Source organism: Eulemur rufifrons, chromosome 17, assembly GCF_041146395.1.
Source record: "Eulemur rufifrons isolate Redbay chromosome 17, OSU_ERuf_1, whole genome shotgun sequence".
NCBI classification, from domain to species: Eukaryota; Metazoa; Chordata; class Mammalia; order Primates; family Lemuridae; genus Eulemur; species Eulemur rufifrons.
Window position 1 is genome coordinate 77,452,600 of NC_090999.1, and position 277,546 is coordinate 77,730,145.

General features: G+C 34.8%; 1 protein-coding gene and 1 pseudogene across 1 annotated transcript; both read right to left on the reverse strand.

Moving 5' to 3' along the window:
- Positions 1 to 59,212: 59,212 nt before the first annotated feature.
- TMEM232 (transmembrane protein 232) lies at positions 59,213 to 238,352 on the reverse strand. Its single transcript, XM_069492237.1, has 14 exons — positions 238,237 to 238,352; positions 224,062 to 224,173; positions 222,683 to 222,788; positions 220,212 to 220,369; positions 215,348 to 215,447; positions 212,729 to 212,899; positions 205,715 to 205,844; positions 193,220 to 193,343; positions 192,166 to 192,418; positions 165,579 to 165,757; positions 152,980 to 153,227; positions 65,287 to 65,380; positions 61,435 to 61,602; positions 59,213 to 59,272 (listed from the first exon to the last, which is right to left on the reverse strand). Exons 1-14 carry the CDS (start codon positions 238,350 to 238,352, stop codon positions 59,213 to 59,215), a joined length of 2,019 nt encoding a protein of 672 aa, XP_069348338.1.
- A 6,123-nt stretch (positions 238,353 to 244,475) lies between these two features.
- On the reverse strand, positions 244,476 to 246,289 carry LOC138398050 (importin subunit alpha-7 pseudogene; annotated as a pseudogene).
- Positions 246,290 to 277,546: the final 31,257 nt, after the last annotated feature.

Genomic DNA, 277,546 nt, shown 5'->3' on the forward strand with positions numbered 1-277,546 from the left:
TAGCAGACAATTTTGATTGGTCTACTATGTAAGGCCAATATATTGTAAACAAACTAAATTCTGCAATATCAGAAGATAAAGTTTTAACAAAAGATTATTTCCCACCATTGGTGAATATCTCATAAGGAATAAACAGTCAGATACAATAGGAGCTGTATTAGATACCAGAGAAAACAAGCAGCAACGACAATAAAAACAGGAAGAAAAATAAACAGCAGGAAAAGCCTCCCTTCAGTAACATTCCCTTATTAGTGTTAAATTCTTCATAGTAATTCCATCTGTAAACTCCTGAAACACTCTGAGAAAACACTGAGCATGTAACATTTGTCTGTGTGCTTAGGTGTCAACAGGGCAGAAATAGGGTTAGAATAGTGGTCAGAAGGGAATTGATTTCAGAAGCAGCAGGAAGTGACAGAACTAGGTTCAAGTCCTGACTTCATCTGTTATCAACTCTGAGACCTTGTGTAAAATAGTTAATCTCTCTAGATATTGGTCTCCTTAGAGTAACTTTGGAGAATGTAGACAGCTACACTGTGCAGTTCTATCACAGACTATCCATAAATGACAGCTCTTGGGAACCTTTAGGGAGCTGAGATTGGATGTTTAAGGTGAGCCAGATTGTAATCTCTGGGCCTCTTCCAACTGTGTGCCTCTGACTACTCCTTCATCTCGCTGAATATTTTTGGTTCCATATGTCATGCCTTCACTTTGATAACAGTACCAAAGGGATTAGAATAAAGAGCAAATACATTTTTGAAATGTCAGCCCCAGAGCATTGTTTGGATATGGTTTCCAAATTCATTTCCAAATTATTTTCAAAGAACTCAATTTTCTTTTTTAAGTATGCTTGCTGATCAAGGCACCTGCTTTATGGATTGGGAACACTTTGGCTTTATAAGACTCTATCTTCATCATAAGCCCAAACTTAATTGCCTGGCTTTCGATTGCTGGATATGCCTTTTGTTTCTGCTGTGACCAGAAAAGGTAATATTTTAGCTATTAATACCTCATTTAAAGTGAAAAATATCTGAGTAGCTATTGCCCCTACAATTCACTGGGGAGGTATTCATTTGTGATTAAGTGAAGATAGTTTTGCTTTGTAGTAAGATCATTAAATCTATGCAGCTTGTTTGCTACTCTTTTGGAAAGCTGTGCTCCGAAGCAGACTTAACACTTTGAAGAATGTGAACCTACTTATTCCTTTCTAGGTCGTTTTTTTGTTTTTTTTTTTCTTGTGGCTTTTATCTTATCAAACCATTCTTTGACAAAGATACAAGGAATCTCAACGGTTTTTCAAACTGGCTGGACATCCTACCTGTCATGGAACCTTAAAAAATATAGAATCTTGGAATTTGCCCCTAAATATCTAGGACTATGGCTTAGGGAATTCTTTAAAATTACCCATGTACAGCTGTCCTATGAATTGTATAGTCCAAATCCCACAATTCAGATGAGAAAATTAAGGGGCAGAGGAGGTAAGGCAATTGTTAAGGTCACAGAGCTGGATAGTGGCAGAAGATGCTTCCGACTACCAGGGCTATTCTGAATCTACCACTTAAATACTGCTCCTAGGAATGATTGGTTTGATCCTATCTGTATGGGATTTTTAAAATGATTTCTTTAACATATGACTGAAGGTATAGGCTATGTAATATTTATTCTAACGCATAGAAAAGACTGTTACAATATCACAAGGGTAAAATACTTAGGTTATGGTAGAATATGCCTCCAAAAGAATACTAGTTTCAAGAGGTTGACAAGATTTAGGAAATGTCAGTTTTCCTTTCTCAGCATTTCCTTGCATATACTCCACTTATCTGACTGACATATTGGCTCTTGGTATGGCCAAGATATGTTGGCTTATTGAACAACCACATCTGACTCCTGCACTGGTGGCCCAGCAGCCATAGAGCTAGTGCTGTGATTGACCACCAGCGACATGACCAGCTTTGCTGGGAGATGGAACCAGGCATGCTGTCTCACAACTCTTTGAGAAGCTAGATCGGTCCGTGCGTTACAGTCTGGGCACTTTTTCCCCTCCTTCTTCTATTTCCGCCTTCTCTTCTTTTCAGACTGGTTCTGGGAGAAGCAACTGGGATAGCTGTAAGTGCCAGAAGGTGTCCAATAGCTGCAGAATGGCTGGAGTTGGAGCCGATAGAAATCCTTGATCCTGTCCTCAGACTATGCACTCTGGGTTGGCAGCTGTAAACTCCCATACTCCGTCCCTCTCTTGTCTCAGTCTTCCTTTTCATGATGATGGCTGAAACTTATTCCTCTGTATGTTTCCAAAGTCTGAATAGTTTGAGTTGCCCTGAAGAGACTCAATGTAAAGACAATTTTTATGTTAAGGGTTTTTTAAATTCTGAGCCTCAATTTCTGCATTGGCAAAATGTGAAAATTAGGCTATTAGCATAGTGCTTTGATACCAACACAAATACAAAATAACAACTACTGATAGCTCCTCATCACTATTAATTATATTAACAATTTTGATGCAGACATGATTTTCTTGTGAAAGTTTCCGAGTCCTTTTACCATATGCAGAAACAGATATGCTCAGCCTGCAGAGTTAGCAGCTTTTTAATCTGCGTTCCCAACGGGTCTTACATTAGAAGAGCATGTTTCTAGCAGCACACTTTTCATCAGGTAATGTAGTTACTTGTCTTGAGGTCCCTCTCTTTTACCAGACTTTGGGCTCCTCAAGGGCAAATGTCATGACTTATTCACTTCTATATCCTTGTCATCTAATGCAGTGCCTGGCACATATTAAGTGCTCAGAAAATGCTTGCTGAATGAATGAAGAGAACCCCTCAGGCTCAGAAAGACACTTGGTAGTCATGGCAACCAACACAAGGCTCCCAGTTTAAGAAGCACAAGCACGGGACTTAGAGTTTTGGTGGTTCAAATTACAAAGGATTGATAATCAGCTTTGTTCTCCTCCTGCCTGCCTTGTAACTCATGCTGCAGTGGCTTAGACGCCTTGGCAGAGATAAGGCAAAAAGCCATTCTGTCAAACTTGGCAACTTGCTATAAATTTGGATAACAGGTCTACTCAATTTTTTTTTTTTTTTTTAACAAGACAATCTGGGCTTTCTCTTGCCTTTGTTGGAGTCAGGTAGTTGTAAATTTTTAAGGCTTCATTTACTCCTTTCCATTATAAGAGAATAGGAAAATCAACTTAGGTTGGAACTTAAATTAAGCTGGTCCTCTAAAGCTATGTGGCCATTTCCTACAAAGGGGATTGTTTGCAAGAAAGCTTTTTAGAATTCAGAGCTTTCTACACAGACACACTACACTGGGTTCTTGGTTTAAGAGTGAGTCCTAGGAAGGCACAACTGACCTATGTATTGATTTGATAAATATTTGTTATGGTTCCAGTAAATTAGGCTAAGATTTTCCCCTACAGTTACTTTTGGAGATAAAGCACCAGGTAAGCAGAAGAGCTTCAGCAGTTCTCCAGAGCCTTAGCAGATATTTAATTCTCATTTGCCAGTGTAGAATCAGCAAATGTTGCAAAGCAGATCTCTCGAATCTACCAGGGGTCACATGCTAGGGCCTTGGCAGTTAAGAGTGGGCTGCACTAGATGATACTTACGAGGGGGGAAAAGCAAGCATTGCCCTCTGCCCTGCACACTCTCCTCCCCAAATGCATTTATGTTCATCTTGCTGACTCAGTATGAGCTCAAACACTGCCCGCTTTGATTTGTTCTTTTAATGATTTTCAAAAGGTAACAGGAGAATTGCGAATAAAGGAACAAATGAGGAAAAGAAGATACACCCTAAGTAGTTTTAAAACAATTCATCTGGAAAGCTTATGCACAGCTGCCTATGCATCTAAAGGCCATTACTAGTTCCTGGAAGGATAATATCTCCACTTCCTGTTCACTGCATTTATCTTCTCTGCTTGGCAGGAGAAATCCATTCTGCTTTGCCTTGCGGGAGACCAGAGACCAATTTTCATCTCACCTGCTTTCCTCTGAACTCATACCACCACCTAGAAGGGCACTGGGCATGTAGTATTCAGTAAATATTTGTATACTTTACTCCGTGGTGCTATTTTCCCCTGCACTAATCAAAACAAGGAAAGTCATTTGAAGCTGATATACCTGCATTGGCTCTATTTAGAAACAGTAGCTAGGAGGATTTCAGGTACCCTTGGTGAAAGGCTATACCATACGGGATACCTCATAGCTATCTTTTCACATTAAGTGGGACTCTCTGTAACCCCAAAATCAAAACACTTGCTCTGTTGTTTTCAGTGCCCTGATGGCCATTTGTGATGTTTTGTAAAGAATAGAGCATCTCATTAGGTTTCTGTTCTGCTACTATGTGACCTCAGAGAAATTACTTAAATAGTTGGACATTTATTTCGTTATATAAACACTGAGAGGGGAACAGACCATCTCTAAGTCTAGAATGGCTAAGGTTTTCTCTGGGTACCAACACCACTCTGTTGGCAAGCCCTACTCAGAGTACTGTGTTGTTAAAAGCTGGGAGGCCCCATTCTGGCTCAGAAAAAGAAGTGTCTGAGTAGAATATTGATATCTGTTGTTGGGGTGGAAGGGTGAATTTGCCAACTGAATGCCATGCATATGCCAGCCAGCCACATTCTGATCCTTACTATCATGTGGCTGTGGACATGTTACTGAATAGGTTTTCTCATCTGTAAATGAGCATAATGTTAGTATGTAACTTGTAGAGTTGTTGTGAAGATTCAATATGGTGATATGTATAAAGCACTTAGAACAGTGATTGGAACATCAAATACACTCAATAAATGTTAGCCATTAGTTTTTGTGGTCATTAACTTTATATTTCAATTATATTCCTAAGAATTCTTTCAGCTCTGATATTTAATTATGATAAGTCAACACTTGTACTTGATGCAAAGTACTAGACCGGCCTTATGCTGTGCATTGAAATAGTTGATTTTGGGTAATCTGTTAAGAAATGTCATTAGTGGTTACCACCGGCGCTCAGAAGCAAAGGGATTTGAGGGAGTAAAAAATTCAATATAAAGAATTATTTTCTCCTTCATTACAAAGATTCTTTGCTTGGCCAAACTTTATTCCGGCTTCTGAATCTTCTCCTAGGCCCATCTGTGCACTTTCTTGTAAAATCCAGTTTTAGCAAGAACCCTACTTAGTTTGGCAAGAAGCCACTCCCCTATCCTCAATATTTTATGTCTCCCAAAATTTTATCAGGGTCTTCATCCTCCACCATCCCTCAGGTAATGTCTGATCACCCTGTCTGTCTTCAGCAAGAATCCTCTTAGGTCAGTTTAGCCAGAATCCCCCTTACTCCAGATATTTCCTCTTAGTAATTTTCCATCCACTGCACCCCACGCTGTTCTTTGGCTATAAATTCCCACTTGTCCATGCTATATTCAGAGTTGAGCCCAATCTCTCTCCTTCACTGCAAGACCCCACTGCAGTGGTTGGTTCTTATACCTATCGTGATGGTCCCAAATACAGTTTTCCTTACCACGCTTTAACAAGTATCACTGCATAATTCTTCTTTAACAATAGGAGGCTGCAAATGAGCTAATACTATTTTTCCATCCAGTGGATTTTCAGGTCATGATAAATGTAACTGGGGTTATTCTTCTTTCTGTATTTCATTTATTTACTAATTCATAAACTATATAACTAGTGAATACCTACCATGTGCCAGACACTGTTACAGACACGGGAGATAAAGTGATAACTAAAGCACACAGGACCCCTATTCTCAAGGAGCTTAACTCTTGTGGGAGCAATGGGCAATAAACAAGAAAAGAAATAGAAAGAACCAGCCTCAGACAGTGGTAGATGCTAGGACGACAATAAAGCAGTCATATGATAGGGGACACTTCACAGTGAGTGGTCAGGGAAGGCTTCTCTGGAGATAAACATTTGCACAAAATCCTGATTCATAAGGAGGAATCAGCTATTTGAGGATATGAAGAAGATTGTTCCAGTCAAAGGGAAAAGCATGTGCAAAGGCCTTCATGTGGGAGCTTAGTACAATCAGGCAACAGCAGGAAGCCCAGTGAGGCAGGAGCAGAGCTAGCGTGGGGCAGGGTGGTGGGGGCCGAGATAGTTTTGGACATTGCAGGCATAAGTGTGAAAATTTAATTTTATTCCAAAAGTATTGGGAAAACAGTTGAATGTTACAAGCAGGGAAGAGACACAATCAGATATACATTTTTAACAGATCAATTTAGTTTCTTTGTGGCAAATGGATTTTAGTGTGCAGAAGTAACATGAGGTTAACCAGTTGCGGGAATGTAAGGGGCTTAGAAGGTGAAGAGAATGGCAGGATTCAGGGTATGTTTCAGAGGTGGAGGTGAAAAGATTTACTTCAAAAAGCATTTAACGTCTTATCTAATGTGACATCTGCCCCATGTCTGTAGTCTTAAGGCCCTAAGCCTACCATTTCCTCAAGTACTTACTCCTCTGCAAGTATTCCATTAATCCTTGGTGTTCTCAAAGCCTGACTGTGTAAATACAACTTCTCTATTTGTCTTGGAAACAAAAAGTTGCTCACATGCAATTCACACTGAGGAATGGAATCAATAGGTGCTGCCAAAATAAATGTCACTGCTTGGTCTCTTGGAGATGTCACTATGATTTTTATTATTCTTCCACATGAAATAAATTACTTAAAGTTCACAGCAAGTAATTAAATGCCTATTAAAATCTTCACTTGCCAGAGAGGAATCATAAAGAAACTTGGATTCTTAAATCAAAGAACTCTTAAAATTTGTAATCTTCCCCCTGCTTGGCTGACCTCACATGGGTGGACTCCTGGCTTCCTACAGTTCTTCAGACCACTGGAGAACAAAGTACCCAAATTGCAATGCCCAGCTTCCCTGAAGGAGACTATAATCCCAATATGCAGTGCCTTTGTCCCTACTGCATTGATTGTAAGATATGTTGCCTGAAATTTCTGCCATCCTCAAGGAAGGATTGAGAGCTCAAGTTTCTTTTCTTCCCATTCAAATGAAGGATACAACTCTACTTTTTTTCCGTTTTCTTTTCTACCTTGTTATAGTCTTTTGAAATATTATTTTTTAATTTTATTTTTCTTTTAAATTGACACATAATAGTTGTACGTATTTATAGGGCACTTAGTGATGTTTTTATACATATAATGTATAGTGATAGATCAGGGTAATTTAGCATACTCTGCTTTTATTAGCCTTTCTTATCTGGTCACTTTCACATCTATCTACAGGCAAATTTCTCCAGCATTGTTTGATTTTTCATTGTGGGTAAAGTTTGGCTGTTCATTTGTAAAGTATAGAATATATAAAATATAGTTTACTGGTCAACTAATCAGTATGCGTATTACTCAGACCTTTATATTGCTCTATAAAATCTCTAACCTTTCTTCTCTAATGTAAACAGAAAGGACATTTATTGGAAGGATAATGGGTAGCTGTTTGAATAGAAGGGAAAGCTATGAGGCTTAGGAAAGGAACATCGCTGGGGTAAGGTAGGTGATGAGAGCTGTTGCTAAGATCACTCCTGTCACTCCTAGGAAGAGCCTGGTTGGAATGCCACCACCTGCACTGGTCCCATTGCTGTGCCCACGTCCATGGGCTCTGTTGCTTCTGGTACTACCAGACAACAGGGAATGCTGCTGGGTTGCTTCCCCTTCAGGCAGAGCTGCCACTGCCTTCCAGACGCTACTGTTTCTGTCTCTGCTGCCTCTGCCACCATCAGATCGGATTCTGGAATGTTCCTAGTTTTTTGTGTCACTATATCCACTATGTCAGATTCAGGTAGCACCCCATGTCTCAGCGGGAATCGGGAGAGCTGAATTGGTATTTTTGCCTTCTGTAGTGATAGACAGTACTCTGCAGCTCAGTCTTTTATTCAGGGATGTAAATATTTCTTTTAGAAATTCCTTTGGTGAAAGCCTGTTGGGAGTAACTTTTTTAGTTAATGATAACGTTGTCTATATTTTATGTTCCTTCTCCAACAGCTTAATAGATGCATACGTGACATAATAAGCTACATGTATTTAAAGTATAGAATGTGATACATTTGGATATATGTGTGTGTATAATATGTATGTGTGTGTGTGTATATATATATATATACACAATTGTGTAACCATAACCAAAGTCAAGAGAATGTACATATTGATCATTCTATATGTTTCCTTCTGCTCATTTGTATTCCTTCCCTACTATCCCTCATGACTCCCCAAAGCAACTGTAAATTAGCTTGCGTTTTCTAGAATTGTATGAAAGTGTCATCACAAGTATATATTATTTTTTGTCTGAATTCTTTCACTCAGCACAATTATTTCAGATTTATCCACTTTGTGTGCATTAATAGTTCTTTTTTATTGCTCAGTAGTATTCTGTTGAATAAATATGCCACAATTTGTCCATTTATAATTGTATGAACATTTAGGTCATCTCCTGTTTTTGGCTGTTACAAATAAAGGTCTTATAAATGTCTGTCTACAAGTCTTTGTGTGCAGATGTGATTTTATTTCTTTTGAGTAAATACTCAGTAGTAGAATATCTGGGTTACATGGTAGGTGTATGTCTAACTTTTTAAAAAACTACCAAATCATTTTCAAAAGTAGTTGTACCATGTCACTATCAGTAGTACACAGAAGTTCCAGTTGCTCCATGTCCTCCCCAAGACTTGATATGGCCATAAATTGCTATGGTCAGACTGTCATAGCTCTGGAAACAATATTTACAGTTCATGATCCAGTGGAAAAGACAGATCTTTCTAACACAATGTATCAAAGATTAGAAAATAATTCTATCATTGTGCAAATCACTGACTCATGATGTTCTTGGTCAAGAGAGGAGAAATCGTGTAGTTAGAAGTCCTACCATGGCCACAGAAAATGGGGAGGAAAGTTTCCCTAAAGAATGGAAAGGTTATTACAAGAAGAATGGAGAGAGGGATTCTGGGTAAACCAAACACTGACTGTTTTACTATTGTTTCAAGTGTAAGGAGTGTGGAGACTGAAGGAAACCCTAGTAACAATATCCAATAAAATTTACAAGTAATACACAAAGTAGACAATAGACATTTGGCATTTTATGTCCACAAGGAAACAAAACAAGAAGGGGAAGGGGGCTCAAGATAAAAGACTGACAATGTATAGTGCCACCTAATGAGCATCCTGTGTGCTGACCAGGAAGTGTCCAGTGGGAAGTAAGACCTAAGTCCTGGACTAGTTCTCTGAGCCAAGGAAAAACACAATGCAGTGGCTTTTAGTATACCCTGAAAACTAAGAAGTACCTGTGGGGACTCCATACTTCATCACTTAATTGATGACTATTAGTTAAGATTAAAAGATTCTGTCAGTGAATCATGTAACATGGAAAACAAAAAGTTCAAGAAGTATTTAATTACTCCCAAATTAAAGCAGCCCTAGTCTTGTCCTTCAGAAATGTTTTGTGTCATCTCTGTATATTACATCTTCTCATTTTTGCCTAGTGCTCCTTCAAGAATGTGCTCAGCTAGTGGGGCTATATTGGGCATACAGTTTCCTCAGCGCAGTGGATGATTCTGGTGATTTGGGTATTATTCAAGTAGAAATATGGACTGCTATTTTGAGGTCCTAATTTGTCTTCTGCTTCTGTAAGCCTGATTTTTCTTTCCGTGTATTTTTGTCTTTAGTGTAGCAATGACATGTCTAATGTTGATATTAATGTTATTATGTAATTACAGCCTGCTGATGCTTTGCAGAAATAAAGCCCATTGCTTGATGGAGTAGAGATTGATGTGGGATATTGGTGCCTCTCAAGTGTTTCAGAACTTAAACCAATTAAATTGTTCCCATCTCTTATGAGGTTTGAGTAATTATCTCATGAAATTTATATGCGATTATTGCTATTGTTAAGTATTTCATTGAAAGGTAATGTGAATGTCTGAAACACAGGTGAAAAGGACCATTTGACTTCCAATGTTTCAGATAAGCTGGATTGACATGGAAATGTTTATTCTTTAGCTCTGCCTTACCCACTTGATTTCTCTCTATCTCATTAAATGGCTGTGATGGACTTGCTTACTGTTAAAAGCTTGGTTTGCAAGTGTCAGCATTACTTACCACGTTCTCTCTAATGTAAACATTCCTTATAACCAGGCTTAAGGGCCTTATCTTTCATTGCTTATTTTTTCATCCAATTCCAAGGCCAGTGTTCTATAATGTGATTGAAACAGTCTTCAATTCTGGGGGCTAGGCAGTATGGCTATATCAAGACCAAAGGTACTGAAAAGACAAAGGTGTTTTATTTTATGTGTTCTATTAATACATTGCCGGGTTGATTCTCTCGCATTCATCACACACACAGTGGCTTCATTGCTTGGCACTTCAGGCTTCACTGAGTCAGAAAAGAAAGTTAGATCAGTTACAGAAAATGTTCTGCAAATGAGTTTTCTAAAGCAAAATTCTACAACTGCAATTAACAAAAAGTCTTCTCGGAATCTCAACAAGCCCTTTGAAAACTTACGCAAAAAATGCAACTTCTAAATAAACCTACTTCAGGAACTAGTGAGCAAGATCTTTGGAATAGATGTCTCAGGAATTAAATTTTCTTAGTAAACATCAGCAGCAGTTCATAGAAAATTTCCATATAAAAGTTGAACGCTGCAATGATAGCCGATTTTCCCATATATTTCATTGAATGATGGAGAGTTCTTGTTGCCTCTATCATATAATGCTCAGCTAAATATTTCTCAAGAAACTGTGTGCTCAAATCTATTGATACAATTAAAGGAGTTGGAAAGGTAAGAAAAAAAGTGATTCCCTTGCAGTCTAGTAGTAATGTCAAAACAAAAGCCACCATTAGAAAAACAAGGAACCAGAGCTATTCTAGCATGACAGCAAGAGCACAGAATTGGGATTCCAGACATCTGGGTGGGGCTTCATGCTCTGTTAGTTTCTTGCTGAGCAGCTTTGGGCAAATTAGGTAATCTTTCTGGACCACAATTTTCTTAGACATAAAATTAAAGTATTAGATTAACATTATGGGATTGGTTTCCTCAGGTATTCAAATTTCTGCAGGCAGAGAGGATACAAAGTGAAGTTCAATGTATTCTGTCCCCATTTCATTTCTTACATGGATCACCAATAGCATCCTATATCCTGGGAGTTGATCCTCATTCAATTAGACCCTATTCTGATGTTTCCCAAATGACATTATCAGTACAAGGGACAGTCACTGTTTTATTGACTAGGCTGACATACTATTCTCCATGTCTACCTTTATTATAGTCTGGGAAATTGATTATTCCTCAGTCTCCTCCACAGCCAGAGATGGTCAAGTTACTCATCTGAGTAGTGGAGATGAAATCAGAAACTTAGTGGAGTTATCTCGGAAAATTTTCTTTCATTCTCACACTTCCCCCTCCCCTCTCATTGTTGTTCTAAACACTCCCATGATGCTTGCAGCTGAGGCAACCATCTTGTTTGATATTGAGCAGCTGAACCTACTAGTAGCCACTTACATCCAGACTTCCTGTTATGGAAAACAAAGAAAAACCTCACCTAATTTTATAATACTGTAAGTTGGGTTTTATGTCACTTGTATTTTAAACTGTGTCTAACTGATACAGCATATTATGAAGTCATATCCATGTAAAACTTTTTCATTATCTGAGGATAATTGGTGCTGAAAAAAGGACACTTAAGGTGAAATCATATAAAACAGGGACATCAACATCATAGTGAATAGGGATAAAATGTTTAATTGGGATTTAATCTTGGAAAATGAAACTAAAATTGGTGAAATAATTCAACTAATACCTAACATTTAGGTTATAATGATAACTACAGGCAATAAGACCATTGTGATTAGTAAAACAGCTTTGTAAGAATATAATTGACATATTCACAAAATTTATCCATTGTATATGTATACTTAGACAATTTTTAATAAATTTATATAGCTGTATAATTATCACCGTAATCCTTTTTAGAGCATTTCCATCACCTGAAAAGTTCCCTCATGCATGTTTCAATTCCCACTCCTGCCCCTAGCCCCAGACAATCACTAATCAGCTTTCTGTCTCTGTAGATTGTCTTTTTTGAGAAAGTTCATGTAAGTAGAATAATACAATATGCAAGTTTTTGTTTATGGGTTCTTTTACTAAGGATATGGGTACATTCATGTTGTTGCATGCATAAGTAATTTGATCTTTTGCTGAAGACTAATCCATTGTTAATGTATACTGCATTTTGTTTATCCATTCACCAGTTCATAGATATTTGGATTATTCCCATTTTTGAGTTATTATAAAAATGCTGCTATAAACATTATTGAACAAATCTTTTGTATTGGACGCATGTTTTCATTTCTTTTGGGTAAATACCTAGGAGAGAATTTGTTGGGTCTCATCGTAAGTATACGTTCAATAATTCCAGAAAGTACCAAACTGCTTTCTAAAGTGGCTTTACCAATTTGCATTTCTACCAGCAAAGCATAAGTCTTCTGATTTCTCCCCATGCTCACCAATGCCTTTGATTGTCTTTTTGTTTATGGCCATTTTAGTGTTGTAAAGTATAGCATTGTCTCACTGTTGTTTTAACTTTTGTTTCCCTTTGAGAAATTTTTCATGTGCTTATTGTCCATTTTTATGTAAGCTTTGCCCATTAAAATTTTTTTTCATGTTTTTGAGTTATAAGAGTTCTTTATACATTCATATAGACACACATTTATTACATACATAATTTGAAAATATTTTCTCCCATTCTGTGGCTTGTCTCTTAATTTTCTTAATAGAGTCTGTTGCAGAAATTATGCTTTTAAAAAATTTTGATGATGTCCAATTGGTCAATATTTTCTTTTATGGATTGTACTTTTGGTATCATAACTAAGAAATATTTGTTGAAGCTAGGTTCACAAAGATTTTCTCTAATATTTTATTTTGAAGATTTATAGTTTTAGTTCTTCCATTTAGGTCTATGATCCATTTTGAGTTTAGTTTTGTCTGCTATGTGAGATAAGGGTTTAATGTGGATATCCAGTTGTCCCAGCAGTTTGTTGTGAACATAATTCTTTACCCATTGAATTTCCTTGGCACCTTTGTCAAAAATAAATTATCCATAAGTATAAGGATTTATTCTAGACTCTTGGTTCTGTTTTCACTGATGTGCATGCCTGTTCTTATGTCAATGCCACCTGCAATCAGGTTGTATGTACTCCAGTTTTGTTATTTTTCAAAATTGTTTTGGCTATTCTAGGTTTTTTTCCATTTCCATATAAATTTTAGGACCAGCTTGCCAATTTCTATAAGAAAGCCTGATGGAATTTTGAAAGGAATTGAAATGAATAATAAAACCAATTTGGAGAGAATTGTCATCATAAATATATTTGGTCTTCCAATTTTCTAATATGATATGTCTCTCATTTTATATGTATTTTTAAATTTCTCTCAGCAATGTTTTATAGTTTTCAATGTATAGATTTTACTCCTTTTTTGTTGGAAATGTTCCTAAGCTCTTCATTTCCTTTGATGCTATTTTGAATATAATTTTCTTGATTGAATTTTTGGATTTTTCTTTTGGATTACATTCCTAGAAATGTAATATGCATTGATCTTGTATATTGCTACTTTCGTAAATTTGGTTATGGCCTCTAGTAGGTTTTGCGTGTGTGTGTGTGTGTGTGTGTGTGTGGATTCTTTAGAATATTCTATTAATACATACATGATTATGTTGTTTCAGATAAAGATAGTTTTAATTTTTCCTTTTCAAATTCTTGCTTTCATTGAACCCTTCCTTTTCAATTATTCCTTTTCTTCCTTTTCAGATTCTTCCTTACATGATCCGACTTTAGAAAACCTCCTCAATGTCAACTCTGTCCATTATACTCCTCGTTCATTACTCTCTGGCCACACTGACTTTTATTTTCATAATGTGTATTTACCCTCTTTTATGTCTTTGGGCATTTGCACATGTTATTCCTTTATCCTGAAACACTCTTCACCCAAATATTGCATGGCTGACTTCTCTCATCTTTTTCATCGTTCTTGTCTCAAATCAAAAATCATCACTTCAAAGTGAACTTTCCTGGCCACTTTAAGAAAGTCCTACCGCTAAAACTATTCCATATCATTCTGCAAAGTATTTTGTTTAGAGCATTTACAACCCCAAAATAATCTTATTTATCTTTTGACTCATTTATTTTACATCATTTATTTATTTAACCAGAAAATAAATGTACAAAAAGATAATAACCCTCAACTTGAATATAATTCTCTTGAAGACAATGATGATGTCTATCATTTTCACTGCTCAGTCCCAGTGCTTAGAATAGTGCCTGTCTCACAGTAGGTGTGCTCTCCCCACTTTTTACTGTATGGCTGACAGAAGAAAGAAGAAGAGAGAAAACTTTAAAGTATGCAAACAAAAACTGTTCAACAGAGTAACTTGCATACTTTTTGCTTATTGTTACTGTAAAAAAACTAGAAATTACCACATGGATTAACTGTTCTGAAGGGAAGAAAGGGCATTAAATAAATGTGACTCAACACATTTTGATTATATGTTGGGGCTTTGAAATATGACCGGATGTAATATCTTAGTGTACTCACGCATGGTCATGGGGATTGTCTGTTACACCTTGGAGTTTTGAGGGAGGAATATTCAGTTGCATCTGTGCAGATTCGTTTTGTGAATTAGTTTGGGAATTAAGAGTGCAAGCTCTAGATCTGGAAGTTTCTGTAAAGCACAGACCAGCTCATCACATGCGGGCCTGTGGCTTGACTTTTGTTCTTCTGACCTATGCCCATCATCTTCTGGCTGCGCGGCCTGAAGCTTAGACAAAATATCACCGTCCTGGGATGTGAGGCTGCAGGGCGAACGGTGCTGACACAGAGCCGCGGGGACTTCTCTAGCACACCGTGGCATCCACTGTTGGGCCCACCAGATTATTTACTAGTTTCCTTGGTGTCACTGTCTTAACAAGTAACTCTGGGAATTCAGTGCATTTTTCCCCTTCAGCGAGACGCTGCCAGAATATTTGACTCTCTGGATGTGTCAGGCAGGTTCTGTAATTAAATGGCTCAGCATTTCTGTTTGTCAGGATGATATAAAATAAGGGGAAAAAATGTTTGCTTTGTGAAGCCCTGCCATAAAACCTTCAGGAAGGATTATACATCATCAGGCCTTTGGCTCCCAAAGGAAAGTGTTCTGAAAGACAAAACATCTTTAGTGTCAATTTCCAACCAGGAGAAAATTGAATGAAATGAAGTTTGACATATGGGATGGTTTTCATAAGTTGTTTCAAGTGTGAGTCACAGGAAAGGTCACTTTGAGGATATGGCACAAGATCAGCTTAGATGCTTCTAATAATTTGAATAGAGCCTAGAATCTGACTTACAGTTGTGCGTTTATGGGCCATGCCATAGACCACATTCAGTTATGGGATAACTGGACCCATTAGTCATTGTGGTGGCAGAGTTTAAACTTGTGTCTTTTGATACTTTCATAGAATAGGAAGCTGAAACTGGCTTGGAAAACATTTAGGAAGATGGCATCTATCTTCATTTACCTAAGGCTATTACTTGAAAATAGCTCTTTCACTAAACACTTCCATCCCTGCACCAGCAAGTTTTCTATATACAGTTAATAACATAGAATAAAATATGACTATTACTACCATTGTATCTTTAAGTCATTAGAAATTCAATCTATAAAATTAATGCTGATATGCTATAATGAAACATAGTTATTGAACAAAACCAAATACTGTAACAAGAGTGTATTTCTCAGAAACTGTGGTCATGTATACATTCTGCAGTATTAATAAATTAATACAATCAAGTTACAATCTCATAATATGTCCATTGCTGGCTGTAGCCTCTGTTCTAGATTCAGTATACAGCATAGATTGATTATTGCAGATTCGTTCTTTAAAGGAATTAGGATTTTCCAAGCCTTGTGCCATGTATTTCGTTGCATGGTGACAGACCACACTAATATACCCCCTTTCTCATGGCCTCCTCCCCAATCCCGACCCACAGTTTTCCTAAACACACAATAATGGGCAGATTTGTTTCTGTTGTCTTGCAGTTTATGGAAAGTTCAATTAAAAGAGCTGACAAAGCTAGGTGTAGTTGCTCTCACTGCTGACTTATGGCCTTAGCAAAAGCAAGAGATAAATGAACGAATCTTCCCCTAGAGAAGTGTGGCTAGTAGCTCGAAAGGCAAACTTTCTTCTAATGTGCTAGACATAAGAAAATAAAAGGGAGCTTTTCATGTGATACTTATGAACATATTTCACTGTCCCCTTCCCTAATGTCTGAGGCATTATAGTAAGCACAAAAGGAAGACCCTTTCTTTTCGGATTGCTAGAGGTTCACAGAGGATAATTGGTCCTCCAGGTGAGAGCAGCCTGGCATCACAGGTAGCAGCAGAAGCATGCAAATATACAGGAGCGAACTGGGGTCCTATGACAGCTCCCTGCACCCTGTTTCCTGGGGCTGGGATTTTCCTGTAGTACCTAGAGCAACTCAGTGAGAGCCTCTAAGGTTGTGTTTCAGCCTCTCAGATGGCCCAAATGCTAATAATACTCAGGAGATTTCAAGCAGCAGGCCCTTTAGTATTAGTCATGCTGATCAATTTTAATTGAAAAAGAGAAAGCACTCATTTTGCACAGTATGGCACAAGGTACATCCACTAATGGAGCTGCTAGCAGGGAAGCGAGAGCATTTCCTACATGCTTCTCTCCTAAGAGGCCTGTCCTCATTTGATGAAGTCCACATTCTGAGGGGAATACACACAGAGTGGAGAGGGAGGAAAGGGGTCACTGATGTGCTGGTGAGAGCAATCAGGTCATCCCTGATTGTCAATTTAGAGAAGGATGTCACAGCCATATGGCACTTCCTGTTGCATCCCTTGGGAGAAATCAAGCCATTGGACAATGACTTTATTGTACCTTACTAACAACGTATACCACTTGCTAAACAGGGAGGCTAAGAATTCTCCACGTATGATCCCATTTCCTCCTCACCATGGGTGTTAGCCCTGGACCCATGTGGCCCGTGACTACCTCCAACATTAACCCCAACTTCCCCTTACCATGCTCTGGCCAGGTTGACTTTTCTTAAACATTCCTCTTTTCCACTTCTTTCCCTCTATATCCTCATGGCCTTGGGACTTGCAGTTCTCTTAGCCTAGGAAGTTTTCTGAATCTCTTTGCATAGTTGGTTCCTTATTTTTTGTTCTTTGCTCAAATATCATCTTTTCAGAGAGGTCTTACTGGATTACCTGATTTAAAGTCATCCCTCAACACATCATCACTCATGACCACATATCTCTGTTATTTTCCCTTATAGCACTTTTCATAGACTGAAACTGTCTGGCTTATTTTTTTAGTTTACTTGTTGTCTGTCTTCCTCCCTGGTATGTGAGCTCTCCAAGGACAGAGAGTTTACCTGTCTGCTATTCTACTGTGGCACCACTGCCAGAAATGTGTTCTGCACACAGTAGTTCTTCTTTCAACATTTGTGTCTAAACAAATCTGTGAATGTGTATAATTATTATCACTGAATAAATTAGTAAACTGCATTTTACAGAGAGCAACTAACTTGCCCATAACCACTACCTGGCATTTGAGGGGATCTGAACGCAGGTTTGCCTAGACTAGATTCTAGGTGAAAAAGCTGATTACCTCCCCATTTCTCCTGGAAATTTAATTCATTTATGTAGCTTATCTGCTAAAAATAATTGGATCAGCAACTAAACATTTATCTAGAAAATTTGTTTCAGAATCCTCAGAGCTCTAGCTGAGTAGTTTTTTCCTCCTCTGATTTGGCATTTGAAAAATAAATAAGCAAATGAATTTCAAATCAAGAAACAAAAAACACTCCCTCCTCCTGACTTTTGCTTTTGGGATTTATAAAATCCAAACTGTTTCTGTTCTTGTTGCTGTTTTTTTTTTTTTTTAATAGCAGCTTTATTGAGATATTATAGAATTCATATACCATGACATTTACCATGTTAAAATGTTCAATTCAGTAGTTTTCAGTATATTTACAGAGTTTTGCAACCATAACCACTATCCAACAATTTCATCACCCCAAAAAGAAACTCTGAGCCCATCATCAGTCTTTCCCTATTTGCCTTTCTTCCTAGCCCCTGGAATCCGCTACTCTACTTTCTGACTTGATTCTAGATATTTATTGTAAATGGAATCATACAATGTGGGCCTCTATATCTAGCTTCTTTCATGTAGCATGCTTTCAAGCTCTGTCCATATCATAGCATGTGTCAATATTTCATTCCTTTTATAAGACCAAATACTATTTCATATACCACATTTTGCTTAGCCACTAATCAATTGTTGAACATTTGGATTGTTTCTACCTTTTGGCTCTCATGGTTAATGCTACTATGGACATTTGTAGACATGTTTTTGCATGGATATATACCTAGACGTAGCTTGCTGGGTCATATGGTAACTCTACATTTAACCTTTTAAAGAAATGCCAAACCATTTTCTTAAGCAGTGGCACCATTTTACATTCCCCCTAACAATACACGAGGATTCCAATTTTTCCACATCCTGACCAGTGTTTGTTATTGTCCATCTTTTTGGTTATTGCCATCCTAGTGGGCGTGAAGAGTTATCTCATGGTTTTGATTGGCATTTTCCTTATGATGAATGATGTTGAGCGTCTTTTTATGTGTTTATTGGTTATTTATGTATCTTCTGTGGAGAAATCTCTATTCAAATCCTTTGCACATTTAAAAATTGGGTTATTTGCCTTTTTTGAGTTTTAAGACTTCTTTGTATACTCAAAACACAAGTTCCTTATCAGCTATATGATTTGCAAATATTTTCTCACATTGTGTGCATTGTCTTTTTATTTTTTTTAAATAGACTTTATTTTTTTTTTGAGCTGTTTTAGGTTCACAGCAAGATTGAGCAGAAGGTACAGAGCGTTCCCATACATTACACTCTCTGCCACCACACATGGACAGCCTCTCCTATTATAAATATCTTCCACTAGGGTGGTATATTTTTGCAATTGATGGACCTCCACTGACATATCATAATCACCTAAAGTCCATAGTTTACATTACGGTTCACTCTTGGTGCTGTGTATTCTGTGGGTTTTGACAAATATATAATGCCATATATCCCTCATTGTAATATCATATAGAGTAATTTCATTGCCCTAAGAATCCTCTGTACTCTGCCTGTTCATCCTTTCCATCCTGCTGACCCCTTGCAACAGCAATTTTTTTGCTGCCGCCATAGTTTTGCATTTTACAGAAGGTCATATAGTTGGAATCACAAAATATGTAGCCTTTTCCAATTAGCTTTTTTCACTTAGTAAGCAATATGCTAAGTTTTCTACATGTCTTTTCTGGCTCGATAGCTTATTTATTTTTAGTGCTAAATAATATTTCACTGTATGGATGCTTGGTTTACTTATCCATTTACCTACCAAAGGGCATCTTGGTTGCTTCCAAGTTTTGGCAATTATGAATAAAACTACTATAAATATCGATGTGCAGGTTTTTGTGTGGGCATGTTTTCTAGTTCTTTGGGCAAACAACAAGGAATGCAATTTCTGAATTGTATGATAAGAGTATGTTTTGTTTTGTAAGAAACTGCCAAACTGTCTTCTGAAGTGGCTGTACCACTTTTCATTCCCACGAGCAATGAATGAGAGTTCCTATTGCTCCACATCTTTGCTTTGGTGTCAGTGTTCTGGATTTTGGCCATTCTAATAGGTATGTAGTGGTATGTCATTTTTGTTTTAGTTAGCATTTCTCTGATGACATATGATATGAAGCATCTTTTAATATGTTTATTTGCCATCTGTGTGTCTTCTTTGGTGAAGTATCTGTTAAAGTCATAGGCCCATTTTTGAATCAGGTTGTTTGTTTTTTTATTGTTGAGTTTAAATAGCTCTTTGTATATGTTGAAAAATTTTCTCCTAGTCTGTGGCTTGTCCTCTCATTCTCCTGATAGTGTCATTCACACAGCAGTGGTTTGAAATGTTAATAAACTCCAACTTATCACTCAAACTTACCAATTATTTTTTCATAGATTGTGCCAAAGGGCTTTGTAGCCAAAAAGTCATTGCCAAACCCAATGTCATTTAGATTTTCTCTTATGTTATTTTCTAGGAGTTTTTTAGTTTTAAATTTTACATTTAGGTCTGTGATCCGTTTTCAGTTAGTTTTTGTGAAGGTCTGTGTCTAGATTCATTTTTTTTTTTTTTTTTTTTATATGTGGCTGTCTGGTTGTTACAGAGCCATTTGTTGAAAATACTATCTTTATTTCATTGTATTGCCTTTGGTCGTTTGTGAAAGATCAGTTAACTATATTTACATGGGCTAGTTTCTGGGCGCTCCATTGATTTATTTGTTTATATTTCACCAATACCAGACTGTCTTGATTACTGCAGCTTTATAGTAAGTCTTGAAGTCTGATAGTGTCAGTATCCCAACTTTGCTTTCCTTGAGTATTTCATTTTGCCTCTCCACATAAACTTTAGAATGTTTGCTGATATCCACAAAATAACTGGCTAGGATTTTCATTGGGATTACATGATTATAGATTTCAATCTATAGATCAAGTTGGGAAGAGCAGACATCTTAATGAAACTGAGTTTTCCTAGATAGTCCAAGAACATGGACTATCTCTCCATTTATTTAGTTCTTTGATTTCTTTCATGAGTTTTGTGGGGTTTTTCTCTCATACAGATCTTGTGCATACTGTATTATATTTTTACCCAAGTATTTCATATGCGAAAGTAAATTATAATATGTTTTAATTTCAAATTCCACTTGTTTATTGCTGGTATATACGAAAATGATTACCTTTCATATATTAACTTTGTGTCCTGCAACCTTATAATTGCTTATTAGTTCCAGGAGTAGATTTTTTGTTTTATTCTTTTGGATTTTCTACATAGAAAATCATATCATCTGGGTTGTCTTATCATTTTCTTAATTGTGTCATATAAGCACAAAGGATTTTTGTTTTGATTTGTTTTGTTTTGATTAAGTTCAATTTGTTTACTTTGTTTTGTTGCTTGTGATTTTGATGTTGTAGCTAAGAAATCATTGCCTAATCCAAGATCAAAAATATTTATGTCTATATCTTCTTCTAAGAGTTTTACAGTTTTAGCTCTTATATTTAGGTCTATGATTTATTTTGAACTAATTTTTGTATATAATGACTTAGAATTTCCTCCCCCCGCCTTACTCCTCCTTCTTTTCCTTGTTCTTCTTCTTTGCATGTGGACATCTACTTGACCCAGCATTGCTTGTTGACCTTTCTTTCTCCATTCAATTCTCCTGATACCCTTGTCAAAAATCATTTGGCTGTAAAAGTAAGGGCTTATATTTTTGATACAAAACTATTTCCTATCCCTTATCTTCTATAACCTTCTTGATTTTAGAGTAATAAGTTCCAGATACCTCTCCTGAGAATTTCAAAACACATTCCCTGTGTAAGAAATACTTTATTACTGGTTTCTCAAGTTCCATTTTAGGTTAGATTCTCCCAGAAGTAGACTCTACGACCAGGATCTAATTGCAAGTCACTTACTTGGGAGGTGTAGGAAAGAAACATTGGTTGAGAATGGGTAAAAGACACATGGAAGGGAAGGCAGAAAATAAGAATGTGTTACTAAGTCATCTACCAGAGTGGGCAACTGAAACTCAATATTAAGGGGAAACACTAAGAAAAGCCGAGACATGTTTTTCTAAGTTAATGCTACCTAAGAGATGAGGGAGCTGACATATTGTATACAACTCCTGACCATCATTGGTTGAGGCTTGCTGGAGAAAACAACGCTTAATTCAAACACAGTGTAGCAAGAGAGTGAGACACGTTTGTATTTAAGGTCACTGTTTTAGCCAGGAATCTTGGGCTGCAAGTGACAAAAAGTAAATTCACTTAAAGAAAAGAGAACTATATCGGCTCATCTAATCAAATGATAGAAAGAATGAGGAGAAGCTGGCCTATGGAACATCTGGAACTAGGGCCTCAGTCACAATTATGATTCTTTCTCTGCAGAGTGGCTTTTTAAAATCTTCAGCTCCTCTAAACAGAGGGCTCATGACTTTATGCTACTTTTGGCTCACTTCCTTTTAGCTACCCAATTAGAGAGAAATGAGCACTTCCCTGGCAGCTACGATTTAAAACATTCCCAGGGAACAATCCAATTTGGCCTGTTTTGATTACATACCCTGTGCTAACCATTCTGTTCAGAAAGATGTTGTTCTGACTTGGTTTATGGTCCCATCTCCGTGACCAGAGGGTGAAGTCTATTACCAGAGGAAGAGAAGAAATAAGGCTGGGCCATTGAAGCAACTGGTAGGAAAAATCCTTGATCCCTGGGGGCAAAAAATCAAGGGCTACACAAAAATAAACTAATAAACAAGGACATCGCTCTGTCTCCTGAGTCCTTTGTGCCCTACCAGAGTAGATCAGAAACCTCAGTTCATCATGGGACACTGTGTCAAGGGCTTATAGTGAGACCCTGCTTCTTGAAATTCCCATCTTTCCTTGGATGTATCTTATCAAATCACAGCTCCAGTCAGGCTGCATCATGCTGTGGGACAACTCATTTCTTTGTTGATATGATTGCAAGAGGGTAACAAAAATCCGAACCAGTCTCACCTATTTTTACCTTTCTTAAACCCCTCAGATATTGGCTCATTAGAAAAGAAGTTATAAATTTCAATGCTGACTAGTTACCAAGGGCAATTTCAGCTGTGTTTTAGAAATCAAGGAGTGACATCAAATATCAAATAATCAGTCCTTAAGCAAATGTTATAGTGACAAAGAGTTAATAATGCTTGGGAAAATCTGGAGGGTTCCTTCAGTGCTTCCAAGTAATCATTACCATTCATAAACTCTAGGAATCTACTACACTGCAACACAGTTCACCCCCCTTTTCTGGGAAGGGGGAGTGCTGTGGTCTGAATGTTTGTGTCCCCCAAAATGCATATGTAAAAACCTACTTTCCAATGTGATAATATTAAAAGGTGGGACTTTGGGGATGTGATTAGGTCATAAATGGGATTAGTGTCCTTATAAAATAGGCCAAGGTAGCTTGATTACTGCTCCCACCATGTGAGGACACAGCAAGAAGATGTGATTCTATGAACCGGGAAGTGGACTCTCACCAGACGCCAAATGTGTTGGCACCTTGATCATAGACATTCCAGCTGCCAGAACTACAAGAAATAAATTTCCATCTTTTTTAAGCCACCCAGTTTATGACATTTTGTTATAGCAGCCCAAATGGACTAAGACTTCGCTTGTGAGGGAGAAATCTCAAGTAAGAAAAAAATAAGAACATTAAAACTACGTTTACTAGTGATGTGACAAACATTGCAAGCAGTTACATGGTAATTCAGGCTATCACCTTTAATTAGGAGGCTGAGTTCTGCTGTCTTCAGTCTTTGGAAATGAGCACTCATGATAAAAGAGCTACCTTCTTAAATAATTTAAATAGATATTGATTTTAATTAAAGTAGATATTAAATATTAGATATGAAAATGGCTTTTTTAAAACCTTTAGATTTGGTGGCTGCTGCTTAAATGAATAGGTTCCTATACAGAAGGAAACAGCATCTGGCATAGTCCCTCTTCAGGGCTGAAGATCAAGCCTACACTCACTCAGCTGGAAGCCTGCTGGGATCCCAGTGCCTCCCTGGGATGGAGCAGGTGGGAGGGAGCCCCTCCCGGAGTTGCCTGGTGGGTCATTCTACAGGTCTTAACAGCTGCCAGAGGACAAATGAATCTGGTTCACTCTTCTGAAAAGGGGCTAGTGTCCTCCCTGGCTCAAAACAAGAATGGTTTGGAATGCAGCAAAGCACTGGAGGAATCATTAGACAGAGCCTCAAAATTTCCTGAAAAGGTCACTGCTGAAAAGATGAAGTATTCAACCTATGTGGGGACCTGGATTTCTTTTTTTTTGTTTGTTTTTTGAGACAGAATCTCACTCTGTTGCCCAGGCTAGAGTGCCATGGCATCAGCCTAGCTCACAGCAGCCTCAAATTCCTGGGCTCAAGTGATCCTCCTGCCTCAGCCTCCCGAGTAGCTGGGACTACACACCATGATATGCACTACACACACCAAAAATCCCAGCTAATTTTTCTGTTTTTAATAGAGACAGGGTCTCGCTCTTGCTCAGGCTGGTCTTGAACTCCTGAGCTCAAGCAGAAAGTAAGAGGAAACTACTGAAAATTGTGTGTGTGCTGAGCGCAAGCTATCTTCCCGCCTCGGCCTCCCAGTGTGCTAGGATTTACAGGCGTGAGCCACCGCACATGGCCGGAGAGCTAGATTTGGCCCAGTTATACCACCATAAGTAATAATCCTTCCCTACCCAGACTTTTAGGAGTGATTGAAGAAGTCTATTAAAAAAAACTCTGGCAAAGTAGTGGGCTACAAGATTTCATCTGTTCTCCCCCCGCCTAACACACACAATTTTCAGTAGTTTCCTCTTACTTTCTGCTTCATTATAGCATTTTCTCTCTTCTCTCACTTATCTGGTCCTTTCTCCTTTGCTTCCAGATTCCCAGGCTAGCACAACATAGCAGCTGTCATCAGCAAATCCACTCACAGTCAAATTCAAAAGAAAGTTAGAGAGAGAGGGAGAGAGAGAGAGAGAGAATATATCATAAAAGGGAGAGTGAACATCATAGAGAAAATTTCATTTGGTTATGTTTTCTGATTCCCATATGCCTATAGGCTTCCTTCTAGGCTTCTGAAAAAATAAACTATGACTTTTGTTCTTCCTCTTCTTTTTGAAAAATGTTTACAGAGCCTGCTGAAAGTCACCAATCCACAGTAATTTCATTTATCTAACATTCCACCAAAGTGGAAGGATAGATTAAATATTAACACCATTCATTTCACAGATGGATGCTATTAATCAACGTACATATCCATGAAATCAATTTAAAAATACATGAAAATTCCCTTTTGGATGTTTATAAAAAACCTTACAGCATACTGTGGTCCACCTTCCCTGAAGATGCCCGATACACTCTCATTCACTGGACTGTACTTGCGTCTTGTCCCTTTTGTGCTCTCTGACTGCCCAGTATATCCTCAGCAATACAGGTCAAACTGCTTTGCACTGATTGCCTTTTGTCCATCCATCACCAACGTGATTCTTAGAATCTTCTCTGAAAAGGGCTTTAACATCTCTTGCCCGGCTTCATGCACTGTATATACCAGCAATAGTCACCATGCCTTTCAATCATGTCTTCCAAATCCAGGCGGCCTTCGTCACTTCCTTACCTGGCCTTTATTCCATAGAAAGAAGATTTCATCCAAGGGGGTTGGAGGCCATGTAAACCACAGTTTTATCAAAGGAAAATAAAAATAAATAAAAGGCAAGACTCTCAAGCAGTGGTAGTTGAGGCAGTGCATGAAGAATATGGGTGGGGACAGGCAGAGGCAGAAGACTGTTCATGCTTGAAAATAAGAAAGGTGTTTTGAGGATGACAGGGACTTAGGGTGGTTAGTTTCATACTGAGTGAGTTACAAGGTAGTGAGCTTAATCATGATGGAGGAGAGAAGAATAAAGGAGATGATGGAAGAAGTCTTGAATCAGGAGAGAGTGTTCATTTTCAGAAACATGAAAAAAATTTTCAAGACATCCAGGAGGTTGAGAAATGAACAGGTAGATTGAGTATATGTGTTTTTCCTAATAGTGGTTAAAAAACAAAATCAATGTGTGGCTGAACAAAGAACTCATACATTCACGGCCAGAGGATGATGAATTCGAGAACATTCTCTTTTGAAACAAACCCAAGACATCTGGTAACCCTGGGAGCAAAATTTATGCTGAAATAAAAGTGAAGTTGTTTGTTTTAACAATTACATTGGATTCTGGCATGAAGCTCAGCCGGCATGAAAATTCACCATCAATTGCACACAAACATATTGCATGACCTTGCATTAGAATAAGCCTTTCAAAGGACTGGATATACTGTAAATTGAACAAGAATCAAGCTCTTTTCTAAATGCCAATACCAGACAGGTATTAAGATTACCATGTTTCCGCTGGAGCTCTGCAAAACACAGACACTAGAAATAAATGGGCCATTGGCTGTCACTACTCAGAGATCAGGTTTATCCTTTCCATTGCCACAGTGAAGTTCATAATAAAATGCCAACAAAAGTAAAGAGCAAGTCAGACCTGTCTATATCATATGCACAATAAGCATCCTCTGTGATGACACTACCTCCCCCTCCCCACCAAAACATTGGCAACTCTGGTTCATGCCTGCATCTGTCTCAGAGGAGGCATCTTGTGAGGGAGAAGGACTGATTTATGCAGAGTTTTATCTCCTTTGGGGAACATCAAGAAATAAAAGATGGCTGTGTCTTTCCTGACTATACTCATAACCAATTAAGCTCTTTTTTTCGTATCCCTAACTACTCCCCTCTCCCACAATCTGTGACTGTTGTTTCTCTGTAAAATGTCAGTAGAGAAGGGAAATTATAGGGTTTACCTGATACCATCCCACTGCAGAGCCCTATCTCACAGAAGAGAATGGTTAGGTATTTGGCCAAAAATATTTTCTCTACGCCCTCACATTGAGAAGGTTTGGATGACAAGTCAAAGTGTGCCACCTCTTACACTCTGCAGAGTGACCTTTTGTCACCACTCTTTGGATAGACCAACCTTGGCTCAGTGCTGCAAGTCAGCCTGAAATCAGATCTCTTGTATGGGGAAATCTTAGCTGAGTCCAACACGTCAGATGCTATTGACCTCTCTTCACTCCTTTGGCATGTCTTTTTCTGGACACTAAGGAAAATGCTGAAGTAGCTGGGATCATATGATGGATGATGAGGAGTGGCCAAGGGAGCAGGGAGATTTTCCCTTCTGAGTGTCTCATCCCCGAGACAGAGGAAAGCTAAAATAAGGATCTTCCGTGAATATCAGAACCTAGTTATGTATATCATGAACAAACTTCCATCTACTCTGCATCCTCACAACTCTGAATGCCTTTTAAAATACACAGTTTTGATAATGTGATATTTTAGTAATTGTTCTTCGGTGATAATAGCATAATAGCACAGAAAGCCGTGACCCTGACTAAAATAGGGAATTTGTGTACTGACAGTGTTCACCTTTAGGAAGATTCATCTACCATTTGCATGTTGACACTTTGAAAGAACTGGCAGTTTCTTTCCAGGTCTATTACAATACACACATACTAGGCATTCATTGCTTCTGACAGGAGTTAGAACCAGTGGAGTTTCTTCAAGACACTGCTGTCACAACGATGCCATTGCAGCTTAGACCTTTTGTTTGTTTATTGGTCTGTGTGTGTGTAGCACTAGATGCTTGCTTTATTTTATTCCCTCTCTTTTGCAATAAACTATCATGGCAGGGATGGCCTTTCTGCTGCATAGCTTGTAAGTATGCCCCCAGGCTAATAAGCATGGCATAGCTGATGAATATGGTGCGATAACTGTGTCAAACACTGCTAGAGAAACGCTGGTACATGTCTATTAGCAAAGAACTCCGAGGCTGCCATATGAATATGTGTGGGTGAGTGTGGGTGAGTGTGTGCATGTGCGAGTATGTGTAAAACAACCTCTGTGGACACAATCTACATTTATTCATTCATTTATTCACTCATGCAACAAATATTTATTGAGCCAATGTGTCAGGTAGGTGCCAGGGATAAAATGAGCAAAAACAAGTGATTATCCATGCCCTTATAGAACTTATCATCTAACAATAAAGAAAGATATTACTTAAATAATAAAAAATACTAGGCAATATTAATTGCAAAGAAAATATAGCATGTTGGAGCATGCTCAAATATGACATTAAAAAAAGGAATGAAATGAAGTTGGTTAAAGGTTTTATAATGGAAATTTATAATTATGTGCTCCAGCATAACTGAAGGATACTGTACATATTGTATTTCCTTATTAAAAATAGAATCTAGTTATTCAGTATAAACAAAATTGTTTCACTCAGAGGAAGAACATGTCTTGATCACCAGGATATTTAGAGACTAAGTCAAGATAAAAGTGTACAAATGCTATTGCACTTGTAACCACAAGAGAATGAAAACGACTGAGGTTGGCTATTCAGGAGTTTGGGCAGGAGTAGAATAATAAATCAGAGGGTGAAGGGCTTAGTGGATGGATTAGAGGAACATGCAGAGCCAGCATGCTTAATGATAGGTTGAGCTTGTGCATGTCATTGTGTCTCCCATGTATGTATCATACGGCATCACCAGCCTAACAAAGCAAATGGAAAGGAGCTCATATTGCCTTGTCTGTTTTACCAGCTATTTCCACTGTTCTAGAGTATTCTAATAGTCTGTTCTACTATTTTTGATACTAAGAGATAGCAGGGGTCATTCTCCAGGTGGTGTTGCCGAGGTTGCTAGCTATTGCATCAACTTGGTGTTTTAATTGCTCTCCCAAAAGAGCACTATGGGAAGGCAGAAGAGAAGTGGGTTCATAGGTTAAGGAGCTACAATCTCAATCAAAGGAGACAATGAGCAGAAAGAGCTAAGCAAGGTTAAGAAGTCTAGTCTCTTGGTCAAAGGATAAACATGATTTGGTAGAATTAAAAAAATTAAAGTGGTGACTTTTTCCAATTTAGTAATATGCACTACTTTCTTCATCAGCTCTGGCTGCTGTAATAAAATACCATAGACTAGCTGGGTTAAACCCAGGTATTTATTTCTCAAAGTTATGGAGGCTGGGGAGTCTAAGATCAAGGTGCATGCCAATTCCATTCCTGTCCAAGGCCTTCTTTCTGGCTTGCAGACAGCTGCATTCTCACTGTGTCCTCACGTGGTGGGAAAAGAAAGCTGTGGTTTCTCTTCCTCTTATAAGGATACGAATCCCACCATGAGGGCTCTACTTCATCTACAACTAATTATTAATACATCCCAAAGGCCTCCTACCTCCAAATATCATCACATTGGAGGTTAGAGCTTCAACATATGAATTTGGGGGGACACAAGCATTCAGTCAATAAGAACTGCATTAAACACTTATTTCAGGGACCTAACCTGAAATCACTGTCAGCACAAGCCCTGTGTTTATAGATTTGTGCCTAGAAGAGCCTGCTTATTCCACAATATCTAATTTTCTCTCTTTCAGTAACAATGCAATACCTAATATTTAGAAGTGAGTCACTTAATCTTCACGTATTTGGTAATTTTCTAGGTAGCTTTCTCTTATTGATTGCTAGTTTACTTCTGTTATAATCTGAGAACATAGTTCAAATAATTTCAATTCTTTTAAATTTGTTGATATTTGTTTTACCATACAGAATATGACTTAATTTGGGGAATATTTCATGTACACTTGAAAAGAATGTGTATTCTTCTGTAATTGGGTGGAATACTCTAGAAATGTCAAATAGATGAAATTAGTTGATAGCATTCCTCAGATTTTCTATATGTTTCCTGATTTTCTGCCTACTTGTTCTTTCAAATTCTGAGAGAAAAGTGTTGAAGTATCCAACTATCCTTCTGGACATTTTTTTCTTTCAGTTCTAACAGACTTTGCTTCATATATTTTGTAATTTTGTTGTTAGGTGCCTAACTATTCAATTCTCCTTGAAGAACCGACCCATTCATCATCATGTAATATAGCTCTTTATCCTGGGTAATATTTCTGACTCTTCTAATATTAATACAGCTACTTTAGCTTTCTTTTCATTAGTATCTGCATGGTATATCTTTTTCCATTTTTTACTTTTAGCCTATCAATGTTTTTATAATTAAGTTGATTAACTGTAGATAGCATATAATTGAAATTTATTTTTGTATGCAATCCAACAATTTTTAAAGATCCAATACAACAATTTTTGCCTAGTGTTTAACAATTTTAATTAGTGTTTTTAGATGGTTTATATTTAATGTAATTATCGATATGTTTGGATTAAAATCTCTGTCTGTTGTTTTGTTTTTTTTCATCTTTCTGCCTTTGTTTTAATGTTTCTCAGTATCCCATTTTATCACAATTATTAGCTTATTGTTTATACCCTTTTTAAATATTTTAGTGGTTGCCTTAGAATTTATAATATACATCAAATAATATATTACCACTTCATGGTAGCATAAGGACTTAATAATAATATATTCTTAATTTCTCCTTTCTGTTTTTTGTGCTATTATTGTCATATATTTTAATTTTACGTATGCTATAAACACACAATGCATTGCTATTATTTTTGCTTTAGACATTCAGTTATTTTTGATGGTCAATTAAAAATTTAAAAAATGAATTTTAAATTTAACTACATTTAATATATTTCCGGTGGACTTCATTTCTTTGTATAGATCTAAGTTATGTCAGATAGCATATTTCTTCTACTTGAAAAACCTCCTTTAATATTTCTTTTAATGCTGTTCTTCCCATTAATCCTCTCATTTTCTTCATTTATTTGAGAAAGTCTTTATTTCTCCTTTGCATTTGAAAGATATTTTAACCAGAGATAGAATTCTGAGTTGAAAGATTTTTCTTTTCCTTTCACCACTTAAAAGATATAGTTCCATTTCTTTCTGGTTTGAATAGTTTCTCAAGAGAAACCTGTAATTCTTATATTTTTTTCCCTCTGTCTTTGGTTTTCAGCAGTTTTCATATGATATGCCTAGGTGTTTTTTGTTTGTATGTTTGTTTGTTTGCTTGCTTGCTTATGAGTTTGTTTTTGTACTTATGCCTGGTGTTCTCTCAGATAAACTTCTTGGATCTTATCATTTTGTGCATGTCTTTAATTTTGGAAAGTCTTCAGCCAGTATTTCTTTAAATAATTTCTATACTCTGTGTTCTCTCTCTCTCTCTCTCCTGCTCCATTTTCTGTCTTTTTTTTTTTTTAATTTCTCTCTCCCTCTCTCCATTTTTCTATTTGCATTTTAATTTGGGTAATTTATATTGACTTATCTTCAAGTTTACTGTTTCTTTCCTCAGGTATGTTGAATCTACTGGTAAGCCCATTGAAGGCATTCTTCCTCATGTCATTGTTACTGTGCTTTTCCTAGCTAGTATTTCTGTTTCTTTCTTATACCTTATCTCTGCTGAATTACTGACTTGATCATCATGGTTTCCACCTTTTCCTCTAGAGCCTTTACCCTATTCATATTTATTTTAAATTTCCTATTGGATATTTCCAACATCTGTATCATATCTAAGCCTGAATCTGCTGATCGCTTTGTCTCTTGACAGTGAGCTGTTGTTACTTACCTTTTTTTTTTTTTTGAATGTCTCAATGTTTTTTGTTGGAAGCAAGAGCTTGCCATCTTGTGTAAAACAGTACAATATGAGGTAGGAGATTTTGAGCCCTAGAAATGGACACATCTTTTTTTCTTTTAGGCTTAGTGGTGTGTGTGTGTGTGTGTGTGTGTGTTGAGAGTGGTTAAGTTATTCTCATTAGGAGTTTAGCTGGATTTTTTTAGCGTTTCCATGATTACTTTCAGTACAACATAGGCTCCAGATCATCTAAGGTTACCTTCTTTTCAGCATGTGTGCTGGTTTGCTACAGGGCTTTACCTCAAATAGGAAATGTCTGCTCCAACCTTAGTTTTGGGCCTTCTCTTTGCACTATCGCTCCAAAAGGATCTCTCTGCCTGCTCTTGCTCCTCCTCAGGCAGCAGACCACTGTTACTGGTTACTCAATGCTTCTTAACCCAATGGGGGAAGAATTGGGGTGAGAGTCAGGGCATTCGCTGCCATTTTGTTTAAGCCTCAGTCTTTAGCAGGCATTGTTTCCCTGAATCTTGGGGTTAGCTCTTTCTCAGTAATTTTGTCCCACTCTCAGCTGTAGGTCTGGACCCAACAGGTTTTCTACCCCCTCTCAGGAGTATAGAGTTTTATTCTTATTATTCCCTTCCCATTGAGTTTTCATCAGTACACTAAGAGCATCGGGTTGTGTAGCTCTCCTTCCAGCAGTTTAAGGCTTTGGTTCGCAGAAGAGACAGGGGAGAGTGATCTGTGCTTTCTCCCCAGTTCCCTCACTATTCCAGGCCTGCAATATAAGGGACACATCTTCAGGATTTTTGCTCATCTTTTGTGTGATCACCTGATCCTTTGCAGAAAAGTCTGTGATGAGTGAAATTTCATGTTTGTGCTCTCTGGGGGCTCTATAGTCTCTTCTCAGCCCACAGTTGAACTTTAACAATGCATTTAAAAATTAAGCTCAATTCTTCTTACCTGTGACAAATAATGTCTAACCCAGGTAAGCAAGTGCTGATGATCTCACTCTCTTTGGGTGTGCCTGACTTTCCTTAGATTTTAGGTTAGCTGGTACTCATCACTTCTCTGAAAAGTTGTACATTTTCAGATTATTTGGTGTTTTGCTGATGCTGCTGTTGTTGTAATTGTTGCTGTAAGTATGGAAGTGATGCTTTTTATAGCATTATACATCCTGAGCAGAAACTGAAAGTCCCAGAATATACAATATTTAGCTGGGCATGTGACAAGTTGGAATCAAGACTTCATTTTCTGGCCACTCTTATGGCTAGATCTGGCTAATTATATGTACATGGAAGTTGTCTAGGCAACTTCCAGCAAATGTCCTTACTAGGAGGGAACATACCCTTCTCCTCGCTTTTCCTTATTCTGCTGACTCAAATGCAGACATGAGAGTTGGAGCTGATGCAACTGTCTTGCACCATGAAGTGAATTTTGGAAAAGTCACGTCTGATAAAACAGCAAGATAAAAGGAGCCGCATATAAGTACTGATTTGCCTATACAGATATTCCCCCGAGAGTGAAAAAAAAAAAAAACAAAAAACACTTCTAACTTGTTTAATTTACTGTCATTTTGGATATTCTCTTTCAATGCTGAACTACCCTAACTGATAAACAGTATAAATACCCATATTGGTGATGAACAATTGGCATCAAGATAGAGCAAGTTTTGGGATGTCAGGCTGCTGGTTAGTGTTTTTTGTGCAATAGACTTTCTTTCTCCCCCACCCACCTCAAGCACCCCGTAACTAGCTCAGGAGCTCACAAATCAGTGGTGTTTCATATTCAATAATGAAAAATGCATCTATACCATCTGCCTGTGACCTCTCCAGACTACAAATTTGCACTGCTATTTTTGTTATGTTCTTTTATATAGTGATGATTTATAAACACTGTCCCACCTCCACCATTTAACCTCATCTTCAGTCATTAGTCAGAGATACATAGTTAACAGAATGAATTATTTATCTTCTTTTTTGGTTTTTGCCCTCTCAGGAATGTAAGGAGAGCTTAAAAGACAAGAACATGTCCATAGGGGAGAGGAAGATGAGAAGCAGAGAACTGGACAACTCATGATTAAAAAAAAGTGGCCCCTGGTAACTAAGTGGTGGCTCTAAGTTATCTGTTCTCTAGGTTATCTACTCAGGTAACTCTTTACCTGGTTCAAAGTCAGGTCACGAGAGTGTTCTTAGAAGAAATATTTCCTTTCCTTTCTCAGAAAGACACTATCTTCCAGTTATTTATATTCCATGCCGAAGAGGAAAACATTAAGACAGTTCTGCAATCTGTCACTGGACCGCAGAGCAAATGCTTGAAACTCCTGTGAGGTAGCCAAATGAAGCCCGAAAGCACCTAGGCCATCTTGGAAGTTCCTCAAGAATAGGATCTATGCCATCTGCTTAAATTTCAAATGTCATACCATGAAAAGCACAATATGTAAGATACTTCTTACACCTATGGTGGCTGTTACTGCAAAAATATCCCAAACTAACAATTCAATGCATTTAATTGAAGATGAAGGACACTGTATCAGAAATATCATACTCCATGTCAGAAGCAAAGAAAAAACATCTTTCTTCTATTTTCTGCATATTATCAGAACTAGTATGCCCTCTTCAGCATATTAGCACTAATGGTGCTAAAGTCCATGAAAGATAATTGCCTTGAGTCATTCTCTAGCCATGGAGAAGGTAAGATTAATAAAGAACATTTGTTATAATTTTGCAACCAATTTATATAATGGAACTCATAATAAATAACCACATTTAACACAATCATTCATCAAAGCCAATTTACACATCAATTTGTTCACTGTGTGTTAAACCAACCATTTATAAGAATAAGTTGGTTTCTTTCTGTGTCCCTTGTTCTTTCTGTTAAAGTAAAAATTATTGTTAGATATGGTAATTTTTTTGGCTTTTATAGAGGCAGCATTGATAGTGATATATGTTGACTTCTCAGCTGCTGCTCCATGATGTATAATTTTGCACAGCATGTTGCTTCTGTCTGGAGTGAGAAGAAATTATTGTTTTAAAAATATAAAACTATTATTGATAGTCTTTTCTTTTCTCAGTAACTTGTCACCCCAGGTGAACACAGTTCACCATAGGAGAGGCTGTGGAGTTCCGTGAACTGTCAACTCTTAATTATTCACAGAAAAGGGGACAGATGCAGCCCAGTAAATAAAACTCACACATTGTCTCCAAGCATCTTATTAAAACCAGTTTTAAGTTACCTTACTTCTAAGCTTTAGCCAACATGATCATCTCTTTCTTTTTTATCTACCCACTGCTGCAAGGATAGGATGGTTCACACTTGTGTATATACTAGGAAATTCTGCATTATGCAGTCATTTATAAATCGGTGTAGAAGGAAAAAATGAGTATATAGTTTTACACTGCCAGGAAATAATTGAAGTCAGAATTGTTGCTAATGTATGTAAGAAACCTCTACAAGAGAAACACCAAGGTATTAAATGGTTGGTGGTTTCTATTGCGGCAGGCTGAATAAAGACAGTGGCTTCTGCTCTTGAGTCACAGACTCCAGAAGGTCTGTTGAACTGTTGCCTGCAGTTTCTATAGATGCCCAAAGAAACTACAGGTTTGAGGATATGAGCAAAGGCTATGGCTGTTGTCACACAACTACAGCCTTCCTCAATTCTCACCATGGACTGATTTGCAGTGATCCATCAGCTCTGATGCCATGTGCCAGTTACCTTGGTTTAGTCTGATCATGAGCTGTGTGCTTAATGAGATTGTGAAGGCTACAAGAAGACGTGATAGTCTCAGAACATGCCCAGATACGGAAAAGGCCACAAGTGTCCAGCCACATGGCTGCATTAAGCTAAGAGATTAGAAAAATGATTTCTCAATCTCCCTTCAGACCTCTTAATATATGATTTCTCCACATTTAATAGAATTTCTCCAATGAGCAATAGCCATGATTACTGGCGCTATTGTTTGGTGAGACAGCAAGAAGATAGGCTATCAGCTTTACTAACCCGAAACAAATGAATAAGTGATTCAACACGGTCCTGGTCTTGGTGATTGTACCAGTGGCTTCCAATGCAGCAGAAGCAGCAGCATCTGTGTGAACATGGTGGGTATTTCTGGAGGCTCAGCCTGGAATCTGTTTCCTCAGCCCTCCGAAGATTCTGTGAGCCACCTACACACTTTTATTAATCCCTTTCTGCTTAACTAGCAGTTTCCGTGGTCTGCCATGAAGAACCCTGAACAACACACCATCTAAACCAGGAACAAAAACAAGCTTACACAGCACAAAGAAAGGGAGGACAACTACAGGAAGTAAACGCTTTTTGACAGTTGGTTTTCTTCTGAGCACAGCCATTAATCCTGCTGTCAGCGTGAATAAAGACACTTCCTGAGGCAGGTGTAAAGAGTGGAGCAGGATTCTCCTAACGCTGAACGGTGGAGGCATGCAAATGAGAGTGAGCCTTCCGACCTGCTCTCTTCCTAGTTAACTCTGCTCCAAATTCTTGGTAAAATAGCCCCTTTTAAAAAAATTTTAACCTAGAGAAAATGGGCTTAATCTCTTGGAGAGACAATGAGAGCATAGAAAAATCTGAGATATTTTTTATTATTTTATTGATTTATTTTTAATGTTTATGGGGGAAGAGGATAAATTCTGTAAAGAAAATGAGATATGAAGAAGAGAAGAAAATTACCTTGTCCCCTTTGTCTCAAACCCCATTAAGAAAAAGAAAGACCACATATTTTCCACGGTATTGCTTTATCCACTTGTAACTGATCTACACATTGCCAAAATGCCTATTAGTAGCCTCAGCATCACTCGGATTTTTCTGCACGGCACAGGGCAGCCATCTATGTCTACCATGGTCCTCTTCAGACTGGGGAACTTTGGGGCACCCTCAACTGGTTTGCTTCCCCCCAATAGCCAACCATGGCCTCCTCGCTGGTCTCCCTTCACACCGTCCCTGGAGACAATGCCAGTCCTGTGTCTAGGTCCTGCCTCTTCTCCTCACAATATCTGCTTTATCCCTCTTCCAAGGTCAACCTGTGCTCATTACTGCTCATCTGAAAGCCCTCTCCAAGTCCTCGTGCAGCTGTCACCCCTTCCTCCCTGTCCTGGGATTGTCTCCATCTACTGCTCTTCCCTTTAGGTCACTGGAGTGCACTCTGAAGCATCTTAGCCCATCTTGATTTCCATAAGCTGCTAAATGGCTCCACATTAAGCACAAACCAGTGTTCTTTTATGCAAGTTCAGTTTGAAGCCCAGTTCCCTAGCTGCCTTTTTTAAATACAGATTGCCACTCCTAGCATCTTCTTTTCTAGATATTCTAAAATCACTAGTGAATTATTATTGTGGTCCCTCCAAACTCCTCACATTTAGTGGCCCTGATGTTTGATCAGTGCATGTTCACCAGACTGCTTCTGGTCAAAGACCACTATGTTGTGCACTTAGTGGGGAAGAGATGGAAGTACGCACAGAAAGTACTCCCTGCTCTTAAGTCTCTGGCATGTACTTCTAGAAAGGGAAATCCCTTTATATGTCCTGTGGCCTGCCTTCCCTAGCCCTGTGCTATCATAAATGTTTAAACACTATCACATTTAGAACAACAATTCCCCTCTCATCAATCAACGCTCACTCATTCTGCCTTAGGTCAGTATATGTGAGTGAAAAATGCACAATTTGGAATTCGGCAGACTTAAAATTCTGGCTGCTCTACCTATAAAATGTGTGATATTGAGCCAATTATTTAAATTCTTTGTATTAAACTTTTCTCAAATGTAAAGGCAAAAGTTACATGTCCTGATTTAGCTGATATTTTGATGTGAGAATTAAAATTTAAATGACATAATGAACATAATATCTGCTACATTAACATTCCATGCTAAAATAAATAACTATAATTTTTTGTATTAATAAGAAATAAGATTTACTCTCTCAGAGATGTCATATTTCACCTTAATAATAGAAGCCTGGGAAAGTAAGATCAATCCAGATTAAAAACATATTGAACACACATCATTTTTAATACACATATTATACCACTGCGGTGCATCACTGGGCAGGGAAAGTCAGGTTAGCAAATTCTTCCATTTATAGGTTATACATTTCCAGAATCCAAATTAATTATATTTATTGTAAATGTCAATATGTAGGATATCTGAGGTACAAGAAACTGATTACTTAAAATTAATAAAAGTAACAAATACTGTAGTGACATTTATTGGAACCATAATTTTCCAAGTATAAGCAGATTCTTCTACTTTCTTAGACACATTTAGAACTATGTGGCATATCTTTTGGGAAGATCCTTGTTTATCATACTGCTTGATTTCTTGCTTATCTTTTGTTCCTTCGCTGAGTTTTAAAAATTATTTTTATTATTTCAAAATATTACAGTGGTACAAATGTTTTTGATTATTACATGTATCAATTTTGTTATACTTGAGTCAGGGTTATAAGTGTGCCCGTCACCCAGATAGTGTTCATTGTACCTGTTAGGTAAGTTTTCTCCCATCCCTTCCTCCCCCTCCCCCCTGTGTGATTTACACTGTGTTTTATCTCCTTCTATACACTTGTGTGCTCATTGGTTTGTTCCAATTTAATAGTGAGTACATGTGGTGTTTGGTTTTCCATTCTTGTCATAGTTCACTTAGGAGAATGATCTCCAGTTCCATCCAGATTTTGCAAAAAGTATTAATTCTTTTTTATGGCTGAGTAATACCCCATGGTGTACATATACCACATTTTATTAATTCACTCATGAATTGATGGGCACTGGAGTTGATTCCACATCTTTGCAATGGTGAATTGTGCTGCAATAAACATTCAACTGCAGGTGTCTTTTTGATAAAATGAATTCTTTTTCATTGGGAAAATACCCAGTAGTGGGATTGCTGGATCAAATTGTAGGTCTACTTTTAGTTCTTTTAGGAATATCCATACTGTTTTCTACAGAGGTTGTACTAATTTACAGTTCCACCAACAGTGTATAAGTATTCCTTTCTCTCTGCATCCATGCCAGCATCTATTGTTTTGGACTTCTTATAAACATTATTCTAAATGGGGAAAGGTAATATTTCATTGTGGTTTTAATTTGCATTTCCCTGGTAATTAGTGATGTTGAGGATTTTTTCATATGTTTTTTGGCCATTTGTCTTATCTTCTTTGGAAAGCTTCGGTTCATGTCTTTTGCCCACTTTTTAATATTGGAAAAACTCTTCTAGATATCGGCCTAGGCAAAGAATTTATGAAGAAGATCCCAATGGCAATGACAGCAACAACAAAAATAAATAAATGGGACTTGATTAAATTAAACTTCTGCACAGCTAAGGAAATAATCAACAGAATAAATAGACAACCTATAGAATGGGAGAGAATATTCACAAGCTATACATCTGATAAAGGGCTAATAACCAGAATCTACAAAAAATCAAGCAAATCAGCAAGGAAAAAACAAATAACCCCTTCATTGATTTTAATCTATACCCTAAACAAAATTTTTTTCTTTTCTATAATCATAAGGTTATAGATATTACTTTGTCATTTCACCACCTACTTTCAATCCTTTTCCTAAAATTGGCGTGTATCAATAAAGACTTTCTCCCTTAGTATTTGGAAGCCTTATGCTGCTGCAGAAAAATGCCCAATGTCTGCTGTTGCTGTTGGGTATAAATGAGATTGATTTATTTTGGAAACTACCTGTCCAAAGCTACTGTAGTTTGACTAATGGATCTGGACAGTGATGTCAATCTTACTCTCTTCTAAGTTTGAAGATGCTCAGTAGTAAAACAGTGGTTCATTTTTCTAGGAAACATATGTAGCAAAATGCTAAAAACAACTTGACGTGGACACAATATTCTATTTTCACCTTTGGGCATTCCAAGATCTGAGATGAATAAACTGTGTAAGTTTCAAATATCAATATTGAATGTTCTTTAATCTGTTTCTGCATATAACAGGATGACTGAACTACTTACCAAACCAAGTGTGACTTGTGTTTTTGGCCTAGCAAAGTGCATCAATATGCCCTCCTGAGCTGCCGGCAGAGAGGTTTTCCCTATCTGCCTGTCCTCCATCACTTGCTGGGCTGCCCCTGGGAAATTACTCCATGACTGAGGTGGCCTGTTCTGGCTTATGAGTTTGATTTGTTAAGAAAAAAATTCTTTGCTGAAATGGTGTGCTTAATAAGTGTTTTATATGCCTCAAATTTATATCAAATATCACAGCCCAGCTTCTCATATAGGCCACGAGCAGAATGTACATTTGTTTTCCTAAGCTGACCCAATATATTTTTAATCAAATGAATTGCCAATATATAATAAAGAGGCTATTACATATTTAACAAAATCATTAATATTTCTGACTACTTTTTAAAACTCATAAGGTACAGCAATACTGGACAAGCCTTTCTGCCAAGCAGTGATTGGTCAGAGCTCAGGAGTGTTGCCCCATTTAAAGAGCATGTGTTCTCCAATTCTGAGTCCTGATGATTCCTCTTGTTTTCCTGAGACTGGTGGCGATTATCAGTTGCTATTTGTCATTGCACTGGCTTTGGTGTTTTCCTTAGTTGAGTGATATGTCTTTGAGCACATGTCTCTATCAGAGGTGGAAACGAAAAAGAGAAACTGAAGAGGTTGAAGAAGAAAAATCGGCTCGATTATACTTCTTTATGGAAGTGAGAAGTGTCCCGGATGACTCATCCATTTGCATCATTGCTCACTTCCTACAGATATTTCAGTTTGCAATCCCAGTTCTAAACCCATCTGGATTTAGGGACACCGGAATTGCACTGCCTTACTGATCCATCATCTTCTCTGCAAAGAAGATTGCTGTTGCTGCTTGAGATTGTTTCATGACTAAATCTTTTACCTCTTGTTGCAGTCTCACAAAGTATTGACTTATACTTACACAGCTTTTCGAGGACTTTAAATATTATTATAAGTGTTTGTATTGTTAGGAAAGCAAAAGTATATTATGAAATAGCTAATTACTCTTAAAATCATCAACCATCTAACTAACTTGGCACATTTGTATGAGTTGGGTTTCTTTGGTTGCAAACAATACAAACACCCCCTGGGTAATTTAACCACGAAGAAAGTTATTAGAAGTATCTGAGACAGCACCATAATCAGAGACAGAACTGGAGAGAACCAGGCTTGGCAGGGTGGGGAAGAGGCACAGCTCAGAGAAGTTGGATGGCAGAAGTTGGTGACAGTTTTTCAACACGCTGCTGATGACAAGTAACTTCTCCAAAAGGTTTGTGTTTTTTATTCTTCCATCCATTGACTCAAAACTCAAACTCAGATGTCGAGATGCCCTAGAGTGAATGACACTTGTCCCTAGAGGAGGTGCGCATACCTTGATTGACAGTCTCACCAAGAGTACAAGCAGTGGAAGATAAATAATTTTTTAAAAGAAAATCCAAATACCTGTGACCAGAATGAAAGGGAAGTTTTGCCAGAAAGACAGCAAATGCCCACTACAGGGTATGTTCACTATAATCTAGCAGATAACTTCTAATGTATTTAAACTTTGCAATGTTTTGAGAAAAAGAAAAATAAGACAACTCATTTGTGCTTTTGATACATTCTCTATAGATTGCCTTTCATGGGTATGGGGCCATTTGCTGTCGGCCTGCCTCCTTACAAGAAAGGTTCAAGCTGCTAGTATGAATAGATTCATCTCAGTCTTGGTATTTCAATTCCAGAGAAAATTTTAAGTAACAAAATCTTGGACTGTGAGCAGAATTAGAAAGCATATCTAAACTGCCATAGGGCAGAGAAAGAGATCAAAATGTTAAAATATATTTGAGAGATTGCCCCAATGTGAATGGCTCTTTCCCATCACTCTCAGCTAGAAAAACCTACTAATCCGTGGTGGTGCCTCAGGATACGACACTGGCTTCCCCCATAGGATTTGCTGGGATAACTAAGGATGTCCCGTATTCTTATTTTGATCTGTGTGGCTTCAGCCATCCGTAAAACGATTGCTTGGCAGAGAGCTGCCAGGGACCATTCATAGCTCAGAAGATTTCAAAATGATATCAGAGGATATCTAAAGCTTATGATGCTGCAGGCCTGCTGCCAAGATTTGTTAAAAACAGAGGAATTATTTATACTGGAGGGAAGAATTATTAACACAATAAAAACGCATAGGGATTTGGGCTGATGGAATTCAAAATTGAGTTGAATTTAGTATATACTATGAACCCTTATCCGTTAATGTAATCCAAAACAGTAAGATGGGAATGTTCAGTATGCAGCTTGGACCTGTCAGGGAGAGCTAAAGAGATCTCTAAACTGATTTTCAGCTGTGTGTGGGGTGGGGTGCAGATGGAAGAGGGAAGGTGTGGAAATGGAATATGTTGAGCAGGGCTGGCTACAACATTAAGCAAATTCTCCAAGCTGGGAGATAAGAGAGAAAAGAAGAATTAGTTACAAGATCAAATAGTGATGTGGGTTTGGGGTGGGACTTTTTAATGAAGTTTCCTTCTTATCTTGCTCCTTTACCACAACCTTACCTTTCTCTCCCCACCCCTCTTTCCTACCATATTCCCTGTGCAGTGCCTGTACCTTCTCCCTTCTTGCCATCTTTATATTTCAAAATGAAATATGGTAAAATTTAATATGTGAATTTAATTTCGACGTCTAAATTTTCTGGAGACTTAACTTATACAATCAAGTATAAGTATACCTCCAATGTCCATGCAAATTCCTTTGCCTCCAACATTGATTCTTCCTTGCTTTCTGAGCCTATTCTGTTGTTATGACCTCTTAGCCTCATCTCTATTTCTGTCTCTTTAGTAAAGAGAGAGGGGTAGAAAGTGGCAGAAGAGAAGGTAAAGGATGGTGGAGAGAAAAAAAAAATGTTTAATGTAGATCCTATGTAGGATTTATCTTATGTCTATTTTGCTATCTCCTTGACTTTAAAAATTATAATTTGCATGTACTCACCATCAAATTGGTTTTAAGTGATCAACACCTAAGAGCACATATAGGAATAACATTCATCAGGTGTCGGGCAGATGTGGGAGGTGGAGGGGATGGGTATATATATAAACATAATGAGTGTGATGTGCACCGTCTGGGGGATGGACAGGCTTGAAGCTCTGACTCAGGTGGGTCAAGGGCAATATACGTAACCTAAACATTTGTACCCCCATAATATGCTGAAATAAAAAAGAAAAAAATAAACATTATAATCTGAATACATTGTTTTAATTCATTCAGGGGACATCTAGGTATGTGAGCCCTAAAGCTTAGTCAATTTGTGGGAACCTTTATGAGAAGGAATATACAACTGTGAGTAGAAATTTCAGTTCAGAGATGAATATTTAGCTGGCTCCACTTCCAGTTTATATGGAGAAAAACCAAATCATGGTAAGAACAATAATATCAACAAAATTGATTAAGTAAACATCATTTTCTAAGGGACTATTGAAGAATAGTAAATATAATAAAGACTTGATGAACTGAATTCGAGAGACAAACAAGTGCTGCCTTGTTGAAGAGAGAACCACAGCAACTTCTCTTCTGGTTTGGGTACAGGTGGGTAGAGGTGTGGGGTTGCTGTTGATGGGGAGACTCTGCAGGGTTAAAAAGAAAACAGCTGAGATTTAGATGACACAGAGACTCCAAGAGCTATTTGAATCTAGAAGACGTTAAGCTGAAACCAAATTGCTCGGTCAAATAACTTTCTCTATCCGAATATTATCAAGAAATCAGCCATGGAGGAGAGGCTAAGCGCAAAAAAATCATATATTCTTGTGTTGCTTATATTTTGAAGCCCTGACAAAGATGAATGCAAAGACGAGCCAAAAATATCTTACACTGCAGCCCAACCTTCTCTCATCTCAAGTACAGACGAGATAAAAAAGGCGATGGTGATACTGGAAAACTGGAGCAGGGCTGATCACAGTTGAACTTGGCGCTGTGATGTAGCACAAGTTCAACTTGACTGTAAAGATTCTGAATGCCAGTACCCTCACCTTAACTGCCAGGCAGGGGCAATGGCTTGCATTCTTTGGCAAAGAAGCAAAACAAATTAAAAATTTTATATTGTTATTTTACACACCCAATATCTATAATATAAGAAAACCTTAGAAGATATGTGATGAAGCAGGAAAATGTGTCCCATTCCCAGGAGAAAAAAAAAGTCAATATAAATGGAATTAGAAATGTCTAGATATTAGATTCAGGAGTTCCGGAATTGAATATAACTATGAAAAATATGTTAAGCCATATACAGGAAAAGATGGATAAAATGAATAATGAGATGAAGTATTCGGGGAGAGAAGTACAAGTTCTAAAATAAAAAAGAATCAAATTAAAATTTTAAAATTTAAAATTATAATATTTGAAAACAAAAATTCATTTAATGGATTTTAAAGCAAATTGTAGAAGAAAAATATTCAGTGAACTTAAAGATGGATCAATAGACAAAATCCATTTGAAGGACACAGCCAAAAAAGGTAGGAAAAAATAAACAGACCATCTGTAACTTCTAGAAATTATCAAGCAATTTTCCATGTTTGTATTTGAAGTAGAATAAGTTAGGGAGAATTCCCTCCTATTCAAGTTTTTAAAATAGTTTAAGGAGAATTTGTCTTAATTTTTTTTTTTTTTTTTTTTGGTAAGTTTGATAGAATTTGGAAGTGAAACCATCCTGTCCTGGGATTTTCTTTATTGGGAGACTTTTTATTACTGATTCAATCTCATTACCTGTTATTTGTCTGCTCTTCTAGATTTAATGTTGGTAGGTTGTATGTGTCCAGGCATTTATATATTTCCTCCAGGTTTGCCAGTTTTAGCATATAGCTGTTCATAATAAACTCTAATGATCTTGTGTATTTGTGGTATCATTGTAATGTCTCCTTTTCATTTCCAATTTTGTTCATTTGGGTTGTTCTCTCTCTCTCTCTTTTTTTGGATGGTCTATCTAGTGTTTATCAATATTAACTTTTCAAAAAACCAAGTTTTTTGTTAATCCTTTGTAATTTTTTGTCTCTATTTTCTTTATTTCTGTTCTTACCCTTATTATTTCTTCCCTTCTACTAATTTTGGGTTTGGTTTGTTGTTTTTCTATTTCCTTGAGGGGTACATCATTAGATTATTTGTTTGAAATCTTTCTACTTTTGGAGGTAGATGTTTATTGCTATAAATATCCCTCTTAGCACTGTTCTTGCTATGGAAGCCCATATGTTTTGGTATGTTGTGATTTGATTTTCATTTGTTTCAAAACTTTTTTTGATATTCTTTTTAATTGGTTCCATGACCCTTGACTCAGTGGTCATTCAGGAGCACGTTGTTTAATTTTCATATGCTTGTACAGTATCTAAATTTCTTCTTGTTATTGATCTCTAGTTTGTTCCCATTATGGTCTAAGAAGATACTTGATATGATTTTAATTTAAAAAACATATGTTGAGAGTTATTTTGTGGCCCAACATATGGTCTATCCTGGAGAATGTTCTATGTGCTGATGAGAAGAATGTACATTTTGCAGCTATTGAATTAAATGTTCTATAAATGTCTGTTAGATCCATTTAGTTCAAAGTGAAGTGTAAATCCAATATTTGTTAATTTTCTTTCTTTATGATCTGTCTAATGCTCAGAGTGAGGTGTTGAAGTCTACAACTAATATTGAGGTCTATCTCTCCATTTAGATCTAATAATATTTTTTTCTGTATCTAATCCTCTTTTGGGCACATATATATTTACAATTGCTATATCTTCTTGCTGACTTGATACCTTTATCATTATATAATGACCTCATTTGCCCCTTTTTACTGTTTTCGACTTATGCCTGTTTTATCTGCTATTAATATGTCTACTCCTGCTCACTTGTGTTTCTATTTTCATGGAACATCTTTTTCTATCCCTTTACTTTCAGCCTATATGTCTTTACAGGCAAGGGGAGTTTCTTGTAGGCAGTATATAGTTAGGTCCTTTTTTTAAATAATTCAGCCAGTCTATATCTTTGAAGTGGAAAATTCATCTATATTCAAGATTATTACCAATATTTGGGGACTTATTCCTGTCATTTTATTAATTGTTTTCTAGTTGTTTTGTATATTCTTTGTTCCTTTCTTTCTCTTACTGTTTATCACTGTGGTTTTGTGGTTTTCTGTAGTGAGAACATTTAAGTCCCTTCTCTTCCTTATTTGTGTGTTTGCTTTACCAGTGGTTTTTATTATCTTGTGTGTTTTTTTGATGGTAAATATTGTCTTTTTGTTTGAAGGTGTGAGACTCCCTTAAGCATATCTTGATGGGCTAGTCTAGGGGTTCCCTCAACTTTTGCTTGTCTGGGATATTATTTCTGCTTCATTTATGAAGGATAACTTTACTGGGTATAGTATCCTTGGCTGGCAGATTTTTATTTCAGCTCATATCATTCATTCTTTCCTGGCCTGCAAGGTTGCTGCTGAAAAAATCCACTGTTAATCTGATAAGGGTTCCTTTATAAGTGACTAGACACTTGTCTCTTGCTCTTTTTAGAAATCTTTGTCTTTGACTTTTGGCAATTTAACTATAATGTGCTGTGGAGAAGAACTTTTGAGGTTGTATCTATTTGGAGATATCTGAGCTTCCTGTATCTGGATGTCTAAATCTATACTTGGGAAGTTTTCAGCTATTAATTTGTTAAATATGTTTCTAGCCCTTTATTCTTCTCTTTGCCTCTAGAACATAAAAAATTTGAGTATTTGGTTGCATTTTGGTGTCCCATATGTTACATAGGCTTTGTTCATTCCCTTTTTTTGATATTCTTTATTTTTGTCTGACTGGATCATTTCAGAAGACCTATCTTCAAATTCTCAATTTCCTGATCTAGTCTATTGTTGAAGCTCTTGGATGTACTTTTTATTTCATTCAATGAATTCTTCAGTTGCAAAATTTCTGTCTAGTTCTCTTTTACATCTATATCTTTGGTAAATTTTTCATTCATATCTTGAATTCTTTTTCTGATATTTTTGTATTGTTTATACATGTTCTCTTATATCTCACCGAGCTTCTTTAAAACTAATATTTTAAATTATTTTTCCAGAATTTCATAAATGTATCTTTGATTGGAATCTGTTGCTAGAAAATTATTGTGTTCATTTTGAGATGTCATATTCCCTTGATGTTTTATGTTTCTCATATCTTTACATTGATATCTGCATAACTAGTGTAACTGTTGCTCTTCCATTTTTTTGGATTTGCTTTCATAAGGGAGGGCTTCTTACTGAAAATACATCTATGGTTTCAGTTGGCTAGGGCACTTTAGGTTTGATTTGGAGTGCATGCAGTAGTGTAGTCTCCATATAATTTTTGGCTGTAAACAACATCAGTGGTGTCTGTGATTTCTTCAGTAGCTTAGGAGATAGTTGTTAGTGGAGGCTGTGGTGATATTTTGCTAGGAAAAGGGCAAGTCCTTCAGCCCCAGTGGTGGTTGCAGCAGGCTGAGCATGCCTGTCTTTGGGTCCCAAGGTGGCATACACTAGCTCTGGTGTTAGCAGGTCCAAGCAGGTCAATCCTTGGGCCTCCAGGTGGCTTTCTTCTGTGTCAGCAGTAACAGCAGTAGATAGGGCAGGTAGGTGGGTCCTTGAGCCCTGGCAGTGAGTGTGATGTGGGTAATGGCAGTAGTATTGGTGGAACAACCCTCTCCCTCCCAAGTGGTTCATGCTGATATTGGTGGTGGCTGAGATGGAGTGGGTAGGCTAGTCCTCATGCCTGCAGGTTACGCCTGTCATGGCTGCAGGTGGGGAGCCTGTCATCAGGGTGTGTGCAAATGTGTGGTGGTCCCACTACTAGGGGCAGCAGAGTCACTGCCAGAGGACTTCAGCCCCAACAGCAGTAGCCAGTAGTGGTGGTGGCTGGTGATGAAGGATATCAGTGGGGCTCCAGTCAAATATGCAGTCTGGTGAGGTTGGGCTTTTAAAAAGGCACTATGTTGTAGGTACTTAGGTCTCAGGAGTTGTGTGGGACTCAGTGTGAACACCCTCTCTAGAGCAATGTCTTTGTGTGATTTCCAGACAGTTCCCTATGTTAGTTTCAGGGCCTGTAAGGGTTAAGGGGCTCTCCCATGGCTAGAATTACAGGAGTCCATGGAGAGGATGTGTACTGCTAAAAGTCTATCACTTATCTTTCCCTTGCACTGGGGAGGCCTCTTCAAGCTCCCATCCAATCCTGGCCAAGCAGACTGCCTTGCTTCCCTTTCCTTCCTTGCCTTAGGATTTTCTATCACTTTTCTGTTGAATTCCAATGTTGTCGCTTAGATAATCTATGCATAGTGTGATTATCTACTTGCTATTCTGGTTCTCCTTTGTGGAGGAGGTTGGTGTCAGATACCTCTGGTCAATCATCTTGAAGGCTTCAATCTGAAGATATCTTGATATATCATTTAAGCTTATAATTACTAGAGCAGTGGCTAAATATTATTTAATGCATTAAGAATAATTTTTATTGCCATAATTAAAATGTGCTTTTATATTATTTTGACATCTGTATTTCAGTATAATGGGTTTCCTCTGTACTCTTATTTATTTTATTTTACACAGTTAAAACATTATTCTGGTGAGAATAATAAGCTTCTAGGGAAGGTTATTTCCCTACTCCCTACTCGCCAATGAGTTTTTCAGCCTTCCCAAGACGTATCTAGGGAAGTATGCTCCTAATCAATTCCATTTTCGTTAGATTAGATCTTTGTTTTAGGTACCCTCACCCCCTCCAAGCGCCCATTCTGAGAGAGCTAAATCAAGGAAATCATGCATGTAGTCCTCTCTGTCCTATCCCTACTTTTATTCTCATTGCTATATTTCACCAGAGACTGAAGAGGTTAATTTTTCACTTCATTTTGAGATCTTTATGTGATCTAGACTATGTTATAATCTCCTTTCCCAGATGTAACTCCATTCCTTGTCCACAGATCCTTGGATTTATAATAGAATTGTTGCCAAGAAGCTGATTTTTTTGAGAGGGAAAGAACAAAAAGCACACTGGCTTATAATTTTCAAAATATTACCATTATATTTTTCCTCTAATACATTTTGGACCATCACAAAGAGCATTCATTATAATCCAGATGCCCCCACCTTTCTTCGAAGGTAAAAGTTATTTCTCCGTCTGTTTATCTATCTGCCCCCTATGTTTTTCATATTTAACCAGGCAAGCAAGCCTAGGTACCGTATGAGACACTAAACTATCACTATTGCATTTTCAGCTCTTTCCACCAAGGAATCTTGCTTCTTACTGGCATCTAGCCATCCTTAATCCACTCTTCCCACTCAGCATGTGGTCACAAAAAGCTTTCTTTATGTTAGGAGAAGCCTTTTGTGTGCCTATATCATAGGAAAAAGTCATGGATTGAGGAGCTGCCTCTGCTGAAGAGCAAGAGGAAGCAGTTTCTGGCATCCAGCCAAATCTTCTCCTATGTTCTCCATTCCCAGCCTTGCCCCACCCCAAAGTCTAGTCACTAGAGTTCAAGAGAGAAATGGATGCCAGCCCAGTTAAATAACATAAGGCCAATATGAACCACCACTACCATCCCTAGCCCCTATATTCCTGTGACCTTTCAAGTTGACCTTAGCTTCTACATGACTAGCTAAAGGTTCTCTTTTTTTAAAGAATACAATCTCTTCCTTAAAAAACATGGTCTTTTCAAACATAATAATTTATCAAATTTAAGATATCTTCGCTTGTAAGGGGCACTATTTGCTATACCACCAAAAAACAAACAAAAAAACTACCAAATAAACTATATGATAACACTCTAGTGATAGATCCACATGGTTCATAATTTGTTCATAACACCCTCTCATTGTTTTAGATCCACACGGTTCATAAATTGATCATAACACCTTCTCGTTTTGAAATTTCTTTTATCCATTCTGAAAGATTTAGCGACTTTTCTTGTCTTCAGTTGTTTGTGCTGATGTGTGATAGGTAGTCTTCTGGCATATGTCAGTGTGGTAGATTATAATTTTGTCCCATTGCTTTACTCCTGCCTCATATATCCATCCTCTTTATTATGGAATGTGGAGACAAAAGTGAGTCCATCTTGGGTGCTAATATGCCATATTGTCTTCTGATTAACCCCAGCCCTGCTAATGCCTCCTGATCCCTGCTTCGTTTACTGTTCTAAGTATAAGAACACGTACTCACCATAAATCCTGCCTTTAGAGCAAAATGACCTTGGTGTTTCACAGAAATTATAGACTATGATGCATGCAGCAATCTTGGCTGTTCTAGAGGGTTGTCCTTAGTTGTGTCTATTGCATTCATACACCCTTTCCCTGTGGAATATAAGCCCTCAGTCTTGGGGATAACAGTGTGGAGAGGTACCTGTCTTGTTGCCACCCAAGACCACACTTCTGTCTTTAAGTTCCTTAATAAATCACTTTACACTGACAAACTGAATTTGTTTGCTTTGTTCTTTAGTTTCATGGCTCCTTCTGCATTTGGGGGTTGTTTTGCATATATGGTCCTTTCACAGAACATGGAACTGTGCAGTTCTATTTGCCAATGAGGCAAGGAATATTTCTCCAAACCCTGGCTTTTTCAAGGATCGCTTGACTTGATAACAGTAACTAGTTAGCCAATAAAATACTAATCTAGGTTTTGCTATGAAGGTTCTTCATAGATGTGATTAAAGTTCAAAATCCATCATTCACTTTAAATAAGGGATGTTATCCTAGGTAATCCTGGTGGGTCTGATTCAGTTGGTTGGAAGGCCTTTAAAACAAAGAAGAAATTCTGCTTGTGGAATTCACAGCTTCAGTCTGTGCCCAAGAGTTCTCATCTGCCCCTTTTGATAGCCTGCCCTATGGATTTCAGAGTTGCCTAGAAAGACCCCACAATTTCATAAGTCAATTCCTCATAATAAATATCTTAATATATATCTCCTACTGGTGGTACTTGTCTGGTTGAATCCTTGCTAATATACTATATGACTTCTTTTGTCCAGTAGAATGAAGTAGAACCGATAGTGTGCTAGTTCCAAACCAGGACCCTAAAAGACCTTGAATATTGTCACTTGTTCTTTTTGAATTTGGCCATCACCAAGAGAAGAACATGTCCAGCTAGCCTGCTGGGCCCAAGTGGAGAATGAGAGCCAGGTGGATCAGAAACATGGGAAGCCAAGCTCTCTAGGCAACTTTTCACCAAGACCAGCTGAACCACACCAGACCTGCAGACACATACATGATAATAGATGAGTTGTTTTAAACCATTGAGTTTTGGGTTGGTGTTATGCAACATTATGGTAGTAATAACTAACAATAGACTCAGTAGCAAAATGCCACACAGATTCATCTATTTATGGCTATCTTTATTTTAAGTTTCATAATTTAATTTATTATTACTTTGCAAACAAATATGAAGTTTGAGTTATTCTTTCAATAATGAACATTTGTTTCACTAACATCAAATTTATGCCCTGGTGTCTGTTTCTGTGTCTTCCTGCACACAAACTAACTTGTTTTAGTGCCAAGTCATAATGTAATCTTTTTGAAGACATTTTAAGTAGCAATTTAATACAATTTGTACAGAGCCAACATACTCTGTGAAGCTCATGTGAAGTGAGGTTAGTTGTGAACAGCTACGATCAAGTTTGTGCGTGCACTGGCCCTGACAACCATGTCACAACTGTTACTTGGCTGATAGCAATTGTAAAATACCATCAATTGTAGGAAACATCCCAATTTTAAGATATAAAAATCTAAAATAAATGTGCTTCTTAGAATGAATGGAAAACAGCATATCCCTGGTCACCACTTTCACAGTCTGATTGCTGTTGCTGGAGCTGGGTTTCTCTTTCTGGAAGAGGTCCATTCTTTTCAAAATGCCTGATTTCAAGAAGGCCTTAGAGATAACTTTCTATGCCACTACCATTTCTCCATCTGTTGAGTATTTTTTTTTTATCCCTTTATATATTCTTTCTTTTTCAGGGTTGGGGTGGTCTCTAACTTTGGATGATTCTCCTAGTTGTAACTGAGGGATTTGGATTCAGTTCCTGGTGCACATTGTCACTCATAGATGCAGGCAAGAAGATCACTAACTCTGGGCCCCAGACATCAGTGAATCCTGCTCTGGCACTCTGGCCAAGGAAAGCACTCTATTTAGGGAAAGTTTATTTGGTTTATAAATATGCTCACCTAAAGCCCAATCCCCTTTCCCAAATGCAGTATATTTCAAGTACCTGGAAGACCAGCCTACATCACTGAGGTCTGCATCCCTTGGCCTGAGGGGTGGGCAAGGAATGCCTGTTTACAGGAGTATATACAGCCTGATCACATGGGTGAGTCTGAAAACAATTCATGTGCATTAGGCCTCATGCAGGACACAGCCAGACAGAGGGAAGAGCAGGGGATGGGTTGGAGGCAGCTAGCAGCACAGCCTGCTTTCCTGCCTCACCAGGTTCTGGTATGGAACTCCATGCTCAGTCTAACTTTGAGTATGGCTTTCCAGTTCATTCTAAAGGTATAGTTTTCAAAATAAAAGGATACAACGTTTTTATTTAACAGTCTATTGGTTTGATTTGTATCATTTAAGTACTTATGCATATGCTATATGGGCTTCTAGTTGTATCCTTGTCTCAGATCCACAAATGTTAAGTACAGGCACATAGTTTAGGAATACTGGAGGATCCCTTGTATAGTAGGATCAAAAATTTGTGAACTCTATGCTCATTGTACCGAAAAAAAAGCTTTATCATTTTTTTCCTAATAATTGAGCTGATGTTTTTCTCTAACTGACAATCAATTGGATGGCAGACGGTAGAAGCTTTAGGCTTTCCGTTTGAAGTTGGGTGACTTAGTTTCTTTAGGCAGTGTATAGAAATTTATATTTTGATTTCTCTCCTCATATTCCTTTTCAAAAATAATAACAAAAAATAATGATTAATACTTATTGAGGGCCTATGTGTCAGGTATTGGGCTAAGATGTGCATATGTATAAACTCATTTAATCCTAAAGCAACAAAGTGACACAGGTATTATCATTACCACATTTTAAGAATGAAATTGTGCAGAGAGGTGAATCAACTTGTTCGAATTTGTATTGCTTAAAGGTGTGGAAGCCAGAAATCAATTCCAGGCTCCAGAGTTTGTGTTCTTTCTTTACCATGATGTTGCTCTGCTTCTCCCAGATGGTGGCTATAGGCCCCATTTGTTTCTCAGGACATTCTATTAGCATCCTTTCTAAAAACCTTTCGGCATGTGAGATCTTCTCCATCCCTGGCCCTCACACAGGGTGGTGAGGAGTATCTCAGACTCATGCAGCCAGTATTTCCTTTGCAAATGCTGCAAAAACATTCCAGTGCCATGTTGGATGAAAGGGATGTGGAGTTCTAGAGACCTCTGCCCCTCTAGTCTGCCCTAGGGGCACTTTTTCTCCAGCTTCCCTGATGCTCCCCCTCTTCCTATACTCCTCCTGGATGTTTATGTCAGGATATGTTTCCAGAGAGGAAATAAGAATATGTGTATTGGAGCTCTCTTTCATACCAATGTTTCTCTTTTCTTTTTTCCATGCTTTACCAGGTATTCAATGATGTGATATCTTGTAATGTGTACTTTCTTCATTTTCCTACAAAGAAGGATCCTCTTACTTTCCTCTTCTCAATAGAATATTCACCATCCCCTTCCCTTTTTAAAATATATTTTATATATTTATTTTTAATTAAAGTAGAATACACAAACATAAATTTAGCATCTTAACTAGTTTTAAGGATATAAATCAGTAGTGTCAAGTATATTCACATTGTTGAGCAATCAATCTCCAGAAGTTTTCATGTTGCAAAACTAAAAGTCTTTATACATTAAACAATTCCCCATTTCTCCTTTCCCCAGCTGCTGGAAAGCACCATTCATTCTACTTTATGTTTCTATGAATTTGACTCATGTATCATGTAAGTGGAATCATACAGTATTTGTCTTTTTGTGATTGTCTTATTTCACTTAGAATAATGTCCTCCAGGATCATCCATATTACGAATGTGTCAGAATTTCTTTCATTTTTAAGGCTGAATAATAGTCCATTGTATGTATATAGCACATTTGTTTATACATTTATCCATTGAGGGTCACTTGGGTTGCTTCCACCTTTTGGCTATTGTGAATAAGGCTGCTATGAACATGGTGTACCCCCTTCTCTTTGAGTACTATAATATTTAAATGATGATAAAGAAATGTTATTTATGCTAGGAAGAATAAAATGCACAATATATATTAGTTTAATATTTCAAAATAACACTTATGTTACATCCTGTGTCCTATCTCCTTAGTGCTTTGATCTCAGAGCTCTTCAGACCTTTGATCTCAGAGACACAGAAATAAGTTACCAAACAAATTCACTCAGATTTCAAGGATATTAGTGTATAAATGTGAAAGACTGGTATTTGCCCATTCTCCCCCCAAAGGAATATGATTTTAACATTAAAAGCACAAGTCAATAGAAGGACTAATTACATTGGATTCTGGAGACCTTGTTTTATCCTGCATCTTACAACAGGAAATAATTGGGAATTCAACCCTGAAAAATCCCATCCCTTGAAAATATTGTTAGAGGGAAGCTATTGCCAAATCCAATCAAATCTATTTTCCTTGCCATTGATATGGCAGCTATGAAGTGAATGAAAACCACTGAAACACCTGCACATAGGTATTGTGAGTGCTCCATCATGCCACTACTTCAATTTCCACCTCTCTTGCTTGGGTGGAAGCAATCATGACCATTGATATGTTAAATATGCGACTTTCTCATGGAGAAGACAAAAATTAAGGCCACTGTATCAACTTAATAGTAACAAGAAAGTGGCCAAACTCTTCCCCTTTTTTTGAACAGAGCAACAACGACAGGAAAAGGAATCTTCTGTAGCGTAAAGTTGGGTGTATCTTTATTCATAACCCATCTTTTTCCAACAAAATGTTAAGACTCTTGAGTTAGCTTTAAAAAGTTTTTGTTATTTGGTTTAAACTTTTATAAAGTTAATTTTATGCATTTCATATATTTCTAAATGTTTCCAATGGAAAGATGCCAAGATCCATCTTTATTTTATGCTGTAATTTATCCAAGGTATTAGGTTTAATTTGAAATCTTTTCATCTCCTAAAATCACAGTTTTATGGTGTGTTAAGTTCTTAGAAAAGTATACTAAGCCTTTGGTGTATTAAACATCAATTTCAAAAGAAAGAAATCATTACATTTTTAATATAAGTTTCAAAGCATTATAGATTAAGCTAAAGTTGTTTGTTTCATCATCCTCCTACAATAACTTCCCACCACTCTTAGTAAAAAATCCAATGGCTTTCATAGTTACATGATCTGGCTCAAACTTACCTCTCCAATTTTATCTCCTTTCCACCCCTCTTGGACATCGCCTCCATCTCCCCACCTTCTTTTTCTTCTTTGAGCTTACTAAACTTACTCCTATCCCATCAGGATAGGCTGGGTTATTCTGTAGTAACACATAACTAAAATCTCAAACTCTCAAAATAGAAAAGGTTTATCTTCTTAAGTCCAGCATTTTTATTAAGTGAGCCAAGGGTGACAGATGACCCACCATTTTGAACATCAATTGTTCCGAAGGGGGAAAACCGAAACACTGTAGGTGCTGCTAACACTTCCTGGAAGCTTCCTTCCTGTCAGATGACTCTTTAACATCATTCTGATTTTTGTTGAAATCCTAAGAAAGGTCATATTGGCTGACCCAGTCTAAAACAGACTTTCCCTCATCATTCTCTTCTTACCTTGTTTTATTTTTTTCCACACTTATCTCTTCCTGAAATAACATATTTTAATTTTTGCTTGTTTTATACACATGTTACTTTTTACTGGGTAGAATACTATATTTTCTGTCATGTTCATTGATTCATTGATATATCCCCAGTGACTAAGAGAGCATCTGGAACTCAGCGGGCAATCAATAAATATTTTCTGAATGAATGGACACACGAATGCATGTATAAGATTGATGTATAAATGTTTAGGTTATATATCTCTATTTCCATCTATCTATATATGTTGAAACATCAGTTTCATATATACGTTACAAGGATGCAAATTCAATTTTACACTACACTTTAAATATAAAGAGAAAGTTTATTTTCTAAAGTTTTATAAAACCGCTTTGATTGTCCTCACGATGCTCCCTCTGCTGGTTTACTTGGAGCAGGGCAAAGATGAAGCTTAGTGACTCAGTTTTAAAATTATCCACATCTAGGAAATCAAGAGATCTTTTAAATATTAACTTGTTTTCTTTGGGATAACTTCTTTGCCTTTCAAATTTCTCTTCCCTTCACTCTCTTCCAAGATGGGCCTTGGATCTATAGGGAAAGTTATGGCCTGTGTAAGGCAGTAGATGGGAGCCTGGGTCCTTAAATCTTCCCAGTGTCCTCTGACTTCACCCTAGCCGCTAATGCAGAATGGATGAATGGGTGTGCTTTCTCACTAATGTGCTCTGGAGTAGACCTAATCCTCTCTGGCTACTTGGGCTTAGGAGACCTGTCTCCTATCATCTGCTTCTCATCTCACTTTGACAACTGCATGTGTCTTTGGAAATGTTTGGGTACAAGACCTCTCGTAGTGACTTCTCAGTTCCTCAGTAGTATAGGAGCTAATGCTACTAACTTGATATGCTCAGGCTTCATATCTACCTGGATGTTTCTAGACTCCCCTGGACTCCCCTCTTCCCCTGCTTTTCTTGAGGAAAGGGGTAGAAGCACCCTCAAATCTATCTTTCTATTCTAACTCTCTTCCTCCTACAATCTCTCTGATCTCTCCGGTTGGGATAGGTTGAGACTTTTCTTAAGAGCCTGTCTTCCTTTCCTCTTCTTTAAGGCCTTCAGTCTCACAACCTAGCTATAGTGTTGGAGGATGTATGTTATGGAAGAAACTCTAGTGTATGTGTCTTCTAGCATCGCTTTTGATTATGAAGCTTTTAACTGGGAAGTCAAATGAAAAATTGGACCTATATATTAAGAGATTGGTCTGTTCAGATTTTTTTTCAATTTCTTCATTATTTGAAGCACTATTCAAAGCATTACTAGATTTCCAATTATCTGACTATGTATAAAAGACGTTGCATTGGTGGTTCTGAAATATTTGACCTATACTTTACTCAATAAGTCATAAAAGAGGATCCTGCATTTTCCAAAATAGAGTCAGGTTGGGAAATTTCACTGGGAAGTTGTATGCCGAAGAGATCCTTCAACTAAAAACATTTTGGTAATACATTTCTTTTTGCTTATTTTTGATTTTCCAGTGAAGCAGGAATAGAAAAAATAACAAGGCACTAGGTATTATGTAAATAGGTCCCTTAGCTAGAACGATTGGAGGAAAGTGAGCTTGAATAACATTAAAGCCAAATTATCCTTGAAATCTATGTCACCATGAAAAATGCACGTGGCTCAAAAGTAACCAAGTCATCAACAAAATTTGCAAAACTATACAAATAATACGAGCTTATGTTACAGAAGGTGATAATTTAAAGTGTGTTTTGCTTTAAGTTTACAAACACAACCCATATATCAGAGAAAAATAGTTAAAATTAGTGCAAGGAGCCTTACAAATTCTTAAGTGTCCAGTGGGCTGCTTAAGGTTGAGAAGCGTAGTGTGGACTGAATTTATTACTAGACATGTCTTTTTTATTATAGGCATTGGCACAACAGATTTTCACAACTCCTTATCTTCCTTTGGATTTAGCCCACAGAGGAGGTAATAAATGTCATCGATTAATCACATGTAAAAACAAAATAGGGATGTTCTTGTTCATTTACTTCAGCAAATTGAGATGTGAGGAGGAATAAAAAGGCTTCATGAGATCTACAGTGATTTTAATTGAGAATCTCTGGCTGACCCACAGCAAAAGCTTATTGTGTGAGCAGCTGGACAAAATTTGAAAGCAACCTGAAAGCAATCCCCAAGCAGCTAACTCTGAAATTTGGAAGTTGAGTTCCTGGAAGCTATAGAATATTTGTTTACAACTAGGAGCAATTTCACCCCGTAGGGTACTTTTTTATGTCACAACTCACAGGGGTGGGGGAGGTGGGGCTGCTTCTACATCTAGAGGATAGAGACCAGAGACGATGCTTAAAAGCTTAACATTCACAGAAAAGCCCCCATATTAAATAATTATCCAGATCCAAATGTCAAAAAACTCTGCTCTATAACCATGTGGTGAGAACACAGTGGTATAGTTATGGTGGTATATGAAAGAAGGAACTACATTTGCTAATTTATGGGTTTTAAGCAATATGAGAATTTATTGACAATACACTGTAACTTTGTTTGGATTTGTTGATATGATAAGTTTAAAAATATGAAAAAGGACACTCAAAAAAACAGTTAACTGGTAGAAAGAGAGAGTTTTTACTGATAGAAGCAGAAGAATCAATTACTTGAATTATAATAGCTAAACATTACTATAAAGTTTCTAAAATTGCTGGAATGAGTTATTTTTGTCTGTAACCTCTGTATGTCCCCTTTCTCTAAACACTCACTCACCAATGCTTGAGCAAAAATACTTGTTTCAGAACTTTTCTTCCTTAAACTTCTCTTTGGTATACTCCCACCAACCTCTGTGAATCATTCAATCTGCTTTATTTTTTTTTTAATTGCTATAAAAGAAATGCTTATTTTCATGTTTGTGTTACTCAGAATTTACTCCAGTATTTTTCTTTTCTTTTCTCTCCCCCTAAAATGTCTTTTAATTTCTAACACTCTAGTGAAACTAGCTAAAAGTAATATGAGTATTTCATTACTAATAAGGTAAAAGCTCTATGAGGTAGGTTGTGTGAAAAAGAATTTGCTTTGGTTGTTATTAAGAGAAACCTACAGAGAATCTATAATAAATGAATGCAGGAAGACCTGAGTTTATTCTTTCAAAATAAAATTAAACATAGATGGTAAAGTAGCATGGTAACAAGTTTTAGACAGAAAGGATTTTAGACCTGAGATAGGTTAACATTGCCTAACAGTAGAGGTATTTAAGGTGACTAAAAGCTGTATGGAGTAGATAAACATGGAATATCTTTCTCTTTTTCTTTCTTCCTCATACCAACTTAAAGTGGAAAGAATGGGAAAATAAGTAACTAAGGCTGAGAAATCATAAGCTGAGTAACAAGAGAGTAGCTGCAAGGATCCATGTGGTACCCAGCTCAGCCTGAGACTCACAGAACTCGGCAATGTTTGAAGCAAAGTTAACGCTAACATAAATTACAAAGAATTCCAGTTGTGTTTCAGTTAAATTAAGTACTTAGTGGAAGAATTAAGGGCTAGTTATAAAAAATTATAGTAAAGTTTCTTTTTAAGCCATTTAGATTAATTCAAATAGTGATGCTTTCTTCTCATTTATATTTATGTATTTATTTGGGGGTCCTGGTAAAGCTTGCAGAAAAAAGGGCCTAAGATGCTAAAGAAAAGAAGGAGGAGTTAACTTTCACTGCAGAGTCTAATATGTTCTCACCATTGTGCTCACACATTTCTCCCGTTACTTAGCTAGTGTATTTCAGCTTGAAACCCACCCTTTTTATCCTCTGCTTTGTGATTCTAGAGAACAGGAAGCAGATGAGGAAGGGTTCCAAGAAGGGGAGGAGGCAAATACGTGATTCTTCCTGTTTGCTTGCTCTGCCCGACAGTGTGGTTTCAGCAACAGACAATCTGTTCCAGTTTCCATTTTTGCCCTGCACTTGCAGAACCAGCTGGGCTGTGCTCCCGCAGAAAGACCAGCAATAACGGGGCCGTGTCTCCCCATCACGGATCTCAGCCCCACTGTGTGAGGTGCTTCCTGCAAGCTCTGGAGTCTAATAATCCCGACCTCTTCTCTCTGCTGCTGCTCCAAACGTGGTAGCAGTTTCCTGTAGTTCCTGTTTCTGGGTTATTTCTATGTCCCCTTTTCATTTTCTGAGTTCTCTAACACCTTTGAAAACAATTCCTTACATTAAATTTTCTCTGTTAAAATGGCTGACGGGTTCTTTTTTTCCTAATTAGCTTCTTACCGATACCACTCTTTACATAAACTGTGTCCATTTTGTAAAGGAGTAAACTGAAGTGCAGGTGGGTTCAGGAACTTGCTAATGTTCCATAGCTGGTAGGAGGCATAACAAGAACGTGACCCTGGATCTACAAGCCACAAATTTTGGTAACATTTTAGGAGAATCAGAGACATAGGAAGAAGACCATGAGAGATGTGTTGCCAAATTTTAAGGATTTTAAAGAAAAATTTAAAAATAAAAGTATTAATATAATCCTCCCTCTTTCTCCATAGATCTATGTATAGATTCTTTTATTCCCTCCCTTCCAAACCACTACTAATATGATAGCAAAAGTTTTTTTTTTTTTTTAAGACATGAATACATCAGGAGAAAAGATAATAGCACATTGAAAATATTAATAAAATTGTGAAAGTAAGATAGAGGGTAAAAAAATAGAAACAGACGAAGCAGAGTAAAGAAAAAATGAGCCTCACTCTGTGGTAGGGAAGCCTTAAGGCAGACTAGATCATCCCTCACAATGCCAGGAAGTTTCAGAAATTGGTGGCCAGCCTTCCTTCTATAAAGGTGAGGCTGAAATGGCAGGATTTGTTGAAATTCTGGTAAGTAGCACTTGTTAGGTTTTCAGAATCCCTTCCCTATATCTTACAGTCCAGTGGTTACATCTCCCTGCAAACCGATAGAAAGATTACAACCTAAAAGGACAGTCAGGGTTTGGTAAGGCTCGTGTCACCGGTGGCCATAATGAAAGAGTAGTTTGGTGAGTAATGGGGACAGACTTAGAAGGAGATAGTGAATAGGTGATGGAACAAGATTTTGGAAGGGATAGGGTTCAGAGAAAAGGGACTGGCTGGTTTTCTATAAGATAGATTTTTTTTTTCCCCATGTGTGAAAAAAGCAAAGATGAAGGAATTTGGAAAGGTGAATTGGAAGACATTATTTCCAAGAACTTGCATATTCTCTGTATGAGGACACAAGGATGAGGCAAAAGGTTTGGGAAGAGAAACAAGTTTGAATAAGTTATATAGGGAATCAAAACAGGAACCTGCTCCCAACGGTTTTCTACCATTGTGGTATTATCTTAAGCAAAGAATGATGTCTTAAATTCACATAATACAGGTCACAAACTTGTGGCCTGCGTGTCAAATTTAACCTAAAAATGTGATTTAAAAAAAAATTACTTGCCAACATTTTGAAACTTAGCAATTTTGATTTTTAAAAATAATCCCTTTGAAAGCTTCTTCTTGAAAGACTGGATTGTCTAACAATATTGGACTTACATTTCAGAATGTAGTGAGTGGTGGGAACCTTCTTTAGATAGGATAGGTATTTCCTAGCCCCCTCCACTGATTTATGCTACCTTCCTGACCTGTGCAGTCATTTGAGTTTGATACCCCTGAGAAAGTACCTGTCTCCTGAGAACCCCCAAGCTACCTGCATGAAACTGAAGTATAGTTTTTAATCTATATTTTTCAGAAAAGAAATATAAGACATCACAACCACTCCACACTGTTACTTTTACCCATAGACTGAGAGCTTCAGATAAAGTGAGGTGCCATTTATAAAATGACTCCCGACTGGACAGATGAATCCTTTCCATCGGTGCTACTGGATCCTCCAGGATGATCCAAACGCATTCTCATAGACTCACAGGGAAAAATAAAACCACTGTCACTCAGGACTCTCCTCTGACATCCATTAAAGATCAATCCAATCTAAGATAACTGGCCTTTCTAGATTTGCTTATACACGGTAATTTATCAAATTCATGTTTCTGATACAGGATTTGGTTTGGCATAAATTGATTCTAAAATGCAAATCAAAAGAGCTCTCATAGCTTTTTTATTTGAATAATAGTGATTATAGGAGTATCGGCTTTTCTTCATTCTATTTTCAAGAAATAATTCTTACACAGGGACTCATTAATTAAGTTGCAATTCATTTTCTTCTGACCGTCCAATGAATATCAACCCTCTGAGAATCAGTTATCAAGTATGCTGTACAATAATGAGATAATCAATCGAGAAAAGCACTGGCTGTTGTCTTGGAAATTTTTAACTGGTGAAATCACTTCACTCAAGTGTGATTAAGAGTTGACTATTAATTTAGGACTATGAAATGACTATTAAACAACTTGCACTAGAATAACAACTCTTTTCTAACAAAATGCCTCAAGTTAATTACAAACAAATTCTCCTAACACATAGATATCTTGGTATCTTTTGGGTTATGAATTTCTGGCATGTAGACATCAATTTTTGGGGGTGTCATTTTTTTTTCTAATGAAGTTACTTCAGTCCTAGGAGGAAGCTCGTAGGGTTTGGTTTGCTTATGCAGTTTCTCTTCTCTTTTCTTCATAATTTCTTGGAAGTGATTTTTCTTCTCTAACTCTTTATCTTTAAGTTCTTGGGCCTCACATATTGCATCTTCTCTCTGTCTGACCTTTAGTTCTTCCTGCCACTGTTATGGAAATAAAACTTCATTTACATATGATTTTCCATGAAAAAATATACATATCAATTTAGCTTTTCAAAATGCAGATTCTTATCCAATTATCCTCTTAAGTTTTTTTTGCAGACATTCCTCAGAAATTTTACACTCTAACATACTGGAAAAATATATGTGCCACCTATTAGAATGTGTATAAGTCCCACAAAACAGAATTCCCTCTTAATAGTTTTTAAAGATAACAAATCATTGAAACAAAGAAATAATATGCTTTATATTTCTATATCCCAAAGATTTTTACTTTCTTTATCAATATTGGCATTTATATGACAGCATGGGTCATAAAATGAAAAAACAAAGCTACAACAAAATAAGAAGAAAAAAACACAAAAAATACCAATTAAAGAGAAAAGCAAAAACTATGATACTATTCCATATGAGGTTGAAAATGAAATTAATGGTCAGACTAACTTACTATGCAGACCAGTAAAAACACTTGTAAGAGGTCCATCTCAAATGGCCATATTAATTCATGACAATAACAAAATATCTGAAGGCAAGAGTCTTAGGAGTGGGCAACAGTGTTGGAACTAATGACAATAAATCAACCAAACGTCACCCTGAGGGACTGTTTTCTCCTTCTAACACACTTGATGAGAGACATGGTAAAAACAAATGATAAACCCTTTTCAGGCTGGGTAAAAGGTTCAGGGAAGAATGACTCCCAACATGAAATGTTAGAAACTCCTAATTAGGACACTGCCAACACTGCTCTTTTTGTCTCCCTCAGCTCATGCATATACACAAATGACCAGACTGAGACTAGCAACCTATCAATTAGTTTATAGATTACACTATATACCAGTGCTGCGATTGTGACTACTATTTTGACAACTGGGATATACAAATAATAATAAGCAGAACTCAGTATGAGGTCACTCAGCTTTGCTGAAGGCAATAAAGTTTTGTAAAATATTAACATACTTGTACTAGAGTAAATATTAAAAAATTAAAACATAATATATCCACTTATTTTATCCCCAGTTAGATTTTAATGACATAAGAAATACAAAAGTTAACTGTACTTATCTTGAGACTGTACCTACACATAGTTATATGTTTGGTTTCTCAGAAACCATTTTTGTATGAAGTATATAGAAAATTGACGCAAAACATCCAGAACCTTCAGGCACAGGCTGAAATTCATGCTTTGGTTTATTCTACGAGTTCTATGATACTCAACTGAGACACATTATTTTTCTCATATAATAAACTAAATAATAATCTAATTGCCTAACAAAACTACCAATTTTATGTTATAGCATAGAAGTATTAGCTGGTGTTATAATGATAAGATCTACAAACAGAGAGCATTAATCTACTTAATATGAAAGATTTTAATGTATCTAATGACTTTATTCTTTACATTGTGAAAAATCAACACAGAATTAATTCTTAAGAACTGTTGGTAAAATTGAATTCTTTGGTTTCCCAAACAACATAAAGTTGTTCCCAAACAACTTTCAATACATTTGAAAGCAGCCAAGAAGGGTTATCATATTACTATGGTGCAGGAGGCAGCTCTTCTCGTTAGAATTTGGTATGGCTAGAATTCATCAAAATTCTTCTCTTCATCAGGCCAGGAACAAAGTAAACTTTTTCTTGACCTTAACAAGTTCAATTTGGGTAAATCATTATATTGTCTGGACTTTCACATGCTGTTACTACTGTCGTGGTAGCTAGGGGGCTATATATATGATTGAAGTTGGTAGGAAATGGAAGCACCTTTTACTGCTTTATTCAATTCATTAACTCATCATGCTCTGGAATACCAGTAATGTACAAGGTACCTGTGTATCAGCTAAGCAATGAGATATCTTTCCTATTTCTTGCATATTGTAGCCACTCAACAAAAGTCAGTTGCTTAGAATGAGAATTATACCTGTAGCTGTGGGAATGTGCTTTTGTTTTTTGTCAATATTACAATTCCCACCCTCCCACCCCAAATTCTGGTTAGGGATTATAAAGCAAGAACTTAAATGTCTATGAGAAAGTAAAAAGGAGAGTGGAATTTTGAGTAGAGAGATGTGGTTTTGTGCATAGACTCAACCATTTACTGACCTTGATACATGGAGCAAATAACTGAATTGTAAACAACTATTTTATTTTTCTTATGGGTAAATAAATGTCTTACAGTGCTATTGTGAGGATGAAATTAATTAATATAAGAGCACTTTGTAAAGTGTGAAGTATAAGTACAAAGCGCTATTGCTACACTCCTCTGAAAAGAAATGGTATGTATGATATGTGAATTCTTTAAAAATATAATATTGAGAGAGACACTTCAATAAACCTTCCCAAATCAATACTATGAACTACTTACTATTTATTAGGCTAGCCATTTATCAAACGATTTGGATAAATTCTCAACTATATTTTCAAAAAGGATTCCTTCACCATTCTTTAGCTACAATATAAGCAGGCCCATGGCAGAGATTACTCAGATAATGCTTATACCCTTGGAAAAAGGAAAAGATGACGGTTGTTAGAAGCTATTTCCTAACCTATTCTCTCTGTCACTCAAAATACTGTCCTCTGTCTCTTTAACTAGCTCTAGGCAGCCCAAAGTAGTTATCTGAATATATATGTGTGTGTGTGTGTGTGTGTGTGTGTGTATAAATGTTAGCAAGTTATTATCTCTTATAATCTATTCTAGATGATTTAGTTAATGTGAGTAGGAAAATGTAGATGTTGAAATTTATAAACCATTAGAAATTTTTTAGAAAGCCCTGTGTATATGATATATTGGTTTAGCAAAAACTTTATTTGTGGATAACAGAACAATATTACAGCTCTCATTTTGTGATTCCAAGTTATCATCAGTCAGTCTCTAAACCCCAATATTTATAGCTATTGCTAGAGTAGCTTAAATATTAACTATGTGGTAAATAACTATTTAACATGATCAGTAAATGAAATAATCCTTTATTCTTTATCAAAAAATACTAATTAAATGAAATGTGAAAAAATTAATCATGGCCATATAATTACAATCTGATAGATAATATTCATAAAATTAGTTTAAATACATTATATATATTATTGAATCCATTTTGTATTCAAAGAAAAATATTGAAAATAAGTACTTTCTCTCCTAGTCCAAGTCTACTTCTAAAAAGTAGACATAAAAGGATGTGCATTTGGTAAGAAATTATCAACTGAATATAGCACAATGGATTAAAGTGTCTTATGTGAATAGGCTTGTATTGCCACCGCTTGTTTAACTCATAGTAAGAACAGAGTGATTAAAGACCTTTCTGATCTGTCAGGGGTAAAGAATGGTCACTGAAAATTGAGCCAAAAGATTTTTGTTCTGGTATTAGAACTACATTGCAGAAGAAATCAGTGTTCAGTGTTCAATATCAGACTCCTGTCGCAAGAAATCAGTACTAATTCAGGAAACAGGACTGGACTAGTATTTTGCAAATGATAGAAGGCCAAATTTTCTGTAACCCAATGAAGGCACTGAGGTAAACAGACAGCATAATGAGACATAATTCAGTTTGGCAGTGACCAATCAGGGCTCTACTTTTAAGTTTCACATGCTAATATTTCACTCTCAGAACCACACTTAATAATTCAAAGTGCCTTTAAAGAACAAAGCTTTTGTGGCTTGTTTTAAAAAATCAATCTTACATGATGGTCAATGATTTTTGCCAACTCTTTATCTGCCTTGGTGAAGAAATCTGGATATGGAAACATGGGAAGTTCTGTTAAAGAAGGATGCTCCCTTAAAAGGAAAATAAGAACAGATCCAACATTAGGTATAGATATTTATCATCCCTGGAAATAGACAGCTTTGTAAGTTGCAATTCATTCAGCATTTTGATTCTACATTGTTAACATAAAGTACTTAGTGCAGTCTACTGTAAGTTACCTTTTAGTTTCTATAAACCATCTTGGATGACTAAAACTGACATTTTTGAGAGTAGGGTATGCCATATTCATTAAAACTAGAAAATAATATAAGGGCAATCTTCTCTCAGCAGATGTCAATACTACAGCTAGTCAGCAGCGAATGAGATGCTGGGATATGAAGGGCTTAAGGAAGTCTGAAGGAGACGGCGCCCAGCGGAGAGATGAACGTGCCCAGCCCACATAGCTCCACAACTCTGGAGGTTCTGGTGCAAGCCTAAACCTAAGAATTTGATCGAAGATATGCTAAAAAAGATTTGATTTCAATACTTCTCCAAGGTCTCTGTGTTACTGAGGGTGTAAATGTGATAGATGGCTTAGCAATAGCTCAGTGAAATTCTTGGAAGTACAAAGCTGGGCCTCAAACTAAGGGAGATTTAGTTTAAATAATCCACACACTAATTGTACTATTAAAGTGATGAAGAAAGTATGTGAGTCCAGGAATACGTAAAGAGATGGTGGTAGAGGATGGTTTTGAGGGAGGAAAAGTGGGTATAGAGGAGAAAGTCTTAGGGAAGAACCCAAGGAGAGACAGCCAGTGAGAAATTTGCCTATCCAAAAGTCCGATTAATTTTTAAGACTGGAATGTCTAACATTATTTTTTTCAAGTTGCTGCCTATATCATTCCACTAAGCTCCACATTCTTGACACCCCTGCACCCCTCATTTCACCAGGTCCTGTTGTTCTATTATGTGCTAAAGGATTCTCAAACAAATTTCCTTTATCTTCATCTCCACCATCTCTTCCCTAGGCCAAACCATCATCATCTCTCACCTGAATGAAGGCCACATGTTTGGAATCTCTGTATCCACCATTCCTTACCCACTTTATTCTTGTCTCTAAAAAGTAGCCAGATTTTTTTTTTTTTTCAAAATACAAAGTGGATCATGTTAATCTCCTATATCAAACTATTCAATATAACACCATTAACTTCACAATTATGATCATGTTTGTTAAGGAAGCCTGAAGCAGACTGTGCATTTGTTAAAGTGGCTTTGCACGGTTTCTCCAGAATTATTTCTCTCCTTACTTTGCTTGAGTCTATGTATCCCTAACAGGCTTTCTTGCAGTTGCTGGATTGCAAATTGTTCCACCCCACTATTGTTTGTTTGCACAGGCTGTCATTTCTTTCTCTAATGCTTTTCTCCTCCTCTATCCCTGCTGCAGGGAGGGTTACTGCCTACTCATCCTCCAGCTCTCTGTTCAAGCCCGCTACCATTGCTCTCAATCCACCATGGACATTTCCTTCGTTACTCTGACCTCAGTTGTAATTCCACGCTTGTGACCTGCCTGTGTGAGCCATATGTTTTCTAATTAGAGTATGAGCTACGTGATCATGGAGACTTTTACCTGATTGCTTATCATTGTCTTCTCAGTGCCCAGCACAGTGCCACTGGACACTCAATGAATGTTTGTATGTTTGCTGAATGATTGAATGAATAAATGAAGGCTATGATATGCTTTCATCCCCTTTATTTTCCAAGCCATCAATAAGAGTCTACCATACAGCACTTTTGTGTCAGTAGAGTAGTATCCCATATAGCAAGATGGCAATCTCAGGAGACAAGTTGCAGAGCAGAGTTGACAGCAGAAGTTCAAAGGAGAACAATGGAAGTGACAGGCAACAAGGTTAAATGGAGCTCTCTCCCAAACTATAATATTCAGAAGTATTGTGTGGCAGAAAAGCACTAAGCTGCTTACTGCATGCAGAGTAGGGCCTCTAGTCAATCTATTAGAGTGCTGTATTAAAGAAAAATATGACCCTAGGAAGCTGGGACATTGGGGGACACACAGGGGATGAGACTTAGGTTAAATATATCCATTCAATGAAATGTGGACACTTTTAATATTCAAAGAATTGTGCCAAATGCTGTGAAAAGATAAATAAGACATAACCTTAAAATCATATAAAGGTTAAAAGTATTCAAGCAAGTTTTCCAATTTTTTTTCTTAAATAATATGTTTAAATTTTTAAAAATGCAAGCAACATAATGTCAAAAGACCTTTAAAATGGGAAAAGTAAGTGGACGTCCTTGTGCACCTGTGATTTCTAGTTACCTCAGTTGAATAGTTTGTACTTGACAATAAAAATGCACAGGTAGCCACAATACAAGAGAACATGGTATATGAGAGTGGTAAACATTCAGTGAAATAAAAAGTAAACAGTAAAATGTTTGAGCACATGGGCTCTGTGCTCAGAGAGATCTTGAAGCAGATTTTAGTTCTGCCATTTAGTGTTATTTAATCCCTCTGTTCTTCAGTTTCTTTATTCTTAATATAGAAAAATAATAGCACCTGCCTTATTATGTTTTCACAAGGATTAAAAAGGGATTAGACATGAATAAAACACTAAAAAAGTTTCAGGTGTAATATCTTTACCATCTCCACTATTAAAAGAATTCAGAGGAGAAAGCCATGGCTTCTAGCTGGTACTATCAATTGTAAGAAAAACGAATGGGGGATAAGACAGTTTTGTCAAGCATTAAAAGAGATGTAGAATCTTATGTCTTTAGTTAAATGGGAAGTGGTGGAGACTTTTCCAGAAAGATGGTGTATTAACTTCCTAGGGCTGCTTTAACAAATTACCATAAACTTGGAGGCTTAGCAAAACAGAAATGCATTCTCTCATGGCTCTGGAGGCCAAAAATACTAAATCAAGGTGCTGGCGGCACTGGTTCCTCTAGAAGTTTTGGGGGAAAAGCTGTTCCTTACATCTCTCAGCTTCCGGTGGTTGTTGAAAACCCTTGGTATTCCTTGGCTTATAGACACATCACTGCCATTTCTGTCTCTGTCTTCACATGGCCTTTCCCTTCTGTGACTCTGTGTATCTTCTCTTTTTCTGTTTCTTATAAGGACACTTCTTATGAGGATATAAGAATACTGTCATTGAATTTAAGGCCCACGTGACCAAGATGACCTGAACAATCACTTCAGTTTGGTGAAATTTTAGACAGGTGTCTTCGTGGCTATACGCCCCTGACCTCTCTTTTCTTAGAGCATTCACTTTAGAAAACTTTCAATTGTGAATCCTCTCTGCTCCTGTGAAATGTAAATCTTCTCCTAACATCTTGTCAGTTTCACAACCCATGAATGTCTTTCTCAAAAGCCATCTCTTTGAAATGTAATCAACAAGGAAGTTAGTCACCTATGGCCCAATCTCTGTGGGAGACTAGGAGCCTAACTTAGATAAGTGACAACTAGCAAACACATCACATACCCAATCACATTGACCAACCTAAGGTCCTCTAGTACCTTTCCAACTAGCTCACCCCAGCACTTAAAAATCCTCCTACATTTTGTTTCAGGGAATTGAGTTCAATCTCTCTCCCCTATTGCAATAGTTTCATACAAAATCTTCTTCATCTGTTTAATTTGTCTAGTTCAATTTTTCTTTGACACACTTTAATTTAGGATAACCTTATCTTGAAATCCTTAGCTTAATTACATCTACAAAATTCTTTTCTCCATGTAAGGTCACATTCACAGTTATGAGGGTTTGAGACTTGGGTATTTTTGGGGGAACACAATTCAACCCACTACAGATGACAAGACAGAAACAAAGACTCAGAATAAGAAAATAAAGAACTCATCTGAGGAGAGGTATGTTGTAGACTGAGATGGTTGGAACCTAGAATACACTGAAGGGAAGAGGAGGAGACTCATTTATTCACTTATTCATTCATTTATTCAAATGTTTATTGCAAAAAAGATGTTATGATAAGGAATGGGAAGAAAAAAGAAAAAGAAAAGCTTAGATACTGCCCTCCAGGAGTTTGAAGTTCACATGGAGGAATATATGTAAACAGCTATCCACAGTGCACTGGGAAAATTCCCATAAAATGGTAAAATAGGGTTCTTTGGGGTACGAAGGTAGGTAGATGGTATGATTTAACTTAGTCTGAAAGAGGGTAAGAGAGATCTTATTGGATGGATTATGCATGATTGTCCCAATAGGATGATGATGAGATTGATGAAAAGACAAATTTGAAACATACTCAGTTTCCTTTCCAAGGATGACAACTGCACAGAGGTATTTACAAAATACAAGGGGAATAACACAGTTTCCTATGCAGAACTATGGGTTTTTTTAATCTCTACAAAGCTCTCCTGGAGACATAGAGGTCTGGGCTAAGTATCCCATAAGGCAGGAGATATTTCCCAGGTGCAGGTGGCAGGCACAGCTCTCAGGCCTCTTTATTCCCGCATCACACACACTGACCTAAGATTCATTGTTTAGGCATAAATTCAGCCAATAAAATCTTGCTTTTATCTCAAGCAAACTACAATAACCATTAGAATTACCCAACGAGGGAAAGATATTGTATCAATTAACATCCTTCTTTAACAACTGAATGATGTGCCCCTTATCCCACTTTTTGAGGAAAATTGTGTACCCATAGACTCATTGGTTGGTATGGCTTTTCCGTACAACACTTTATTCTCCTTTTAGAAATTCATTATAGATTAATGACCTTTCCCTGATTTCAAACTCAACTTGCTCCAATTAATTGTATACAATTTTTTTTTCTTTTGGAAGCTTACATTTTCATATTTGGCTACCAGAACCCTCTCTTTAGCCCACTTTCCTTTTGTCCTTAGTTCTACTGCAATATCTTATGATGAAAGCCTTACTTGCTAAAGGCAACAAACCCAAGCTACAGACACTGTCCACAAAGCCCTGATTCCTTTTAGAAGAGATTGATATTATAAACCTGAATCTTGGAAATATGGTGGTATATTGGATGATTCCTTAAAACTTTTAAAGTTAAGCAGTATGATATTAGAAATAAAAACTACTTAAATCACTCTAATAGGATAAGAAAATCACTTTTTATCAAAAGATCATGGTTCATGTAATTTCTGATTAAATTAAGTTACTTTTTAACTTTCTTTAAGAGCATATCGCTCTAAGTTTTCTCTTTTAGTCAGCTTTGTGGCACAATACTAAAGAAGGGCAATCAATTCTGTATTCAAATTGCCTCCAACATTTAAAAGTTTCCATTTTTTGTTCTTTGAGCCTGAAAAGGTTAACAACCAGAGGTTCACTTCATTAGTACCACTGGATCAATAATTACTTGAAAGGAAAATAAAATCCTTTCTCTCTCCAAGGTAAACTGAAGAATATGTAGGTTCAAAACAATTACTATTTCAGCTAGAATAACAAATCAGTACCCAATAGCAATAGAAGGTACAATACAAATAAAATCTCTGAGGGTTTTTTAAAAATTATTTTTATTTTACTCTAAAATTTTACTTAGCTCATTTTCCATGGTCTCTAGTGCCATAATTCTATCATAGGAATTTTTGTGTTAAATTCCAATTTATTAAAAACCTTTGAATAAATATAGATCTCAGTATTGTACTAAGTAAACTTTTTAAAAACCTTTAGAACTTCTGTTTGTCACTGTGGAGAGTAGCTTGCAGCAGAACAGTAATCCTACAGACAACGATCATTATAAGAGGCAAAGATTATTTAATAAAATCTGTTTAAAAGCATCACCGATACACTGAATTGGCCAGGACTTGAAGGGCCAAAATATCAGAGACAATGGAATCATGGGGAAGTGAGTAACATTCTCCAAAATATGATTCTCCTTAGGGCATTTCCCCATTTACTGTATGGAGCAAAAGGTGAAAAAAATTTTGATCAGAGGCAGAGAAAACAGGAGAGCATGTGACAATCGCACAGGGTCGGAAAGGCAAAAATTAAAGTTTAGAGCTGCCAAGATAGGCAAGACTTGAGGGGTCAAGCTCAAGAGAAGTGAGCTCCACACACATCACTAGGTTTCTCCTCAAGGCATTTGCTGAATTATTAAACTGAGCAGGCTAAGAAGCCAAGCAAAGAAGTCACTAACCAGTAGAGTGGGATATTTTCAGCAACTTTACGGTAGAGAGGAACACAAAAGTTGCAGCTTAGACTCTGCAAAACTGGAGAGGCATTAAAAAGCATCTCGGGTTCCCATTTGGAACTCCTGAAAAATCTATCTATACACTGGGGTTATGTTTGAATCAGATGTAGATTTAACTTGAAAGTTAGATCATCTTTGAGTCAGTTCAGTCACTGGTTGGATTAAAATGCTCCGCTGTCAATCAAGTTACATAGCAGAAGAAAGCGAACTCTTTCTGGAGGCATATAGCATTAACCTCTTTATAATTTTTAATACACAGGATCCAGCATTCAATAAAAAATGATCTGGCATACCAACAAAAATTACATAGAAGACTCATATTGAGTTGCAAATAAGGACTTTAAAATAACTATGATAAATATACTTAAATAAATAAATAATAAGATGAAAAGTTTCACCAGAAAACTGGAATCTATTTTAAAAATTCACACAGTAATTTCAGAATTGAAAAAAAAGGAGCAAGTGAAACTAAAAAGTCAATAGATGGATATAATAGCAAGCAAAGAAGAAAAGAAGATTAGTGAACAGGAAAATAGGGAAAGGGAAACATTTAGGCTAAATCAAGAGACAAAAAAAGGCAAAACATATAAAAAGAGCATAAGAGACATATATGAGAATGTTCTAAGTAGCATTGTTTATAATAATAACAAAATTGAATACAACCAAAATATTTACCAATAGTACAAGGGATAAATTGTGGAAGATTTATAAAATAGAAATACTTTAAGTATTCAAAAAAGCTTTAAATACTTTAAATGCTATTAATATAAATGAATGAACTCTATCTAGATGCAACCACATAGAATAGTTTGAACACAAAAAACAGATCTATACAGGAAAACACAATGTAATTTTATTTATAAGTATTCAAAGCAATATAAAATTAAGAATGCATACACATATGGAAAACTGTAAATAAAAATAACAAAACGATTTACAAAATTTAGGACAGTAGTTCCTTCTGCAAGCAAGGAGCTCCAAGTGATTAGGGAAGGATACAAAAGAATTTCCAGTTTTAATAATACTCATTTCCTAATCTGAATGGTGAGAACCTTGATGCTAGTTTTATTATATCATTATCATTACTATTGGTATTACTAAAATTGTACATCCATATTATATACCTCATATATATTACAAATTTAAAAATAAAAAAGTAAAAGAAGTAAAAAGCACAATTTTGCATGAATGAAACATGTTACGAAGCACGAGTTTGCCCTCTGCAGTAACTGCCTAATTATCAAAAACAAGAGCTACAAAGGCACTTTTGTGTGGGTTATTTGATGAACATGGATAATAAGATCTTTAAATATGAAATACAGTTATGACAAAATCCAAATAGGCTGGCCATATATTGAGCTTGCTGCTTTTATTTGGATAGAACCAATATTATTTGCCTGAAGCAATATCTCAGGGGCTATCACTCAAACTATCCCTAGGAATTTAATGAAGTATTTGCTATGAGGCTGGTAGTTGTCCTGAAGGTTTTACTGGATAAGGCAGCATCTCTGTTCAGTCCTGGCAGCATCACAGTCTGAATGAACCATGTGGCCCCACCCCCAGGCTTTTTCTAACATCACTTGTTTTGAGGTTCCATAGCCTCACAGGCTGGAGACACCAAGGGACTCAGTCTCCCCTCAGTCTGCTTCGGGGCAAGGCTCTGTTTTTTTCCCCTTGTGAGCATTCAGTATTTTGAGTAAATTTTACTTAAACCTGATCTTTCCCTTTCTTGAGCTCTTCTTCTCCTGTACAAACCAGGAGTCACTCCTGTTTGTCCAGGTCTGTCTGTTACTATGTCGAATTCCTCTGATTGCTTCATTCAGCTTGGCCAGGTTTGTGCTGTGACTGCCCAGAAACACAGAAGGCACAACCTACTTGTGGCTCTAAGGCCTAACTTGGCTCTGTTTCCCAGTGAGAGGCCACTGGGCTGCCTTTCCCTTCTCATAGTCTGAGTGCAGAGATTATGAACAAATTTTGATGCTTTTTTTCCTCCAATAAAATAGACTTGTCTTCCACTTAACATCACTCTATTGCCCAAGCTAGAGTGCAGTGGCATCAAAATAGCTCACTGCAACCTCAAGCTCCAGGGCTCGAGCAATCCTCCTGCCTCAGACTCCTAAGTAGCTGGGACTACAGGTGTGATTAATTTAAAAAAATTTTTTTTATGGAGCCAGGGGTCTTTCTATGTTGCCCAGGCTGGTCTTGATCTCCCGGCCTCAAGTGATCCTCCATCCTAGGCTTCCCAAAGTGCTAGTATGAGCCACCATGCCTGACAACATTGTCCATTTAATCACACTACCTTTTATAATGGTCTTTCATTTTCCATAGTATTTACCCTTATTTTACTAATGGATTAGGGTGGGAGGAGAAAAAGAAAACAACCCCTTGCCTATCATGGCTTTGCTTTCCCTAACCAGAATTTGCAGAAACCAAGACCAGAAAGCAGAATTCAAACTGACCAGAACTATTCCAAGGAACTTTGAAGCCCCTGAGCATGTCACCAGTCTCTCCCCTACAAATCAGTTCAGAAAGTTGTTTATGCTTAACGAAATTATATCTTAAGTAGAACTGTCTGTTAATTCTTCAGTAGTATTTTTACCAATTTCATTTCATTTCAGTATTCTTAGGAACCAGGGATCATCCTGGAAATTAAGTTTTCAAATCCTTAGAGACATATTTAACCATAACTTTCACACTCAGAAACTGGTCAGATTTAATCTTTCATACATCTTTAAGACAGGCAGTTAAAAAGTAGATGATTTTCTGGGCACGTGAATGAGAGATTTATATCTCAATTATATAATTTTGATTTTCCATTTGGGAGGGATGATTGGTACAAGTAGTAAATCATACCTGAGTACACTTGGAACGTTATTTTTATTTTCTTTGACTCTAATTAGCGTGTTTAAATTACACAGCCTCAAGATTACAGCTGCTGGCAAAGGCCAAGATTTCAAGCATAAATATTTGCAAGAACATTATACAAAGTTAAAAAAAGAAACTGTTATTACACCAAATCAGTTTCCTTGGCTACTTTTTAAAGATAGGTTGGTAAAGAAAGGACTTGTTCTCATTTGACTACTGTTTTTACCATTACCTGCTTCCATATTACAAATATCTTGTAACTATTTGATTGACCTTGTTTTGTAGTTCCTGTATATTAAAACACTTTACAGATACAGTTTGCTCGGTGAGAGTTAAAATATTGTTCTGCTCTCAACCCTCCAACACCTACAGCCTGGGCAATGATCCGTTTCTGCTTGGCATGGAGAACTGCCAGTCAAAGGAGGCTTGGGGTCCTTGGGCTTCTGCCGTTCCCAGTGATCCCGTCGCAGGGCCTCTGTCTCAGACCTCAGCTTCTACAGTTTCAATCTCACTTTTCCTTGCCAGCCAGGCTACTGACCTGGTGGTTTCACTATACAGTTCCTGCTGGAAAGTTTCAGGAGTTGCTTTCACATTGAGTAGAGCCTACAGAAATAGCTGAGGAACTCAAAGCCAGTCAAGGCTTTTTGAATTTTAATTTCTTTTCAATTCACCAAGTCAGAATATCCATTGGACACGTTCCATTGAAACAATTCTTCCTACATTCTCAGACACAAAATTTTATAGTCCTGGTCCAATGATACTCTGCTGCTACACTAGCATTACAGAGTCAGCTTCTACTGCAATTTATCTACAATCCCTGAAATCTATTTCTCCATTAGGGTTTGGGGTGTTTGCATCCATCCCATTGTAGACACCAATCTGTGTGGTTATCACAACAGGACTGTGATGTGACTGACGTCAAAGACATGTCAAAAGACACGGTAAAAGGATGTCATGCAGACGGTTTCACAAAGCAGGAGAAAACAGAATGTGCCCCTAGGCCGAGGTACATCTCCAGGAATACCTCTGAAAGAAATCTGGAGGGATGAGTAGGAGTTAGTGTAAAGTTAGTGAGAATAACGGTGCATATGACTTACGTGAGTAGATGTTAGATATATCCAATTGTCCTTTGAGGGATAAGGTTGGGTGGAGAACAAGTGATAATTTCCTTTCAAAATATGTGGAATTTAAGTGTCTTCTCACACCAAGTAGAACTGGTTGCTCTCTTGGCCTGCTATGTTGCTGTCATGCTGGGAATACTCCCCATCTCTGTTCTCTGTTGGGACCACTGCTTTCTGTACCCCACCATGCTCCTTATCCTTGATCTGTGCCTTTCATCTGGGGGCACACATTCATAAGAAACTTCCTAAGACATGGTGAATAGAAGGTAAGTAGTTTGAAACCCTCGTATATTTGAAAATATTTTGATTCTACACTCACTTTTGATAGATTAGGGGCAGAACCATATTCAGGTATTATTTGCTATCTCAACTCTCATGACCCAATTTGAAGGACAAAATAGATTCAGATAAATTTTTATGTGAAAACTTGTTACCTACTTTCCAAACATTATGAACCAAATACACTTGAATAACACGGGATATTTATAATTTTAGAGTGGATATTATTGTCCCTCAGTGTACTGAGGCGATTGCTGCACTGGCTTCTTGCCTCTGGTGCTGCTTTTGAAGAGTCTAGTGCCATCTTGATTTCAGGTATTTGTAGTTTTGTTTGCTTGGTCTCTCTGGAGCTGTATTATTGAAGATTTTTTTTGCTAATTTTCTGAGTAGACAAATGCAGAAATCTCAATTAACAAAATAAATGGTTGCTTCTTGCTCACTTAATACTGATGCAGTTCAATAGGAGCTCTCCTTCATCTGAAGACCCAGGGATCCAGACTTTTTCCATCTTGTAATGCCACTACCTCAACATGTGGCTTTCAAGGTCATTTTGACCAAGGAAGAAATATGTGGAAAGGATGCAATGTTTTGTTCGTTTTTTTCTTTTGAGACACAGTCTTGCTCTCTTGCCTGGACTAGAGTGCTGTGGCACCAGCCTAGCTCACAGTAACCTCAAACTCCTGGGCTCAAGTGATTCTCCTGCCTCAGCCTCCCCAGTAGCTGGTGGGACTGCAGGTGTGCACCAACACACCTGGCTAATTTTTTTTCTATTTTTAGTTGCCCAGCTAATTTCTTTCTATATTTAGTAGAGATGGGGTCTCTCACTCTTGCTGAGACTGGTCTCGAATTCCTGATCCTCCTGTCTTGGCCTCCCAGAGTGCTAGGGTTATAGGTGTGAGCCACCACGCCTAGTCTCGGAAGCAATGGTTCTTCACTGCTTTGTCACAGATGTGTTATGTCACTTTTGTTAATAGTACTTGCCAAAAAATACATGATTCTAACTCAAGATTTCTAAACCTTGACTATATTGATATTTGGGCTTAGATATTGCTTTGTTGAAGGTGCTGCCCTGTTCACTGTAGAATATTTGGCAACATCTCTGGCCTCTGCCCACTAGATGTCAGTAACATCCCCCACTGTGACAACCAAAGATGTCTATTAACATTGATAAAGTCCCCTGAGAGGCAAAAATCGCCTGTGTTTGAGAACCACTGCTATAACCTAACTGCAAGGAAGTCTTCTGGGAAAAGTAAGGAAACACATGAAATGTTTTATGATTGCTAATGGTCTCTGTCACGGGAAGTTTTAAGCTTCCTTTTTCCTTAGTTTTTCCATTTTCACAATGAAGTGTATGGTGACAAGTTTCCGGATGGCCTCCAATAATCCCTGCCTCCTAGTACTCATACCCTTGTATACTTCCCTTTCCCTGAGCATGGGGTGGCGTAAGGACTTGCTTCTAACCCATAGACTACGACAAAGGTGATGGGATATCACTTCCATAATCAAGTATGACTTCTGTCTTATTAGCAAACTCTCTATTTTTCCCTCTTGGCTTTTATGATTTGATAAATGAAGTTGCCATATTGGTGAGGCTTACAAATAAGGGACTAAGGATGGTCTTTCACTAACAGCCAGCAAGTTGCTGAGGTTCTCAGTGTAACAGTTTATGAGGAACTAAATCCTGCCAATCATTTATGAGTGATTTTGAAACTGTGTCTTTCCCAGTTCACCTTCAGATAAGACCCCAGTCCTGGCTAACAGTTTGACTGTAGACATGTGAAGGACCCCAAATTAGTGAATCCAGCCAAGCCATATATGGATTACTGACCCACTGACACTGTGAGATGATAAATAAATGTTGGTTTTGGTTGCCATGTTTTATATTCATTTGTTACATAGCAAAGGATAACTAATACAAAGTGTCTTAAAGTAGTTCTTTTTAAATTCATTTCTGAGCACTATTTGGGCCCCTTAAATATGTAAATGTGTCTTTAATTCTTCAAATTAAAAAATAAATTCATTGATAAATAGCTCTCTTTTGTTTTCTTTGTTATTTCTTTGTTATTTTCTTCTGGACTTCCCTTAATTATACTAGAGGGATAATTAGGGGCATTTTATTTTATTATTTTATTTCTTTTTATTATCTCTCATTTTATTATCTTTTTGTTCCCATTTTCTTCTTCTTTGTCTTTATTCTACTTTCTGGAATATCTCTTCAACTTTATCTTCCAAACCTTCTGTTGAATTTTTAACTTTCATTATTATGTTTTCAATTTCTAAGAACTCTTTCTTTCTTATTCATATACTATTCTTTTTATAGCCTTCATTTTTCATGGATGAAAAAATTTTCATTTATTTCTCAGAAGACAATAATTATAGAGTTCTTTGGACATTTCTTCTGTCCTTCTGTCTTGTTCAGTTTTTTCTGAACATGTTTTACATTTTATTAATTTGAGCCACTGCCTAAAATGTTGGAGTCTTTTTTCAAATATTTTGTGAGACTTATCTCTCCATTAATATTTTAACAGCTTTATTAAGGTATAAATTGCACACGATAAATTTCATATGTTTAAATATATATAACTTGATAGTTATGACACATGCCTGCCCATGGAGCCATCATCATATTCAAGAAAATGAACATAACCATCACATGACTCTCTCCTAAATTTTCTGCATGCCCATTTTCTCAATTATTTTTGTTTAAGAACAAAATAGTACAAAGTCAATTGGGAGCTATGGCTTCGTTGCTGGGGCATGTTGAACATGTAGTGAATGATTGAGTAGTGATTATATTAGGTACATATTGCTACATAATAAATTACCCCATAATTAGGAGATTAAAATAACAAACATTTATTATTGCACAGGTTTGGGGGCATGGCATCTAGCTCAGAGTCTCTCACTGGTTAAAATCAAGGTGTTAGGGACCTCAGGCATCTCAAAGCTCAACTGGGGGAAGAGCCATTTACGAGCTTAGTCACATGACTGTCGGCAAGCCTCGTGTCCTTGCTGGCTGTTGGTCAGAGACAGCGGTTTCTTGCCATTCAAACCTCTTCTCAGAGCAGCTCAAAATATGGCAATTGGTTTCCCTCAGAGTGAGTGAACGAGAAAGTAGAGAAGGTCCTTAAGACAGAAGCCAAGTCTTTTTGTAACCTAAACTTGAAAATGGTATCTAATCACTTTTGCCATATTCTATCCCTTAGAGGTGAATCACTAAATCAAGGCAACACTCAGAGAAAGAGACTGAACAAGGGCATAGATATTAGGAGATAAGGATCGTTGAACACCATGTTAGAGGCTGCCAGCCACAGGGGTGAAGCTATTTTCTTGGGGAATCACCAGATGTCAGCAACTATAGGCCTTCTTTTCTTATGCTAGACCACCTCTGGCCTGGGGGTTGTGTCCCTCTGGCACACAGAGAGAGGATGAAAGGGGTGAAAGTGGAAGTAAGAGAGATACAAAGTAGAGGCTCTGAATCTGACTGTCCCACATGAAGTCTTTACCTTTACTCAGTACAACATTCTTGCAGTCTTTGAAGATTTTTAAGCAGTAAAATAGTATGATCAGAATTCTGTTTCAAAATGATTGCTCTGACAGATGTGCAGATTGAACAAGAAATACTTAGAGATGTGGGACCATTTCTGCTCCTATTGAGATAGAATGGTGGCAGTGATTATGAAAGATTGGAAGAGTTCTTAGCAGGGGGGCAACTGATTGCCATAGCAACTATACAGATTTGGGGGAGGATATATAAAAGATCATTTTTTTTCTTTTTTTCTGCCTCTGAGTAATTCCACTGTTGCTAGTTAGAAGATATAATAGTATAAGACTTTAAGCTTCAATCTAAATGACTAAGAATACCTAAATAGTAATATCCTACCAGTGATTTATTGCAGAAGTTCTCAACTGTGAAGTCTTGACAGGCTGGCCTATTTCCGTTATTGTGAGGTACATTAAAAATTGTTTATTACTAATAATAGCTAGGACAAAACTCTGGAGATTATTCATTCCTTTAAAATACACTCTGTTGGGCTTGCAGAATCCCTATAATGAACACTTTCACTTTCATTTATTATAACTTAGTTCTTGCATGGGATTTGATCCATGAAGTTACAACCAGCATTCTGAAAACTGAGACATAGCTGAGAATCTATATTTTCTTTGCAGCAATCTTTAGTAATACAAGAGTCATTGGAACTAGAGTTCAGGATGGAATTGAGAACCCTAGCACTCTTCAAAAAGAAATAGGTGAAGATGTTCATGTGAAAGCAGGCAGTCCTCCCCTATAACTATTTGCTCCCAGGGTAACACAGGCACAAGCAACACAAGTGCTGATTCTGCAGCACCCAGAGGCTTACCTTTTCTCTCCCTATATCAGCTTTCCTATATATATGATTAGCTTCTGCAGTTCATAAAAATAATTTAAAAAGGAAAGAGAGGAAAAATGATGGGTAGAGATTATATTGCATCTTAGAAAGGATCCTTGCAAGAAATAAATTTCTGTTTTCTGAAAGGGAAAACTTGCAAAGATCTGAAGGGCCCTATTTTTCAAACCGACTGAGGATAATAGAACTGTTGAGAGATATGAGATCCAGAGAGAATGGATAGAAAAAATCTTCTTACATTCTAGCACAGTCACATTAGATAAAAGCCTACCAAAGACTGGGAATCAGGTTAGGCACAATGGTTGTCACTGTGCCACCCAGCTGCAGAGGTAAGTAGAAGATTCTACTAGCACACAAATGTATAGAGAAGGACACAGGGACAATTTGTAAGTCCTATCTGTTAGCAAACACCAGTCCTACAGAGAGCCCTTTTCAATATATGGCAAGTAGAAAACATCCAAGTAATCTCTAGATTATTGCAAGGCAAGAAGAATGATATATGATTCCATATATCCAAAAGAAAATAAACTTTTAAAAATTATTTCTTTCTTGCTGATTTTCCTAAGTTCTAAATAGATTCTAGTTATCAGTCCTTTATCGGATGTGTAGCATGTGAAAGTTTTTTCCCATTCTGTAGGTTGTCTGTTTGCTCTCATGACAGTTTCTTTGGCTGTGCGGAAGCTTTTTAATTTAATCAGGTCCCATTTATTTATTTTTATTGTTGCTGTGATTGCCTTTGGGGTCTTCTTCATAAATTCTTTGCCTAGGCCAATGTCTATAAGAGTTTTTCCCACATTTTCTTCTAGAATTCTAATAGTTTCACACCTTAGGTTTAAGTCTGTTATCCACCGTGATTTGATTTTTGTGAGAGGTGAAAGATGTGGGTCCTGTTTCAGTTTTCTACGTGTGGATATCCAGTTTTCCCAGCACCATTTACTGAATAAACATTATTTTCCCCAGAGTATGTTTTTGTCTGCTTTGTCAAAGATTAGATGGCTATATGAGGATGGTTTTATGTCTTGATTCTCAGTTCTGTTCCACTGGTCTGTGTCGCTGTTCTTGTGCCAATACCAAGCTGCTTTGATAATCACAGCCTTGTAGTATAGTTTGAAGTCTGGTAAATTAATAACTATCAAAAAATGGGCAAAGGACATGAATAGAAATTTTTCAAAAGAAGACAGAAGAATGGCCAAGAAACATATGAAAAAATGCTCAACATCTCTAATCATCAGGGAAATGCAAATCAAAACCACAATGAGATATCACTTAACTCCAGTGAGAATGGCCTTTAACAAAAAGTCCTATAACAATAAATGTTGATGTGGATGTGGAGAGATAGGAACACTCATACACTGCTGGTGGGATTGCAAACTAGTGCAACCTCTGTGGAAAGCAATATGGTGATACCTTAAACAGATACAAGTAGACCTACCATTTGATCCAGCATCCCATTATTGGGCATCTACCCAAAAGAACAAAAGACATTCTATAACAAAGACATCTGCACTTGAATGTTTATAGCAGCACGATTCACAATTGCAAAGATGTGGAAACAACCCAAGTGCCCATCAATACATGAGTGGATTAATAAAATGTGGTATATGTATACCATGAAGCTATAAGACATAATGGGGATATAGCACCTCTTATATTTTCCTGGACAGAGCTGGAACCCATTCTACTAAGTGAAGCATCCCAAGAATGGAAAAATAAGCACCACATGTACTCACCATCAAATTGGTGTTTCACTGATCATCACCTAAGAGCACATTTAGGAATAACATTAATTGGGCATCGGGAAGATGTGGGTGGAGGAGGGGATGGATGGATACATACATAATGAGTGCGATGCGCACCGCCTAGGAGATGGACATGCTTGGAGCTCTGAATCAGGGGCGTGGTGGGGTGGGGGGGCAAGGGCAATATACATAACCTAAACTATTGTACCACCATAATATGCTAAAATAAAAAAAATATTTACTTCAGGAACTGGAAAGAAGGTACAGAAAACGGGTTGGTACATGCAACAGGATGTAAGTTATAATATTCATAAAATAGGAGATGAAAGTCATAAGAATAGAAAAGTCAGAGAAGAAAAGATGTGAAATGAGGAAGGATGGCATAAGAACAAAAAGTGCCAAGTAAAAGACCCATACCTAGTAAAAGCAGTTAAAAAAAACAGAAAAGATATTATTAAAAAATAAGTCAGTGTTATGGGTTACCAATTTGAGAGGATTTCTGAAGTTCAGAGAAAAATAGAAAGTGAAAATAAAGAGAAGAAATAACTAAGATGGAATAAAAAGATGTTATTTAATCCAATAATTATCAATTTCAAAACCCAGAAAAATTTGAATAGAGGCAGTATTCAAAGCTATGACCACAGAAAACTCAAACAGCTAAAAATTAATGTACATATGGAAATGACTTACTAGACTAGTTTAAAAAAATGAATACTCAAGAACAAATAAACTACAATGACAAAAGCAAAATTATACAAATATTGAGAGAGAAAAATAAACAAATATAAGTTTACTTATGTAAGCATAAGAAAAATCAGCCTCAGATCTCTCCCTTGCAATATCTAATAATAAAGTATTGATATTTGCTCCCAAGAATTTTTAGATTTTTAAGTATCTAGCATAAATTACTCCTTTAAAGTACTTCCTATAAAGTACTTACATTAAGAGATTAAGAATGGAGGTAACTCAGAGTTTAGTAGTACTTTTAACCAAAAAAGAGAACAAGAAAGAGTAACAATATTGAGAAATAACCATTAGATTATAAACTCTTTGAGAGCAATGATGTGTTGTATAGTTCTACAATCATACTTCTACAAAGTCTAGCAGTGAATACTGAATCAAACATAAATGTCAGTCTAAATAATTGTTTTAAATTTTGTTACAAAATTGAATAAAAATAGAATGTTGCTTAAAGAGAAAAGAATAAATGCATAAAATAATGTAATTAATATTAATCTGGACCTTAACATATATATTATAGTTTTAAAATATAAGAGAACGGAATGGAAAGAAGGAAAAATGTGTCACATTTCTCCTTTACATGGAGTGAGAAAAGGGTCAACAGAAAGATATCATACAATATAAATATTTTATTATTGATTTTTGACAATTTTTGATATAAAGGTTTTTTTGAAATGTAAATGTAATCATTGTAAGAATTAAAAACAAGATGTATGCTTTCCAAATCATTAGGTAAATCAAAACAAGGAAACACATTTTAAATAGAAATAAATACACAGTAAAAAGAAATTATACAAAACATAGTATAATAAACAAAAAGACAGAAGACAAGAGGTATAAATTATAACAATCAAAGTAAATGTTGTTAATTTCATAGAAGGCAAAAGAAAAATTAAAGTAAATGTACTTTTTATTAAATTTTAATTAAACAGATAATATTAAATTTAAAAAGTAAAGGGAAGAAAAATGAATGTTAGGAGACTCTAAACATTAAAATGTCAGGAGTTGGAATACTATTTTCAGACAAAGTAGAATTTAAGACAAAATCATTAAATAGTTTAGAGGGTAATTTTATATTGACAAATGGTACATTTGACAAAAGATGCATTCTTAGTTGACTTTTTCCATCTACATTTAAAATGACTTGAAGGATATATGCCAAATTTAACAACCATTATCTCAAGGAGATGTGATTATAGATAATTTGCACTCTCATGATACATGCTATTATGTATTTGTGCCCATATTTAGAAAGGAAAAAAAAAGTGAATGAAAGAAAACTATTTGCAAAATAAAAAAAAAAAACCAGCTAATTTTTACCCCCTAATTCTCAAATAAAATGGCTGTTTCTTAGTTCTTAATGTCTCTGTATCATTTAATGTCTTACCACCCCTTTTAAAAATTCCCTGTTTTCTTAGTCACTTTTTTCTTTCCAGTTTGTTCTTTCTTGTAATCATGTGGATTTTATTACTATCTTTCTCTAGGAGGTTTCTTCTTTACCCTGGTTCTACCTTTACAACCATGTGCTGAACATCTCTACCCAAATATCTTGGTGACACCAAAAACTCAGGGTATCTAAAACTGAAGTAATTTTCTTTCCTTAATTACATGATTATCTGCAGAGCACCTACCATCTGCTCAGCTCTGTATCAGATTCTGGGACTACAAAGCAATTTTTACCTTCAAAAAGCTTAGACTGTAATGGCATCCTCTACAATAAAATGTGTTCCTTTTTCTTGTTCTATGTTTTGGTAAAAGCACTATCAACCTCTGAATTACCTAGGCTCAACATCACTGACAGTTATTTACTTATTTATTTAATCCTGATAACTTTTTAACTCTCTTCCCTCTCTTGCTTTTATATCCAACTAGCTGTTTGGAACTGTGTTTTTAGTTTTTTTGGCCAAGTTTTCTTCATCTCTACTTTCTATTCAGGTTTCACCTCTCTCACCTGTACTTTTGAAATAGCCTCCTAAATTATCTCATTGCCTCCAATTTTCTCCAATTATGGTTCATTGTATAAACCATTGCCAGTTCATCCATGGTAAAGTGGAATCCTTGGATTCACCCTCACTCTTCTAGGCTTAGCACAAATGTAGATAAACTGTGAGAATTAATCAAAATATCAAACAACTAAATAACATGAGCACCAACTAATCAATACAAGTGTCACACGGGTTCGAACCAATTAGAACAAACGCTCGATGTAAACAGCCGAATATGACTATACCAGTGCTTTCCAGCATTCCTGCATATACTCACCCCACCCCATAGTCAGACATGTTCTTGGGGCAGAGACTACAATGTGTTCATCAGAACCCTTATTGTATGTGTCCTGGACATAAAGCTGGACCACTTTTTCAGTTCCATTAGTTCTCACCAATGGACTAGTATGAGTCTTCTGAGCTGAATTGGTTATGCATGTAGGCCTCCCTCTTGGTTATCCTCACCCATGGAAAGACTTGGAAGGCCTAAGGGAGCCTGGTGTTACAAAATGAAAGAACCTAGGTCCCTAAATGACCACAGAGGAGATCACCTTAGAAGGAACATCACATTTGGTTGTGATGGAACAAAAAATAAATGCTTATTGTGTCGAGCCACCACTAATTGAGGATTTATCTGTTTCTGGAGCTGGCATGGCTCTGCTATGTCATCCTCTCCTCTGTTTCCTCAGCACCCTGGATCTACCTCTGTTAGAGAAGCCTTCAGCATATAATTCATGTCCTTTTTGTTTACGCATCTATTCTTCAAACTCAAAACTCCTTGAGAGCAAGAATATTCTCTTTTATCTCTAGAACCTAACATATATGCCTGAAATTAAATACTCACCAAAAATATGCCTATTTAGGTGTTGCTGTTGCAAATGTATCCTGTTATTTTATGAACTATTTCAAGAGTTCTAAAACTTTGATGGCCCTTCTTTGCTTAAAAAAGAAAATTCTTAGGCTGGTTTGCAAGAGTCATCATTTTCTGGCCACAGCCTCCATATTCACCTCAACTTTCACATTCAATGACTCCTTAGTCTTCTAGTCCTTGTTTTCAATACATTCTCACAATCCTCTCCTTCAGTGATTTTGTTTATACTCTTCCTTTCATATAGAATGACATTTTTTCATGTTTCAGTGTTTAAAATCTATTTTCTCCTTAAGGTCTAACTTAATGACTAATATCAATTAAATATTTCCAAATTTTTTCCAGAAAGAACCATTCTTTCCCTGCTAAAAACCCTTATAGTCCTTTAATTTCCTTATAGCATTTACTATTTATTATTAGTACCATAGGTATTTATGAACAGCACTTTTTACACATTTGGTATTTTAAAAGCTCAAAAAATCTAATATATTTCCAAGTACAGCAATGTTTCTAAATACAACAAGAAATATAACTATCTCCTTACAGTTCAGCAGTTAAAGAGATAATTTGTTTACAAACAGGTGCTAAAATATCTAAAGAAGTTTCAACTATTATTTTTATCGACTCTGGCTAAATAGCTCAGCATGTTTTAACACACACATACACACAAAAGAAAGAAACCAAAAAAAAAAAAAAAAAAAAAAAACCCACCATAGACCCTAATTCAGATTAGAGTGATTTTTTACATCTCACTTCTAAAGTCAAGCTGGCTACTGAATCTTGACTTTAAAATATAACCTGGAACAATCTTTACAATTGCCGTACAGTAGCAATTATTCATCTTGCCTCAAAAAATATTCCATATACTTAAAATAAATACAATAAATTGTTGTCTGAATTGAATTTATAGCAAATATTTTAGATAAATAAAATAATAATTAGATATTAGGTGGGAAAAATGTATTTTGTAACACAAACAACGGATATAATATTTGACTAGCTGGTTGGTTAATCTTTTCCAGTGTCTTAGATTCACCTCAATACCCCTCTCAATTTTGAACAGAACAACACAGTATGCTTTTATTTGAAGAACCCATCAAGATCGTTTAAATTTCCTTGGAATTGATTTTGTAGCATCTGAAGTACAGGTAGCAGTTTGTTCTGTGTGCACACAGAAAAATCCTGAATTGATTTTAAATGAACCAGGTCAGTGCAGATCAATTTAGGCCATGGTGACCCATGAGGAGATGCAAATTAGGATTCTCCTACTGAGACCAAAAATAGATTTCATCAAATTCTCTCTGAGCAGATTCTGAAAATACATCGTAAGAAGGACAGCCATAAAAATTTCAATATTCCTATAGCAATGTGAATAAGAAGAAATGGAAGAAAGAGTGGGGGATAAAATATATTTCAAAAGAATTTCCGAATGTGTAGCCTTGTGTTTTTATTCTCTAGGTTAATAATTTTAGGAGTAAAGACGGTATTGCAAGAACAAATAAAAAGTCAGGCTGCTAACGACTTTAAGTCAAATGTGTTTGTCATTCATAATTTCTCCCACAAAAGTGATAAACGGCAGGGTTCAGTTCCTAATACGATGTGAAAATACTGTACGTGAATGTGTGCATATACTTTTTACAATGTGTGAAGTGCTTAACAGAAAGCTTTTGAATGAAGTATTAATACCTGGAAACCCAAAAAGTCATAGCTAATTCATGATGCAATGGCATTAAAAACTGAAGCTGGCTTTATTTGAAAGTTACATTGTTATCACATAGTGATTACTTCACTGATATCATGAAGATCATTGCTGTGCCTTGTTAACAATTTCATCTTAGAAAAAGAATGTAGAAAATGACTTTATAACGTCTTTTCAGCTCATTTCCCTACAGCATGATGACTTGTCCCCTGTAATCTGTTACCAGAGAGAAGGGAATTCTCCATTCTTAGAAACTCAGATGCAAGATACCTGACTTTAAATCTCTGCTGTATACCTTTAGAACTTGGTAAGTTAACAAGGTGTTTATAAGGAGCAAATTCATTGGCAGACATATTTTCAGTCTGGGTGGAACTAGAGCTTACCCAGCATAAGGATTTTAGCCTTGGCTCTGCTACTGACTAGCTGGCGTGTAAGCCTTGGTTACCTCCTGTGAGTTGTCCATCCAACTCAGTCTTCTCAGTTCTTTACTATTTCACTTTTTAAACACCAAGGCTGTTTGTGAAAGCCAAGGTTGTGAAACAAAAGCACCTTAGACAGTGTGACACAGACAAGGAATATTACCAGGCCCACAAAAGGACATTACAAAATGATGAAAAAAATCAATTCACTAACAATAAAAAACAATCCTAAGTATGTGAACCTAAAAACTGTGCTTGATAATTCATGAAAAAAATAATGGAACTGAATAGAGAAATAGACATATCCATAATTGTACTTGGGTACTTCAACAATCCTCTCTTAGCAATTAATAGGACAAGCAAGCAGAAAATCAATAAGGATATAGAAGCCCAGGCCGGGCGCGGTGGCTCACGCCTGTAATCCTAGCACTCTGGGAGGCCGAGGCGGGTGGATTGCTCAAGGTCAGGAGTTCGAGACCAGCCTGAGCGAGACCCCGTCTCTACTAAAAATAGAAAGACATTATATGGACAACTAAAAATCTATATAGAAAAAATTAGCCGGGCATAGTGGCGCATGCCTGTAGTCCCAGCTACTCGGGAGGCTGAGGCAGTAGGATCGCTTAAGCCAAGGAGTCTGAGGTTGCTGTGAGCTAAGCTGACGCCACGGCACTCACTCTAGCCTGGGCAACAAAGTGAGATTCTGTCTCAACAAAAAAAAAAAAAAAAAGGATATAGAAGCCTGAAACAACATCATCCACCAACGTCATGTAATTAACATTTATAGAACATTCTAACAACAGCAGAATACAAGGTATTTTCAAGTACACACGAAACCAAGTTAGACAATTTTCTCAGCCATAAATCAAATTGTAGCATATTTAAAAGAATTTAAAAAATAAAAAATTTATCTTACTGTCATAAAAAATATTAAACTATAGAAAAGTAAGCTGTGCATAGTGGTATGCACCTATAGTCCCAGCTATTTGGGAAGGCTGGGGTAGGAGGATTTCTTGAGCCCAGGAGTTTGAGGCTGTAGTTTGCCATGATGGCACCTGTGAATAGACACTGCATTCCACTGTGGGTAACATAGCAAAACTCTGTCTCTAAAAAGAAGAAAAGAAAAATGTAACAGAAAGATATCTGGAAAATCTCCAAATATTTGGAAGTAAATGACACACTTCTAAGTAACCCATGAGTCAAAGAGGAAGTCACATTTGAAAAATAAGAAAATATTTTGAATTGAAAGATAATAAAAACACAAAACTTAAGAATGCAGTTAAAGCAGTACTTAGAGGAAAATGTATAAAGGAAAATATATAACATTAAATGTTTACATAAGAAAAAAATCTCAAATCAATGATCTAAGATCCTACTTTAAGAAACTGGTAAAGAAAAGCAAATAATAAAACACTTAGAAGTAAAAGGAAATATAATAGATATAGGTGCACTAATCGATGAAATTGAAAATGAAGAAACATTAGAATAAATAAAAAACAAATGCTTATTCTTTGTAAAGATCAATAAAAATGATAAATCTCTAGCCAGACTTACCAAGCCCTCCCTCCCAAAAAGAAGAAGATACAAATTATCAGTATCATAATGAAAGAAGAAACACCTTTACAGAACCTGCAGATATTAAAAGGATAATAATAAAATATTACAAACAATTTAGTGCCCATAAGTTCAACAACACAAATGCAATGGGAAAATTTCTTGAAAGGTATAAACTACCCAAGTTCATTCAGGAAGAAATAAGTATGACATAACTACTCTAATAAATGTTAAAGGAGTTGAATTCATAGTTAAAATTTGTCCAAGAAAAAAAAAAAATGCCAAGCCCAACGTGTACACTGATTAATTCTTCCAAACTTTTTATGGAAGATATAATGTCAATTGTACAAAAACTCTTTAGGAAAGTAACATTTCCCAATTTATATCATGAGGCCAGTGCTGCCCTGATATTAAAACCAGAAAAAGATGTTACAAGAAAAAACTAGTGAGCAATAATTCTCACGAATATAGAAAATTTTTAAACAAAATGATAGCAAATCAAATCTAGCAATATATAAAAAGGATAATAAATTCTGAGCAAGTGGGGTTTATTCCAGGAAGGCAAGGCTCTTTCAACATTGGAAATTCATTCATTATAATTAACCACATTACTAAACTAGAGAAAGAAAATTTTCATAGGTTTATTGCAACAGATGAAGAACAAGTTTTTAACAAAATTCAATATTCATTCATAATAAAAACTCTTTGAAAACAAGGAGTAGAAGGGAGCTTCCTCAATTTGATAAAAGGCATCTATGAAAACCTAAAGTTTACATTCTGCATAGTGGTTAAAGCTGAATGCTTTGCTCTAAGATCAGGAACAAAGCAAGGATGTTTGTTCTCACCACTTCTATTCAACACTGAACTGGGAGTCCTAGCCAGTGCAATAAATTTTTGTAAAAATAGGAGATTAAAGGCATGCAGATTTAAAAGGAAAAACATTTTCTTTATTTTCAGTTGACAAAATTATCTGTTAAAATACTTTGAAATTTACAAAAGAAGACTCTACAGAAAAAGAATCTACAAAGATGAGTTCATTAGAACTAATAAGTGAGTTTAGCAAGATTACATGATAAAAGTCCAATATACAAAAATCAATTGTAATTCTATATACTAGCAATAGATAATTCAAAATAACAATTAAAAAGATTTATAACAATAAAATAGGAAATAATTACATATAAATCTGAAAACCATATGCAGAATCTATGTGCAGAAAATGATAAAATATCAATAAAAGAAACCAAAACATATTTAAATAAAAGGAGAGATATACAGCGTTCATGAATTTGAGGAGTAAATATCATGAGGCTCTCAATACTTTTCAAATTGATTTAGAGATGCAATACAATCATAATGAAAATCTCAAAGGGCTTTCTATAGCCATAAATAAACTGATTATAGAATTTACATGGAAAGGCAAAACAATTACAATACAAAAGCACTTGTGAAAAATAAAAATAGTGCCTGGTTTTAGGACTTATGGAGCTACAGTAAAAGAGAGAGTGTGGTATTGGCATCAGGATTGACAAATAGATCAATGGAACAGAAAAAAGATTCCAGAAATGCACTGATACATATAGCCAATTGTATTTTGACAAAGGTGCAAATGCAATTACAATGGCTTAAAGAATAGTCTCTTAGCATAATGATGCTGGGATAGTTGGACTTCCATATACAAAGAGAAGACAGAACTTTGATACATAACTTGCACAAGATAAAAAATTAACTAAAAATAGATCATAGACTTAAATATAAAACTGAAAATTATAAAACTTCTATAAGAAAACAGGAGAAAATCCTTCTTGGGTTAGGTAAGATTTATTAGTTACTATACAAAAGGCAGCACCCACTACATTAAAAAAATTAATAAATTGGGCTTCATCAAAATTAAAAACTTTTCCTCTGTGAAATATAATGCTAAGAGACTGTAAAGACATATTACAAATAGGGACAAAATATTTGAAAAGCAAATCTCTGACAAAGGAAATAGATCCACTATGTAAAAATAAAAACCTGAAATCTCATTAGCTAAAAAAACCTCAATAGACAAATGATTTCCTAAAAGAAGATATATATGAAAAAGAGAAGATGTATAGACGCTAAATGAGTGCATGAAAATTTGCTCTACATAGTTTGTCATTCAGCAAAGGAGATTTAAAACTGCAAGGAGATACTACTGCATACCTATAAGAAGGGCTACAATTAACAAACAAAAAACCAAAATAGAGACAATACCCAGTGTCGGCAACTGGGATTCTCGTGTGTTCCTGATGGGAAGGCAATATGGTATAGCAAGTTTAGAAAATAGTTTGGCTGTTTTTTTTTTTTAATAAATTTAAACATATATTTACCATACAATCCAGAATTTCACCACTAGGTGTTTACTCAGGTGAAATAAAAATAAATGTTTATTCAAAAACCTTTATATAAATGTTTATAATGACTATATATGGTCAACAAAAAAACTGGAAACCAACTGTCCTTGAAATGATGTATGGATAAAAACTGGTATTTTTATATAATGAAATATTACTCTGCAATATAAAGAAATTGATACTAATACATGCAAAAACATGGATGAATCTCAAATGCATGATGCTCAGAGAAGGAAGTCACATAAAGAAGAACTTAGGTGTTATAAGTTAAAATGGAATGCAAATAAGATTTTCTAATGGAAATAACGGTATATATTAGAAGAAACTATTGCAACTTTATTAATATATATATAAAACTGCAAATACCACAGCTAGATAATAATAAATGATATATATTATAATATATCATAATACTATATTATATATTATATATTAATATAATATGGCATCCTTATCATAAGCTCCTTGAGGATAGAAATTGTGTTTTTCACCAATACTTATCATGATATACATAAAAAAGTTTTTTCATCAACTGTACATTTAAGATTCTATGCATGTTTATTTTGTTTTAAATTATTTTTGTTATTTTTATGTCATCTTGAATGAATCCATCTTTCAACTGTTAATTTTGTTTACTTCGTTCTCTTGAGGCATTCAATTTTGGGAATATTGGTTGCAGGCTAATTTTAAGTTGATGTTTTATTTCTCTCTCCCTGCTCCTCTACCCCTCATTTGTTATCCTCCTCTTTCCCTCTTTCTTTGCTCAACCTTCCTGTGTCTTAGTTTTGTAATCATCTTTTTCAGGTTGTCTCAGTGTTCTAGCACAAAACAAGGTCTATTGGCCTTGTAGAGCCCCTGGTCTTTAGTAATATGAGGATATTGCAAATCAACGAGCTAGCAGGGGGCTTAGCTTGGTTCCTAGTTTAGGAGTTACATCTGTGTCCCCCTCATTTTCCAGGAATGCAGCCTGACATGAGGCATAGGCCCTGGCAGCATTAATAGTAGCCATCTTCAACCGCTTTGCAGGAGAGGTCAGGGCTGACTGAGACTATAGCAGTGAGCCTGGCTAGAGCTCCTCACTTTATGTGGGGTGCATCTATTCCCTGAGAACCCCCATAACAACTAAACTTGTGGAAGTATCCGCCAGCTTTGGCCACAACATCGAAACCCATTCACTACTTCACTGTTCTGATTTTGATATACAGGTATACTTTTCTTATATTTTTGTATGACTATGAATTTTTAAGTTTAAAAAATACCATTATATCCCTCTTACATGTTTGGAGCAGTTAGGGGAGATGAAATGCTCGGGGAGTGAAATCACGAATTTACTGTGCAAGCTTGGCTGGAAGCTGTTGAATATAAATGACTCCAAATAAATATTTGCTAAACTGATATGTAAAATTGCTTCTAATATCAAACATTACATTTATATCCCTTTGAGTTTTTTTTTTCCTTTCAGCTTTACTGACTGCATCAAATCAAAATGAATGCCTCCATTAGTGTAACAAAAATTATTTCTTTGGGATGTAACAAAAATTTCTTTGGCATTTTTGAGGAGAGAAGACCATTTGACGGCATTTTCAGAAACCAATCTAGGCACATTTTTTTACCAGCCTTGTTGTATTTTTACATAGTTCTGTAAGGCAAATATAGATATTAGAGATTATATTTTATGCCATTGCCTTGGAAACATCGACTATCTGATATTTTTAACTGTATCGGTAGCAATCCTTGCCCCTTAATGGTAGGCAGGGGAGTACTATCTTTAGACTATGTGGGCCAACTTTTATTTGGACTGAAGTTTTTATTCTCTGATCCATCGGCAGATTAGTGTGTCTCAATGTTAAAAGTCTCACAAAGCTTCAAAGACACATAGCACTGAGTTTGATCTTAAAAATACAAAATCAGCTAGGAATGGCAGCTCATGCCTCTAATCCTAGTACTCAGGGAGGCCAAGATAGAAGGATCTCTTGAGTCAGGAGTTCAAGACCGGCCTGAGCAAGAGCAAGAACCCATGTCTACCAAAAATAGAGAAATTAGCGGGGCATCCTAGTGCATGCCTGTAGTTTCAGTTACTCGGGAGGCTGAGGCAGGAGGATCACTTGAGCCCAGGAGTTTGAGGCTGCAGTGAGCTATGATGCCACCACTGCACTCTACCCAGGGTGACAAAGAGAGATTCTGTCTAAAAAAAAACACAGGTTTTTTTAGCCTTAGGTTAGCCTTAGGAATAAGTCCTGTCTTTTACCTTGTACAATAACAAATTAAAAACATTACTGTCTACTGGCTGTTGAAATTAAATATTAAAATTAATCAATTAATTAATTAAAAATTTAAAAAGCACATTCAGGAGAATGCTAACTCATAAATGCAGTAGAAATACTAGAGGTAGAAAAATCACAATTTTGCAATGATAATAGCAATATAAGAATTATCAGGCAAGAAACATTAATGGATACTAAAATTAGTGGGTAAAGGTTTAATGGGAAATGGGATATTTAGGTAGTGTCAAAATATTTTCCTACAAATTAGGTTAAATACTAAGGTAGTACAGAGTAATTTTATGGTAGAAAAATTCATTAGACATCTCTTAACCAAGTGATGAAAATTAAAATCACCAATAATAGAACGAACCAGTACCGTCCCTGATATGATACCCTGAGAAGGGCACAGTGCATCCGTGCTATTCTTGCTAAAGATGGATAACCTGAAACTAACCATGAGGAATAATTAAACTAAAGTTGAGTTTCATTCTACAAAGAGATATCCGGTAGTCTATAAAAACATTAAGATCAAGAAACACAAAGAAAGGTTGCAGAGCAATTCCAAACAAATGAGACAAAGAAGGCATGGCCATTAAATGTAATACAGGGTCCTGGACTAGATTCTGAACTTGGAGGAAAACAGCTGTAAAAAAATGTGAGGACAATTGGAAAAAATTTTAGTACTACTGTGAATTATAAGTTAGTATTGTATCAGTTTTAATTTCTTCATTTTGATCATTGTTCTGTGTTTACATAAGAGCATGTTCTTGTTCTGAGGAAATACAGTGAGGTATTTGGAGTAAAAGGGCATAATGTCTGAAATTTACTCTAAAACAGTTTGGTGAAAATGTCTATGAGTGTGAAGCATATGTGTGTGTGTATGCAGATGGAGAGGAAATGAATGATAAAGTAAATGCAGCAAAATGTAAAAGATTTGTGAATCTGGGAAAAGGGCATATGGGTGGTTTTTGTAATAATCTTGCCATTTTGTTTGAAATTGTATCAAAGCAGAAAGTTACCCAAGTTACTTACATTGAGATGCCAAACACTGAGTCAAACAATATTGCAAATAAATTATTACTTTTGTTCAAATCATTTCTAAAACACTTTAAAAAATTATCTTTAAGGATATTTTGCCACTTCAGATAGACAGACAGACATACACATACACAAATGCTACTACAGGCATACCTAATTTTATTGTGCTTTATTTTAATCAAATTTTGCAGATATTGCATTTTTTACAAATGAAAGTTTTGTGGCAACCCTGCATGGAGCAAGTCTATTGGCATCATCATTTTTCCAACATCATATACTCACTTCTTGTCTCTGTGTCACTTTTGGTAATTCTTGAAATATTTTAAACTTTTTCATTATTATATCTGTTATGGTTATCTGTAATCAGTGATCTGTGATGTTACTATTGTAATTGTTTTGAGGCACCTCAAAACATATAAGTGCCCATATAAGACAGCAAACAATCAATAAACGTTGTGTGTGTTCTGACTGCTCCACCTGCTGGTCATTCCCCCATCTCTCTCCCTCTCTTTGGACCTCACTATTCCCGGAGACACAACATTAAAATTAGGCCAATTCATAACCTACAGTGGCCTCTTCCTCTGTGCACATGAAAGGAACAGATCTTTCACTTTTTTTTTTTTTTTTTTTTTGTGTGTGAGACGGAGTCTCACTCTGTTTCCCAGGTTAGAGTGAGTGCTGTGGCGTCAGCCTAGCTCACAGCAACCTCAAACTCCTGGGCTCAAGCGATCCAACTGCCTCAGCCTCCTGAGTAGCTGGGACTATAGGCATGTGCCACCATGCCTGGCTAATTTTTCTATATATATATTTTTATCTGTCCATATAATTTCTTTCTCCATATAATTTCTTTCTATTTTTTGGTGGAGATGGGGTCTCGCTCTTGCTCAGGCTGGTCTCGAACTCCTGAGCTCAAACAATCCACCCACCTTGGCCTCCCAGAGTGCTAGGATTACAGGCGTGAGCCACCATGCCCGGCCAGATCTTTCACTTTAAATCAAAAGCTAGAAATCATTATGCGTAGTGAGGAAGGCATGTAGAAAGCCGAGATAGGCTGAAAGTTAGGCCTCTTGCACCAAATGGTTAGCCAAGCCCTGAATGCAAAGACAAAGTTCCTGAAGGAAATTCAAAGTGTTACTCTAGTGGAAACATGAATGATAAGAAAGCAAAACAGCCTGCCTCATTGCTAATATGAAGAAAGTTTCAGTGTCTGGATAGGTGATCAAAGTAGCTACAATATTCCCTCAAAACAAAGCCTAATCCAGAGTAAGGTTTAACAATCTTCAATTCTATAAAATCTGAGAGAAGTGAGGAAGTTACAGAAGCAAAATACAGAGTTTGGTTCCTGAGGCTTAAGGAAAGAAGCCAAAGCCATCTCCATAACATAAAAGTGCAAAGTGAAGCAGCAAGTGCCAGTGGACAAGCTTTAGCAAGTTATCCAGAAGATCTAGATTAGATAATTGATGAAGTTGGCTACATTAAACAGATTTTTAATGTAGAAGAGATAGCCTTCTGCTGGAAGAAGATGCCATCTAGGACTTTCATAGCTAGAGAAGAGAAGTCAATACATGGCTTCAAAACTTCAAAGTACAGGCTGACTCCCTTGTTAGGGGCTAATGCAGCTGGTAACCTTAAGTTGAAGCCAACAGTCATTGACCATTCCAAAATCCTAGGACCCTTAAGAATGATGCTAAATCTCTGCCTGTGTTCTAAAAATAGAACAACAAAGCCTGGGTGACAGCACAGTTGTTTACAGCGTGGTTTACTGAATATTTTAAGCCCATTTTTGAGACCTGCTGGGCAGAGAAAAGAGCCTTTTCAAAATGTTACTCCTCATTGACAATTCATCTAGTCATCCAGGAGCTCTGATGGAAATGTACAAGGAGATTAATGTTTTTATGTATGCTAACACATCATCCATTCTGTAGCCCATGGATCACCATGGATCAAAGTGTAATTTTGACTCTCAAGTCTTATCATTTAAGAAATACATTTTGTAAGCCTACAGCAGCCATAGATAGTGATTCCTGTGATGCATCTGGATAATGTAAATTGAAAACCTTCTGGAAAGGATTCACCATTCTAAATGCCAGTAAGAGTATTTATGATTCATGAGAGGAGGTCAAAATATCAACATTAACAGGAGTTTGGAAGAAGTTGATTCCAATCCTCAAGACTTCAGTGGAGGAAGTAACTGTAGATTATGGTAAAAATAGTAGCAAAAGAACTAGAATTGGAAATGGAGCCTGAAGATGTGACTCAATTGCTGCCATCTCATAATAAAACTTGAATGGATGAAGAGTTGCTTCTTATGGATGGGCAAAGGAAGTGGTTTCTTGAGATGGAATCTTCTCCTGGTGACAATGCTGTGAACATTATAGAAATGGAAAAAATGATTTAGAATGCTACATAAACTTAGTTGATAGAATAACAGCAGGGTTCAAGAGCACTCCAATTCTGACAGAAGTTCTTCTGTGAGTCAAATGCTATCAAATAGCACCACATGCTACAGAGAAGTTTTTTGTGAGAGGCAGAGTCTAATGATGCAGCAAACTTTATTGTTGTCTTATTTTAAGAAATTGCCACAGCCACTTGAACCTTCAGCAACCACCACCCTGAACAGCTAGCAGCCATCAGCATCGAGGCAAGACCCCCACCAGCAAAAATTTAAGACTTGCAGAAGGCTCAGATGATTGTTTGCATTTTTTAGCAATAAAGTAGTTTTATTTAAGGTACAGACTTTTTTTAGACATAATGCTATTGTACACTTAATACACTATAGTATAATTTAAACATAACTTTTACATGCACTGGGAAATGAAAAATTTGTGCAACTCACTTTATTGTAGTAATCTCTTTATTATGGTGGTCTCAAACCAAATCTGCAACATCTCCAAGGTATGCCTGTATACACACCATATTTGGATGTTTATTAGATATCTTATACTTTATATGCTCCAAAAATATTAAATACATTATTCTTGCTCATTTAGTACTGCCTTTTCTCCTGGTATCATTTAAAACCTTTCTTCCTCATTTTAGTTAAATGGCCAAATTCTCCTTATTGTTGAGTCCAAACACATGGGGTCTTACTCCAAAGGCCTTTTTTTCCCACCTTTTCCCCATCTCTAATTCCTTAGCAAGTGTGGTTAGTTATGACTTAAAACCGCTCTTGTCCTGCCCCACTCCAGACCCACTATTGTATCCCACCTGCCCTACAGTAGTACCTTCTACCTGGTGTCCTTGTAGCTCATCTTGCTTCTGTGTTCTCAAGTCACATGGACCTTCCTTCTGCCTCTTACGCAAGCTGAGCTAATTCTCTCCCAGGGGCCTTTGTGCTTGCTATCTGAACCACTCCTCCTTCAGATATTTACATAACTGTCTCTTCATCATGCAGGTCTTAGCTCAAATGTCACCTCCTCTGAGAGGCCTTTCCTGACCACTTTACAGAAAGAAGCCACACTTTAACTTTTCATTCTATTACTTGAACTTGTTTCATAGCACTTTTCACACACTGAACTTATAGTTATTTGTCTTCCCCATTAGAAGAGCCATGAGAGGAGGAAACTTGTCCTTTTCAATCTTTATCAGCAGAGTACGGTGGCTGACAAATTGTAGATGCTTGACAAATATTTATCAAATGCGTGAAAAATGAGCAAAAACTACACAAGAAATATAGCCTTATAATGTTGGTTCTACCAGACAATAATATCTCACTATTCATTGCTTGAGTCAGCATCTTGGGAATACGCTGATGCTGGCTGAAAAGTAAAGACACTGGGGAGGGAAAAGAAAGGACAAAAACCTTCAAGTCTGGACAAGCCATCATGGGGCTGGACTAACTCTGGAATCTAGACATAAAAGTGCTGCCAATTTGCTCAAAATGCTTTTAATTGGTAGGTGGTTGCAACTGGAAGAATGCCATAAATATAACTGGATACTTAGGAGTCCAGCCCTGCTAGCATATGGTGTGACTTTTAAGCTAAAATTTACTCTCAGGTGTATCAAAAAGCATTAGTTAGAGGATATACAATTCTCATATTTTGAAACATCAGCTTTATATAACAAGAAATGTGATGCACACTAAGTTAATGGAAAAAATGATTCCATATAAAAAATAAATGGAGAATATTATATTTTGAACAAAAAGAGATAACTAGGATAATATAAAGCACCTTTGCATTTGGGAAGATCTGGGATTTAAATATATCTATCTATATCTATATCTACATCTATATCTCTATCTATATATATACACACACATATTAATATATATACATATACACATCATGAATCTATCTATTATAAACCTGCTGTAAAATTCTATGCTACAGCTCACTAAATTGCATGCATTCTAAGGACCCCGATAAGAAATTGAAAGTGGAATCTACTAATTCCTGTCCAGGTAATGTGTACACAGGAAGCCAGCCAAAGTTGGGGACTGGCTTCCTTAAGTCAGTACATCCTTAGAAACAGAAAACTTTCCTGAAGAAAACTGAGCCTATTTAACAAGTCATAGAGAAGCACTACCCAAAGATCTTCAACGTATATGCAGAGTGAAAAGCTGTCTTTACTTTCTGCTACTGCATTAGCACACTGTCAATGAATATGCTGATAGACAAAGACAGGGAAAACGAGGTCAAGAAGATTAGGTTGCTTGTAAGGCTGTCTTGATGAAATACTGTATCAGCTAGGCATCAAACTAGAAGTTCCTCAGAGTTGTGGTTATGTCCAGCTCTCTATTTATCACTGGGACCTTTCCCTGACAAAATTGTCACATTCAACTTCTTAAACCATTCCATCAGTGCCATCTATGATTGGTGGTTAACATCATATGGCAAGGCAGGGTCTCCGGAAGGGTAGCTGTCATAGTCAGAGTTCTCCAGAGGGACAGAAACAATAGAATATATGTGAAAGGGAGTTTACTAGGAAAAATTGGCTCCCATGATAAAAAAGGCAAAGTCCCACACAATAGGCAATCTTCAAGGCGGGGAATGAGAAAAGTTGGCAGTATAGCTCTGTCCTAGTCCAAAAGCCTCAAAATCAGGAAAGCCAACAGTGCTGCCCATGGAGACCACCAGTACAAGTCCCAGAGTCCAAAGGCCAAAGAACCTGGAGTCTGAAGTCCAAGGGCAACCTCCTTCTTTTGCCTGCTTGTTCTAGCATTCTAGCATGCTGTCAGCCAACTGGATGATTCCCACACACCTAGAGGGCAAGTCTTCCTCACCCAGGCTACTGACTCACCTGTCAATCTCCCCTGGAACCACCCTCACAGATACACCCAGATACACCCAGAAACAATGCTTCACTAGGCACCCCTCAGTCTAGTCAAGTTGCCACCTAAATTAACCATCATATAATAGTAGCATAGATCCCAGTCACTTTACCAGCCCTGAAATTAGTCTGCCTATTATTTTAGCTGGGTCCAGTTTCAGTATAGGGGTTCTAAGTGTATCAGAATATTATTTACTTTTCCTCCATAGTGTTACATTTATTTAATAAAGACTTTAATTTTAATTGTCTATTTAGCATCTCAGTATTTTGGTATATAAATAAACATTTTAAAGGCTCACGCATGTAATCCTAGCACTCTGGGAGGCCAAGGGGGGCAGATCATTTGAGCTCAGGAGTTTGAGACCAGCCTGAGCAAGAGCAAGACCCCACCTCTACTAAAAAAATATAAAGAAATTAGCTGGACAATTGAAAAAATTAGCCGGGCATGGTGACACATGCTTGTAGTCCCAGCTACTCGGGAGGCTGAGGCAGGAGGATTGCTTGAGCCCAAGAGTTTGAGGTTGCTGTGAGCTAGGCTGACGCCACGGCACTCTAGCACGGGCAACAGAGTGAGACTGTGTCTCAAAAATAAATAAATAAAAAAAAAAATTGACATTCCAAAATAATAACACATATATACAACCACTAATCTAGGAATTTGAATTAAGTAAATAATAAAATGTGCCCAAAGCTGTATCTACAAATTCATTCATTACTACATTATTGATAAAAGCAAATAATTTGGATGTTAACTAAATGACCAATGATAGAGTATTGGTTAAATGAGTTATGGCTCCTGCATGCAGTATGGTACTCACTACTACTAATTGGTTAGAAAAAAATAACAGTTCATTTTTTAATTTATTCCTCCAATATTTACTGAGTATCTACCATGCATCAGCTTCTTTCTGCTTTAGTAATGGGATATGGTAATTAACAAGACAGAAATTCCTGCTTTTATGACACATTCATTCTTGAGATATTTAATGAGTTGGAAAAAATTTCACCTTTCATGAATAACTTAAAATAGCAGGTTAAAAAATGAATATACCAAATAATCTCAATTATGTAAAACAAGGAGTTATTCATTTACTAATTGATTACAGCTGTCTGAATAGAAAAGGCATTTGTGGAGATATTGGGTGTTTCCTGAGAAAAGCCAGTACTACCCTGAGAGACTTCCAAAATTATATTATCACAGTAGCCATACTGCTGAAACAGAAGCAAGTTATACCAACACAGGAAAGTGGATCACTCTCTAATGTAGATTCGTATAAACCAAATTAAAAAAATATATATATATATATATACACATTTACACACACATAGATACACATGTACACACAAAAGCAGAATGCCAAGACACTTATTTGCAAAGAGTAGCGATCTAAAAACATAATCTCTCCCTGTTGGCAACTCCACAGAGGAAACCAGTTATTAAAAAAATGTTTGCATATGGTGCAAAAGATCAGAGAATTAGATACACGGGAGTTGGTTTCTCCAATGCTTGCTTTTCTATGCTTCCACTGCTTAATGGTCTCCTAATAGTACACATTTTTTTAGATGAGTTTATTCACTTATTAGAGTTAATAAATTAATTGACAGGAATTTTTTGGCATGTATAATCTGTCCCCTTATCATTAAGGTATATTTGTTTATTGATCTTAAAGTTCATAGAGAAAGTGTGATATCTTAGTGTTGCCCAAACTGTGGTGTGGTGTGTGTGTATGTGTGTGTGTATACTGGATAAGCCACTCCCCCAAAAATAGATCTGGAAGGGAATATCCTAAAATATTATAATGATTATCTAAGGTTGATTTAAAATGGGATAATTGAAGACATTTCATTTTCTCAAATTTTATGAAATATAATATGTATTTAAGCAGAAAAAAAATTTTTTAAAGGAGATGGGTGGCAGACCAATACTCTCACTGATAAAACTGAAAAAACAAACTTAAATAATTCATCTGGCTAAAGGCATTTAGTACTGCTAAAATAATAAAGACTGGATAAGAAAGGTTTTCAAAGTAAGAGAGCTATAGAAAGGTAAACTGACCCTTCTAGATACTTTTCTCCATTTAATTTGTTAACTAAGATTGCAGAATAGAAGACTAAATATCTGGGCTTTGCCTGGGCATAAGCCTACTGGTAGGGGACACAAAAATTAGAACAGCTTTTGGTGGGCTTCTAAGGCTGGAGAGATAAAACTGAATAATGGATGGACTTCAATTTCAGCCAGCTTTTCTCTCAAGGTATCGCCAAATTCTAAAGCTGTGCAGTCTGGGAAGCTAATACACTAATGCTAACAGAGAGCCTCTACAAATAAAAGCTGCATTTGCAGCATAGTTTGAGAACTATGAAGGCTATCAGTTCCAAAACAAATGAAATATTTCAAAAAGGTCTGCAAACTAAAGATAGGACGAGTACATAGAAAATCAAACCTAGGTACATTATATTAAAACTTCTGAAAACAAAAGATAAAGATATTCAAATAAGATCTGTATTAGTTTGTAAGGACTGCCATAAAAAGGTAACACAAACTGGGTGGATTCGATAATAGAAATTTATTGTCACAGAGTTCTGGGGCTAGATGTCCAAGATCAAGGTGTCTGTATGACTGGCTCCTTCTATAGGCTGTGAGGGAGAAATATGTCCCATGCTTCTCTCCAAGATTCTAGTGGTTTTTGAGCAATCTTTGGTATCCCTTTGCTTTTGCTGCATCACCTTGATATCTGCCTTCACATTCACATGACATTCTCCCCGTGTGTGTGTCTATGTCCAGGTACCCCTTATATAAGGACAGCAGTCATATTGGATTAGGGCCCACTCTACTACAGTATGGTCTCATCTTGACTAATTCTATCTGCAATGTCACTATTTTTAAATAAGGTCACATTCTGAAGCACTGAGGGTTAAGGTTTCAACATATTAATTTTGGGGGAACACAATTTGATCCATAACAAGAACCCTCCCCTGACAAAAGAAAGAGTACATTACTTTCAAAGGAAAAAGAAATAAATCTTACAGCTAACTTCTCAACAGGAATAATGAAACCCAGAACACAATGGAATACCGTCTTTAAGTTTTGAAAGAAAATAACCACAAATCCAAAATACTTTTCCCAGTGAAAATATGTTTCATATAAGAAGGTGAAATAATGTCATTTTCAAATAAATAAAAGCTGAAACATTTTATTACTAGAAGGTCTTGCTTAAAAAATAACAAAAAAAAATTAGAAAACTACATTAAACTGAGTGTACAGATATGATAATGTTAAGTGCAATGAACTAAGGTTGTACTGGTCCAGAGCCCAGGAGTTGGGGACCACAGAACCACTGAATATATATCCACAGGAAATGAAGTAGGTATGCCAAGGAGAATTCTGCACTCCCATGTTTATTGCAGCACTCTTCACAATAGCCAAGATATAGAATCATCCTAAGTGTACATCAACAGATAAATTAATTAAGAAAATGTACTATGTATACACAATAGAATACTATTCAGTCATAGAAAAGAGGAAATTCTTCCATTTGCAATGACAGGGATAAACCTGGAGGACATAACGTTAAGTGGAATAAATCAGACACAGAAAGACAAATATTACAAAATACCTCACTCATGTTAAATATAAAAAAGTTGATCTCATAAAAGTAGAGAGCAGAATAGTGGCTACCGTAGCCTGGGGAAGGTAAGGGGAAGGAGAGGATGAGGAGAGATTGATCAGCAGGTACAAAGTACAGTTAGGTAGGATGAATAAATTGTATAGTAGGGTGACTATAGTTAATAATAATGTATTGTATATTTCAGAATAGCTAGGAGAGAGGATCCTGAATATTCTCACCATAAATAAATAATAGAAGTTTGAGTTGATGGTTTTGTTTATTACCCTGATTTGACCATTATATTATACAACGTATAATCATAGCAAAACATCACATCGCATTCCATAAATATGCACAACTGTTATGTATCAATCAAAATAAAACAAAAAATCTTAGCAAATTATGACTAGAAGTTACTTCTTAACTTGGTAAAGATTTTTTAAAAACTATAGCTAATATCACATTTAATGGTGATTTACTGAAACTTTAACCCATGATCCTGGGAATGATTCAAGAAATGCCCACTATGATCACTTCTATTTAACTATAAATTAGAAATTCTAGCCAGTACAATGAGCATATACGTAAAAGATATAAATACTAAAGTGGAGAAAAGAAAAAAAAGTGTTATCCTCTGTGACATTTGCACATAGAAAATAAAGATATCCACTGATAAATTATTAGACTTAATTGATATCTATATTTGATAAATTGCTGTATACGTAGTTAATATACAAATCATTGCTATTTCTTTATAACAGCAACAAATAAATAGCAAATAAATTTTTTAAAAGATACTATTCACAAAACATCAAAATTCAAATGTCTATAAATAACATTACCAAAAAATGTTTAAGACTTCTATACCAAATATTGTCAGAAATTAAACATCTCAATAAATTAAGGACTATACTATGCTCATGGACTGAAATACTCTATAGTGTAAATATAGAATTTTTCCCCAAAGTAGTTCCTAAATTCAATATTCCAAAGGTAATGCTAAGATTTTTTGAAAATTAAAAGGTACTGAAGAGCTCTAAGGTTGTCTTGATGTAGAAGACCAAATATTTTATCAATATGTATTATACATTACAGAACTAAGAGGATGGGATTAGTGCAAGAATATAGAAATAGACCAATGGAACAATACACAGTCCAGAAACAGACTCACCCATATAGAGTTAGTTGATTTATGACAAAAGTGATCATGCAGTGCTGTGAGGAAAGGCAATATTTTTTTCTTTTTCAGTAACCGGGGCTGGATCCACTGGATATTTATCAGGAAGAAAAATTTTGAAGCCTATGGTACACCATTTACAAAATTTCATTCCTGATGGATTGTAGTGTATATATGAATTAAAGCTTCCAATCAAGATGGTGTAACAGGTTTCTACTTATGTTTCTATCTGAAAAAATTGTTTTAGAAAAGGAAAAAAAATATACATTTCTCAACACATTACACATCAAACAGGGAAGGACAATAATCCCCAAAGATGGAAAACAAATGAGGTCCAATCGTCCCAGCTTACTGCCCAGGGAAAATCATCAAGCTGTGCAGCTGGGAGGGAGAATCCAGATGGAGTTAATCAGATTCCATGAATTGAGGAGATAGATCTGGGAATATAAGGAGGCCAAAGTGGCTCGAGTTTGCAGAGCAAGACAGCAAAGAGGTGAAATCTTCCCAGAGAAAGAACTCTGGAGGTCTCCAGAGGGCCCCACCTAGCTAAGGACTCATCAGCACATGCAGCTGGGAAAAGAATCACTGGCAAGAAGTTTGAGGAAAAAACAATCCTTGATGTTCATAAAGGGCCAAAAATATCCATTTCTAGTCAAAGTGAAAAATCTCATAGTTCATTAGAATCAGGTAGAGTACATACAAGGATTTTGCCTCTGTAGTGGGACAAAATTAGCCCTATATTAAATTTTGTCTTGGACCTGCCTAAGAATGCTTAAAATGGAGGTCCAAAAGGATCAAACTAGTTTCAGGTAATTTAAACATGCTCCAGAACAAAACTCAACAACAAGGTAAAATTCACAATATCTGGCATCCAATTAAAAAATTAGTAGGCATGTAAACCATCTTATAATAATAAGAAAAAACAATTAAAATTCATGCAATAATGACATAGATTATAGAATTATTATAGTAGACAAGGATAGTATAACAGTTATTATAACTGAATTCTATACATGCAAGATGCTAGAGAAGAGACTGAACATACAGAAACTGGGCAGGTATAAAAAAGACCCAAATCAAACTTTTAGAAATAAAAAGTAAAATGTCTAATTGAAAAAGACACTTCTAGGATTAATAAAACAGTAACATTTCAAAAGAAAAGATGAGTAAACTTGAGGATATTTCAATAGAATTTGCAAATTGAAACACAACATCAATACACTGCGGAACAATTCAAGTGGATGAATATGCACATGATTAGAATCTCTGAAAGAAGAAATAGGGGGAGGGAGAGAATTAAAGAAATAATAGCCATTTTTTCCCCAAGTTTGCTGAAAAATTACTAGGGAACCAATAAACTCAAGAAACCTTAAGCAAAGAATTTTGCTTTGGGTTTGCATCAATAAAATTTCTCCAAGGCATATCAGAATCAAGTTACTAAAAAGCAGAGATAAAGGGAAAAATACTGAAAGTAACCAGAAAAAACATATACAGTATGTACAGAGAACTAAAGATAAGGATGACAGCAGATTTTACCTACATAATGCAAGACAGAAAATAATGCAAGACAGAAGATAGTAGAACAACATTTTAAAGTACTGAAATTAAACAAACAAGCAAACAAAAAAACCCAAATCCTATCAACATAGAATTTTTTACCCATAGAAAATATCTTTCAAATTTTAGGGCAAAATAAACACTTTCAGACTGACTGAAACTTAAAGAATTCATCACCAGCAGTCTTGCATGTTTTTCACCACAGGGAATATTAAAAGAAGTCCCTCTGGCAAAAGAAAAAGCATAGCAGAGAGAAATCTGTATTATACAAAATGTAGTTTACTATTTACAGTAAAAATAATCACATATGTTATGTGGTTTGTAATGAATGTCAAAATAAAATTTGTGTAAAAATAACACAGAGGCCAAAAGGAGAGAAATAGAAGTATTAAAATAATATTTTTACACTGTATGCAAAGTATTGTAATATTACATGAACGTCAAGTGTAATGAGCTAATGTATGCTACGAACTATGTAACACCATCAAACCAAATATGGGAGTTATAGCTAATAAGCCAACAAAGGAGATAAAATTAATCATAGAAACGCTTAATTAATTCAAAAATAAGCACAAAAAAGAACAAGAGAGCAAAGAATATATGAATAATAAAGAAGTCATAATTTAATCTAATCATAGCAATAATTACATTAAATGCATATGGTCCAACCACTCCAATTTAATGGTAAAGATTTCCAGGTGTGCTAAAAATGAAAGACCTAAGAACACGCTGCCTACAATAAACTCATTCTTAACCACAAATAGATTAAAAGTAAAAGGTCAGTGGCTGCACTTGAGTTAGGTGCATAAATATTTAGGAACACTCATGTACTGCTGGTGGGACTGCAAACTAGTACAACCTCTGTGGAAAGTAATATGGAGATACCTCAAAGAGATCCAAGTAGAACTACCATTTGATTCAGCAATCCCATTACTGGGCATCTACCCAAAAGAACAAAAGACATTCTATGAAAAAGACATCTGCACTAAAATGTTCATAGCAGCATAATTCACAATTGCAAAGATGTGGAAACAATCCAAGTGCCCATCAATACATGAGTGGATTAATAAAATGTAGCATATGTATATCATGGAGGAGTTCTCAGCTACAAAAAACAATAGTGATATAGCACCTCTTGTGTTATCCTGGATAGAGCTGGAACCCATTCTACTAAGTGAAGTATCCCAAGAATGGAAAAATAAGCACCACATGTACTCATCATCGAATTGATATTAACTGATCAATAGTGCACATATAGTAATAACATTCATCAAGTGTCGGGCAGATGGGAGGGGGAGGAGGGGATGGGTATATACACACATAATGGGTGTGGTGAGCACCGTCTGGGGGATGGACACGCTTGAAGCTCTGACTCGGATAGGGCAAAGGCAATATGTAACCTAAACATTTTCACCCCCTAATATGCTGAAATCAAAAATAAATGAAATTTAAAAACAATTTTTTTAAATGGAAAAAAAAGTAAAAGGTCAGAAAACCATTTACTATGCCAACACTGATCATATAAAATGTTAACATTAATCAAAATAATGCTGGAATGACATGAATACCCATTTGTGGGAGGAGCTACAGAAAGGCTGCTGTGGCTTGGAACAATGATCAGGAGTGATCCTAAGGTCTAGGCAGAGGCCGGTGTGAGATAAGGTTGACAGAAATAAACCCATCACTCGCATTCTCTCATCATTTTCATTATTCCACTTCCATGGTGAGAAATGCAGCAAGAAGGAAAAGCATCACTGAAAAGCAGTGATTGTGTTTGCATCTTTTGTTGTAACAAACGTATCTGGACTACAGTTTATACAGAGCATTCACCACTGACGAGGCAGGATGCTGGGAACAGAAGTTCAAGAGGCCGTTGTCTCCATAGTCACATCTAGTCTGGCTGAATCTAATCCATTCTAAGCAAAACAATCACCCAAATATAATAGAAGGCCAATCTTTTAGCAGGTTATAACCTGTGTAGAAAATCTAACATAAGCTCTTTCACAACTTTACCTGAGCAAAGAGAGAGGCTATTGTCATAGTTTTTGTTTAATTAAATTACTTTATCTTGTTGATTGTTAGAATGGCCTAGTTAGCAGATCAAAGGATGCATGAACGCAAGATTCTTATTAATAGAAGAAAGAAAGATGTTTTTATTTAGAAAATACATTTTAGGACAATGACTTTTTATTTTATAGCCTAAAGTAAGAATTTGAAATTATTAAAGTAAAATTAGCTCTTGAGATGAAATACCTTTCTCTAGAAATGCTGTTAAGCGTATAAATGCTTTCATAGGCACCATTTCATTGAATCCTTATATGGAGCCCATGAGGCAGACAGAAATATTCCAATTTCATATTAAGAAAATGAGGCTCTGAGTGGACAGGTCTATTGATTAAACTCACAAAGCTAGTAAGTGATTGAATTAAAACTTAAAACAAAGTCTTTCAGTAACAAAGTATTGTTAATGCTATTTCTCTGCTACCTCATGACGTTTGTTGCTGTTAAAATTTAGACATATTAAATCTAACAGAGTTTAATTGGGCAAAGAATAATTCTCAAATTGGGCAGCCCCCGGAACCAGAATAGGTTCCGAACAACTTCATGGCTGGCACAGGGTTGGATAACATTGACGGACAGAAAAAGTAAAGTGATACACAGAAAACAGAAGTGAGGCAAGGAAACAGCTGGATTGGTTCCAGCTGAGTGTTTGCCTTATTTGAACCTGGTTTGAACCGTTGGCTGCCTGTGGTTAACTGAAATCTGGCTGCTGTGATAGGCCAAGCCTCAGCTACCTGTTACAAGAGGTGGTTACAGTCTGTTTACACATCAAGTTAGGTTACAGTTCAGTGTGTTCAGAGAAACCTTTAGGCCAAACCTAAAATATGTACAGAGACAGCTTTGGGTCACACCTAATTTAACATTGCTAATAAACCTAACCTGAACAATTGACCCTTATGTGAAAATTAGTTTTAAAACTATAATCTCCTTAGTTTGAAGGAGAATAAATGAGAAAAATATTGCCTTGTTTAGTATTGATTTTAATGTAAGAACTACGATCTATATTTAACTATTGAATTGATTATATTATTTTTCCAGACAAGTTAATCTAATTGAGTCACTGATATCATCCATTAAATTAAATGAAAAGAATTGGGGGAAACACTTTTTATTTTTGTAAAAACTGACATTATGATTCACTGAATCACTATTTCAAATATATTTTTTCAAATGTGGTATGTCTCCTACTCATTCAAAATACTATGTTACTTCAAATTTTAATTACTTGCATTTTTAAAGGAATCATCTGACCCCAGAGTTCCATTTTAGCCTTGTCAATTAATCAATTAGAATACCTGTTGAAAATTTTTTTTATCAACCTAATGAAGAAAACACAAGGATAAAATATATTATCCTAGTTCTCAAAGCGTTTACAATCCAGACTTGGATATGACATAAGGGGAACCACTAAGTCAAGTACAAGGATAAGAAAGTGACTGAAAAACTAACTTTGAACAATAGAAAGTAATAATAAACATTAGGTAATAAAATTATCAGTATACAAACCATAATAATATCATATTTTAATGTCTAAACTATACAGCATACTGAAAGTGCTATAAGATTTCTGAGTTGGGAGAATAATGCAGGCTGAGATAGCCAGGGAGGCTTCATGAACTCTAAAAACTCCTATTCAAATGAATGTAACTCAGGAGACAAGGTAAATGAGGGCATTTTAAAACCCTTGGACGGTGTGGTTCTTTTAATTCTTGTAGAGATCCACACTTATGTCAAGATCACCTCTACTCAGAAAGAAGGGACTCCTAGGTAAATCTTACTCTGTGAGGTAAAATATTAGTCTAATGGCGGAGCACAGACTGGTTTGAAGAGGTGCAAAACTAGAAGTGGAGAAATCACTTTAGGCTACTATAGTTATCAAGATGAAAGACAATGAAGGCTTAGACTAGGAGGGGATTATAGTGGAGATGGAATGGTACTCAAGTACATTTTGTAGGCAGAGCTCACAAGAGTGCTACTGAATTAAATATAATGCTGAGGAGAAAATCTAGAAAGGAAACCGTATATATATTATTAATATTTAGTTCTACTGTTTATTTGAGAAATCCAAATTTCTTAGCTTCAAGCAAAAAAGACCTTCTTTTATTTTTCTCTTCATTTTTATCTTTTCATGTGGTTTGCAATTGAAGAAAATTTCATTACTAATAGAAGTTAAGACCATAGACAAAGTTTTAAGTCTGTTGTAGCTAAGGAAGCTACAGATTAGAAAAGTCAGGACTTGAAATATATTTTAAAAGTAGATAATAATAAAGGAGAAAGACTAATCTAGGATCAACATCCATCTTTAACATTTACTGCTAAAAAATAAAATTCATAAATCCTAAGGCTAATTTTAAAATTTTTAATGTGCTTGTAAAAATCAACATAGAAGAGATGTTAAAAATAATTATTTTAAAAGATTAAGATTATTTAAAAATTAATAATGACCCTGAATATATAAAACCAGATTATTTTAATAAAATATAAAGGAAAGTGGGGAGAAAAAGTATTAAAACAATTCAATTGAATAAATCTTATAGAGAGCTAATAAACGAGATAATAAGTACTTAAAATAGATATCTTTATTGAGCATTTATTATTTGGAGGAACTACTCTAGATATTTAATTTTCTTAGCAGTAATAACATGTGATTTAAAATATATTCTTTAAAATTTAACAATAAAAATTATTTTAAATATCGAAACTTAAAAATATTACATAACATTTGAACAATCTGGTTTTTTAAAAGTAAAGAAAATAATGAGAAAGGGGATATATTTGATTCTCTTAAAAAAGACAAAGATATTGAGATTGAAAAAATATAAAGTTTCAAAATAGGCTATTTTGTTAAAGCACAATGAAAAATAAAATATCACAAAGATATTGAGAAAAATAGGATGCTAAAAATATACCAAAATTGAAAACACATTCTAAAAAGCAGTGTTTACAGTATTTATAAAACATGAGGGATGGAGCAAGATGGCTAACCAGAGACAAGATTATCAGGACACCTTAGTCTAGAAATAAGTATAGAAAAAAAAATCATATAATAATATTATTATTCATAGGTGATATGTTCTGCACATAGAAATACAAATAAATCTGCAAACTATCAAGACTATTAAGAGAGTTTGAAAGTTTTACTGTATATAGTATCAATATACAGTAATCAATAGTGTAGTTATGCAGCATCCAGCAAAATTATTTTTTTAATTATATAATTTCATTAAAGGGTGAAAGATCTAAAAAGTAGGAACTATTATGGAGATCACAATTGTCCCCAATTGACCTTTAAATTCATTGTAATTCAAATCAAAATTCCAACAAAATTATTCATAGAATCTGACAAACTGATCCTAAAATCTATGAAGAGAAGTAAAAGATCAAGCATAGATAAGATCATGTTGTTCATGAAAAACTAGAAAAGAAATTTGCCCTGCCATACTCAAAGACGCATTGTAAAGCTATAATCATTAAAACAATGAGGTATTGGGACAGAAACAGAAAAGCAAATGACTGAGCATTACAAATGTGTTGTAAAGGGTTAAATATTCAATAAAAAGATGCTGAGACAATTTGTGTTCCATTTGGGAAAAAAATAAAATTAGATTCTTACATTATACAAGGCACAAAAATAAAGTATTCCAGATGGGTTAAAGACCACACTGTGAAAACCAGAACTGTGGAATTTTCTCAAGAACATGCAGGAGAATATTTTTAGGATATCAAGATAGGAAAGGATTTTTTGAACAAGACACAAAAATGCACAATACTTAAAGGAAATCATAAAATGAATGCACTAAATTTAAAAACTTTCATACATGAAAAGACATCCTAAAGAAAATGAAAACAAAACTTACATTTTGAGCAAAAATTGGGGAAACATTTGAACTTAAATTAAAACATCAAGTTAATGAGAAAAAAGGCAAACAACACAGTCGAAAAAAAAAATGGCACAGGATATAGTTAGGTATTCACTAAAGAGGATATCAAAATAGCCAGTCATCCTAATTAGAGATTCACAACCACAGCAGTAGTAAGAGAATGCAAATCAAAGCAACACTGCAACACCATCTCACATACTAGTAATGAAATTTAAATCTTAAATTTTGGCAAAAATTAGGATTAGCAGGAATCTTTACACTTTGCTCTATAAATTATACAATCATTTTGAAGAATAATTTGGCAATAGCTAGTGAAGCTGAATACACACACTTCCGTGACTCAACAATTCCTCCACTGGGGAAAAGAATTCTTATTCAATAAATGGTGTTGGGAAAATTGGATAGCCACATGGAGAAGACTAAAACTAGGATCCGCACCTTTCACTTCTCACAAAAATCAACTCACGGTGGATAACAGACTTAAACCTAAGGCACGAAACTATAAGAATTCTAGAAGAAAATGTAGGAAAAACTCTTATAAACATTGGCCTAGGCAAAGAATTTATGAAGAAGACCCCAAACAGCAACAACAAAAATAAATGGGAGCTGATCAAATTAAAAAGCTTCTGCACAGCCAAGGAAACTATCACGAGAGCAAACAGACAACATACAGCATGGGAAGAAATATTCGCATGGTACACATCCGATAAAGGGCTGTTAACAAGAATCTATATAGAGCTCAGGAAAATCAGCAAGGAAAAAATCAAACAACCCTATCAAAAAGTGGGCAAAAGACATGAACAGAAACTTTTCAAAAGAAGGTAGATTAATGGCTGACAAACATATGAAAAAATGCTCAACATCTCTAATCATCAGGGAAATGCAAATCAAAACCACAATGAGATATCATTTATCTCCAGTGAGAATGGCCTTATTAGTAAGTCCCAAAACAATAAATGTTGGCATGGATGCCAAGAGATAGGAACACTCATACATTGCTGGTGGGACTGCACCTCTGTGGAAGGCAATATGGAGATACCTCAAAGAGATACAAGTAGAACTACAATTTGATCCAGAAATCCCATTACTGGGCATCTATCCAAAAGAACAAAAGACATTCTATAAAAAAGACATCTGCACTCGAATGTTTATAGCAGGACAATTCACAATTGCAAAGATGTGGAAACAACCTAAGTGTCCATCAATACATGAGTGGATTAATGAAATGTGGTATATGTATACCATGGAGTTCTACTCAGCCACAAAAAACAATGGTGATCTAGCACCTCTTGTATTATCCTGGATAGAGATGGAACCCATTCTACCAAGTGAAGTATCCCAAGAATGGAAAAATAAGTACCACATGTACTCACCATCAAATTGGTTTGAACTGATCAACACTTAAGTGCACATATAGCAATAACATTCATCGTATGTTGGGCAGATGGGAGGGGGGAGAAGGGAATGAGTATATACGTGCATAATGAATGCAATGTGCACCATCTGGGGGATGGACACGCTTGAAGCTCTGGCTGGGGGGGGCAGCAAAGGCAATATATGTAACCTAAACATTTGTACCCCCATAATATGCTGAAATAAAAAAAAAAAAAAAACAATTCCTCCTCTAGGTACGTCTTCCTGGGAAGCCCTTACCCATGTTCCCAAGGAAACATGAGCCAGAATATTCAGTGTAACATTGATTGGAATTGAAAAATAAATCAGTTGGAATTACCTAATTGCCCATTTGTAGCATAATAGGTGATCTGAGTTTTAGTCATACACTTGTACACTAGACAGCAGTTAAAATGAATGACCTGGAGCTACAACCATCAACATAGATAGCTCTAAAATATATAATACTGAGAAAAAACAATTTGCACTTTGGTGAATTTGAAAATACAATGTTGTATAAAAAGGCATGTTGCAAATACATAAATATAGTAGAAAATTTTAGTAAAATTTAAAACACTGAAACAAAGAAAGTAGATTGCTTATTGATACATTGTATAATAACTAAAATAAATATAGATAATTGACATGAATGACACTGCCAAATTTTAGGATAGTGATAACTTCTGAAGAGGGAAGAAAGGGAAACAGATGGAGGTGTAAGAATGTACTTGCAATTATAACTTTTTTTTTTTTTTGCTAAAACATGAGAAAAAAGAGAACATGAGTAAACTGAAAGAAATATGAAAATAGCTTCACATGTGGGTATATGAATGTGTATGGCTCTCACTCTTGGACAGCCCATACCTTGTCTATGAGAAACACTCATGTGTTCTTTTGGCCTGACACATTTCAATAAGTAATGAGTATTTCAAATGAGCCACTTCTCATTCTGACATCACAGCACATGGCCCAGGTTTCAATGAATGACCTCTTGCTTGGTTGAGGGTAAAGTGGAGTCTTCCTTGAGAAGGCAGATGCAGAGGACTTCAACAATCTTCCCCAAAGGATTTCTCTCCCTTGAACTCTTCAGAAAAGAACATTTTAGGCAATGTTTCCTTAGTGCACGGTTGGTGGTTAATGGTAACTTAACCTTTTCTTTAGATATTCCTCAGGAAGCACTGCATAGAGAAGCTAGCAGCTCATCTTAGCATGTGGGAGTAGTGATACATGCTAACATTGTACATCCTTTTGGAGTCTCAGCTGAATCTGAGACTGAAAAAGACTGATTTCCACATTTACATGGATTTAACACACATATTTAAGTACATATAAATGTTGAAATATTTATTTAACAAATATTATCAGTAGCTATTATTAGGAAGTAGAATTTTAATGCTGCTTTTTCCCCCCTTGAATCTGTTTATATTTTCTAAGTTTTCCAACAATATACATATAGTTCTTACATTTAAATTTTTTTTTCTTGTTAAGCTTAAAATGTAGATACTTCCTGGAGATGGGAAAACCATCTGTAAAGACAGAGTATAAATCCGTGCTCAGAGAGATTTGTGCTCAGAGAACAATGGTGAAGAAAGTGAATAATATGAACACAAATCCTGGCTTGTCCACCCAAGCTACTGAGTGTTTACTGTCTAGTTGGAACTATGTATTTAATATATGCCAAGTGTTCACAGTTTTCCTATTACCTCTGAAATTCAGACAAGCAAATAGATAGATGTTTAATGAGGAAGTATGTACAAAAATCCACCTGGAGTTCGAAACAGTATAATTTTATTTCCTTTCTATTTTCCGCCTAATGGTTTTGGTTAGTATACACGTTGTAAGATTTTCTTAAATCCTGCTGCTTATATTCTGAGAGCTAGTTCTGTGTACACTAAACAGTGATATTCCTAAAGTGTCTTATGTCATAATTGAGAATTTTCTCATTCGCATAAATTCAGTTACAAAATATATAAATTACAGCTCTAAATTGATAATTGACTTGCAAATGATTTCATCCACTTACCCATCCATCCCTCCATCCCTCCATTCATTCACCCATCCCTCCACCCATCCCATTATTTCCCTAATATTTATAGAATGGCCCAAACCCCGTGCAAGATGTAAAGTGCAAACATACTTTTATAAAACATGATCTCTTTTCTCAAGGAACTTATTCCTTGTAGAAAAGATTAGACCTAGAAAAGAAGAAATTAAGTTCAAATAGAAATGCTGTATCAATATGAGAGTATACAAAAATGATATACTTTGAGTTGTGATTAAAAGTTTAGAAGAATAAAAGTGACAAAATCCTTTCAACACAATCATTTTTCATGTTTTTAAAGACCACATATTATAATATTATAGCTTTGTTACTAACTCTGTAGCTAGTGTTGAGCAACCCTTTTCACCACTTAATTATTTGGTTTTTTTAATTGTAGAATATTAGAATTCAAAGGAAATCTTATTAGTATGTGTTATGGGCTGAATCATGTTCCACTAAAATTCATATGTTGAAGCCCTAAATCACACTACCTTAGAATGTTATTGTGTTTGGAGATAGCTCTTTTAAAAGGTACTTAAAGCCAGGCACAGTGGCTTATGCCTGTGATCCTGGCTACCTGGGAGGATCACTTGAGGCCAGGAGGTCAAGACCAGCTTAGGCGATATACTGAGATCCACCTCCTCTTCTCAAAGAAATAATAATAATAATAAAATAAATAAATAAAAGGTGCTTAAGGTTAAATGAAGTCATATGGGTAGGTCCTAATCCAACTTGACTGGTTTCCTTGTAAGAAAAGGAAATTCTGACACAAAAGCACAACAGGGACGTGCTCACACAAAGAAAGGTGCAGGTGGAGAATACAGCGAGAAGGCAGCCATCTTACAAGCCAAGAAGAACCTCAGGAGAAACCAAACCTGCCAAAGCCTTGATCTGGAACTTCTATTCTCTGGAACTATGAGAAAATAAATTTCTGTTGTTTAAGTCCCCCAGTCGTTGATATTTTGTTATGGCAGCCCTAGCAAACTTACATAGTAGTACGTGATCGTGAAGAATAGAGTTCATAATAAAAACGTCCAGAAAAAATAGATTTGTAATTAATATAGAAAAGTATTGTAATGATTCCAGATTTTATACAAAGAATTAAGTTGACAGTGGCTGCTTATAAGTAAGCCTTATAATGAACAACATAATGACAAGCAGTATCTCCAGTCTGCTAGCATTGTCCAGATGCAATTTTTATTGCGCTTTTGGCCATTCTAATTTTTTTTTCTCTGAATGGCCCAAGGGATATAAATGCTTGATTATTTGCATTTTAATGAAAAATAATAGCTTTTTTAGTTACCTCATTTCTTATATTTTGAAGAAGATTAAGCTTTTGATTTTCAGATATATTGGCCTTATAATACCAACAGACAGGATGATAACATAGATGGTCTTTAGATATATGAAATTCACTTATATTAAGACAGCCAACACATGGGACGAAAAGGGTGGGTGAAGTCAGATCTGCTTTTGGAAATACAAATTAAGTGTAATGCTTGGGCTCCATTTTAAAAATTAGAAAAATGTCTTAAAACAAACCTGAGGACTGTTTTGTATGTTAAAGAACTGGTATTTCTAAATGAAACGTACTGTTCTAAGCCCATTCAACTGAATACATCCCACTATTTTGGCATTACTGTATGTTCTACAGAAGAAAGAAAGCAATGTTTCCCATTTCGTATTGGGAAAATGCTTGGTTCAACTTAGATGGTTGAGCTTCCATAAGAAGATCCAAACTATCTTTCACAATGGATCTTTGTCACATTATAACAGCACCCAGAAATAGGAAATAATACTCTAGTCTAGTGATACCAACCATTATTTAGCAATCATTATTCAAAGTAACAAAGGTAGTTTTGTAAATGCCTAAGCTAGGCATTCTGAGGAGGGGTTCAACTTTCTTTGTGTAATTGTGGTTTTTTGCTCAAATAATTATATTTAATTATTATGTTTTTGTCTGTCAGGATGATGAAATGCAAAACTAATATTAACAAGAATATAACACAAATGTCTTTGAGTACATCAATCATATTGTCCCTTGATTGTTATACTAACTATTACTCTCTTAAGAAAAACAAAACTTCACCTAGTCAAAAACCTCTATTCCCTCCACCCCCAAGTTCAGTTTCCTAAAACATCTATATTTTCTTTGATAAACTGCCTACAAAAAGAAAACAATTTCATAATCATGATAAACCACTGTCAACTTACTACATCAACATCCATCAAACGAATTGATTAAATCTACATGCTCATTTTTGTATAATAGAAATACAATCACTGCAATAAACCACTGTCATGGGATTAATGTCTTCTATTCTGAAAATGCAAGTCTTGCCTTTGGCTTGGTATTTTATGAAGCAGCAGGAGACCATTATCCTGTGACAACATTTTATTTCATTGACATCTCAAATATATTCTTAATATCCTTTATATTTATGTTCAGTTAAGAATGAGAGGATTAGAATAGGTGTTATTATAGTGGAAAGGCATTCATTATTGCATTCTGAATAGCATTACCATGTGACGTGTCTCAGCCATAAGAATCTCTTGGCAAGTGTTGCATCTTTTATTCTTATGTATTCACGGCAAAGCTGACTGTATCCCACGCTATGAATTTTTCCCATGTTAATCATCAACATCGACCCAGTTTTGCTGCTATATGGTTCCCACTTTAATTTATAAACTACAGAAATCAATCTGATCACTAAAACATTAATGAAATATTAAAAAGAGAAAGTTTTTAAACTTTAAGCCAAAATAATAACCATAAATTTTAAATTCTTCCTTTACTTTAAAATAGATTTCTTCCTTTCATTTTGAAATCACCGGTCTCAGCAATTTTCCACACTCTGAATACTAAGGATCTGTCTATGCATGTAAAATGGAGAATTGCCATAATTGTCCTTATAAGTCAAACCAAGGGAAACACAACTTCATTTGAAATGTCTAGGCAACTGAGGCCATTTCTTGGCTGGGATTATCTAGAAAATGACTTCAGTTCTCCAACACATTTTGCATGAGTATATATAGAAACAGATACAGGGTAAATTATACAAAATAAGACTCAGAGTGTTAAATACGAAGTGGAAGATAGAATAAGAAACTATGAAAATTCATTTGTGGGCATTGATGTTGAAATTCCCTATGCACAGCAAAGGGAATTAACACAATTTCAAGATGTTAATATCATAAGACAATGTTTTGAGTTTACTGAGCTTTTAAGGTGCCAAAGTTGCCTTGTTTATGTTAGACCACTGCTGTAATTACATTTGAGCTAGCTAATGAAATTCTAAGCAATGTTTTGTCTGTGCTTTGTTATAGGAGAAGTAGAAGTGTTTTGATTAAGAGCAGATGGAGACATTGATTTCTTTTTTCCTCTTTTTTTTTTTTTTTTTGTGAGTTAAGAATAAGGTACCGAAAAGCCACAGATTGTTATCCTTGATTGGGACTTAATTAAAGTGTTACTGAGTCTATGGTTAGGTCTATCTATATGACCATGGTAGGACTAGAAATTTTTGAAGAAGTTGTTTGCTTTTTCCAATATACCACAACTAATCTGTATAGTTTTATGACTTCCCTAGTCCCCTAAAATATTTAAGCCAAATGAGTCATAGCAAGTAATGTTTTTAAGGCCTGAGGTTTTAATTGGACTGATTTTTTTTTCTATCTGCTCCTGCCAAAATACATTTAGATATAATGTACAAAGAGGTAGGAAAATATTTTATTTTAGTCATTTACCCTAGACATTTTTTTCCATGTGGACTTATTTGAATTAAAACATAAATATATAGATTATAGCACATAGGCATACAACTTGGTAAATTATCAAAAATTAAATGCATTCTATTAAACAACACCTAGAACAAGAAATAAAAAAAAAAATTACCAAAATAACAGAAGGCCCTTCATGCCCCCTTTTCAGTCACTAAATCCCTTCCCAAATATAACTTCTATCCTGCCTTATAACTCTAAAAATTAGTTGTGATTCTTTTTTAACTTTATATAAATGGCATTATAAAGTATATATCTTTTGTATCTTAATTCTTTAGCTAAACATTATTTTGCATGTAGTTATAGTCTGTTCATTCTCATTTTATTAATGACTTTATCACAACTTATTAATTTATTTTACTGTCAGTGGATGTTTTGGGTTTTTCTACTTGTCCACAAGTTTTTATAGTACTTAATATTCTCTATTTTGTGATGTTATTAATTAAATGAATCACTTTCAAAATATACTGGTGTCAGTGTCTAATAAGATGCTATTAAATACAAGTGCCATTTTACATGTAGGCAAGTGCTCTATCCCAAAATCCAAAACTTTTTTGGTAAAGGATTCACTTAATCTCACAATCACATGATTTAGGCATGTATTATGAAGTTATCAAAATTCAACATAATTTTTTAATGTGATTTTTTTCAGCAGAGATAAAAAATACATAATCCTATTTTTCTCCCCTAAATATGTTCAATTAGTGGCATTAATACTAATTCTTTTTCATATACAGCTTTAAATATTTATCCTTGAAATAGCTACTCATTATTTCTGCATTCTTTTTCTTTTAATTCTCAGTGACATTTGAAGCTTGTTTTATACCCTACAGAAATAAAAATTGGAAGTTAATGTCAAGTAAGCACAACAGTCTACTCCAGTGTTACTTAAATAAATAGCAGTGGAAGAAAAGAAAAACCTCTATATTCTCCTGAAAAAAAAAATGATCTCCAGAGATTAAGAAAAAAATTACCATATCATTTTTTATACCTAGCCCTTACCAGAATAGTCAAACAGTATATTTTTCTACATCCTTTATTTATATGCAAATGCCAGGTTTTGGAGCAACTTAACCTAGTAGTGTAAAGAAGAATTTACAGAGGTTTCTTTTAGTTAAAGAGAGATAATGCAAATGATGAATAATTATGGAGTTCATATTAACTTATTGGTCATACCTAAGCAAAATATTTGAATTTTGTTTTGAGAAAAGATTCTGCCACAATCCTGTCTCCCCGCCCCTCCCCCAAGGCCTACAGCACTCTTCTTGCAAGGAAACGGTTTTTCACTCATTTCCTTTCATCTTGGTGGGGACTCTGCTTGAACTGGTTCTCCGTAGTATAGCACAAGATGCAAAAGTGGCAGACAGATTTCAAAACAGCTCCTATTCTGTACTATAAGAATGAGATGTGGAGAGCAAAGGCAAAGAAGGACAACTACTGCTGTCAAAAAAGTATCTATCAAAATAAATATTCCCTTTATACTAGTATATTTATACAATAAAATAAATACCAACCTATTTCACGATAGCATATATACTAAGTAGTGTTTTTTCTCCAGTCTTGAAGGCTGATCAGTATTGGCAAGTAAATGAACATTTTATTTCAAATTAAAAAAACTGCCTCATTGATTTATATTTGTTTTATAACATAAATTAGAAGATTAGCATATATAATTTTTTCTTATATACCCATGGAACATGTATTTACTATTTGTTATCTTTTAATTATCCATTAATAACTCACACTTACTTGATAAAGACCTCTTTGTAAATTTGGCATGTAAGAATCAACTGAAGTCATGTTAATAATCAATCTTAGACCTTATATTTCTATGTAGAATTATATAACCTTTTTTGTCATTCCCACTCTGCCTTTTAAAGTATATGTTATTGTCTGTTCTTAGAAGTTCATTGGGACCTTCTAATTTTACTTTTAATGTAAGTTTTTCAGTGTTAAATTATACTGTTATATATGGATGACAAAATTATTTTTTAGATTATCATTTCATCTAATAGGCAAATATGATACAGAGAAAAGCAACAGAAGTCAGAAAATCAAATTTCCATTCTTTGACCTATAGCTGAAGAGCTAAGTTCTTTAGACAAAAAAACTTGTCTTTGAGCTATAAATTTCATATGTAAAATAAAACATTGGCCACTGGGTTATGATGACAGGACATTCTCCTTCTTCCCCCCTTTTTTGGTCAAATCTCTGAAAGTATATAACACCCCCCACCACACACACACAAACAACAAATATCTAATATCAGAGCTGGAAAACAAGAGAGGGTGTCATCAAATGTTCATATGTGCACCATTTTGACCAATTTGTGAACAATGGAAATGTGTTGGTGGATTAAAGCAGAAAACCACAGCTCCAAATTATAGTAGCATACTTTTTCAGAAAATGGGAATAACACTGGAGCTAGTACGTATGAGAAGAGTGGACTTTGAAGCAACCATCTAGGTGACCCCTTGGTCTTCTACAACCAGGTGCTTTTATCTTTTTTTCACCCCACAAAATGCTGCCAAGTAGTAGAATCAGTAAGTATTAGAACAGAGCTAGCACTGAATAAAGCAATAATTATAAATCTATAATGATGGGCATACGATGTATAAAAATGAAATTTGCATGACAGCAACAGCACAAAAGAGTGGGAAGAAAATAGAGTTATAACAGGGCAAAGTTTTATACACAGTTGAAATTAAGTTTGTATCAATGTGAACAAAATTTTTATAAGTTCTGATATAAATTATAACCCCCAACTACAAAGAAAATATAACTTTAGAATCAGTAAAATAAATTAAAAAGGAGGTAAAGTGATGCACTAGAAAAATACTTATTTAAAACAAAAAGAGAGCAATAAAGAAAAAGGGGAACAAAAAATATGTAAGACATATAGAAAAAATTATAAAATGATGTAAATCCCAATTTATCATTAATTATTTTAAATATAAATGGATTAAGAGAAATTGGAAAATACTTTGAGATGAATTAAAATTGAAACCCAATATAACAAAATTTTAAAAAAGAAAGTCTCAAAGTAGTAACTTGATCTTCCACCATCTATGAAACTAAGTAAAGTAGAGCAAACAAAACTTAAAGTTGGAAGAAGGAAGAAAATAAGATTAGATTCTTTGCCTAGGCCAATGTCTGTAAGAGTCTTTCCTACATTTTCTTCTAGAATTCTAATAGTTTCACACTTAAGGTTTGTCTGTTATCCACTGTGATTTGATTTTTGTGAGAGGTGAAAGCTGTGTGTCCTGTTTCAGTCTTCTACATGTGGATATACAGTTTTCCCAGAACCATTTATTGAATAAGGAATCTTTTCCTCAGAGTATGTTTTTGTCTGCTTTGTCAAAGATTAGATGGCTATATAAGGATGGTTTTATATTTGGATTTTCAGTTCTGTTCCACTGGTCTGTGTCCCTGCACTTGTGCCAATACTAAGCAGTTTTAATAATCACAGCCTTTAGTATAGTTTGAAGTCTGGCAAATTGATACCTCCCATTTTGTTTTTATTGCTTAAAATTGCTTTTGCTAAACGGGGTCTTCTCTGGTTCCATACAAAGTGTAAAATTATTTTTTCTATATCTGTGAAAAATGATGTTGGTAATTTAATAGGGATTGCATTGAATCTGTAAATCACTTTGGGCAGTATAGACATTTTAACAATGTTGATTCTTCTGATCCACGAGCATGGTATGGTTTTCCACCTATTTACATGCTCTGCGATTTCCTTCCTCAGTGTTTTATAGTTCTCTCTATAGAGGTCCTTTACCTCCTTAGTTAAATACATTCCTAGGTATTTTATTTTCTTTGTTGCTATTTTGAAGGGTACTGAGTCCTTAATTTGGTTCTGAAGCTCAGATTCGGGGGGATGGGGGGGCATGGGCAATATATATAACCTGAACTTTTGTACCCCCATAATAAGCTGAAATTAAAATAAATAAATTAATTAATTAATTTAAAAAATAAGATTAGAATGGAAATAAATAAAATGAAGAATAGAAAAACAATAGAGAAAATCAGCAGAATAAAAGTTGGTTCTTTGAATGATCAACAAAAATGACAATCCTTTAGTTATACTGACCAAGAAAAAAGATAAATAAAAATTTGTAAAATCAGCAAGAGCAGACATTACTACTAACCTTACAGAAATCAAAATGTTAACAAGGGAACACTATGAACAATCATATACCAAACAAAACAAATAACTTGATTGAAATGGACAAATACTCGAAACCAAAAGCTACAGAAAATGACACAAGAATAAATAGAAAATTTGAATTGACTTCTAATAAGTAAAGAGACTGAATTAGTCACCAAAAAAGCTCATAAACAAAAGTGCAGCACTGGATGGCTTTACTGATAAATTCTACCAGACATTTAAAGAAGAATTAACACCAATCTTTCATAAACTCTTTCTCTAAAATAGTAGATAAGACTTCACACTTCATTCCATGAGGCCAGTGTTATCCTGATATCAAAACCAGACAAAAAAGACAAAAAATCCCAATATTTCTTATGAATATAAAAACAAATATCCTAAGCAAAATACTAGCAAGCTGAAACCAGCAACATATGAAAAAGAATTATATAGCATGATCAAGTGGGATTTATCCCAGGAATGAAAAGTTGGTTGACTATCTGATAATTATTAATGTAATACAACATACCAACAGAATAATGAATAAAAATTACAAGATCACCTCAATAGAAACAGAAAAATAATTTTATAAAATCTAACACACTTCAGAGTAAAAAATTTACCAAATTAGGAAAAGAAGGCATTTCTTCAACCTGATAAACAGGACATCTATGAAAAGCCCACAGATAACATCATAATTACTGGTGAAAGACTGAAAGCTTTCCCTTAAAATCAGGAATAGGAAAAATAAATACATTTTTGCCACTTCTATTAAGTATTGTACTGGAGGTTCTACCTGGCAATTAGTCAAAAATAAATAAATAAAAGGCATTCAGATTGGAAAGAAGAAAGTAAAACAATTTTTGTTTGCGGATGATAAAATCTTATATGTAAAAAAATTCTACATGATATACACAGCTGTAAAAACATTAGCACTAACAAATGAATTCATCAAGGTTTCAGGGAACAAGTTCAATATACAAAAATTAATTATATTTCTATACACTAGCAATGAACAGTCTGAAAAATAAAATTAAGAATATTTAATTAGCCATAGCATAAAAAGTAATAAAATACTTGGGAGTAAAGTTAACAGAAGTGTAAGACTTGTACAATAAAAACTCCAAAATATCATTGAAAGGTATTAAAGACATAAATAGAAAGACATCCCATGTTTATGTATTGAAACACTTAATGTTGTTAAGATGGTAATACTCTGCAAATTGATCTTCATATTCAACATAAAACCTATCAAAACTTAAAACTTTTTTTTTTGCAGAAACTGACAGGTTTTTATTTGATTCTAATATCAAATGGAAATGCAGTGAAACGAGAATAGCCAAAACTATCATGAAAAAGAATAGCAAAGTTGGAAGACTTCACTCTTCCTTGATTTCAAACTGTGGTACTGGCATAAGGATAGACATATAGATCAATAGAATAGAATATAGAGTCCAGAGGCTGGGCACAGTGGCTCATGCCTGTAATCCTAGCACTCTGGGAGGCTGAGACAGGAGGATCGCTTGAGGTCAGGAGTTTGAGACCAGCCTGAGCAAGAGTGAGACCCTGTCTCTACTAAAAATAGAAAGAAATGATTTGGACAGCTAAAAAAATATATATATAAAAATTATCCAGGCATGGTGGCACATGCCTGTAGTCCCAGCTACTCAGAAGGCTGAGGCAGAAGGATTGTTTGAGTCCAGGAGTTTGAGGTTGCTGTGAGCTAGGCTGACATCATGGCACTCTAGCCCAGGCAACAGAGTGAAACTCTGTCTCAAAAAAAAAAAAAAAAAAAAGAATATAGAGTCCAGAAATCACCCCATCCATTTATCAGCTATTGATTTTCAACAAAGGCACCAAGACAATTGCGGGGTGGGGGCAGAAAGCAGAGAGGAGGAAACATGTCTTTTCAATAATCATGCCGGGACAACTTGATACCCAAATGTAAAAAGAAAAATGAATTTGGAAACCCTACCTCACACCATATACAGAAATTAACTAAACTGAATCAAAGACTTAAATATAAAAGCTAAAACTATAAAACTCTTAGAAGAAAAATAGGTATCCATGGATTAAGCAATAGTTTCTTATATATGACACCAATAGCACAAATAACAGAAAAAAAATAAATTTCACTTTATCAAAACTGAAAAGTTTTATACTTCAGTGGACTCTATCAAGAAAGTGAAAATCCACACAATGGGAGAAAATATTTGGAAATCATGTATCTGATAAAGTCTCTGATAAGAGACTTGCATCCAGAATACACAAAGAGCTTTTACAATTCAACAATAACAGACAAATAACCCGATTAAAAAGTGGAAAAAAAATTTAAATAGATATTTTTTCAAAGAAGATGTACAAATTGCCAAAATGAACATAAAAATATTTTCAATATCACTCATCATTATGGAAATGTATATCAAAAACACAATGAGATACTTTTCACATTGTAAGATACCTTTCACATTCACATTAATTAAAAAGACAAACAGTAATAAGTTTTTACATGTATGAAGAGAATTGAAATTATCATACATTGCTGATGGGTATGTAAAATGGTATAGCTGCTTTGAGAAAGTTTAACGATTACAAAAAAAATTTGAACATACTGTTACCACATAACTCAGAAATTCCACTCCTAAGTAGATAACCATGAGGAATGAAAATATGTGTCCACAACACTTGTGCACAAAATGTTTATGCCAGCATTATTCAATATAGCCCCAAAGTAGAAACAACTCAAATGCTCACCAACTGATGAATGGATAAATAAAATGTGGTATATACATACAATAAAATATTATTGAGCCATCTATAAAAATGAAGTATTGATATATAATACAACATGGATGTACCTTGAAAACATTATGGAAGGAAGCCAGACAAAAAAGTTCACATATTGTGTAATTATATTTATGTAAAATGTCCAGAATAGACAAATCCATAGAGAAAGAAAATAGATAAGTGGTTTCCAGGGACGAGGGGAAGAGAGCAGTGAGAAGTGTCTACTGATGGATACAAGGTTTCATTTTACACTGATTAAAATATTCTGAAATTAGATAGTGGTGATGGTTACATGACTTTATTAATATACTAAAAAGTACATAATCAGACAATTTTAAAAAGTGTATTTTATGGTATGTGAATTACATCTTAATATTTAAAAACCCTCCATTAATTCCAATTAGATTTTAAAAAGTTGTAAAAGTGAGAGCAGAAATTAATTAAGTATAAAATAAGGTTAGAGAAGAGCAACAAATCCAAAATTACAGCCTCGGAAAAGATTGAATAAATATTATTTTGATGAAATTGCTAAAAAGCAAATTTGAAATATAGGGAAAGTAATGAACATTAGGAAGGAAAAAAAGTAACAGAGTAAAATCATAATTAAAGATTAATATGACCATTTATGTATCAATAGATTTCAAAGTCTAAACAAAATGGACAAATTTCTAGGAAAATATGAAAACATTTAAAATATCCCTATTATGTAAAAACATTTCAGTACAGTTTTACAGACAATATTTGACAAACTTTTGAAAAACAGATCATTCTGATGTTGCACAAAATCCTTGAGAGAATAAAGGTGGAATATCTTGGATAACAAAAGCAGATAAGATTAACAAAAAGGAAAATTACAGGCCTATCTCATACATGCATATATAAGCAAAATTTCTTAACAAAGCCTGAGTACATTGAATATGGACATATTTAGAAAAATAAAATATCTTTACCAATTTGGAGTTATGTCAAAAGTGTTAACATATTTAAGTATTACGTAACAAAAAATTATATCTCAGTATTGGATAAAATAATTTGATAAAATTAAATCACTATTCATGGTAAGTCACAGTTAACAAAAAATTAAAGTTACTTAATATTCTGATGAATCACATTCACCAAAAATCTACAACAAATAATTCTTATAGTGAAAAGTTTAAAAAATTTCCTTCAAATTTGAAAACAAGACATTTATACTGCTAGTATTCAAAATTTAATGCAGTGCCCAAACATGCAGTGAGTCAAGAATAACAAATTCTAAGGATTTGAAATGAAGATTAAAAAATTTCCATAGTCACAAATTTCACCGAGAACGCTCTACAGAGAGATATTATTAGAGATTTTAGAATATTGGCTCTATATAAGATAATTATACCAAAATATATACACTTCTATACATTTGCAACTGTTAGGAGACATACTTTAAAAAATTTTTTGAAGTCATATTTATTACTTATAAATGAAATGATATAATATCAGGGATTTGCCTAATAATAATCTGTGGTTGGTGGGAGATAATAAGTGGTAGAATACATAAAACAAGATTTATCATGATTGATAATTGTTGGAGCTAGAATTTATATAAAAAGAGATCTATTTATCTATGATTTAAAATTTTCATAATGGCAGTTTGTTAAAAAAAAAAAAAAGAAGAACATTTATAAGAGAAAAAAATCTCTAGAAATATATCCAAAAAGGGTGAGCTAACCTTTATGGAAGAAATTTTAAAACTTTTTAAAATATTATTTTGAAATTTATAATTGAATAAGTGTTATACCATGTTCATAGATATGGAAACTTAGTATCATAAAGCAGCTCATTTCCCCAAATTGATTAATAAATTTAAGGCAATTTAAATAAAAATCCCTAAAAGCTTACTTAAAAAACACAGTAGTCTAATTCCAAAATGTGTGCATAGGACTATAAGAGCCAAGACTTTGCTAAAGAAGAATAAAGTAGAAGAAATTGTCTCACCATACTAAAGACTTACTATGAAGTTGAAGTAAATGACTAAAATAATATGCTATTAGCATAAGGATGAATAGATTCCCGAATGGAACAGATCAGGGAGCCCAGATCAAGGCCATCGTCTACATGGAAATTGATATGTAATATATATGGCATGGGTAATCAATGTGGACAAAACAGCTTTCAGTAAATGGTATGTGAATATTGACTATCCTTATGGGAAAAAGAACCCAGACCCCTCCTTCACACCATAACCCAACATCCTTTAATAACTTAAAACATGAGAAGCAAACTTTTTAAACTTTTGGAAGAATATTTAAGAGCATATTTTTTATGATATAGGCATGGGGAAGGATTGATTAAACTGAATCAAATATTCTAAGTAACAATTCAACTTCATTAAAATAAAAAACTTATGTTTATCAGATAATAGCATAACAAATATGAAAAGCCAAACTACATTTCAGTCAATAAAATAAATAAACAAATAAATGAGCAAATGACAGGAATAGACATTCCAAAAGTTACACAGTAAGGAAATAAATATATGAAAAAAAATTAAACTCACTAAAAACCACTACAGTGAAATATTTTTGCTTACTCACTAGATTGCCCAAAATAACAAAATCTGACTACACTACATGTTGGTGAGAATGTGCAACAGTGGGAAGTCTTGTAACTGGTAGTGAAAGTATGTAAATCAATACAATCATTTGGAGGTCAGGGAAGTTAACAGCATTATCTTTAAAGCAACACATGCACATAGCCTGTGACCCACAACTCCTCTTTTAGGTATATCCTAGAAAAACAATACGGTATGTGCAGGAGTCTGTATAAAAATGTTCACAGCAGTTTTGTATTCAATAACAAAAACTAAAAGTAAGAAATCCTGAATTGACAAAGGCATTGAAAAATACATTATAACATATTCCCACAATAAAATATACTGTCATACAAATAACTGAATTATTATAGCTATATACACAATGTGGAAGAATATCTGAACCATAATACTGATTGAACAAAAAGGATAATAAATCCTGAATACTACATATAGTAAGGATTATTTTTATGTGGCATAAAATCAAGCTAAATGAGATAATATACTATTTATGAAAACATAGTTGTATGATAAATATTCTCACAAAATTATTGAAAGATACACCAAATTTAAAATAGGGGTTAACTCCGAGGGCAGCAGGAGAACAGGATTGTGGATAACAAGAATACATTATAATTTTTAGTTTTGACGTTATATGGTAGGTTTATGAGTATTTATTATTTCAATTAGACTTTGTAACTTACATTTACATTGTATATATTTTTCACATATTAAATATTACCTCAAGTAACTTAAAGTCTAAAAAATTAAGTAATTTTAGAAGATCACAGCAAATTGAAGGAGAGACCTGTGGTTTAAACAAGGTCTTCTTTTCCGTGTATATCAACATTCTCCTTTCATCTATTCCAGTAGTTCTCAAACTTGGTTGCATATTGGAATCATCTAAGGGGCTTTAAAAAATAATGATGTCAACATTCCACTTCTAGAGTGTTTGATTTAATTGGACTAGGGTAGGGCCTTAATACCAGGATTTTTAAAAGTTGTCTCAGGTAATTCCACTGTGCAATAAAGTATCATACCTGCTGATCTATTCTAAAATAATATTTCAGAGACTATCTCACTTGGTTGAAAGAAAAAAATGAAAATGTACATGTTGATTAAATAAAACATTACATTTAGCTCAAATGTCCTATTTTGTACTGTGGGAATGTCAAAATAAAAACCTAAGGCTTCACAGATAGAAAAAATTATGATTTTTTCTGAGCCAAAAATCTAATGAGGCAAGAATATATATTAGTATAACCATTATAGTAATAAATGCAGTGTAAAATTGAATAAAGTATTTTATTTGACTCCAGGAAATAAATATAGATATTGCTGAGATAATAGTAATATGAAAATAAACAAAATGAATGCTATTAACTTAATGTCACATTTGTAACTTTTTATTTACTAGAACCAAAATAAAAGTGATCTGGTCTCTTTGGAAGAATGATGACTCTATTATTAAATATCAATGGAAGAATTATAAACATCAGTCAAATAAAAAAGAACAAATGTGTGTTTCCTTTGCTAGTAAAGAATCATTAATCTATAAGTATAATATTGTTAAAGAAATAATGGAACCTAAGCATTTAACACATGGCGAGGGGTATCCTTTTTGCATTATTTTCCAAGTTAGATATGGCTATTTTATAATTTAATACTGTGATTTCTTAGAAAAATTACATCCACACCACAAAATTACGACAAAAATTTCCACTTACAAATTATTATTGGAAACTTGAGGTTTTGTTAAAAAAATTACAGTTATTGTGATAGTTTTATTTTGTAGTTTATTTCAGAAATATTTTCATTTTTCATGTGCTAAAAATTATGTAATTAAATTTACCTGTAATGCACAATATGTAAGCTCTTTAACGACATAATGAACATGAATGCAGTTTTATTTCATAAAAACAATTGCTACTTTTTTATATCAAGCTCTGAGGAAAGAAGCTGCAAATAATTTTAATGAATTGCGAAGCTCATGAATAATGTTACTCATCTAGATTTTTGGATTAGAAGAGCATAATTTTCATATCTGTAATATCTTGTTTTTTCAATGTTGCATTTATAGAAATTGATTTAGGATGCCATCGTGTGGTACAATGATTATGTTCGAAAGGTAAATGCAAAGTAGTGGAGAATATAAGAAGACTGTCCACAAAGTATCCAGCCATTGTTAATGTAACGAGAATGGTTACATGGCTGGATATTTTCCGGACAGTCCTCATATATCTACTTTAGAATGCTACAGTTTTCTTAATGAAATTTAATTCTGCATAATAATTTATGAGAGAATAGATGTCTCAGATGAGGGAATGCAAGTGATTCTTTCAAAACCAGGGCATCTTTTTTGCAAAACTCATAACGGGAAACAGACTATAAAATCAAAATGTTGGAAACAAGAGTTAGGCTGACTCATAACCTTCACTATTTCCAAGTTTAAGTGGTTGTTTATGACCATCAGATACTCCCAATTTTGAGGGAAAGATACTTTATCTCTTTGACTCTTTAAGAGTCTAATTCTATGTCACTCAGCTACCTTAAAAAGAGAGAACTTAGAGGAAGAAACAGAATAAATTCATATTTTGATGTTAAATGGAAAAATACCACATTTTAAATCTACTGAGTTCTGTGTCTTTGGTAGAAAGAGAAACAGATAGAAGGATTGGATTCCTGGGATGTGGCCATTAACTTTTTGATTGATCAATGGTAAATCAATTAACAGTGGGCCTTAGTTTTCTCATCTGTCAAATAAAGGGTTTGGATCAGATATATCTATGGTCCCCTCCAAATCAATAAACCTCTTATAGTTTCATCTTCCCTCATACTTTAAAAAGCCCTTATCATAAATATCAACTATAAATTAATGAATGAATATTGAAAACCTATGGAAAAATGAAGAAAAGATGCTGGGAACTGAAGCACAAGTCAGTGTACAAAGGTAATAAAATTGAATGATAAAGTGTTTTCTAGACTATAAATATTATAGATTTCACAGAAGGGGAAGATGAACAGTGAAGTCTAGAAGACTCTAAGCAGCTTCTTGGAGACATGAAACTTGAGTTGAGCATAGATCAATAGGACTTGGGCAGACTTGTATGAAGGAGTATTCCAAGTGAATTGGGAAGAATACACAAATGGAAGAACCACCAACAATGGAAACAAGCAAACAAAGAGACAGACAATTTGAATACTAATTAAAAAAGTTTGCTTTGACCTGAAGAGTATTTTAATAGTAAATAAATTTCAGACAAAAATTCATGTTTTCAGCTTCTCTTGGAAGTCCAAATCTGGCAACAATGGCTCGTAGCTCCCTAATTGGCAAAAGCTGGTGAGGTTGAACCTTTACATAATGCATGATTTTTCCAGTCTACCTCATTCTCTAGAACTTTCTAATGTTTCTAATATTTCCCCAACTTGGCCTGCTTTACACATTTATGATATTTTTCTATGTCTGTGGGCATTAATTTGAACATGCAACACTTGGATATGGAGTCACATAAGCCAAGGGGAAGGGAATGAGAACAGAGGACAGCTGGAAAATAAATAAAGAGAGTGGGTAATTTTAATGCCTCATAACAGTTTAAATGCATCCATTTTATCAAACCTAAGTTAAAGACTTTTGAAATAAGCATGGGAAAACATGTAAAGTTGTGGAAACAACCCAAGTGCCCATCAACACATGAGTGGATTAATAAAATGTGGTATATGTATACCATGGAGTTCTATTCAGCTATAAGAAACAATGGTGATATAGTACCTCTTATATTTTCCTGGATAGAACTGGAACCCATTCTACTAAGGTGAAGTATCCCAAGAATGGAAAAATAAGCACTACATGTACTAACCATCAAATTGGTTTGAACTGACCAACACCTAAGTGCACATATAGGAATAACATTCATCGGGGCAGATGGGACAGGGGAGGAGGGAGTGGGTATATACATACATAACGAGTGTGATGCACACCGTCTGGGGGATGGACACACTTGAAGCTCTGACTCAGGGTGGAGGGGTGCAAGGGCAATATATGTAACCTAAATTTGTACCCCCATAATATGCAGAAATAAACAAAAATTAAAAAAAGAAGACAAAAGTGTACCCAAAGCAAATAGAAGGAACGAAAAATAAATAATAGGCAGTAAGATAAGGAAAAAAAAATCACAAACCAACACTTATGGGGTAATGACATCAAATGGATAGTCACAATAAGAACTTTCTAGGTCTAAAGGCTATGCTAGTGTCTAATCTGCATTTAAAGTTGAAGATAGCAGACTTGCTACATCATCATGGGTCTGGAATGGCCATTTGGGGAGCTGAAAAGACCAGTTTGTGTCATGAAAGTGCAAAGTTTTGGTTTTTCATCTAGACATATAAATAGTTCTTCCACTATGAAAAGAACTTTGACTTATTTTCTAAATCTTTATTAAATGGATTCAAAATACAAGATGTGAAATGGTGTAGTTTGCAAAACATTCTTCACATGTTTTTTAGGAATATGAATTTTTTTCTGGAATAAAGTTATTTATGATACCCCCCTAAAATGTTTCCCCCAAAGAAAGTGACACTTTTCCCATTGTTTCCATGGCTCTTGCAAGCACAAATGGGTACAATAAGTGGTCCAAACATATTTCCACCTTCTTACAGTGGAATAGAAAAGAAAAATATCTGCCTTCTGTTGTACTAATCTGCACAGAATAAAATGCTGAGGAAGCGCTTAAAGCTAAAAACAAATCATAATATAATGCACTAAACTCTTTGAAGAGAAAAATATTGGCATTTAACCTATTAATTAGCTTCTGTTTTTAAAGGAATTGCAAGAGAAAATTAGATATAAATATTAATCACTCTTTTTATAATTAATCATTATACTTTATCCTTGTGATAATATTATATAACCCTTAAAAGGAAATTATGATGACATTTTAAGTATAATCAAGGATAAAAACTTTTGAATGCCTACATTACAGAGTTACAAGATAACTTTCCATGAGACAAATTTATTTCAGGCAATTGTAGGGTAGCCTTAAGATGAATGCAGCACACGTGGCCCTTTTAAAGGTCCTCATGGTGGGCGTAATTTAAGGAAAGGAGAAAAGCCTTGCAGATCTCAGACGGCTCCACATGAAATGGCTATGTTCCTGGAAGTTCTCCATTATAGATTTATTCTATAGGGTCAATAGCTTTTGGGCCTTCAAGAGACCTCTATAAAATTTTCAGTGACTATTGAAAGAAAAACCCCTATAACATTGTAACACCTCAAAATTCACTGGTTGAAGCTAGCAACGTGCAAAAGAGGTGGTTTGTAGAAAACAAGCACCATAAGAAGTGGGGAAGAGCTCTCTCTTACTTAACTAATTCACTTAGGTCTAATCTATTTTGAGAACCTTGTAGGGAAATAAAGTTTTGATGAATTTTGTTGAGTTTTTAATGGAACTGTATTGAATTATTCACAGAAAGTAAAATAATCTGAGAGCCCAAACTGTAAAAAGTAAATGTAATATGAAATAGGATTGAAATCACTATCAAAATAGAAATTTTCCTTATTTATTCCTGGAAATTTTATGATAATAAGGAAAAGAGATGACTAGTACAGAAATGCATGAAGTTACTGTTAATCATTAGATGACATACAAACATAGTTGCTAGGACCTAATTTTTTCTAAGTGTTTTGTTTGTTTTTGATTTTTATTTTGTTTTTGCTATAAACCCCTCTATAGAACGTGTATATGTGTATGATTATTAAATACCAACTTCAAGAATCTGACCTTTTAGGATTGCTGTAATTTAAAAATATAGGTATCATTTCATAATTGCACCCCTATTCTCTTTATTCCAATCCCATTGAATGAATTGGTCAAATGTTGCCCTCATCAGGCCAGAAACGGTGTACCGGTGAATTCTGAGTTGCCAGAGGCTGAAACTAGGGCTGAATCTCACAGCTATAGATGCAAACTGAAATTCCAGTTAGGGATTAGGAAGGACAAGTTCCAGCAAAGGAATTTTCAACAGATATTTAGTATAAACCTAGGTCATTTTCAAGACCAATTTTAAATCTTGAAAGGGAAATAAAAGGAATAAAAGAAACATCAATTTATTCCACTTCACTTTCAGACCACAATCCTTTCTCTTTCACCGGTAAACTGGCTGTTGCCACTCCCTTGGTTTAAAGCTTCAGATGACTTCCCTTGGTACTTAGAATAAAACTAGATCTCCTCCTTTGGATTTTTAAGTTCTACAAGGTCTATTTTTGTTGACGATCTCATCTCCTACTTTCCCTTTACTCACTACTCTGCAGCCACACTGACCACCTTTTTAGTGACCACACATGGTGATCCTTTCCTTCTTCTGGGCCTTATAATCCCTATTCCCCTATGCCTACAACTCTCTTTTACCGGGCAGGCTCATTCTCCTTCAGCAGGTCTCCACCTAAAATCCCTTCCTTAAAGCGATCTTTTCTGGCTATGTAAAGTAGAATTCTCCAGTTACTTTCAATCTTACCATCTTGTTAATTTCATATATGGGACTTAAAACAATCTGCAATTATCTCATTTGATTATTGATTTATCTGTCATCTTTTTTAGATTACAAACTATGTAAAGTTGGGAAGTGTATTTGTCTTGTTCACTATATCTCTGATAGTTAGCGTGGTTCCTAATCTACAATAGAGATTTCAGTTATGTTTAGCTTCGTATTATTTTTGCCATCATTCCAAGGCTTAACAAAAGCTACTTAGACAGCTCGTCTGACCTGTCTCAAATGTTAATTTGTTTTCTTCTTTTTTGAATCAGGTGGAAACAGTGGAAGTAGTGAAAAGTGACCAGATTTTGGAACTATTTGAAAGGTAAAGACTATAGGATTGTCTGATAGATTGTGTAATGTACATGAAATAGAATCAAAGATGATTTTAATATCTGAATTAATTGAAGGATGAATTTTTCCATTTACTGAGAAAATAATGAGATAGGCAGATTTGGGTGAGAGGGAGATGAGTTCAATTCTGGATATGGTAAATTTGAAGTGTTTATAAGTTCATTTAAATGAAAACAAATATAGATGTTTACATACCTGTGTATAAAATTGAAGGGAAAAATCAGGCTGCTAAGGGACCACTAGAAACCAACATAAAAATGTTTATGATTGTTAATATCACTAACTGGATTAATTGAATGATTTATTCCAATCTTCATCCAGATGTTTTGGCAATGTACATCCAGAGCCTAGTCTGCTCAGGTACACCTAAGTTGAAATTCTGTGGAATTAATTTGTTTTACACAAGCCCATTATCCTTGTCCTGTAATACAGAGCAGGTCTTAAATTTTGCTGCTGAATTAATAGCAAATGTTTTTCCTTCACCTTATCTTATGCTTTAAAAATACTAATCTGAGTGGTTATGAAATGACTGAGCATAAAATGAGGCTGTATGACTTTTTTAGAGGAAAACAATGCCCTCGACTTTTCTGTACCCGATGACCTGACCCTTAAAATTGTATAACATAGAATAATGGATTCTTTATGTGTGTCTTTTTTTTCCTTTCTTCTTCTTTGTTTTCAGGTCAGACAATTTATTCCTTGAAATATCTTGGCAGTTTATTGGCCTGAATCAATCAGGTAATTTGTGAGCATTTCATAGGATTTATGCATACAGCTATAAATGAACATAATTATTTGTTTACTTTTAAATAGTCACTTCAGACAGTTGCTATAATTAATTATTGTAAGTTTTTGTACTAGTGCTCATCTTAAATATGAACATTTTACAATCATCTATTAAAACTCCTTTGAAACATGGAGCTATGGAACACCAATCAGAAAAAAATAAATACAGAGGACACATATTAATATAGCTCCTTGAGCACAGCAAAGTGGGTTCTTTGTAAATTTTAAATATTGGGCTCTCTCAGAGATGCTGATGCTGGGCTAGAGGACAGCAGAGCAGTAGCATTGATGGTAATACAAAAATTACCTTCGTTAGTCAGGGTTCCACAGAGAAACAGAACTAATATGATTGTGTGTGTGTGCGTGTGTGTATGTGTGCATAAAAATAAGATGTGATTGTGAAGACTAACAAGTGCCAAGATGTGCTCCAACATCTGCAGTTGGCAAGCTAGAGACCCGGGAGAGCCAATGCATGGCTCCAGTCTGAAAACTCACAGGCTCAAGACCCAAGTGCGGTTCATGTTTCAGTTTGTGTCCGAAGGCCAGGAAAGACAGATGTCCCGGCTTACATAGTCAAGCCAAAGGATTTCCCCTTTACCCACAGGAGGGTCAGCCTTTTTATTGTATTCAGACTTTGAACTGATTGGATGAGGGTCACCCAAATTAGGGAGGGAAACCTGCTCTACTCAGTCTACTAATTCAAATGTTCATCTCATCCAACAGCACCCTCACAGACACACCCAGAATAATGTTTGACCAAATATTTGGGCACTCTATGGCCCAGGCAAGTTGATACATGAAATTAGCCATCACATTGTCACAGAAATATGACTAAACATTTATTTCCATATAAGAAAATATTTAAACTCAGAAAAGTTAACAAAGTTAACTTAATTTTTATCCGTGTACACCTTTCCCCTCAAGGGAGTCTATTTTTAAAGATTAGACTGTTGCTATATCCCTATGAAAAGTGTGGAGTTTCCAAAACCAAATAGGGAGAGAAGAAATCTTGGTCTCTTATACAAAGTCTCCTGTTCTTCCCCTCATCTCCTGGGTGATCTTGGACAAGTCAGTTAACCTTGTGAAATCTTTATTTCCTCAAATATAAGGGCATTGGACCAAAGGAGTTCTATGGCTCTTCCATGGGAATGGCTCTTGAAACTAGTGACAGCTTTCTTCTCTACTGCTCTGGCTGTTTGGCCTCCTCACAGGTGGAAGTGAACTCAACTTCTAGCCTAAGAATAAGTCCTTGAGGTAATCAGATGGTTAGTGCAGTAGAGGAAGCCAGCTGCTAACCTGAATTGTTCACACTGACCATAGTTGGGGAAAAAAATAGGTTTGAAGTACTCAAGATGTCCTAAATAACATGTTTATATTCACATAATTATATGAAACTAAACCATCCTCCTTCTTTATTTCCTCTCTTTTTTAGTTATTTTACTCAAATGTCTACCAGAATGAGGGCAGAGGAGAGTAGTAATGGTAGAATGAAGTATGAGAAATGGAGAAACCTGGTTGGTTCAACAGTGCTGCCTACGGGTATGCCCAGATCAGACTTACATATCTAATTCCTTGAATTTCGTTATCATTAAAACATAGAAAGTGCTTATTGCTCTGAGCCAGTTTCTCCATCAATAACTCCCTGATGGTAGTTTGTTTTCTTCTAAGACAGTAATCTTCTGTGGTCCCAATTAAACAAAAGACTAGACGTTTACTTTCTATCACATCTCAGATAAAAGTGCACGTTAATTGACCTATTTTTTCCGCCAACCATATATTTTTATTGTTGTTGTTGGCTTTTTGTGTTTTGTTTTGTGGGGGACTTTGTGTGTGTGCATGTGAGTGCAAGCCTGTTTTCCCTCGGATTGTTAAGTTATTTTTAAAGTCTACTTGAATTTGAACATACTAATATATTTTATGGTCAATTTCACCCCTCATCATTTTACTCCCCAATAGACTCTAAATGCAAATGGGCTGAGAAAACAGTATTAGAGGTAGTTGTCCACATACTGGAGTAAAAATACCGTAATTATCCCACTGTTGTGACTCACAAAGACAGCCAAATAGGATCATTGAAGTCCTAAAGGGAATTTCAGGGGTCTGAATTATCCACTTTGGCTGTCTACATCAATCAAATTAACTGCCTTCTCTTCCAATTCTCATTCATGCAGTAACATATAGCTACAATTAAAGGTGAAAGATATGGAATAGCTTTCTGACAGTGAGGCTTACTCAGCAACGGAGCATACGAACACTGAATAATTTCCATTTCTGAGGATTCGAACTCCCAGTGAGCAAGGGTTGAGTTAGATGGATCTCTAACTGCAGGAAGGAAAGAAAATGCCTTATTGAGAACTCTTTTAGTACTTCCACTTATTTAAGCATATTCTTTCCTAAATATATGGTGTTCTGCCTATATATCCTCCCAAAAAAGCAATTATATTTTTCTTTTTTTATATCTTCCAGCCAAATTACCACTGTCTTGGGCCTATCACTTTATCATTCTCCTTAACATATTTGACCAAGTGGTAATAAAAACTCTGAAATACGGGGATAAAGTTACTACCTTCTGAGCCAAGAGTGGAAGAATTTACAGTAATACTACTCACTGGGCCTATCTTGGCTCACGTGTAATATTGATGGATTTTTAGCATCCAGAATTTAGAGATTTTCACTGCTTCCACAACATTGGGATTGTTAATAGAGTAGGACATGAAATTGAACAAGAGAAGGGAAAAGGGAGTTGTGAATAATATTATGTGACTTTTTTATTCATGTGATACACACGCACTTGTCACAGCCTCTCCTTGCTTCATACCAGTGTGCTTAACCTGTGGTTGATTCTCCGGCCAGCTGTGCTTAGAATTCTGTGTAACAACATTGGTCTGCTTACATCAATGGTTTAGCAAAATTTCAATGTTTAAGATAGTCTTTTCCCTTTAAATGGTTTTATGTAGGGAAAAAATACAGAAAGGGGACCACTTGACATTAGTTCTGGCTCAACAAGACTCAGGTTAGTGAACTATAGTGAACAGCCAAGAATTTAGTGACATATCACCGCGGATATGATGGATGCTTAGCAATTACTGATCTTATATTACACTGACAGAGTTGGCATTGACAGTGGAAGCTGTTCAGAATGATAAATGGATGTGACAAATTATTAAAGATAGAGGCATGATTAGTGTTGGAGGTAGATGCACCCTTTGAAAAAGGAGGTAGGAGGTAAAAGGAAACATAAAACAAATACAAAGGGAATTCAGAATATGAAATTTAAAAATTTAAGAAGACATATCTACAGCATACATTAAATTTATAAACAAATGGTGAAATTCTAGAAATTCAGCAGCAATATCACTTGGGGGTAGTGAAGACATGCATGAAACAGAAGAGTCACAAAATTTTCAGGCATTCGTGGTACCATCTCCAATTCCTCTTCCTCACGCTTTCCTTCTGGTCATTGGTATTCCTCTTTGGGGTCCATATTACACAGCACCTGAAGCCCGTTTGGAGGACCTTTTGAACTGCTTTAAGACTTCTGATTTCATTGCAGTCCTTGGCATGAATATTTTCTCGTAAAGTCTGGTTGACCTGCTTGCACTGAGTTTCCCTTACTCAAATGAAAATGAAGGACATGAAGTACTAATACTAAAAGTGCTATGGAAAGAAAAGAAAGTAACCCTAACTATGCATATCTCTGCACCTTGTTTGTTATATAAACTGATGAAAGAGTAGAAGAGACACACTGTGTCATTGCTAATTTTATATATATATATATACACACACACACATATATATAAATTCACAAACCTTATCTTTTAAAAAAATTTTAAAAGACTACTTAGTAAAATTTTACAAAGATCTATATGCGTATGAAGTAGCAAGAAAGATCATTAAATTTTGCCACTAAGTAACAATCTGCCTTCATATCTTTTTGGTATTTTGATAAGTGTAAATGTTTCATTAAGGAATAGAAATTCATTTCTGTTGTGTGTACATAGATATACATATATCATATATAGTATATTATATTACCTTCTCAACTAATAGATCTTGTCTACAAACCTGGAAAGCTTCAAGTACTGGTTTGGCACTTAATGCTTTTATTGTTTTGTTTCTTAAGATTTTTTCATTAGGCTAATATTGTAAGTTCTCTGGAAGTATATTTCATATATGAATGACTCTTTCTTGTCATCTGTATTTAGTGAACAGAATGTGCTACTCAGAGATATTGAAAGAGGAAGATTCTACTACCATCTGGCTAGATCATTTAGGAAAATCTTCCTTATCTGTCCTTAAAATCAACACCCCTATATACTTAAAATTTTTAAAAGCGTTAATATATCATATTTTAAGTTTATCACAACCTTCCATAATTCTTTTTAAGTTTTTATAAATCCTTCTGGATTTTTTCATACCTCTCTAGCTGTTCCTAAGGTTTGGTTTGTTATGTCATTCTCCTTTTTTCCATACTGAGCAGTGGCATTCCTCAAAATTCCACCCTAGGCCTGCTTCTCATCTTACTCCATGTTCTTTACTAAGGTACTGTTGCCTGTGCCCATGACTTCAATCACCACCTTCATTCAAATACCTTACAGCCCAGTCTTCTTCCTGGAACTACAGAGTTGTGAAACTCACTGCCTACTTGACATCTCCACTCAGAGAACTCAAAAGCACTACCTCAATTCAACATGTTCAAAACCCATAATCTTTCCCCACCCCAACCACACCTGTCCTCTTCCATCATTCTTTGTTTCAGTGATTGGCTCCACCATTGGACCAATTGTTCAGCCTGGAAAAGAAGGAACCACCTTTGACATTTTTATCTCTCACCTCCTGTCACCCTCTCATATCTGATCATCACCAGATCCTATTGCTTTTTCTTTCAAATATTACACAAATCCATCTGCCACTTTTCCATTTATATTGCCACCAATCTAGTGCATATTATATTGAATAGCATCCTATGTGTTCTCTCTGCATAACAAAGCCAACAATGGCAACAGTAAAAATGATGATGATGTATTAATAATAATATAATTATTATACTAATTTATAATGTATTAGCATATTTATTATGTTATATCACACTATATTTATTAATACAGTAACAATAATAAACTGTGCTTACTTTGTGTCAGGTACTGTAATAAGCACTTTTAATTTGCTACCTAATTAATTTCTTATAGCATCCAACACCAAAGGTGTTATCATTACCTCATTTTATAGACAAAGGCATTTAGATTAGGAGAAGTTAAGTTAACTTGCCCAAGGTCACTTGGTTATAGTACTTCACAACTCTGATCATGTCACAACCTCAGACACATACACACACATTATCTCCTATTCCCCACTCTACCACATAAAACACATTTAGTGCTCCTTATGGTTTCTAAGACCATGCTCCTTATGGTTTCTAGACTCATCCCTCTGTGGTTTCAGTGACCCAGCCACACCACTGCTTTTTTAGTTCTGTAAATGGTCCACAGTCCCTTTCACCATAGCGACTTGCGCACCCTGTCCTCTCGGCTTGACATACTTCCCCTCTTCCCCAACCCCCCTCCCAATTACATGCCTTCATGCACCATATACCTCTCCCTCAGGACACTCATCCCTGTTTATAGTACCATCTAGCCCTCCATCACACTCATCATTGTAGAGATTTAACACATATATGTGCGATTTTACATGTATTAATAGATGTGTGATTTTGATTAACATCTGTCTCCTATACTTGATTGTAAATTCTACTGGGAAAGAATTGTAACTATTTTTATTAAGTATTTTATATGAGACATTTTCTTTCATATTAGATATTCAATAGACAATCATTGAATAAATGAATATATAAAAAAATAGGAAACTATTTGAATGCAAAGTCCCAAATAACTTTTGGTGGACAACCAATATGTTAAAGACATGAGAATTACTCTGGACAAGATTCCATCAGTCACAATGTTGGGCATGATTTGTTTTAATTTATATTCCTAGTGCCTAGCACAAAGCCTTCACACAGAGGTGTTCAATTAAAGCCACAAGACCTCTGTGAGGAGGTCTGTTTCCTGCTTACTATTTAAATCCCTAACAAGTGACCGCCATGGGAAGGCTGTTTAGTTGGTAGCAAGATTTGCCCTGACAGGCGGACAGATAATGGAATGCCCTGGATACTAAGGTTTTCAAAGCGTTCACATGCCTGATCAAGTACCTGAGCCTACTGAGATATTTAGAAATAGGGGAAGATGAAGCCCTTGAACTGATTGACTTCATATTTTCTGAGAAACAAGAAAGTGGCTAGGTTATAACAATTTGATTAATGTCATATCCAAGTTTAAATTCTAATTAAGCAGTTAATACCGTTTGTCAGCTACTGTAAATATATTTCATCACAAGCTGAACATTGCCCTTTTCTTTGAAAGAGCAAAGAGCACATGAAAAATGAAACAAAACACACAAAAAAACATGTAGATTTTGTTTATTGTTTTCTGTTGCATAACTTTTGTCTTTCATTAGGGCTGTCATTTTGATTCTAGTTGATTTGTATTTGAAATATAGAATGACTTTACATATCATTTTACAAGATCATTTTAATACCTGTGTCATTTTTAAGATTATGCGTCACATCACTTCACTGTGAATGGAGAACTCCTAGAATTGATGACTGTATTGAAGACAGACACCTGTCTATGAGCATAAAGCTGCCGCAGCAAAAGTCAGCAGCTAAAGCTATGGCCCCACTGATGACACCTAGAATCCTGCCCAGACAAAGGCTCTATTTCACCAATAGAAAGTTAGGAAAGGATCGGAGATGTAACATAAATATACAGGTGAGGACTGATCTATCTCCAAGGCAAGTCTGTAGATAGATACCGAGTAATGTATTGGAAATGGATATATGAAGCATGGTTCTGTTTCTGGTGATTAGATTCTACCTCTAAGCTTCCAAGAGTACTTCAATTGCAACAAATGCAAAAATGAACAAATGGAATTACATTAAGCTAAAAAAACTTCTGCACAAGGAAACAGTCAACAGAGGAAAGAGACAACCTATGAAATGGGAGAAAATAGTTGTAAGCCATATTTACAATAAGGGAACTAATATTCAAAATATATAATGAACACATACAACTCAATAGTGAAGCAACAAAAAACAACAAAAGAAAAAAAAAAAAGAAAAACACCAAATAACCCAATTAAAAATGGGCAAAGGAACTGAATAGACATTTTTCCAAAGAAATCCTACAAATGGCCAACAGGTATAGGAAAAGGTTCTCAAAATCAATAATCATCAGGGAAATGCAAACCAAAACCACAATAACATGTCACCTCACATCTGTGAGGATGGCCATTATAAAAAAAAAAAAAATCAAAAGATAACAAGTGTTGGTAATGATATGGAGAAAAGGTATGCTTATACATTGTTAGTGGGAATATAAATTGGCACAGCCATTATGGAAAACAGTATGAAAGTTCCTCAAAAAAAATTGAACTACCATTTGATCCAGCAATCACACTTTTGGGTATATATCCAAAGGAAGTAAAATCAGTATATTGAAGAGATATCTGCATTCCCAATCTCTAGGAGATTCAACACTTTAAGTGATTAATCTGAGCTGATGATCTAGCCAATTTCTTAATACTCAAATATTTCACAAAGGCTCAAGAAATAGGAGCCATTCAATGTTCTTTATCTCTCTCCAACTAACAACTATAATCAGCAATGCTGACTATCAACATTTACAACTTTACTCTTTCATAATATGTCTTGTCACCATACTCCTGAAATATACATATGACACAGTCAAAACCAGACACAAATTGCTTTTTAAGTAAATAACTAGAAACAAGAAGGGAAACAACACAAACAAAAGAAAAATCATCATGAAACTGTAGTTCTCTTTGAAAAGTTGCTAGCAGCAATTAGCAATTCATAGCTAAAAGGGGGGGGGGGCAAAAATGTAAGTACACCTTCCACTTATTATTTATCATAAATTTACTAAGGTAAGAATTAATAATATATTCTGAATAAAGTAAATGTTTTAGAAAATCTACTAAATTACAGAACAAAAGAACAAGGAACTAACATGTGTAGGCTCATTACCTATATATTTTTTCCTCTATCCTCAGAACAAACCTGAGAGCAATACAGATTTTAAATTTTTAAAGATTAGAAGCCTAAGGCTCAGAGAAGTTAAATACTTTACTGTAAATAAATCAGAAAAAAAGCCATATTATAAATATATTTGATATTGTGTGAAGGAGGTACGGACTTTTTTACTTTTTCCTACATGAAACAGAACTAGGCACATTTGTCTAAGGCATTTTATTTAGGAATACTAGGAGCACAGTCAAGCCCAGAAAATATTAAGTAAGATGCCAAGTCCTCGTTTGGGGCCCTCTTTTTTTCCCCAGCTATGTATATATTTCTTTATTGGCTTTAGCCCAAATCATACTGACTTCCTAGAAAGTGACTCTTCCTTGATATATAATGTATTTCCTAATATTAGCTAGAGATGTGTTAGGGCCTAGAAAAAATATGTTCCCTAAACAAAATCAAGTTCTAAATATCAAGATGCAGAAATTGAAAAAATAACAAAACTAACAAAAATCTCTTTTCTTAAGTTTTGAAGATAAGTTTGTTGATAACTGTTCAAGGTTTTGAAATCAGATGACGGGCATAGGAGGGGGAAGAAAACAATGGACTCAAGAGTCAGAATGCTTTTGTTTAAGTTCAGACTCCCGAACTTAATGGTTGTGAATCCTTGGCCAAATTACTTTGCCTCTCTAAGGCTCAATATCTACATCTACAAATGAATAAAATAATCATATCTATATCTAAGGGTAGAGTTTAACACAGTCCCTAAACTCACACTGGGTGGCAAACAGAATTGTTCATCTTGAATTACTTAACAACTTGCTGGCTAGAACCAAGGGTCCTAAGAGTCTTCTATTTTGTGATGTTTCTTCTCCTAAACCCAACTTCCCAAGGATCACAATATTTCCTTAAGAACACTTCTCACAGGCTCTAGGTTTGGGGCAGCTGGCAAGTCTAGAATCCCCTACTCAACTGATAACTGGCCTCATATAGCTTGGTAACTGAGCCCACAATATTTTTTTCTACTGAGAAGGAGGTTTTTATACTTATAAGAAGGTAGAATAGCAGTCAGGCAGGGTTTGTTCCCTTGAAACACAAACCCAGTGAGTGTCCAATTGCTTCCCCAGGCTCCAGCACCCCTATCAATGAGGCAATGAGAAATGGGGACCATTTTTCTCTTTTTGCTAACCATTGGCTTCTAAGTCTCTCTAATAATGCCTATTCTTTCACCGATCTCATGGGACATTATGGCATTTACCTTTGCCACCTTGCCAACGTTCAGTAAGTGTTAGCTACTCCTAGTTCTCCCACTTTGGAGCTAACTTGAAGCTGCAGAAGAGGAGCACTGGCCTTGGGTAAGTTTAAAATCTCCTGCCTTAGTGACACAGATGTTCTCAGTCCATTCTTACTAGTACCACCTGGGCTCTCTTCCAGGTGCTGCTCTGATTAAAGTCTTCTAAAATAAAATTTTGAGAAAATTAAGCATGATTAGAGATAAAGTTTTAAGTAACTATTCACCTACTCTTTATACATATGCAAGTAATTAATTGTTCAAGAGTTTTTAAAGATTCAAGGCATGAGCTTAAAAAATACACCACAAGAAACCTCAGAAACAAAAAAAGTGTAGATGTGGTAACTGGTTTGTTAAAATTTGGTCTTCATGGTTCTTAATTCTTAGCCTTAGGTAAACTTAGGATAGTTTTACTGACAAATAGAGAAAAGAGAAATACTATGCTTTGAAGTAGAAGTATTACATACTTGGTTTTCTGGCTGCAGATTTTATGACATAGTAAAGAACCATAATGATTTTTTCATTTTTGAAAAAATGCTGAGAGGCAAAAAGTGCATGCATCCAACATGTCCCACTAACTTAGAGCAAAACACAAAAGGATTAAATACACAAAAGCAAAATGATCAATTTTCTTTTGGAAAATTACATAAAGGGAAAAGGTCAAAACTTCAAGTCATTCAGAGCAAAATATGTTCATAAATACATAAAAGACAAAACTCTTTCAATAATTTATGAGCTAAAATACAAGGAAAAAAATTTTGGAAAAAATTATAGGTCATGAGATACAGCAGTTACTTCATGAACAAGGAAGTTCCCATCTTGTCCTCACTCGTAAATTTTCAGATTTTCACACTGTAATAAGCATGCTTTAGTGCTCCAAGACAATAAAGAAACATTAGCTTAATTTTCCTGTTTTAAACGTGCCCCATCTTTTATAGGAGTCCTTGTATTTTGGCCTTTTTGCTCTCTCTCACATTTCTTCACAAAATGGAGATTTCTAGGTATACTAGATGAGGAACTGGTAAGGTGACACTATGAATAAGGACCTTTATAGGGTGAAAGAGAACTGAGCCCACTGTAGGATTTAAATTATGTCTTTGTACTTAGACCTGTGAGGCTACAGGCTCAGATGTTCATTAACTCCATTAATTCCAGTTTGTGGGCCTAGAAGTGGGAGGAAGTGACAAACTAACAAAAGGAACTAGCTAGAAGACCTGATTAGATGGAGAATCAGCAAATGGAAGACATGAAATTTCCTGCAGTTAATGTTTAGCAAACCAGAGACCTTTTTTCAATGCATGGCTTAGATTTAAATTTGCTTTTCAGCAATTCATAAAAAAAAGCAGGTATAATCCACTCCTAACAAGACAGTAAAGACTGTCTTATGTCAAGTCAGACCTGACCTACCCTTTGTCTGGCTGTCACCAAGCTGTAGCTCCATTTCACTCACTGGTATACACAGAGATTAGCATGCGCCAACTGGAGCTGGCAGTGTGCACAACCCCAGGGAGTAGTGTTCACATAGACCGGTGTGAGTGGTGCAGTGTGAATGCCGCCCTATGGTGTGAGTGGTGCAGTGTGAATGCCGCCCTATGGTGTGAGTGGTGCAGTGTGAACGCCACCCCATGGAGCAGCACCCAGGCACTCTTGCTAGTGGGTGCCTCCAGCTGCAGTGCTGCTGTGGCTTCCATTCCAGTAAGAGACTATGTTCAATTGCTAGAGCCCGTACAGAGCCGAACTGTAAAAAAAAATGGATATGCAAATAATATTTTTTCAAAGGGCAGGAAAGAACAGTTGTCATTTACTTAATGAATTGTAGGCTATGAGGAGAATTTTAATGTACTAATCCCTCAAAACCTACAGAACTCTTTGGGTCTTAACCCCATCCTGCTTCTCTTTTGTCTCATTCTTCCCTGACTTTCCATATTCTCTTCCCCTTCTCCTGATTTCATTCTATGTCTTTCTCCTTACTTATATATTTTCCCTTTCATGTTGTTTTTTTCATCTTTTTTTCTGCTTATAATTTATTTTTCCATTATGCTTCCTTTTTTATGTATTCCCTGTATGTCTATTTTTGTCTCTCTTTCTTTTCTGTGTCCCAGCAGGCACCATTCATCTCCATCTGCCTTTTTACCATCTATTTACCCTTTTACCTTCTATTTCTTTTTCTTTTCTTTTTTCTTTTCTTTTCTTTTTTTTTTTTTTGAGACAGAGTCTTGCTCTGTTGTCCAGGCTAGAGTGCCATGGTTTCAGCCTAGCTCACAGCAACCTCAAACTCCTGGGTTCAAGCAATCCTCCTGCCTCAGCCTCCCGAGTAGCTGGACTACGGGCGTGTGCCACCATGCCCGGCTAGTTTTCTCTATCTTTAGTAGAGATGGGATCTCACTCTTGCTCAGGCTGGTCTCGAACTCCTGAGCTCAAGTGATCCTCCCACCTCGGCCTCCCGGAGTACTAGGATTACAGGAGTGAGCCATCGCACCTGTCCAGTCCCTGCTATTTCTTAATCTCCTTTGTGAATACCCAGTTTCTTCTATTTTTCCAGTTTTCTTTCTTGCTATCTATTCCTCTAACTGCCCATGATGCAAAACCAAAGTATGCTTGTTTAATGTCCTCTCTGTGGCTCCAGATGGATTATTCCTCCATGTCTATGGTCCCTGAGAAGATACAGAATACATCTCAGGCCTCTAAAGTAAATATCATTACTCATGGAAATGAGAGTTGTCATTCTCATTGTACCTAGACTGTGTTACAATTTTATAAAAATGTACAATATATGCTGAAGTATTTTTGTAAAATTTATTCCTGTACATGAGACCACTAAAGCCCAGGCTATGTAATACTTAATTTCAAATCTACATATCTACCTCATTGGTTTTAGAATTCTTGATTAAAAAAAATGCTCCAAACTATGTCAAAATTCTTCTCAAGTATTTTTCTGTTGACGATTTGTGTACACAAAGGGAGGCTTGTCTATTGGCCTTGCTGCAACCAATTATTACAGCTGCAATAAAGTGTGCCATCTGGCAGAAACACTCCCATGATTTTGGAACTTAAATAATGATTTAGACAAATGCCAAGAAGAAAATTTCCCAAATGACAGCATCTTCTTCAAGAAATTGAAAAATAAACCCCAAAATAGATCAGAGGGAAGATGTAGCAAACTCATAGATAAGAACAAAAATACAGGAGTTAGAATCCAAAAGGTGGTTCGTTGAAAAAATAACATAAAATAGATATAACGATAGCTAAACTAATTAAGAGGAATAAAAGGGACAAATTCAAATACACAAAATAAGAATTGGTTAAATAATCAGAGACAGAGAAAGAATTACAGGAATCACAACAGACTACTTTGTTCAAGTATGGCCAAATAAATTTAGAAAAATAGGATGAAATAAATAATATTCAAAGAAAATATAATTTGCTAAAATTCAGTTAAGAAGAAAGAAAAAGATCTAATAAGATGATATCAAGATTGATATTCCAGATACTTTTAAAGGAGAGGCTTTAAACAATAAGAATTGAATCTAGCTATACATGTATGTGCATTCTGGCTGAGTATCAGCCTTGCCAATAGCTATAGAAAATAGAGAAATTTGGGGAAGACTTACCAGAAATAGCTAGTCTGCATATCATATAGTATCAGCTGAGCTCATTCATGCAGCTTTATTCAGCTGGCAGCTGGGCTGGGCTGTAAGGTTCAAGGTGGCCTCCTAGTATGTCTCGGTCCTTGCTGTGGGCTGCCAGGTGGGGTTCTGATTCTTTTCCACGTGACCTTTCTTTTCATGTGGTGTCTCATATCCCAAGGCCTCTCTCTCCCACAGAAAATCCTGATGACTAGTGATATTAAGCATTTTTTCATATACCTATTGCCAATTTTATGTGTTCTTTAGAAAATGTCTATTCAGTTTTTCAGTCTATTTTTAGTAGAGTGATTAGTTTCTTACTTTTATGCTTGCTATTGAGTTTAGGAGCTCCCTGTATATTTTGGAGATTAACCTTTTATCATATATATGGTTTGCAAATATATACCCCCATTCTGTAGGATGCCTTTTCATTTTGTTGACTGTTTCCTTTGCTGTGCAGAAGATTTTTTGATTGATCTAATCCCTTTTGTTTATTTTGTTTTTGTTGCCTGTGCTTTTGGTGTCATACCCAAGAAATCATTGCAAAGATCAATGTCAAAATGCTTTCCCCCTGTGTTTTCTTCAGGACTTTTACAGTTTCACTTCTTATGTTTAAGTCTTTAATCCATTTTGTGTTGGTTTGGGGTATAGTACAAGGGTCCAATTTCATTCTTTTGCATGTGATATCCAGTTTTCCCAGCATCATTTATTGAAGAGATTATCTTTTCTCCATTGCATATTTGGCACCTGTGTCAAAGATCAGTTGATCATACATGCATGGATTTATTTCTGGGCTCTATTACCTGTTTAATTAATCTAAACATCTATATTTATGTCACTACCATACTGTTTTGGTTACTGTAGCTTTATAATATATTTTGAAATCAAGAAATGTGATACCACCAGTTTTGTTCTTCTTTCTCAAGATCTATTTGGCTATTCATGATGTTATTTCTATTTCTTTAAAAAAGGATATTGGGTTTTTTATTGTATTGAATTTGTGAATCCCTAGGTAATATGGACATTTTGGCAATATTAAGTCTTTCAATGCATGAATACAAGGTATCTTTAATTTGTTCCTCTAGTCTTTAATTTCTTTAAACAATGTTTTACAGTTTTAAATATAGAAGTCTCACATCCTTATTTAAATTGCCATTTCTAAGTATTTTATTCATCTTGACAGTATTGTAAATGTGACTTGTTTTCCTAATTTCTCTTTCAGATAGTTCATTGTTATTGTATAAAAATGCAACTGATTTTGTTTGTTGGTTTTGTATCCTGCAACTTTACTGAATTCATTTATTAGTTCTAACAGTTTTTTGATGGAATCTTTAAGGTTATCTATATATAAGATCATATCACATGATCAATGGCAATTATACTTCTTACTTTCTGATCTGGATGCCCTTTATTTTTTTCCTTCTCTAATTACTATGGCTAGGACTTCCAGGACTATGTTGAATGGAAATAGCAAGAATGGGATCCTTGTTCCTAATCTTAGAAGAAAAGCTTTCAATTTTTCACCATTGAGCATGATGTTAGCTGTGGACTTTTCAGATATGGCTTTTATTATGATGAAGTACATTCCTTTTATTTCTAAATTTTTTCAGTTTTTATCATGAAATGGTGTTTAATATTGTAAAATACCTTTTCAGTACCTATTGAGATGATTATGTGATTTTTATACTTCATTCTGTTAATGTGGTATATCACATTAATTAATTTTTATATGTTGAACCACCCTTGCATCCCAGGGATAAAACCTACTTGGTTAGGGTGTATGATCCTTTCAGTATGCTATTGAACTCTATTTGCTAGTAATAAAAAGGGGGGGAGATCATACAAAGGAAAGAAAATCACACAATATAGCAGACTTTACAAATACAATAATATACCGTGGCAATAGTTATAAAGGATAAGTGATTTTGAACTGAGAATTATATATTTACCCAAATTAAACACATTACCCAAATTATACAAACACATTTGTAAAGGAAAATACAATATATTTAAAAATATTTAGCAGGCATTTGAAAAATCCAATAATACTTCAGTCGAGTGAAAAAATAAATAAAAATAAATACTTAAGTATATATTCTGTAACAGGAATAAAACTTACAGTTAAATCTATATTTGCAGGTACATTATCATCAATTATATAGAACAAGTAAGTTTATTCGCTAGATTAAATTTCTCTGAGCCAAAACAAAGGGCTCTTAGATTACATTATGAAAAGATACAAAGGCAAAGCCAATCAAATGCAATGTATAAGACATGGGCAAGATGTAGCAGGTGCAATCAAAAAAAAGAAATCAGGAACGGCAAAATCAAAATCAAAATTTAAGTACAATCTAACTATCAATCACAGTCTACCAAGAATGAACTGTTCAAGAGAGCATCAAGACATATCAAAAAAATGAATTGATAAAATTATAAAGAAAGCTGACTCCATAGTGAATTTGTCAAAATTAATAGGAAAATGTAGCATAATAAACTCTTTAAATGACTTGGGTTAAAGAGTAAATAAAACACTTCTGGCTTGATTAAAGCTTTAAAAGATTTAAAAATGAAAAACAGGGCTCATGTTCTATACCAGCAGAGTGATTTTTCACCTATTTTTTAATCTGTCAGAAGGGTGACAGTGTGAAAAATATATAAGTATGTTAAAACAGTAACAGGGATCCTAAGAGTCAGAAATAAATCCACCATTTGAAGAAACAACAGATAAATCTAAAAATTATTCACTTAGATCTTTCCTAAGGCCAAGTTTTCCTGAAGTCATTAGAAGTAAATTTAAAGATATTCATGAAAGGTTGAAGTGTAACATTTAATACTTATCCTCATAATTATCACTTCTTGAGTGCTTACTATGTTCAAGACTCTAAGTTTGATAAATTAAATAATCATTAAATATGTATATATATTTGTATGTATACACACAGACATAAAATGAATAGTCTTAAAATTTCAAATATTGAATGATATAATTTGTTTTAATTCAGTATACTTCACACATAAGAATTACATTAACATTGATTTGTATTATAAAATAATAACTATGTTAAACATGAAGAAACAATTTTTCAGAAGGGAGGAACTTGCTTATGAGTAGCTGAGATTTGAATTGAAGAAGAGAAACTGAGTTAAATAATGTGATACATGATTATCTAAAATTTATGTGAGTTTGAAATGTAATGTATTAGAATAATAGATCTAATAGTGCCTCACCTTACAGTAAAGTGTAGAACTTTCTTTTTCATGGACTCCTGCTTTTTATTCAGATGTTTCGTTTGATCCCCTTTTATAGATGGTTTCTTCAAAGGAAGGACAGGGGCACCAGTGGAGGGAAAGAATAGTTTGGAAAGTGCATTGGCAATTCTCCATCCAATGTATTTGGAGAAAACTTCTTCCCCTACATTTGATGAAACTTTTGTACTATACCTAGTGAAAGGATCAGTTGAGTCATTTAGCTCAGCCTGTTGAAAGAAAAGAAAAAGGAACCACTTGAAATAGGGTTAAATGAGAGGAAAAATGTATTATCAAATAAAAAATAAAAATGTATGTTTATTTTCATTGACTAATGTTGCAATCTTCCTGTTTAATAAAATTAACCTTTATGAGAAAAAAACATACAGTTTCCCAAAAGATTTTAAAAATCCTAACAACACTTTTCAGTGAAATAAACAATTAAGCATTAATGCATCCAGTCTTAAAATGTTGAAAATTTAATAATATAATTTTAATTTTAAATTTGGTATACTTGCCACACAAGAATTTCATGAGCATTTATAAAATTTACTTAATAAGAAACTAAGCAATCAAATGAAGTAATGTACATTTTAAATCAGATTTTCATTTTTCTATGTACAATCTCAACTTGATGTGAACAGAGCCTTTCTATAGAACAAAATTTGTAAGTGAAAAACAGACAAGAACTTTGTATTTATCTTAGATTGAAAATGTTTTAGGATTTAGACTTTGATTAAATTGAATATGTTCAAAACATAAAAAGAATGTAAAAATTCCACAACAGTTAAGCAATCTTTATTCAGGAATGAGCTATATTTGGAATTTTCCTATTTATGTTTGATAATGTCCATGACTGATTTTTTAATTACTTATTTTGAAATGGCCAGAGGCATGTTTTCCTTGGCTGTAACCAGTAATAATAAATGAAAATGTAAGCAAAATGGTATGCTTTAAAATTTCTTTTTATGTTCACAATATGTTCATACTGGAAACCCTTTTCCTTGTAAATAAGTCAGATGCTGCTTCTTTTCATTTAAGGTTTTACATTTTTTATTGATTATTATCTATGTTAATGCAGCTTGTAATGTCACTCAGGATTCATTTAAGATGCCTATCAATCCTATGGCAGAAAATGTAGGAATGGAAAATGTTTTTATACATATGAACATCTAAGTTAATCTCTTTAGGATTTCAAGATAGGGCTTGGCTCAATTAAATTACTGTTGAAAGATTGATGATTGCATTATCTAGACAAAATTATAGTGGAAAGAATGACAAAGACTGAAAAAAAGGGGTTAAAGCAATGAGAAAATATCAAAAGGGAGGTAAGCAAGTGCAGGATTTTGAAATACACAGAGAATGGGAAAAAATAACATTCTTACTCACAAGTACCACCCACCATCTCAGAGATTAAGCTGGGGGACCCAATACAATTCACCCTGCTGGGAAGAGGTGAAGACAGCAGGACAAAGACAACCCAAGGGGACACTGTATATTAGGAGAGAAACAAAAGTTACAGACAGCATGATCTGTGAGGGGTCTCTCTCTTCTACTGCAGATGTCCGGGCTGATCAGATAGCTACTCAGAGTCTGTGCAGGGACATTCCACTAAAGAACAGGTGCAGCAGAGATCTGGTGGCTGCCAATATCAGGCTTCTGCTGACGACATCCTGATCACTCTGGTGCACAGAGCCGGGTCCACTCAGGACCTGGCCATCCACTAGTAAACATAATATCACCTGGCCAGGCAAGGAGAGAACAGACAGTCCCCCACGTCAAGCCCTGTGACTGGGGGCTGAATACGTCTCCTCCTCGCCATGGAAAACAGAGGGGGAACCTTAGATGCCACAGGCAACACTTAGGAAGCCTTGGGCAAGTGCCACAGTAGGTCCTTGGTGAGGGGCAAGACCCTTGGCTGACCAGCAGCTCTAGCCCACCTACATAGATGCTGGGGCCCTGAAAGAATCCCCTGCCTGTGTTACTGGGCATCAGCAGTCCCCACATTGGTAAAACAGCCCCTCATATGGATGGCTATGCCCCCCAAGTCCCCAGAGCCAGCTCTGAAGCTCTCACCATGCCCGAGTCTGAGGCTCTACCCCTGTAGTTCCAGGGCCCCTGCCAGGCCTGTGGCTCTACCCGTCTGACTACTGAGTTGTGCCTGGATTCTAAAACCCCACAGCTGAATCCCTGCCACTACCACTGGGTCAGCAGAACCTCCCTGAGGTCCAACACTTCACTAAGGAATCCCCAGCCCTGAGCAGCCATTTCTCCTGAATACATATTGAGAGAGTCCCCAGCCAGTGCCCTGCATACCTACTAAAACAGAGTCAAGAAAGAGAAGCCAGACGAAAAGAAACCAGCAAAAGAATCCTGGAAACATGAAAAAACAAAATAGTCTGACAACCCCAAGAGAACACAGTGGAGCTACATTAGTGGACTCCACCCACAAGGACATTGCCAAAATGACAGAAATGATATTCAGAATGTGGATGACAATTAAGATGATTGGAATGGAAGAGAAAGTTGAAAACCTACAAAAAGAAACCAAAAAAATATTTGAGGAAATCAATGAAATCAATGAAAAAAATGAAAAAGTGACTAGAGAGCTAGACTAAATAAGAAAGTATATAATAGAACTTAAAGAAATGAAAGAGTCATTCAGGGAATTTCAAAATGCAGTTGAAAGCTTTAACACTCTAGAGGCTAAGCCAAGAAGAAGAAAGAATCTCAGAGCTTGAAGTCAAGGCTCTTGAGATAACCCAGTCATTTAAAGAAGCAGAGAAGAGTATTAAAAAGTCCTCGCAATCACTGAGAGAAATATGGCAATGTTAGTATGTGAAGCAGCAGAAGTAATATAAAAAGCTCTCAACAACGACAACAACAACAAAAGCCCAGGACTAGATGGATCCATAGCTGAATTCTACTAGACCTACAAACAAGACCTGGTACCCACAATACAGAAATTATTCCATTATATTGAGAAGGTGGGAATCCTCCCCAACTCATTTTACAAGGCCAGTATCACCCTGATACTAAAGACAGAAAAACATACAACAAAAAAAGAAACTACAGACCAGTAACCCTTATGAATGTAGCTGCAAAAAAAATCCTCAATAAAGTACTAGAAAACTGAATTCGATATCACATCAAAAAAATAATCTACCAGGATGAAGTGGGATTCATTCTAGGAATGTAAGGATGGTTCAACATACATAAATCAATAATTGTGATTCACCACATAAACAAAAGCCAAAACAAAGATCATATGATCATCTTACTAGATGCAGAAAAAAACATTTGACAAAATACAGCACCTTTTCATAATAAAAACTCTTAAAAAAAACTAGGCACAGAAGGACATATCTCAAAATAGTAAAAGCCATGTATGACAAACCCACAGCCAACATCATACTGAATGGGGAAAAGGTAAAAGCATTTCCCTAAGACTGGAACAAGACAAGGCTGCCCACTCACCACTCCTATTCAACCTAATGCTGGAAGTCCTAGCCAAGAAAAATATTAAGGGTATCCAAATTGGGAAAGAGGATGTCAAACTATCACACTTCTCTGATGATATGAACTTCTATCTAGGAAAAAACAAAGAAAGTTCCCTACGAGGAGAACTATGAAACACTGAGGAAAGAAATCACAGAGGATATAAACAAATGAAAAAACATATCATGCTTATGGATAGGTAGAATCAATATTCTTAAATGTCCATGTTACCCAAAGTGATTTACAAATTCAATACAATTCACATCAAATTACCAAAGTTGTACTTCATAGTACAACTATGCTTCATTTGAAACCAGAAAAGAGCACTAATAGACAAAGAAGGTCTAAGCAAAAAGAAAAGGCATAATATTACCACACTTCAAATTATACTACAAGGCTATGGCAACCAAAACGGCATGGTATTTGTATAAAAATGGAGACATAGACCAATGGAACAGAACAGAGAACCCAGGCATAAAACCATCTACCTACAACCAACTGATCTTTGACAAACCAGACAACAATATACACTGGAGAAAAGAATCCCTATTCAATAAATGGTGCTGGGGAAATTAGATAGCCACTCAGAAGAATGAAACAGGACCCTTACCTCTCACCACTCATAAAAATTAATTCAAGATGGTTAAAAATATTTATATCTAAAGCATGAAGCCATAGAATTCTAGATGAAAATGTAGGAAAGACTCTTCTAGATATTGTCCTAGGCAAAGAATTTATGACTAAGAACCCAATGGCAATCATGGGAACAACAAAAATTAATAATTGGGATTTGATTAAACTAAAAAGCACGGCTAAGGAAACAATCAAAATAGCAAATAGACATCCTACAGAATGGGAGAAAATATTCACAAGCTACACATCTGATAAAGGGCTAGTAACCAGAATCTACAAAGAACTAAAGCAAATCAGCAAGGAAAAAAAAAATTAAAATGTGGGCAAAAGACATCAACAGAAGCTTCTCTAAAGAGGAAAGACAAATGGTCAATAATCATATAAAAAAATGCTCAACATCTCTAATCATCAGGGCAATGCAAATTAAAGCCACAATGAAATATCACCTTAGCCCAGTTAGAATGACTTTTTTTAAAGAGTCCAAAAACAACAGATGCTGGCATGGATGCAGAGAGAAAGAAACACTTATACATTGTTGGTGAGAATGTAAATTAGTTTAACCTCTACGGAAAAACAGTATGGAGATTCCTCAAAGAACTAAAAGTAGACCTACCATTTGATCCAGCAATTCCACTACTGGGTATCTATCCAAAGGAAAAGAAGATCATTTCACTAAAAAGATATCTGCACTCAAATGTTTATTGCAGCACAATTCACAATTGCAAAGATGTGGAATCAATTCATGAGTGGATTAATAAAATGTGGCATATGTATACTATGGAGTACTACTCAGCCATAAAAAAGATGAATTAAGGCCTTTTGCAAAAATCTGGATGGAAGTGGAGACCATTCTTCTAAGTGAAGTATCTAAAGAATGGAAAAGCAAACACCATATGCACTCGCTATTGAATTAAAACTAACCAATGAGCACACAAATGCACAGAGGAAAGTAAAACTCAGTGGAAAGAAACCAGGGGCTGTGGGGGAAGAAGGGATGGGAAGAAACCAACATAATGGGTACAATGAACACTATTTGGGTGACAGGCACACCTATAGCCAGGACTCAGGCATTACAAAAGCAATCTGTGTAACCTAAAACATTTGTAGCCCCTTAATATTCTGATATAAAATAGAAAATATGGTATAGATGAACACTAGAATACTGTTCGTCCATAAAAAAGAAGAAAATCCTGCTCTTTGTGACAACATGGATTAACCTAGAGGACATTATTTTAAGTGAAATAAGCAAGGCACAGAAAGATAAATACTACATGATCTCACTTATATGTGTAATCTACAAAAGTCAATCCAATTGAAGCAGAGATTAGAATGGTGGTTACCAGGGACTGAGAGGTGGGGGGATGGGGAGATTTTGGTAAAAAAATAAAAAATTTCAGTGAAATATGAAGAATAAGTTCAATTGATCTAATGTACAGCATGGTGACTATAGTTAATACAAATATGTTGCATTCTTGAAAAATGCTAAGAGAGTAGATTTTAAGTGTTCCCACAACAAAAATAACTGTGTGATGTAATGTAATGTTAATATGCCCAATTTAGCCATTTCACAATGTATATATATTTCAAAACATCATGTACACAATAAATATATATAATTTTATTTGTCAATGAAAAATAAAATGTTAAAAAATGGCACCATCAAAAAAAAGAGCCCTTCCTTTTTTTCTATTTTTGGAAAATAAATCTTTATCACTAGTCCTTAATGAAATATATCCAGTCTTAAAATATCTTTGATTTCAATTATCTTGGGATGTTGGAATCTGTGTACAATTACATTTATACTATTCTCCATTGAGCATACTGCCTATTAACTAGGTGGAAATCATGGAAAGTATATTCAATTTGAAACAAGAAGTTCAACTGTGTCTCTGACATGTAGTAGCTGTTGTGACTTTGAGGACATTACCTAACATCTGAAAGTCTATAGCTTCATCTGTAAAATGGTAATCACAATAACTGTACTGTTTATTCTGATAACCTCTCCTGGCTTAATTTTTCATAAGAAAAGATACTTTGAAATCAATAGCAACATGTATCACACAAATGTAAGATATTTCAGTGAGTTCTTCACTTACTAAGGCAGTGATGAATTAATAAATGAATCCATAAACGAATGGATCAACAAAAATAATGTCTTCTCATGACATAATTTCTGATAAAATACCTTGTTCTCAAAGGTAGCATTACCGATACTATAGAATCTTGATGCTCTTTCATCTTGTCTCATTTTATGACTCCTTGCTTTCTTCCCTCCAGGACAGAAGAAGTTGTAGATCAAGATGCCAGCTCTCTCAGTAAAATGAAAGCATTCCCACATCTTTTACTATGGTTTCATTGTTACTACATTTTCTTCTCTTAAATCAATGTATCTGTTATATTGCATTCCATTGATAAGTATTTAAGGGACTATACTTGTGCAAAAATACGTCTCACTTTTCATACTCAGAATTTCCATTTATGTCAAAAGTAAAGTCACACGTGAAGGAGGAGAGAGACAGGCACTGAAAAAATGGAAACCAATACTGTTTGTTCTATCTATTTTGCTTCTCTACAGAATACATTAGAAGGATGGAAATATCATTAAGAATAAAAACAAATTTTATTTTAAAGATTGCACCATAAAATATTAACCACAAAGTGTTTTACCTGATGAGTCAAAGGTACTCTGAATAAAGTCACATACTCATTTTAGCTATCCATATTTCTTTTTGATATTTTAGGTCATATACCAGATGGCAGAAAACACTTATACATGATGACTTTTCCTAGATGTGCCAACATATGCTGCTGAATTGCCTATACAGAAAAAAACCTTGCTCACTGCAAGTCTCCCTGGAAGTATTTCAAACAAAGCACATCAATTAACATTTGTTTATTATGCCACTGTGTGTATATGACAGTTTTTGATTCCTTTCCCAAATACTCAGGCAACAGGTAAGTTTATATTGAATTTGTCACATGAAGAGCTCATGTTTAGGGATCTCCTCAGAACAGTTTTTCATTCAAATATGCTTATTAAATATCTCACCTCTCATCCAACCTCCACTAAGCAGCAAATTTTATGAATAGCTATAACAAGAATTTTAGATTATAGAATATTTTATGAGTTTAAAAATATAAGACATGAGAATAGATAATTTAGTAATGGATTTACCGGTGTTGTAGATAAATTGAGGTATTAAACACAACATTTTATTTATTAAATTCAGTAGTTTATCATATGAATTGAATATTTTTAAAGGAGAAAACAGAAAAATTCTACTTAATTCCATAAGCATTTAAATATACTCAATCTTTATGAAGTAACTCCTTCTCCTTATAATGTACAGTAGTTTATGATTAAAGCTATGGTTCATTCTGTGCAGGTAGGTAATAAGATTATTACGTAAAGAATGGTTTTGAAAGCAAATAATCAGGAAAGGAAAGAAAGAACAAAAACTGCGCTATAAACAGTCATTTGCAATAACTGAAATGAGTGGAATACATATTTTATTTTATATTGAAGTATCTGAGGCACAAGCCTTCACCGTGTAAGTGTTTTTTAGATGTCCCCTATTCCCATGTAGTGAGGAAGCACCCAACAGTTGTGAGAGAAAGCTTCTAGTTAGCTTATACCACAGAACTTGTCCAAAGAGGTACCACAGTACAATACTATGCATTGGTTCAATGGAATTTAGGAATTAACAAGTTCCTAAGGAAATATAGAGACATTTATAAATAAATAACCTTTGGAGTTTTATTACTATAAATAAGTATTGCCATGATAGTGCCAATAAAAGAAAACGAAGAAAGAAAAAAAGAAAGTCTCAACCTATCATTCTCATGTTTTACCATAAAAGTAAGCATACCTATAAAGATGTGCCCAATTTAACTTACATAGAAAGTATTCTGACTATTCCAGATAAGACAATACAATTTTAATAAATTCAAAATATTTTTTTCTAAAACATTTTACATAGAGAGCACATATGATCATTCTCTGGGAATCATTTTGGTTTGTCTTATTTGTATATGTGGCATTTGGTTGTTTAACTTAGTCTATGTTTCCGTTACTAATTCCCTTAAGAAATCAGCTTTAAAAATTTTAATAAATATGAGTGTTTATTTACTCAGTAAATTTAGGCAGGAAAGGGAAGGAGTTTTAGCTATGGAATTCAGGAAAGTCAAAAGATAACATAGGAGTAACAGAAGAACAGAGTCCTAAGTAGAGGGAAGACAGGAAAACTGAGACCTACACAAATGCTAATCACTTTGATCTTTTGTATAATTAGGTGTGGAGAATTTAAGAGAGTTAGTTTAGATATTATTACTTCTAAAACCCAATATGGACATACTGATACTCCATTTGACATTAGAAATATACCATCTAACAATAAACTGAAAAAAAAAAAAAGCTTTTATGACCAAAGTCATAAAAATGATGCAAGTAAAAACATTGGCTAGATAATGAATAAACTGAGCAATTGATTAGACACTTAAATTTATGTCTTGTCTATGCCAAGACAGAATTCTAAGACAATGAAACCATCCTTCACTATTAAATATAATAAAAAATTCAAATAAATGAAAACTGACAAAATTCAACACCAGCAGATGCTCACTAAGAGGGCTTTATTTGAGCCGGAGAAAAATAATCCCATATGGAAAGTCAGAAATTTAAGAAGGAAGAGTAATGAAAGAAACTTCTTAATATGTAAGTAAGCCTGAAGATTATTGATTGTATAAAACAATAACATATTGGTGGCTATAAATACACATACACACACACACATCCAGATATATATACATATAATTATTGTGTAAGAAATATTGTGTAAGTAAGGAGAAATAAATGTATTTAAAATATTATAAGACCATTTTATGATCCAGGAAAATATAAACTTTTTCTATATTAGACTTTAGTGGGCATTAAGCCATAAGATTCTAAATAACCCATGGTTTTATAGAAATAACAGAAATTAGAAAATCTTTTGAACTGAATGATAATTAAAATACTACTTATCACACTTCTTAGAATATTACTAGAGGAAAATGAATAGGGTAAAAATCATAATTAGAAAAGGAAAATGCTACAAATCAGTGACAAGGAATAAAGTTCAATAAACTTAGAAAAAGAACAACCCATTAAATGTAAGGAAATTAGCAGAATGAAATTAATCAAATATTAATAGAGAAAACAGAATATCAAGAGAATCAAAGGCTGCTTTTTTAAAAGACTAAGAAATTCATAACCTTACAATTGCAGATTTAAAAAGAACAAAGGCAAAAATAAGAAGAGTCAGGATTAAGAAGTGGGCATCACAACATTCTAAAGATTCTAAAGACATTGAAAATACCATAGGAAGATATTATGAGTAACCTTAGAAAATACTTTGAATTCAGGGAAATGGACAAATTCCTAGAAAATATTTCTTAAACAGTACACAAAAAGCACTAATAATAAGGAATAAATTTGATAAAATCAATAATACTACAACTTAAAACTTATATTCACGAAACAAAACTATTAATAACATGAAAAGCAACGAAAATGTACAAGAAAATATTTTTACAGCAACAAAGAGAGGGTATATAGTATATGTAAAAATTCCCATATATTGACAAGAAAAAACTCGAAGTAAAAAAATGGGATAAAATTTTTCACAGGAAATTCATATAAGAGAATATAAAAATGGCCAATAAACAAATAAAAAGATGTTCATCCTCATTAGTCACAGGTAAATGCAAATAAAAACCACAATGAAATGCCATTATACACCCACCAGAATGTCTAAGTAAAAAAGGTTGACAAAAATCTAAGTATTAAAATTTACGGTAAGGATGTTGTATTAGTTCCTAGGGATGCCAAATCAAAATATTACAAAATAGGTGCCTTGAAGATCAGAAATTTATCATTTCACAGTTTTAAGGTTAGAAATTGGAAATCAAGGTATCAGTAGGTTGGTTCTTTCAGAGGGTCTGAGTAAGAATCACGTATCTCTTCTAGCTCCTGGTTGTGGTCAGCAAGCCTTGGCATTCCTTGGCTTGTAGATGCATCACTCCAATCCACTTCTATCTTCACATGGCTCTTCCTGTGTCTCTGTTTTCATATGACTGTCTTCTTACAATGACACCAATCATACTGGATTAAGGGCCCATCTACTCCAGTATTGATTGACATTGTCTTAACTAATTACATCTCAAATAGCCCTATATCCAAATATAATCCCATTCTGAGGTAGTGAGGGTTAGGACTTCAACGTATCTTTTTGGTTACACAATTCAAACCATATCAGTTGTGAAGCAACAAGAACTTTCATACACCTTGAGAAGGCATGATCTGTTGAGGTTGAATACATTCCTCCCTTACGATCTAGTCCTCCTACTCCTCAATACCCAGTACTATATTGAGCCATATGAAATTACAGTTTCATATGGAAAAAGCCATTTGAATATCAGCTATTTCATATGAGTCACTCAGAAACACATGAAAGTTTACACCAAAAGATTTTTCCAAAGTGCTTATAGCAGATTATTCATAACAGCTTGAAATACCTACATGTCTATCAAGACAATGATTGAGAGAAATGTGAAAGATGCACAAAAACAAACTGAAAAAGCTTCCAATGGCCAAAGCTGGAACAATTTGTGCAATGACAACAACAAAAGTATTGTTGGATAACCATTAAAGAAAGAAGTTATATTCAGAATTTATAAAGACCTCTTAACAATCAATGTAATAGAAAACCCCAGAGGAAAAAAAAGATTAAAATTTTTTTTGAGTTGGCAATCCACACACAAAAAAAGGAAATACCAATGGTGAATAAAAAGTGAAAAGATACTCAACCATATTTGAATTAATGAGAAAATTCAAATTTAAACCACGAGTTATCAAAGCCTTCCCTGACCACTTTAGCTAAGTATCAACTCCCGACTCTATCCAATCACATTCCAGTGGCTTTGTTCTATTTTATTTCCTTTATAGTAGATAGCACCATTTGATATTATATTGTAATTTGTTGTTTTGAAAGTTTATGGTCAGTCTCCCTGGTCCAAAATTAAGTTATATTTGAAAGAATATAACTTGCTTATTTACAACAGCACCCAAAACAATGGCTAATGCTAACAAATGGATTAATTTCTTCCTAGTACTAATACTTGTTTATCAAGACACATTTTAATTTCCAAATGATTACAGATTTTACTCATTAACTTTGTTATTTTTAATAACAAAATTAATTATTAATTTTATTTTTAAAAATAATTTTGTTATAAATTTAATGAATGTTAAATTTAATTCAATTATTAAACATGCTCTTAGTATTTATTTTAATATTTAAAGCGAGCCTACTTGCAATCATTGATTAAACATTTATTTATTGAGCATCTACTGTGTGTATTGGGATATAGCATTGAAAAAAAACTGATGTTTTTGTGTGTCCTTCCTTTAATAAGGTAGTTCTTCAGTATGTTATCACCCATATTACAAAACGAGAATATCCTTGCATCCTCTCACTAATTAAAGGATGCCCATTAGGTTCTAAATTGTAATTTAGAAGGCTGGGAGATACAGGTCCTATTGACAAATACAATTATCAAACAGGCTGAGAGAAGAGGGGAGAAATCTTGGAATTAGAGGGCAAACCAACAAAAGAACTTTTACTTTTACCTATTTTCTGTTTATTAAAATAACTGAAGTTAGGGCCACCTTTAGCCTCTCCCTGGTCCAGTGTCAAGGCTGGTGTTGAGCCTTCTTCCTGATATTTCTGCCCACTGAACTGGAAGAGGGAAGAAACACCTGAGGAGCAACAGGTCTCTGGATTCCTAACATCCATAGAAAGCTACATCATAGAAAAGCCCCTGGCCCCTCCTACTAGAATCCTGCCCACAGCCTGCCTCTTCTGACACCTGTGAGTACGAGGCGGGGAAAGTGCCTCTACGCATCTACTCCACAGCCCATCCTAACAAATAGCCTTCAACTTAGAGGTATGTGTTATGCTCCTTAAAACTTCCATTACTTTCCTAACTTCTTCACCAAAAAAAAAAAAAGAAAGAAAGAAAGAAAAAGAAAAAGAAAAAGAAAAAAAAGAATCAGGTCCTGATATCGTACTTCTATAGAGTGTACCTAACACATCTACAGAACTTTCCAGCAAGGTAGAGTTCTGTGGTGGAATCATTCCTCACTGAGGTGCATTTCCCCCTAGATTTGTTAAATCTATTTAATTCTCCTCTATTAAAGACTTTTGGAGAACTGTTTTTATGCCACCATCTAGAGCTCAACCCTCTTATCTTTAATCAAAAATAGGTCAGTGTTCAATTTTAAAAATATATTCTCAACTATGAACTGCTAATACTCACTGACTGTGAATGTTACTTTTCCATAGAGAGAAATGACAAGCACACTTCCGGCAGATAGAAGGACCAATTTATTGCCCAATGTTTTACCTTACCTGAGCAATATTTATTGCATTTTGGATTCGTACATCTTTCTCAGAATCCTTTGTTTTCTGCAATGTTTGCCATATTATGTTTCTAAGTCCATCCTGTTCCTCATCTCCCTGAAGTACCCATGACATTTTCACCAGGTTATACACTAAACCATAGTATCCAATCCAGACCACTTGATCACCTATTTAAAAAAAAAAAAACAATCTTTGGAAATATGCCCTTTTATTTACCTTGCTAAACTATGATTGTATGAAAAAGAGGAAACCTGATTTTAACAAAATTCATGATGATAAAAAATTTTAAAATCTGAAATTCTAAGCTTTGGAAATTTCTGATCCTTCACTGCTTTTCTCCTTTAATTTTAAAAGATCAGAGATCATTTTAAAATTTCTAACCACATGAAAAGATAATCTGCACCTAACTAATATACCTCATCAATTTAAAAGGTAAATGGGTACAGAGAGAACTGCATACTGAAAACAATTCCTTAGAATTCAAGTAGAGAGGAATTTGTTCAAGGCAATATGGACACTTAGACCACCATGGTGATTTTTTTTATAATGAATTAGGGAAACAAGAGAAAAATCACTTTTGTTATAAAAAATATCAAACCTTACGAAACATGGCATTTGAACGAAGAAGAAAAAATTTTAAATAATATGAAAATCAGACAAAAATTACTGTTATATTTATAGGCTGGCAGATTTCTTTTAATATATAATATATAATAATGGTGAGAGAAAGATAACCTTAGGCTTCATGTAACTGATAAGTCAGGAGAGTAGAAAAATTTGTTACAGGGCAGCAGTTCAATGAAAAGATGATGGTCACTGATGCAATTAGACCACAAAAGCAAGAGATCAGAGTAGGGAAAGGACCTTGAGAAGGTGAGACATTATCAGACCTTCTCCAATAGTTAAATTTGGAAAAAAGTGCAGAGGAAGATATTGGGGGAATATTTCAGATGGGAGAATATCTGAAAAAAAGGTAAGCTATGAGAATAAATACTGTAATAGCTTCTTGGTTTTCTTTCATCTTCCCGTCTTATGACATACTGCTTCACCATTACTAATCCATGTTGTGCAAAGTGATCTTTCTAAATCCAATTCTGTTGCTTCTCTACTCACAACTTAGCAAAGGATTGCCATTTGACCCTATGTAAATTCTAAATCACAGAGATTTGTCTGGCTAGACAATTACAACTCTTCCTAATAGGACATCTTTTTTAGAACACATCTATCACCACTCATTCATTTCCATGACAGATAAAACTACTTGAAGTTCTAGAACATACCCTTCATTCAATCTTCCAGCCTTTGTAAAAATTTTTGCTTTTTCTTAACTGGAAGTCATGCAGTCCCAAAATGCATCCTCACTACACCTGGCTCCTATCCATTTCCTATCCTCACTATCATCCCTTCTCTTCTCTCTCCATATAGCTACCCCATGCTGAGAATCCTACTCCCAGTCCAACTATCCTAATTTTCTGGGGACTGTCCTGGTTTTGTCCTTGAAACATTCTTTCTACTAAGAAGGCTTCTCTGAATCCCCATGGCTAGCTAGGTGCCTTTGTGCTTACTATTAATATATTACAATGTGTTATGTCATATTGTAATTGCACATCTCACCTATAGACTCTAAACTACTGGAGGATAGGGAATATCTTTTACTGACTCTTACCTCTCTAGCACTTAGCACAGTGCCTACAACATAGTAGATCTAATTTATAAAAATCTGTTCACTGAATGGGGGAAGTAGATAGGGTGAACAACTGTGTCCATTTGCCTGGGCCTGAGGGGTTTCTTGGAACACAAACTTTCAAGGACAAAACTGGGACAGTATCAAGCAAATCAGGACAGTTGGAGCAAGGTAGGACTCCCAGCACAAAGGTAGCTATACAGAAAGAGAAGAGAAGGAATGACGGTGAGGATCTCAAACTGAGCTGAGGGGTAGAGTTCATATTCAAAATGGATAAGGTAAAATAGCTAAAGATAAATGGGGTCAGATTAAACAGTAGATGTTTGAGTCAAGGATAATGTTATGCTTGTTCAATGCAACGTTATATCTATTCAAGCAACAAACTGGGAAACCAATATGGGAGCTTAATGAGGTAATCTAGGTCTTTACTGTGATGAGAAGCAGGAGATTTGAAAGAAAGGAACAAGCCTAAGACACTGTGGAGAGGATCCAATAAGACTTCTTAGCTATTGGAGAGGAGGAAGAAATAAAAGAGAAAAGAGTAGTCATTTTTAAGCTCATGCGACTGGAACAATAATAAAAACCACTTGCAGAAATGAGAAGATTGCATAGAGGAGTCAGTTTTAGGAGAAAGGAGATAAATATTATTTGCAAAATGTGGCAAGGAGAAGGGGGAATCTAATTTTGAATGTCCTGTAGCTTGTTGCAGAAACATGGCTAGAATGCAAGTAAAATAGCAAGAGGTTATTGATTTGTGGGTCATTAGCTTGACTTCAATATGAGTAAGGAAACAATTATGAGTTTTTAAATTAATTCTAGAATTGTGAGCCTCAGGAAAAAAAACAGTTTTTGAAAAATATTACAAACAACACATACTGTGAATTTTAACTCATTTCTAAATTCATTTACAGACTCCCAACTTATTTACATTAATAGAAATGATTGATAAAAGTACATACAAATTACTTTCCTCCATATATTTAAAATTAATATTATTTATTGAAGAACAAATTTTATAAGATTACAATAATTGAATTGCCAACCTTAATTTGGTTTGGTTTTAGAATCCATAAGATCAACATTGAACCGTAAAATATACTCTAATTTGTTCTCAAAACTCACAAATCCTTTTATTTTTTTGTTTTCTTATTTATTTATTCAAATTAGGAGAATCCTTTTGAAAAACTATCCTAACTATGTAATTTTATTTTTTATTTATTTTATTTCAGAATATTACTGGGGTACAAATGTTTTGGTTACATGAATTGCTTTGGTACAGATTACATCAAAGTTATAAGTGTGTCCATCACCCAGATGGTGTACATTGTACCTGTCAGGTGTGAATTTAACCATCCCTTCCTTCCCCCCAACCTGTTTGATATCCGTTGAATTTTACTACCATATGTGCACAAGACTGTTGATCTATTGGTTCCAATTTAGTGGTGAGTTCATGTGGTTTTTGTTTTTCTGTTCTTGCAATATTTCACTTAAAAGGATGGTCTCCAGTTCCATCCAGGTTGTTACAAAAGGTATTAGCACACCATTTAATACTCCATGGTATACATATACCACATTTTATTAATCCATTTATGTATTAATGGGCACTTGGGTTGTTTCCACATCTTTGCGATTGTGAATTGTGCTGCCATAAAATTCAAGTGCAAGTGTCTGTTTTAATACAAAAATGCCTTTTTCTGTTTTGGGTAAATACCCAGTAGTGGGATTGATGGATCAAATGGTCGCTCTACTTTTAGTTCTTTGAGGTATCTCCATAGATGTACTAGTTTGCCATCCCACCAGCAGTGTATAAGTGTTCCTTTCACTCTGTATCCATGCCAGCACCTGTTGTTTGGGGACTTTTTGATAAAAGCCATTCTCACTGGATTTAGTGATATCTCATTGTGGTTCTAACTATATTATTCTAAAAGTGAGCTATTCACCTGTTGGTTTAAATTCCAGGGAAGAGCTGATGAATAATATTTGCAGGCAGAATCTATTACATCCAATTGACTGACAGCTAATGAAGAAACAAAAATTTACAAAGACAGATGGCATGTGTTACAACTGTCATAAAAAGTAGACTGCATTCTAATCTTCACGTCTAGACATTTGTTGAGAAGCATGCCTGCTATGAAACATCCAGGGACCAAGCTGTAGCAGAAAGCGCTCTTCTGTTCTGCTTTGAGTGACCCTGTGGCAGCTATCAAAGATGTCACTTTAAATATACTGAGAGAAAATGTGTCGTTGACTGCAGCTAAGCAGACAGTTTCCTAGGAAACAAAAAAAGCCAAACCGAAACAAAGTTCTTAATGAATTTTTAAAATTTATTAAGAAACCATGGCATTTAAAAACCAATAGTGTGAGCCTTTATAGCAATTCTTTATTTAAGTGTTTGGACAGTTTGATATCCTTTTTTGCCATGCTAGATTTTTTTTTTTTTTTTGTATTATTTTATCAATTGAATCTTCTTTACTTGTTTCTTTTTCTTTTTTTTAATTTTAGAATATTACAGGGGTACAAATGTTTTGGTTACATGTATTGCTTTTGTACTGCCTGAGTCAAAGTTATAAGTGTGCCCATCACCCAGATAGTGTGCATTGTACCCACTAGGTATGATTTCACCCATCCCCTCCCTCCTGCATGATTTCCATTGAGTTTTACTTCCATCTGTGCACGAGTGCTGATTGGTTAGATATTTAGATTTCACATTTTTGGTAAAAGTGAAATATGAATATTTCTACTTATAAGTGGGTATAGCCTTTACAATTTTGAAAAATATAATTTGATACCACAGAATCAAATGTCACTGAAAGGAAACTCAAATTTAAGATGTGGCTCCAAACACTGACTTTGTGAAATGCCATGTAAAGTGGACGAAACTAGATCAATGCCAAGAAACTAACAGCTATATAAGAACCAGTCAGCCAGCCATGCCTTTAACAAATATTTACTGAGTGAATGCTATATGCCAATCACTGCTCTTTATAGCAAAAAAAAAAAAAAAAAAAAAAAAAAAAAATACAAATAACTGCTTTCAGGACACTTAATTCTAATGCACAGAGACAGATACGAAGAAAGTAAGCAAAACAGTATCAGTTCATAATAAGTGTAAAGAGAATTATAAAAGATGGCAATATGACCAACAATGACTAGAAGAAATCTACTATAGATGGAGTGAGAAACATCTCTATGAGGTGGTGAATATTCAAGCTAAGATCTGATGGATGAAAAAGAGTTAACCATCAAAGGAGCAGGGAAAAGTGTTCCCAACAGGGAGGTTGGAAAATGCAAAGGCTTTAAACCTAGACTGGCTTGACAGTTTAGAGAAGTAGAAGAAAGGACAGAATGATGTAGTATAAGATGCTTGAGGGTCAGGGGACAAGATTGTTCCAGGTAGGTGTGCCCTTTAGAGGGGCACACTATGAATGATCACAGGCAATCTGGAGGACATAGAAAGGAGGTTGGATTTTATTCTCATTATAATAAAACCTATGGTAGCATATTTTTACTAATTCAAAACCACAAGATATTTAGTAAATATTAATCAACAACATATTCCTTTCTCCATATAATACTTTTAAAGTTTCTTTCCCCATATTTGATATAATTTTATTACCTATAGTCGTAAATCTCTAGACTTGTTTATCCTATGTATCTGCAACTTTATATCATAGCATTTTAAATAAGAAAGAGAAATGATTCATTTTATCTTTCTGGCTTCTTTGTGGAAAATGGATTCTAGGGAATGTAGGAGGGAAACAGGGAGACATTTAACTTTTTGAAGTAATCTATAAGCAAACTGATGATGACTTAGACTTGGGATGTGTACACTGAGGAATTAACCATGCCTAAAGAAAGTGTTGGCCTTTGCCCTCAGCTCCGGGAGACGATCTCATGGACTTTGGAATGTCCTGCCTGATAAAAAGTCTTTGTTTAGCTGAGGTCTTTGGGTTATGTCAAATAGTCTATGCTGAAAACATGATTTCTGGTGGTGTGGCTTGGGCCACGTGTTATCAGCTTGACCTCCGGAAGGGCCAGAGACTAGGGTCAGCCATGCAGCAGGTAGTAAACGAAGTATATGTGACTAAGCCCACATAAAAGTTATACATACTAAAGCTTAGATGAGCTTCCATGGTTGACTATACTCTATGTATACTGTCACACCTCATTGCTAGGAGAAGTGATTTTTCTCTGCACAACTCCACTAGGAGAGGAAAACGAGCAGCTCTGTGCTTGAACTCTCCTGGACTCTGCCCTAAGCACCTCTTCCCTTGGCTGATTTTAATCTGTATTCTTTCATAGTAATAAACCATAACCATGAGTAAAATGGCTTTGCTAATTTCTGTGAGTCCTTCTAGCAAATCATCAAATATGAGCATTGTCTTAGGGAACCCCAGACTTTCAGCTGGTGTCAGAAGGGAGGGTGGTTCTGGGAATCCTCAAAATGGCAGTTGCTGTCAGAAGAGAGGGTAGGTAAGGACTCCTGACCTTCTCAGGAGATAACAATAGAGATAGAGAGAGGTAGAAAATTTGGAATATATTTTGGATACATAGAAGGATGAATAGAAAGTCTAGGACACCCTTTGTCTTAGAATATTGTTATACTATGATAATACTAATGATGATGATGATATATCTATCACTATATAAGTATATAAGACATCCACATATAAATACTAGCCAAAGAGTTATTTTGCATATTTTATCATATTTTATCACAGCACATATTAAATAATATCCAGAATAAACTAAAGAGAACTAAAGTATTACTAATATGTCCATATTTTGTTGCAGGTAAGATGGAAAACCAAAAACCCAAAAATATGCTAATTCTTTTATTAGAATGTGGTAGTTGATTGAAATGTGATGGCAAGTAGGATGCAGAAATGTTGACAAATAGTTAAGAAACCGAGTAGAACTTGCCTTACTTAAAAGTTCATGATCTTTTCCAATAGTCAATTATGAAAATGTATTAATTAAAAATACTTATCTTCTAGAGTTATAACTTGGAACCAAGGATGAAAGTTGATTATTTTCTTTTCAAGAACAACTGTGATTCTTATAAATAAATTAAAGAAATATCACACATCTTATTCCTAGATTTATTTTAAATTTCACTAAACTAAATTCATACCACTGAGAGATATGTACTGTCCAAATGGAAACAGAAAATTCTCACAAGTTTTTGTATTCCAGGGGCAACAAAGAAAATAACAAAGATGTTCTTTGAAACTAAAAAAGAAATAATAATTTTATGTTTGTAAGTACATTGTGTTACATGCAAAAACTCTTTTAAAACCCATAGTCTTGAAGAAATTAAAATTCCGAAAGACATAACAAGTTTCCTAAAAGTCATTCTAACCTTGACAACTGAGCTGTAACTCATCCCAGATTTCTGGCGTCCAAAATTTCTGACACCAGTCTAGTCCAGTGAACATTTCTTCACCTAAACTGCCTTATTTGAAACTTTGAAATAATTTTGGTGTTATTTTCCCTCCTCTTCTTACTTAAATATTTCACCTTTCATGCTATCCATTTGAAAACTTTTATTCCTTCCAATCAGTAACTACTTAAGGATAATTTTAAAAAGTGAAATAAGTTTGGTAAAGTCAGCAAGATGACCAAATAGGAAGCACTGGATTCTCTTTCCCCAAATGGATACAGCGATTCAATAGGGACAAGTGGATCAATTACCACTGTGAGAAATCTAGAAAATAGTAGAAAGGCCCCTGCACCGTAGGCAAGTGTGAAGCTAGCCACACCAAAACCAGTAGAAAAGGCAGAAACATCCTCACACCATAACTCACTGTGTCATACAATTGGGAGAGAACAATTGGCTGAAAGCTTCCCAAATCTAAGAAAGGAAATGGATATCCAGATCCAGGAGGCCCAAAGGATCCTACATAAGATAAACCAAAAGAAATCCACACCAAACATATTATATTCAAACTATCAAAAGTCAAAGAGAGAATTTTGAAGGCAGCAAGAGAAAAATAACTTGATGTACAAGAGAACCACCACAAGACTATCAGAAGATTTGTCTGCATAAACTTTAACAACCAGAAGGAAGTGGGATGATATATTCAAAGTGCTAAAAGTAAAAAAACAAAAACTGCCAAACAAGAATATTATACTCAGTATAAATGTTGTTTAAAAATAAAGAACATAATTACCTGCCTCCAGAACAATAAAAAGGGGTTCAGATCTTCAAAAAATAAAAAATAAAGAAGAACAAAGACTTTCCCAAACAAAAATTTTAGGGAGTGCAACATAACTAGAACTGCCTTACAATAAATGCTAAAGGGAGTTCTTTATCTTGAAACAAAACAATGATAAACAAAAATAGTATATCATAAGAAAATATAAAACTCATCAGTAAAGGTAAATATATAGACAAATACAGAATACTGTATTATTATAATGGTGGTAGATGAATGAATTTCAATTCTAGTGTTAGAGTTAAAAGACCTCCTTAATATTCTGAAATAAAACAAAACAAAACAAAAAGAATATGGCTGAAGTGTCTACCGTATGACTGCAGAAGATCAGTCATAAAGGGTGTTGCAACTTCTGTCTTGTTCTCTTAGATTGCTTGCTTTGAGAGAAGGCAGTCCTCATGCTATGAGGATATTCAAGCAGCCCTGTGGAGAGACCCACATGGAAAGGATCTGAGGTCTCCCACCAACAGGTAGCACCAATTTGCCAGCCATAGGAATAGGCCACTTCAGCAGCAGACTGTCCAACCTCAGTCAAGGCTGTGGATAGCTGCAGCCTTGGCTAACATTGAGTTGTACTGTTATGGGATATCTCAAGCCAGAATCATTTGTCCAAGCTGCTCGTGAATTCCTTATCCACATAAGTTTTGGAAGATAATAAATGTGTATTGTTTTCAGCTAAAAGAAAAGAGTTAAAAGACAAAAGTAAAACAAATAAAAATATGTTAATGGATACACAATATAAATAGATGTTAATTGTGACACTGTAAACATAAAATGCATGGAGGGAGAAATAAAAGTGTAGAGCTTATGCATGAGGATGAAGTTAAGTTGTTTTCAACTTAAAATAGACTGTTACAAAATATTTTATATAAGACCGACAGTAGTAACAAAAAAATACCTATAGACATTGCACAAAAGAAAAAGAGAAAGGAATCAAAGTATATCAATATCAAACACACACACACACACACACACACACACACACAGAGTAAGATAAAGGAGGAAAAACGAGAAAAAGAAAACAAGTAACAAAATAATAATTACTTTAAATGTAAATGAATTAAACTCCCTAATCAAAAGACATAGAGTGGCTGGGTAGATTAAAAAAAAAAAAATCCAAACATAAACTGTCTATAAGAGTGTCACTTTATATTTAAGAGCACACACATATAGGCTGAAAGTAAAGGCATGGAAAAAGATATTTCACGTAAATGATAACCAAAAGAGAGTAAGAATGGTTATACTTATAACAGAAAAAATAGACTTTAAGTAAAATCTGTCACAAGAGACTAAGAAGGACATTATCTAATGTAAAAGCATCAATCCACTGGGAAGGTATAACAATTATAAGTATATATGCAACCAACATCAGAACACCTAAATACACTCATGTGCCACATAACAGCATTTTAGTCAATGATGATGAACTGCATATATGACAGTTGTCTCATAAGATTATAATGGAGCTGAAAAATTCCTATCAGCTAGGGACATCATAGCTGTTGCAACGTTGTAGTGAAATGCACTCTATTTTCTATGTTTAGATATACAAATACTTACCATTCTGTTTTAACTGCCTATATTATTCAGCACAGTAACACGCTATACAGGTGTGTAGCCTAGGAGCAACAGGTTACCATATAGGTGTGTATAGGTACGCTTTAAGATGTTTGCACAATGATGAAATTGTCTAATAAGGCATTTCTTAGAATATACCCTTATCTTTAAGCAATGAAAGACTGTGTATAAAGCAAACATTGACAGAACTGAAAGGAGAAATACTCCGATACAATAGTAATAATAGTAGGAAACTTCAATGCCCTACTTTCAGTAATAGAGGGAACAACAACCAAACAGAAAATCTATAAAGAAACAGCAAACTTGAAAAACACTAAAGACGAATAGACTTAACAAATACAGAACATTCAACCCCAAAAGAGCAGAATATATATTTTTCTCAAGTATACCTAAAAAATTTTCCAGGATGGATAAGATCATTTATTAGGGCACAACAAATGTCTTCACAAATTCAGTAACATTGAAATAATATCAAATATATTTTCTAACCACAATGGAATAAAACTACAAATTAATAGCAGAACAAAAACTGGCAATTTGTGTTATTTGAATAATCATTGGGTCAAAGAAGAAATTTAAAAATAAATTAAAGAAATGAAAACAAAAAGTAATATAGTAAAACTTATAGTTCAGCAAAAGCAGTACTAAGAGGGACATTTTTTGTGATCAAGAATGTAGGAAGATCTCAAACAACCTCAGTTTACAACCAAGGAACATAAAAGAGAAAAACAAACTAAATCCAAAGTTAGCAAAAGGAAGGAGCAAAGATTTTAACAGAAATAAAGTAAATAGAAAATAGAAAAACAATAGAAAAAAAATCAACAAGACTTAGTTTTTTGAAAGTACAAAAAAAACTGACAAACTTTTAGCTAAACTAAGAAAGAGAGAAGATTCAAATAAATAAAATCAGAGATGATAGAGAACACATTAAAATTGATGCCACACAAATAAAAAATGATGATGAGACTACAGCAGGTCCTCAACATAATTTTGTTATAATCTTGATGAGAATAAAGATTAATTCCTGTCTGGGGCCACTGCCTGTATGGAGTCTTCACATTCTCCCTATGTCTGTGTGGGTCTTCTCCAGATACTCCTGTTTCCTCCCACATCCCCAAAATATGCACATTACATTAATTGGCAAGTGTAACTGGTTGGTCTCTGTCTGAGTAGGTGTGTAAGGGGTGTGTGAGAGTGTGCCCTAACATGGAATGGCGTCCTGTCCAAGGTGGGTTCCCACCTGGCACACCTTGAGCTGCTCGTGCTACCTGTGACCCTGAACTGAAATAAAAAGGTTGGAAAATGAACAAATAAATACAAATTATTGTAAAATAAAAATTTGTAAAGTATGTAAGTATACATGAAATTAACTGATAGTAATGAAAGCACTCAGCAAGTCTGTAATTTATTTGTTTTTGAACTGTGCATGGTAGGAGGTGCTCCTTACAATTATTGCTTTACATATATTTATTCTTTGCTTTAACCCACCACCACTGTGACTGTCATCACTCACTGATTCACAAAAACATTGGGTAAATAATTATCTTGTTTTCATTAATCTTTCTTAAATGTATGTATAGCCTACATTTATTTGAATGTTTAATACTAGAAGTGTTTTGGGTCTTTATTTAGACATTTGGTTATGTTTTTGTGACCAGAAATATGTCCTAGGAGCCTAATTCTTAATTATGTCAATTACCTATGGCAAAATTGGTTTTGTTATACATTGTTTCACTTAAAGTTGAAGTTTCCAAGAATCCATCAATGATATTAAGTGAGGACTTACTGTACTATGAAGAATTATATGCCAACTGGATAACTTGGAAAAAATGATAAATTTCTAGAAACATACAATCTATTAAGACTGAATTATGAATAAATACAAAGTCTGAATAGACCTGTAACTAGTAAGGTCATTGAATCAGTAATCAAAAGACTTACAACAAAGAAAAGCCCAGAACCAGATGGCTTCACTGGCAAATTCCACCACTCATTTAAAAAAGAATGAATGTTAATTGTTCTCAAACTTTTCCAGAAAAAAATTGGAGAAAAGAGAACACTTTCAAACTCATTTTATGAAGCCAGTATTACTCTGATATGAAAGCTAAACAAAGAAACCACAAGAAAAGAGATGAATTCAGTAAATTTACATGATACAAAATCAACATACAAAAATCAGTTATGTTTCTATATGCACTACTAACAAGCTATACAAAAAGGAAATTAGGAAAGCAATCACATTTACAATAGCGCCAAATAGAATAAAATACTTAAGAATAAATTTAATCTAGGATATTAAAGACTTATACCCTGAAAGCCACAAAACATTGATGAAAGAAACTTAAGCAGACACAAATAAAAGACATCCTGTGTTCATGGATTGGAAGACAATATTTTATCAGGAAAATGCAAATCAAAACTCCAATGAGAGAGCACTTCACACATGTTAGGATGGCTACTATTTTTAAAAAAGGCAACAAGTGTTGGTGATGTTGTTAAGAAATTTGAAATCCTCGTGGTATGTTGGTGGGAATGCAAAATGGGGCAGGTGCTATGGAAAGCGGTATTGAATTTCCTCAAAAAATTATAAATAGAACTGCCATATAATTCAGCTATATCACTGCTAGGTATATATCCAAAGGAAAAAAAAACCAGGCTCTAAAAGAGATATTAGCATTCTCATATCCACTGCCGCACTGTTCATAATAGCCAAGATATGAAAACAAACTAAAGTTCTGTTAACAGATAAATGGATGAAGAAAATATAGCATACACATAAAATAGAATATATTCACCATTTAAAAAAGGAGGAAATCCTGTAATATGTAACAACATAGATGAACTTTGAGGATATTATTCTAAGTGAATTAACCCAGTTACAGAAAGACATATACAATATGATTCTTCCCATATGAGGTATCTAAAATAGTGAAGCTCACAGAAGCAAAGAACAGAATAGTAGCTGCCAGGGGTTGGGTGAGAGGAAATGAGGGAGTTGTCAATAAATAGGTACAAAAGTTCACTTATACAAAATGAATAAGTTCTAGAGATCTGCTGTACAGCATTGTGCCTATAGATGCAGGATTAATGTACTAGATTAAATTAGTGATTTCGCTGTGAACATATTATCAGGTTACTCTTGATGGATGGAAGGAGTGAAGAGTAAAGTGACACTAGAGTATTAGTATTCATTCCTGGAACAAATTAAATTACTAAAAAAAAATCATTCTGAAACATGCTGGAGGATCTTAATATAATTCTAACTGGTATAACAAGGAAATTTACAAGTACATAATGAGTTACTTTCATTAATAAATACACATCACCGTCTTAATTAATTTGCATAGGAAGCCTAAATCTATCTTACTTTTGTTTTCTGTTAAGATATATTATTACGAAAATTGAGTTTCAAAATGGGACATTGATGATCAGGGAAATCAATTTGCTGGTGAGTACATGTGGTGCTTATTTTTCCATTCTTGGGATACTTCACTTAATAGAATGGGTTCCAACTCTCTCCAGGAGAACAAAAGAGATTCTATATCACTGTTCTTTCTTCTTTTTTTATTATTTCAGCTTATTATGGGGGTACAAAAGTTCAGGTTATATAAATTGCCCATGTCCCACCCATCCCCCTGAGTCACAACTTCAAGCGTGTCCATTCCCCAGACAGTGCGCAACGCACTCATCATGTAGGTATACACCCATTCCCTCCCCCCACCCTCCACATCTGTCCGACACCCAATTGTTGTTTTCCCAAATGTGCACTTAGGTGATGATCAGGGAAACCAATTTGCTGGTGAGTACATGTGGTGCTTATTTTTCCATTCTTGGGATACTTCATTTAATAGAATGGGTTCCAACTCTCTCCAGAACAAAAGAGATTCTATATCACCCTTATTTCTTATAGCTGAGTAATACTCCATGGTATACATATACCACATTTTGCTAATCCACTCATGAATTGTTGGGCATTTGGGATGTTTCCACATCTTTGCAATTGTGAATTGTGCTGCTATAAACATTCGGGTGCAGGTGTCTTTTTTATAGAATGAACACCAATTGGGTATGGGACAGAGGTGGGGGTGGGGGGAGGGGATGGGTGTATACCTACATGATGAGTACGATGTGCACTGTCTGGGGAATGGACACGCTTGAAGCTCTGACACGGGGGGATGGAGGGTCATGAGCAATATATATAACCTGAACTTCTGTAAAAAAAATGAATAAAATAACAATAAAACACATAGTATAATAAATTAAAAAAAACGGCACATTGGAATGTACTTTAGCACCATAAGTACTTTGGAAATACTGCATTATTTTTAGTTCATAGATCTTTTTCCTCAGTGTTCAGCTACAGATGAATTTTAGAACATTGGATCAAATGGGATACTTTGTATTGTTTATACCTCCAAAACGTGAGCAACAGTCTCATAAAATTCTCAGCTTCTTTATTTTGAGTAAGTGAAAATCTTCACACGGTGAAAGGCTCTTTATTAAAAAGTCTAGCATGTTACTTTAGCCTATCCCAACAAAGGGAACAGTACTATCTAATCTGGAGAATAAACAGAAGGAGATAGTAGGAACCTTTTAGTTTAAACATGTATAGAGCTAGATTAAGATTAATTTTTAGGAATGACAGCAAAACTTCTTGAGAAGAGTAACAATATTTTTGAACTCTCAAAATTAATAATAACTCTTTATTCTGGTTATTTTGGGCTTTTTGAAGATCCTCAAGTAAATTTAGAGGGTGAGGTCTCTCACCTCTACAATTAATAACTATTTTCTACAGACCCCCACAGGTGAAGCTGTAATTGCTGTAGCAGTGTTGACAAGGAAGGAAATTATCAGCTTTCCACATATCCGTTAAGTATAAAGCAATCTTAGACCACAAAATTTAGCTCTTATTCACGGTTTAGAAAATGGAGTACAAGTGGACAGAATATTTGGCCACAGGGATGACTCTTTTTCCTTCACCTCATGCTTAAAATTTCCAGCTCTTCTCACACATTCTGAACTGAAAGCATTCTCCTCTGCCTCTCCTGCAGTTCCAAGGGCCCTGTGTGGCAGCTGGATCCTGCAGTAAGTGGACAGAGGGGAAGAGTGCCTGCAGCAGTTCCTCCCCCGGATCTCTGCTGTCTCTGAGGTCCCAGGCTCAGGGCAATTTTCCTGACATGTCCAGTTCCAGGTCTTTCTTACTCCCATCTTGAAGTACTAATATAAACAAGAAAGAGTACAGTATCCTGCCCAGAGAGTCAACCAACTCATCTCAAACTGGACATTGCATACATTTCCTCAGGGAAGTTTGCAGGTGTGGGAAAACACGTTTGATGTTCCAATACTTACAGGTCAACTTGGGGCACACAGCCTAATCCCAGGGAAAGGGGTAGTAGAAAGAATGGGATAAAGGTCAAGTTAGGATTTACTCTTGGTCCATTTATGGCCACCTAGCAAGTTTAGAAACCATATTGGAAGCTGACGATGGCAATAGTAATGACAAATGATATTTCTTTTACTATTTTGTTATTACCTTTATTTTATAATATGCATATATACTTCCCAAATTTCACTTTATTTTAACTTGTTCTCATTTTTTCTTCTCAAATATTGTATAAATTTTCCAATCACATCTTTTATGATTTGTGATTTTTCTGTTTTGTTAATGAAACTCTTGCTTGCTTGAAGGTCAGACAGGTATTGTGCTCTGTTTTCTTCTAGTTATTTTAAAGGCTTTCATTCATAAGGAACTTTTTAAACTTATATGTGATAATGGTGAAACTTAAATAACTTTAAAAAGTGGATAATTGATTATCAAAACACTATTCACAATTCATTTTTTTGAGTTCATTCCCATTAAAGTGCTGCATTTATGAAATATCAAAATAGCATATTTACATACACACCTTCACACACATACACACACATGTGCACACATGTACAAATACCACAATTACACACACAAATGTATCCCCAGAATTTTTTTACATCCAAAATATTTTTAATGTGAATGGGACACAGAGAACCAAAGGCCAGTGCTGCTTAGCAACGCTTCCCTAAAAGATGGAGCACAGCAAGACAAAGCAGCATGGCAAGGACAGACTTTCACATCCTATTGGTAGACTTTTTACAAAAATAATAAGCCATAAACCACATAGGTAATCAGTGGTAGAGTTTATGTTATTTCTCGTAAGTTTTTAAATTTGAATTTATCTCTTTTTTGTTGTTAGGATAGCCCAAGGCTCAGATGCATTAGGATCAAGTCTAATGTTATAACATTGTCAAAAGAAAACAGTAATTGAGGTATTGAGTGTTATTTTATTTCAAAACCAACCAAGAAAATAATTACTTGAAGGAAATAAAAGCAATATAACCTCAGTGGGAAAATTGTCCAGTTATAAAAAAAGAAATTTATAAAATAGTACTATACAAAACTAAAATAATTCATTATCCAAAAAAATGACAATTCACCAATTTTATATCTATTAAAATATATATACACGTGTGTGTGTGTGTGTGTACTATAAATTCAGGTTAAAACAAAAACAGCACAAATGACACCAGGTGAATATAAAAATAAAACAACATACTTTACAGGTATTTGACTAATTCTATGAAACAAACAAATGTTGGACTTTGATAAATATCCAGTGTATACAAAGCCCCTCTGACATTTGATATGTTATCAAATAAGATGGTAAGCTCCAAATCTGTGCATGCTGTGATATTAAAGCTTGTAGGTGATAAAATAGATCACTAAATTGTCTTAGTATGATGTGCTAGTTGAAAAACCCTGACATTTTTCTCATTGTTCAAAGAGAGTCATTAACTATACTTAGTTGCCTACCCACCAGACATACCTTGCTCCTCTCTTGAAAATAGAATCTTGTTTTGTACCCAGATCCTGGAAATGAATTCTCATGGGTCATAACAAATGCATCCCTCTTCACCAGACATTTATTTTTCCAGGCTTCCTGGTAGCTAGTGGTGACCAGTGTGTCCAGTCCTGTCAATTTTACACAAGGGACAGTCATCTGGGCTGCTTCTGGGAAATCTGTTATTTTATGATAAGAGGGACAGACTCTAGAAGAGAGCCAGTATCTCCTTCTCTTTCTTCCTGCCTTGCAACACTATGTGAGTCTGTGAAATCTGGAGCCCAAAGCCATCTTTTAATAATGAGGAAACAAAAAACAAGCATAGGAATAAAAATCCAACATCCTGAGACATCAGAGTAGAAAGATATAAAGAAACAGAATCTTAATGACAACTACAGGTGACTAAAACAGTCTCCTTGCCCCTCATTGAGCAAGATAATAAAACTATAAATCATTTACATCCTGATGTGTGTGATATGTTTGCCCCATTCTAATGCAAAAATTAGATGGATGAGGAAGGAATGAAATTATGATGAAACAAGTACTAACTAAGCATTGGCCTATTAAAAAAGAAAACTAGCATCAAATAATAGAAATTAAGTATTAACTACCCACCAAACTAACCAGCAAATTTCTACCATTAGATGTGTCAGTCATTAAGGCATTTGAAGAAGAGATGAGTGAGGTGAATAAATACTAGATCTAATTTTTTTTGTCTTTCTTTTCTTTTTTCTTTTATTTCAGCTTATTATGGAGGGTACAAAAGTTCAGGTTACATACGTTGCCCATGTACCGCCTATCCCCCCAAGTCAGAGCTCCAGGCGTGTCCATTCCCCAGACAGTTCGCATTGCACTCATCATGTAGGCATACACCCATCCCCTCCCGCCACCCCCCACCTCAGTCTGATATCTGATTGGTATCATTCCCAGATGTGAATTTAGGTGATGATCAGGGAAACCAATTTTCTGGTGAGTACATGTGATGCTTGTTTTTCCATTCTTGGGATACTTCACTTAATATAATGGGTTCCAACTCTCTCCAGGAGAACCAAAGAGATGTCGTATCACTGTTATTTCTTATAGCTGAGTAATACTCCATGGTATACATATACCATAATTTACTAATCCATTCATGAATTGATGGGCATTTGGGTTGTTTTCACATCTCTGTGATTGTGAATTTTTCTTCTATAAACATTCAGGTACAGGTGTCTTTGTCATAGAATGACTTTTGTTCCTTTGAGTAGATGCCCAATAATGGGATTGCTGGATCGAATGGTAGGTCTGTTTGAATCTGTTTAAGGTATCTTCATAATGCTTTCCACAGGGGTTGCACTAGTTTGCAGTCCCACCAGCAGTGTATGAGTGTTCCTGTCTCTCCGCATCCACGCCAACATGTGTTGCTTTGGGACTTTTTGATAAAGGCCATTCTCACTGGGGTTAAGTGATATCTCATTGTGGTTTTGATTTGCATTTCTCTGATGATTAGGGATGTTGAGGATTTTTTCATGTTTGTTAGCCATTCTTATGTCTAAATTTTGAAGTAAGAGTGATAGATGAAGGAAGCGACCCAAAATGTCATTGAAGTTGGAATGTGTTAAACGTCATAGAAAGGATTATAACAAACAAGAAAAAAATAATGAAATGATTTTTAAGATGGAATGAAAGATACCCTTCATGTTAAGAAGGCCAACATGCTGTATGGAGACCCTGGTGATCCAAATCCTAACACAGTCAATGTCAACAATGAAGATAATCTTCTGGATTGCTACAGGGATGAGGGGTTCACCCTACTTCTCACAAATTTATTACCATTTACCACAAATTTACTCACTTATACCTCATGTGGCTTAAGAAAAGCAAATCTTGCCCCAATTTTTCAGGGGTTTCATGAGACCTCTGCCCAAGCAAGGCAATGTGTCACATTTTCATGGCTATGTTTCAAGGGTAAGCAAATAACTCAATAAACCAATGAGTTATGATTATCATTAGACTTGAATTTAAGAGGATGAACAATCCAAATATGGCTAGTGGCATGTTGCCAGATCATTGATCCAAGGGGAAAACCACTAAAGGCAGGGAAAAGCTGAGGGTAGAGAAAAACAAAGTAATAATATCAATACCCAAACTCCAAATTCAGCTGTGCATGAATCCAGCCCTAGCAAAAGACTATTCAATTATATGAAGCAATAAATATCATTTAGCTTAAGCCATTTGGGGCCAGGTTTTCTATCTGTATAAAGCATAAAATTCTTGATTAGTAGACAGGAACCGCAAAGCCAGTTTTTGAGTTCTGTAATATCGATCTTTCTACATCTGAAAAGCTACATATCACTTTGATTTTTCTACTCTATAGGTTACATAACAAATTTCTTCTGGAACATCTACTCTCTGATACAAGAAGCTCAGTAAGTCCCAAGCACATGAATGAAACATGAAGAAAACTACACTAAAATGTATCATAATCAAATTGCCCAAAACCCTAATAAAAAGAAGATCTTAAAAACAGCCAAATTAAAAAGAGAAGTTACATAAAACCAAGGATAAGAGTGGTGCTAGATGAGCTGGAAACAATGCAAGTGAAAAGCAAATAGAACATAGAACAGCATTGTTATGGTACTGAAAAGGGGAAAAAAAAAGTCACACAATATCTGTCAACTAAGGATTCTAACCCCAACAAAAATATACTTCAAAAACAAAGGTGAAATACTTGTTAAGATACACAAAGCTGAAAGTATTCATCACTAGCAGAACCACCTCATAAAAAATGGTAAAGGTCCTTCAAGAAGAAGACAAATGAGACAGATGGAAATATGGATGGACCTACATTAAAGAATAAATATCATGAGAAATAGCAGCTACATGAGTAAATATGTAATTTTTTTCTTATTATTTAAAATTTTCATCAAAGAAGATATGTAGATACAAAACAAGCACATGAAAAAATAATCAACACCATTAGTCATTAGAGAAATGAAAATTAAATCCACAACTAGAAACCATGATATACCTATTACAATGATTTAAATTAAAAAGAATTACCATAAAAAGTTTTGGTGAGGATGAAGAGGAACAGGATCTCCTATATACCTATACTTGAAATGTAAAATTCTACAAATACATTGGAAACAGTTTTGCAGTTTGTTAAAATGTTAAACACACTCACCATATGATCCCCCGTATTCTACTCCTAGGTATTTATCTAATAGAAATAAAGCCTATGTCCATATGGGCAAAGACTTGTGTAAAAATGTTCATAATAGGTTTTTTTGTAATTGCCAAAACCAGAAAACAACCCAAATGTTCACCAACAGGTGAATGGATAAACAAACTATGGCATATCTATATGGTAGAATACTACAGAGCAAAAAAAAATGAATTATTGATATACACTATAACATTGATTGAATCTCAGAATAACTATGCTAAGTGAAAGGAGCCAGACAAGACTCACTTATGTAAATTATTCCATTTATTTAAAATTCTGGAAATACAAATTACTCTAATGTGATGGAAACATCAGTGATTACCTGGGGACAGAGTGTGGTAAGTGCTAGAGAACGATGGAAGAGAGGAGCTCAAAGGGGTATGTGTAAACTTTTGATGATATATATTTTCATTTATAGTTTTTCCCCTTTAAAAATTTTAATAGAATTAGGAAGTATAAGGTGAATTTCTGTACATGTGTAGATTGTATAGTGGTGAAGTCTGGGCTTTTGTACCCATTATCTTTATTATGGTGATGGTTCCATGGGTGCCTGCATATATATTAATACGTAGAGTTTAAATATGCACAGTTTATTATATGTCAATTATACCTCACTAAAGCTATTTTAAAAATCTAAAACAGATTAATTTGGTTAAATTCTGTATACGTATATAAAATAATCAGCAGTACTATACTTTTAGATTTGTCAGCACACAGAATCCTGAACTGTTAAAATTGCCTCAGTTCTATTACTAACATGTATATAGATTTTTAAGGCAGTTAAATATATTCTAAGTATAAAAACCACAACCTTATTACTGAATACTTTTTCTGAATAACCTTCATCAAGGTAAGTGGTATATAGAAAATTTAATAGAGTATCATTAAAAGTTTCAACTGGTTCCAATATTCCAATTAACTTTCATTTACTTTTTAAAAAGGAATTATTGCTCTGTACTAATGTTTTTTCCTAAGTTAAAATGAATCAAAATGAAGCACACAAAGTTATTTTACAACTGTGACATATATTTCATTCACTACTATCATTGGAGAACCAGTTTCAGAAAATCATTCTCAACAAACAAATGAAAGAATGCTATATTTACTTTTTCCATTCAGAGACAACACTGAAAGGAAAGTACTCAGGTTCCATTTAAGAAGTTAATTATGAAAATATGTAAAAGACTTCTTGAATACTTCTGGGATTTTCAAATTAATCCTATCTCTGATGCAAACATGATACTTAGATTTCCATGTGTAGGTAGTTTCAACTCCACTTAAAGTTCAACTCCTTGTTACTTTTCTTGAAATGTGACTTTGGAAGTATTTTAACTGAAACCAAAATGTCAAAATAAAATAAGGTGTTAACTCAAAAAAAAAAAAAAAAAAAAAAAAAGAAGTTAATTATGAACCATACTGAAAATATGTTTTTCATGTACTCCAAAAAATTACCGCAGAAACTAGGCAGTAGGCAAAGATACAGGTGACGGCAGGATGGAGAAGTGGTAAGGAAAATCAGTGTGATTATCTTCACATATTTGAAGGGTTTGCAACATTGGAAAAAGAAGAGGCTTTTGTTGATTGCCACAAGGGGAAAAACTTAAGCCAAAATTTGGAAGATAGCAAAAGAAAGATTTAATTGTAATATAAGGAAGATTCTTTTACAGAGTCCAAAAGCGAAGTGACCTGCTTTGCAAGATGAGGAGTTCCACCTCTCTGTTGACTTTTAAGCAGAATCTAACTTCACTATTTGCAAATGGTCTAGAAGAGATTTTTGTATTAGAGGAAGACTATACTATATTACAGAGAAGATTTTTACTACTCTAATATATTTTTTGTTCTATCATTCAAATCTGTTCCTAAACATCTCATGTTCTTATATAAGACATGCTGAATCTATGTCTGTTGGTTTTCCGCAGAATACACCGTTTCCAAGTTTCATTATCACAACACAGACTTCAGATAATTAAGGCTTCTTTAAAAATCTATCATTTATCACTGTGAAACTAAAGTAGAACATAGAAAGGTGGCATTTCAAATTTAAAGGATACAATACAAAGCTGTGCTTCCATATTTGTAAAGTTATATATAAAGCATCAGATATAAATACCAACTGAATGATTTCAGGTCTGCAACAACAATTAAAAGAAATATTTTCCTCTGATGAGAACAACATTTTACTACCGTGTTTAACAGCTGAACTTAAAGGCAAGGTTTTCTCAAACTATAATGTGGAAAGCATTTTAATGACACAGATTCCTGGACTACATCTTTTAGAATGTCTGATGCAAAGTTCTAGAACATGGTCCAAGAACTTACATTGAAAATAAGGACCACACATAACACAGAGTCTGTGGCAATGCTTTTACAAACAGTGCTGTTGGATAACGATTCCTGAGAGAATTTCTCAATGTCACCATTTTCACATTCTTCAACATGCAGATGAACAACTTTTTTAAAATTTTATTGAATGGATCAACTAACCTCCTTAGCTCAGTATAAAGAGGTAGTTACCAGCATAGACTCTGAAATCAGAATGCCTGCATTAAGTCTCAAATGTACCATTCACTAATTATATTTCCTTGAACAAATAAACCTTTAGTGCCTCAGTTTTCTCATCTGGAATATGGGGAAATTATGATTCTCTATCTTGTAATTTTGTTGTAATGATTAATAAATTAAGTGATTCACGTTAGTGCCTAAAACAGTGCCTGGCACATGGTAAGAGCTCAATAAATAAATAAATTAAATAAATACAAGTTAACTAATATTATCCTTTATGATCCATAAAGGCAAAATGTTTCTCAAAATCAGAATCTCAACAGGGATCAAGCAAAAATTCTGTGTGCTTAAATAATTTAATTTTTATCACCATCCCTCGTATTTTTCCCATTCAAAATAATCTCTTCTAGGGACTATGCTGCAAAAATTTGTATTTCAAATAAGGATTCATTCAGGCACTTGAGCACATTCAAATCTTCCTGCAGCTCAACTGGACTGAGGGCATGTAGGATGGCCCTCCATAAAAGCAGTAATAAAAGTCAGACTCCGAATTTCAATCAAGTGTTAAATGTATAGGTGGTATTTGTAAGAACACATAGAAATTTCTATTCAATTTTTAAAACACCAAAACTCAGCACTTCAGTCACTGCCCAGAGATGCCACTCTTGAATTAATAGACACCTGACTCTATGAAAGCTTGTCTGGTACAAATCTTAGAGTGGAAAAGGGCCACACTAAGTAGCCATGCATTCCTCTAGATTCTTCAAGTTCTGCTCCTATATAAAAGATCAATAGTAAATTATCTTTGTGGAAGTCGTTATTTTAGTTTCCTATAATAATGCCTTCAAAAAACTATGATTTAAATTGTTTCTTTATAATGAAGGTTTTACATAAAAATGATCCATGTGAATTTTATTTAATCCTTTCATTAAAGGTTATTAATGCAATTTTTAAATGTTTTTTACTGTCATTTACAGCTTTATATATAAATAAAATAAGGACCTTCAGGATATCTGATGTATGTATGAATAAGTGTTAGAAAAAGAAATCCTTCCTCACTGATTATTTCTCATTATTATAACAACATTAATAACTATATTAACAACCATAACATCTATTAACATTTATTGAACTTTTTGCAAAAGGTAATATGCCAAGTGTTTGTATGTTTCCATAGTTTTTTCTCACAAAAAGTCCTATGATATGGATAGCATTCTTATCATAATTATCAGGCCAAGAAAGTAAGGTTTAGAAAGATTAAATGCTTTGATCTAGGATTCTGAGATATAAGTGACAAAATGAAAATACAGTACAAGTTAATGTGATTCCAGAGCTGATTTTTTTCACTGTAAACAAAAGACTGACTGAAAGGGTAAAATTATGAGGAAAAAAAAATTAAATTAACTAAAGCAGAAGCCCCAGTTTTTTTATATCACTTTCCAGAAAAAAAGACCATCTTTTCCAATAATCATATTGAAAAGGCCTGCACAGATGGTACTGCTTTTGGAACCCTCTATTTTCTGTGGTCTTGCAGAACTGGACTTCATTACCAAAGATCATGCATACAGAAAAACCCAGGCAAAATCACTTTCTCTATGTGAAAAAAATTATTCAGTGATGCTATAAAGGATCAAGTTATAATGAACCACATCAGTATAGTTTTTTAATCTGACTGGTGAAATATTTGACAATGCATTTGCCAAGTGATGAGTTTTCATAGTAGTGACTGACACAGGAAGCCAGAGATTCAGTAAAAGAAACGTGAGAAAGAAAAGAGCAAGAGTTTATGTCCAGAGGTGGTATACTCTCTGGCTCTGACAGAGATGAAGAAAATTGCATAACACATCCTTGAGATGTCTTTAATCAAACTATTAGTAGATTGTTAACTTATTTAAATCATTTCCCACAAGAAACCACAAATATTCTGTAAGAATTAAAGGTTTCAAAATACACAGAATCATCAGTGAGACAAATGCCACTAGTATTATTTATGGTTTATATAAATACGAGAAGTTTGAAGTCATAGAAAATGCATTGACTTTTGACTGTGGAAGACGTACTTTTGAAATGCCTATCCTCTTTATCGCAGATCAAATCTTTAAAAGCATTCCACAGCTACAAACATCTATTTGCCCACTGTGTTTAGAAAACATTGACAAAATACTGATTAATCATTTCATTGCTTTGTTCAAGTGCAAGCATAGAAGGACATCAGTGAATGCAAAGCCAACCATTGTCTCTCACCACTTGTAAATGTACAAAAGGCATCTCCTTCTAGAATCTAGTCTGTTAGAGATTGCCTTCCACTTCTCTATCACCATGCCATTTAAAGAATAAAATGCTGATAACATGTGATCTGTAGAGATGGCTCTTTGATCCATAACATTGTCTGGTGGTTGGTACAAAGAGATGCAGGAACTGCTAATAAAGCAATTTATTTATTCAATGACAAATGATTATACAGAAGTACCATCTTTAATGAGACCATTGCTCACCATATAAGTATCTATGTGTCTAGCTTATCTTGGGACATGTATAAAAATAATTAGAATTTGCTGTTCTTGGATGCCCTACTTTTCCCTTGGTATTGGATTCATACTATACAGAAACAAATGTTCTTATTCAGATTTATAAAGATGAGAAAACAATGACCAAGGATAACATATCCTTGGCAAGTCTGATAGCTCTCTACAATGTGTGGCATTGTTCAGAAGTCAGAACGCTTACATAAATGCCAACAGAATTCTCAATAGTTCTGTTGTTGATGCCATTATAGGGAAAGAAATTATTATTTGAGCTAGGAAGATTTTGGGTGTGTTTTCCAGAAAACTGAGCATTGTTAAGGGGTAGATGATAAGCAGAAGGATAAAATCTCTTCCAAGAACTCACCCGAATTCTGTGCCATCAAAATAAAGTCTTCAGGGGAAGAAAGAAATGTCAAAAGAAAGGATCAACAATGAGCAAATGCATTCAATAAAATTACCAACTAGCTAGAAAAAATATCAGACTTCTGAAGAGGAAAAAAATGTGTGTCTGCAGAAAGATGCAAATCCATCATCATGAGTTTATGCCAGAGAGCAGGGGGTCATGGCCAAAGGGAGGCCAGGAGGCTTCTGAAAGTAAAGATTCTCTCTAGGGAGGACCTGTTCTGGATCCACCATGAGAAGATCAGCGAAAGAAGACAAAAAGAACTAATTTACAGCTAGACAAGAGTTGAAGGCCTAAAAGTGCAGATGAGTCTGTTTAGTAGCATTTTAAAAATCATGTGTTGAGCTGCTATATAGGAAGATTTATGACTATTCTGAATAATTGAAAGGGTGAACAGCAAAAGAAATGAATACCTATCTCTTCACTTTAGCAATACTACAAACATGGAAAAAATACAATTTGTGTACTGAAGAATAAAGATGTGTTTAAAATTGGCACCAATAAAAAATAAAAATAATCTTGAAAAGTGTGAGATGGTCAAGCAAATTACACTCAGAACTGATAGTTTCCAATCTATTGGTTAAACCAAAAGTACATTGAAAGTAATTTAAAAATAGTGAGCAAGTTTTAGAGACTGAAATTAATATCTACTATTAAAGCCTTACTATTTAAAATTATATTCAAGCAAAATTTACTCCAATCAATGAACTATGGTTCTGACAAAGGACAATATCTTGTCTCCTTCAATACTGTCAAATCTTGCAATTATATTTGAAATTTGGTGATTTATTTATTGCACAGTAAATCCACTGTCATTAATTGCCCACCTATTATGTGTCACTATGCTAGATGCTGGATTAATACGACTACAATTTAGACCTAATTCTCTAGTCTGCATTACCTCACAATTTAATGGAAGTGAGATTCACATACACAATAGATTATAAGTACATATAGACTGAAATAGTTTCACAATAAACCTAAAAAGAAAGTTCTATTAAACTGAAAAGGACTTATTTGAATTAATATTATCCCCATAGTACCCTTTGAAAAATAAAATTATTTTATTCTATTAGCTCCCATACACACAGGAGCAAAATGACCTTTAGTCTTAAGACATAAAACAGGTACTATTTGATGGAGTATAAGATGTCAGGTGTGAAGACTGTATTATAATAGTTGAGTGAGTCATTATAGAGAAATCCTCTGAGCAGGAAAAGAATATGAGAGAAACAGTAAATGTCTAGAGAAAACTGAAGATAGAAGAGAAATTCTTAGGGGAAAAGAAATAAAAATAAAGAGGAAATAAACTTTATATATACTACATGAGGTTTCCTAAGGCCATCTTTGGTTTTCAAGAAATATAACTTGCATCATAAATCAACTGAATCTAGTTTTTATTTTGGTTGCTTTAAAATCATTAATAAAAATTTCCATGTTATAAAATATTTTCCTAAATTTGTAGGAATTTAAAATTATTTCCCACTTCTAAATGTTAACCTTTTGTAAAAAGCTTATTACTATATGTAGACAGGGACATTTAAAAAATATTCCTCATCAAGGTGAAAAAAAATTTACTTACAATTATCTGACATTTTTGAAGAGAAATATTCCAAAAGATTTAAAATACTTGTTTCCTGTAATTCTGGCTGTTTTTCTGATTTGTCCATGGGTAAAATATTTTTTTGTGAACTTTTACAGTCACAGAAACCAACAAAAGCAGTTTTTCGTAAATCAGAAGTGGCCGCATACAGGCAGATTTCTGCAAGAATTGTTGTATATGGATAGACCACATTCCAGGCCCAGGAAAAATCATCTACTTTGCAGCTTTCCTCCTGAAATGAGAAAATAGGTATTAAATAATCAAAATATCTTCTGTCATAATTAAGTACTATATGGTGTACTTAAAATAAGTATCTTCAAATTTTATGGAGTTATTAAAAGATCATAGTAAACTAACATTTCCAAGTGTATTCATTCATTAAAAACATAGGTAGATTGTATAAAACACAGTTCAGAGAAAAAAAATATATAAATAGATAATAAGTATAGAAAGAACAACTTTTCAAGTTCCTTAATAGTCAATGGAATGAAAATTAATCCAATGAGATACTATTTTCCACATTATGTTAGAAAAGAATCTTTTTGATATAAAGCTCAATTCGGGTGTGTGGCACCTTCCTATATGTAAGAAAGTTGTATCTTCTGGAGAACAATTTGGACATCTTTCCCAAGAACCTTAAAAGAAAGTGTGTTAGTCTTTCACTCAGTGATTTTATTAATTTATTCTAGATAAATACACAGAAATGTAAATATTTCATGTATGAGAATAACCATTCAACATTACATGCAATTAAATATGAACAATTAGAAACAAACTTAATGTTTCACAATAGAGAAATGTCTAAATAAATTATCTTACCCCATTATGTAATGTTACATAATGACAATGAAATTTGTTAATGCTAAATGGTAAATATAATGGTAAATGGTAAATGTATATTTATATTTAATTAAAATTATTATTACGAAGTCATATATATTATATTCTCTAATATGATAGATAATTTAGTGGCAAAAATAAAACATGTTCCTGTTCAAGTCTCTTTTCACATCAAAACTAGCAATGTTGTTACCTGATTCTGAACAGACATAATGCTTGAAAAAAAATCTCTCACTAGGTCCATTAAAGCTTTCAAGCAGGCCATGTTTAATTTTGCAGCCTCCCCAAGGATCAACAAAGCCAGCACTGAATCCAACCTGGAAATTTTATGGAAAAAAGAACAAAGATTTTAATGGGAAATAATAATAATAATTAATTTTTTAATTAAAAAAGTAATAGTCCAGAGGAAATGAATGTCAATGTTACCAGATACCTTTATTTTCAATAAATATTGGTATTGATTGACACTGACTATAGTAAAGGTCTACAAAAAAGCCAAATTTTGGTAAGATGTTTGAGTTCAGAGTAGTGCTCTGACAAAACTCTGAGGGCAATAAATACCACAAATGATCACATTTCTTCATAGATCCTAAATGACAAGCAATCAAGAGCTCCGAGTCTACAGAGTGCCCTCAAAATCTTACAATACGTTTTGATTTTTAACTTTTTGCAACTGATTCTATGAAATGAATTCAAGAGAGTGTTTCCTCCTCAAAATTGAGAACAAATAGAAGAAATGACTTTCCTAAATACTCCAAGAATTCAGCATTATTTGATTTTGCAAAAAGTACAACTTCTGAAAATCAAGTTTATATTTGACATGAATCAAAGACTGTTAGGTAACATTTTTCAAAATATTACAAAATAACTGGGAAATCACATAAGAATTTGCTAGCCATAAATGGATATATACTTTGAAGTTTTCAGAAATTTATATATTTAGTGCTATTTTACCCAATTGAAAGAGGCACAGTGTGAAGGAAAACTGAAAAGAATGCAAATGTATTATAAAATTACTACTGTATATAGCTGTTTATTGTCTTGATTTATAGGCCATTAATAAATTTAAAAGTTAGCATATTTTACAAGAATATTTGAATTTCACAACTGTGATATTTCAGGCCAGTAAGTTCAAGTTCATCATCACTTTCAAAAGGAAACACCTCTGATAATGGAAATTAAAGATAATTCTTTATATTTGAATAAGGCTTTACAGATCTCAGTGTGCTTTCACATAAATTATCTCATTTAATTTAAACAATGATTTTTGACACATGTAAGACCTTTCAAAACCTAAGCGTATACACACACACACACACACACACACACACGGAAATTGAGACATTAAATAGGTCTCAGAGACTTGTCCAAGCTCACTTTTTAAGCTAGTTTAACTGTAACTCAAGTCTTCTCCCACCTAGGGTATTTCCTGTTTTGCAATTCTGCTTTTCCAACCCCTTATTTAAGTACCTCAGTTTTTAACCTTAGTGTGGCAGGTGCTACCTATTGCCCTCCTTTTGTTCAAGATGGCAAAATGCCGTTTGTCTCTTCAAGATAGAATGTTCTGAATCTTGATTAGAGTAGTGATTATATGAGTGTATATATTTGTCCAAGGTCATAGATCTGTGTACGTAAAATGCATAAATTTTATTGTGTCTAAAGTATATCTCAATAAATTTGATTTAAAATTGACTGCCCAGACTACCTTGAAGCTTAGAGTAGCTATACAATGTAGATTTGGTTCATGAGATATAAATGAAAACATATTATGAAAGGCTTCCAGGAAAGCTATTATTTTTCTGGTTAAGAAAAAATAAATAAACGTAGATAACAGGTGTTTTGTTTTGTTTGTTTTTTCTCTTTTGCTCACCTGCTTCCTCCTGCTTGGAATACATACATGATACCAGAAGGCAAAATAGCCTTTTTGCAACAATGACAATGAACATCACATGCTAGGGATGACAGAAAAGGAGACTAGAGAAGCTTGGGGCTTGAGGATTTCCTTAAACACCTGCATCAGTACTGCACTGCTAGTCATGTGCAATAAATAAAGCCTTATCTGGTTATGCAATTGTAGTCATGTTTCTGTCACAAACAGAAGATCAAATACTACCAATGCACTTAACATGATATTAATGAGCATGAACTTTAAAGTCAGAAAAAATGAGATGAACTCTTAGCTCTGCCACTAATTAACTACATGATGTAGGGTAATTTATATACCCTACCTCAGTCTCTACTGATCTGTAAAGTAAATATAGCAAAACCTACCTTTCAGAAACTATTGTAAGACTTAAATGAAATACTCTATGTAAAATGACTAAGTTTGAAATGCTAAACTGAATTGAATTACAAACATACTATATCCCCAAAGTTAAAAGATACAAGTTTCATAACTTTCTTTCTCTATAAAGTTCTAGAGTGACTGAAAGAAGAGGTCCAGATGACTTCCAAGATGGAGAATGAGTCATTTTCCAGAGTGTTTGTCATTCATACTTTACAATAGGGTCAGTCAGGTAGAAGAGAGGATACTCATCGAATACATAAAACTTACATTCCCCTAAATATACTTCAAAATCACAAGGTTTTGGTTTTTCTGTTCTCTTTTAAGTCTAGAAAATTGTAGCTAACCGAGGGTACTCTCATTTCAATGAACTATGGATTGAAAAAGATCCATCAGTGTCAGCTACCTATGGTAGGAAAATGCTTCACCACAAACACACTATTTTCAATCAATGCTGCTGATTGCAAAATTTTCTATAAGAGAAAAATGCCTTCACCAAAAATAGAAGCATCAATACTTATAAGTTGGAGTTTGTTAAAAAGAAAAACTGAAAATCAATGCACACTGAAAGAAGAACTTAAATTGGATTAGGCTAGAAAGTTTAACAAAGCACTAGCTTCTTTGTGAATTTATTGTAATACAAAATGTCTCCATTATCAGTACATTGACTTAATTTTATGTTGCCATGAAATTAAATATGTACAAAGTAATTTATAACTATTATAGATTTTCCCTAATTTTTAAATAAAGAAACTAAGCCAGAAATTTACAGTCTTGTCTAAAATAACTATGTACACACACACTCGCACACACACACGCATGCACATACACATTTATAAAGAGGTTAGGAACATCAACACTCAAAGGTTTTCCTAGATTCTTCTTACTCCTCTATACCTGTGTCCTCAACAAGCAGGTTGTTGTTTTTAAAAGTGGAATGAAACTGTCCCCAGATAGTAACCCTTACACAACTTATTCCAACCTTGTAATAAGTATTTCAGAAAACAATGGCAATGTCAAAAATCCACATGTACCTAAAAACTTAAGAATGAAAGTGAGGTCACTAACAACAGCAATTTATAGGGAATTTCCACAAACCATAAAATTAATAGAGCTGGATTAACACATGCAATAAGGAGAATAAGGAGTACACCCATATCACTTCATGAAACACAACAGCTTTGTTTCCCTAAAGAAAGTTAAAAGAAAAACACATTTTAAAGAAAATAATAATCTCTACTGTTTATCCTGTTTTCACAGAATCAGAGAAAGTGCAACCAATACATCACCTTGGTGTACCGATTTTTAAGTAGCCAGAGTACTATTTCTGTGCTTCATGCTCATCTCTCCATATTTACACGGAGAGGACAGTGTCCGAATGATTAAAGGGGTAGAAAACAGTGCTTGTAGGGATGTGGGATGGGAGAAGGAGGGGGGGCGGGTGATATAATTTGAATACAGGAGTGTATTTTCTCCTCACAGGTAAACTATTAAAGAGTAGGGAGAATACAGAAAACTCCCTGATAATATTACAGCTTGAGTATTGCATTTTTAAAAAATTTTGTTATGTATGTTGTGAACACAAACCTCTTATTTAAAAATATTGAGTTTTTATAGATTATTCCAAGTTCTAGGATAAGTAAAATGTAAAAGTGGAGAAGAGGGACCTACCTGAGACCAATGAAAAATGTATCATAACAAGAGCTAAAGAGAGTATCAGTCTTAATATTCAGAGAGAATAATAATTCTGAAAAGCATTTCTTACAGGAACCAGAAGATATTTTCACAAGACCCTTAAGCATCTTTAATAAAGCTCAGGAATAAGAAACCACAATGAAAAGCCTTAATGCTGAGATGAAAGGTAGTATGGTAAGATAAAAAGAGATGGCAAGGAAATTAAAAATTATGACAATATAATTAAAATCCATAGTTGAGGAAGTTAACTGAAGAACTAACACTTCACAGAGGAAAAACTTGAGAAATTTTTCCATACAGAAAGAAAATGGCAAATTTAGACATATTATTGACTAATTGCTATTGAAACAGCCCGAGAAACTTAAAACCAAGAAAGGAAGGAAGGAAGGAAGGAAGGAAGGAAGGAAGGAAGGAAGGAAGGAAGGAAAGAAGGAAGAAAGGAAGGAAGGAAGAAAGGAAGGAAAGAAGGAAGGAAGGAAATTTAAAATTATGATGAAAAATGAAATTCAACTGAAGAAAAACCTTTCCATTTTCAAGAAGTTGAAATTAATGCAAGCGTCCATGAGAAATATATGGACTTTCCCACCATAGCGTAAAAAACAAAAACAAAAACAAAACAACCCTAAGCACCGAGAGGCAGGAGTTGGAAGCACATGTAAACTATGAGTAGTTAATCAATGGGAGACCTTCAGAAAACGTAAACCAGAGTCATAGCATTCGTGCACAGCTTCAGATAGCAGGGGCTTCTCTCTAGGTAAGCAGAGAACTCGCCTCAGTAGCCTCTTGGTCAGTGAGACAAGAAAGGGCGCCAGCTAACTGCTGGCTACCAAATTACAAAGATTTTCCAAAAAATCCTGGTCTAAAAATTAAAGAGGAAAAAGAGGAAGACTGGCTTTGAACATTTCATCATAACTCTAAGAAACAGCACAGCAACATTTAGAGATTTGAAGAGGAAATTAAAAAAAAACTGTGACCATAGAATTCTATTGCCACATGAAATGTATATTATACATTTTAGGGGAAAAATAAATGTTAATAAAAATGATAGCCAGCCAAGAGTTGTGTATAATGATGGGCTTACCTGATAAAATAAGTATCTATGCCCATACTTAGAAATTTATTCAAGCCAACAAAGAAATTAATAATAATATTGAACAGATTGAGAAGGGAAAATCCTAGTGTTAAATGGCTGCAAACAAGTGGGAAAAATAGATAAATTGTAATAAGTGAAAGTAACTTTACAAATATGATCAAATAATTAAGTGCAAATACATAGATAATTCTTTATTGAAAAGATAGAACAGTTTAAATAATCATTTATAATGTTATCACAAACTCAAGATTATATTAACAGACTAGGAAGGGGAGGGTTAGTATAAGTAAATCAGTCTCAGTCTTCACTGCACATGGAGAAGAGGGCAGTCAGTATATCATTCGATACTTTGACTGTTTAGGAAAACTAGTTATATTTATTGTGCCATTGCCTGATTTTTGAAACTCAAGAAACATGGATGACAAAAAGCTAGTCGTTAGCAAGTCTGCTAAAAGGGTTTTTTCTCCTGCGTATAGGACTTCACTCTTGGAGCTCCGGGGCAGCTGGTGGGAGGAAGGAAGGGATGGAGTGTCCGGTCTCATCAGGAAGGCACAGGTTGGGCACTCATTGTTTCCCTCCACCCAGACTCATCAGGCACCTCTGGCTGTTTGGTGGTTGGTGGTAATTAATCCCAGTAGCAGGATCCTTCAGTCATCATTTTTGTTCTTATTTTTTCAATATTATGGCAAGTTATGAGACACTGATTGGGGATGCAACTCCTGCCATGGAAAAACCGTTCTCCTTAAATAAAGTTAGCTGGAGAGTGTTATAATCACATTACTCTGTAATGCTGGCAGCAGTGAATGACAGATTATTGAGGGGAAGGACTTACGGAAAGGAGAGCAGTAAAGAAGCTACAATAGTTGTGAGATGATTAGGGCCCAAACCAAGGTTGTGACAGTAGGAATAGAGAGCAAGAGAGCAGTTCTGACGTGCAGTTAATGTGTGCACAACACTTTCAGATACTGGATCGGATGGGGAAAGTGAGGTGGAGGAGATAAGATGTCTAATTCGGTTAACTTGAGGAGAAGCTAGGATATGTACTGAGGTGGAAATTCAGCAGACAGAAGCCTGACTGGGGGAAAATTAGTTCAAATCTGAGCTAGCAGAACATGAAGCATCTAAGGAAAAATTAGATATAAAAGGTGCCGTCGTATTACTTGTTTAAATCTCCCAAAAATTCTTTGAGATGCCTAATATCTCTATAAAACTGCTAAACAGACTCTGGTTCATTTAGGCAACTCATTCAAAATTAGACAGGTAGTAAAAGACAGGACTCAAGCAGGACTTCTGATTTCGGGTTGAATTTTTTTCTTACTGCATGGTGGTGTAGCAGCACATGAATTGCATATTTACCCTTGATACAGACTAAATGGTTCCAAGAATTAGGATTAATAAGAAATCCAAGAAATGAACCACAGAGGAATCAAGGAAATGAATGAAGACTGAGAACCTACATTGACATTACAGCTCTTAAAGAATGAAGGATTACTGATGCAAACTTTTGTTTGAATAGTGTGGGTTAGACCATCACATGAACATTATAATTACTAGGGTCAGGCATATATACAATGTGGATATCAATAAACTAGCTGGAAAGTAAAGGCTTTGCTGCCCATACAAGGCAGTTCATTCTTTGTTCTATTCATTTCAATGCAAACACAAATACTGTACATCTAGAAAACACTTGCCATGTCAAGATAGTTTTAAATTGTCAAGCTTTCTTGGAATACATTCATGGTGCACATTAAATCGGCTATTTTGCTTTGGGAGATATAATTTTATATGTTATACTGCTCTGCTGAAATGCCATACTGCATTTCTCAGCAGTCTTCATTGGCTAATAATTCAATTATAAACACAATTCATTATTTTCATGTTAGATTAGAAAGCTTTTTGCATTGACTTGAGCTATCTCCCCAGAGCAAATGGTGCAGTTCATAAAAGGCCAAACCACAGGGTGGAGCACTGAGAGTATGAAGCGTCATATAAAATTGAACCATATTAAATGGAAATCTGCCTTCCAGCAAGCTGCTTATCTCCAGCTCCAGGTGGATAAAGGCCGTACTTGGCAGCTGGGAGGGGGCTCCTGCATTCTCTTTTTTCCTACTTCATCGTGTTTTTGTAATTTATTGTCTTCAGTACATACTTTCCTCAGTTTTTCCCTGTCCCCCAACAAGGCTGCTCTAATTCAGCAATTGCCTTCCTTGAGTCCTTTCATGAATCCTAAGCCTGTCCTTTTCCAGGCTCAGTTGAAACCACTTGCTTCTATTTGTTTCTTTTTGTATTGTAAGATCTTTATAAAGGGGATAAGAAGTCAGGCACGGAGATAGATGATGAATTACCTACTGATCAATAGCATCAGAAATGGACAGATGAGAACCATTCGCTCTTATGGACACGCACAGACACAATCAATTTTTGCCACTATAAATGAAATTTCTTCTGATATCTCAGTTAAATGGTCTACCTCAGCTTTTTAAATTTCTGAACATTTATTCATCATGTTACTTTCCTGGTATGCATGGCAAATGAAATCGCTCAGCTTACTCCTGATAATGGTCACTTGGCATTGAATTTCAGGTACTAAACCAAAGGGATCTTTGACCAAGTGTCACAATTCTAAGGTTATGGTCTAGCAAATACTGATGCAGTCTTAATTTACCATTGGGGCCTGATGCCTCAATATTTCCATTTCATTCTAAATATATTCAATGCATTTTCTTAATTTTTTGTATGTACCTAGTGGCACCTTAGGAGTACATGACACCAGTATTAAAATTTCCCCAGAAATGTAAAAGTATTTCTGGTTTGATTTTCATAATTATATCACTGTTTGTTTTGTCTTACCTGGGGTGATAGCCTCTTGAAAGCTGTATAGGCTGTTATATATATAAATTAAATACTTTATAAGAATAAAAGTTAATTTTTGAATATTGTTATAACGTAATAATTAACAGAATATTCAAATTGCTAACTTGAAGAAACAAATTATTCTTTAATGTCAATAGTTTTTGTTTACTAGTCATTGTTTTTAAAGAAAGATTAAATCCTTTTCTTAAAAATTATAAAAAAATAGAATCAGACTATAATCAACAATAAATTAGGGTATACTTTAAACTAACTAAAAGAGTGAAATTGGAATGTTCCTAACACAACAAAATGATAAAAGCCTGAGGCGATGGATATTCCAATTACTCTGATTTGAGTAATTTACATTGTATGCCTGTATCAAAACATCGCATGTACCCTATAAATACATACAACTATTATGTACCCATGATAATTAAAAAAAAAAAACTATTTGGCAGTACTCCTTTTAGCAATTATCTTTTCCTTTCTATTATAAGCAGTCACTGTATTTTATTTTTTTTTTCAATTTACCCCTTTGTTCATTGAGCCTTGTCTAAACGCTACCATTCCCTCCTTCATCTGGTTTCCATAATATCCTCCCAGAAAAAGAAAAGTCAGGACTCAGTGACATGGTATTTTCAAAGCAGGTAACTACTTAACAATGCAGCCAAAATGACAGTGGAATGATGCATTGGAAACAGTGTTATACTGGGATCCTTAAAATCTGGGTTCAGTCACTACTGTGTTACGAATGACAGAGAGTTAATAAACATAATAACAAACATGGCCTCAGTTTCTTCATTTTTTAAATAAAAATTGTTTTGTATTAACCCTAATCCCTTTAAATTCTATAAAATACTAAGTATAAAAATTGCCTCATAAATGTTTACAACCTTACACACAAATCATTAGCAAATTAAATAGATTTTGATAGAATACAATAAAACATAAAAATTGGTTAAAGAAACAATTAATTGGCTTCCAGAATTAGATATGTTAATCAGCCACTTTTACTGTTTTAGCACTTATTTAAACTTGTTTGTTTGGTAATTATTAGAGTACTTTGTAAATAAATTTGTCAAAGGCATGCAATATTTACTTTTATTTGTTAAAAAACAACTTCTGTTATTTTCTAAACCAAGTTAGAGTTTTTCAGGAGCCAAAGTAGTCCTAGTTGTTTGCCCTTTCAAAAATTAAATTATATATTGGAATCTCCTACAACTTATTTTCTGTAATTAAGAATGGTCTGAAAGAATCACCGTGGCTTCCACAATGATGTAATTAGCAACAATAAGAATCTCTCATTTTCCTGTATTTAGGAGTTCTATATTAAAATACACTTGTTAAAATTATATTAGCTGTTACTTATATAATAAATATTCTCTATTGAATTTTATTTTTCTATTTATAGATACTACTCTTAGTTTTAAAATGTAAAAAAATCACAATCTTTGTCAAAGTGCAATACTGAATGAATAGGTTTTTCCTATCAGACTATGAGACAAAATAAGTTCTTGATGAACCCTCATCTAAACTTGTTCATTTCTAGGAAATTAGGTAAATTCTAAGCCAGCCTCCAGAAATCTTTACTTTATCTAGAATTTCACAAACTTCCAAACATAAGTAGGAAAATAGCTTTTGCTAATAAGGCATGCTCCAGATTCTCAGAAGGGTCTACAGCTGATTCTGAGAAACTTAGAATTTACATATATAAAGACTCTTGGTGTAGAATGGGTTCCAGAGGCTTAAAAATAACTAATATAAAAATATAATATAAAAGTAACCAATAAAAAAATACATATATATGGGAATTGAATTTTCAACTTGATATGGCATGACAGATTATTACTATCATTGAAAAAAAAATTCAAAACTCTGAACCTCCTCAAATACTGGAAAAGAATGCCCTCTGTTCAATTTCCTCAGAAATAGTCCTTTAAAGTTCCTCAACACAATAAAGGCCATATATGGCAAGCCCACAGCTAATATCATCTTCAATGGTGAAAAGCTTTCAGGAACAAGATAAGACTGTCCACTCACCACTTCTATTCATCATAGTACTGAAAGTCCTAGCCAGAGCAATTAGGCAAGGAAAAATTAAGTCATCTAAATAGGAAAGGAAAAAGTAAAATTGCCTGTTTCTGACACAATGATCTTATGTATAGAAAACCCTAAAGAGTATACCAAAAATTATTAGAACTAATAAATGAATTAAATAAATTTGCAGGCAACAAAATCAACATACTAAAATCAAAAGCATTTCTACACACTAAAAACAGATAATCTGTAAAAGAAATTAAGAAAACAATCTCATTTACAATATCATAAAAAATAAAATACTCATGAGTAAATTTAACCAAGGAAGTAAAAAATCTATACACTGAAAATTATAAAATATTAATGAAAGAAACTGAAGACCAAGCAAATAAATGTTAAGATATCCCATGTTTATGGATTGGAAAGATCAATATTGTTAAAATGTCCACACTACCCAAAATGATCTATAGATTCAATCCAATCCCTATCAAAATTTTAATGTCATTCTCCACGGAAACAGAAAAAAAAATGAAAAAACGTAAAATTTTCATAAAACCACAGAAGCCCCTGAATATCCGAAGCAATCTTGAGCAAAACCAAACCAAACAAAACCAAAAAACCAAAAAAGAAAAAAAAAAAAAAAAAAGCTGGAGGCATCACAATACTTGATTTCAAGATATATTACAAAGTTATAGTAATTAAAACAGCATGGTACTAGCATCAAAACAGACACGTTGACCAAAGGAACAGAATAGAAAGCCCAGAAATAAATCCACACATTTACAGTCAATTGATTTTTGGCAAAGGCTCCAAGAGTACACAATAGTCTCTTCAACAAATGGTGTTGGGTAAACTGGATATACAGATGCAGAAGAATTAAATTAGACCCTAATCTCATACCATATGCAAAAATCAACTCAAAATGGATTAAAAACTTAAACCTAAGACCTGAAACTGTTAAACTACTAGAATTGAAGAAACTACTAGAAGAAAACATAGGGAAAAAATTCAACAAAATTGGTCTGGGCAATGATTTCTTGGATATGAACCCAAAAGCACAGGCAATAAAAGCAAAAACAGACAAATGGGATTGTATCCAACTGAAAAGCTTCTGCATAGCAAATGAAATACTAACAGAGTAAATAGACAATTCAGGTATTTGGAAAAAATATTTACAAACCATGCATCTGATAAAGGGTTAATATCAAAAATATAAAACGAACTCAAACAACTTGATAACAACAGCAACAGAATACCCAACTGAAAAATGGGCAAAGGACCTGAACAGACATTTCTTAAAAGAAGGCATACAAATGGCGAACAGATATTAGAAAAAAGAGGTCAGCATCACTAATCATCAGGAAAACGAGAATTAAAATTACAATGAGGTATCACCTCACACCTGTTAGAATGGCTTTTATTGAAAGATAAAAGATAACAAGTGTTAGGATGTAGAGAAAAAGGAACCCTCATACACCGTTGGTGAGAATGCAAATTAGTACAGCCATTATGGAAAAAAGTATGGAGATTACTCAAAAAATTAAAAATAGAACTATCATGTGATTCAGCATTTCCATTTCTGGGAATATGTTTTTAAAAATGAAATCAGTATGTTGAAGAGATAATAGAACTCCCATCTTCACTGCAGCATTATTCACAATAGCCAAGATATGATAGGAACCTAAGTGTCCATTGCTGGATGAATAGATAAAGAAAATGTGGTATACAAATGCAATGGAATACTACCTGGCCTTTAAAAAGAAAGAAATTCTATCATTTATGACAATATGGATGAACCTGCAGTACATTATGCTCAATGAGATACGTCAGGCACAGAGAGACAAATACTGGATGATCTCACTTAAATGTGGAATCTAAGGAAATCGAACTCATACAAGTAGAGAGTAGAATGGTGTGAGGCTGAGGTGGGAGTTGGGGAAGATGGGGAAAGGGGGAATGTTAGCAAAGGGTATAAAGTTTCAGTTAGATCGGAGAAATGATCTCTTGCACAGCATGGTGACTAGAATAAATAATAAGGTACTGAATATTTCAAAATTGCAAAGAGTACATTTTAAATGTTCTTACTACAAAGAAATGATAAGTATGTGAGGTGATAGATATGTTAATTAACTTGATTTAGTCATTCCACGAAGTATACACATATCACATCACACTGTACCCTATAAATATATACAATTGTTTGTCAATTTTTAAAAAAGTCTTTCTTCCTTTGAACTCAAGCCCAAACTATGAATCTTCTTTTTCCCTTCTTAAATTAGTAAATATATAGGAGGAAACTAACATTTATCACTCAAGATTCATTTTTGTTACATATTACAAGTAAGGAACAAAGAAATAGAATATTAGTATATTTTCTCAAAAGATAATAAATTGTACTTCATTGCTTTTGTTTAACAACTTGGAAAATAACAATGTTTTCAATGCAAGGATAAACTCCTTACCAATAAAAAATTGCATTTAATAAAAACAAACTATGCAGTACAAGAAAGCACACCTAGCAAAACAAACAAAAAAAAGAGATAACAATTTATTGATGAAATGAACTAATACAAAATATATAAATTGCCCTTGCCTTTGGAACTGAGATTATAAATTTTTTTCATAGTCAACTGAGGTGTGATTAACATTTAAGTACAAAGGTTACTTAACATTTAAACACAAAGTTTTTTCCACGAGTTACTTTGGATTTATAGGATCACCCTTACCAGCATTTCTTTTGAAGCTGTGTTTTATGGACGATGAGATGTTCAAGCACGTCTTTCAACTGAGGACTGTTATTCTGAACACAAGACCAAGCAGCAACACAGTGCCAGAGCAGGTGATTAACTTCATATCCTTTGTGATTAAGTTGCAAATGTTTCTGGAGTTAAAATATAAAAATATATCTGAGAAAGAGGTCTTTGACTTGAACAAACATGAACATAAATTTTAAATATACAAATTAAAATGCATATTCTCATATACTTTATGTTTCACCAAGTTGAGTAATCTACGTAAGTGCATTTCTGTTAGAATATACAGTTAACCTGAATCCCATGTATGTGCTTTTCACATGGATCCCTTGTGTTTAGTGATATCAATTCTATTATATGACAAAAGTCTTGCATCCCATAAGGGATAAGGGATAATTATTAGACAAAATTGTACTTCTTAGACTGTGTGTGACAGGATAGTTTGAACAAAGATTTAACAGCAAATTAGGTTTTAAAATGTGTATTTCCACTTTAAAAAACAAAATGTATGCCTAGTAGGACAAGATCAATGTCTGTTAAATAATTATTTTTAAAGCCTACAAATTTAGATAACAAATGGTCTGTTTTTTTCTTAGAGTGCTTCTTAACAGTTTTATCAGTTAACTGGTTTACTAAAATAATTGGTAGATACTGACACAGCACTCTGAATTTTTGTCAACAAAGATTCAAACACACGACCTGTGATATGTACTCAGATTGTTAACTTAGTTGATATTTTGTACTTTATGTTAAAAAGAAACACTCAGAATCTAAAGAACTTTATAATTCTTATATAAAACAGTATATCAGGAATACAATTTAAAGATAATTTCCATGTTTAATATTTTTAAGATAGAAAACCAGAAGTTCATATATAAATTTTAAACTAAGACATTTTAAGTTTCTAGTAAACTGGTTAAGTCCCACAGACATGTATTGCTCTACTTTATGTCGGGAACTCTGTTAAACGCTGGAGACAAAGCCATAAGGGAGACAAAGTCTGTACAAGGCTACTGACTCAGGGGTACAATAATTTGGAAAAACAAATGGAAGGAAATCAGTGTTTAGAATGTTAGAAGATGGCATAGAAAAACTCTATTCTAAAATAATGCAAGGTATCAAACTGAGACATGTTGATTTCAGTAAATGTACACATAACTCAGTGTTCTGCCTTGTGTCAGAGCCTACTCGAAAGGTGGAACCCACATAGATGCAATTCTTTCCTCAAATTGCTCTAGGTGTTTCAGCCTGGATGCTTGAATATCCTCATGTTGCAAACTTATTCTGAATGAATAGGTCAGTAAATATGTTTTCAAGGCTTGAGATGGCTTAAATAGTTAGTTTAAAATAATACTTTTTTGCTCTTTAAATCAAAGATATTGCATGGCTACATAGACTATTCAGTTAGGTAAAAAATTCTTGTGTTAACATACCTATACACCATCACCAGTGAAAATTCCTGAAAGCATCAGGTAAAGAAAAGATCAGAATTTAGACAATAAACAAGATTTAAGCTTCGTTTTCATTTTATATGATGCCATTTTTACTCATCATTGAGAAAGAAATAAAGCACACTCTGATGTCTGGGACTGATTTGACATCATATTATTACAAGCTGGTCCGACACTCACAGCCAGGTCATTTTGATCTCCTGTTGGCCATAAACTCACAAAATAGCAACCTCAGGCAATATTACTCTGATATCATGATAAATAAACACAGCTACCTGACAATTGTTTTTCGAAACACAGACGTAAAATCACTGTACCACCCACAAAATACCCAATCACAGAATTGCCCCTACTTTTTGACAGCATCTCAAGAGAACCCCAGCTTCCTTAGTCCCTTCGCTTCTCACCCAAATAAAGCCCAAATCTTCTAATTCATTCCTTCTAACATCCTTTTGCTAAGACATCCCATGGTTCCTTGTGGTGTGTATTCTTTTCTCTCTTTCTCTTTCTGTCTCCAAGTAATACACACAATTTGCCTAACTGCAGGTGGACCCCTGGTAGCCTTTGGCTGAAGGGCATTGACATTATCAAGAGCAGAGGAACCTGCCACGCCTGTGAATTTTCCAGATCAGTGAGGCTTATTACTTATCCTCATGCATTTTATGTATTTCAAGCATTAACATGGAAATCTTGCTAAAGTTTCTTCCCTGATTTTTTTCAAAAGAAAAAATAAATTTATTGAACTTTGATAAACTGATATAATCATGATGACCATGCAATTTAATACAATCGTCATGTAATCATCAGTGTAGTAAAGCAACAGGGAGAATAGTCTGAGAGTCATTAGATGGTGCAGAGGTCTGTGTCTTTCCACCACATCAGTGCTACCCAAGGAGGCTGGTAGATAAGTGCCATTCACAAACTATTAACAAGAGTACAGAAATTAAGAACACCTATTTAAAAACTTTCATAACAATTTGACAGGGCAATTGTATACATTCAGTCTAAAAAAAAAATCAAGGTTTATGTTTTTTATGTGTTTTTCATTTTTTTAGTAATTTGTTATTATTATATTTTACAAAATTGCTCGTCTGTGATGGTTTGAAAATTAAATAAAAATTTTGGGAGATATCTTTTACCATAGTTTGTAAAGCACTGAGCACAGCGTTGAATGACTCCCAGAGAACGTTTTTTTTCCCCTCCCTCCTTTCCTTTTCCCCTCCTTTTTCTTGGCTCTTATCACCACTTCCTATAGCTCTTTCATCTCCCTCCCTAGCTGTCCAGCTTTGGACTGTCAGTCACTGTTTGTGCAGTGCCTACTTTAGGAAGCCCACCTACAAAGTGTTGTTAATCTACTGTCCGCTAAGAATTCAGATAACCACACCAGCTCGAATTTTATGTAAATTTAAGTACATAAACTTTTGAGTGTCTGCCCAGGCTCTCTTTTATAACATAAATGAGCTTTGAATGGGCTCTATTTTGCCTGCTCAGAAACAGCTTTCTAGGTTTCATTTTGTTTTCAGTCATTTTGGGGGTGGTTGACAGTGCCAGGAAAGGACCTCTCAATACAAATGTGTTACCTGGATAATAAGACATGAATCATAGGATAATGTTCCTAATTTTTTTTTTTTTTTTTTTTTTTGAGACAGAGTCTTGCTCTGTTACCTGGACTAGAATGCCGTGGCATCAAGCTCACAGCAACCTCAAACTCCTGGGCTTAAGCAGTCCTTCTGCCTCAGCCTCCCAAGTAGCTGGGACTACAGGCATGTGCCACCATGCCCGGCTAATTTTTTTCTATATATATTTTTAGCTGTCCAGATCATTTCTTTCTATTCTTAGTAGAGACAGGGTCTTGCTCTTGCTCAGGCTGGTCTCGAACTCCTGACCTCGAGCAATCCTCCCACCTTGGTCTCCCAGAGTGCTAAGATTATAGGCGTGAGCCACCGCGCCTGGCCAATGTTCCTAATTTTAAAGAATCTGTTTCTCAGTGTAATAGTAGCCATTTAGAATTACAGTATAGCACACAATATCCCAAATGTAGGTAAAGCCTTTGACTTTGCAAGTACTTAAAGTGTTAGAGGATGAGATTGCTAATCACATTAGGATATAAATTGTGTGTTTGCTAGTTTTCAGAGAACTATTTGGACTTTAGAACAGACGAAACTATTTAATAAAGGGTCTACTGCATTTTAACAGAGTTTAAATCTACCTTCTGCAAAGAACTACGTTACTATTACCATGTGACAACTGTGCTTAGAAAATTCAGCTTTTCTAGTGAGCAATGGACAGAGTGGAAAACTCAATCCAGCGTTCTGGCTCTGCAATCCACAGAGCTAATTAAAGTGTACCATTTGTCAACGTCAAAGGAAACCCTGTATCTGGATCACTTAAAAGGACATCCAAGAAAGAAAAGGGGCCTAATAGCAGACGAAAGGAAATTTCCTATTCTTAAGTGGAACCCACACCCCTATTATGTGTATCCTAAGGTATCATAATAGTCTCCAGAATTTTTAATGCAATTTTAGCAGCATTTTGACAAGAAATCATTTTTACTCCAATGCATAGAAGCATATAAAAATGAAATATTTTACAGGGACCACAATATGCTGCCATGGACTTTTCAGAATTACCAGAGGATAAGGTCTACATTAATAAATTCACAAATCCTCTACTATATTATATACTAATTAGGGAGAAAGGATGAATATAGATGTATCTTTTAAATTCCCATTTTTATCTCTTTTTTTTTTTCACTTTCCTTTCCCAGATGGTGAAAGAGTTGGGTCTTAATGGGCAAATACTCAACTGAACTAGAGAGGCTGACTTGGATTAAGCTCTACTGGAAAAACTGGGCTGAAACTGGGGAACTTTAAGGCATGCAATCAAGCACTGAATCAGTACTGATTAGCCAAATCAGCAGTTTTAGCAGCACTTTGGTTACACTATCTTATATTTATAGTCATTGTATCATAAGGTATTAGGAGGAGAAAAAGAAGGGCAATAAATCTGATAGGCCATAATCTGTTATAATCCCCTTATTGGATCACGTGGATAGAGTTAAAATTGAATTTAGAAGAGACTGAATCTAAGCTTTGTTCTACAAAGTGGAAAAAGACACAGAGACACTCAATGACTTGTCCCAGTCTAAACTGATATGTTCTTTTCTTTTTTTTTTTTTTTTTTTGTTGAGACAGAGTCTCACTTTGTTGCCCAGGCTAGAGTGAGTGCCGTGGCGTCAGCTTAGCTCACAGCAACCTCAGACTCCTGGGCTTAAGCGATCCTACTGCCTCAGCCTCCCAAGTAGCTGGGACTACAGGCATGCGCCACTATGCCCAGCTAATTTTTTCTATATAGATTTTTAGTTGTCCATATAATGTCTTTCTATTTTTAGTAGAGACGGGGTCTCGCTCAGGCTGGTCTCGAACTCCTGACCTTGAGCAATCCACCCGCCTCGGCCTCCCAGAGTGCTAGGATTACAGGCGTGAGCCACCGCGCCCGGCCTGTTCTTTTCATGTGTTAACATTTTTGCACTTTCCAATTCAGGCTGAGCTGTACAGTAGTAAGCTTCCATTTGCTTGCTGTGTGTGTACCAAGAGTGACAAAAATGGATTCCTTTTTAAAAAAACATCAGAATCAACATTGACAGTTGCCTGCTTCATAATCAGGACATTTATATTGCCAAGGTTTCATAGAATATTATTTAACACATTAACTGTATTAAGCTCACATGAGTTATATTTAACTCATGCTGGTTTTGAGCCCAGTGCCTTGTGAAGCATATATAACTCACACGTCTCTTTACCGTGGGAGCATATAAATCACGCACAGAAAACAGCAAAAAATAAATTTCTCATTAAATTAGAAAGGATCATTTTGTTTTTGAAGTTTTTATTCTGTTTTCGTAATAAAACACAGTGGCCCCAAAGAAAAAAATTTTTTTCTAGTGTGGCAGTCAATGGGCTAAAGGAAAAACACTCCAATTACTCCATTAAGTCAACTTAATCAAATCCTTAGATGAAAATCATTATATTTAATTGCCTAGGTTAAAGTGGGTGCCTAAATATATTTTTCAATAATCATTATTTACATTTGCATAGCACTTAATAATTTACAAAGCACCTGCTTTTTCGCAATCTTTACAACAATGCTGTAGAAGAGTTAGGGCAGACATGATGATGATGATAAAGACTTACTAAAGATAAGTAAATGGAGATTTGGAGAGTTTCATGGACCTCCTCTGGATCACAGAGCCAAGTGGCGAGCAGGTTTGTTCTCTTCATGATCAGTGTTTTTTCTGTGCTCAATACCTTACATTATATATTTACTGTTAAAACATTTCTTAAACTTAAAAACAGATACCATTTTTGCACAAGGCAATTTGTGTTCATTAGTAATTATAACCAAAAGTTTCAATTTATTTAGCAAATATCACGTTGTATATAAATGGTTCACTGGTAATATGCCATTTTCCACAGGCCCAAAGATTGATTCAGAGGCAGTTCTCTTTTACATATAATTTACATATAATTTTACATATAATAGAAAACACTTATGCTTAGAAAGTTTACAAATAGATGTGGTTTAATGTTTTTTCTTATGTATTTAATTTATAGCTAACTTTAGAAAGGGCCTAAGGGAAGCATGGGAAAACTGTGAGGGAACACATAAATAAAGAGAATCTTCCTTAAATTTCCTTAAGTATTTCAACTTGCATTAATTGTTTCCTTTGTTTAGAAATTGTTAGAAAAACAAATTTTCTATTTATAAACTATAAAATAATAAGTATGCCAATAAAAACAAAAAAAATTAAGGCTTAGAAATGCTCACTGCTGTCTTTTGGAAAATATGTGAGGAAAGAAAATTAAGACTTTATTAATCCCAAAGGTTGAAGTCTGTCTTCTGACGTACATCAGTCTATAAGATGTATGCACAATTATACTACTCACCATACTCGTGTTTGCATAATTATAGTTTGTTATATACCAAGGAATTATATAATTAGGACAGATGGTTTTCTCTAAAGTTCATTCCTAACACCTGATTTAGAAATTAAGAGATTTTTCATATTCTAGGGATTATTTTATCGGTTTAAACTATTTTTAAAAGTTTTCAGTTGATTTTAATAGCATTTTAATTGTTATTTAATATAAATTATGAAAGCATAAGAGTATTACTTTTATGAATAACCTGCATGTTACACACTTTCCCTTTAATAAAAATATAATATCTTAAAATGTTAATTTATAAGTCAGTCTAAATTATGTCACAATTTTTAATTAAACAGCTGAGATGGAATTTATGAGGAGGAAGGTTTTATGTCGTTACTCCATTTAAAGTAGTAGGGGCACATACTGACGCCCCACTACTAATCGTATTAACTACTACTCAGGAAATATGCATATGGTTGCATGAAATTAGTATTTGTGCATTCACTACTCCCCCAGCTAAACTCATCTTCAGCAATGCTTTCTGAATTGACAAGCACATTGATTAAATGATAGTAATCTTATCTGATGCATTATGCAAAAGGGTATACCCACCATATCAGAATCTATGTCCTCATATCTTTCCTCATTTTCCGCAGGGCCAAAGATTGATTCAGAAGGCAGTTCCCTTTTACATATAATTTCCGAGGTTTTCAGAATGAATAGCACATTCGAAAAGATGTTTGGGTACTTGTAATACGATTCTTCAGAGAGAGAAAGTGCTATTGTAAGAAAAACCATTTGAGAGAAATATTTCATTAATATTTTGCATTGTGTTTCATTTGTCTTTTAGTTATTAAACTATAATTAAATTAATACTTAGATGTGGAAACTGCTATACAATTCCCTATCTAGTCAAGATTTCTAATGTTATGTGTGCCCTCTGGTGGTACAACATAAAACTACAAGGTAAATAATTTGTACTTGAGAGTTGATATAATTCAGAACAGCAATTGTGCAATGGTTGAATGCCCAATTAAATAGAGTTACTGCTCAACAATGCTTGGAAGCTTCCAGACGAAAATAAATCAAGTTATAATGGACACTCTATTCATAATATATACTTTGAAATTGTAATCCTACAAGCAAATCAATGTCATAGATTCTAACCCAAAATTCTCCAGATTTATTTCAAGATATTTTTATTGATTTTTCAAAGTATGTATTTTAAATATAAGCAAAAATTATGCCATTTAACATAAGACTATGTGATATTTAACAGAATTATCTTAGTGCTGTTCTTTATATAAACTTCTAGACAATCTTTGTGTTTCAGTCCATCTACAGAGGAAAAATTAGTAATGAGAATTCTTCTACTGGACAGCTTATGTGGATAGGTAGCAGCTGCTAACAACCTCAGGTAGAAAACAGCCAGCTGATGAAGATAGAGATATAATCTAAGGCTCTGCTTAGCAGTGTTTGATAAGAAGGCAAAAGCTGGGGATTTTATTCTTATATGAAAGATGTTAGTTTTCTTGGAATATGTCCATAATAATGAGCTCATATGAGAAGTTGAGGTTTTATTTGAATAATTTTCCAAAATTTATTTGCCACCATCATCCAAATATATTAATATGATAAGTCACTATTCTGAACATTACGAGGCATTAAGAAGATTTATAATTTAATGAAGAAATCAAAATAAATAATACAGCAGACAAGAATTCCTATTCCATCAGTCTGTAGCTTCCTCTTGGTTCCATACCTCCTCAGGACTTACAGTAGTCGTGCAAATTGATCAGTCGCCACGTTTCTGCTATTACTTTTTATTCCCTCCTCCCTGACTTTTTCCATCAAATATTATTTCCTTTTTTAAAAATCTTGAGTCTCCTTTCCTTATCCTACAACATACTAATCTTCTCTTCTTTTGACCTTGTTTTTTCATGAAAACTATTCACATATTTTTATGTCAGCATAAAAATTTATAGCCAAGCTTATTTGAGCTAATTCATGATCTTTTTCTTGTGTTTAAATTTTCCCTCACTATGTATTTACCTCCAATCTGAATTTTGCTTCCACCTCTCCACTGGGGATGCTCCGCAGATCAACAATAACTTTCTGATTGCAGAAACCCATCACCATTTTTTATACCTCCTACAGTTTAACACTTCTGTGGGTCTTGATGGTGCTGGTCTTCCTGAACCTCCTTCCTTGGATGTCATCACTCCCTCCTACTTCCCTTACTTGTCTTTTACTGGGCTCGGTTATACCAATAATCCACTAAATGTTTGTATTGTTAGAATTAGTTTTACCTCACCCCACCCCTCATCCTCAGGTTATCTTAGCTGCATTAACATGGATGACCGTCAAATCTATATCCCAGGCAGGCTTCATTTATTTCCCTAGTTCCAAACCTATGTTTTCAACTGCTTGCTGAGTACCTGAGTGACCTTAAAATTTAATATGTCCAATATTTCTCCAAAATTTTCCCAGTTCAGAACATCATTATCTTTTATTAAAATTTCAATTTAAAGAGGTTTATTCTGAGCCAAATATGTGTGACCATGGCCCGGTGAGCCATGCCCAAGAAGCCTTGAGCAAGTGGTCTACAGAACATCATTATCTTGACCCTATTACTCAATATGCAAAACTTCAGCTTCCTCTTGAATTCCTCACTTTCTTTCACATATAACTTAGAAATTGGTCACCAATTCCAGCACCTTACTAAAATATGAATTTAACTTTCTGGAAATCCAGTGAGGTAGATACTATTACAGATAAGGAAATTGAGTCACAAACAAGCTCATATACTTGGTTAAGGAGGAAAGTAAAAAGGTGAATGTAGAATGGGAGTTACCAGAAGCTGGAGCAGGAAGTGGAGGGGGGAGTGGAGGAGGTGGTGGGGAGATGTTAGTCAAAGGGTACAAAGTTTCAGTTAGACAGAAGGCATAAATTCTGGTAATTTATTGTACAGCATGGTGACTATAGTTAATAATGTATGCTTCAAAATTGCTAAAGGAGTTGATTTTAAATTTTCTCATTGCAAATAAATGTAAGTATGTGGAGCCAAAAAAGCTAAACAAATGCAGTCTGGCCCAGAAGCAATGCTCTTCAACACTGTACCCATTATCTTTCATGAAATACAGTTTATGCTTTTTATAGTGACAGTCTGAGCTACTCAAAATATAACATAAAACATTTATAAGTATAAAAAATAAAAGATACTCTACCGTATAAATATGGTTGAAGCCTAAGTAAATGTTGTTTAAAACTTTCTAGGTGACCATGCAGGAAAAATATAAAAAGTCGTAAGAAAACCAAATAGCCAATCTGTCAAAAAAGAAGAGAAAAAACCGTTTTTGTGTTGCATCAATAAATGTTTAAGAACCATAAGAAAAATAAAACATTTTATTATTACATTTACTTTTGATAAAACAATTTCAAGCTCACTTGATATTATGTGCTTTTGAAATAACTTTAAAACATTTATATCAAGATTGAAACGCTGGTTCAGCCAAAAAACTTTTTATAAATCATCCCTATATTACATATAATGACCAATACTGAATGCTATTTTGTTCTATGTCCTTTAGAACAATATTCTTCAAATTGCAAGTCATGCCCCTTAAGTGAGTCATGAAATCAATTGAGAGATTTTTAAATAAAATAAAAGCGAAGAGAAAACATTATAGTATATTGCACCATTCCTTGTTTCAGTATAAAAATGATTATATATTATGTATTTGCTCGATTGCAATGTAAAGGATATTTCTTCCTATGGGTCTCAGTCAAAACAGTTTGAAAGACATTGCATTAGGGAGTGTTGAGAACTACTCTGCTTGTGCATATTAATAGTCTGCTGTACTAAGCTTCTTATCCCTTCATGAAGAAAAAAACCCTCGCAATGTCATTACTAAATAACCATTGTCAAATCTTATTTCTGCGAAGTTTAAATCACATGCATAACTAAAAATAATTTTACATAGACTACATAAAATGGAAGGTCTGCAAAAACATATGATTTGCAAGATTTTACAGAAAATTAGAAAAAAACACAGTAACTATAGCAATAAATAGAATACAAGTTGCCTAAGTTGCTAAATCATGGAGAAGAACCAAATAATAACAATAACTGTCCCTATCAAGTGAGTGTGTGTGTGTGTGTGTGTGTGTGTCTCCAAATCTTCTTAATAGCAACGCAGGATATTATTAGATATACCTGTAGAAATAAAATAAAATGAAAAGATGAATCTAAGCAAGTCTCAGTGCTTCACCCATGACTACTAAGTGAACAAGTGGCATTACTAGACTTTGAACCCAGGGAAGTGTGTATTGCTACAAAAGCCATGAACTTTCTACTATGACAGGAATTGCCAAATATCTATTTTTTTATCACAAACCTCTATCATTAAGAATAACTTTAGAGAATGCATCATCAATATTTGTAAATGTATGCATAAATTATAAACATGCAACAATTTATAGGCTTATAAAATAAAATTTTTTTTTAATGAAAGGGGTAGTGAGGTTCAATTTCCTTTTTTTTTTCTTTTCAGACAGAGTCTCACTCTGTCACCCTGGGTGGAGTGCAATGGTGTCCTCATAGCTCACCACAGCCTCAAACTCCTGGGCTTAAGTGACCCTCCTGCCTCCTCCACCTCCTGGAGTGCTAGGATTATAGGCATGAGCCACCGCACCCTGCCTAAAAATAAAATGTTTATAAGGCATGCCCAAGAGGTCTCTTCGTATTTATCACTTTGTTATAGTACTGTGCTTTTCTAAGATATTGAAGTTAAATGAGCAGGGAGTAGATGTTAACAGATCATTTAGAAGACTACTGCAGGCCTGATGCAGTGGCTCACGCTTGTAATCCCAGCCAAGGTGGGAGGATCACTTGAGCTCAGGAGTTAGAGACCAGCCTAAGCAAGAGCTAGACATCCGTCTCTACTAAAAATAGAAAAATTAGCTGGATGTGGTCGCGTGTACATGTAGTCCCAGCTACTCCAGGGGAGGCTGAGGCAGGGGGATCACTTGAGCCCAGGAGTTTGAGGTTGCAATGATTATGCCTCTGCACTCTGGCCTGGGGGACAGAGCAAGACTGTGTCTCAAAAAAAAAAAAAAAAGCAATATTCTAGATGACAATATTAAAGGCAACAGCTACCATAGCTACAGGCAATGAATGAATAGCTAGTCAGAAGAGGGATACTTTAAGATTTTTCAAGGGATTATAGATATTGAAAGGAATAAAATTAGTATTCAAAAATTTAATATGGGACAAAACAAAATACATGTGAAGCATGTCAGTCTGAATAATTTCTGCATTTATACCCCAATTTGGTCATGAGTTTCACCTGACCCAGAGGCTATCCCTAGTTATAGCTATGCTTGAAAAATGGTTTTAAAAGCTTTCATCTGTAATATTCTGAAGGCCAGATTTTTATTCAAAAATCTACCTTTCCATATTGCTAAGGAACTCTAAGACTTGCTGTGCATAATTCTTCCTGTGTCATTTGTGTACATATTCTCTCTGTAGCTTGACAACTCAGGCTTTGCCTCCTGCACTGAATTTCTGCTTCTCAATTCATCTTTCTCTGCTCTCCCATCTTCCCTTCCTTTTCCCTTTCTCCTTCTATTACCATCTCTTTTCTCTTCATTTTTCTGACTCCTTTAACCAAGTGTGAAATAGAAATGCTAGATAATATTTATCATGTGTTGCATTTTAATAGTTGGTTATGTTTCATGATCTTCCATAGAAGCTTGAAGAGCACTCTTTGTATTTCTGTCTAACATATATTAAACTGCTGTTGTTTATATGTTATTCTCTACACTTCTGTAATCAGACTTCAATAGTGAAGAATATTCTACACTCAGAGGTAGATAGAAAGGAAATAATATACACAAAATCTGAAAGGAAATAATATTAGGGAATCATATATTTCAGGCTCTATGTAACCCTGAGCCACTTCATCAAAGGAGGAACAAAACTATGCACATGGAGATGTGTGATGCCTGTATTGTAATACTCTTCAATAAATCATTCTTTCAAAAAGAAAAAGAGCAAAAAGGAGGTTTCCAGTGGCCTTTGAGATACATAATGAAAACTCTACAAAGGCAAGGAGAACAACTGAAATGGTTTCTTGCCTGGAATCAAAGGTACTTATAGACATAGGGCATGTTTATTTACACTAGCTAGTATATATTAGAACAATAAAGAGTAAGCTTTAAAATTAGTAAATCTGAGAACCAGGGCAGATGTGTAGCATCATGGCTGAGAGTCCACTGTCTGGGTTTCAAAACCCTCTCTGCTGAGATCGTGGGGAAGTCACTTAAACTCTCCATGCCACAGTGTCCTCATCTGTGAAATGGTGAGTAATAATGGCACATATATATTAGGATTGCTGTGAGAATTAAGTAAGTTAATATTTATAATATATTTAAGGCACTTATCATTGTGTAAGACAAATAGTTAAGTGCTGTTTAAGAATTTATAGCTATTATAAGAAACTGCACAAATGGTCTAACCTTGCATATAAGAAGATATAGGAACCTTTTAACAATAAAATGATATGGTGTATATAAAGTATAAGCAATATATTAAGTGGATAAAACTATATTTTATAGCCATTTTTCTTGCTATCAGAAATACAAGGGCAAGAAAGAGCAAAAGGTCACTGAAAGCAACGAGAAGAAAAGGAGATAAAAGCCAGACTTGCTCTATGTTTTTCCATTTCAATTTTTTACTTCATTTTTTTCCACTAAAAATATATTTATATTTTTATATTTTATATTTACCTATATATTGATATGTATTTCATTATAAATGTAAATATGGTACCATAAGAATGGAAAAACAAACACCACACGTACTCACCATTAAAGTGGAACTAATTAATCAACACGTATGTGCACATATGAAAATAACATTCATAGGATTTCAAGCAGGTGGGAGGGGGTAGAGGGGTGGGGGATGGATAAATTCACACCTAACGGGTACAATGCACACTATCTGGGGGATGGGCACACGTATAACTTTGACTCAAATGGTACAAAAGCAATTTATGTAACCAAAACATTTGTACCCCTATAATATTCTCAAAATTTTGTAAAAATGTAAATATATATTCATAGTGGACAGTTTGGAAAATACAGAAAAAAGAAAAAAAATCACAATCTCACTATCCCAAGATAGCTATTGGTAACATCTTTCCTTCAATCCTTCTTCTATGCAAAGCTTCAGTTCTTTTCATGGTCAGTTTCTATCATGTGCTCTCTGTATCTCCTCTTATCTGGTCTCCATAAGTCTTTTACCCCCATGTGTGTCAGAGAGCATCTAGGCTAGACTCATAAGGACTTAAATGTGATTATCCCCCCAAAATGTTCTACTGATAGACTGGTTCATGAATATTCTCTCATGATTTACTTCAAATAGTTCATAATCAAAATTGAATAAGAAAAAAATATACGCTTGCATAATCTGTTTCACTTGTTTCATATATATTTAACACAACCATCTTAAAGAAACACTTTTAGCCTTTCTTTTCTTTCTTTGTAGTAAAACCATTAGTGAAGCTAAATTTATTTGACTAATAATGTATTTTGCAGCAGTCAACCATGATCATCACATAGACAGAGTCGTATGACTTCTAGGACCTTATAAAATATGAACTACACAGATATTATTTCCCAGCTTATAGCTCTAAAATGACATAGAATATTGGAAGAACAACTCATCTTCACAAGTGAAGCAATCATTTAAAGTTATCTCTCAGCATTTTTAAATAGCAAAGGAAATGGCATTAAAATAATCCTTAAAATGGGGAAGAGAAAATCTATATACTCAGAAAAACAGTAATTATAAGTGTGTTGAATTTTAATTAAATATTTTCTTACATAGTCTGTGAAATTATATTTTTTCAAAATAGCTTCATTTGGATGTCAAGCAATAATGTGCTATTCACATTTAGTGAAGATTAAAATAAACTACTAATCAAGAGACTATTTCATAATAAATCTAAATGTCCTATTTCAATCCTAAAACAAATGTCATGTGGTTACATGTAGTACAAGTAATATTTAAAAATTTTTAAAACATACCTTTGTCAGCTTTATTTCAACTGAATATAAGTATGTCTTTAGGAATGCATCGCAACAGAGTCTATGTAAAACTGATTCCGCAACAAAAAATAAGGCAGGCAGATGATCATAATCAAAGCAAGCATGGTCCAGGGAAGCATAAAGCATATTTAAGGCTTCTGAAATATTAAAATGTATAAATTGCATCATTTAAAAATCATCCTGTTTTTCTACATGCTACAATTAATTTTTGCAATTAACTATTTACTCAGTCACCAAGATGAGATTGTGGTTTGGAAACATATTTACAAATTCTTTGACACCTTTCATATCAAGGGGTGTCTTCTGTGTTCCCTTCCCCTTAAACTTGAGTAGGCTTTATGATGGCTTCAACCAGTAGCATGTCACAGAAATTATACTGAGTGACTTCCAAGGCTACATCAGAAAAGACACCACAGCTTCTAAGATCTCTCTTTCTCTCAGGATACTAGCTTTGGTACCCTAAGCTGCTATAGGGAGGCATGTAGGAAATCCAACTTCATGGCATGAAGCCACCAAGCAGAAGCCACTAAGGTAGGAAGACTACATAGAGAAACTAAGACATGCTCAAGGAGCACCAGCTATTATACTCAACACTAAATAGATCACCAGGCCACGTACATAAGGGTGGAGAAATAGGACAGAACCAGATGATGAAAGGCAGTGCTAAAGATAATTGCTATAAAAGAGAACAGAAGAAGACTAGAACATCGAGGCAGAGGATATAGGGCCACCCCATGAAGCTGAAGGAGGAAGATTATAGAGCTAAGGGTGTGGAGAAAATAGCTCCCCACATCATCATAAGGTTTTGAGGATCTGCTGTGTAAATATCGGAGGAAGAAGAGCAGATGCTGGCACTAGAGGAAGGAAAAACCCTGACATGTTCAAGGGACAAGAAAGAGGTCAGTATGGTTGGAGCATAATGAATGAGTAGGGAGGTATCCAGGAGGCAGATCATGCAGAGCCTCTTGGCCATAATATGGAGTTAGGCTCATTTCAAGTGTAATCAGAAGTCACTGAGAATTATTTAAGCTTTAGAATGATTTCTGTTGCGTGGAGGGTACAGGTAGGACACCTATTAGGTTATTTCAGCTGTGGAGATAAGAAATCACATTTAGGGTATTATTTGGAGTACAATATCTGAATGAGTTAAAATTCTTTGGGCTATGTGTAACAGAAAACTCAACAAAAAGTATCTTTAAAATAAGGATGTTTATTATTTCACAAGATCAGAATCAGAGAGGTTCCTGGGATGGCTAAAATAGCTGCCCTCTGTATGCACATTCCTTTCATCTTCCAGTTCCCCTGATGTATGTGATGTTTGTGATGATCGCACAAGCTCCAGGCGTCATGTTCTTATCAAGCACACTAGAGAGGAACAAAGAGGGGTGTAGGGAGAGGAGGGAGGCTTTCTTCCAGGGCATGTCTTTTTCAAAGACAAGTAAACAAGAAGTGTTCCAAACAGAATTGTTTTTACATTCCTTTAGATGGAACTAGGTCATGTGACTACCCCTAATCCAATCACTGGTGAATGAAAGGGGATGGCCACAATTGATTTAGACCACCTATAATTCACTCCCTGGGGCTGGGCAACTCTTCAGAGTCACATGAAACTGCAGGATATCTGAACAAAACTGATATTTACTTGGCAATGAAGAGTAAGCAGCTGCTGGTTGCTGGTAAACCAAGAGTTTCTCTCAATACCATTTAAATACTTAATATAGGTCAGGCTGCGGATGACACTGTGATGAAGGACCATCAAGGCAAGTTAGACACAAAATAGTTCTTACTCTTCCTATTATATGAAAGCTCCCAGAGAGCACCACAAAACCCAATTTACATGGGGAAATACTCTCTGACCTCATACGGTTAACATCCTAAAATCATTTGAAAAGGCATACACATAACATTTATGATAATGATAGATGGAATTTTACCCCCTTAAGAACAATGTTATTTCATTTCTTTCTGAATTAGAGAGTCTTTGAAAGGAGACATAAATGAGAAAAGAGAAATGAAAAGGTAATGAGTAAAGCTTGCTGTTTAAAATCAGTGAAAAACAAATGGCCATTTGATTAATGTTTTATAAGTAAAAATTATAAAATGCAGAAACAAGTTTCTCTAAACTATAGTGCCTATTGTAATTGGAAATCACTGAATGACATTTCATATTACTTTTTAATTAGTTACTAATTTTAGAATAAAAGTAATAAAGACTATGCTGAGCAAAAGTTTTTTAAAACAATTTTGTAATTAAAAGTTGAGCAGTTAAATTCATAAGTTCAAAATTACAAAAGGAACTTTCATAATGAAACACTATAAGATATTTCAATAGAGAATGGCAAACTTTTCTTGTCTCCTGCACAATTTTTAAAAATTAAAAGTTTCAGATTATGCTTTCACTGATAATCTAGAAAATATTCAGGATACTTAATGAGAATTTAAGCACATACCATCTTGGATTTCTCCTTTGCATTGAGCCAAATATATTACTTCAGTCCATGCAGCAGGAAGATGTACATGTTTCCCAGAGCCCAGGGTTTTGAGACCCAATTTTCGCTGTTATGGGGAAGCATGGAAAATGTAAATCAAAATGTATAGCTTTTTATGTGTTTGTTTATTTTTATTATCCCTTAATTATGTTCCAAAAGTCATTGTATAAGGCAAATGCTCTGCAGCCACAACTTTATATTTTTGCTTTTATTATTTGTATTTTTGGCATTTTATGCAACTGTATTAGTGTTAAAATATAGAAAATGTTAATATTCTGAATAATATTATTAGTTATTTGCTGAAAATAATTCTCATTCTTTACTTTCTAGTGATTACTTCTATTTCATTTCCCCCCAAGAGAATGCATTTTTTATTTTATAGGGAAAAGTATCAAAGAAATGAGATTAAACAGAAATGGGTTTGATGTCAATTTGCTGGAAAACCTTGGCTACTTCAGCACTGCTGGACTGAAGTTAACGAACATGAGGGAGATATCAGAGTTGTCCCAGTTCCCTCATCGTGCCCACTCCAGGGGCTGCCACAAGGACCACTTAGGTGACTGGAGAGGGGCTCACTGATGAATGTACCTCCTGGAACCTGCCTGAATACACAGCTATCCAAAGTACATTCTATTTCTAATCAAATATTTTAAATGGATTTTTTTCAAAATTTTCAAATATATGGTGAACCATAAACTAAAAAATAACAACCATCACAACAAAAAAGCGTGGCTTAATTTATGGCCTAGTTTTGTGCAGCTTTTATTTCATGAATTATTCAGTATCAAAGCAAAATATGTATATACTTTCTCTGTCAAACTGAATCTAAGGTAGAAAAGGCAAAGGAAGGACTGTATTTCCTGTTCTGTTTTGATATCTGTGTGAAAATTTGTGAATCAATGTCATACTCTTAAAGAACATATTTTTCACAAGTTAGGTGAAGAATAGTTTGTTACAGAGAAAGAACAGAGTACTCTGTACAATAGAGGCTTAGGAAGTCTTTCTTTCCTTTCTGGGACATATTATATCTCAATCAACATTGTTTTAGGAAAAAAATTCACAAATTTATTTGCCAGCCTTTGATACTTTACTAGGGGCTCTTGGATGTGTATCAACAGCTATATTCTCCCCAAATTTATGGGGAGCCTTCACTCAAAAAGCCCTTTGACACAGAATTATTTGGCCATCAGCTTTTACTTTAATTTTCATTAATATTTTAACTATGCCTACTTACAATTAAAAAAAGATGTATTTATTTTCCTTTCATAGAACATGTAATCATCCACCACCTAGAAAAGGTTTCCAGTTACATACTAAGTAATCAAATGGTGTGCCATTACCTTACATCTTAGAATGTGTTTTCTAGCTATTTCCAACAATTCTTCCTCCTCTGTGGAATTTTGTGTTTGATTGAACTTCAAGATGAATTCCTCTGTGATTGAAAATGATGGCCTAAATAAAACAAACCAAAGAAAACCCCATAATAATTACAGCTATCAGTTTCAAATTTCATTAATCAACTTCCAGTGGCTAATATAACTATTTTCTAGAAAAAGATCTTTTTCAATAAGAATGTTTCACAAAAAAGTCAGCAAAAAATATATGTGCAAGCCTCCCAGATTGATCCTGTCACACTCTTAGATTGAGAAACATAATTTCCATTGTCAAAGACCTTTATGGCCCCTGAAAAAAAAGTTTCGGAGGTGACTTCCCTGAGTCTTGTTAGTGTATGCCTTCTTCATAGGTAAATCTAGCATAGCTTCAATTATGTTGAAGACTGATTTATCTCCTCACATAAATTTATGTTGGTTCAATTTAAGGTAAATTTTTATTCCCTCCATGCAAGTGGAATCAGTCCAACTGTGACTAGAGTAAAGTGAGCAAGGGAGGAAAGAAGTGTAAATAAGGTCATAGAGTTAACAGGTAGCCATATTAATTCTGCATGAGATAGAAAGCTACTGCAGCATTTTGAGAAGAGGAGTGGCATGATTTAACTTGAGTTTTAACAAGATGTTCCCTGCTATATTGATAATTGGAGTGTGGGGAGGTGGTACGTAGCAAGGGGGTGACATACATGTAGTTAGGTGAGAGGTAATGGTAACTTAGATCAAGATTATAGCAATATAAGTAAGGAGAAGAGTTTGGATAATGGGTATATTTTGACATTATCCCCAAATGAACTGGCCAATGAATTATAAATTAGGCATGAGAGAAAGAAAGGAGTCATGATTCAACTGAGTAAGTGGAAAAATGTAATTTCTATTTACTGAGATGGGGAAGATTGTTAAGAGAAGGAGGCTTGGGGTAAGGGTAGAGAATAACTTCAGTATTGGACATGTCATGTTTGAGATGACTGTGGCCACCCAAGTGTAGATGGAGACTAGGCAGTTGGAGAGAAAAGTTTTAATTTGAGGAAAAAATGTTCAGACAAGGTATATCATCAGTACACATATAGCATTAAAAGTCTTTCAAATGAAAAGGATTCTATGAAGGAAACAGAGAGAATAGACAAGTGTTTCAAAGAGAAGTGAGACAAATAAGTTGAGGGTGTGTGCAAGAGAATGAGTAAAGTGATTATAATGATTTACTTACAACAGAATTTAAGGTGGGTATGAGATTACCTATCAGGTACAACATACACTGTTTTGGTGACGTGCATACTACAAGCCGTGACTTCAGTATTATACAATACATCTACATAACAAGAACTCTTGTACCCCCTGATGTTTTGAAATAAAAAATATTTTTTAAAGTGACATGAAGGGAATAGTAACACTATGGATGTAGAGAGTGGAATGATAGACAATGGAGATATGGAAGGGTGAGGGGTTTGGGGAGTGGATGATGAGAAATTACTTAATGGGTACAACGTAAGTTATTCAGATGATGAATAACTTAAGAGTCCTGAATTGACCACTACGCAGGTAACACAATTGCATACGTACCCCATAAACTTATATAAATAAACAAACAAAAGGAATAGTAAACAGTAGAATCAATGAATTGTATTTTTGTGAGGTTAAACTTGTTGAAGTCATGCTATTAGAAAGAGGGATCTGCAAAAATAAAACACATTTTTAATAACTTAATATATTCAGAATTTACTGGATTAGTTGCTCTGTAGGATATAGAAAAAAAATGAATAGAAACCATATTTTTCTTCTGATTTCATCTGTCTCTCCTATTAGGGAGACGAATGTACCCAAAAGTAATGACAGTGTCACATGATCACAGTCTGAGCAAAAGTAATGGTAAGGTGCTCCGCAAACTAAAATCAAACATAGATATACCAGAGAAGAGAAATTAAGGAAATAACCAACTTTTTAACTTCTATCCTAAAGTGGGCATTCATTCATTCATTCAGTCAGCATTTATTGACTGTCCCCTATGTATCAGGCACTAAGCTTTGTACTTGGGATACATGGTGAAGAAGACAAATGATCCTGCCTTCATGGAGCTTACAGTACAATAGAGGAAGAGCTGAGGTGTTAGAACTCACAAAGTTTGCTATAATTGGGCACCTTGAAATGAGTAACCCCATTCTGTATTTCCTATTTTCCATTCTACTCTTGCTTCTGGAGATATCTGCTTAGACAGACATGGTGAAGGCTAGCTAAAAACTCTCACTCAATATTCATCTATGATAATATATTTTTGATCTACATGAACCTACTCTACAGGAAAATTGCAAAATAAATTAAATATACCCATTTATATAAAGTGTTGTGGGAGTTTAAAAAGGTAGTCCCTTCATCAATTTAATTTTTAAATAATTTCATTATAAAGTACGCTTTTAAAAAATATGAATATAACAGTGCTGTTTACAACAAACCAAACCTTCAGGGTTGCATAAAGAAAAAGATAATAGACTACCTCCCAACACTGTTGTCTCCAATTTTGCCCATCAGCAAAAGCCAAGATTAATTCTTTAGTGTGTATCTTTGCATACCTTTCTCAATGCTCACAAACATACGCCAACATATATGCACACTTTACCAAAACTTCCGGGGTGCAGCAAAAGTAGTACTAAGAAGAAAATTTTAGCCTACATTAAATAAAGAAAGATTGCAAATAAAAAACTTAAATTATGCTTCAACTAACTAGAAAAAGAATAACTAATGCTAAAGTTAACATAAGGAAGTAGATAATAAAGATTAGATTAGAAATAAGTCAAATAAAAAATAGAAAAACAATAGGAAAAAACAAGCAAACTAAGAGTTGCTTTTTTTGAAAAGATAAACCAAATTGACAAACCCTTAACTAGAATAACCAAGAAAATCAGAGAGAATTCAAATAAATAAAATCAGAAATGAAAGAGGATACATTACAATGGATGCCTCAGAAATAAAAAGGATCATAAAACTATTATGAATAATTATACACCAATGAATTGGATGACCTAGAAAAAGTGGATAAATTCCTAGAAATATACAACCCATCAAAACAGAATCAATAAAAAATACAAAGGCTAAATAGACCAATCATAAATAAGGAGATTAGATCAGTAATCAAAAACTTCCCAACAAAGAAAAGTCCAGAACCAGGTGGTTTTGTGGATAAATTTGACCAAACATTCAAAGACGAAGTAAATTGTGGTATATGTATACCATAATAATGGTGATATAGAATCCCTTTTGTTCTCCTAGATAGAGTTGGAACCCATTCTATTAAGTGAAGTATCCCAAGAATGGAAAAACAAACACCACATGTACTCAGCAAATTGGTTTCCCTGATCATCACCTAAGTGCACATTTGGGAATAACACCAATTGGGTATCGGACTGAGGTGGGGGGTGGGGAGAGGGGATGGGTGTATACCTACATGATGAGTGCATTGGGCACCGTCTGGGGAATGGTCACGCTTGAATGTTCTGACTCGGGAGGATGGGTGGGACATGGGCAATAACTTGAACTTTTGTACCCCCAAAATAAGCTGAAATAAAAAAAAAACACTGAAATTATAAAACATCTTCTATAAAGGAAATTACAGAATACACAAAAAGAAAACATAGAAGACATAGAAAGATATCCTATGCCCATGGATTGGAAAAATTAGACTTGTTAAAATGTCTATATTACCCAAAGTGATCCATGGGTTCAATTAAATTCCTATCAAATCCCAATGGCATTCTTTACAGAAATAGAACAAACAATTCTAAAATTCATATGGAACCACAAAAACCTTGAATAGCCACAGCAACCTTGAGCAAGAAGAACAAAACTGGAGGCATCACATTTCCTGACTTCAAAATATTACAAAGCTACAGTAATTAAAACAGTATAGTAGTACTGGTAATAAAACAGACATAGAGACTAATGGAACAGAAGAGAAAACCCAGAGATAAATCCATGTATTCACAGTCAACAGAGCCTTGACACAGTACCAAGAATATACAAGAAGGAAAGAACAGTCTCTTCAATAAATGCTGTTGAGAAAACTGAATATCTACATGCAGAAGAATATAATTGAATACTTACGCCATATTTTAAAAAATCAACTCAAAAACGTTTAAAGACTTAAATGTAGAACCTGAAACTATAGAACTGTTGGAAGAAAACATAGGGAACAAGCATCTCAAAATTGGTCTGGACAACAATTTCTTGGCTATGAACCCAAAAGCACAGGTAATAAAAGGTAAAAAGACAAATGGGATTGCATCAAACTAAAAGTCTTCTGCACAGTAAAAGAAATAATCAACAGAGTGAAAAGGAAACTTACAGATTGAGAGACAATATTTGTAAACCACACATTTTATAGAGTGTTAGTACACAAAATATATAAGAAACTGAAACAAATCAATGGCAAAAAATGACTTGATTAAAAAATAGGCAGAAGACCTGAACAGCCATTTCTCAAAAGAAAACATACAAAGGGCCAGCAGGCATATGAAAAGGTTTTGTTTTATGTTCTTTTTTACCTTTTGTTTTTCTTTTTTCTTTAGTTTATTTTCACTATTTTAAATTATCAGCAGTATTTTTCACAATTTGCTGTGATATGTATTTTCAAATACTAAAGGTATTAATTCAAATACAAATCAGAAAGTTCTTATTTGTTTTATACATTTTTTTTTGGAATTTGCACAAAAGTGAATTATCACAACACTGACTTTGTTGGCAAGCATTGTGTTTGTACATAAAAACGTTTGAAACTTCCTAAGTACATAAGAGATGTCCTTTTTGTACATCTGCTTTTGTGAAAGATAAAATTTCTCAAGATCTCGGTTCTTCCCCAAAAATAGAAACATGGGGAAGAGACTTAAACAGGTAGTTCACAACAGGAGAAATACAAATGGCCAATAAATACGTGAAAAAATGATCAACATAATAAATAGGAAAATGCAAATTAAAACCATAATGAGATGATACTACACATTCACTGGAATGGGTAACATTTAAAACAATGGCAATACCAGGGATTGAGAAGGATGTGGAATAATAGGAATGCTCACACACTGCTTGTGGTAGTGTAAATTGGTACAATCACACCAACTGGAAATCGGCCATTGTCTACCTTCTGAGAGCATTCTCCTAGCACCCTACACAACAGAACAGAAATGGGAGCTATTCTTTTACATCTGTTCCAAATGATTTCTCATGCAAGGATGTCACTCAGGGAGCTGAGTATAATAGATACATAGGCTTAGAATCCTTATTCCAAAGTGAAACCAATGATTTTAAACAAAAGTCATTGCATTTTTGCGGTCCTGTGAAGAACATGAACTCAGGGAAGCTCAGAAGTTCTTCTAGTCAAGGATTTATAGTTTATTCACAACCCTCTCAGTCTAGATGTAGTGCATCAATCAGAAGTCATTTTTACCATAAGCAGTGGTTCTAATAACAGTGGACATTAACTTTTACCTTGTTTTCATGGTAATGGAATTAGAAAATAAGCCAAGCTCAAATTTGTCCATAAAAAAATGAGAGAACATTTTGTTCATCCTTTATTCATAGACATATCACATATTTTGGTCCATTTTGGTCCATGAGATAGACAATTGGTTTTATTCCAGATTTAAGCTCTCATGAAAAATGTTGCTTTGAGCATTCTTATACTTGGTCCTTGGTGTACAGGTGTACATATTTCTGTTGGACATATATCAAGCAGGGGGATTGCTAAATCAGTAGGTATATCTGTCTTCAATCTTGGTAGATAAGAGAAAAAGGAGGCCAGATGGTGACTAGAGACATGGGTCACCATATTGTCTCAGAAGGAAGGAAAAGTTTTAGATGAAAAAGAAAAATAGCCAAGGTGCAATTCTGAGGGATAAATGCAAGACAGGTTGGTCAATGGGTACAAAGTTATAGTTAGACAGAAAAAATAAATTTTGGTGTTCTATTACACAGTAGGGTGACTATAGCACATAACAATGTATTGTATATTTCAAAAAGGATAGTTTGAAGATTTTGAATGTTGTTACCACAAAGAAATGATAAATGTTTAAAGTATCAGAGATCTTTAAAAAGTAGTTCCACTAAAGAAATAAAAATAGAATCCAGATTTTAGGATGCTAATGAATATAAGGATAAAAAAGAAGCAAATACATTAAATATTAACTACTCTTTTGACAAGTCTGGTACTATGAGAAGGTGAAAAAAATGAAATTGAAACAGAAATTTCAAATAACAATTAACATGGCTTCTCCTAAAACCCAGAAGTATCAACAGAATGAAAGAAAAGTCTTACCCTTTAGGTATGGATATTACACATTTGAATGTTTGATGGATTCAGGGATAGATTTATTAATCTGAAGGGCATAAATAAAGAGTTGATATGGACATGTACAGAAATTTATTCTATGAATACCTCCCATGAATTTATCATTTCTGACTCTCTGATTTTGGGCATGAGCTTTTGAAGTCAGGCACTGGAAATATTCTCTGTCATACTGATACCTGCTGTGTGACTGATTACAGCATCTTCACATTGTGGATATCCAACAGGCTTTATAGTGTGAGACTAGAAATACAGGCCTCATATTCATTTCTAAAAATATCTATGGTTTCATATATTCCTTTATTGTCTTTGCATTTCTTTAGATTTTAAATTTCTGATGGAGTCTTAGCAAATGGAATATTGTCTTAAGCCTTGAAAAGGCAAACCCTCCTACTTAGTAGTTTCTAATACAGAGAACTCAAAATAGATAAGAGGAGAGGCGACTGTTGACACACACTGAATTTTGAGCAGAAAGCCATTTAGAAGAAAATTGAAGGCTGAAAATATTTACAAGAATAAAAACCTACTTCCTCTTCTAAATGCTTGCTCTTATACTTGTAAACATTCTATTCTGCATTTGATAAGAGTCAATGGTCCTTTCAAGGTTGCCTGTAAGAAGCCCACTAAGAAACAACTAAAATTCTAAAGTATAATGTCATCTCTTATGAAATATAATTATTAATTCCAAAGAGGGTTAATTGTTTGGCATAAATAACGGTACTCAAAGTGATGTATTTAACTACCAAAGATGAACAAACTGCCTGCATTCATTTGGCTTAAAAAAAAGACCTTCGAATTTGATCTGTCTTTTCTCTCATTAGCCAATGAAAATAAAAATCAATGAATCTGATAGATTCATCTTAAAACTATACATACGGATTTCCTTTTGACAATAGGTTAATCTTTCCCTGATGCCACAAATGTTTGATAACATCAAGGACATCCCCCTCTTGAACCCTGAAAATGCTTATTTTCTTTCCATTTTACAGGTTTCTGCCAGAGATCCCTAAGAATCAGCTAGTTTGAGTAGAGATACAAGGGTCAAAGAGAGGGATCTGCAAGTCTGAGTGACCAAAGTGGGTGTCAGTGGAGAAATAATAATAATATTACAATATTATTACTATTACTTCAATAATGTGCATGAGCAAGGAAATGATCGTCTCTTAACTATATTTTTGAATGTGCAAGCTCCCCGGATGATGGCCATCACAGCCAACTTTCTCTACTGACCCAACTGGACTAAGTTCCCAAACTAAATCTAATTCTAGTTTGTTGCAGAGTAAATGAGTCATTTATTCTCAGCAAGAGAATAAAGCTGACATTATAACCACAGCTGTGGAGTGTGGCTTGTGGACTTTGTCCTAGAAAATTCATCTCAAAAAACACCCAGGAACACTTTTTTCAAAGGCAAGTAATCAGTTTAACTGCTATGAAAAGGGGAAAATTATTGTAAATTAATCAAGACCCTTATTTATTTTTCATATAGCAGACCAAAATAAGCAATGCAAGGTTGATACAGCAACTCCAAGATGTTGGAAGTTCAGATATTTTTTGATCTTGACAACATCAGTTTTACATGAAAGTAAAGGGGGATGGACAACATTTGGGATAAGATGTACATGCTTCCATGGCTAATGAAAACTTTAGTCCTTTGGTGAATGTGTTGGGGGAACAATGTGGTAAAAAATGGATTTGTGATCAGCTTAAACTTTGCATAAGAATATCCTGAATCTAAAAGGTCATTCAAACATAGTCAGAGGACTAATCATGGGAATACATGTTTCCCAGGACACTGGAGGACTAAAGACTGAATAAGTATTATAGGACACCTGGGCACTGACTTTCCTTCCTTTTCCCCTTGAATAAGCTGTGGAATCACTCATATTGAGTTGGATTTAGGCCTAAGAAAACATCTGATATCTAAAAACATCTGCGAAAATGAAAGCTTATAAAGCTTCATAAAGTCTTCATGATTAGTGCCTCTACTGGACATAAACATCATAAGGATTCTCAGATTCCCCTGATGCCTCCTTGGCCCTCATTCCCTGAACACTGAGCTGCCCCTCCCTCACCGTACTTGGAGTAGCCAAGAGCTGGGTGACACAATCTGAAAGCATAGAAGAGTTAGCACCTATAGGATGAATCTTGACCCAGGAATATGCTAGACAGGAGGAATTGGATTTCTCCTCTCCTCCTCACTTCTTCATCCTGTGTCCTACTGTGTGATATGCTTCGTCCTTGCAATATGTCTGGATAAGTCCTACATGTCAAGCAGACATATCCATTGTATCTCTTTGTGGCAAGCTGTGGTCTAGTGATCAGGGTGGTAATGCATGAAGTTTTCTTGCCTAATTTTAATTTTTGCTTTACCTTTGCTGTATTGACTTTTCATACCCCAAATAGAGTATTATCACCTTAATCCTTGTCACATATTCTACCTTATAGAGACGTGGGCCAAGACAGTGGTGTAAGCCCAAGTATGAGGACTGTAGTTTTCAGACTCTTGCGAAACTACATACTTTGTACAGATATTCTCATTAGTAGCCTCTGATCTCTCATTTGGGACAATACATCCTAAAAGAAGCTACACTACAATATATTGAATGTGTTCATACTCTTTATGGTCACCCAGCTCCTAAATTACTATATTTGTGGCTAAATCATCTGTAACCAATCCCAAATTTGACAAGTATAGATGTCTAAGGCTAAACTTAACAAACCTAATTGCAAAGTCTTAACCAATAGGATTTCTCTTAAAGGCTTACAATAATTCAGACAAATGAAAGATAGTCAAGATAAATAAAAAAAAAAAAAACCCACAAATGGCCAGAATATGAGTCTAGAAAAGTTTTTCTTCTATTGATAGCACATATTTAGAGCCCACCCTAAAAAACTATACTGTATTATAAATATGTATATATCAAAATTATCATATAGATATCGATGTATCTAAAGATATTACATACATATATAATATTTTAACTATTTAGAACATGTATTTGTAGAGAACATTTTACTGAATATACAAAACTTTCAAGAACATTTATACAAAGGGAAAATTTCAGGCATATTAACATTTTAGGAGGCTTTGAAGACTACAGTCTCCCAGATATAAAAATACTCAGAAGCTTCTGTGAAAAAAGTACAAAAATTGTAATTACTTGACCAAATCTTCCTAATGTAAGTCTTACATTCCCTTTAATTTTTTTTAGTCAGCTAAAATACATGCACACTTTATATAAGTCTTCAAAATCTTTTTGTCTTTTCCATCTCTGAGATGAAATAGCCAAAGGAAAACAGAATATATACAATAAAATAATCTTAGTTATAAACTAAAATAGTCACAAAATTATATACTCTGAACCAGTAACCCATTGCAAAATTTATGGCTTTCCCTTTGGTCCAGAAATGTATGGACTCTGTACCTCACTTGAAGGATTTACATGGCGTCTACACATGTCTCTAATGGAACCCACATTGAACCTACAAAGACTTATTTTTTCCTTAAGGAAGAATAAGTGAAGGATCTGGAATATGAGGCTTATAAAAACATTCATGAAAAGATAAGAAGAGAAACAAAGGTGATATCCCTTTTTGGGTCCTTGCTTTATGTTTTCCCTTGATATAGGGGGCCACAAAGATAAGAGCAAGTATGTTTTCTAAGTGACTTAACAGTAGGAAAAAGCCAGTATTTTCAAAGTGCAGGAAACTTATAGGAGAATCTCTGCACATTGACTAAATACCCAAGGTAAAGACAATCAGAACTAAACCCACTCCCCTCTTCCCAACTCCAGTAACTACACAGAAGACTACCTTGGTATTCAGCAGAGAAAGAAAGAAAGCAAAAGAAAAAAGAACTGCTGTGGAAAAGATTGGTCCCAACATAGATTTATATCCCAGACAAACATAGATTGTTGGGCAAGAAAACTCAGGCAGTGAGCTTAGTTTTAGTTGTCCCTTATTAGTAGCATTGCAGGTGCCTGGCAGAGAAGCAAATGTAAAGATTCTCTCTGGAGGATGACATATTTTTCCTAGTCCTCAAAAAACATGCAGAAACATTTTTCCCCCAAGGGAAAGTGAATAATGACAAGATACAAGGAAAAAGATGACATAAATGAGAACAAGTAGAAACAACAAACTCACTGAGACTCCAGTCACTGAAATAATCAGACACAAATTATAAAACAATCATCTCACCACATGCTTAAAAATATCTGCAGGGAACTAGGAACCTTAAATCTACACAACAGACTTGAAGAAAACTAAATTAATTACTAGAATGTAAGATACAATTTTTTGAAATTCAATGGATAAATTTGGCAATAAGAGAATTAGTCACATGGAAGACAGACCACAGATCAGGAAAATGATTGAAAATACAGTAGAAAAGGAAAAAAAATTGGAAAATGGAGAGGAAAGAGTAAAGTATGTGAAAGATTTAATGAGATGATCTCATACGCAATTAATCAAGAGTCCCGTAAGGAGAAAAAATAGAAAAGGAGTTGTCAAGGCAATATCTGAAGAAATAATACCAGGTAATTTTTTAGGAGTAATGAAACAAAGACACATCCACAGATTCAAAAAGCTCCAAGAAATCTAAGCAAGAAATTTTTTTAACAAATTACATTTTGACACATCATAGTAAAACTGAAGAAAACGAAAGACAATAAGAAACTTTAAAAATCATCCATGGGGGGTGCAGATTAATTTTAGACTGATATTAAAATTTCATCTAACTTCTTAACAGCAATAATGGAAGCTGTGAGACAGTGGAATGTATCAATAATATTCTAGGGAGAAAAAAGGAATAAAAGTGATAATGGTCCAAAGATAATACCATGTACAGCTTTAAACATTTTTCAAGAATAAGAATAAAATAAAGATATACTCAGACAAACAAAAGTTGAGATTTTTGCCAACAACAAAATCACAGTTAGGGAAATTCAAAGTATCACATCAAACAAATGAAAAACATGTCTGGATAGAAAAAGAAAGAAGGATTAAAAAGTAAGGAAAGTGATGAAGAAGAAATAAAATATAAAGGAATGTTGACTAGTTTAAGAGTAATAAAATCTAGCGGGGGTTAAAAAAATGCAAGATAGAATTAGAATACCAGATAAGTTTTGAAGAAAAAAAATAGTATTTTTTTAAAGAAGCATGTTTATATTTACTCTTTTAATATTTTTATCTTTAATTTTTATGGATACATGATAGTTGTACATTTTTATGGAGTACACTGATATTTTGATACAATCATATAATGAGTAATGATCAAATCACAGCAATTGGAAGATCCATCACCTCAAACATTTATCATTTCTTCATGTTGGGAACATTCCAAATCCATTCCTCTAGTTATTTTGAAATATACAATAAATTATTGTTAACTATAGCCACCCTATTATGCTACTAAGCACTAGATCTTATTTCTTCTAACTATTAATTTGTACCCATTAAACAACTCCTCTTTACTCTTTATCCCCCTTCCCAACTATCCCTCCCATCCTCTGGTAACCATTATTCTACCCTCTACCTCCCATGAGATCAATTATTTTAGCTCTCACCAATGCGTGACAACATGCAATATTTGTCTTTCTGTGACTGATTTATTTCACTTAACATAATGTACTCCAGTTCCATCCACGTTGTTGCAAATAACAGGATTTCATTCTTTTTTAAGGCTGAATAAATTTTTATGACTGAATTATATTCCATTGTGTACATGTATTACATTTTCTTTCTTCATTCATTTGTTGGTGGGCACTTAGGTTGTTTCCATATTTTGGCTATTGTGACGAGTGCTGCAATAAACATGGGAGTGCAGCTATCTCTTTAATACACTGATTTCCTTTCTTTTGGATATATATCCCGCAGCAGGATTGCTGGATCATACAGTACAGTATGATACAGTACAGTATTTTTAGTTTTATGAGGAATTTTCACCCGGTTTTCCCTGGAAGTTGTACTAATTTGCATATCCACCAACAGTAGAGGAGCATTCCCCTTTCTCTGTATTCTCACCAGTATCCATTATTATTTGTCTTTTTGATAAAAGTGATTTTAACTGAGATGAGATGATATCTAATTGTGGTTTTGATTTGCATTTCTCTGATGATTAGTGATGCTGAACATTTTTTCATATGCATCCTGTCCATTTGTATGTCTTCTTTTGAGAAATGTCTATTCAGATCTTTGGCCCATTTTTAAATTGGATTATTTGGTTTTCTGCTACTGAGATGTTTGAGCTTCTTATATATTTTGGTTTGGTTATTAATCCCTTGTCAGTTGAATATTTAGAATATTCCATTTAAATCAAGATTGAGATAAATATATTCAGAAACGATAACATTTAGCAATATTTCTGCATGTAAAATACATCTATAAAAATCAATTGTATTTCTTTCTGATAACAGCTAGAAAATATAATTTTAGAAATATATATGTGTATCATTTATAATGGCATCAAAAATACTACAATACTCCTATGAGAATGACAAACAATAACCCTATTAAAAAAACTAAAATTTTATTGAGAAAATTTTCTAAATAACCAAATAAATGGAGAGATATACTATGCTTATTGATTGGAAACTTGATTATGATAAAAATGTCAATTCTCCCTAATTTGATCAGTAGATTCAGAAAAATCCAATTTAAAAATCCTAGCATATTTCTGAAGGAAAAAAAAAAAGGACAAACTGGTTCCAAAATTAATGTGCAAGATACTGCTGAAGAAGAACAAGCTTGGAAAAGCTATCATATTGACTATTAAATGTTACTACTAAGTTATAGTAATTAAGACAGTGTGGTATTGGTGTGGAAATAAACAAATGGGCCAGTGAAACAGAATACAGAACAATGAAATATACCAATCATATGTGAACACTTGATTTATGCAATAATTGTACTAGAGAAACAGAGGGAAAAGGATGCTCTTTCCAATACATGATACTGATGAATTGGTTATGCACAAAACAAAAGAAAATTGGACCTATACTTAATACCATTCACAAAAATTTCCACATAGATTACGAACAAAAAAGAAAATAAGATTTTTAGAAAATAATATGCAAGAATATTACATGGTCTTCTGGTTGGGAAAGGTATTTTAACCAAATACAATAAATGACTAATTATAAAATATTGAGATATTTGACTTTATATTTGACTATATATTTTATAAATTTTATAAAATTTAATGAGTTAAATTTGGATGATTTACTATCAATTTCATTTTCTTCTCTGTAGGATTCTGGATGGATAACAACCTCTCCTGCCACCTTTTTCTTTTTATATGGATCACCGTGGGGTTAGGACAAGGAAACAACAGAAAACAACTGGAGGAAGTACACTTTATGACTGTAAAGTCTTTGTTAAAGTTCAAGTTGCTATTGCACTCATTTTATAACTTTATCCTGAATAAATAATTTGAAATATAGAAAAATATTCTCCTGTGGCTAAATTTGAAATATTAAAGGACTTAGAAATAACTGAAATGCTTCAAAATACAGCAGTTATTAAATACTTTCTCTTACACATTTTATAAATTATTATGGCAAATTAAAAAATATGTGAGTATAGAAAAATGATTATTTTAAACCAAAAGTATAGAATTCAAAATTGTAGAAAGTATATAATCATTATAATAAATAAGACTACTTTAAAAAACTTTAACATTTTTATACTTGGCTAGAGATCTATGAGTGACTTTTTTTATTTTTCACAATTTTCTATACTTTCTAAATTCTCTATACAATGCATATGGGTTCCCTACATTAATATGAAATTTTTTTCTAACTTACCTTGCTTTATGACTCTCTTTTCCACTTAAATTTTGAAAATTTAATTTTAAGTGTTTTTCATGATAAGACGGAGGTACTACTCCAAATTTATCAATCACAGGTGATTTAACAGCCATATTCACAGATCATAAACCTAAAGAGAAATATTAAATGTATATTAGCATACAAATGCACTTACACTACCAAACAATATATGTCATGCAAATTCATTACTTGTGGAAAAGGGTAGCAAGATAGAAAATTGGGTTTAAGAATAATGGCCTATTAAGGAAAAATTTAAATTTAAATTTAAACTCTCTGATGTTGGATTCCAACCTAATTTTACCTCTCAAGTTTATCTCTTCTTTCCATTATGTTACTATTATAAACTTGTCCATTCATATAATATCTAGTCTTTAATATGCTTTAGCACTTCTATCAGCAAAACCATTGAAAGAGCATGGCATGGTAGCTAAGAGGACTGGCTATACAAACAGACTAACTGATTTACTTAACTGTTCTGTGTCTCTGTTTCCTCACCTGTAAAATGGGAATATTATCTCCTCACAGAGTTCCTGTGAGAAATAAATAGTTCAGTATATGTACATTGCTTAGAATAGAGCCTGGTATTCAGGGAATTTTAAGCATTTGTGATCATTATTAGATTATTGTTTTCTGTTTTTCAAAGCCACTTTTATATTTCTTTTATGTCTCCTGTCTTTTTGCCATTTAGATTATGCTTTCTTTGTTTGCCCTCACACCCAGATTTTTTTTCTTTCTGAAGTATATCTCAGCATATTCTACAAGTGTATGATCAAAACTAGGACATACTATTTGTATTTACTGGAGTATTTAATCAGCAGAATTAAGTAATGAAATGGGTGGTCATATTTATACTGGATTATTTTGCATTTCAGTTTTAAGATAGTTAAATTTAAAAACTGATCATTAGATCAGTCAAGGTTTTGGCAGGAAACATAGGACACACTCACATGGAGTAACTGAATGAAGGGGTTCTTTTGAGAGACACAGGTAGAGTTATAAAACAAGATGGTGTAGTTCTCAGGGGCTGGCAATAAGAGGATAAGCTGATGCCACTTAGGACTGAAGAGGAAGATAGACCAAGAAAGGATAACTGTAGGAGACTGGTGCTTAAAATTTTTGGCTTTGAGTTGAGAGATGCTACCAATCTGAGGCTACCCTCTAGCCTGGAGGATAGGAACTGTGATCTCATTCTCCTACACACTTCACTCCAATCATCTGCCTGTGCTTCCCATTTGCTAAACCAAATTAGAAGCCAGGAGGCACAGGGCAAAGTGGAGAAGGATGGAAAGCAGATCGGAAGGGCAATGGGAAAATATCCAGCATAAAATGGATCATAGACACAAAACACCATTGTCTATTGCTATTGATGAATAGCAAGATCTGCTTCAAATAATCCACATTCATCAGAATGTAAAAAAAAAAAACAAAAAAACAGATCTTCTAAATTGGCAGCTGTGCTAAGCTATACATAGGAATGTCATCTAGAGTGGTCCTAACTTTAATGTAAAACAAAAGTTATTCCCATGAAGGATTAATATTTTCAGACATTTATTTTCTTTAACAGCTAAAAACATCACATTGAGTATTTATACCTTAAAAGGCACTGAGGAAAATAACTACAAATTCATATTATCATTAAATGCATAATAAGGTACCCATAAGCACAGGCAGCCTAAAAGAACAATTATCAAGAAGTAGGAATATGCAAAAGAGTTAATTTGATAAATCTACTAATACATGTTGTAAATTTGATAAGTATTTATTGTGGATGATATAAGATTATGAAAGTGAGAGGTTTAAGTAAACTAGGTAAAGACAATGTCTTCAAAAGAAAACAAAAAGAAACATATGAGGTAAAATAACAATCCCACCATTCACAAAACATTGCATATTTCAGAAATATAGTCTAGAAATACAAATTTGAGTCAGATATCCTCTTAGATAAATTAGTTTAAAATATTTAATGCCAAATGGATGGAAAGGAAAAAGTACAGCCATCTGGAAGAAAAAAATAATTGAATAGAAATTGAATTGAAGGCAAACTGATCTTTGTGTACATTATGTTAGGTAAACTGACCTGGAGCTTTAGGAGATATTTCACAGAGGTGACTATAATTAGTCACAGTTTTGGGCTTTTAACAACTTAGAGACTAATTATTTTAGAAATTCTCTCTTGATCACTGAACCTATGGTCCAAAGATTCCTCACACCTGCCGAGAATAGTGGTAGTTATTTATACCTTCTGCTCATTATGAGAGTTCCACAACTTGTTGAAGAGAATTCCTCAGACTGGATGGGATGAAAACGTCAAATTGCTGTAAAGTTGCTTACTCTCAATTTCTGGCTTATCTTGGTAGTACTGGTAACAGTGTTTAACCAACACTAGTTTATAAAGCACTTTTTTTAGTAGTGTTGAAATACACAAGAGAGATAATTTGTGCCCTGTAATATATTTTATTACTTAGTACTGCTTTTAACTAAGAGTAATAGGAACAGTCTAAAAGAAAAAATGAATGCTTTCGGAAATGTTTCCAGTAGAGATGTTGGAATTAAATCCTCAGTGGGATAAATAAACAAAGAAAATAAGGTTTAAAATTGAAATATAGAATCTGAAAATGTCATTAGCTTTAAGAAAAATTTTATTCCTTTTCTAAAAGTATTCTTCATCAAATTCTCAGTTGAGTCCCAAATTTGAAGCTATCAACAAAGAAATTATCAGTACTGCATGTATAATAGGGTCACGTTGCAGGGTATGGTATTTTAAAAATAGTTTTACAAGTCCAACACAATATATAAAAATTATTATTTTAATATGTTATTTTACAATTATTCTAATTTACGTCAAGTCTGGTTTTTAATTTACTTTTAACAAAATTAGCTAAACTAGCAAAGTAAACTTTTATCATAATTTAATGATGACAAAACAAGCTTCACTGGACATATTTTGGTGAAGGAAAAAACAAAGTTTTTGTGAATGTGGAAAGAGTAATTGCCAAATAATGATATTTATAATGATAATTGCCAAATGAACCAAATAATGATAGTATTATTCCAAAGAAATTCAAAAGAATTTCTACTAGTCTTTTTGTTATTTCTGAATATGTACTGTTTACTGAAGCATAAACATTACCCTTTAAATGCCATTTATACAAAACATGAAGAAGTTAAAAAATAAAAAATATTTGAAAGTATTGAATTAAAAACCAACAGAAGAAATATTAATCTTGTGCAGGTTTTTATAATCTAGCACTTTGTGTTGCTAAGACTAAAAAAATATTCAATTGTCAAGACAATAGTCAAGGACGACATCAAAGATGTTTTCTTGGAAAGGTTGGTTCATTCTGCAACAAAGATGTTAGCTCATGTACCCCATTCCAATGACACCATAGTTCAATGCATTCAGCATTGGTTGACAATATGAAGACAAACTCATAGAATAAGCAAATCTGTAAACTATTTTTCATTGCAACTTGATAAATGCAGAGCTATTGCTAATACTTGCAATTCCTTTACTATATGTGCAATTTGGACATACTATTAATAGGGATATAAAAGCAGAAGTATTGTATCAGCACCATCACTTACAAGTATAATTATCTCTGAACAGTATAAAACTAGAAAAGGTTGCATTATTTTAAAATTTATTACAAATAAGTTTTATGTAGGACAGCTGCAACGGTAGGTAATCATTCCGGAGTAGTCATCCAGATGGCGGATGTTACACCAGAATGCCTGTAGAAGCTGAGAAATATTCACCCTAGCCAAAACCAACAACAATGACAGAAAAATAAAAATAAAAACAAGGACCTCAGTCTTACAACTACATGAAGCTGAATTCTGCCAACAATCTGGATTAGCTTAGAAGTGCATTCTTTACCAGAGCCTACAGGTAACAGACCAGCTCAACTGGAAACTCTTTTTCCCCCAGCATTATTGAGATACAATTGATAAAAATTATACATATTTATAATGTATAATATGGTGTTTTGATATATGTTTAAAGTGAGAAACGATTACCACAATCAAGCTAATTAAGATATCCATTACTTCACAGTTATCTTTTGGTGTGTGTGGTAAGAACATTTAAAGTCTACTCTCTCAGCAAGTTTCAAGTATACCTTATTATTAACTACAGTCACTACACTGTACAATAGATCTCCAGAACTTACTTATTCTGTCTAACTGAAACTTTGTACCCTTTGACCAACATCCTCCATTTCCACCTCCCACTCCAGCTGCTGGCAACCACCATTCTACTCTCTGAATCTATGAATTTGACTTTTTTAGATTCTGCGTATAAGTGAGAACATGCAGTATTGTCTTTCTGTGTCTGGCTTATTTCACTTAGCATGATATTCATCCATGTTGTCACAAATGACATGGTTTCCTTCTTTCTTAAGGCTGAATAATATACCATTATGTATATATACCACATTTTCTTTATGCATTCATCCATCAATGGACACTTAGGTTCTTCCATATCTTGGCTATTGTGAATAATGCTGCAATGAACATGGGGCTGCACATATCTCTTTCACATACTAATTTCATTTCCTTTGGATATATACCCAGTGGTTCATATGATATTTCCATTTTCAATTTTTTGAGAAACCTCTATAACAACTGTACTAATTTACATTCTCACCAATAGTGAGAATATAGTTCCTATATATAGTTCCTACAGAATAGTGAGAAATAGTTCCCTTTTCTCTACATCCTCACCAACACTTGTTATCTTTCATCTTTTTAATAATAGCCATTCTAACAGGTGTGAGGTGACATCTCATTATGGTTTCAATTTGTATTTCTCTGATGGTTAGTGATGCTGAGCACCTTTTCATATACCTATTGTCCATTTGTATGTCTTCTTTTGAGAAATGTCTATTCAGGTCCTTTGCTCTTTTTTAATTGGGTCTTTTTTTTTTTTTTTTTTTTTGCTGTTGTGTTGTTTGAGTTACTAATATATTTTGGATATTAACCCCTTATCAGATTGTGGTTTATATATTTTGGATATTAACCACTTATCAGATTGTGGTTTGCAAATATTTTCTCCCAGCTGCAATCTTGATTTCAATCTTGTGAGACACTGAGCAGAGAATCCAGCTGAGCCAGCTTGGATTTATGACCTAAAGAACTGTGAGATAGTAACTGAATGTTATTTTAAGACTCTAATTTGTGGTAATTTGTTTTGGTAGCAATAGAAAACTAAAACAAGACACTCTATAATACTCACTCTATAATTTAGCAATTATCATTAAAGTGGGCGATGATCTTTATATAGCAATCTGTAAAAAGTTATCACTAAGCATCTTAAAATTTGATGGAATGTTTGAATTTTATTTCCTATCAAAGGAAGATTCACACAACCAGAGTTCATGAATCCAGAATCCATTTCTTTCTTCAAAATATAATTTAATAGGAGAACTTATAGGAACTGGCTGCTGGTAAAAAGGTGACATTAAATTTTGAAAATACAGCATTATGTTTTATAAAACAAAAAAAATTAACATTCAGAAATCGATGAGAATTTTAAATTCTCTTCTTCTGTTCCTGTCAGTGCACCTATGTGAGACTCATTTTTCTACTACATTATTAAAACAAAACAGAAACAGTGGATAGATATATTAGTTCATGCAAAGAATACTATTGAAATCCAACTTAAATTAGGTAAAATTAAAAAGTATGAAAAGGATTGCCACATTAAAATTTTTGACACTGATATATTCAATGTGTGCATATAGGTTGTTTGTTTGTTTAAAGACTTTATTTTTTCAATCTAAGAGGAGTCTTAAGTTCGCACAAAATGGAGACGAAAGTACATAAATTTCCCAGGTACCTCCTACTCCCTATGTGCACAGTCTGTCCTATTATCAACATCCCCCACCAGAATGGTAAGGGGTTTTTTTGTTTGTTTTTTCCCCCAAGCATAAAAGATTAATATTCTGTCAGAACGAGAACACTTCATTTTGGATTTCTCCCTTCCCCTCATACTTCCCACCTCTGGAATATTCCATAGGAGTTATACAGACCAGGGCAGAGGACTGGGAAGGATAAAAAAAAGGAAGCCACTGCTAAAGAAAAAAACAAAAATGAAAAATTTAAAAAGGTACAAATTGATTACCTTCGTCCTCCTTTGTCTACCCATGGGCTCCTGGGTTAAAGACGTTTGCAGCCAAAATATAGCGTGCGGAATAAAAACCCAACACATCCCCTTGTCACGAAACCCAAATGTGAACCTCAAATGGTTCTGTCTGTCCAGAGGGTGCGCCCTCCAGGGAAGGGGCGGAGCAGGTCAAGGGCACAGTCTCCAGGGCAGCAGAGGTGTGTGGTGGCTGATGGTGGGAGAGCTGGTTTCCCACCCACCAGAGGGCTGCTCTTCTGCTGGTTGGTGGTGCTTCCCATTCCCTCCCTTCCCAGAGGCAGATATTACATAATAGCTGGAAACCCTCCACCAGGGCCTCAGGCTGCTGGAAGATGAACTGCTGTTGAGTTTCACCCACTTGGGGAGCCGGGCTACTAACATCATCTCCTACACCAAAGTAGTGCTCAATGAGATCAAAGGCCTTCTGGCAGATCTCCTGGTTCTCATGGCTCTGGAGAAATTCAGTTTTATCCAAGTCATAGGCTTTCTCAATGAGGCCACAGAAGGGATTAACCCCTGAGCCACTGTGCGTACCTTCTTGTTCTCCAAGCTGCAGGATGTTCTCCAGTTCACTGAGGTCCACTTGCAGAATCTTTGAACCCATTACAGTCAGCAAATCACACAGGGGTTTGATGCAGCCCAGTGAGACCAGGTACCTGATCTGCTCAGGGGTTCCTCCTGATGTGGCATTGACGATGGCCCAGGCTGCCTCTTTTCTTGTATGGAACTCTGCTTTCTGAAGGATTTCAATCAACACAGGAAAGACATTTGCATTTATAATAGCCTGTATTTAAGCCCTGTTTCCAGTGATGATATTTGAAATGGTTCAGTAAGTTTCCTTCTGGATTGACTCCTTGGGGCTGCTCAACAAATGGAGGAGGCAAGAGAGGGCTGAACAGTTCAGAATGACCTGGGTCTGGATGTCATCCCTGGTGATGGTGTTACCCACAGCTCTCAGGGCAGGGGAAGCCACCTTATAATTGTGCATCAGCAGCTCTACCAATCTCTAGCAGACTCTAGAGTCTATGACCACCTGGATTTTCTTATTGGAGCCATCAGACAGATAAGAGAGGGCCCAGCAAGCATCTTCCAGCAAGTCTGAGTCGCTGCTGAAGAGTAGCTGAGACAATACCGGCAAATGAGAGACCTTGGCAAATTCTGGGGGTGAGTTCTTCCCTTGGCAGAGGTTTGACAGGGCCCAGACTGCATTCCGTGTCATTGTCAGTCATGTGAACTTGGTAAGGAGTATTAACAAAGGATTAAGAATGGAACAGTTCAAGATGTAATGTCTGCAAATGGAGCTGTATCCACCTGTTTCCCAGTGCCCAGAATGTCTGTTCCTGCACATCCTCAAAGTCTGAGTTAAGCAGCTCTATAAAAATGGGCCTCTGCTTCAATGACAATTTTGGTCTGCTGAGAGGTGCCAGAGGCAATGTTTGTTAGAGCCCAGGCAGCTTCAAACTATAATGTACAATTCTCGTTCCTCTACAAAAACTCCACAAACCGATCCTCCACTCTTGGATTATTGATATCTTTATCTATTGGAGGACTAGGCTATATGGAGAGCAGTTTCCAAAATTTCTATGTGGTTGCCAACTGCAGGTCAGAATCATCAGAAAAGAGCATCTCCACCATCTCTCTTGTGATCACACTCTCCCCAGCGGTAGAACTCAGGTAGGAGTCCATGAAGAGACTATTGAGTGTGGTAGCTTGTTCATTAATCAGCCCCACTTTTCTCTGTTTAAAAAGTTATTGCTTGCACTTCTGCTTCCGGAGCTGAATGCCCTCTTCCTCTCTTCTTCACCTCATTTCCTCAGGGTTTAGGGCATTGTTCTTACAGCTCTTCATTTGATAATTGTCTTTCCCCAGGCTTGCCATGGTCTCCATCATGGCCCCGCTTGCTCAGACTTGGTGGCAGCAGCAGCAGTGGCTTCAGTGGCAGCTTCAGCAGACAACATCCAGAATGGTAAGTTTGTTACAATTTATGAACCTGCATCAACACATCATAATCACCCAAAGTCCATAGTTTACATTAGGTGTTGTACATTCTATGGGTTTGGACAAATGTGTAATGACATGTATCCATTACAGTATCATAAAAAGTATTTTCACTGCCTTAAACACCCTTCGTGCTCTACCTATTCATGCCCCCAACCTCTCCACCCTGGCAACTACTGATCTTTTTACTGTCTCTATAGTTTTGCCTTTTCTAGAATGTCATGTAGTTGGAATTATACAGTGTATAGCCTTTTCAGATTGGCTTATTTCATTTAGTAATGTGCATTTAGGGTTTCTCCTTGTCTTTTCATGATTTGATAGCACATTTCTTTTTAGTGCTGAATAATATTCCATTGTATGGATGTGTCACAGTTTATCTAATCAACTAAAGGACATCTTGGTTGCTTCTAAGTTTTAGAAATTATAAATGAAGCTGCTATAAGCATTTGTGTGTAGGTTTTTCTGTGGACTTAAGTTTTCAACACTTTTGGGTAAATATTATAACAAGGAGTGTGCTTGCCAGATTGTATATTAAGAGTATGTTCAGATTTTTAAGAAACTGCCAAATTATCTCCAAAAGTAGCTGTACCATTTTTTATTCCCACCAGAAATGAATAAGAAATTCTTGTTGCTTCACATCCTTGCCAGCATTTGATGCTGTCAGTGTTCCATTTTTTGGCCGTTCTAATAGATGTGTAGTGGTGTCTCATTATTCTTTCAATTTGCATTCCCATGATGACATATGATGTGGAGCACCTTTTCATATGTTGTTCACCACTTATATATCATCTTTGGTGAGTGTCATTAAGATCTTCTGGCCTACTTTTTAATTGAGTTATTTTCTTATTGAAATTTAAGAGTTCTTTATATATTTTGCATAACATCCTTTATCAGATGAGTCTTTTGCAAATATTTTCTCCCAGTCTGTGCTCACCTTTTCATTTCTTCGACATTGTCTTTCACAGAGCATACATTTAGATTTTAATAAAGTCCAGCTTATCAACTATTTCTTTCATAGATCATGCCTTTGGTGTCATATCTAAAAAGTGATCACCATACTCAAAGTCCTTTAGGTTTTTTCCCACATAGAGATTTTTAATATGTGAAATTGCTATTTCACTAATAACTCCATTTTGTTATGATTAAGGAATGATAAAAGTTATGAGCATAATTTTGATCTCTATATCAATTAGTTATATGTACTTTCACTCAACTATGTGTACAGTTTTTGTAATGGCTTTCTTTTTCCCTGTGTTATATTTTCAATCTTATGTCTGTTGTATCTAATAATTTGGGTTTGTATTTTGGATGTCTTTGTTTTTTATTTTTCATTTTCATAGTAATTGACTTTCATTGTAATTTTTCCATGACAACTTAGAAATTTTAAAATTGGAACCTCTCTACAGAGAGTTGGAAAAGCACTTTTAAAAAATAATCTGATTCCCTATACCCTAAAACTCCAGACTTATTAAATTTACCCTGTGGAGTTATCCAAGAATATATGTGAGTCTAGTTTTGTTTTAAGCTCCCCAAGTAAGTTTAATATGTAGCCTGAGCAGTATAATGTAATTGTGGAGCAAAATCAGAGCTTTGATATAAACCTGGAAAATGTAGGGTTTGCACAGAAGTAGGAATTATGATCATTTGTTTCTTGGTCTTTTCTATTTTGTTCTTTAGCTTTGTCAAGTATAATTCCTTACTCCAGCAAAAAAAAAAAAAAAAAATCCATTATTCAGAAAAACAATATTCTAGAGCAGAAAACCCTTCTCTACAAATGAGCTACCTTAAAATTTAAAAAGTTCTCATAGTATGAGAGCCCTAGATATGTCTTTTATTTTTGCAAAACGTATATATGAAACAATATAATTAGAATCAGAAACTGTGTTAAAATAACTGCACTGACAATAACATATTTCTCATATTTGGAGAAGGGGGCTCAGAAGGTCATGGGAGTTAGTGACGAAGGGAAAAAGGAAATGGAAACATCTGAGGAGCTTTTTAAATTAATCCACCTAATCTGATTTGCCTTAAAGGAGAGAGGAAAAAACGGGGGTAGGGATAGGAAAGAATCTGCAAAGAGAAAGGAAGAAGAAAAAGGGTATGGAGAGAGGGAAGAGGGAAGGGCAAAGGAAAAGTGGGAATTGCTTCAAACTATACATGATGTTTTACCACCAGGATTCTGGCAGTACCATCCTAGACTCTGAGAGATTCAAAAAAGGGGTTGGGAAGGAGGGCCATGTGCAATTCATGAAAGCAGGGGAGGGTAGTTCTTGATAGTGTAATTTTTGAAAACCACTTTTATATGATAATTTCTCAGGCAGCAACAACACTCCTAAAAGACTAGAAATTTGACCAAGAGGTAGGACCCCCAATGATGCCTTCAAGGACTAACTGAGGAACAGGGAGGAATGTAAACAGCCACATCTCTGTCTACCAAGGCATTCCTTTTTGGGAGGAGCAGAGCAGCAGGGAGGTGGGCAGGAAGGCTGGGCATTTGGTTTCTGCAGCCCTTCTCCAACTCTCTACTTATTCTAGTTCAGTTTCCTCATCTGTGGAAATGAGAATGATAATATCTACTAAGTAGAGTTGCATGAGTATTAAATCAGATAAAATATTTCTTATATTGCAGGTTGCCAATAAATGACAGTCATTTAAAATATGATACATTAGACAGACAGATTAAATATCTATCTTTATCCAGAAAAGTGGGCTTTGTGTTATTCATTTTTGGACCTAAGTTCTCTAAGAGATTTAGAAGAATAACAGAAAATATGAAAGGTTCAGAACTTGCTAAAAAGATTAGTAAGAAAAAACGTTATAGTTACAAGTTCAAGTGGAGTTGTACTTAATAGAACTAGAGTCACAAACACTAATCAACAGTAGAGATGAAATATTCAACCTTTAATATAGTTTTTGATAAAAAAAATTCTTGAACCATGTATTGAAACCTACTGAAGGAATAATTCATACCATTTTATTCCTCAGGACAGTGAAATGCATACAGCATGTTGACTTGTGAATCATACAGAAAGAGGAAGACAGTAGCATATCTCGTGGTCTTTTAGTAACCCCCAGGCCACCTTACAACAGAAATAGAAAATTAAAATGAGGCCAAATTTTTTTTTTTATTTCTTCTGCTATCAAATATAAGACACATTTTTTTTATTCTGGTGGGAAATCACAACAATTAAATGTAAAGAGACTAAAATGGATTTTTTAAATTGGATTATTTCACTTGTACATTACTGTCAATAAATAGCCATCATTTTCCCTGAATCAGCAAAATATGATGTAAAAATAAAAATGAGATTTAAAGAAATTAAAATTATCTTTAAGATGTAAATATTCTTTTCTCTCTATAGTACCAAAAACACAGGATACTTACTGAATTTGTGGATAGAAACGGAAATAAAATCTTAGGTGAATAAAATAAATCTTAAAGATCATTTTGCTCTCCTTTTTAAATAAACAAAGTCTTCCCTCAAATAGTGAAATGAAAGGTAAAAAATTTAATTATTTTTGATGCCAACTATTTCTAAGACCCAGCTTTTAGCTGGCTCTAACATTCTTGGCTTATAAATCCTTCCACAGTGGAGGATGGTCTGCAGTCACCAGCATATTTTCTCTGCTACCTTCCAGAGATGGTTTCCAATAATTTAAATAGATCCCAAAGATTTACTTTGCATATGTATTTGAGGTAGCCAAAAACACAGCTGGATTTTAGGTTTTACTTACATCAGATATAATTTTTATATTAAATGATATTTACTTTTAAATTTATTCCAGCACAGAAAACATATCTGGAATCTAGTTTCTATTACCCCAATCCTGAAATAATCTTTCCAAGGCTGACAATGATCTCTATGTAAACTGAGAGCTTTTCAGTACTGATCTCACCCGACTGGATCCCTCCCACAGTATCTGACCTGCCAGTCATCCCTTCTGAAAATAATTGTCTTCTTTTTCATTCATCATGACACTGCTCCTTGGCCTTTGCTCTCTCTGAGACTTCTGCGTGATATCGTGGGGAAGGGTGCAATGCAGGAGTCAACAGCTTACTTTATATCCTGGCTCCAGGACAAACTATGTCTGTGTCATTGCGCAGATTACTTAACTTCCAGGTACCTCAGTTTTCTCATCTATAAATAAGGATTATAATGGTATTGTTTGTTGATGGGTCCTACTATTCAAGTGGAGAGGAATACTTATTACTTACTATTGGTTTGCTGTGTAATACCCTTTTACTTAATTATATAAATGCGTTAAGCAATAAATACTTTAAACATGAAAATATTACATAATTACTATATCGCAATGCATGTATTTAATTGACAATTGTTAAATCTGGGTTGGAAGTAAATGAGAATTCATTTACTAATTGTCAGACATTTGTGCATGCTTGAAGTCTTTTATAATAAAATATTTAAATTATTGATTCACAGTTATATAGATTTAATCAATTTTTCAGATTTAATTAAAAATTAATGGTGGCCTTGGAGCATATTATATATATATATATGATTCTATTAAATGTTTAAACAACTAAAAATATAATATCTAATATTATAGTAACTTAAATAACTAGCCGCACTTACACAAAAATGGCTTTAAAATTGTTAATTAAATTATTTTTGCCATTATCTTTTTTTAATTATGCTCATTCTTTCTCCCCAGAATACCTTCCTAAGTCTTTTAGTAATTTTACTATTTTTATGCCTTTTTAGAATTTCAACAATCTTATCAGAAACTTTATAAAGAGAGAAAATTTTTGGCCATCCAAAGTTATAGTATCTGGGTCAGTATGTGAAAGAAAACTTACGGGGAAATATCATCTACTAGCATATCTCCAAAAATTTCTAAACAAATATAAGAAAACCAAATCCAGCAATATCAATAAAAAATAATTTACTGTAATCAAAAAGGGTTAGTCTCAGAAGAGCAAGAATGATTTAATGTTACAAAATCTCTTACTATAGACCATAACATTCATGTATTGATGTATTTAAAGCAAAAAGAGTAAGAAATACTTCAATATTTGCTAAAGAATAATTCAATTAAGTTCAGTTTCAATTCATGATTCTAGAAACAAACAAAAAACTTTGCAAGCTAAGGATAGGAATTTTCCCTATTTTAATTAAAAGTATCTAGGAAAAACTAAAACAAACATGATAATTAATGATAAAAATCTTAGAAGCCTTAGCTTAAATGCTAGGAACAATACAAAGACGTTCATATTATTAGTACTATTCAAAATGTTGTAGGCAGTTTTAATCCACAAAAATATAAGGAAAAAAATGAAGTATAAATATGTGAAAAGAAGGGACAGCTTGTCTATTTGTAAAACATCTACACAAAAATCTCAGAAGAATCTTCACACAAAAAAAATAGATTATAGCCAATTTAAAAAAGACTTCTGGATAAGCAATTAATATAGAAATATTAGTGATATGGGTTTAGTGTTAGTAAAAATGGCTAATTAACACAGGCTTCTGACTCCTGTCTCTAAGATCAACTGGACTAAAGAACGAAATGTGAAATCCAAGATATTACAGTTTAAACAAAAAATTGAGCTAAGCCCCTGCCATGGAGGCTAAGCTGTCTGGAACTGCATATAAATAGTTAGAGAAAGAGGTAGTTAGCCAGTGTGGCTCTGAGAGAATAAATTAGTAAAAAAGTAGTTTGAGATATGATTTCTTAACAACTGATAAGTCATATAGGCAACCAAAAAATAAATAAATAAGCATAAACAATCAGCAACAGTTTAGATTTGAACAAAATAATTAATATGCTTGACCAAATGGACATACAGAGAATTCTTTATTCAATTATTAGAGAATATACATTTTTTCCTAAGCACTCAAGTACAATTTCTAAAACTTGATCACATTCTAGCCTAGAAAGCATGTCTTAAAAAATTGCAAAGAGCAGGTAATGTACATGAGTAGATTATATTCCCTGCCATCAAGGTATGGTTAAGTTAGAAAATTATAACAAAAAGATAAATTAACTCTCCATATATTGCAAAATAAAAAATCCAATTCTAAGTCACTAGAAAAAAAATTAAAAAAAATAACAGTGGAATTTCAAAAATACTTAGAACTAAATGATAATAAAAACACTACATGTAAAAACTTATGAGGTACAACGAAATGACACTTCAGAGGAAATGTTAGATAAACATTTATCTAACACCAAAAAAAGCCAAAAATTAATTAGCTAACATAAGGAATGAGAAAAATAACAGCAAAATATACCCCCAAAAAGTAAAAGTATAAAGAGAATTTTTAAGAGCAGGCTACAATGACATACAGAAAAAAATCTGAGAGGAGATCAACGAAACTGATATCCTCAAAATCATTAGTCTTCAGGAAAATTCAAATTAAAACCATAATTAAATTCCATTTCACACTAACTAGAATAGCTAGTTTTAAAAAAAAGAAAACTGACAATACCAAGTTTTGTGGGATATGGAACAATGAAACTCTAATATGTTGCTGATGGAGTGAAAATAAGCTATAGCCACTTAGGAAATCTATTTGTGCCTTTGAAAGTTAATTGTATACCTATGCCATGACCCAGAAATTTCATTCCCCCCAAAAAAAAAAAGAAAACATTGTCACAAAAAGACTTGTACAAGAATGCTTATAGCAGTGCTTTTCATAATAGTCCCAAACTGGAAACAACCCAACCGTCAATGAGTAGGAGAAGGGATAAACAATTTGTGGTTTGTTTATGTAATAGGATTCTTCTCAGTACTAACAAAGAAGAAACTAGTGCTACATGTAACAACATACATGAATCTTAAAAAATATTACATTAAGGGAAAGAAGTCAAATCCCAAAGTGTGCATATTGTATGTTTCCATATACATGAAGTTCAAGAACAGGCAAAACTATTTCATGGTGATGATCTATGGGAGGATGGGAGGTGAGGTTGGACTAGGGATTGACTGAAGGTGACATGATGGAAATGTTATACATTGGGGTAGTAACATGGGTTTATGTATGTATCAAAACTCATTGTAACAGATTGCATTTTTCAGAGGACCACAGCAAAATGTCCCAAGTTGTATGTTGTTGTTCTACAATGTGACCTTGTCACTCCCCCACACAAGAGAAAGAGTCTAATTCCTCTCAGCATCCAGCCACCATGCTTTGGAAAGCCAATGTCACAGAAAAGCCATGTATAGGAACTCAGGTTGATAGCACTAGCCAGGTGCCAGCACAAACCACTAGACATGTGAGTGAGCCATTTTGGATGTCCAGCCCACTCGAGCTTCAGATGACTTTAGAGCCTCAGCTGACATCTGACCAAAACCACAGGAAAGGACCCAAATGAGAATTCCCCAGCCAAGCAGTCAACTCCAAATCCATGAGAGTTGATAACAAACTTTTAAGTCACCAAGTTTTAGGGTGGTTTGTTGTTAGCAATAGATAACCAGAAGGCTTACTAAATTGTACAATGAACATTTGTGCATTTCACTATGCAAATTTTATCTCAATAAAAATAAGATTGTAAGAGAATATTTTGTATTGGAATTAGGTTTAGTAACATACAAAAAAATAAAAATAACAATGGCTCAAACAAGATAGAAGTTTATTTCTCTCTGATGTAAAAAAAATAAAAGGGAAAAAGTCAAAACTGGAAAATTTAGGGTCTATTTGGCAGCTTCACAGTCACAAGAGACCAAGGCTCTGTCTAAATCTTCCTTTCCTGACCATTGTTAGGCCTCATCTTACTTCATGTTGATCACAGGCTCATGTAGCATCAAACCATTGGGGAGGCATTGTTGGTCACTATGTGCTATTGATCCCCATCTTCAAAGGAGCTCTGTTAATCAAGTCTCCTTTTCAACCCTTCTGCTATTCTCCTAGGTCAGGATGCCATTATCTTTGTCCTCGATTAATACAATAACCTCTTATCTTCCAGTCTCTTTCTGACCTCTCTTTCTCTAGTCCCATCTTCTAGACTGCCAGAGTAACTTTCCCAAACATAAATCTCCTAATCATTTCTCTCCCATTTTTTCAGACCTTTTAACACATTCCTATTTCCAATAAAATAAGACCTAAACTCAGGGTAAGAACTATCCAGATTGCTGAAGCATGAAGTTCGAGTATATGGTTTATATTTATAGCCATTGTTTTTGAAAAAATCAGAGATTATTTTATTTTCCATTATAAAGTTACACTGTATATATCAGTTATAAATCTTCATTGCAAACCTTTTGTGCAAAATGTTAGAAACTGGATTATCTCATCCATTTTGAGAATCCACCCTTACATTTAAAAACACCATTTGGAAACTATTTTACAGAGCAGTATGAGGGAGAAAGTAAGGCAGCATAAAACAATGCTCCTTTTCGAAATAGTTAAAACACTAAAAACGTTTGTAAAAGAGAAGTATAGGTAATCGGATGTTATCGATGCCTTTTAAGTATGAAGGCTTTGTATATTTTGTTTAATAACTCTTCTCCCTTCATGATTTGGATCTTTCTATTCTAAGGTCATATATATATTCTATTCTGAGGTCACACACACATATATATGATATCTCCTTTATGTATAATGTCTAATACTTTTGCCTTTCACATTTAGGTCCTTAATTTATCCAAAAATGAGTCCTATATATGGCAGAAGGCAAAGGTAGAATTTCATTTTTTATATAGATAACCAGATAGATAGATACATAGACAGATAAAGAGGTAGATAGATAGATGAAGTTTTTATTCCTTTCTTGCCTGGATTTCTCCAAGGCAGAAAGGTGAAACTGCCTTAAGTCACTAGCTTAAAAAGACAAAAACAGCTTGACTGTTGTTGGTGTGTAGGAATTAAATTGGAGCTAATTGATCAATACTCGTGCACATATAGTAGTAAAATTCAAAGGAATTCAAGCAGGTGGGAGAGGGAATGAGGGTATAGGTAAATTCACTCCTAACAGATGTAATGCACACTATCTGGATGATGGACACACTTATAACTTTGACTCAAACGTACAAAAGCAATTAACATAACCAAAATGTTTGTACCCCAGTAATATTCTGAAAAAAAAAAAAATACAAAAACAAAAAGCTAAGCTCATTGAAGAAACAACAATGGGTGCACTATAGAGCAGAAGAAAACTTTTGGGATTGTGGAAAGAGAGATGTCCCTCGAGACTAGAAGGTAACAGAGGTCATTCAGAGCCATTTCTTCTGTCGTAGTAGCACCCCCAGGAGGTGACTGTACCTCAGGAGAAGTAACTGGGCACTGTGCCTTAAGAGATATAAAAATCCTCTTCTGGCTTAACAGAGGCATAAAAATCCTTTCCTGGCCTAACTGTGGTCCCAGAAGAGATATGTCAAGCCAGAGGAGACCAGATAGATATGACAATTGACCCAATGCCCCAAGGTGCCTCTCCAATGCTTTGTTCATGCATAAGCACCCAGGACCTTTGTACAACCCTGGGGCAGGGGCAGGCCTAATGAAAACTGAGGCTAAATAACCAACCAGCCAAGTAAAACAGAGGCTTGGAGTATATATAACCAATTTAAAGAAAGTACAGAAATATTACTTCTTGCACACATAAGTCCATCAACTATGATTCATAACTGCTACATGTATTTTAACTTTCTAGTACTAAACAAAATAATTGACAATTTTTCCAGAAATAATAAGTATAAATATAATCCATAATTAATATGAAATAGCAATATTCAAAACAGTGAAAACTGAAGTGTTTAAAGTGTCTACAGATGATTTAGGAAGAATTCGACAATGAAGAAAATGGACTAAAAAGCGCCATTAAAGTCTAAACAGAAACTATTTCTTTTAATCTCCTATCAATCACTTATTTACTCATTCATTCAGGAAAATCACAATAAGCTGATACTAAAGATACTAAAATGATAAAGCCCTGTTCTGACATACTTAGTTAAATATTTTAAATCTCTTTTACTTACCATAGGAAGCCATTTAGCTTCGACACCAACTGCTAATGTGATAAATGGCTTGTGAAGGAATTGCAAAAGTAGATGTTATTGTCCATGAATTCTTATATTGGGTTTATGCTATGTGCCAGTACTTTTTATTTGTTTGCAACATTTAAGATACAATATGAAATAAAGAAAACCATAAACACATATAAACTAAAAGATTATTTTTGACCATTTTGTATTTAGCAATGCCAAACAGTGTCCACATTATTCATTTTAAGTGGTTGTCATTTAGGAAATTCAAATTGGTTCAGTTTTCACAAAAATAAAAGTGCTAATGATTTTGAGATTCCTGTATATGAAAGATACAAAGATAATTAAAATATGGTGCCTTCCCCTAAGAAATTATAATTTAGAGACAGAAGACTAGACTATAAATCAACATTGTCACATATGAAGATACTAAATTCTACAATAGGACTGAAGTGATTTGGGGGAAAAAATTGCCCAAGAAAAAAATTTGATTAATACCACATTCTGTAAATGAGTGATAAGAACTAGAACACAATCAAACTTAAACTTAACTATGAAGAAGATATATTTTATACCTATCTTTCTCTTAACAGAGTTCTTTGTCTATTTGGCCCTGTGTTCAAAGAATGTACCTTTATCTAATGAACAAAATACCTAAAATTATAAAGCAATACAATTCTTTCAGTTCAAAATCAAGGCCTTTAGTTGTTATTGTTCTTGTCATTTAACCAAGCCTAATTCACAGTCTTTAGGTCATTCCCAAGGGAACAAAGTAATCACTAGAGAGGAAACAGTCATCAAAGAAATAATGAAAAAAATTTCCCTAAGGTGAAGACAAATTTTTAAATTAAAGGACTAAAAAAAACCAAGCAAAACTATGAAGAATAAACACAAATGACCAATGAACATATGAAAAATTCTAAACTGTCTGAATAGGGGAAATGAGTGATTTGTGCCTCACTAAACAAGATAGAATTGACCATGAAGAACTGAACGCTGAATGTATGCATGTTCCAAAGCTTGGCTATAGAAATTTATTAATAAGAAGCTTCATGGTATAAAATACCTGAATATTTTTGTGAACAAATTTCTGATGACAATTACATTAATGAATTTCTAAGGTAACATCTGATGAAAACCTTAGTCCTAAACCTGATGAAACAGTTTTGTACTGGTGCTGCTTTGAGGAAAGGAAATACACAGGTTTTAAGGACACTAAGCACTGGCTGGCTGTTCTCAGAGTACTAATAATATAGAATAAACTTGGAAGTAATTAGAAAAATGACCACAGTGTATAAAGGATATACATAATTTGTCTATGCATCCCTAAGCAAACAAAGAATTATAGATAACCAGAGAAGTACTTCCTAACTAGTTGAATGATCTCCTTGTACCAGGGTTATAAGGTTGTAACAGGCAATCTGGACTACATGAAAACTGTAAAATTAATTCTTCTCAGACAACTGCTCTCTATAGCCTCTCCTGGACTTATAAAAAGTAATGCTTTCAGTATTTGTTCCCCCACCTCCCATACACACACAGAATATAACATCAATGACAAAGAAATGCAGCGATGAAATTTTATGTTCTATAAATACAAGAATAAACTTTTCCTTAACTGTGGGCTAGCTGTAGTTAACAGAGATCCAAGAATCCAAGAAGATTTAAATGAGTTCAGTCTTAACAATGCCATTTATCCAGTTGCTAATACTTGGACCTATATTGATGAGACATGATGCTGAAAAAGTCATTTAAAAGGACAGCTATGTAGAGCTGGAAATCTTGGGCTGAAAAAAAAAGGGGGGGCAGCTATCAAAATGCTGACTCATTACTTGGTAATTCTGTTTCTATCGCATTATAAGATGCTGAAACCCCACCTGATCACAAGGATGGCAAAACTGACGTGTCCTCTTGCCCAATGTCCTCAGGTAACCTGATGTATGATTAAAAAGTCATTGTGCTTATATGTACAGGTCTTTAGCTTAGATTGAAACGGTATGTGCTTAAATGTTTTTCTCCATGTGTAATGTTTTTCTTAGAGCTAAGATGTATTAGAATTGTTATGGTCTAGGCAGAGTGCGGTGGCTCATGCCTGTAATCCTAACACTCTGGGAGGCCAACGTGAGAGGATCGCTCGAGGTCAGGAGTTCGAGACCACCCTGAGCAAGAGCAAGACCCCGTCTCTACTAAAAAAAAAAAAAAAATAGGCCGGGCGCGGTGGCTCACGCCTGTAATCCTAGCACTCTGGGAGGCCGAGGTGGGCGGATCGTTTGAGCTCAGGAGTTCGAGACCAGCCTGAGCAAGAGCGAGACCCCATCTCTACTAAAAATAGAAAGAAATTATATGGACAGCTAAAAATATATATAGAAAAAATTAGCCGGGCATGGTGGTGCATGCCTGTAGTCCCAGCTACTCGGGAGGCTGAGGCAGTAGGATCGCCTGAGCTCAGGAGTTTGAGGTTGCTGTGAGCTAGGCTGACGCCACGGCACTCACTCTAGCCTGGGCAACAGAGTGAGACTCTGTCTCAAAAAAAAAAAAAAAAAAAAATAGAAATAAATTAACTGGACAACTAAGAATATATAGAAAAAATTAGCCAGGCATGGTGGCACATGCCTGTAGTCCCAGCTACTCAGGAGGCTGAGGCAAGAGGATCGTTTGAGCCCAGGAGTTTGAGGTTGCTGTGAGCTAGGCTGACGCCATGGCACTCTAGCCAGAGCAAAAGAGTGAGACTCTATCTCAAAAAAAAAAAAAAAAAAGAATTGTTATGGTCTATAATTATACCATCATTTCATTTATCAGTTCATTTCTATATAAACTATAATTTTAAAATTATACAGTTATTTGTCCAATTTACTATAAATATACATATATTTTATTGCAAATACGTTGATGTATTTGATTATAGAGTGCTGCCTTAGACAGACTCCATTGGGGATGTTCTGTGCTACCTTTCTGAAAATCAGAAAAATTCTGAATTCCAAAAATCTACCTCTAAGACCTTCAGAAAAGTGATTTAAGAACTGTATCTATACTGGGATTATTATGAAGTTTTTTCCAAAGCAAAATGCATTTTGAAGCAAAAATATCAAGTTGCAGAATGATATTGAGGAGAAGCAATTCTGGAGAGCCAGAATAAGTTAATATTTTTTTTTGTTCCCTTGTATGTGATACGTCATTTTCTCTTGCCACTTTCCACATGCTCTCTTTGTAGTTAGCTTTCAGTATTTTTACTAGGATATGTCTGAATGTGGATCTCTTTATATTTATCCTAACTGGAGTTCATTGAGCTTTTTAGGTGTGAAGATTAATATTTTTCAGCAAGTTTAGCAAGTATTTAACTATTATCTCTTTGAATATTTTTTCTGCTCCTATCTTTCTCCTTTCCTTCTAATACTCTCATTACATGAAAGTTGTGCTTAAAGACATCCCGCATTTCTCTAAGGGTTCTGCTCATTTTTCTTCATTTTGTTTTCTCTCTGTTCTTCGGATTGCATAATCCTATCAATCTATCTCCTAGTACACTGATTCTTTATTCTGCTAGTTCAAATCTACTGTTGAGACCCTCTAATAAACTTTTTAATTTTGGATTTTATACTTTCAACTCCAGAATTTACATTTAGTTCATATATATAGATATATATGTGTATATGTTTGTGTGTATAGAGAGAGAGATCATGTGTTGCTTAATAATGGGGCTATGTTCTGAGAAATGCATTGCTGGGCAATTTTTCCATTGTGTAAACATCATAGAGTGTACTTACACAAACCTAGATGGTATAGCTTACCAAACACCTAAGTTATATGATATAGCCAGTATAGTCTTATTGTACCAGTGTCATACATGTAGTGGTCATTGACAGAAATGCTGCTATGCGGTATATGACTGCACACATATGTATGTGTGTGTATGTGTGTGTGTGTGCATAAAATTTCTATCTTTTCTATATCTTTTTTTATATTTTCTATTTGATGTTGTCTTCTTATCTTCCTTTACCTCTTTAAACATGTTTCCTTTAGTTCTCTGGACATATTTATAATGGCTACTTCAAAGTATTCGTCTATTAAATCTGACATCTAGTACTTTTTATAGGCAGTTTTTGCTGCCTTTTCCCCTTCCTTTCTGCTTCTTTATATGTGTTATAATGTTTTGTTGAAAATTAGTTATTTTAGGGAATATATTGTAGCATTCTAGGTACAGATTCTCTTCCTCCCTCTCTGGAGCTTTTTGTTGTTGCTTGCTTGTTTGTTTTGTGGTATGGCTAGGCTATTTGGGGAAACTCTATTTACCCCACAATGTGAAGCCTTTGATGCCACTCTTCACAGGGCACAGCTTGAGCATTCACACAGTCAATCCAATGCAATGACAGTGTTGGCAAGGCTCCCTTTGACTGTCTCTTTGCCTATTCTCTCTGTTAAACTGTTCCCCATTCTGTGTTATATCCAGGCCATTAGTCTCCACTAATTATCTGCTGATTACTCTATTGTTTTTCAAAATGCCCTTGAGCATAAATTGCTCAGCAGTCTGACACAATTAAATTCAGGCAGTGATAGTTCTGAGGCCAGGCTTTGAGGTTTGTTCTGACCCCAGAAGGGCTTTTACTGGCTGTCCCTTCTCCTGGTTCTCTCTGGTGACCCAGATGACCTATGGTTTAACTTTTTGCTCTTAATTTTAAAAGGAGCTCTTATTTTCAACAACCTTAGGCTTGAAGACTCCTGTTTCAAAGAAAGTTAGTTTCTTTGGAGAGAGTTTCAGAGTCTTCTTTTCTTACAAACTATCTTTCCCCCTAGGCAAAGTCTCCAAGCCACTACTCTAGGATCTGAGCAGGGCAATAGCTTCTGGTCTTCTTAGCCTGCCTCTTCTCGTGTGAAACCTCTGTCCTATGATGAGATGGAGTGAAGGAAATTGAGGCATCCACATTCTTGACGTGCTGAACATAGTATAGAGACTCCTTCTTATGAATGGGGATTGCATGGAGGAAGAGGGCCTCTCAGGCACAACCAACAGGAATTTAGCCTGCAGGTGGAGGGGGTCAGAAATGCTGGCAGACCACCCCTTCTAGTAAGATACAGGAACCCTTAATTGGAAGCCTAGGGAAAAGGAAGTCCCGTTTTCTTGGCCACACCTGTAATGGAGCTTAACTCAAGTTAAGCTGGGGGATGAAGACACACAATGGGTCATGGCTCAGATGGAACTCTCTGTGACAGTTCTCTGTGTAAGAGTCATTTTGATGCCAGCCTTTAAGTCATTTTTTTCCCACTTCACTACATTCACTTTTATCTAAATCAACATTTGACCCAACTTCTCACATAAAGCAGAGCTTTCAATTAAATATATTCTGAATTGCCTCAAATACAATCATATACTTTCTGGACTGACTCAGGGCTTTGTGCTCTATTATACTTCCTCCTATTAATATACCACTCTACATTAATGCATGCTCAATGGTTGATGCATTGTCATTTATAAAAGTCTTTAAGATGGGTTCCAAAAATAAATATAAGAGAAAATTAAATTTTAAGTTGGCAAAAAAAAAAAGAGAATAAAATAGGGTAAGAAAGTAAGGTAGAGATGGAGTGAGATCCATATAAAATTTATGCCACAAAATCATATATAGTCACTTGTTGGAGGTATGCTACAAATTTGTCTTAATGCTCAAAGCCACAATTTACTGTGTCTATAAGCTTAAAAACAAACCAGTTGCAGGAGAAGTAGTTTTTCCTGTTAAAGTAACAAGACATTTTTTCCAAAGCCATCTTAAAGAAGAAGGAATATAATGTAATGAATAACCTCCTCAAGGTAAGAATAGTTTCATGAGGCAGTCTCTTATACTCAACATAAATACATGACATTACAACAAACAATAATGGATTTTGTGTAACACCAACAACATGTTGTCCTGGCATTCAGCTCTCTAATGGTCTGGCTGCTACAGAAACATTTTTGTGTGTGTGTGGTTTAAGAAATGGTCCTAACTATCAGAGGCAGTACTGCTTACTGGCAACATGTGGAAATACATAGGTGTGCTTCTGTTTGTCAGGTCTAAGGTTGCGATGAAGGATATTCAGTGCTCAGTGTACAGGGTTGCTAAATATATCTCCTAATTCTGGAAGAGAGTACTTCATGAGTAAGAATTGTTACTTTCAAGATGATGATAGCATAATCTCTCCCGCCTTGGGAAATACTGATCTAGAATTTTGAATTGCAAACTATGTTCCACAGAAATGGCTCACAGGCTATCATATGTGTGGGTTTGTGTATTGTGTGTGTGTGTGTTTGCATATGTCTCTGTATGTTAGTGTCTGAGAAGTAAGGGGGAATGAGGTTTGTTTCCTTAGCCTGTTCCACTAGAGCAGCTTCCTTTTTACCTTTGTTATGTGTTAGACTCCTAAATAAGAAGTCTTAGTTTAAAACAAGATGAGAAATACAATTTTGTTCATTAGAATTCCAGGTTAGCTTAGGAAAAGGAACCCCAGAAGAGGGAGTTATGACAGAGCTAGCATTGCCTATTGGGGTGATGGGGGTAAGTGGAAGGTTGCAGAAGATTGAGATGGAGTGGGGTAGAAATGGAAGATAGCATGAGAGGAGAGACATGGCAGAAATAATAGTTCTTGTGCAATGAAATCCCCTTTTCATGATACCCCCACATCTTTAGAAAAATAAATTCACAATAGGTTTGGCTATTATATTACTTTCCTAATTTGTATAACAAATCATTCTAAAACTTACTGCCTTGAAACAACAATAACCATTTATTATCTCTCATGGTTTCTCTGCATTAGGAATTTGTTAGCAGCATGACTGGACAGAACTGGTTCAGAGTTTGTCAGGAAATTGCAGTCAAATAGCAGCTGCAGCTTCAGTCAGATGTCAGCTAGAGATTTCAGTCATGTAAAGATTTAAGTGGGGTTTGGATCACATGGCTGGCAAGTTGATGCTGGTTGTTGGTGGCAGGACTCAGTTCCTCTTCATATAGGCTTCTCCTCAGAGCTACTTGAGTGCTCTCACCTCATGAAGCCTGGCTTCCCAGAGAGAGAACAACCCAAGAAACTAAGATGAAAGCTGCAATGCCTTTAATATCTAGCCTTGCAAAGCCTGTGTCATTACTTAATGCCACCATATTTCATTATACAGACTGGCCTTGATTCAATGTGAGTAGGGACTACAAAAGGGTGCGAATACCAAGAGGCAAAGATTGCTGAAAGCCATCTGAAAGGCTGATTACTACAGCCACAGTGTTTTTTATTTATGTGTTTGCTTATCTGTCTGGATGTTGGTGGGAGTTAACAAATGCAGAAGCAGGAGGAGACACAGAATTAATTCTTACTATATATTGTTGAATTCAATTTGCTAATATTTTGTTGAATTCAATTTGCTAATATTTTGTTGAAGATTTTGGATCTATGTTCATAAGAGATATTGGTCTATAGTTTTGTTTTCTTGTAATGTCTTTGTCTAATTTTGGTACTAGGGTAATCTGACTTCATAGAATGAGTTAGGAAGTGTTTCTTCTGACTCTGTCTTCTGAAAGAGATTTGTAGAGAATTGGTATGATTCCTTCCTTAAATGTTTGATAGAATTCACAAAGAAACTCATCTGGGTCTTTCTGTTTTAGAAGGTTTTAATTATTGATTCAATTTCTTTAATAGATATAGGCCTATTCAGATTGTCTACTTACTCTTGTGTGAGTTTTAGCAGTGATCATCATTTTTAATTGAACAAGTTTCTTTAAAGCATTAGACAAATTGACAAATAATTTGCAGATGATCCATTCCATGAGAAATAAAATTCAAATTCAAGAGACGTGAAGTTGTGTGTTTTCCTGTTTGTGAAAATCTCCATTGTATAATTCTAGCAATGTCATAAAGTTCAAATATGATGAACTGTGCCTACTTCTTGGCTAATACATGGATCACAAGTTGTTTATATTTGGGGGGCTACTGAGATTATAATCCAGGGATATCATTATAATTAAATTAAATGCCAGGTGAGTATTTTGTAAATCTCAAAATCTGTATAAACTGTTAGCTATTGGTAAAGCATTACTTCTGTTTACACGATTTCCCCCATATACATTATCATCTATATCCCTTGAGATTGCTACACTCCTTGGTACAGCTGGCTTTATTTTACCCCTTTTATTATTCATGCTTCCCCTCTTTATTAAAGCAACCCTTATTTTGTTTGGAGTGGCAACATCCTTAGCTAAAAAACAACAAAATAACATTTCTCTTGATGGTTTCTTTGCAACTAGAAGTTCTAGCTAAAGCCTAATAAATAGTTTTGGTAAAGTTCACTTTCCTGATAGAGGCTCTGCACCTTCTTCTTTTCTGTTCTTATTTCTTTAACCTCCTTAGATGATAGACACAAGAGTGATGATAGAAAAGTCATCTTGCTATCTGGAGATGACCATGAAGAGGAAAACCACATACAAAGATGATGAGACACAAAGACAGGACCTGAAACCTTTATGGCATTAGAGAGCTACCACACAAGCTCTGAGATTCCTTAGTTTTTGTCTTCTTTTTTGAGAAAATAAATCCCTATTTAGTTGAATTAAGAATTTGGAGTTGAGTTTCTGTTATATTTAATCAAATACAATCCCAGGATGTCCCATGTCTTCCTGAAAACCTAGTTCAAACCTATTTCTTCAGGGAGCCTTCTGAAATTAATAATAATAACTTTTGCATGGGACTTTGTAGTTTACAAAATACTTTCACATTCATTATATCTTTTGATATTCACATCAACTCTGTGGCCAGAGTATCCTTATCTTCACACTCTCACTTCTCTGGAGTTACTATCATCCATTCCCATGCTGTCAACTACACTGTAAACCAATGATTCCTAATTCCCTGCCTCCAGTCTTGACCTCTTTTGAGGTCTAGATTTGCTTTCTAGCTGTATTCTGGGCACCCAACTTGAACACAAGTACTTAGAAAACCTAACTGTCCATAACTTAACTTATTATTTCCCTACTCCAAGTCCCCAAATACTGTCCTTAATCCAGTACTTTTTTAAAATCTCAGTTAATATTATCACCCAAACTCACAAACTAGGAATTTTAGAGTTATCTTTAACTCTGTGCACATTGTCATGGCTCAGACCAATCAGTCATCAAATCCCACCATGTTTTACATGAGAAATATATTAATATCACCACCTCATGGCCACTCTCTGAGATTAGTTCTCATAATTTTTTTTTTTAGTGGGTTACTGTTACAATCATTTAACTGGACTTCTACAGAAAGGCATTCTAAAAGAGAAACCAATTATTTTTTTTATTATTCATTCACCGAATAGTTACAGAGTACCTGCTACATACTAGATATTGTAATGTCAAAAACATGATTTCAAAAAAAACTTGCCATGTTGTAGTAAGGAGCCAGTAATTCTAATAATAAATATAAATTTAGCAAGTGATTTATTATATTACAGTTGAAAAGGCAATGCAAAATAGTAAGAATAAAATAATTTACTAAGGCAATATATTTTTGTGAAAAGATTCATTTTCTTTGGCATTGTAATAAATTAGTAGAAAACATCTTAAGGAAACTAATTCATTTGCTTTTATGGAAATACAAGCAAAAATAAAAAATGTCACGTTTAGAAGTAATTACTAATGTCTATTCTGTGGAATACAGCTTCTTGAGATAAAATTACCTCAAAAGAGCTTTTTGTTGGGGAATTAACTTGGGAAACACCCAATTAAACAAAATTATTTAATTTTGCTATTTAGCTTTACATACTATAAGATTTCTCGGAGTTTTAAATGTGTTAATGTGCACTGTGAATCTCTGAGTAGCAGTGTGATGTGTAGTTTTTCCTAAATTTATTGACCAGAGAAACCTTTTAGACTACTGTCTCCTAGAATCACATGTACATCACATTTAGGAAAATGCTAAGCACTTGTGACCAGACACTTTGCCAGGAACTCTGGATGGACAATGAACTTTGAGAGAGAACACTTACCAAATTAATCATGACAATGAATGAATCATATAATAGTTCATAATAATTATGAATCAGATGTTCAGTAAGAATATAGCATTACTCATAAAAACATAAAGGTTCATGCAGAATTGTTTTTACTGAAATAAAAATCTGGTACTCACCTCGAACCTAAAGATTTATGTGGCGCATCAAAACAAAGAATGTTTACATTTTAAAGAGATATGTTCCAGCTCATAAAATGGCTTTAGCAAGCTGCCTGGATGCTTGGCAGTTCATCTGCAATCTGTACAAACCCAAAATTTTTTTTAAAGTTTTAGTATTAATCCCTACTGTGTTTTTTAAAAGCTCCAGTTAAAACAAGATTGGAAATGTACACTTTAAAGACAAACTCTTTCTGAAAACTTGATAATATTAAAATTATATTAAGCCTTTAGAAAGTTAACATGCATTAGGAAATACAAGATTTAGAAGACTAACTCTAGGGAGGAAAGGGTAATTTGACCAAAGACCACCAAAGAGATAGAATCTGTTCAGATACACCGTTGAGATAAGGGAAATAAGAGACTCCTACCACAGTCTTATACCCTCCTAGAAATTTTTCCGAATCAATAACTTGGATCTCTTTCTCAAGATTAATTGCTTTTAAAAATGCTTTTTATTTCACATCCCCAACGCACCTCCTGTCACACACACACACACACACACAGAGAGAGAGAGAGAGAGAGAGAGAGAGAAATTTTTGAACTTTCTCTCAAGTCCAAAAGAGTCTGAGTACGAATAATAATAATAATCATAAATGCAATCTTACCAACAACACAAGGACATATGACTGTTCAGCCAGACACGAGGGTTTCTGAATTAAGGGTTGTCCTAGAATAAGAGAATCCCGAGGAAATCAAACGAATTTCCCCATTCATAGCAATAAGAAAGTTCTTCACCTCCCTCAGTCTCCCCAGCAAAAAGCTTCCCCTATCAAATGACTCGGTGGCTGTTCCAGACCAGACCGCCTAGTTTCTCAGGAGGGGCCGGGATGGCGGGCCTGTCCTGGGCCCGCGAGTAGTAGAGGTTTCTTCTAACAGCCAGAGCTATGGGACACTAAGAAAGGAGGCTCAGCGCTCCCACGCGTGGGTCTTCCGCTTTACCCCGATAGGGTGAATGTGGCACTAGCCTAAGCTCCCAAGTCGTCAGAAGCAGGACCTAGCAGTCACTCACCCGGGCAGTCTGGCCGCGGAGAACCCGGGCTGGTTGCTAAGGACGCTGTGCGAGTCGCTCAGGGAGCCGGCAGGTTGCTCTCTCACCGCCTCGTGACCAGGGCTCAGCCAATCAGGACTTGCAGGTAAATTCCATCTGTCCTGTGTCGCCTCCACGTTCGTGTTCGGTTTCGAAAGAATAAACGCTATGTTGTGTGAAAGACCTTTATTAGCTTTAAGATACAACCATAAGGCACACAGTAATGATTTGTTTTAAATATTGTACATACTTTGGGTATTCAGCCCGCAGCCGCGGCAGGAAGTGGTTTGGCAGCGTTTTAAGGTCTCCTCAGTGTCTCCATGCCGCCTCCAACGCTTGCCTCCATCCCTCCCAATCTAAAGTTAAAAAATAAAAACAGCATGCTGGTTACCCAAAGATAGCTTTGTATTTGAATCAAATTGATGATCCTAAGTTCTTTTACATAGGAAATGTGGAGCCGCCGGTGTCCTCAGTGTGGAGGACCCAGGGTGTTCTGCTACGTACTACCACAAGGGGGCAAATTTAAACTCAAAAGAATGCCTATTTTTAAAGGCAGTAGCCAATAAAATTATCTAGTTTAAAGCCTTATAAAATCTTTATAAAATGCCTGTGTCTACCAGCGAGCAACTTCGTATGTTTTACAACTGTTCACAAGAGTTTTCCTGGATGGAATAATTGGGAAGAACATTTCTGATTAATTCAAAGCCAATGTACAAGGATTGTCCTGTGAAATAAACTGCCTTAAAAAATTAAGATTTCAAAAGAAAATTTAACTGATACGAACTTGAAACACATCAGTCCTGAATTAAGTTTCTGTTTATAATAAGCGCCAATAAGTCTTTCTGGTTTTGTTTTTCGAGTACATTTTGATAGTTAATACAAATTACAATATCTGATCCCAGGATTCTCCGAAACACATCCTTCCTATTAGAGCAGTAACTTGAGGGTAATAACAAAAGTGAAACTGGGAAAGACTATAAAATACATATGTTAGAAATCAAATCCTAGAATATCAACCCATATAGAATATGTTCCAGAAAGAGAGAACAAAAATGTAAACAAGGTCAAATACTTGGCAGAAGGGAAAAAAAAAACTCTGTGCTCTCCCAAAATAAAATGACCTGAGGCAGCAAATCAAAAGTGCTTACTATATTCCAAGTAAAATTAATATAAAAAGACAGCTGCATCTAAAAAGAGCTTGATGTTTAATTTCAAGAAATCTGGAAAAAATGTTAAAAGCATAAAAAATGGAATCAGATTACTCACAAACGAACTGAAAAAACGGTGGACTTAAAAATTCTTCTCCATAATATAAAAATAAGTTGAACCTATAGTGCATTTAGAGAGACAAGTAGTTATCTGTGAATTCTATAGGGAAGACAACAGGACATGTTTACATAAGGAAGAATTCACAAATTATTCCCCCACTCCTGCCACACTTTAAAATTAAGCAACTCGGCCGGGCGTGGTGGCTCACGCCTGTAATCCTAGCACTCTGGGAGGCCGAGGCGGGTGGATCGCTCAAGGTCAGGAGTTCGAGACCAGCCTGAGCAAGAGCGAGACCCCGTCTCTACTAAAAATAGAAAGAAATTATATGGACAACTAAAAATATATATATAGAAAAATTAGCCGGGCATAGTGGCGCATGCCTGTAGTCCCAGCTACTCGGGAGGCTGAGGCAGGAGGATCGCTTGAGCCCAGGAGTTTGAGGTTGCTGTGAGCTAGGCTGACGCCACGGCACTCACTCTAGCCTGGGCAACAGAGTGAGACTCTGTCTCAAAAAAAAAAAAAAAATAAAAAAAAATAAAAAAATAAAATTAAGCAACTCAACATAAACCACTCAAAGGGCAGCTCACTTAAAAATGATCAAAATTAAGGACTCAAAAATGTAAACGTTGTGACTGGAAAGAATAGATGTTGTTGAGCCATGGCAAAAATGAAACGGAAAAAAAAAAGGGAAGAAAACCTTGAAAGATATTATATGTTTTACAATCCAGGTTAAAATAATGAAGTGTGAGAAAAAAGTGAGGCCATTCTCAGTTTTCAATGTTCCTCCACTATGGGGTGGAGATATGGGAATTAAGTTAGATACTCAACTCACACTATACACTAAAAAATGAATCTCAACAAATAGAAATATATAACTTGTCTTTGTATAAGAACAACTTAGTGGCATAAATATAGGCCTCAGCAAATAGAAAAACATTAATTCTTGAAGGAAATGCTTCATAAAATTAAAAAAAACCTACCTCTTAAGGTTAACATAAAAATGTTATGCAAATACACTTTAAATCCCAAAGTGTGTGTCTGTGTGTATGTGTGTCTGTGTGTGTTTATTTAAGGAGAGTAGGGGGGAAGAATGAAATGGTTTTAAAGTTCACTTAGAAGAATAAATGTCAGATTAGCCAAGAAAACTTTTAAAAAGAAGCAAGTGTAGGAGGGCTTGGCTTGCTTCATATTAAAACTTACTGTGAAAACCTTTTAAATTATTGGTCTATATATATATATATGTATATCAGTAGAATGAAAGAGTACAGAAAAAGCATAGAAATTTATATTTGATAAACTTGTCATTTTAATTCAGTAGGAAAAATTGTAGAGTTGGAGCACAATTTGGAAGAAAATAAGTTTGGACCACTATCTCACACTATAGCAAGAATTTCAGAGGGATTAAAACTTAAAATAAAAAATAATTTAATGTCTGTCAATTCTTCTTTTCATTCTCACGATTTTTTAGATTTGCTCCAATTAGATTTTAATCATTATCCAATCTTTATGTATAACTTATTTTTTTTTTTTTTTGAAACAGAGTGTCCCTCTGTCACCCTGGGTTGAGTGCAGTAGTGTCATCATAGCTCACTGCAACCTCAAACTCCTGGGCTCAAGTGATCCTCCTGCCTCAGCCTCCCAAGTAGCTGAAACTACAGGTGCATACCACCATACCAGCAAAATTTTCAGTAGAGACGGTGGGTGGGCAGCAAGTTGTCTCCCTCTTACTCTAGCTAGTCTCCAACTCCTGAGCTCAAGCAATCCACATAGGCCTTCCAGAGTGCTAGGATTATAGGTGTGAACTGCTGCACCTGGCCTAAGAAATAATTTAAAATAATTTCAAGATAATATTGGTATAATCTTACAGTCAAGATAATATTAAGCCAATAGGAGACCCATAAAGTCTAAAGATAAAAAGAAAAATATTTAAAAATTTTTATAAGATAAATAAAATGAACAGGATCATACCTTCCCTTTTTTCCTTTAATCAGTTATCTACATTGCAGTTTTGAAAACACAAATCTGATACTTTCATTCCAAATTTAAAATCCTAAAGTGACCATTAATTGGCAATTAGGAAAATCAGCCTGTCAAAACAATCCTAACCCCCGAGTATGGCATAATTATACCTTCTAACACTGATCACTGCCTACATATTAAATTTTGTTCTGTTTTTTTTTTTTTTTTTTTTTTTTTTTTTTTACTATTCTTCTTTTTGAACTCCACACTTCTCTGATAGCAATCTATTTTAAGATTCCTGAACACAGCATGAGCTCTCCCTTCTTAATAACTTTGTACAAGCTCTTCCTCTGTCTGAAATTATACTTGTTCACTCAACCACTAAACTACTGCCACATACAAACATACACCACCCCCTACTCCCTAATACCACATACCAGGGAAACACTCTTATATCAAGGCTCCGGTATTGGATATTTGTTATCATTTTGGACATGCAGGATCCAATTGTCCTTCCATGCTATGTGGGGAGTCTTTTCTGTAATCTGAATGGAAAACAGTCTCCCATCTTCCACTAAGAAACCAAAACAGGCAGATCATCTTCTCATGAGAACTCTGAAATATGACCAGTATGATGAAATATAACCTATGCTTGGCCAAGTGGGTGCTCTATTGTAGAATTTTGAATTTTGAGCAAACGACATCAAAATGAAAGTAGCAATAACAGTGCCCTGGGCAATGATAGTAGCTTCCTTATCAGATTTTTCTACCAAAAGACAGTTGTGGTGCCTTCTACTTCTTAGTCCTCCAGAGCAGCATTTTTTCCAGTCTATTTTCAAGGCTGGTCTTCCAGCCTTCCATCAATTCTGTAAACCCTGGTTATCCTTTCAATAAATCCCATATTTAAAGTAGCAAGTTGAGATTCTGTTATTTTCAACATAAAGAATCCTAAGTGACAGATTCATCTTGAGAGACATGTTCTGGAAGCCTTCTTATTCTGGAAGCCTTCCAATATAATGATGTTTCTCTCAGGAAAACTTAGGGGCCACCCTTCAATGTTTCATTAGCATTCTGAGTAACCATCTTACATAGCACTTATGAAAGTTTTACCTAGAGAAATCTACATAGTGAGTGCTCACTAAAAAAGTTATGAAATAGATGAAACTATTAGAATGTTAAACAATTTAAAATATGCATTATATTTGCTTTAATTTCTCCAACCTCAAGCTTCACCTTCCAGTTTATTCAGATCTTAAATTAATTTTACTTTATTCTGCTTGCAATAAAAGCTATTAGCATCTTCACTGCCAGGTTTCAAATTGCTGTTAGCTTCCTAGATCAGAATTGATTGTCCAGGTAAAACAATCTGACATCAAAAGTGAGACAAAAGAAAAAGATAAAGCCATGAAAAAATATTTATCAGTTTGAACTGCTACACTAGAATTAATACTAATTTTATAATTTAATAACTTTCTAGATGACAATTCCTCACTATTTTTAAGTTCTGTGATATCAGTTTAGGTTTACCAAGGACTGTGTAACTTAATTTGTAACAACTTTATATTCTATACTTCTCTTCATGCTGCCAAACATTTCAAGTTCTTATTACTATTTTTAAATGAGCTCAGGAATAGATGGAACATTACCTGAAATTTTTACCAGTCAAAAAGAGAAAGGAAAGGTAATTAAAGCTCGAGTGATATTAAACTGGCCACTTGACTTGTAACAAAGCATTAGAGGCAGAAGTAGATAAAACAACATTTTAAGGTATTTATGCTGCTTTTACCCAAATTATTTCTTGTACCAGTGGGTTACTTTTCACATCATTTGTGAACTTATTCAGGAGATAAGATTATTCTTTTCCATGAAAATTAGTTGACATGTTTGTGATAATAGTATTTAATCCTATACTAGACACTTTAATAAAATTCACCAATTAAAAATCTGCATAAGCATATTAATCAACTATTGCCAGAATCCTAGTGATTTAAAATATTGGTATTTATTTTTCTCACACACTGGTCTGTGGGTTCCATGGATTTTCACGATGTTGGCTGGGGTCACCTGGGGTTGGCTCCAGACTGCTGGCTGGGTTCAAGTCTGCTCCAAGTATCTCATTCTGCAGTCCAGGGTAAAGAGGTAGTAGTTACTCAGGAGGTACTTCTCACGGTGATGGCAGAATCCCAAGAGGGCAAACCAACTGAGCAAAGCTCCTGCTTGGGTCACACCTACTAATATCATTTTGCCAAATAATGTCACCTGACAAAACCCAAAAAAGGGCAGGAAAGTCCACTCTGCCCATCATGAGGCCATGGCAAGGGCATGGATGTATAGTATAATACTACTCTGAAGGAGCAAAAACTGAGTCCAATAATTCAGGCCACCACAATCTTTTTAACATAAATTGGTATAACCTATCAAGTAGAAAGAGGTTAAACTTGGCAATTAAATAAAGTTATACCCAATTCACAACTTAAAGTATTCTTAGTTACTTCCATTTACTATGTGTGCTCCATTAAGTGTTTAGATATTAAATATGTTTTGCTTAACTTTCCTAACAATGTAATCAGAGTCAAATTTACCATAATGGATTGTTATATCACATTTATACAAAAAAAAAAACACCAAAAAAAAAACAAAAAACAAAAATGGCTATATTGTTTAAAGAATATTTCCCAATTTGCCTGTTTCAACTTATTTTAGGATAAAATATTATAAATATCATTAAATTTCATCTTTACAAATAGTGTATAATTGCTCACAGTACCTAACACAGTGACATGCACACAGTATGCATATAGCAAGTGCTTAATATTAATATATGTTGCGATAATGGGTGAACTCTTGCATAAAAATGTAGGTGATTTTTATCTTGTGAGCTGAATTCATTTAGTGTCAGAATTTCTGAGTAAAATGTTAACATAAATGTTCTGTACAGGTATTTTGTTTGGCAGGAACATAGCATTGTGTGCCAACTCTTGAAAACTGTCAAAATAGTCTGCTAGTCTTCATTATTTCTGGTTAAGTATGACAGAATAATGACTGGACTTTCAAAAATATTCATTAAGCTATTTTGGCATTATAAGTTTTTCTATCATGTGATTACTTTCAAAGAAAATTAACCCTTCAAATCTACTAAGGAAAAAAGTAAAAAACTTAATCTTTATCATCCTGTTAATAATTGTGTGAAAATTTTCCCAATTATTAATTTTGGTGCCTATCAATATCCTCTATTCATTGTTATATAATGGTTTAATATTGTGATGATTTTAAAATATGAACACATATTGTTTGATAAATCCTCCCTTCAAAAGATGGAATCAAATCCCCTTCCCCTTTAGTGTGGGGTTGGACTTAGTGACTCTTTTCCAAAAAATAGAATGTGGCAGAAGTGATGAGGTGTAATTAGGTCATAGATGACATCATGTTTCCACCTTGCTCTCTCTTACTCTCTCTCTCCCTGGGATCGTTTGATCAAGAAGAAGCCAGCTGTCATGTCATAAGGACACTCAAGATGTTCTACGAAGAGCTCCATGTGGCAAGAAATTGAAACCTCCTAACAATCAGAAAGAAATGAAGGCATTATTTCCATAACTACCTGAGTGAGATATCTTAGAAGAGGATCCTCCAGCTGTATAAACCAAACGCAGTCAAGTCTAAAATGACTACTTTCTCAGGTTGAAGTACTTTTTTTTTGGTGGCATTTCAAGATATTTTAATTTTAATTTTAATTGTTTTCCTTTTTAAGGTATAATTTACATAAAGTAAAATTCTCCCTTTCTAGGTGTACAGTTCTAGAAAATTTGACAAATGTTTCCAGGCATGTGAACCTATCACAGTCATCACTGAATAAAATTCCCTTATGCCCCTTAGTAGTCAAACCTCCAACCCTTTGACAACCTTTAATTTTTGTCCTAATAGTTTTGCCTTTTTCAGACATCATGTAAATGAAATCATTTACGGACTTTTGAGTCTGGCATCTTTCACTTGGCAAAAACCATTTGACGTTTATCCATTTTGGTGCACGTGTTAGTAATCTGTTCCTTTTTTCTCCTGAGTAGTGCACCATTGCATTGATGTGCCACAGTTTGTTTATCCTTTCACCAGTTGATGTACATTTGGGTTGTTTCCATTTGGGGGCAATTATGAATGAAACCACAATATAAACATTTGTGTACAGATTTTTATGTGGACATATGCTTCCATTTCTCTTTGGTAAATATCTGGAGTAGGATCATTGGGTCATACTGTATGTTTAACTTTTAAAGAAATTGTTAAACTGTATTCTAAAGTGGCTGTGCCATTTTGCATTCCCACCAACATTCTTAAGAGTTCCAGTTGCTCTACATTCTCACCAGGATTTGTTGTTGTCAGTTGTTATTTGTTTGTTTTTAAAATTTTAGTAATTTTGATAAGCAGGTTGTGGTATCCCATTGTGGTTTTATTTTTTTCAACCTTGTGAGACTTAAGCCAGAATGACCCAGCTAAGCCATTCTTAAATTCTTAAATTCCAGAAATTATGCGATATAAATGTTTTAAGTTGCTTGATTTATTTTAGGGGTACTATACTGTTATTTTCATAAAATGCACTGGCTACCTTTTAAATGCATGTTTCAATTCTTGTGTGATGAGTTTGTCAAACTAGTTTGAAGCTATAAACCCTGGACTATTTCAGCATCATTCTTTTAGAAGTATTTTAGAGAAATATAGGATGACAGAACTTTGATAGTGCTCTAGAGACTGCTTACTAAATGCTATGAACAGATATATTAATCCAGAAAGATTTTTATTACTGTCTGCTCATAATTGAATTTTACCTATTTTTTAAATAATATTTTTTGAAAAACACCTGTTTTTAGAGCAATGAAGTAAAAAACAACTATACCAACCCACACCCAGACATAGCAATCTTATCATTTTGACACACATCTTTCTATCGTATATCTTTATTAATATTTTTTAAAAAGTGAAATAATACTGTACATTGTCTTAAATTTACAATAATATGAACATTTTCATGTCATTTAATATTCATCTCTAGTGTAATCTTTAAACATCTTGACCCTAAACTCTTCTCATCTCCTTCACCACTGTCACTCTACATCAAGTTACTACTATCTCTTACCTCATCTTACAATAGCCTCCTAAAGATAAGAGGCTTCCACCTTTGCCCCATGCAGCAGCCAGTTTGATCCTTCTAAAATATCAATAAGGTCATAGCATTCCTCTACTCTCAAAAAACCTAAATTTGGCTCTGCAAAATCTGGCTCCTAGCCTTCTTTCATCTTTCATTTCCTATCACTTTCATTTTGCTCACTGACTACCTAGCTAGTTATTAGGGCCTTCTGCTTATCTCTGCCTGGATAGTCACATATGGCTCACTACCTCACTTCATTCAATTCTCTGCTCAAAGGTTACTTCTACAGAGAGGACTTCCTGATTCTAAACAAGCTAATCTAAAAAAGGCTGCCTCTATTACTCATTTAGGTGTTTTATGATATAATCATGTCATTATCTGTCATTGCATTATGTTTGCTTCGTTATTTGACATGATATATTTATCTGTTATTTGTCCCCCTAAACTAGCATGTCAATTCTAACAATGCAGGCACTTTGGCTTATTTACCCCTCTATCCTCATTGCTTAAAACAACAGTACCTTGCACAAGATAAGTGTTCAATCTATATATTTTAATTAAAGGACTATGTGGATATATCATTTTAATAATAATTAATCAATAACAACTACTTGATATTTAGATTATTGCCAATTTTCTGCTATTGTGGGCAATTTTGCCATAAACATGCATATTATACATTCCATAAACATGTATAGGAGTCACACCCTATATTCGTTTCCTAAATATTTAGAAGTAAAAAGATATGATCATTTTTACAGTTTCTGATACATATTGCCAAAATGCTCTCTCCATCAAAAGTATTATGTTTTATGTCACTTCAGAAATGAGTAAGAGCTACTTTCTTCTCACCTGGAATGACTATGTGCAGTTTCTCCTTTAAACATTTTAATAGGTGAAAGATGATTGTTAAATTTACCTGTTTTCAATTATTAGAGGACATATTTTTACATGATTATCCATTTCATTTCTTTGTGTGTGTGTATTGTCTCTTCATGACTTTCTTATATTTATTTGCCTTTATTCATTGATAAGTGCTCTTTGTACATTAAAAATACTGATCCATTGTCCAAACCATGTTAAGATGTTACTTTTCCTAGTTATTTGCCTTTGAATTTCCATTACTGTGTTTTTCTTTTTTTGGTTATCATACAAAAATTCAAATTTTATACTTTCAAATTGATTATAGTCTTTCCCTGATTCCCTAAATGGCTTTTGACTTTGCTGTCACTCTTAGAAAGCTTTCTAATCCACTATTTAAAAAGTATTTACCTATCATTTTCTTCCAGTATTTAATTTTTCAAAAAATAAAGTAAAAAGACTATATATCACAGCAGATATTTGAAAGTAAGCTGTGAGGTAGGGCTTTTATTGCTTTGTTTTCCCCCTCAACTGGTTCTCCAGTTGCTCCTCCTTTCAATAATTCATCTTGTCTCCACCAATGTGGATGTGAAATTGTGAGATGCCACTGTTTTTATATTATAAGTACATAAACACATTTACACTATCTGCCCCTCTCCCTTAAAACACAAGGTTAGGACCTGATACAATCCTGTCCTTGAGCCATTCTTAACGAACAGTGAAATATTTTTATTGTCATGCCCAGTAATTGATTTGATACTAATTATCCAGTAATTTGGTATTAGTACTTGAGTA

Excerpts from the sequence above, each read along its gene's own strand:
- TMEM232 (XM_069492237.1), bottom strand. The coding sequence starts at position 238,352 with ATGGCTGTTAAATCACCTGTGATTGATAAATTTGGAGTAGTACCTCCG. Across the intron at positions 220,370-222,682 it reads CAAAGGAGAAATCCAAGATG|AAGCCTTAAATATGCTTTAT; the intron begins GTATGTGCTTAA and ends TTAATATTTCAG. Across the intron at positions 65,381-152,979 it reads GTTCTACACTTTACTGTAAG|GGAGCATCCTTCTTTAACAG; the intron begins GTGAGGCACTAT and ends TTTCCTTTTAAG.